This window comes from Trichosurus vulpecula, chromosome 7 (assembly GCF_011100635.1).
Source record: "Trichosurus vulpecula isolate mTriVul1 chromosome 7, mTriVul1.pri, whole genome shotgun sequence".
Taxonomy (NCBI): Eukaryota; Metazoa; Chordata; class Mammalia; order Diprotodontia; family Phalangeridae; genus Trichosurus; species Trichosurus vulpecula.
The window spans coordinates 57,059,536-57,344,455 of NC_050579.1; the positions used below are offsets into that span (position 1 = coordinate 57,059,536).

Genomic DNA, 284,920 nt, shown 5'->3' on the forward strand with positions numbered 1-284,920 from the left:
TCCATCAAAGAAGTCCAGTGCTTTCTCTGAAACTCATACTCTTAAAGAGTTGCCAAAAACAGGGAGAGCATGAGTGACTTGCCCAGGATCACACAGCCAATATATATCAGAGATAGGGCCAATCTTCAGGTGTTTAGCCCCTGGGGAAATTTTTTTTGGATGTATCTTTATAAACAACTTGACATTTTGATGTATTATGGATTTAGATATAAAGGGTTATGCCTAAGCAAATTAGGAGAGCATGGAATAATTTACCTGTCAAATCTATAGAAAAAGGAAGAATTTGTGACCAAACAAAAGATAGAGAGCATTATGAGATATAAATGGTTGATTTTGATTATATTAAACTAAAAAGGTTTTGCACAAACAAAACCAATGCAGCTAAGATTATAAGGAAAGCAGTAAGCTGGGGGAAAAATTTACAGCAAGTAACTGATAAAGGCCTCATTTTTTCAGATGTAAAGAGAAATGAGTCAAATTTGTAAGAATACAGATCATTCTCCAATTGATATACAGTCAAAGTGTATGAATAGGCAGTTTTCAGATGAAGAAATTAAAACTACCTACAATCATGTGAAAAAATTCTCTAAATCACTATTAATTGGACAAACGCAAATTAAAACAACCATGATAGACATTTCATGTCTACCAGATTAGCTAGTATGACAGAATAGGAAAGTGATAAATGTTGGAGGGGATGTGGGAAAATTGGAACACTAATGAATTGTTGATGGAATTATGAACTGATCCAGCCATTCTGGAGAGTAATTTAGAACTATCCCCAAATGACTATAAAATTGTGCATATCCTTTGACTCAACAATATCACTACTAGGTCTGTATCCCAAAGACATTTTTAAAAAGGGAAAAGGACATATTTGTACAAATATATTTGTAGCAGCTCTTTTTGTGGTGGCAAAGAATTGGAAATTGAAGAGATACCTGCCAATTGGGGGATGGCTGAACAAATTGTGGTATATGATTGTAATGGAATACTATTTTGCTATAAGAAATAACAAGCAGGTTGGTTTCAGAAAAACCTGGAAAGACTTGTATGAGCTGATGCAGAGTGAAGTGAGCAGAACCAGGAGAATGTTACACATAGCAACAGCAATATTGTACAATGATAATTGTGAATGACTTAGCTATTCTCAGCAATACAATAATCCAAGACACTTCCAAAGGACTCATGATAAAAATGCTTTCCATCTCCAGAGAAAAAACCTGTGGAGTCTGAGTGCAGATCAAAGCATCACTCTATTTTTTTTCTTTTTGAGTGTTCTATTTATTTATTTAGGTCTGTATTTTTACAATATGACTAATATGGAAATTTTTGCACAATTGCACATGTATAACCTATATCAAATTGTTTGCTCTTTCAAGGAGGGGGAAGGAAAGGGAGGGAGGAAGAGAATTTGGAATTCAAAATTTTTAAAAAACGAATGTTAGAAATTGTTTTCACATGTAAGTGGAAAAAATAAAAAATATTATTTTAAAAAAGAGAAACAAAGGAGTTAGACAATATAACCTCTAAGGTTCAAAAAATAATAAAATATATTAAAAAATTCATAGGCCCATGTGAAGTACACTGATTTACCATTACATTGTAGTGTAAATTAAAATAAATATAAGAAATACAAAATTGAACTTTAATATGTTTTCCAAAATGTTGTGTCTTCTAAAGTATTCAAAATTTTCATTCACATCCTTGAGTAATCCCACCAAATGATGTCCAGGACAGTTTTAAAGGCCTGAATATAAATGAATATTTTGTTACTATCAATACTTTACTTTTGATTATCTATAACAACAAACTAGGGCAGCTAGATGGCACAGTAGATAGAGGCAGGAAGACTCATCTTTACAAGTTCAAATCCTTCCTCAGACATTGCTTAGCTGTGTGACCTTGGGCAAGTCACTTAACCCTATTTGCCTCAGTTTCCTCATCTGCCAAATGAGCTGGAGAAGGAAATGGCAAACCACTCCAAGATCTTTGTCAAAAAAAAATCCAAATGTGGTCCCGAAGAGTCAGACACAAATGAAAAAAAAAATGACTGAACAACAAACTAAGCAAATTTGGCCTCCAGAACCTTTCTCTAAAGCACATTCCTACACACTTGTATTCATATTTGGTGCTTTTATCATCTCAGTAATAGGTATTAGCACAAAGAATGGTGTAGCAGAAGGGAGGACAGAAAAATCCATAAGGCAGCTCAATATTATTATGTCTAGGTTACGTTACCATGCAACCAGTGACTAGTCCATTTGATAGAGTTTTCATAGGAATGTTCACAAAAACATCCTCTTCGTTGCATCCAAAGTGCTGTGGTGTATTTTTGGTTTTGTTTTTTACTTTTTCCAAAAATCCATGGTTTTGATTTTTTAGCAATAATGACATTCATATTTTCAGTATTTCCTCTCAAGGTCACGCAGTATTAAACAGAAAATTACATTGTAAACAATTGTCTAATGTAGAACTATAGTGAGCAGCGAACATAGCTGCAATCTCAAATTTTTTACCATGATTTTATAGGATGTCCCTCTTTCCATTGTTCAAATTTAAGGTCAAAATCACTTGATCTCTGGTTTCTATTGTGCACTAAACACACACCTTTAAAATACAGGACAAATTGACAGCGTTTTTGACAAGCTTCTTTGGAACAGAGGTTCATATCTTGAAAAAGGGAATGATTTCATAAAATATGAGACCTATATAAACCCTAACCATTCAGTGGTTATTCAAATAATTATGTAATCTTAGCTTCTTTGTGTCCTTGCCGTAAAGAAAGTTTACAAAGATTTGGTTCAAGCTGCCTCGAAATTCTCCCTCACACAAAAATTATTGAATTGATATCAGGGAATGCCAGCTGTGCCACTTATAAATGCTCTGCCCTGCATGGATTATGGTGATGGCCCAAAGTGAATCCCACCCCCCACTTATCCTACTGGCTTGTTGAAGGCAGAGATGGTGGCAGAAGGCATGTGGGAGATGTGAGCACAAGAGGAGAGGAGAAGAGATAGCCCACAGTGAATGGCCTCGTTTTTTTTCAGTGAAATGTGAGGCAAGGTACTCAGTTGAGACAGTGGGGAAAGGGGGAGCCATGGCTAGGTTTGAGGAGAGATGAAAAGGTTTGAAAGAGGAGATGTAAAAGAATTGCCCTGTAGTAGCAAGGACCCAGCTGAGATTATGTAACATAAGTTTATAGTGGATACAGTCAGCATCGTTATGTGATTGTTCTTCAGCTTCATTCAGTATCATGTGAGTAGGAACAGAGGCAGGGAGTAGTAGAGGACTGAGTCTTGCCAGGGCAAGATCAGTGATAGGACAAGGGGGGAAGAGATTTGAGAGAAGAGGACAATGTAGAGTTGGTTCACTAAGGAGTCAAAATGGAGATGGGAGAACAGTATAGACGGTATAGGGGTGATGGCCCGGGAAAAATGAGGAGTTGAAGGATTGAAGGTCACGGTGAGGATGAATAACAGGGTTTGGGGTTGCAAGGCAGAGAGAGAAGTAGAATGATAACAGATGTTATCAGATAACGTAATTCCAGAGTTCATAAACACGGAAATGGAACATTCATGGGTGATAGCAGGATCCAAAGTATGACCATCTCTTGTGTGTAGCTGAAGTGGGGTAGAGGAGTAGGTCATTGGAAATGAGCAAGTTGAGGAGCTGGGAGGTAAGGTTGTGATACTGAGAGAGTATCATTATCTAGACTCAAACCCCTTAGTATGACAGCAGAAGTTGGGGAGAAGGGAAAGACTGCACTAAACTTGTTGAGAAAAGAAAGGGAGTATCCTGGAGGTCTGCAGGTAACAGCAATCAGAATATTGATTGGAGTAGCAGATATAGGAAAGTTTACTGAGTGATGGTGGTAGACAGCAAGGTTGGAAGTGGTGATAGGGAGCGAGGGGTATTCCAACTCCCCCACCTAGACCTGCGAACAACAGGCATGAAGAATTTGGAGAAATTTGGGAAGACAGATCAGCTGAGGCAGAGGGAGGTAAGAAAACTAGGAGAACAATTTATAAAATGACCACAATAATGTGAGGAAAATGATGAGAAAAGACTTCAATACTTTGATTAATGCATGATGGATCATGATGACAGAGAATTGATAGAGACTTGCTTCCCAACTTTGAAAAGAAAGATGGTGGACTATAGGAGCACAATGGGGCAAATATTATCAGATACAGCCAATGTGTTGATTTACTCTGCTTAATTGTACTTCTTTCTTACAAAGAAGGGTTATATGGGGGGGAGCAAGGATTGGGGGTTAGGGGTCATTGGGAAGTAATAGTGACATGGAAAGAGGAGAGCAGCAGTAAAACTTTAAAAAGTAATAACAACAGTTAACATTTGTATAGCACCAAATACGTCGGGCCCTGTACTGAGTGCTTTACATATATTATCTCATTTGATTTTTACAGCAACCCTGCAAAGTAGGTGCAATTATTATCCCCATTTTACAGATGAGTAAACGGAGACAAACATACGTTAAGTGACTTGCCCACGGTCATACAGCTAGTAAATGTCTGAGGCTGGATTTGAACTAAAGTCTTCCTGACTCTAGACCTATGCCATCTAGATGCCTAAAAAAACTTAATAAATAAAATAATTTTTAAAAAATTATAGCATTCGTAGGTATCTAGGATATGTGTGTGTTGTTGTCCCATTTATCTCTATCTCCATTGTTGTAGTCATCATGAAGATTGTCATCTTAGTTCTGCTTACTTCACTTTTTATCAGTTCATATCTCTATTCACCATAGTCATCATTTCTTATAGTTCTGTAATTATTAATTATATTCATGTACCATGGGGAATGGTTTACCCATTCCCCAATTAGTGGACATTTACTTTGTTTCTAATTCTTTGCTGCTACAAAAGCACTGCTATAAATATTTGGGTATACATAGTAACTTCCTTCTTCCCCCAAACAGTGGCATCTCTGGGTTAAAAGGTATAGACATTTTAGTAACTTTCTTAGCATAATTCAGACTTGCTTTCCAAAACGACTGTACTAATTCACAGCTCCACCAGCAGAGTTTTCTATGCCTGTCTTTTTCCAACTATTTCACCTTTGCCTACTCCCATCTTAGCCATTATTGCCAATTTTTCTGGGTTTAAGATAAAAACAGAATTTTTTTTTATTTGCATTTCTCTTAAGGTGATTTGGATCAGTTTTTCACATGGTTGTTAATAGTTTGCAACTCATCTTTGGAAAACTGTTCATTTACATCTTGTGACCACTTATCCATCGGGATATGACTTTTGGGTTTATATATTAGTATTAATTCCCTATGTATCTTGGATATTGGACCCTTATGAAAGATCGCTGATACAAAGCTCTTCCCAGTCAACAACTTCTCTTTTTATTCTAGATGCTGTGATTGGTGCAAAAGCTTTTCAATTTCATGGAACTGAAATTTTTCATCACCTAGAGGTAGATGGTTAAGATTTCTCCCCTTAGTCGTAGTTGTGAAAGGTACCCAAACTGGATCCCTTCTAATTTTTTACATTATGGGCTTTAATATTCAGTCACATAACCATTTTGAGCTTGTTGTGGTATATGGTATAAGATATTTGTCTAAACCTAATTTCTACCAAACCACTTTCAAGTTTTCTTATTAATTCTCGTCAAATAGGGACTTCTTACCCAGGTAATGTATGTGCTCAGATATGAGCAACAGATTATTTAGTTCACTTGTTTCAGATTCTCCTTTATCTAATTGGTTCCACTAATCTTTTTTTTTATTCTGCCAAATAGTTTGATGATTACTAATCTATAGTATACTATGAGATCTGGAAGTGTTTCATTTCTACATTTTTCGTTATTTTCCTTTAATTCTAGATTTCCTCAAAGCCAATTCTGAAAGTTCATTATCATCCAAAAGAAAACAGAAGCCAGCTGCTCCTCTACACAGGGAAAGGAAGACAAGCCCCATTCTCTACAGTAGGGGCTCCATTATCCCCTGATACTGGCCCACAAGAAGTGGGAGTGAAACTGTGTAGTGCTTGTGTACAGAGAGATAGATCTACAAGCACACACATACAAAGAGGCAACTGTATACACAGAAACACACAACCAGGCACACATGAGCACACACACATGAACAGAAAATCACATATTCACACACATGCACCTATAGCTATTTTTTTTAAAAAAAAAAAGATCTTAAATAGAAATGTATAATGCAAGATAAATTCTCTTCAGCTGTGGTGTGACTGCTTCTTTCTTATAGAATTCTCATCATCTCAATGTCTCTCTTCCTCTGACTCTCTCTCTGTTTCTTGTGGTTGTTAAACATCATTAGGGGCATTTTAAAGAATCAATGGGAATGGAGTTAGTGCAGGACTAGTCTCAATAAATCTGGAAAGATGCAGCAGAATGGCCCAGGAAATAAATTCAAATTCATCATTTAACCATATTGATTACTGTGAAGGCCTCATTTGCTAAGATTTAATGAGGAGGGTTTGATGGAAGTACCAGCATCTCAGTGCCCGGCAATCAGAGAAGGCTAGTCTTTAAATAAACCATTCAAAAAGCTCCTCCCATTCAGCCCTGTACCTCCTCCCCCTTCTCCCCACCCCCACCCATGAAGGACTATAGCTCAGTAGATTTATACAGAGAATTAAAGTATCCCCCAGTGTTCTGAACACCTGACAAATTCTTCTCGATAAATCCCCCCTCCCTCTCTCTCCCTCACCGTATCAGTTCGTCTCTCTCCATTTCCTAATCGTTTCTCATTTCTCTTCCTTTGTCCCCTGAGCTCAGTGGGCTGAGTGACTCAAGGAGAAAGCACATTCATATTCTTTCATATTCTTACCCGCCTGGAGCCTGCTTTCTCCAGGCCCTAGGTGTGTGTCCACAGACAGGACTCAGAGCACAGCTGGAGCTGTCAATGCCCCCAACCCTGGGAATTACTTGGGGCCACTAATTAGCATGTAACTCACAAACCTTAATTAAGCTGCCAGGCAGCAAATACGAATCACCCACATCGTCCCCAGAGGCTGGAACCTTCCTTTGGCCTGAAGGCTCCCTGCACAGCTGGCAATGAACCTAAGAGCCCTCCCTCACAGCTGGGGAGGGCTTCAAGAATCCTCCCACCCCAGGGAAATACATTAAAATTCCTAAGTTGTCATCAAAGCTGATTTTTTTTAATTATTACAACTATTTTAAGAGGGAGAAGGAAAGGGACCCTTTCATTAGTGATGCCCAATTATTTGTATGATACTCTCACTAATGAAGGAAAAAAAAAAAAACATGATAGAAGGTAGATGAGGGGTATAAAAGGAAAAAGGAAACAGCCCAGGGGATGGAATTAGCAAATTTCAGCAAATGGGAAGGCGTGTGTTTAATAAATGCTGATGGGATTTTGAATGAGTAGAATGAGGTAGGGTGGGAAGCAGACGGTTATTTATTGCCTGAGCCCAGTTGGAGTAGCTAAGGCTTGGTCCCAGGCAATGTCTTCCATATGTGTCATACCTCATGGTTCTCTGACAGCCCTGACTCACCCCATAAGGGGGTTAGGAGAAAGGTGAGACCCAAGAGAGGTCAAGGAGGCTGGCATTTCAACTAGCAGAGGTTGAGGAAGGAAAGGATTGGGACAGATTGTCTCCTTCTCCTGGGGTTTGACTATGTTCTGTGTCTCTCAGTCACTTTACTCTCCCACCACCACCATATTGCCCTCAGGTTAAAAAAAAATTCCCATTTATACCTCTGGAAAATGAGACAATTGAGATTAGTAAGGCAGCATTGCCTGTGCTATATTTCCCATTGACTGCTAGGTCAGTGATTGAGTAATGAAGACTTCTAGGCATCATCCTCATTCTCCATCTCATTCTATAGCTTATGACTCACTTGTCCATGGGGAGAGTGGGTTTGGAGTTGCTGGATCAGAGATTATTCAGGGAGAGTCCTTCCTTGGGCTAAATGGTTGGAGATAGTAAGAGAAACTGTGTTAGCGGATCTGGACTCTCTCTTCACTTCTAGTCTCAGCCCTAGGAAGTAGGGATCCTTCTGCACTAAGAGCCTACTGTTCTAAAACAGTATCTCCTGGCCAACTCTTCAACTGCTCCCTTGTTCACATTCTAAATTATTCACTCATCAATCTCCCAGAAAGAGTTATTAAAAAAAAACCAGGTCTGCTGCTTAGGTTCCTAATACTCTAAGGGACAGGATGGAGAGGACATTGTCTTGATGCAAAGGCCTCCAAAGATCATCTAAACCATTTCCTTGCTTCAAGGGAGAATAGGTCAGTTCACAGGTCCTGCAGGAAGAGATGGCAAATCTTTTGCCTATTCCTCCCCCTACACCCTCCTCTTGGCCCCAGCATTTGCAGAGACTAAAATGAATTTAATATTTCAGAATCTGGTATTTACAATCAAATGAGGAGCTGAGATTAAATACTCAGTTACAAAAATATGACGATAAATGGAGGAACAGGTTGGAGTGGAGGAGGGGGTTGAAGATGTTGTAGTCGGGTTGTTGTCTGTCTGACTCTTCATGACACCATTTGGTGTTTTCTTAACAAAGCTACTGGAGTGGTTTTCCATTTCCTTCTCCAGCTCATTTGACAGATGAGGAAACTGAGGCAAACAGGGTTAAGTGGCTTGCCCAAGATCACATAAGGGAGGCCAGATTTGAATGCAGGAAGATGAGTCTTCCTCTAGGCCCAGCACTCTATCCATTGTACCACTTAGCAAGAGCAACACAGGGTAGGACAGAGCATTGAGAGAAGATAGAGAGGATCAGGTAGGTAGGTACTCTCCCGAGGAACAGATAGGACCAGGTGCTGGGGTGGGTTTGGGGAGCCCAGGCATTCCCTCGCCTGCCTGGAGAGCCCCCTCCTGTTGGATTCCCTATAACTAGAAGTCTTCAACTTGAGACTAGATGACCAGTTGTTGGGGATGTAAAGAGGGGATTTCTATCCAGGTGTGACTTGGTCAAGATGACCTCTGAGATTTATTCTGACATTCTGTAATTCCTTGAAGGCTTCTCAGCCTAGTCTGGGTCAACATTCAGCCTTACAGTTCCTTCCACCCCAATAGCTGTTTTCTCCCAAACCTGAGTCACCACCACTTTTATATCCAGGATCTACTTGGGGCGATCAGAGGTTTTCAATAAGTTTGTTTTTTCTTCCACTTGACTATTCAATCACCACCTTCTACTCCAATACCTTCAGTCCCCTCAAAGCTGATCCCATCAAAGACCACATCCCATCCTTAGACCATCTTGATTCTGGCTCTAGGGACACGTGTTATAGAGGAAAAAGGAGCCGACTGGATTTTCGAAGACCTGGGTTCTAACCTGACTCTGCTGCTAACTACCTATTTAAGCTGGGGTGATTTATTTCATTTCTCTGGCCCTGGGTTCCTTATTCCCTTGCAAAACAAGGGGAAGATTATCTCTAAGCCTCCTTCCAACTCTGAACACTGGAGGTCCATAAGATCTATACCAGCTTGGCTACGGTAGACAAGAGACAGAAACCTCTCATTTCTATCTTCCTAAGGATCAGGGGTAGGTGGACATAACACAACAGCATTCACCCAAAATGCATTTGGATATCTGGACATAGATGACCTTTGGAGGTCATTTAGATGCTTTGGATTTTTCAGGGATTGGGGTTGAGAGTTGCTCAGTATTCTGAGATTGTGAAGATGGTGGGAGATTCCTGGAGACTGAGGACAATAGAAATAGAATTTGACAACTTCATTCTGATCTACCCGCTCCTTATCTCCTCCCTTCCCTGAGTGAAGCCACATCATATTCCTATACTTAGGAAAAGAGATCCATGATGAGCAACCTTATTTAAACGCCCCATTCCTCGATATCATTCCAGCTAGAACTCCAGACTCATAGGATGGACAGAAGATAATGGCTTTAGAGCAAGGGAAAAACTAGCTGTGTGACCTTGGGCAAGTTAATTAGCCATTCAGACCTCACTTTCTTCATTTATTAAAAAAAATGGGGAGAGGGGCTGGATTATGTGAGAGCAATACTCTTACTTTTACGTAGTACTTTAAAAACTACAAAACACTTTCATATACATTATCTCAAAGAACCTCATAGAATCATAAAAATAAAAAATTCTTTGAAGGGACCTTAGAGATATACAGTTTAACAGATGAGAAAACTTTGGGCCATAGAGGTTAAGTGACTTGCCCAAGGTCACATAGCTAATAAATGGCAGAACCAAGACTGTAATCCAGGTCTTGACCCCAAGCCCAGTGTTCTTTCTACAACACTCTGCTACTCATTCACTCCACTCATAGATGCTCATTTTAAGAGTCCTTTCCTCTTTTAAGGGGGCTCTTATAAGGTCCTACTCCAAAATTCTATGGAAACAACTGGTCAACAGGCTACCCCACTGCACAAACCCCACTGGGATGTTGTCCCATATCCTCCCACATGCCTCTCATTCATCCAAAAGGGATCTTTCCATTAGAAGGTCAGCAGCTTCATGAAGACATTCGATTCAATTGGGAACAATGGATGTGATTCCTCTAGCTTGCTACCATAAACCCAGGGAGAGGGGGAGGTCTGAAAGACAGAGATCTAATTTCCTGACCTCTTCTATCTGCTAATAGCTTCAACAATGATAAACAGCTCTAGAACTCACTTATCTCTGACAGTTTTCTGTGTGTGTCTGGTCTCTCCAGCTAGACTGTACGCTCCCTCAGGACAGGAATTATGTCTTATATGTCTTCACTTAGCACAGAGATCTCCACAGAGGATATTATGGAAACCCTTGTTGCTTGCTTAATGGAAATACCCCTGGGAAAGAGGACATTGCAATGATGTTCAGGTCCACCAGAGGACAGTGTTTCCATTGCTTTGTAATTCTGATGAGGCAGGTCCACCCAAGAGTTTCCAATTATTCCCATCTTCTAGGACCCTGGTTCCTCTCAAGCCTTCTTTGGCTCATGGTTCCATTGTTCCTCTCCAGGCCAGAATATGTCCTCAAGGGCTATCGTGTGACCTGAAAAATAGGGTGAGGAGTTAGGTATGGATGGGTACGCCCAAACCCACCCTTACCACCCGTCATGGTCTGCTCAGAGAGAAGCAGCTACCCCATCCTAGCAATCACAAACTTCCCACAATGAAAAGGCCTTCCAGAGGTCTTACGATTCTTTCCTCAGATCCATAACCTTGGCTGTGCTGAGCAGAGAGGCCTGAGAAAAGGCAACCACCGGCCCCCACTTTTCACTGGGGAGCAACTCTCTATGCTGCAGGCATAGTGTGGAGACAATTAGCCAGCCTCTCTTTAAGGCAATGGTTAACCTGAGATCTGTGGGTAGATTTCAGGTCAGTGAATTCATTTTTTAAAAATATTTTGATAACTGTATTTTAATATAATTGGTTTCCTGTACAATCCTAGACATTTTATTTTATGTATTTAAAAACATTATCCTGAGAAGGAGTCCAGAGGCTTCACCAGACTGCCAAAAGGGTATATGGAACAAAATAAGATTAAGTACTCTCTGCTTTATAGAGACTTGTACAAATCCAATCCTATTAAATGATAGCAAACATTTTAAGTGGCATAGGGTACCTCCTTTATTCTTAAAAGGATCCCAAGAAGATTCTATGGTTTCTCTCTCACTTGTGAATAATTATAATAGATGATGGACCTACGTACATATACACACATATACACACATAAACACACACACATATATGTGTGTGGGTATGTATATGTGTACATATTTGAACATATACACATCTACATATACACACAATATAGATATACACACACATACGTAACTTTGAAGCACTTTACCCACATTTTCTCATTTGAGCCTCACTTTTTTGTGTGGGAGGCATTTTAGAGGTTAAGTGATTTGCCTCTGGTCGCACTTCCAGTAGGGATCCCAAACCCATTTGAACTCAGGTTTTCCTAACCCCATGTCCAGCACATTTCCCAATACAACATACTGGCTCTTCCACCAGACGACTAAGTTCTGCTCTATAGCTAACCAAACTCTCCGGTACTGCTGCTCCAATTTAAGCCCCTCGCCTTTTGTTTCAGTCTCTTTGGAGATGGAGAAGAGCTGACTGGCATCCTCCTCCTAACAGCCCTTCAGACTCTGAAGGCTGCTTTACAAAGCCTGCCTCTGTCTGTCTTTTCACAATCACTTTTGGGTTGAGGCATCAGAGGGGGCAGGGTCGGGAAGCAGCCTAGCTCTGGCATAGATAGATGAAGCCTTACTCGCCTGTATAAATGGTGATGAGAGAATGATGCGACTGATTAAGCAGGGCACACATGGAATTGCTAATGAGTCTGATAAAATTTTAATTACCCCTTGTTCTGTGGGGCAGGCAGCAAAGCATGAAAATAATCATCGTGTCGGGCTCTACCACGGCAGAGCTGTCAACCTAGAGGGAAGTGGGCAGGAGGGTGTAGGGAGAGCTAAGATGAGGGGCGGGGGCGGAGGGAGGAGCCCTAGATCAAGAGTGGGTAGGCAGGGATGCTACGACCCCAGGAATTCTGGTGGAAGTGGGCTTGTCTCCACTATTATGCTATTTCAGTTCTGCCTTTAGAATGACCTCTTTCTATTTCAGTGAGGCTTAAGGGTGGGTTTCTAAAATTCTTCTCTAACCCTGGGGCAGAGAGAAGATATATAAAAGGGGCAGGAACCTGCCAGGGATATCCAGCACCTTAGATGTAGAGACAAGATGAAAATCCAGACCCAAGGCATCTCCCTGGATTCATCCCCATGGTTTGGACACCTGCCATTGGCCTCCCTCCTCAGGGTACAACCAGGAACTTCCCTCTCCTTTCCTTTCTTCCTTGAATAATGAGGGTCAAGGGGATGAGGGATCCATTCCCAGGTACCTTGGTGGTTTTGACTTTGTTCCCGCTGCTACAGCTCCATCCAGACAGGTCTGGGAGCACTTTACACTCTTCCTCAGGCAGACAGGGCTGCATCTGACACCACCACTTCTGCAGGACAATGGAAGCTGTGGGAGTGGACAGTGGTGAGGGGTCAGCACTGATCTCTGTGAGCACATATATGGGTGAAGAGTAGGTTCATCCTCCTGCTGCTGGAGGGGACAATGAGAGAGGTCTTCATGTACAAACCCCCTGGGGTATAAGCTACTTCCTTAAGCATAGGGAGGGAACCAGAGCCCCACAGCCAGCACATGCCCTCTGCCAATGCCAGGAGGGTTTAGCTGAGAAGGGGATACTTCCAGGACTGAAGCCTCTAAACGCTCCCAGTAATGACTTCAAGCCCAGGTAATTCCTTCATCCTGTAAAGACAACCTGAGCCAATCAAGGGCAGGAAACAGGAGCAATCCACCCATACAGCGATTCTACAGTTCAACCATGTCATAGGTGTGAAAGCAGTCCCTCCACATAGCCCTTTCTATGGCAGTACCACTGTGTCTGCTTCTGTGTGTGAGCAAATGTGGGGGTGGGGTTGAAGGCATGCAAGTGTTAATAAGTTCATGAATATACAAGAGTGTTATTGGGCGAGGGAATGGTCAGGGAACAAACACTAAATGTCTGCCATGTGCCGGGCACTGCTAGGCCCCGGAGATACTAAGACAAAAATGAAGTAGTTCCTGTCCTGAGTGTATAAGTGCGCTAGCTCAGTTCATGTTGTGTGGGAGAGAGGGGAGAGGAGAGTAAGAGAAGAGAGAAAGAAAGAATAGAGAGGAGAGAGGAGAGAAAGAAGAATGAGAGGAAGGGAGAGGGAGGGAAGAAGGAGAAAGGAGAGGGAGGGGGAGAGAGATACTGAGAGAAAGGAGAGAGATATAGATGTGTGTGTGTGTGTGTGTGTGTGTGTGTAAGAGAATTTAATCTCTGAAATCTCTGAATTGTAATTAATTTAATTTATTAATTTAATTATTTAATTTAATTTCTGAAAGTATGAGTTGTTGTCAGTTGTTTCAGTCATATCCAACTCTTTGTGACCAAATTTGGGATTTTCTTCGCAAAGATACTAGAGTGATTTGCCATTTCCTTCTCCAGCTCATTTTACAGATGAGGAAACTGAGGCAAACAGGGTTAAGTGACTTGCCCAGGGTCACACAGCTACTAAGTGTCTGAGGCCAGATTTCAACTTAGGTCTTCCTGATTCCAGGCCCACCACTCTACCCACTATGCCACCTAGCTGCTTTGAAGATATGAGGTTATATGCATTTGTGATGGTGGGTATCTAAGGGGTGGGTATGAGGGTATATCATGAAAGGAGAGTACGAGAAGCAAGTGTATAGAAAGGTGAATGTGAGGAGAAGTGTTCGAGAGGGTGTAAGACTTGGTGTGTGAGAAGGCAAAAATGTGAAGGGGTAAGTGTTCAAGAAAGTCTCCTGATCTGGAAAGAAGGGACAGTAATACCTTTCATGCTACGTGCATGGAAAGAATTCTTATTTTTATTGTTATTATCATGACCATCGCCATTTATTATTACAACAGTAATCTCTCATATAGGCAGTGGAACCAGAGGAGGAAAGAGAACTTTTTCTCATTTCATAAAGCCAGAAACGATATTTGAATTTTTGCAATTTTCTTCAATGGTCTCATGCAGTCTCGCCTCCCCCGCCCGCCCCAGACCTTGTCCTTAGTCACTCACCATCCACACAGGAGGGTTTTGCCCTAGTGGTCCCTGCCACCTGGCCTGGGAAGCAGGAACATTTGACTGTCTGGGATCGCTCCTCAATTCGGTTCCGGTTACAGCATCGATGGGCAGCAATCACTTCACAAGTGCCAGGTTCCACATGTACTAGAAGAAGAAATGTCAGAAGGATGCTGTCCTTCCTCACTCACCCAGTACTCTTCCTTCCCACAGGGCCGTGCTGGACATCCATCCCCTGACACTTAGCTCCCCACCCTCAGGGCAGAGAATATTTTAAAAAATTATTTCCATTAAGAGATAAATAGAAATCCCCCTGGGTATTTTCTGCACACTCCCCCACTTTTCTGAAGTACTTAGCCCAAGACAGACTGAGAACACACTGACCACACCTTCAAAAGAGCTCTACCCACCCAGGCCAAAGAGAATGAGCCTCCAGCCCCTCCCCATCTTGCCTTCACAGTGTGGGGGGATAGAGAAGACTTACAAATGAGTGGGGAGGATTATCCGATTACATAGGCTTTCATTATTCCAGAAGGAAAACCACAGAATTAGGACAGGGGTCCAGACTTAACCCTTGAATCTCCACCCTCCTGTATAAAGCCTCTTCTCTGGTTTCTCTCCAGGGTGGGACAATTGTGTGGAGCAATTGGGCATCTTCCCTGTGCTCTATGGAATGACCTGAATTTGTTCTTTTTTTTAAGCATGGCGACAGAAAGCAGCACCAAGTGAAATGTCTATGAAAATTCTCCCCACTAAGCCTAGCATCTGTTCAGGATGGTTAGTGCCTAGCTGTCTAGTCTTTCTCCATCCCCTGAGGCAGGGTCCAAGGTCATGTTAGTCAAACTCTGATTCCAGTCAAGCAGAGAACACCCTTCCTCATCTCAGCTCAAAACCTCTCCAAGAGTCCTATGCCTTTCAAAGGCACATTCTTCATGTCCCCCTTCCCAGAAAAAAAAAAACCTGTGTGAGTCCGAGGATGTGATGAAGCAAATGCCAGCCGTGCCCACAGTGTGGCCAAGCAGAGCACCAAAAGACAGACTCCTGTGCTCCAGCTCCGAAAGTCCCTCTCACTCATTCTGAAAAAAAAAAAACAAAGACGAGATGTGTGGGGATGGACCAGGGGTAAAACTGCATACCTTCTATGCTCTTCTTGTTCCTCTTTCAATTCCAACCAGAATAGGGTTCCCAAATGCACCATTGAAGGAGGCTGGAAATGGAGGAAACCCTATGGGGTTCACGGAATAGGGGAATGGTACCCAAACCAGAGGAAACAAATGGGGAAAATAACCTCTCAGAACATGGGATGGAGTTGGAGCCCACAAAAAGATGGAGTCAGTATGCTTCCTGCCTTCCTTTCTTCTGCCAAGCCTTAGCTACCTCCCTTTAATTTGGCCCATCTCCCCCGACTCACCTCTTACAGGGCTCCCAGCTATTGCTTGTAAGTGTACTGGACTCAAACTGACTCCACCTGGGTGAGTGGGAGAAAACATTGGGGTCTCTGGGGAGAGAAGGAGGGGGAGAGAGAGAGAGAGAGAGAAAGAGAGAGAGAGAGAGAAAATAGGGAGGGGGGAGAGGGAGAGGGAGAGGGAGAGGGAGAGAGATGGGGCGGGGGGAGAGAGAGAGAGAGAGAACCTGAGACTGAGTATAATGTTAAGGGGTAAGGAGAAAAGGGGAAGATACTTGTGGGGTTGTGGGGTGTTGGATAATAAAGTCAATCAAGCAAATCTCTCAGATGCCAGATCCCTGGCCAAAATTTCCAGGGGTCCTAAGCCATTCTTGTTCTTTTCCTTTACCCTGAGAGGTTATGTGTTTCCTCCTTCCTCAAAGACCTCATGTCAAATGCTTGATTTGAAGGCACCTCCTCTCCCCCTCCCACCAAAGGATGGGAAATCTAGGGAACTGGGACTGAGGAATTCTTTATGCTTACCCTGGGGTGAAGAGGGTTGTATCTCCCCAGAGAAGAGGGGATAGAATAGGTTGGGGATGGCTGGGTAACAATTCTTGTGGGACTTGAGAGACATAAATGGAGCCAAGGAACAGAAAACACCTGATCCTCTTCTTGGTGGAAACCAGTAAGAGAATTGAGCCCCTCCACCTCAGGGACCCTGAACTGGGTTCTACTCCATCTCTCCCCAAATCCCTGTCTACCCCAGCCCTCTGCCCTTGTAGGGTTTCTGGTCACTTTCTCCTTGAAGGATAGATTGAGTTAATCCCACTCTTACTGTCCTCACATCTATTCTAGAGGACTAGATCACACAAGATCCCAGATCCTCAGAGACCAGAACCCTCAATAGTTACTTTCTTTCAAGGGATTCCCTCTACACAACACATACAGACACACACAAACACAGAGGCTAGGTGGCAAGAATTAAAACAGAAAGATGATACTCAGGACCACAAAGTTGGGGGAGAAACCCTGTTGTTTTTGTTCCCAGTTCCACCTGAGAAGTGGATGGACTCAGTGACCTTGCCATAACTGGTCAGACTTCACTTTACCCCTAGTAGGAAGACTATAGGGTGTTTTGAATGGAGGGAAGAGAAAGGGGCCTGGGGGTGGGGAATCTTTTTTCGTTTCTATTTTACCCGTGGAGTTAACATCCTCACAGTTTGGTAGGTAGGAGGAGCTCTGTGGATCAGAAAGGCCACTCTGCTACACTTCTCCCTTCTACCTAGAAATAATTTCATTTTGATTATCTCCTATACCTCTATTCTCTGCTGCCCCATTCCCCCAATTCTCACAATCCACAGGAATGCCTCGCTCCCAGCTCCAAGGAGCCCTAAGCTGGTACACTGAGGGGAAGGATGCTGAAAGGAGACAGATTGGTGCCCTCGATGGAGGCCGTTTGCAACAGTCTACCTCCGCCCACCCGCTCCCTCTCTCGTTAACAAATGGAGAAAGTAGGTGCCCCTTGGGGGGGGAGGGAGGGTCCTGTCTCCGCTACGACATCGAAGGATTTGGTGTCCACTTCTGCCTCAGTTTCCTCTCCTGTCTCCGAGAGGTGATGCTCACGGCTCCAAATCACTACCCAGGCTCTGGAAGAGATAAAACCCTCCCTCCTCTCCTCTCCCTCAGTTCCACACATCATTACTAACAGTGCCCTACCTTACACAAGAAATTCGGGGCTAGATATGGGGACATCAGGAACCCTCAGTCTCTTCCTAGCCTATGGGACAGGACTCCCTCCACTTTCCCCTCCCCCTCCTTGTCCCAGCCCCTCTAGACACCCTTCCAGATCTCGACACCTGGGACTTCCTCGTGTCTCGTACCTGCGGCCGCTTTTGCCCACCGAAGCAGAGGTCGGCCCTGCTCCTACACTCGAGGACCAAGGACCTGGGAGCCTGTAGCCGGGATCTGACCGTCTGCCGCTCTGCAGTCGCTGCACTGCCCGGCTTCGTTGCGTCGGCCACTGTCCGGAACCTCTGGATCTCTGTCACCAAGTCGTGCGCTCTCCGGGCAGCTGGGCTCCAGCCAGGCTGTCTTCGAGGGTGCCGCTCCTGGGCACTGGGGAGCTCCGGGCCCGGCCCAGCCCAGCTCTGCGGAGCTCGGCTCAGCTCCCTCTCTCTCTGGTCCTCCCGCCCCAAAAGGCTAAAAAGCGCGCAGCCGCTGCGTATCTGTCCGCTACGGGCCGCCTCCGCTCCCCTAGCCCTGCACCAGCGCAAGCAGCCTTCTGCCACTCCTGGGACAGCGCCGGGCACAGGGCAGGAGAACGCAGCGCAGAAGAACGCAGCGCAGCACCGCCGAGCCCCGCTAAGCCTCGAGAGCCCCAGCCGGGACAGCGGGGACAGCGGGACCAGCGTCTGTGAGGGGGCGGCCAGCGGGGACCAGGTAGCAGCGGCCTCTGGCGGCCACACGAGGAAGGAGGGGCCTAGGGAACACTTCGACCCCCACCCCTCGCCCGTACTGTCCCTTGCCTCTTGCTCCTGTATCCTAGAAGAACCTTTATTACCAGACTAGTTGAACTCACACTGACAAGTTCAGAGGAAAGATACGCCCCGCTCCAGGTCCCAAGGTCTGAAGGTCGTTAAGGTCCCTTCCAACTCTGAAATGACACCATTCTTTGGTCCGTTCCCTGATGCGCGCTCAGAACGGTGGAGGGAGGGGCAAGAGGTGTCGACAGAACTGAGACTAAGGGTAGGCAAGGTAGACAGTCACCCAGGGTGCAACATGGGGGCGGGTGTGCGAAGAGGGACTTAAGTGTTACTTTTTATAGACGTGTATTTTTAATGCAGTCCCCCAGGGCTTAGGAACACAACTGTGAAAGACTTCTTTCCTAAGTTCTTGAAACCGAAGAAATTCTTCTTTTAAAAAATAAAATTGTATTCATACTTTCATGGAGGCTAGGAAAAGGAGGGAATGGGGAAATCAATCTGTAAAAAACTACTCTGTCCAGGGCAGGGGTGGGAAACCTTCCTTGAGGCTACATGTGGCCCTCTAGGTCCTCAAGTGTGGCCCTTTGACTGGATCCAAACTTCACAGAGGATTTGTTCTGTAAACTTGGACTCAGTCAAAAGGCTGCACCCAAAGACCTAGAAGGCCACATGTGGCCTTGAGGCCTAAGGTTCCCCCCTTCGCCCAGCCTTACTGATGCCTTAGCCCTAAATCGGGGATAGTGTGGGTGAACGAGGCTGGCTATGGACTCCCTGCCCAGAGACACCCTATAGGACTGCACCAGTCAGTAGCCAAAGTCAGAACTAACTAGTACAAGGCAACCAAAGCCCGTGGTCTAGGGCATTGATATGCCTCCACCTTCTTACCCTGGGCTAGACCTTTACCAGCCCTACCCCAGAGACCCACCACCACCATTGTACCCGTAGACTCTGGTCTGCCTTCCACCAAAAACCTCTTCAGGGCAGAGTTAAGATTCTGGGTTTGATTGCACCTTCAGTCTGGTTATCCTCTGGGCCTTCTCAGCTGATCATACCACCCTATTTTCCTCCACACTCACTACTATCTTTGACCTCAAGAGAAAAGCTTCCTAATGATGGGAGGAAACCTGACCATTGAGCAAGTTTTTTGGCTTCCAGGAGCCACTTCCTGCCATAGTGGCTATTCCTAAAGTACAAACAAGTCTGACCAAGTCATTTCCCTATTCAATAAATCCTAATGGCTCCTTGTTACTTCTAGGATCAAATAAAAACTCTTTCTGGCACTGGAAGCTCTTAACAACCTAGCTCTTCCTACCATGCCACTCTTCCTATGCATTATTCTCCTTCCAGCACAGTCTTGGCTTACCTGATGCTCTCTCTCCATTTCCTTACTCCATGCCTCACTGTCGCCCATGCTTGGAATATTCTGCCTCCACACCTCTCCTTCTCTTAGAATGATTGGTTTTCCTTCAAAATTCAGCTTGAGTATCTTTTACATAAAGTCTTTCCTGATTGCCCTATCGGCTAGTGCACTCTCTTGTCAAATTACATCTTTTTTAGTAGGTAGATGGGGCAGCTTGGCATCCCCAGCTTAGCATCAGGAAGACTCATCTTCCTGAGTTGAAATCTGCCTCCCGTGTGTGATCCTAGGCTAGTCACTTAACCCTGTTTGCCTCAGTTTTCTCATCTGTAAAATGAGCTGGAGAAGGGAATGGCAAACTACTCCAGTACCTTTGCCAAGAAAACTTCAAATGGGGTCATGAAGAGTTGGACATGACTGAATTTTCTAAGTCTACAAGGTCCTGACTATATATATCCCTTGTAGTTGGGTGAGGAATGTAAAGCATAAAGAATGGCTGGGTAACACAAGAAAGGAGGGAGATGCCCCAGAAACACTGAATAATAAGAACTAGGGTATTTCTGGGAAATTGACATACAGTGACATTCTTATCTGTGTCTTCAGTTCAATTCAACAGACATTTATTAAGATATTTTTAGTTCTAGGGGGATGAGGGGGGAGGAGGTATCATGGCTTAGTGGTTGGTGGGTGCTGGGCTTAGAGATGGGAAGACCTGAGCTCAAGGCCAGCCTTTGACACTTCCTAAGTGAATGACCCTGAATAAGCCATAAACCTTTCTGTGTCTCAGGCTAAATTGTAGAAAGCTTGTAATCCCTATTGGTGGAGAAATTTCTCCAAGCTGATGAAATCCCAGATCCTTTGGGTGTATATGACATATACATATATATATATATATGTGTGTGTGTGTGTGTGTATACAATATACACATATACACATACACACATAAATATTATATATACACATACACACAAATATAGCTACATATCTATACACACACACACACACACACACACACACACATGCACACAATATCCTAACTTTCTGTCCTTGTTTTGGTCTCTCCCTTTTTTCTGATTTTCTGTTGTACACCTGTTCTGCTGTCCTTTTTCCCCAACCAAAGATGGTTACCTTGGCCTGTGACTCCCTCCAGTGGTAGTTACATGACAGGCTTTGTCAATTATCATTTATACCACTTCCCCCCTAAAAAAAAAAACTCGGGCCCCCTTAGGGCTCCTGATACTGGGAAAATAGAGTGGCATGAGACTATGGCAAACAAAAGGAAAGGAGGTAGCTCGGCTTAGAACCTAGGGGTGGGGAGGGAGGGAGAAAGAAAGACAGAGTGATAGCAGAGCCTTTGCCATGGGAGGTGGTCTGCATGGGAAAGTGACCATAGGGGAATTCCATGTACAATTAATTCACTAAGTCATGTTAGTTTGCTCATTTTCAAAGTCATTGCCTTCCCCTCCTCCCCTATCCTCCACATACACACATATTGTCTCATTAGAGGTGTTGTCACACCAGGTCACCAGGCAGCCTGGCATGTACCCAGAGGTTGCTGACACTGAATTCCTGAGGGCAGCCACCTAGTTAAGGCACTGAGGTAATCTGGTCCAACTCTCCGCCTTTAGGAAGGTCCCCCTCCAAGTCCAAGCTTATTCTCAGAGAGTTCTACTAAAAAACCTCCTGGATTTTCCCTCATTCATTCGTTTCCAGCTACTCAGAAAGGGACTCCTGGTTGAAGTCTGGCCTGGTATAAAGGAGACCTGGAGTCCCAAGCCACTTCCTACAGACAGGTGACCCATTTCTTTCCCAGGTCAGTGAAGGGAAACTGAGGTAAGGGAGGAGGTGATGGTGGCGGTGAGGCTGCTCCCCAGCTGGCCTGGGAGAAGCGGAAGCCAGCGATGGTGAATAAAGTATAACTTAGAGCTCTCTCGGTCCGGAGTAGCTAAGGGCTGGTGTCAGCACCTCCCTCCCAGAACCCTCAGGGGGTAGGGCGTTCTAGGGGCGTGGCCAAGGCTGGGGCGGGGCCAAGAGTAGCAGCATGCTAAACCGAGTGCGCTCCGCGGTGGCGCACCTGGTCAGCTCCGGGGGCACACCCGGGTCTGGGTCCAACGAGCTCCCTACCCCTACCCCTACGTCGCCCGACCCCATTGCTCACGCTGTGGCACCTCGGAGCCCTCCTGCGTGGGCTGAAAGTGGAACTAAGGCATCTGGGGGCGCTGTGGAGAACCGGGGGAGTTCCTCTCGACCGACCTTCTTGAAGCTGAGCCCCAGGGGGCTACGGCGAGCAGAAGACCACGCTGGCCGGGTCGTGCAGAGCCCCCCGGATACAGGCCGCAGCCTGCCCTGGAGAACGGGCTATGCCGAGTGAGCCCCCCTCCCTGACCCCATTACAGAATGGCATCTTGGGGGACCGGACCCCAAGATACTTCCTCTTACCCCCAGATTTGCCCCTGAAATCCTGAGATTCACTCTTCCTCCCTGCCCCAGTCCCTCAGACCCCTATCTCTTTTGGGGATGCCCCGACTCCAGAAATCTCGGCTCGAGGCTGGTATCCCCAAAGTCTCACCACTCAGGGACCCCATCACGCCCCTCACTTTTTTCCGGGATTCCCACCCCCCACCATCCCGGGGCGGGGAGGCAGAGGGCGAGGCTGCAGAACCTGTGGTATAAGTTGGTCGCTTCTCTGCTCACAAGCCTTCAGTTAATAAGTGAGTGTGGAAGAGAAAAACGGGGCGGGGGGCGGGGAAGCTGTTTAGAGAGGAACCAGACCGGAGCCAATGAACCCCCCCCCCCCCCCCCCCGCTCCGACTCCTGACCTCAGGACCAGACATTCCCCTCCCCCTCCACACCCAGAAATAGCCCAGGACTCGAAGCTTCGGACTTACTCTCTGGTGGGGGTGGGGGGGAGGTAGCGTGAGGTGCTAGGGCCAGGTGGAGAGGGAGGGGGAGCTGGATAGCTCCTTCGGGGCAGCCGAGCCAAGCCAGAGCCAAGGCTAGCTCTGCTGCCTCGGGAGTCTCGGGAGTCGGGATCCGGGCGGGTTCCCAGTCTGGGATGCATTTTTAATATCTCTGCCGGGAAAGCAAAAGCTTGAAGTGGGATGGAGCAGGTGGAGGGAAGGAAGGGGCATCGATATAATCCCTCCTCCCCTCCCTTCCCCCCCTCCATGGTCATTCCCAGGTCGCATGGGCTGTGTGCTGTGGGCATACCCGAGGGGTGTCTTCCCCTCCCCTCTATAATTCCTCTTTTCCTAACTGAGTTATTGCACTTCCCCATTTTGCAAAGCACCACAGACTGTTCCCTGTCGCATTCTAAGATCTGTAGCCCAGAAAGGGTTTGGTTTTCCTCCTGGAAGACATAGGAGACAGGACCTGAGAAGTAAAATTTCCTGTCCCTTCTTCTATCCCCCACCCCCATTATAGTATTTCCGTAAAGACCCCTCCTAACTGAAGAGGACTTCCCCCTTGTCAGAATGAGGTAGGAGGGAAGGTAGTACATGGAGCTTCCCTCAGACAAACGCCCAACCAAGATTCTGTGTATATTTCCCTTCCCTCCAATCCTTGTGCCTGTTTCTGGCCTGTATACCAGCTCTGACCTTTCAACACTTGGCTGGCAGGCTTCAGCCATGATGGGGGAGGGGAGTTCTTCTGGGTCCCTGGCTGTGTGTCCAGCCTGATGTGGTCAATCTGGCCTGGCAGGGTCATTAACGCAGGCAAGAGTCGCCATAATGAGGACCAGGCATGCTGTGAGGTGGTTTATGTTGAAAGCAGACAGGCCAGGATGGGTGGGCCAGGGAAATCCATCAAGGACCAGGTGAGTTCCTCATCCCCCTGACCTTTCCACTGTTCTAAAATATGAAATCACTAGAGAAACTTGTTTGCTCACCTTGGCCCAAACTGTAATTAACCAGCTGCTCAGCTTTGACTTTCTCATCTTCAGCTTTTGATTTTTTTTTTAACCTGTTTGGATTTTTTAAAAATTCCTAGAATTGGCCTTGAGTCTCCTTTTAAAAAATTCCTCAGTTTTCATTTTACATCTCATATGAAATGAGTGTTCCAACCCTTGTTAATTAGTGAGCTGGTTACTAGTTTGACCTTTGGCCTTGATTCTATCAGGCCTCAGATTTCTGACCGCTAGCTTTTGGCCTGACCAAACTCACCTTGATGATTTTCTCTGATCCCCTCCATTTATTGACCTGATTTGGTCCTCTAGAAATTTCTCCTACACATCTCACCCTCTCTATCATTTCTCTTCAGGGCCACCAGGGTCTCCACTTCCACTATTGGGGCCTGTTCGATGGGCATGCAGGGGTTGGGGCAGCAGAAATGGCCTCAAGACTCCTTCATCGACATATTCGGGAGCAGCTTCGGGGCCTAGTGGAGATCCTGCAGGACCCTTCTCCACCCCCTCTCTGCCTTCCATCCACTACTGAGGCCTCTGTCTCCTTGGAACCCTCATGCCCTGGTGGGTCCCAGCCATGTTGGCCATTGCAGAAAGAGGTGACCCATGAGAGCCTAGTGGTGGGGGCCATTGAGAATGCCTTCCAGTTCATGGTGAGAGGCAAGAAGAGTATCAGGGTGGGGAGGGAGACACTTTAGCCCTCATGGGGAGTCATGGCTGATCTGAGGGAGGAGGGCAGATGCTAGTAGAAGGTATCTCTCTCCCAGCTTTGTGGTTTCCATCCATTTCTGACTCTTCTTCCCTAAGCAGAACCTCGAGGGGACACCCCCTTCCTGCCCCCAGCATTGTACCCCTTTGTCTATGTCATGCCAACAATGTAGTCAGGTTGAACTGGGGACAGGGGCAGATATGGGTCACAATTTTTCCCTGGGCTTGAGATGAGCCTCTTTATCTCCAACTCTCTGCCTTCACACTTCTCCTACCCTTCCCTGACGGCAGGATGAGCGCATGGCACGGGAACAGAGGAATCAGTATGCAATAGGGGGTTGCTGTGCCCTGGTCGCCGTCTACCTCCTGGGGAAGATGTATGTGGCCAATGCTGGAGACAGCAGGTATGGTGGGGCAAGGAGAATGGAGAGGAATCTGGCTTTAGGGGCTAAAGGTCATTGGCTGTGAGAACAAAGGAACTACACCCTTGAAGAAGGCAGGGGAGATATGGGAAGTCAGAGATAGCAAGGGGGTGGCACTTAGGGACAGAATTGTGGGGAAATTCATTGGGAGAGGGGCCAGGCAGGGCCTCCTCAGCCCTGGAGATTGGTTTGACCTCAAGGTTGGTTCTACATTTCCTTCCCTTATCCTAGGGCTATAATTGTCCGAAATGGGGACATCATTCCAATGTCTCGGGAGTTTACCCCTGAGACAGAAAGACAGAGACTGCAACTCCTTGTAAGTAAAACCCAACACTCACTCTTCCAGGGCTGGCATGCTTTTTTTACTTCATACACAGACTTTGCCTCCGTTTTTCCTGCTGTAATGTGTAGCTACCTTCTGGGCTGGTGAAGTCTACCAGGGGTGGGGAACCTGTGGCCTTCTGGGTCCTTGGGTGCGGCCTTTTGACTGCATCCAACCTTTATGGAACAAATCCTTTTCTTAAGGGGATTTGTTCGGTGAAGTTTGGATTTAGTCAGAGGGCCACACTTGAGAACCTAGAGGGCCACAAGTGGCCTTGAGGCTGTAGGTTCCCCACCCCTGGTCTGAACTGAGATGATGATCTGATGGGAAGAAATGTCGGCCATTTCAATTTTATATTCTGCATCCAGAGTTGAGGAAGGGGATTAAGGTTAAAGATAAAGGGAGGGAAGAAGACCCACTGGATGGATCTTCTATTTGGATGGATCTATTTTGGTCCTGGTAAGGGAATCACACACTGCTGTGCCCTGAGGGACAAATTTGTCTTGCACTGATAAATTATGTGCAAGAGTTGGGGGGATGATGCAAAACATCTCCAGGACCCTCCTGATCCCCCAATTCCCTTGGGTACTACCTGCCCTCCTCACCAACCCCTGCCACAATCCATCAGGGCTTCCTGAAACCAGAGCTGTTGGGCAATGAGTTCACCCACCTCGAGTTCCCCCGGAGAGTCCAGCCAAAAGAGCTGGGTCAACGAATGCTGTATCGGGACCAGAGCATGACTGGCTGGTAACACTGCCTTTCTGCTGGTTATTGCTTAGTCCACTCATCTCCCCATCCCCTCCCTTGGTAACCCAGATGCCTCCCTGCCCTGGGCAGAGGCTGGAAGTTGGTTGTGGGGATAGATGCTCCTTTCCCAGGGTACTTGAGTGAGAGTCAGGGTGCCCTCTATTTAGAGGAATGAAGTAGCTTGATATCTGGGCAATACTTTCCTTGCTTCCCCCTCCCCAGGGCCTATAAAAAGATTGAACTGCAAGATCTCAGGTTTCCCCTGGTTTGTGGAGAAGGCAAAAAGGTAAAGTCTCATGGGGAAGTGTGTGTGTGGTAGGTGGGGGTGGGGGGTGGATGGAGGGAAGGACACTGGACAGGGAGGGGGGCCGCAGGGAGACAACAATCTGTTATAGAGCTAGAGAATCAGAGTGTGTACACATGGTCCAGAAGACCTACATTGTAAGGAAGAATTTAAATTTGCACCCATTCCTTTCAGGCTCGGGTAATGGCCACTATTGGAGTGACCCGGGGCTTGGGTGACCATAATCTTAAAGTGTCCAGTTCCACTCTGCCTGTCAAACCCTTCCTGTCCTGTTTCCCAGAGGTGAGTTGTGCCAGGCCTCCCATTTTTTTGAGCCCCTAACATTCCTCTTCCCCTGATTCTCAAATCTTGCATCCTTACAATTACTCCCTTGAATTACTTATCTAGAAAGTTTTACTGAGGGCCTCCTTACAAGTTTTACACAATTCTCATCCCTTCTTAGCTCTTTGTCCTGCCCCCCTGATTTGCCCACCCTCTGCCCCTAGTGACTCTCTGTCTGACCCATCCCATCCTATACCTCTCCAGGTACAGGTGTATGACCTTACCCAGTATGAGCACTGCCCAGATGATGTATTAATCTTGGGCACAGATGGATTATGGGATGTCAGCAGTGACAAAGATGTGGCTGCCACTGTGGACAAAGTACTGTCAAGCTATGAGCCCAACGACCCCAGCAGGTGAGGTTGGATGGAAAAGTGACAGAGGAAAGTCAAATTCTACATGTCTCCATGCATGTTACTTGCCTGTGTTTCTCAAGCACTGGACTTGGCACCAAAAGGCCTGGTTTTGATTTACCACTTGGCCACTCATTATCTTGGTGACCTACAGCAAGACACCTAACTTGTTTTACTTTAAGTCTCTTCTCTTGTAAAATGGAGATGATACAAAATCTCAGCTCTACTACTGGTTCTGAGACCTTGGACAAGTCACTTGATTTCTTTAGCCTTGGGTTTCTTTATTCATAAAATGGACAGACTACTATCTCCAAGGTCCTGGAGGCTTTCAATGTTATGAGTTCCTAAATAATACCAAGTTTACATAAGGCTGTTGTGAGATAGTAAATGGGAAAGCCCTTTATAAGCTGAAAATTGATGCAAATGTAAGGTACCACCATTATTGTGAACATTGCTTTTATTATTACATGAAGTAACCTGAGTACATGTGTGTTCTTGGCAGGTACACTGCATTGGCCCAAGCCCTGGTCCTGGGGGCCAGGGGCATCTCCAGGGAGCAGGGCTGGCGGCTCCCCAATAACAAAATGGGCTCTGGCGATGATATTTCTGTCTTCGTTATCCCACTAGGGGGGCCCGGCAGCTATACTTAAGGGGCCTAGTGCCCTCCTCCCTCAGCTTCTTCAGACTCCGGCTCCTCCCCTGCCCAGACCTTGCAGCTGGTTCCATAATATTCTTCAGTAGCACTTTCACTGGGCAGGGATTGTCAGCTGGTTCTATCATACCCCGGGCTGTGTGTAAATAAAGCAAACGGACCCCCAAAACTGCGTGCTTCTCTACTTTGGGGAAAAGCTGAAAGCGGGAGGGGATTAGCCCTCAGCAGAGGGAAGGCGATCCGGAGGAGTGACCTAGGAGGCCTGCCTCCCTTCCCTGGCTTTTTCACGCCCCTACCTCCTCTCCTAGACCCAGGTGGCGACCCAGGAGCGCTGGCTGAGTCGGCCGCGGGAGGGCAGCCACCGCCGCTTCCGGACCCTACCCCGCCCAGAGATTCTCCCAACTTTCCTGTAGCCACCCGAAGGCTGTGCCCTGGGGCACCCCCTAGCCCCAAAGTCTGGCCATCTGCCTGACCATCTTTTCCCGGGCTCCCCCGCTGGCTCCCATTCCAGTCTCCTTAAGCGCGGGCAACCCTGAGGGTAACCAGACCAGCGATCGAGACTCGGGACTTGGAGTGGTGGACCCGAGGGGTAGGGTGAGAGGGGCGTGTCCCTCCCGGACTCGGCCTAAGCTCAACCTCTTCCCCAGTCCTTTCCCCGCCCTCTCCTCCGGCCCGACACAGCCCCCGGACCGCCCCCTCCCCGAGGCGGCGCTGAAGGAGGGCGAGGCGGCCCCCACCCCCGGGTCAGTCTCTTCTCCTCGTACGGTGACTACGCAGCGTAGACTGGAGTCCGAGGTACATGGAAAGGGACAAGGGACCCGGCGAACTTGTACTGGGGATGAGGGCGGGGGACAGCCCGGTAGCTTTCTTCTTCCTTCTCGGGCCTCTGCTCCCCGATGCCAGGTAGGGAGCGAGGGAGCCTTGGCTTTGGCCAGCGGCCGGGGGCTGGGGGAAGGGTCCTGTTTGCCCTGCCCTGCCCAGTGGACGCCGCTACCGTCGTGGGCTAAGCTGGGATGAGGGACTGGGTGGGGGGTGGGCAGAAGAGACAGCTCTATCTCTCCCCTCCTCCCTCCCCTTTATAGCTTCTCTCCCCTCGCAGACTGGGCCCCTTGACCCTCTCCCCTCCCCCCGCCCCGTAGGTTTCCTGAAACCCTTCTCCTCCGCCTGGCTAAGCGCTGGGTGGCCCTAGGTTAAGGAGGCAGACCCCGGCGTCCCGGCTCTCAGATCGGAAGTGCGGGCTGCGAAGCCTAGAGTGGTACTCACTTAGGGAGGGAATGGGGCTGATGAGCGCAGTCCACTTCCCGGAGTACGGGGGTGGGGGTGGGGGATAGGCTGGCCCTTAGCCAGGCTCGAGATGGTCCTTTTGGAGTCAGTGCTTGCGTATGTGGCTGAGGTAAGGAAGAGTTGATTCTGTTTTAGGGAATCGTACTGCAACCCCCACCCCTCTTGGAGCATTCTTGGAGGTCTGGCTGGGGGTGGGGGAGGGTGCTAAGAAAGACCTAACAATCTTTCTAAAAGGCTCTTACTCCCTCTCTTCTGTCCCCACCCAAAACCCTTCTACCACCCCAGACTCTTTTTGTTATGGATCACCCCCGCCCCGGGCGCTTTGGTGTAACCGACGGCCGACTTTTTTAAGATAATGATTTGTTGCTGGCCTTCACGGTCGAAGAAAATGCTAGATTTCAGGTAGAGGTTCATAAAAGTGACTTTTTCCCCGTCCAAGTTGACAGACCCATGTTAAAACTTCTTTGCCCTAGAACAAAGTTGGAGAGAGAGAGAAGATTCTGAGCTCACTTATCCCCCACCCCCCAGGCCCTGTTCTCCCCAATATCCAAAGTCTCCAATTAGTTTCAAAGTTGAGGGTTGTGTGTTTTCCTAAGACCCAAAGTTTTCTGCCTGGGTGGATGTGGGTGGGGGGAGGGGTGGTTGGGGCAGATCACGACACCCTGGAAACACAAGAAGCAGCTTCTTTGGAATAGGGTGTTGGTGAATCCAGGTGTGTCTTCTTACAGGCCAGAGAAACTCCAGTCTCTGGCTCCTCCAGCCTAAGGGGGATCCAGTGAAATGGTCGGGCTGGGAGCTGGGGGGCGGGGGATTGGTTGAGGCCTAATTAAGGCCTCAAGGGTGGGGTTAATGGGGCAGCCCTGCTGCCTTTTTACTGGGAGCTATCGGCCCCAGACCTAGAGCACATCGGTCAGCCACTCCTAGGTCTTATGGGGCAGTTTTTCACTTTACCTCCCTGGGTTTCAGTTTCTTCATCCGTAAATTTTGGAGTTGAATTGGAACAGGGGAGTAGGGAGAAGTGACCCTCTTACCCTCCAGTAGAAGAGGTCACAGCACCAAACCCCAGCCAGCCAGACATGATTTAGATTGACTTCAGCCGTGCTCCTGCCTGGTAAAATTGCTCTTCACTCTCAAAATACAGGAACCCTGGCTATCCCCTGATTGACCTTCACCTCTTATTTCTGCCCTGGAAACTGGAATAGGCTAGAGCAGTGGCACCTTGGTGACTTGAAGTCAGGGTCCCCTTCCCCACCCACCCCCTGGGGCTTTCCCCAAATCTGGTGCTGAGAGCACTTTAGTGGCAACACAGTTCTTCCTATCTTCTGTCTGAAGTCTCCTACCCAGCTGACTCTGCCAGTGTGTTTGCTTGTTGAAATCTGAGGTAGAGGAAGATGTAGAGGGCATCTTGAGTCTCTAGCTGGAGGAAGGATCTTTTGTCTTTAATTTTTGGAGGGAGGTGGCCTGTCCCTGCCTTCCCTTTTCATCCTAGAACAATCCGTGTGATGCTTATAGAGTGTGGTCATGTCTCTGCACTTAGATGGTATGGCACCTCAGGCATAAGGTTTAGAGCTGAGAGGAATCTTACAGGTAATTTAACCCCTCAGTTTACAGACAAAGAAACTGAGGCCCAGGGAGATAAAAGCAGAAAACTCACTCAAGTAGGAGAAGTGGGATTTGAAGCAGGCCTCTCATTTTTTTAGTCCATCTTCCTTTCCAATATTTGTTGTTCACACTCATTGAACTGAATATTCATTCTGCCTTGTAACTCTTTTCTCCCTCCCCTCCCCCCAATCCTAACACTTGCACACATTAACCCTAACTGTAACTATTTCACTATTGGTGAAATGTTTTTCCTTTACTTTGATTAAAGTATAAAGTTTCTTCCTAGAGAAAAAGGAAGGTTCTAGACCCTGGCAGTCTGAAATGACTTGGAGGGGGGGCTAGAGGGGATTGGTTTAGCCTGGCGCCTCTTAGGGTGAAGGAGCAGAGGTAGTGGGCAGCAGCCCATAAGTGAAACTGAGAACATACACCAACAAGATTCGAGATTCGGTGCCAGAACTAGATTTCCCCAATTGTCTCCCCCTCCTCGTGCAACTCTTAGATTAAGCCTTATTTATCTCATCCTCTTGGGGCACCTCCCAGCTAGGTTACAGTCCTTACCCCAACCCTTAACACACTGAGCTCATCAGGTTTCCAGAGCTGCCCTCTTCCCCAAGGCAGAAAGAGATCTGGGAACTTAAAAGTAGCCAGGTCAGCCCCTTTCCCCAGGGAAAGAGGAGAAAGGGACTCTTCCTTCCTGGTTGAGCTGGGCCAGGCTTGGTCTATTCGATAGGAAGGTGTGATGAGTTGTTTTGGACATGTGTGTTGGGGAAGGTTGGTGTTGGAAACCCCAGGAAGCTGACTCTCCTAGCCTGAGTCACAGGGAGGGGTGTCAGATGGGCTGGGCAGGGCCTGGGAGGGAGCTGAAGTTGGTTGGGGGCTGGAGGGAGAGGAGCCAGGAAGGGCTGTTCCAGGGAGTAGGACTGAGCTGGAGAAGGCTATTCTCCTGTGAATTCTTTTCAGCCAGAGATGCTGTGTGTGACTGCTCTACAGTGTGGCCATTGTCCCCCTCCAGGGGCTGAGTGACCCAGTGTAACTGCCAGCCCTTGGGGGAGGGGGTGGGCAAGATGCCCGGCACTAGAGATGAGGGTATTGCCAGGACTGAGCCTCTTTTGTGTTCCCTGTTGGGGGGGGGGGTAGGAGGATCTCTGCCTGTTGCTTCTGTCCTCAGTCTGGGGGTTCCCTGTTTTTCTGTTCTTCATTCTAGGGGCTACTACTGTGTCTCTCTGGCCTTAGGGGAAAGCTGATTCCTTACCTCTGAATCACTGGGAGTGACCCTAGCTGGACTGGGAGGGCTCACCCCCTTCCCCTAGTCCCTACCTTGAGCTCCAATTTGGGACCTGAAGCTAGGAGCTAGGACATTCTTGTACAACAATCCTATCAGGGATGTGCCTGGGCAAACCCGCTCCAGTATCTGTTTCCTTAGGGTTCAAAGGGAGTAATGCTTTAGGCTCTTGGAGCTTTGCTGTGCTAGGTTCAGCTGTCCCCACTGACTCTTATCTCTTCCAGCTTCAGCCATGGCTGCGATTCGGAAGAAGCTGGTGATTGTAGGGGATGGTGCCTGTGGGAAAACCTGCCTGCTCATTGTCTTCAGCAAGGACCAGTTCCCAGAAGTCTATGTCCCCACCGTTTTTGAAAACTACATCGCTGACATCGAAGTGGATGGCAAGCAGGTGACGTGGGGGAGCATCCCATTCTACAGCAAGGACCCTTTCTCGTTCGCCAGAGAACAGTTATTACCCACCCTAGATGTCATTCGCTCCCATCCTGGTGCCGACTAAAAATGCCCAGTAGAACTGGAGGCAGAGACCCATTTAGCAAAGTGCCAGCCAGAGTCAGTCTCTCAGTCTGATTGGTACCAAGGAAAGAGCTCTAACTATAGATCCAAGTGTTCAAATCCTTCTGGAATTAGACTAGATGGGCTCTTTGGTTTTCTTTCAGTTCTAGACCTATGCTCCTGTGATTCCTGAGGGGTTGGGGGTAAGGGGTAGGCGGGGACTGACCACTGACCGTGCCTGTCCTTAAGGTGGAGCTGGCACTATGGGACACGGCTGGGCAGGAAGACTATGACCGACTTCGGCCACTCTCTTACCCGGACACTGATGTCATCCTCATGTGCTTCTCCATTGATAGCCCAGACAGCCTTGGTGAGGCATAGGGGATGGGGTGGGAAGTGGGAGATTCCCTGACAGCCCCCGTACAAGAGTGAGCCAGACAATGAAACCACGTTTCAGATTCTAAGTCAGCTGGGGCTATGGTGGGGGTGGGGTGGGAACTGTTTTGCCTTTTCCCAGAATGCCATTGAAGAGGCCAGTTTTTCCCTCTCCTGAGCTCATAGGCGAAGTAACATCCTGGGATGTTTGGCAGGTATGGGGATAGAAGCTGACATCTTTCCTATGTTCACGTGTTGGTGGTGGGGGTCTTCTGTGCAGAGAACATCCCTGAGAAATGGACACCAGAAGTAAAGCACTTCTGTCCCAATGTGCCCATCATCCTCGTGGGAAATAAGAAGGACCTGAGGCAGGATGAGCATACCCGGAGAGAGCTGGCCAAAATGAAGCAGGTTGGGGCTGAGGGCCTTCCTAGGGATGGAAGGGTGGGTGGGTTGGGACAAAGCAGATTACTGTTTGAGAAGAGCTACGCCAAATTGCCCTGTTCTAGAGGAGATTGCCCCCAAGGAAGAGGGAGGACAAGAGTGTAAACCCAAGGACTAGACTAGCAGAAGCCCTGGAGATTTAGTATGTTCTAGGTCCTGGCTTTTCCCTCCACTGGGGCCCCTATTTTTAGCTTAACCCCTGCTTCCTGCAAAAGGAGAGCCTGGGGAAGCCCCAGCTTCCCTCCTAACCTTTCCCATCCTTCCACCAGGAACCTGTGAGGTCAGAGGAGGGCCGGGACATGGCCAATCGGATCAGCGCCTTTGGCTATCTTGAGTGTTCTGCCAAGACCAAGGAGGGGGTCCGAGAAGTGTTTGAGATGGCCACCCGGGCTGGCCTGCAGGTCCGAAAGAACAAGCGACGGCGGGGCTGCCCTCTCCTCTGAGCTCCCCCCATCCACCGAGGGCTACACACCATTGGACTCCATACAGCTAGTTTTTGGTCCCTTCCTGCCCAAGCTGCATGTGTTCTAATGCTCTCCTACTCTTGAGAGTAGGGAAGATCCTTTAGAAGGGCAGGGACCATCCGTATCCTCATGGGTGAAGGAGCTTAGTGCTTGCTCCCATATGAAACAGGACTGTGCTTTCCATGTTTGAGAAGCCAGGGGTAGGGGGTGAGGGGAAGTGGTCTTTAGTGTTTATCCTGCCCTAAGGCACATCCACCAGCATTTTTTTTACTAACTAGTTCTGGAACCTCCTTCTTTTTTCAGTGCTTCCCACTGAGAGAGGCTTCCTTCTCCTCTTTCTCTGCCCCCTCCCCCTACCCCTCCCCTTAGGCATGGCTGAGGATTATTTCTCATTCGTTCTTCCTGATGGAAGACACTCAATAAAAGTCTATGGGGGCTCTCCAGATTTGCTGCTCGGCCTCTCCTCTGTCTCCCCCGGTCTCCACCTTGTTTCCCTCAGATATCTTTCTGTTCTCCTTCCTGGAGGAAAAGGAGGCAGCCAAGCCAGGGGGCTGGTGTGTGGAGCCACACAGCACACCACCCCCACCCCCCCCTTTTCCCCCAGGCCGGGCTCAGAATGAGGTCAGTCTTGGCCCGGTGCCAGAGAAGGCGGAGTGGAGGGGAGTGGCCTTGGACAGTGGCTAAAATTAGAAACCTGTGTGGGTGGCTTTCCGGGTACACCTCCCACTCTGCTTCCTCCTTCAGCCTTAGGGTTTGGGGGTGGGGACAAGGTCCTTTTCCCTGCCCCTTTTCTCTCGGTCCCACCCCATCTTTTGGAAGGGAGAGCCTGGCCCAGCAGGAAGCTGTGGGGAGGTGGACTGTGGAGGCCCAGAGGTCATGGCTTAGAACAAATTTTATTGTTTCCAGAGTCTTCTTCCTTCCCTCCACCCCCCCCCCAAAAAAAAACCCCCAGAAGCCTGATGTGTCATCTCTAGCTGGGAGAAGGGGGAATGGCTTGGTTTGTCAATTTCTCCCTTCTGTCCCCCCTTATTCTCCCCTCCCCCTTTCCTGCCCAGTGGGATTCTTTTCTTCAGTGTTTGGAACAATACAGGCATGAAGCTTGGCTGATGGCTGGGGCTGGGCCAGGGCTGAGAGGGAAGGAACGGTCTCCTTAAAGCTCATTTCTCCAGGGTGGTTCCACTTGCTGCTGAAGGCCACTTGCCAGGGGGACACAGTCATGAGGGTGAATTTCTGGAAAAAGGAGGAAGGGATGCCGGATGGGCAGAGAAGGGTTTGTTTGGACCCTTGGGTTGGGGTGTGACCTCAGTGTTGGGGCTACCTTACCTGAGGTAGAGGGGCCAAGGCTCAGGGTGCTCAGCTGTTGCTCCAGGGTCTCCTCTAGTTCCAGGTTGGGGAAGGGGCACCCGGTGTAGCCACCATTTTTTTTACAGAAATTCAGAAACCTAGGGAAGGTGGGGGGGAGGGGAGGGACGATGACATCTTATGTTCATCATCGGGTTTGGTTATGCCCAACTGACACATGGTGAAATTTCGAGGTTAAGTGATTTGCATAGCCTGCCTTATTTTTGTGTATGTGTATGTGTGTATACACATGTACTTGCAGACACAACATAACTCTAGGATCTTGATACTATCCTCTCCCTAGAGATTACAATACTGTCCACCCTCCCCCCTAGAATCCAGAGGAGAGGGAAGTGTCTGTCTGGCCTTCTTTTCACCTTTTCCATCCCCCTGCTAGCCCTAGGTAATTCTGTGAGGCTTTAAGGCAGAAGGGAAAGGGCTTGGGGGTGGGGATAGGGGAGGCCTTGTGGTTAAGGCTTCCCATGCTCCTCACATGTGCCATTCAGGATCCTGGCGTAGGAGCAGAGGGTTCCCCACGATGATAAGCAGGGCCTTAGCCCGCGTCACTGCCACATTGAATCTCTGCAACAAAGAGGGAAGAACAAGGTTGGGGCGGCGCCAGAGCTATCTCCCCAGGCCTTAAACTCAGCCCGTTCCCCCCATCCCTTCTCCCCCTAACCTTGGGATTTCGGAGAAAGCCCAGATTGAAGTCAGAATCCATCTGGACAAAACTCTGGCTGCTACGGACAGTGGACACAAGAAGAACACTCCGCTCTTGGCCTTGGAACTCCTCCACGGAGCCCACCTACAAGCAAGGGAAGTGGGGGTGTGAGGAAGGGGAGGAGAGATGAGAAATCAAGGCGCAGTCCATTGGGAAGGCCCCAGAGTGTGTAGAGATGTTGGAGGTGAGGGGCAGGGCAGAAATAGGAATGGAAGCGAACCCCCAGGACTTAAAGAGAATGAGCTAAAAAAAAAAAGGCCATCACCTTCAAATCCTTGATATTGTTGAGCCCCCGAAGTTCCTTATCCAGCTTGGTGATACACTGGTAGATTTTTTCCACCTGAAACGAGAAAAGTGGGTGCTTCAGCTGACCTCTCCATCTATTCATACATGAGGGAAGGGCTTGGCTTAGATGGTTTTGTAAAATATCTTCCAGCAACTTTTCCTTTTAGTGGAAAGGAAGTCACACGCTTCCTTAGAATAGCCGCCATAGCAAAGCCATTCCCTCCTATGGACAACTACAGGTGAATGTGGCATGGCAAAGATGGTCCTAGGGAGCTCATATCACCCCACTGGAGTTGGAGGTCTAACCTGTTTCCTGTATGGGGAGATAACTCCCACGTGCTGGGGGCTCAGCCGGCCTTGGCCTTTCTTAGACGATGGGGTCAGAAGTTTCTTCAGGTAGAGAACAATTGTGGCTGCCTCCTCTGCATTGAAGAAAGATGGGCTGTTTCCTTCACGGTCATCCTTGCCCATCACACCATGAAAGATGATCGGGAAGCCCTGGGGTGATGAGTGTATGGAATCACAGTCAACCTAAGGGGGTCCTGCCTTTTCTCCCCATTACTGGGGCCAACCACAGAGATGTTGCACCCAGGACTAAGTGAATGTTTCTGCCTTAAACATAGACTTCATCTTTACCTGCCTCTTAACCTTCCCCAAAACCCGCCCCCCCAAGCTCTTTGACCAAGACAGGGTGGCCTTCTATCTCTCTTTAGGGCTAAAGAGAAGATAAGGGATCTGAGACACCTGGTTTCCCCCTGCACCCCAAGACCCTACAGTTTTCCTGAGTATCTGCTTCCCATTAAGTTGCCCCTTTCTGGTGAAAAATGGGGCAAATCAGACAAAGACGCTACCTGAGGAAGGGATGTTTGGCAGGGTGCCTTAATTTTTAAGAGAGCTAGTCTAGAGTCAGGAAGACCTAAGTTCTAGTCTTTCTGCCATATATCAGATAGATGACCCTGGGTGAGTCAAACCAGTAATTCACTAAGACTCAATTGCAAAGTCGGTGCAGATCTGAATTGGCATGGACAAATTTACTCAATGGGAGATTCCAACACCCTGCCTTCCCACAAAAAAAAAAAAAGGTTAAAATGAGCTCCTTCATCGCACCAACCCAAAAAACCAGATCTACTCTCTTCACAGATGACAACCCAAGTGACCTTGCTCAGTCCCCTTTAGAAACTTCTACCTCCACCCCTACCAACCTGGTGAGGCAGTCCCTCCCAGCAACAATATCGCTCTATGTACTTTCGGTCAGCATAGGCCTCTAGTTCACCATCATAGTACCGTTTGTTCGGGATGAACAGGATGTCAGGGTGAGACCTAGGGGTGAAAGGGGGAGGGAGACAGAGGAAAGGAAATAGAGGTGTAGACCAGCAACAAGGTCAGATTCTTAGTGAGTTGTCCTAATATACAGGTCTGACCATATTACTCAAAATCACTGCTCAAAAACCCTGGCATTTAAAGCCTTGTAGAGTCTGGCTCCACCCTCTCTTTTCAACACCATCACCCCCACTTCAACTCCCTATGCTTTCATCAAATTGAACTATATCCTCCTGCCTCTATGCATTCCTTTGCTCAGACTGTTTTCCTGTACCTAGAACATACTTCTTCCTCACCTTCACTCATGATGTCCCCCATGACTTCTGAAAGCAAGCTCTTTATTGGCCATCATGTGCTAACTTGTATTCATACCTAGCTGTGTACACTCCCTATTCCCCCATTAGACCCTATTAGCTGCTCAAGGGTAGGAACTATTTTTCACTTTTTATCCCACGATAGGCGCCCCACAAATGTCATGTTAAATCTTGTAATCTAAATCTTCTAATATATTCCCCTGTCCCTGTGCTCTCTACTCCCCTGAAATTGATATATGGAAACATTTACCTCCACTGGCTAGGGAAGGCTTTGAGGAGCAGTCCCATGACAATAGTCCCATGGCCAGGCCAGGAGAAGGTGTGTTTTAAGTGGGGAAAAAAACCCCACTAGGCTACATAGAAGCAGAAGGCCAACATTCTTGTGCTCATTCTGGGCAAGTCATTTAACCTTACTGTTAAGTGGAGATATTGTTGGGTGTTCTCACAATCTCACCAAGTCATTGTGAGGACCAAATGAGATAACTGGTTACGAAAGTACTTTTGTGATTTATAAAGTGCTAAAATGAGATAAGGTGGTTATGAGTATTTTTGGGGGGGGGGCAGGGCAATTGGGGTTGACTTGCCCAAGGTCACATAGCTAGTACGTGTCAAGTGTCTGAGGCCGGATTTGAACTTGGGTTCTCCTGACTCCAGGGCCGATGCACCACCACCTAGCTGACCCCGTTAAACGATTATTTTTATGGAAGGACAATTAAGAGGGCCAACAGGAAGAGATTGTGGCAGAAAGGAGGTGGGGTTTGGTGATGAGGGGAAGGGTTGAAGCAGATCTTGGAGGGGATACCTGTAGTTGCGCAACAGCTTGGTGATGAGCTGGGGGTTATACCCGTTGGGGGCCTTCTGGTACAGCGGGTTGTGTTTCAGAAGCCGCTCCAGCAGAGAAACACCTGCATGGGGGTCAGTTAGAGATACTGTTGAGCGACATTGGGATAGGAAACCATGTCACTCCTAAATTGTTGGGGTGAAGGGAGTGGTGTTTTCTTGTGATCCAGTTCCTGAGAAATCCTAAAATCCCTGTGCTGGAGGAAGGTGATAAACCTCTAGATAATGTCATAAGAAGGAAGTGGGGATGCTTAGCCTGCACTGAAGAGAAGTCTGGCGGGGACATGATAACTCTCTTCATGTATCTGAGGAATTGTCATGTGTAGAAGGGAGGTAGAGTAGGTCCATCCCCCTTCCCCACAAACACGCACACACCCTTCCAAGTAAATAACCACTTGCTAGGAATCTGAAGTCACTTCACTTATGACAGCCACACAGCAGAAGTGGAGGGTACCAGAGGGACAGCCCAAGTGGCGTACTGGTTATTTACAAAATCATCAGAGGGCATGCCCACATTGAGATCCTGGATTCATCATAATAATTGAAACATTCTCCCAACCACCTCTACTTACCCAGCCCATGTTTCTGGGCAAGGGAAGAACGCAGCACAGGCCCCAACTGCTGAGGATCTCCAGCCAGGACGAGTTGTCCGTCTATATTATCTGAATCCTGAATGGCCAACAATCCTGGAGATGGCAGAAGCATTAGAAGGGTGAACCCTGGTGGGGGTTGGGGGGTAGCATAAGCAAAGGGGAGAGCTCCCTAGTCGATCATCCAGGATTCTGCATCCCACCTCCATAGCCCCTCACCTCACCCTAGTCTTCTCACCTGCTACAGCCACAAGGCACTCAGGTTCCACAGCATGGCCGGCCTCATCAATGAAGACATGTGTGAAATGACTGGGTGGGAACTCAGCCGAGACCAGCCTGGGAGTATCAGGTGGGTCAGGCTTCACCCAAAGACAACCGTATCCCTCCCAACCACACACAGACACACAGACACACAAACTCTCACACACGCCCCACCTGGCAGCAGTGAAGAGGGTGGTGATAAGAACACGGTATTCCTGCAGCTTCTTCTTGGCAGGGTAAATGTAAATCCCTTTCTGTGGGTCCCAGTTACAGCAGGACTGGGGATAGGGAGGATCAGGTAGGACAAGGTGAGGGTCAGCCTGTCTTCCTCACTGCCACCCCACCCTGTCTCCCAAATCTCACTTCCTGGCTCCTCTGAACTGATGCTGTCTGCCTACTTCTGTCTGGCTCTGGTACCTACTACCTGTGTGACATACACCAGAAGAAATCTAATCTCTCTGGGCCTCAGTTTCCTCAGGAGGACCAGATGGTCAGCCTATATTCTTAGTTCTTAATCTCATAAAACTTGTGTTCATCTAACTCTCCTCCTCCCAGGGTTCCCAGATACCTTTCTCTTTTTTCTTTCTTTCTTTTTTTTTTTTTTTTTGCAGGGGGGAAGGCTGGGCAATTGGGGCTAAGTGACTTGCCCAAGGTCACAGCTAGTAAGTGTGTCAAGTGTCTGAGGCCGGATTTGAACTCAGGTCCTCCTGACTCCAGGGCTGGTGCTCTACTCACTGCGCCACCTAGCTGCCCCCAGATGCCTTTCTCAACCACCAATCCTACCCCCACCCTCAGTCACCTTGATTTCCTCAGGTACAAAGTGGATATCCCTACTGGGAGCCAGGAGGCGGTAGATGGAACTGGGTAAATGAAGCCGGAGGTTCTTGCATAGCAGGTCAGCCGCCGAGTTGGACGGGGCACAGGCCAGGATGTGGGCATTTGGCAGGTGCTTCACCACCTGGGGGTGCAGTATTCTTCAAAAACTCCCCATCCCCAGACCCCCAGTGGGAAAGAGAGAGAGCACAGATCCATTTTTTTAAATTTTTCCAGGTCTGAGTTCCCCCAAGGGCAAAGGTACATTTGCCCTATAACCTATGGGAGAATTAAAATTTGTTGAGCTTTGTTTTATTTTGGAAAGGGAGTTTTGAAGGGATGGGAAAAGCAGTGACAGGAGCTCCTGGAGACCCTTACCAGTGGCCTGAAATCCTAAGAATGTGCCCAGGACAGGGTGCCATGCAGCCTCCCCATTACAACCCATTCTCTAGCTATTTCAAGGGCATACACTTTCAGGAACCTGGAGGGGGCGCCAAAGTCTTGGTGTTGGGTGGAAAGAGTTCAGTAGGAGGACAGAGTGTTTCTGCTGGACCCAGACCTGCTTAATAGCCTCCACCAGGGTGACAGTCTTTCCAGTCCCTGGAGGCCCAAAGATGATGTAGGGAGCGGGACGAGAAGTGCCCAGAACTATGTGTCTCACTGCTTGCAGCTGCTCGGGGTTGGACTCTAGATTGCGGTCATATAGCCTTGGAAAAAGATGAGACAAAGACCGCAGGTGTCGGGTGGACACTAGGTGGACTCTTGCATTCCCAGGACCACTGGAGCCACACAGCTCTGAAGCTAGAAAACTCAGCAGGGGATCCTTCCAAACCCAGACCTGACTCACCCTCTCCCCATTTTCCCATCAGCTTCTCCCTGTTTCTAACCCTTCCACCATAGCTCAACAGTCCCAATACCCCTCCACCCGTTTGCTCACGAAAGCTGCAATTTGGAAGGCAGGAGAGGGATCCCACGGGGGGAGGAAGGAAACAGCAGTGGCTCCAGCCGATGGGGCCTTGCCAATTTCAGGGCCCGGTGCTGAACTCGTAGGGGTTGCCGGTTGAAGGTGAAGGTCACCTTGAAGGTCATCCCATTCACAAACCGGTTCAGGAGTCTGGGGAAAGGGGCAAAGGGAAAACATGAGATTAAGATGGGCAATACACCCCCTCCCTCTGTTTTTCTCAGGACTTTTTTCTTTATATTCCCACAACTCATATAACCCCACAAGCTCAAGGCTTAACCTGGCCTTTCCTAAATCTAGGGCTGTCAGACTCCTTCTCAAGCTCTGACCTGAAGCTCAGAAAAAGACCTTTGCTATAGGCTCAGCTTCCCCCTCACCCCAACTTTATTTCATACATGAAGAAGTCCATCCACTTGCCTAATCTCACTTCCCCTAGACCCAGGATGAAAAGAACGCCTGCTCCTATTCCCCCCATTTAACACACCAGGCTTTCCCCTTCCCTCCACGTTACCCTGGAGAGAAGCTCAGCTTGACCCGATCCAACTCAACCCGATGCACAAAGCCCTTATAGGTGATCGCGTCCTGGCCCTGGTCTGAGGTCGGGATAGCATATAAGTGGTCCCCTCGAAGGACAGAAGGACGGTTCTCAGCTACTCCAGGAACCTGGCAGAAAAAGTATGGCGATGAGCACCCACTGGGAGAAACACACACCGCATTATCATTTTAAGAAGAAATGGTTTGGGGAGGGTAAGCTCTGCCATGTCTAGGCCCAGAGCCCTAGGGATGTGCCATTCTATACTGAACCTTCCCTGCAGCTCCTTCCCTTCTAATTCCTGTCTCCATCCAATCACCACTTTAAGGTGCAATGTGTTCAGTCATTTTTCAGTCATATCCAACTCCTGGTGACACCATTTGGGTTTTCTTGGCAAAGATATTGAGAGAGGTAATGTGATTTCCTTCTCCAGCTCATCTGACAGATGAGGAAACTGAGTAAAACAGGGTTAAGTGACTTGGTCAGGGTCACACATCTAGGAAGATTTGAACTCAGGAAGATGAGTCTTCCTGACTCCAGGCCTGGCATTCTATCCATTGTGCCATCTAGCTATCCACACACTCTAAGTTAGGGGTTGAGGGAAAGGTAGAAACCAAGGCTTATCAAGGCAAGACAGTTTCAGCAACACAGCTAAGGAGCCAGAATTTTGTAACTACCCTTGTTCCTTGACTCTCCAGGAACCCTTCTTTTTTAAGGGCCATCCTGATTCTGTCTAGGACAGGTAGGTGACACAGTGTGGAGTCTTCCTGAGTTCAAATCCGACCTCAGATACTTCCTAGCTGTGTGACCCTGGCTAAGTCATTTAACCCTAATTCCCTCAGTTCCTCATCTGTAAAATGAATTGGAGAAGAAAAGGCAAATCTCTCCAGTACCTCTGGCAAGAAAACCCCAAATGGGGTTATGGAGAGTCATAGAAAACTGAACAATGACTTAACAATAGTTATGTCTAACACCATTTTCCACTCTTCATCTGTGCTCCAGAGCTTTACAATCTTCAACTTCAGTCTCTCCAGGAAATTCTCCCTGATTCTACCCATTTTCAATCCCTACAACACTCCTTTATTCTGTGCATCTTTAGTCATGGTTTCACAATTATCTGCAATATATTATTCCATACTTGTTTCTAGTCTGCATGGTGTTCTGTTTTCAGTGTGCTTAACGCACACATGAATGCACTTCCTCTTGTACTGACTGACTGCCTGTCCATAGCCTGTCCAAGCCTTCTTTCTCTGCCTTCCCACTTTCTCTTGTACTGGCTGATTGATCATGCCCAAGAAAGGGATCCAAGCCTCCCTTCTCTGCCTCCCTGCTCCTCTTGGTCCTCTCACAAAATGCTCACCTCTAAGATGAGGAGCTGGGGGTTTCGTTCCTTTGGGTCCAAAATCATGGGGACAGACTCCAGGTCATAGTGGCGGATGTCTTGCTCCATCTGTAGCTCTTCCAGGTGTAGAAGCAGCCGAAGTTTCTCCTCATAATTCCTCCAACTTAGTTCAGTCTTCAGCTGGCTTCTAGGATAGAAAGCAGGATGGATCAACCTTCTTCCCCCAATATCTTCTACCCTCTCCCAGTTGTAGCCTTTGGTATAAGAGGCAGAGGAGAGGAGTAGGGTCATGGGATCATAGAAACTAGAAGAGACCATCTCATTTAAACCTCTTATTTTATAGATGAGGGAACTCGGGCCCAGGGAGTGTGAGGCACTTGATTAAGGTCACCCAGGTAGTGAGAAAGTGGTAGGGCACAGCAATTCCTGTCTCCATTCAATCGGGGTAGTGCGTTCAGTCGTTTTTCAGTCATATCCGACTCTTGCTGACCTCGTTTGGGTATTTTTGGCAAAGATACTGGGAGAGGTATATGATTTTCTCCTCCAGCTCATTTGGCAGATGAGGAAACTGAGTCAAATTGGGAAGGAGGAGGAGGTAACACTAATCAATAACAACAGCCTATGCTCGTATGACATTTAAGGTTTGCTCTGTACACTACTTCATTAGAAACTCTCAGCAACCAGGTAAGATAGCATTATTATTAGTAGGTAATATTATTCCAGTTTTAGAATTAAGGGAAACTGAGGCGCAAAGAATGCTGGTAGCTGGCAGAGCTGGGTGCCCAACCCAGATATTCTGCTGCAAGGTGTATGCTCCCTTTCCATCAAGGGAGCCTTAGCCATACAGCGGTTCCTTTTCCCCCTGGCCCAGGCTTTATGCTTTTCCTTCTTAAGATACTTGGGAAGACCCCATCCATCAGTGTGGCTGCTCCCTGCATTGCCGTCACTCACAAACTATCCCTATTTTTCTTCTTATACCATGACATTCTCTTTCATTTCTTTCCACAAATTCCTCCACGAGAGCTCTACCCTACACATTTATTCTGGGCCTCTTCATGCTATTCCCCAATTGGTTCTTAAAGAATCAAACCCATTCCACTAAGGGGGAAAAATGGAGGCAAAAGGGGTGGAAAGAATGCACCTGGCTTCAACTTAGGTGGGGAGTGGGGCAGCGAGGCTGAGGCGGGGAGGGGTAGGAGAGTTAGGTACACACTGGATCTTAGCCACATCTTTATGATGGTTGAAACTCGCTGATTTCAGGAGCTGCGGAATCACTTGCTTTAGATTTTTCGGGCAGTGGTACTGTGGAAGACTCAAAGTCATCTCCAGGTCATACCCCTGACCCCTGCAGGGATGAGGAAAATAAATAATCACAGTAAGACAACCACTGTGGATACAAAGAGCATCTGAACCTTTTCATACATTTTCCTCCTTTCCTCCTTCTTCCAAAGTAGTAACAGCATTCACACAGCAATTACAGTTTGGGAAGCCCTGGACTTAGATTTCCCACCCTCTCCCCAGCCCCCCAACATCTCTGAGTTAGGTGTAATTACTAGCTTTTATAGAGGAGGAACCTGAGACAGAGAGGAGTCACATAGCTAGTAAGCCTCAAACATGGGTCTTCCTTTCTGCAGATCCAAAACTGTTCACTGTACCACCCCAACTGCCTGTAGTAACCATGGCCTACACCAACTCAGTAACACAGTAGTTAGTCATTATCTCCACTTTGAAAATGAGAAAATTTAAGAGTCAGAATTTAAACAGCCTGTACTAGGTCATGAAAAAGTTAGAAGCGAGAAATCCACACCTGACTTCCAGCCCGCTATGGGCACTCTCTATCCTGGGAGGCAGGGAGTCGGTTGGGAAATCTTTGTCCCTAGAGAGGATGTTGTTACCTGTCTGGTCTCTCCCCATCTTCCACCCGATTGGTTAAAGCAGGGTGTGGTGTAGGTCTGCTGCGTTGGTAAGGAGCTGTGGGCTTCAGCAGGTCAGCCAGGGGGCTTCGGGCCACAACAGCAAGGAATCGGGCAATGCTGAAGATTCCCGGCTCCTCCATCCTGGATCCCAAAGGTCCCTGCAGCTCCCACAGCACCGTTGCAGGGAAGTAGCCTACGTAACTGGTCTGACAATGGACGTGGAGCTCGTGAGACTCACCTGGGGGGAGAAAATTTTGAAGGTATGAGGGGACACCCTGAAGGGATCCCTCCCCCCAACATCATACAGGATCCACCTCAGTGAGACCCCATTCTTAACCAGAGACCCTGTCTTTGAAAGCCACTCTCCCCAACACACAGATGGCCCCTTTCCTGCAACATCACCTTGTCCTCATCAAGGACCCTCTCTTGAGAATCTCTCCCCAGAACAGAGACCTTCTGCCACATCCCCCTCACCAGGATCTAGTGTGATCGGCACATCTTCTTGGATATCTGACTTGAAAATTATCTGGGAGACCCGGCAAAGTGGAATGATTCGGAGCAGGATAACGGGATAACTTCCCTTATTCTGAAGCCTCAGGATCAATGTCACGTTCTGGTTCAAATCTAGGCGAACAACTAGCTGCCCATCTCGGCTCCTGTAGACTCCTTCAGCCTCCACATCCACACCATGTTTCCCACGGACATATTTAGCCCTGGAAGAAGAAGAATCTGATAATTGTGTCGGGGTTGGGGAGGGGAGAGGTCAGGGTGGCAGGGGCAATGCTTGGATGGTTGCCATCCAAAGACCTTGTGCCTACTGATGGGCCTTGGATCTAATTTGTTATGCAACTGCTAGCCTTGCTAATAAACCAATATGCTCAGATTTTACTTCCTCGGTCTCTTATCAGTTTTATTCCAGAATTTTGGTGAGCCAGCAAGGAGGTTGAGAGAAGGACCCTGGCCTGAGACAGCCTCAGAACTTCCTGAAGTACACTAGAAGATTTCTCCAAGAAGGACTATCTCAGAGGCTGGACTCACCTTCAATCTTCAAAGCTAAGGTAAGCCTCTACTTTAGTGGGGGAGTCCCTTAAAGGTATAAAACCAAGGGAAGGCACTTAAGGCAATAATAGGATACAGTTGGTGAGTAGCATGCTGAAGGGAATTCCAAAGGGAACCTCCTGGAAAAACTTCAAATATCTTGGGACCAGTTCAACCAAGAATGATTTATTTTTTAAAGCACACTATTAAATTGGGTGAAACTTGGTCTACAACTGTAAAGGATTCATATGGACACCCCCTACTGGAAGTGTCTTATTGGCCTGGGAGCAGGGGAAGTCTTCCACTCAGAAGGGGATGACTAAAAATAGAGCTCTTAAATTGTGTTAAGATTGGGCTAAAATATATTTTTTTAAAAATCTTGATGGGTCTCTGATATGGCCCAAAAAAGGAACTTTCAATTATTGCAAATTAAAAGCTTTGATGTAGCCTTTAGAAAATTGTGCACACTGACTTCTGTTGACAGGGTTTTTTGCTTCTTATCTCCCACTGACTTTTTGATTATTGTTTCAATGGGAGGTGAAGGGGAGGAACTTCACCAGCAAGTACATCTATGTGTCTATTTTACTGTATTATCTACATTTTGTGTAAATCAAATCAACTTCTTCCTGTGTCCTGATCAGCCAAAGGAAAAAGAATTTTAAAAAAATAGTGAAAAAATTTTTTGAGGAACTTTCAAAGCCTTCAGGAATATTCTCTCTCTCTCTCTCTCTCTCTCTCCCTCTCCCTCTCTGCATTTCTAACTCTGGCTAAAGGGGGAGGCAGACAAGAGACAAAGATAAGAATTAAGGGAATCTTGTTCCCAATCTGCAGGAATTTATGGCGTTGTAATATAATTACATAATAAATTTGTGTTAGTTAATGAAACTCTGTGTTAGTTAATGTTAGTTAATAAAACTCTGTGAAAGTATCACTCTTTCCCTGGAGAGTGGCAGATTTGTTGCAAGGAAGGAAGGTGATTCCACTCATTAGAGAAAGCAGTTTACAATTTAAATTTCTCTGGCATTTAAGAACTGCCTATTATTAACTCTTTCTTGACAAGAGAAGGTTTAAGAAAGTAGAGAAAAGAGAAAAATAGGTAGAAATCTAAAGAAAGGCAGAGTGCCTTTGTATTGATCGTGTGAGTGAATATTAATGTGAAAGAAAAAATTAAGAGTTTGGAAAGGGGTTTGAGAAGGTTTGATTCCACTGAGATAAGAAATATTTTAGAAACTTTTAGAGAAACACCTCTTCAACAAATGCTGAATGTCTTCTTCAGTACCTTTCCCCCCAATCAATTTAGGATTACAAAAGAAAACTCATAGGACTTAGCAAATGCAAACTAACCGGTAAAGAAGATATTGTTTTCTTTGGTCTGGTGTAAATAGTTATACTAAAGGCCTTTGTAGAAATTTAAGCATCTTAAAAAAAAATGTTGCTTTTCCTGCCTACCAAGTGCCCTGTGCTCTTTGACCTTCACGGAGTTACAACTGAAAAGCCTGAGGGTAAGGTAAGATGTGTCCAAAGTCTGATCTCTGCTGAGGTTAGGTTAAGAAAACAAAAGGAATTGATTTGGCTTTTTGGGTGATTTAAAAGGAAAGAAAAAGTCTCAGGGAGAATAATAACAGCACCTACCTCCCAGGATTGTTCTGAGGATCAAATGAAATGATTGTAAAGTGTGATTTCATATGCATATGAATATATCATTATAGATGTATGTGTATACACACGTCATGTGCTATGATTTCATAGTGCCTGGCACATGGAAAGGACTATATAAATCTTAGTAAATGTAAGTACTGTTTCCAATTTTTTTTGGTGAAATTTGAGAAACTATTGTTTCAGAAATGCCATTAGAAAAGTAATGTCTTTTATCTTGATGTTGTTAGATTATGATTTGAGCTGTTAAAATCATGTGATCAAAATGTTTAAAAACTGTTAAATCTCAGTCTCTTACCTCTTTACTCATAATTGTTTATTTTTTTAATTTAAATTGTTTATAATTTATTTTTATTTTACTATATAATTATATAAATCACATTGTTAATATTTCAATTTATTCTAATTAAATTAATAACTACTTTTATTATAATTGATATCAATTAATTGATCAATATACTTTAATAATAAAAACGTAAATTATATAATGCAATTATATAAAGTTGTAATTTATGATTATAAATAAAATAAATTTAAGGCAAGCATACCCAAGTACTATTTAATAGGGTGTGTTTGCTTTCAAGTGGATAATGTCTTGTTGGGAGATAAAATTAAGAAAATCCTTAAGTTAGACTTCCTATGTGGACTCAAGTCATAAGAACTGATCAGCCCTGCTACTAACCACATGTTGTGAGAGTCTGAAGTGTGTGAAGTAAATAAAATGTGAAGACTTCACAGGGAAGATATGTATAAATATATTTCTATTTCTATACTAAGAAATGTTTAAAAATCGAGAAATAGGGAAATAGGGAAGTGGAAAATTCTGCTGAGGCTGTGAGAGTCTGATGGCTCAGCCTCTGGGAAAGTTTACCCTGAAACTTTTTGTTCTTTCTTCTGGTTCTGGTTTAAAGATTTGCTCAGTAAGAATAGGGTCACTGTGACCTGCTTTTCTTTACTGTAAAAGTACTGTAGAAGAATGGAGAGGGTCTCCCCCTCTCCTTATCCTATTCTCCTTCTTCAGATTTATAGAAGTCACCTCAGTTGTAAACATTAACTGAGGGAATGGGAATTGGAGTTTCTCCTGGTTCCTTGTCTAGTTTTTCCACGCTCAAATTATAAGCCCACCTCCCAGCCAATGGTGCGAAGGGTCAGAGGTGGGTGGGAATTCTCTTGTATTAGGTATAATTATTGGCACCTTGCCCCTTGTAAAGCGCCTCCCTTGCTAGATTTGTTCTGGCAGAGGATGCCCTATTCTCGAGAATTGAATAAAATTTATTTCTGTTCCCACCCTGAGATGGCTCCTTATTAACTTTTTAATTGGTGAGGGTCTTTCATCCCACACAGAAGTGTTGAAGTTTTAGGACCCCTCTCAGCCAAAGTGGGGAAATTTACAAGTTTGCTTATAGAGACAAGAGGGTTTCATCTAGGATTATTTGATCACTTATAAGAATTATGAAATTATATCTGTTAATAAACAGATTTAACTTCAATATATAACTCTTCACTGCATATGTGAACTAGTATTCATTGTATATGTGTGAAACTCCAACTCTTCACTGCATATGTGAACTAGTATTCATTGTATATGTGTGAAACTCCAGAATGTAATAATTCCTAATTTATAAGTGCAGGATAAATGAAATGTCCTTATATTAGCTCATTGTTAACTGATATTAATATATAAGAAAAGTAGTAACCTAGCTCTAAACTGTGATTAGTGAAACTTTGCTATTTAAGTTAAAATCTTGTGGGAATATGTTTTGATGATGCTCTAAGTTTTGATATCAGGTAGAGTTGTCTGAAGTGCCCTTAAGTCCACCATTCAAGGGAAATGGCATGTGCTGCTCAATAATTGGGCCAATTTTAGTATGGACTGAGGTAGGAGTCTCTTGACTCATTTTCCTCATTTTGATATTTTCCCTTCTGAAAAGGAAATTTTAATTCTGGTTAATTTTGAGCCTGGCTTTTGCTATCCTGTGAATAATGTGTAACTTTAATACATGACTGGCTGTTAAAAATGACTCATGCCTTAAATCAAACAAAGGAAGAAGAGATTTTCCCTGTTATGACTTCAGGTCAGACTGTGCCCTTGAGGAACTAGTCTTGATATAGGCATAACCATATCCCTCTTTTTCTTTTTATAGCAAATTTCTATAATCAGACAAGGTGAACGGTGGAAATCTAGCATGCAAGTGGGACAAATCTTACTGTTTGCAACTGAGTAAATGAGTTGTTGGACTTGCCATCCACTTGCTTATAGTTATATATTGATGCTAAGATTAGGTCCTTGAAGTATCATTCTTTCAGGTAATATCTTCAAAAGGGGGGGAATTAAAAATTGAACATATGTACATGTATATATGTATGTATATATATGTGTATATGTGTGTGTGTGTGTGTATACACATATGTGTGTGTGTGTGTGTGAGAGAGAGAGAGAGAGAAAGAGAGAGAGAGAGACAGAGAGATTGGCTTCCAAATGTTTCTAATGGGATACATAGGCCTTGAATATAGTGTAGTAACAAGTTCTCAAAATTGGATTAAGGATGTTACATATTGCATTGATAATTGTAAAGAAACTGAAATTATTTTTCTCTTTTGAAGTCACTAATAATTTAAAGAGATAGAAGGGTTCGATTTCCAAGTCAAGCCATTATGAATGCAGCACTTAATTATATTGAGTACAGTTATCCCTTCTACATCTCAGGGGTTAGGAGCTCAGCACTCCCAAGATGTAGAAAATCTATAAAAATTTTTGGCCCTCACTTTGTACCAGAGAAGAAGTCTGAATTTTTCTTATTCTTTTTCTTTTATGAGGTGTTTATAGTACCTTATTGTAAAATTCAAATTAAGAATTTGGTCATAGGCTCTGTGTCATCTTCTGGCCTTCATGTGCAGCTTCTGCAAAACTCCCCAAAAATTCCCATTTAATTTCTTATGCTGACCCATGATATATTGACACTGGGATGTGGAAAGTCACAATGCGGAAGGGATGTTGATATTGTTACTGGCAGATTATAACAGAATTACCTAAGAATCTCCTTTCCATTCTACCTTCACAATATCTCTCTTATTCACTTCCTTGTCAACTCTGACACTGCCTTGGAACCAGAGAAGCAGATCTACCAGGAAGAGCTTCCTTCAGAGCTGCCCTGAGAATGAGACCTATTCCAGAAAGTCTAAGGGAAAATGTTTCTAGAAATCAGACAACTACATAAGACTTCTGGGACTCAAGATGAAATGGGCTGATTAAATGGACATTGAGAGTGGGTTATCAGGTTACAAGGAGACTTGAAGATATCGTTATTAGAATGCTTTAGTATGGTGTTAATGTTTGCTGAGTTTTCTAGGTTACTTTGGTAATTTGGGTCAGGTTGAGTATACAAGTAAAAGAATTTAAAACCCTTGCTGGTAAATTATGTGTAAAACCCACTTAAAGTGGCCTGATATACTTTCCCTTGCTTTATTTTAATTGTGAAGCAGACTGAAGTGGGAATTACATGAAATGCTGTTTGGCCACTGTTTGGCCACCCTCCCATAGAAGCAAAAACCATGTAAAGCCCAGATACTCATGCAAAATCACATGGTGTTAGAGCTCATTACTGCTTCATAAGGAGGGGCCCTTGCCATGATGAATCAATCCAGTTGTTCCTATGTTAATCGATCAGGAGAGATAATAACAAGTCTCCACAAAATGCAACAGGTTGTATTAGAAACCCAATTGCTCAAGCAAGATGCAGATACCCCATGGTGAAACCCTCTTTTTCGTTTTACAACTATAATCAAATGGGCACTCACTGTTGTAGGTCTCATAATTTTTTTGTTTTGTTTTGTGTTAGACTTTGTATTACTTTAACCTGATGATGGCCCAAAATATTGATCCTAAATGTACAATGAACTTTATGCAATTGGTATTGGATAAGTGATCCATGGGGATAGATCTCCCCAAGGATCAAAGGGGGGTATTGAAAGAACCAAACCAACTCCATCTTGTGAATAACATCCATTTTGTGACTTAAAATTCTGTATTCCTATAAATATTTTGTTCATAAAATTTCTGGGAAAGTAGATAGTACAACCACAAAATGTTCTGGACAACTTGTGGTTAGTTAGCATAACTTGTGGTTAATACCCTTCGGTACTACCATGCTTTAGCCAATCCATAAGAAGGAATGTTTCTGTTGCTCAGGAACATGTAACCTGATTTGTTCCTCATTACAGACTATAACAAAGCTTTGATGACTGTCATTGAGGTCCTTGTGCCTACTGAGGGGCCTTGGATCCGATTTGTTATGTGACTGGAAGCCTTGCTAATAAATCAATATGTTCAGATTTCACTTCCTCAGTCTCTTATCAATTTTATTTGTAACATCTGTCAGCTACAGAGGAGATTTCACATCCATGAGCTTGCTTAGGAACACTTGTCCCAGGGTTCCTATTGAATTCCCCACCTGGTTGTTCCTGATCTCTTTAAGGTAACAGAAGCCACAGCCCCTTGGGGCTCATCTCTCTACAACTTCAGCGGGGAAAGCTGGCAGGAAGTCAAAGCTCTGATTTACCCCAACACTTTTTCTCCTGCTAGAAAACTAGGTCAAAACCAAACCACTCTACTCTCCTCTCATTTACCTTCATATCATTTAAAGAAGGGCAGGAGGTGGGAAGGACAAGAGAGGATTAAAGGAGGAAATCTCATCCCCAATAGTACCTTATTTCTTCCAATATGGAAGCCGTCAAAGCCAAGAAGCCAAGAAGAGGACAGCAGGACAGATCCAGAGCATGCCCACACAGCAGTCCTTGGTTCTTATCTCCCTGTCTCCACCATGCCTCATCTCTAGGTCCATCCCTGTTCCAACTCCTACATACCGATCTTGGAAGATCTTTGCCAGTTGGGACTTTGTCTTCTTGGATCCTGCAGGTTTGATCTCCCTAAAAACCTTGTCTTCCTGCTTCACTTTCTTCTTCTTCTGTGGGCAGGGAAAAAGAAAATCAGTCAAGGGAAGGAAGCACCACATTATCCTCCTTCAACTATCCTTTCCCTCCCTCCTCCTAAGGATATAAACAGGTGGGATATTAAGGGGTGAACTTAGGTGAGAGGATTTCATTGTCTCACCTTGTAAAACTTGACCTTATCCTTGGTGACTTTAGCTTCCCCATAGAAGCGCATCCCATAAAGCATGGAGGAGAAGGTAGGCACAGGATCCTCAAGGTCCCCATGCTCCCCACAACTGCTGGAGGACCTGAGACTAGGAAATAAGAGTAGGTGAGATTAGGATCCAAGGTAGGAAGGGTCATCAAGGGGTTCAATATGTTGCCAAGTCCTGTCCATTCTATCTTCACAATACTTATACACTCTCTTTTCTCCTCTGACACTGTTACCATTCTGGCACAGGCCCTCATCACCTCACTCACACCTGATTTTTTACAATAGCCTTCTAGTTGATCTCTATGCCTCAAATCTCTCCCCATTCCAGTCCATTCTGCAACAAAATGACCTTCCTAAAATGCAAATCTGACTACTTCATCCTGGTTCCCCTGCCCCCCTTTCAATAAACTCCAGTTATTCTCTATTATCTCCAGGATCAAATATAAAATCCTGTTTGGCTTCAAAGACCTTTATAACCTGGCCCCTTACCACATTTCCAGTCTTCTTACTCCTCTCCATGTACTTTACTATTCAGGGACACTGGCCTCCTTGTTGTTCTTTGAAAAGGACACCAGCTCTCCTGATTCCATGCATTTTTACTGGCTGTCCTCCATGCCTGGAATTCTTTGCCTCTTGGCTTCTTTCAAGCCTCAGCTAAAATTCTACTTTCTTTGAGAAGCCTTTCCTGGTCTTAACTCCAGTGCTTTCCTGCTGAGATGATGGCCAATTTATCTTGTATGTACATACACATCCATCCATCCATCCATCCATCCATTTATCTATCTATCTCTTGTTTGTATGATGTCTCCCCCATTATATCTTACACTCCTTAAGAGCAGTAACGATTTTTGCCTTTCTTTGTATCCCCAGCACTTAGTCCCATGCCTGGTGCTCAATTAACGTTAGGATGACTTGGACGGAAGGACCAAATTCCTCATTACAAAGGCCTCCTCTCCACACCAGGTGTGGCAATGGAGAAGGTATTAATGTGCCATAATGGAGATGAAGTATAGCTAATCCAAAAATCCTAAATAAAACCATATTGACCCCTGCCACCCAATAGTGGAGATTGAGGAGTGGACCTCAGACTAGGCTCTGGGGATTCAAGTATTAGGATTTAAAGTATTTAAGACATTTTTAAGGAGAAACGAGAAGAAGAGATAGCCTTTTCTATGCAAATATACGTTGTGAATTTCTGACCCTAGGGTAATGTGAGCTATTAAAGGAAGAACAGAGTAGGAAGAAAGACAAAGGTAAAAAGATTAGAGGGTTATTTTGGGGGAGGGGGAGGATCTGTTTTAGATAGGAAAAAAAAAGTGCAGAGAAAGCTACAGACCTTAAACTATTAGAGGTGGTAAATTAACTTTGGGGGAAGGGAATGTGAGCGAGCTTTAAGGACCCACAGGACTCAAAGAGACTCAGCCCAGAGGCCAGCTGCTGAGCCAATGAGAAAGCCCAAAGGGGTAGAGGAAAGGCCCAAACAGGAAAGGACCCCATCCCAGTGGGAATCAAGGGGATACTGAAAGCACTAACTTGGCCAAGTCGGGGTGTGGGGGTTCAGGCGCACACAAGAACATTAGGAATAACCCAAAATACTAGGTCAGGCCTAGATGTCCGAAAGGCAGTGACAATAGGGAGTACCTAGAAGGTGCTCTGACCTTTTGGATTAATACTCTGACCCCTTGCCTAGACAATCATCAGAGGACCTGTTTTAACCTTTGGCAAGTCACTTCACTTCCTTCGGCCTGTTTCCTCACCTGTAAAATGAAGGGGTTGGACTAAATTTCTGAGCTCTAAATCCTGTAAGAAGTTGGCCATGTAAAATTGCACTTGTGATTTACCTCACCGAATATACTAAATTAAACCCGTCCTCCTGTCCAGTCCCCCATCTTAAAAAAGGAGTTTTAGAAACTGTAGTAAAGTCATTGGTACATTTAAATCCACTGGGTGTGCAGGTCTGCACAAATGAGCCACGGCTCATCAGAAGAGTGAGTCCCTAATTCTTTAACCGGGAAATTTTTGCATTTTCGGTGTCGAGGTTCCCAAGGAAAAGGACCTATCCAACCTGCCCAGTTCCCGCCCCCTCCGTGTGTGTGTGTGTGTGTGTGTGTGTGTGTGTGTGTGTGTGTGTGTGTGTGTGTAAAATTCAGTTCAACAACATTCATTAAGCTCTTAATCTACGCTATGCTGGGGAAGTGGGAAAAGGGGATTCTCTCGGAGATACAGCTTTACCTCTCCAAGTCCGGGATGATAGGCACCCTTGGAGCTCGACCGTTTTTATTGTTGCCCTCTTCCAAATAAACACAGCGGTCTGCCGTACCCCCAAGACCCGGGCGAAACGCGGGTGGCTAGGCACGGGACTAGTGCCTTTTCCTCTCTGGGTGCTTGCTGGGGGTTGTGGGGTGGAAAGAGGACGGCTCTCTGGGGTTTAAAGTCTTGCCCTGGTCGGAACGGGTAGATACTGGGCAGTGGGGTCTCCAAAACGCTAAAGCGGGAATGGGGGTAGGGAGTGGGCAGTGGGGGACGACGACGGGAGGTCTGCTCCCTCGGATGGGTATGGGGCCCTGCAGCTGCCCGCTTGGGCGGTACAGGCTCTACCAGGAGGAAAGGTGTTGCGCGGGCAGGATGTCGTGGCTGCTGGAAAGCGGGTGCGGGTGGGGTCGTCTGGGCTGGGTATGATGGAGGGCGAGGGGGTGGGGAAGAGCTAAGCCCCAGGGGTACCTGCTCTTGAAGTCTTCGTTGTAAAGATCTCGCAGCCGCTCGCGGTCGGTTTCCTGGCCCCGGCCCCGGGCGGCCAGAAAACTCATGAATCTCTGGCCGGTCTCTCGGAGCTTGGCGCGGCTGAACTTTTTGGTCATCGTGGCGGCGGGGACTGAGCTGGCGGTCCGGAAGGGGCCCGGGATGGAGCGCGGTATGAAATGAAACTGAAAGTCCCCAGCGCTAGAGGAAGTACCGGGTCTCCAGATACGGGCCGAACTGGGGCTGAGGGGTACCCTAATTCAGTCCCACAGCTCTCTCTTCCGACCTCTGACCCGGCAGGCTCCCTAGTCCATCCTCAGCTGCCCTCCCCAGCTCTGGCTCGTCTGGTCCCGGCGTCTTCTCCCCTCCCCCTCTCCCATTAACTCTTTGCGAAGGAGCCTGACCCCTCCCTCAGGGCCCTCCTCTCACCCCGAGCTCCCTCCCCTGGCATCCCGCCGGAATCCTGGACACTGTTCTGCTGGGGGCGCCCAGATAAGCCCGGAAGGGGTGGGTGTCTTTGCGCCTCGCTCTCCTCGCACCCCAGCCCTCCCTCCACAGCCCAGGGCCTTTGTATTTATTTGACAAGTAGGGAGCAAAGGTCAAGACAGAGACTTGAATCGGCTGGGGCTGCCCCTGTCCAGTCTGGCTCATCCCGCTAGCTCACTGAGACCCTGACTCGTTTTTGGAGACCAACCTTCTGCCATCCATCCCCAGCCTCATCCCCCAACCTGCCGCCCTTAGGCTGGGCAGAGCCTATGGGGAAGGCGAAAGCCAGGATGGTTTGAGGGGACAGAACTGTGTTTCTTTGAGGCAAGAAGAATCGACATAGAAGAAAGGACGAGCGGAGAAGGGTAGCCCCTAAAAAGTTTTCCTGGCAGCCACCTAGATTTTATTATTTGCATCCACAATCCCGGCTTCCCATCACATATTCGGGCGTTTAGTTGCGCTCCGTCCTATATTTGTCATTCCACGGATATCAGCGGTCCCCCTACAGTAAGCTTCTTGAGGACAGGGTTTGTAGCATGTCTATTGGGCAATAAATGGTTAACCGCGATATCAGTGCCAGGATGAGAACAAGAACAGGATGCAAAGTACCAGGCAGAGTCCTTCAGAATGAGATAAAATTAAGACAAGCAAGAACTAACTGGCACTAACAGTGTGCGGGGGTGGAGACTAGGAGAGACACATAGCAGGGATGAGCCAGCAGGAGAGATTGGGGGTGGGGGGCCCTTGGGGGGCACGGAATCGCTCCGGTTGGGCTTTCCTTTGTCTTCCAATCTGGTGTGAGGGAGACTGGATTCTTTTCGGAGAGGCCTGTATCTTCCACCATCCAAAGTGACAAACAGCTCTGAGCCTATATCATCCAGCTGTCAGGAAATGGATGGACAATGGGATCTAAAGCCGGCATGAATCCCAGGAGAAGACAGAGCAGGAAACAAAATGCCTTCATTTAACAATCTCTAGAAAACGTTCAGTACAAATGAAAAGATTGGGGAATTTACCAATACATTTGTTACTTTGTTACCTCCCTAGGCTGGGAAGTAAGGGATGATGAAGTCCTCAGTACCTGGGCTTGGTAAGAGTTAGGGGAGCTATCTTAGCCTCTAAATAGCTAAAAATGACCTCTTGAGGAAACTGAGGCCCAGAGAAGCTAAATTACGTGGTCAAGCTCACATATAAATGGCACTGCAAGGACTTGAAGTCAGGTCTTGTGACCCCAATTTCTGCTGTCTTTTCAGTAAAACAACCAACTGCCTCCCCATAGACACACACAGTTGCCCTATCTATCCAATCATAAAAAATTTTTATTGATAATTTTTGGCTTTTTTTTTAATCATTTTCATTTTCCTGCCCTACCTCAGAACCATCTCTTATGGCAAAGAATTTTAAAAAAATAGACGAAAAAAATCGGTTCAGCAAAACTAACACACAGAAAACAATTCAAACATTATGCTCTTCCACTTCTTCAAAGAAGGAAGGGAGATACTGTCCATTCTCATACCTTGTCTTCGGGGCCAAGTTTGGTACTGCCTGTTCAGTCTGATTTTGCACCACTTCCTACTATAGATATTCTGCTCCTTACTGTCCCCCACTCTATATTCATTCCTGATTCTAAGCCTTTACTCAAGTTCTTAAGCAAGCAGAACATTTTAGCTAAAAGTCATCTAGGTGAAAGGCTTCATTTTATAGATGAGGAACTCTTTCCTAAAGAAATCTTAAGGCTTTCTTACGGGAAGAGCTTCCCTCCTCCCTTTGACCTAGCTAAATCCTACCTCAAAGTCCATCCACATTATGCCTCTTATGCACCTTAGCCTAAAAGGGCCAGGATTTCCCATTGTATCCTGGGCCATCTCCAGTCATCCTGATGAATATCTGGTCACTGGACCCAGATGGCTGTGGAGGAGAAAGTGAGGCTGGTGACCTTGCACAGCCCTCCCCCACTCAAATCAAAGTCATGTCATCATTTCCCTCATGTCATGGTCCTCTTCGAAAACGAAGCACAAATGCAACACAACCTTATCCACCCCCTCACTGTGAAGCTTCTCCTGGCTAACACAGCCCCAAATGATTTCCTCCTGGTGAGAAATTATACTGCCCTATGAATTGATGAGACTGATCCCTTTGTATGTCTGTCTTGGAAAGCAATTAATTTTTTTTAATTTATAAATTTTATTTCAATAATCATTCTAAGTCTGCTGGTAGAGCTATCAGTTAAATTTCCCTCAAGTTATAATCCTTTAAAATGAATAAATAAATAAAACATCAAAGTGACTACAACAGATAGTACATGAAACTTTACACTCTGGTAGTTTCCCATCATTGTTAAAAGAAAGAACAGGGGGTATGCTTTATAGATTACTATGAGTATTGTCCAAATTTATTTTTTGATCTGTATTTTTTTTGGCTGTTTGGCTGTTTAAAAGTTATCTTCATTTACACGGTTGCAATAATCAGGCATACTATTCCTTTGGTTCTGCAGTTTATTACCACCCACTACCTAGTAGCACAGGGAGGTTGGGGGGGGGTGCATTTCCCTAACTCAGAGAGTGGCTCTCCTAGATAAGGCCACCCCTTGGTTGAAGGTTTTCTGTAGGTGCCCGTCTGGGTGAAATCTGCTATCTCTTGATTTCCCCTAATTTAGTCCCACACCTCAAAAACCTGTGAAAGTAGGCCTGTGTGTAGCTGCGCCTGAACGATAAGATTTGTGTATGCGAAACTGTTGTTTAATTAAGAAAACGGATTTATGTGTGTGGATTGCAATTGGCATTGAGCAAATGAGTCTGTGCAGAACAGAGACTGGACTTCTGATTTTATTGGTAAAGGGAGTTAAAGGACAAGGAACCTCCCTCTCCCAATGCAGGTTGGCAACTTTGTCTTAGAAAGTCATCTAGGACATTGGAAAAGTTAAGTGATGTGCCAAGGATCACACAGCCAACAAATCTGAGGGAAAGGACTTGAGCCTGGATCTTCCTGTCTTCAAGGCAAGCTCTCGATCCAGTAGCCATGGCTGCCTCCCTGCCTGGACAGATAACCTAGTTATCTTTCATTTGCCTTTCTCAGTGCTTAGCACACAGGAATTTTCAAGGAATCTTGAACGAGTTTGACATTTGGGAGACAATTTGCTGGAGGTTAATTAAAAAAACAAAATGAATATATGTATATTATGATGTATTCATGTATGTTTGTACATACATATACACACACATGCACATACACATTATATACTTAAATAATGAATATAAACACATTATTAATATATGTTTGTTGCTGTTGCTGACCTAATCAATAGACCTGTGCATGTGAAAACTCTCAGCTTAGTTTAAGTTTGCTTAATTTAGCTTAGCTTATTTTAGCTAGGTAGCACAGTAGAAAGAGCACTGGGCCTGGAGTCAGAAAGACCCAAGTTCAAATCCATCCTCAAACACTAGCTGTGTGACTTGGAGCAAATGATCAAACCTCTGTCTGCCTCAGTTTCCTTAACTGCAAATTGGGGATAACAATAGCACTTAACTCCCAGGGTTGTCTTAAGGATCAAGTGCTTAGCACAGGGCCTTTACCCACACACACATTGTATACGTTGTGATGACACATTAATACATTTATGTATACATATGCACATATACATACACACATTATATACATATAAACCAGAAGGAAATTCTAAGAGGACACAAAGTAGTGTTGGAACAATTCTGTTAAATTTGATAAATACTTTTTAAAAACCAGCTGTACGTAAGGGACATTTATAGTGTCATATATGATTCTCTTTTTCTGTCCTTTACAAAAGAGAATGTTTGTTGGGTTCATAATAACAAAAAAGTTTTTTTGAAAAAAAATTCCCTTCGACCAAATCAAATGATTCTGGGCTCCCAATAAAGCACCTCTGGATTCTTTCTACCTTTCAGTCAACCGTGTGACTATAGAGATGTGGTCACTACTGGAAAATCTTGACCTAACTCATAGGCATGTTTCAGCTTTCCAGGAAGAAAATTTATAGACTCTTCTGGGAGGCTTTTCTTTTGCAGATAAGGTAAAACTATTTCCTCCTCCCACCCTTCCCCACCCCCATCCCAGGGAGAAGAGACGAAAAGAGTGGTCTTTCAGAGGTGCGGCTCCTGTTAACAACCACTTGATTTTCTCAGATTCTTGCCAGGGTATTGGGGAGGGACACCCTAAACCCACTGCTATTTGGGTTGTTTCTCTGGGGATCATGAGAAACTCTCATCCTGGGAGTTTCTAAGTATTTGGACCTGATGGGGTCAGGTCCCTGCACACAGAAAAGAATGTTGCACCACATGGCCTTTCAGACTAAGAACCAGACTAAGGAACTAGATGAGACTGTTAAGAAGCTATGTCCTTGTCTGCAGCAATTCCCCTGGTCTCAGTTGCGCTGTACGGATGCCTCTTTAAACAAGGGGGAGGAGTTGTTGTGAGGACAGGGTGAGTGTTTTTGGGTACAGAGAGAAGGTTCTGCTTTCTGAGCAGCTTGATCGTGTTGTCTGTGAACAGGAGGCGGTACTATTCTTTTACAGCCTGCACGTTCACATATAACCAGCAGCACTCCCAAAATCCATTAATGGCATGTTGATTGTTACCTAGAAGGTAAATTCATGATACAACAGAAAAGAATCCAGGGAGGCAAATAACATTCAAAGCTATAAATCATGAGACCCCACTGACATATTTACCTTTACTTATTAGCCAGATGACACAATTAGTTTGAAGCAAAGGCATTTAATGAACTAGCATAGTAATAAAAACAGGAATAAAACATTACTCTCCACATACATTTATTTCTATATACCTTCTCACAAATACCCACATTATCATCTGGAAGAGCAGATGCATGAAAGGAGTGACTACACAAGGAGATATACACAAACAAGGAATGCCTGAGGCCAAGGCAAATGCATAGAGGGCCACACACACCAAACATGTGTGATCAGGACAAACATATAGAGAGGCACATGCATAGGGAACATTTGTGGAAGAACACACATAGAAAACACATGTGACAAGGCACATGTAGATGGGCATCCACAGAGGACACATATAGCCAGAGCGTACGAGGCTAATGTGTTACTCTACACAAGCAGAGGGACATGTGCCAGGGCACACACTTGGAAGGGCACACACATAGGAAGGTGCATGACCAGGGCACATGTGTAGAGGGACAACTTATGAGCTGAGTCCATAGGGCTGTTCTGGTGATGTCTCCAATGATATCACTGCACTGCTTCCAACAGGCCTACTTCCTCCGGATTTCTACTGGGAAGGTGGTATTCACTAGATGCTACTTCGCTAGACCCCTTATCTCTGCAAGATGCTACTACTCTAGAGATGGAGTCTCTGCTGACCGATTAAGCATGATTCCACTGGGCACATAGAGATTTTCCCTGCTTCCATGCTTTGCATGGAGTTAAATTCTCAATAACCACATTTTCATTCATTCATTCCAGCCTCTGGCTTCATCCTTGGCTAGGGTGCCCTCTTCCTCGTGAGCTCTACCATGTGGGCTCTACCATCATTTGTTAGTTTAAAGCAGCATCCCTTGCCATAGACTAGGAGAAGTCCTCTTTGGGGGAGGGGAGAGGGACCCAAACCTCTTTCCTGCTTTCTTACTGAAAGAGTGATATGTCTCGTTTGTTTCAGAATTTTTGCCAGAAGGCCTTTCTTTTCCAGCAGAAGACTCCATCTCCCAATCACTAACCTCTTTAGAACACAGAGTAAGGTAATTTCTAGATAAACAGACTTAAGTCTATCTTTGGACTCCTTAGTCACCAGAGGCTTGGGTCTCTTCGGGTCTCTTCCAGAAAGTATTCTAAAGCTTAGTCTGACTCATTCTCTTTGGGGACCCAAAAGACTTTGTGCCTGTTACACAAATGAAGCTAAGCTAGCATAAAGACTAAGTTAAGGGGGGCAGGGTCATTATATTCCTTAACCCAGGCAACATTCCCATCACTTCATACATACATGCAGCTGTAAAGTCTTTATGTGGCGCTCCTTTACAATTCATTCAAATCTCCTCATATGTCTTTATATTTGTCACTGCCTAAGGCAGTAATAAGAGAAGAGTGATTTATTGCACTCCTATTTTACTCTACAATACTCTAATTTTACTCTAAAGTATTAGTCAATTTAGTGTGATTCCATACAGGTAGCGATTATAGTGATACGCTTATCTAGCAATACACATTTAATCTAGTCAACTAATATTAATATAGGAATCATACATATTAATGCATATTTTACATATATTATATCTAGGAATAATTAGATAAGAGATTCTTTCTTATAATAGGTCCCAAATTTTAAACTACAAGCTCTTAGTTCACTGTTCGATAACCTGTTCCAAGGTTCACTTGCTTAATCACAAGAATGCTGACTAGGAGACTCTCTTTAGCTTAATCACTGTGACCTAACTCAGCATGGGTGAGATGTCTTGACATGACATGGAAAGTCCCCCAACTTATTTTTGTACCTCTAGACCATACTCTCTTGCCCATTGTGAGGAGGGGCCCATCTTATGACCACTTAGTCAGTGAAGAAGACTCTTGCTTTGCCCATCTTGTGACCACTCATGCTGATGCATCATTTCCAGCTCTCATGGAGGGTTAAGAGCAAGGTCTATCAACCAATGAGACTCTGTGTTTTACTTCACCCCTTCTGTGTCTCTTGGTAACAAGCATTATAAAACCAGGGTCCTGGAAACAAGGGGCATCTCAAATGGAGAGGAAGATCTGAGGTCCCATTCATTTAAGGGGTCTGGTCCCTGCTAGGTCTTGTGAAATCTTCACTATTTATCCAGAGTATTTAAATTGGTTTTTTTTTCTTGTTGCCTGCAATATTTTCTCTTTAACTTGGAAATTTTGAAACTTGGCTAAGACATTCCTGTAAGTTTTCTTTCTACGATCTTTTTCAGGTGGTGACCATAAAGACCAATTAATAATTGAATTAAAGCAAATGACAATATTGAGACAACATATCAAAACCTATGAGATACAGCAAAAGCAATGATTAGAGGAAAATTTATACCTCCATACCTGCCAAAACAAACCCAGGAACTATATAAAATAATTTTTTATACAAATAAAATCAGATTTAAATAATTGGAGAGATATTAATTGTTCATCAGTACTCAGAGTCAATATAATAAAAATGACAATTTTACACAAATTAATTCATATATCTAATGCCATCCCAATTAAATTACCAAAAATTATTTTATTATGCTAGAAAAAAATAATAAAATTCATCTAGAAAAACAAAAAGTCAAGAATATCAAGCGAAATAGTGAAAAAAAATATAAAGGAAGGAGGCTTAGTGGTGCCAGATCTTAAGCTGTATTATAAAGCAGTAATTATCAAAACTATTTGGTAGTGGCTAAGAAACAGAAAGGTAGATCAATGGAATAGAATAGACACACAATTTACAACAGCAAATACATATAATAATGTCATATTGGACAAGTGTAAAGACTTAAGATTTTGGGATAAGAATTCATTATTTGGTAAAGATTATTGGGAAAACTGGAAAGCAGTATGGCAGAAACTGGGCATGGACCAATATCTCACACCATTTACCAAGATAAGGTCAAAATGGATACATGACCTAGATATAAAGAGAGATTTTAAAAGAAAATTAGAACATGGAACATATTACTTATCAGACTTATGGACAGGTGAACAATTTATGAATAAACAAGAGACAGAGAGCAAAGTTAGGCATACAATGAATAATTTTGATTACATTAAATTAAAAGCTCTTGTACAAATAAAATTAACATAGCCAAGAGAAAAAATTTATAGACAATTTATCAGATAAAGGTCTCATATATAAAATATATAAATAAATTTGTCAAATATATAAGAATACAAGTCATTCCCCAAATGATGAATGATCAAAGGATGTGAACAAGCAGTTTTCCAATGAAGAAACCAAAACAATCTATTGTCATATGAAAAAATACTCTAAGTCATTATTGATTAGAGAAATGCAGATGAAAACAACCCTGAAATATCATTTTACACCTACCACATTGGTTAAAATGATAGAAAGTGAAAGTGACAAATGTTGGAGGGCATGTGGAAAAACTGGGACACTAATTCATTGTTGGTGGAATTGTAAAATGATCCAACCATTTTTGAGAACAATCTGGAAGTATGTCCAAAGAGTTATCAAACTACCTATGCCTTTTGACCCACCAATATCCCTAATTGGTCTATTTCTAAAGATGATTAGGGAACAAAGGAAAAGAAGCTGTATACTCTAAAATGTTAATTGCAGCTCTCTTTCTGGTGGCAAACAACTGGAAATTGCAGGGATGTCCATCAATTGGGGAATGGCTGAACAAGTTGTGGTATAGGATTGTGATGGAATACTACTGTGATATAAGACATGATGAGCTCAATGATCTTAGAAAAACATGGAAAGACTTGCACGAAACAATGAAGAGTGAAATGAGCAGAACCAAGAGAACACTGTATACAGTAACAGCAATACTGTTTTAAGAACGACTGAGTGAATAAATTATTTTATCTGTAACACCCAAATAAAGGACATATGAAGAAAGATGCTATCTGCATCCAAATATCAGAAAAAGAACTGATAAACAGAAGTATGTATAGAATAATTTTACATATATATATATATATATATGCCCATTTGTATCTAATGGTAGTCATCTCTAGGATGGGGAAAGGGAAGAAAAAAAGAAAAAAAAGAAATTTACATGAACCAACTCTTCATTTCCCATCAACTATATTGCTTGATTTTAGCTCCACCATCATCGTGCCCAGACACTAGGTACCCTCTGCTCCACCCTCTTTTCAGCTTACTTATGTGTGTTGTCTTCCTCCATTAGATTATAAGCTCCTTGAGGAGAGGAACTGTCTTATTCTTATTGCTATCCCCAGCACGTAGCACGGTGCTTGGCACATGTTGTCGTCTGTCCTTCATTTTCTAAGAAGATTAATGACATCACCAAGTGATGCTTTGACTTGCCATGTGACTTGAACTGAAGTGAGGCAGAATTGCACAAAGTCATCAGCCTCACTCTCTCTTCCTGAGTCATCAAAGTCCACTGGCAGGACAAAGGGCAAGATGTCTGGTGAGATGGGCTAGGATGCAAGCCTTGGCATTTTTGATGCCTGACCAAGTTCTAAGCTACCTTCATGGCCAATGGAACAAATTATTCTCATCCACTCATTCCTCTGGGGAAAGTCTTCACATGTTTGGGGTAGACATCCCCTTAACTCACTGATGGGTTTGAGGCCTGTCAGTTACTCTCAATCTGGTTTAACCCATCTGCCAAGACAGTTTACCAGGGTTTGGGGTGTGGCCACATGCTGCAGCTTCTTGGAGCTACAGGTGAGAGCTGGGTGAAGCAGGTAGATGCCAAAAGTAGATAAGTAACCCTAAAAAGGCCTCGGGAAACCTTCACACTAGAGGTGCTACTCCTCCTGAGCACCCCATACACCCCACTTGGCACACAGTAGATGCTTAATAAATGTGTGTTGTGTTGTATTGTATTATCATCAAACGTAATCATCACATACTAAAAACAAACAAACCCTTGCGTATGAATTATATTGTAGTCTGGGCCCACCTCACTGACCATGTTTAATAATAATAATAATGTTTATAAATTGGCTCTGTGTGCCTTGCAATGATACAGGACGCTCAATTTTTTTTATGGGGAACTCTAAAACACATAGGGAATCCAACTGGGGAACCAGACAAAATCTCCTGGTGTCTCTTTCAATACAAGGCACACCAAAATTTTCTTTCTTTTTTTAAAAAGATATTTGAAATACAACTTTATTATGATCTAAATGAAAAAGGAATGGGCATAACAATAACAAAGATTCACCACTCAATATTGGAATGGGACTGCTGCAGTCTTACATTTGAAACTCAAGAGGGTGTAATCAGAATTTTCTAATGGATCTCTGCCATTGCAAGGACAATCCTAACAGAATTCCAAATCCGCCCAAGAATAGGACAAACTGGGTCAGTGTGAAAAGAGGGCAAACGAGATCAGGTCAGGTAAGTTCAGAACAAATATGAATCTCCCAAAAAGACATCAAACACTTAATCAGCATTTCTGTTGTTGTTCAGTCATATCTAACTCTTCATGTGGACCATACTGTTCATGGGGTTTTCTTGGCAAGTATACTAGAGCAGCCATTGGCTGCTCCAGTGGGCTAAGGCAAACAGAGGTTAAGTGACTTGCCTAGGGTCACACATCTAGTAAGTGTCTCAGGTCTGCACCCTATCCACACAGCCATTTAGCTGCCAGTAACAACATGGAGCCCATAAAGAACTCACAATGAATCACCTCTTCCCTTGCACATCACCACGCATTCCCAGAAAGAAGCTCCCCAAGCCACCATGGAGATTGTTACCAGGCAGAGAATATTGTGGATACTCCCAAGGATTGGGTTTTCATTTGATGGTCCTTTCCCTACCCCAAATCCATTTAAGATTGTATATCTATCATGTATAAGTAATAGCAAATGGGACTTCCCATTGTTACAGTTGCCATTCTTCATTAAAAGGAAGTATGTTTTGACACCAGAAGACATCCAGAATCACCACTGGCCAATGTGTTTGAACTGAATTCTGTTGTCTTTTATGGATGCCTCATTTATATCATTGTGTATATTGTTCTTTTGGTTCTGCTTTCTTCATGGTGAGTCAGTTCTTAGAAATCTTCCTAGGTTTCTCTGACTTTTTCATATTCTTCATTCCCTATGGTGCAATAATATTAGATTACATTTATTTAACCACAATTTTTTCAGCCATTTTTTTCATTTAAGGTATACATAATTTGTTTTCAGTTTTTTGCTACTACAAAGAATACTGCTATAATCATTTTGGTATATATAGATCAGGGGTGGGGAACCTGAGGCCTGGAGGCCATATGTGGTCTCAATTTGTTCTGTGAAGTGTGGATTCTGTCAAAGGGCCTCACTTGAGGACCTAGAAAGCCATATGTGGCCTCGAGGCTGCAAATTCCCCACCTCTGATACAGACTCTTAATTTCCATCAATGATCTTTAAACATAATGAAACATAATGAGATTGTTAGATCAAGTTATATGGACCATTTAGTAACTTTTCCCACATAATTCTAAATTATTTTCCACAATTTGAAATCTGGTAACACTAGGCCTCCTCTTACTATTTTTTTAAATTAAGATTCTAGAAATTCTGCTCTTCCAATTAAATTTTATCACTTTATCTAGCTCTATAATAGATCCCCTTGCTTAAATGGAGTGGTACCAAATATGGAGATTTCAGTAGTATTGTCATTTTTACTGTATCGGCATGCCTCACCCATGAATATTAAGCATCTCATCAATCATACAGGTCTTTATTTCTATAAAGACTTGTTTGTAGTTCTATTTCTGAAGACCTATAGGCATCGTGGTAAGTAGGTTAAATCCCAGATAGTATATGTCTTTTGTATTTATTTTAAGAAGAATTTACCTTTTCCTTTTCTTTTTATCCTAGATGTTAGCCCAATACCAAAATGCTCATTATTTCTATGGACTTATTTTGTATCCTGCTATTTTGTTAAGGTTATCAAATCATCACAAGTAGTTTCGTTGCTGATGTTTCCCATTTAAAAATTGACATCTTTTGTTTTTATATCACCTTCATTTTCCATTCTGTCTTTCTCCTTCCCCACTTCCAGAAGGTCATCTCAAAATAAAGAATAAGAAACACAGAGGGAAAAAAAAAGCAATTCCACAAAACTAACATATTTTGTTGTTACTGTTCAGTTGTTTCAGTCATGTCCCCTATTTGCGATCCCATTTGGGGCTTTTTTGGGCAACCATACTGGAGTGGTTTGTCATTTCCTTCTCCAGCTCATTTTACAGATGAAGAAACTGAGGCAAACAGGGTTAAATGACTTGCCCAGGATCACGCAGACTCAGGTCTTCCTAACTCCAGGCTTGACACGCTATCCACATAGCTACCTCTAGTTGCCCTGTCCAGCATTCTGTGTCCATAGTCCTTTAACTCTGCAAAGAGGAGAGGGAAGCTATGCATCCTCACATCCTTCTTTGGAGTCAAATTTGGTCATGATAATTACATGAAATTCAGTATCAATTTGTTGGTTTTTTTCCATGTACGTTGTTGCAATTATTCCCCATACTGTTTCCTTGGTTCTGATTTCAACAGTTCACATAAATCTCCCTAGACTTCTCTGTATTCTTCACGCTCATTGCTTATTTTTTCATAAATTTTGACTCTTTTGTCTTTATTTCACTTAGATTTTCCCCACTGTGTCCTGCCTCATCTCCTATCCCAGAAAGCAATCCCTTTCTTTAAAAATAGCAAAAATAGGAAGAAAAAAATTCAGCAAAACATATCGACAGATCGAAAAAATTGACATTGTAAAAAATATGCCACACCATTAATAACAATAATAATGCCCAATTAATATACTGAATATGGTTTCGATTTAGCAAACTTCAGCAAAGTTACAGTATACAAAACAAAATCCACAAGACCATCAGCATTTCTCCATAAAACACCAATAAAACTCAGCAGGAAGAGATAGAAAGAAAAGTTCTATTTACAATAACTATAGAATGTATGAAATACTTGGGGTCTACCTACCAAGATAAAAACTGGAATTATATAAAAACCAACTGTGCTATTTAGAGAAATAAAAACAGATATATTAGAAGAGAAATATTAATGACTCATGGATAGGTCAAACCAATATAGCAAAAAATGACAATACTACCTCAATTAATTCACTTATTCAGTGCCGTACCAAATCGCTGAACAACTGCTTTATAGAACTAGACAAAAAAAGGAATGAAATTCATCCAGAGGAACAAAAAGTCAAGAATCTCAAGTGAAATAATGGGGGCAGGAAGGCAGGGAGAGGGAAAGAAGCGAAGGAAGGGCTAGCAGCATCAGTATATAACTATATAAATACACATATATTGTGCGTGTGTGTGTGTGTGTGTGTGTGTATGTGTATAACAAAGCAGTAATCCTCAAAACTATACGGTACTGGTTAATAAACAGAGAGACTGCTCAGTGGAACAGAGTAGATACACAATATACAAAAGCAAATCTAAGCTAATAGCCTAAATTCAATAAATGTAAAAATCCTAGCACCGGAATAAGAACTTACCATTTGATTTAAAAAGCAAACAAACAAACCCGATTGCTGGGAAAACTGCATAGCTGTATGGAAGAAATTAGGTTTAGACCAACACCTCACACCTTACTTATATCAAGAGAAGATCCGGATGGATAGCTGACCTAAATATAAAGGGCCACATCATCAACAAATTAGAGAAGTAAGAAATTGCCTATTAGACCTACGGATGGGGAAGAGTTCATAACCGAAGGACAGAAAGGACCACAAAAGATAAAATGGGCAATTCTGAATACATAAAGTGTAAACAGTTTTTGCCCAAAGAAATCCAACACAGTTCAGATTAGAAGGGAAACTGGGAAAAAAATTTTACAGCAAGTTTTTCTGGTAAAGGTCTCATTTCCAAAATATATGAGGGATTGATTCAAATTAATAAGAATAAATAAATATTCCCCAATTGCTAAACGGTTTAAAGACATGAACAGGTAGTTCTCAAGAGAAGAAACTCAGGTTATTTGCTATAGTCATATAAAAAATGCTCCAAGTCACTAAAAATCAGAGAAAGGAAAGTTAAAGCAATTTGGCCTTACACCCATCAGATTGACAAAGATGACAAAAAAAAAAGAAAATGACAAATGTTGGAGGGGTTGAGGGAAAACAGGCACATGGAAATGCTGTTGATGGAGATGTAAATAGGTCCAAATATTCTTATGTAAAGCAATTTGGAATTATTTCCAAAAAGTCACTAAACAGTGAATGCCCTTTGTCCCAGACACAGCACTGGGAAGCCTAACCTTCAAAAAAAAAAAGAGGAAAAGGTCTTACATGTATATATATAAATATACAAATATATAAATTTATAAAAATAAATATATAAATGTAAAAATATTTATAGCAGCTCTTTTTGTGGGAGCAAAAAAACCCTGGAAACTACGGAGATGCCCATGAGTTGGAGAAGGCTAAATAAAGTCCAGCACGTGAATGTGATGGAGGACTACTTTACGGTAAGAAATGAGACTCTGAGCTGATTTTAAAAGAGCCTTGGAAAGCTGATGCAGAGCAGGCAGAACCATCCATGCTGTAGCATCAGTGGTGGAACCTAGCAGACTTACAGAGTCTGTTTAAACAACTGACAAACACCAGCAGCAGCAGCAGCAGCACATGTGACCACACCTGGGAATCCTTCCCCCCAGCCCCCTGCAAAGAAGTGGGGAGAGGGACACCCTCATAGGTCTTGTCTGATGGAAAGGTGGTTGTTTATGATTTATAATACGTATTTTCTTTTTTCTTTTCTCCTGTCTTCTCTTTATAAAAATAGATTTACTGGTAACTTATTTGTACATTGCTTAGATCTCTCCCTGTGTCCTTCCTCCTTACAGCAAACAATTTTTTTTTTTTTTAAAGAGGGGACTCCTGGTGCCAAGATGTCAGAGTGAGGAAGGAACCCTCTGAAACCCTCCCAAATTCCCCTCCAAACAACTAGAAAACTTTCTCAGATTTGCTAGGAGCAGGGAAGCAGCTTACAAGCACAGCTGGAAAGGTCTGTGTCACTGGGGTGGGCTGGGAGCTGAGATCCAAGAGCAGCAGCAGTGCTGGCAGCAGCAGCCAGCCTCCCAGCAGGGGGCCTGCAGCAAGGCTCCAAGCCTGGGGCAATCCTCCCCCTAGGCAAGCCATAGGCAATCTGTGTAGCCCCACCCCCAGCACAAGTCTCCAGGAAGGCCTTGACCCCATTGCTGCCTAGTAGTGAGGCCCTGCCCCCAGGATTCTCCCAGAAGAGAGGCCCTGTTTCCATAGCAACCCAGTATCAGGGCTCCCTGAACCTGGGGCTGATCAGCAACAACATCCTTTCCCCAGGGAAAACCAGCTGAAAGACTGTTTCCACAGCAACCCAGCAGAGCAAGGCCTTGTCTCTGGGGCAGGCCAGGAGAGAAACCCCAAACCCTGGGGAGGCCAACAGGGAGGCCCCACCCCCTAGTACAAGCCAGAAGAGAAGCCTACCTTTTAGTACAAGTAAGTAGTTCCTGAAGCCCAGTGAAAGCCAGCAGCAAGACCCTGAGTCACAGCACAAAAAGCTCCACACAGTGTAAGATCAGATCCTAACTCTCACATGAAAATACCAAGTCACTAAACAGGCAGAAAAAAATGAGCAACCCACCCCCCCCCCAAAAAAAAAACCACAATAAACTTGACTATGTAATGTTATCCATAGTGACAGGGAGGATCAAGCCACAAATTTGGAAGAGGACAACAGTGTCAAAATGACTATGTGTGAAGCCTCAAAGAAAAATGTAATTTGGTCTCAGGCCCAAAAAGAACTCTTAGAAGAACTTTAAAAGGATTTAAAAAAAAATTAGAGAATTAGAAGAAAAATTGAGAAAGGAAATGAGAGCAATACAAGCAAATCATGAAAAAAGAGTCAACAGCATGGAAAAAAATATACAAAAATTCACCAAAGAAAATGACTCCCTATAAAAGAGAATTGACCAAATGGAAAAAGAAGGACAAAAGTGTGCTGAAGAAAATAATTCATTAATAATTAGAATTGAGCAAGTGGAAGCTAATGACTCTATGGGACATCAAGATATGATAAAATTTAAAAAGGCAAAAAAATATGAAATTTCTCATTGGAAAAACAACTGACCTAGAAAAGAGATCCAAGAGAGATAATTTAAGAATTACTGGACTACCTGAAAGCCATGATAAAAAAAAGGCCTGAACAACATCTTTCAAGAAATTAATAAGGAAAACTGCCCTGATATACCAGAACCGGAGGGCAAAATAGAAATTGAAAGAGTTCACTGTTCACCACTTGTAAGAGATCCCCAAATGAAAACTCCCAGGAACATCATAGCCAAATTCCAGAGTTCACAGATTGAGGAGAAAATATTGTAAGCAACCAAAAAGAAATAATTCGAATATTGTGGATCTACAATCAGGATTGCACAGGATTTGGCAGCTTCTACATTAAAAAACCAAAGGGCTTGGAATATGATATACTGGAAAGCAATGGAGTTAGGATTACAACCAAGAATCATCTAACCAGCAAAACTGATTATGATCTTTCAGAGAAAAAAAATAGACATTTAATGAAATAGAAGACTTTCAAGCATTCCTAATTAGAAGACTAGAGCTGAATAAAAATATTACCTCTAAATACAAAACTCAAGGGAAACATGAAAAGGTAAAAAAAAAGAGAAAACATAAGAAAGTCAATAAAGTTAAACTATATTTCTATATGGCAAAATAATATTTGTAACTCCTACATTTATTATCATAAAGGCAACTGGAAGGAGTATATGTAGACAGAGTACATGAACATAAGGTGCCTCTGATGGGATGATATCCCCCAAAAATAAAATAAAGGGGTGAGAAAGAAGACTACACTGGAAGAAGAAAGAGGGGAGAGACAGAATGGGATAAATTATCCCACATACAAGAGGCATGAAAGAGCTATTATAATGGAAGGAAAGATGGGGGCGGGGTGGTGGTGGGCAAAGCTTAAACTTTACTCTCATCAGAATGGGCTCAAAGAGAGAATAATATACATACTCAATTGGATGCTGAAATCTATTTTATCCTATAAGGAAGTAAAAAGGGATGGCAATAAAAGAAGGAGGGAGGTCTGATAAAAGGGAGGAAAGATTGAGGATGGTGGTTATCAGAAGTAAAACACTTGTGAGGAGGGAAAGGGTGGGAGCGAGAGAGAGGGATAAACAAGGGAAAAATAGCATGGAGGGAAATATACAGTTAGTTATCATAACTATAAATGTGAATGGAATGAACTCACCCATAAAATGGAAGTAGATAGTAGAATGGATAAAAAACCAAAATCCTACAATATGTTGTTTACAAGAAACACACTTGAATACAGGGTAAAGGTAAGTGGCTGGAGCAGAATCTATTACACTTCAGTTGAAACAAAGAAAGCAGGGACAGCAATCATGATTGCAGACAAAGCAAAAATACATCTAATTAAAGGAGATGAGGAAGGAAAATATATCTTGCTGAAAGGTACCACAGAAGTAATATCAATACTAAACATATATGTACCAAATGGTATAGCATCTAAATTTCTGAAGAAGTTGAATGAGTTGCAGGAGGAAATAGACAATAAAACTACACTAGTGGGGGACCTCAACTTTCCCCTCTCAGAACTAGATAAATCTAATCAAAAAATAAACAAGAAGTTAAGGACATGAATAAAATTCAGGAAAAGTTAAATATGACAGATCTCTGGAGAAAACTGAATGGAAATAGAAAGGAATGTATCTTTTTCTCAGCAGTACACGGCACCTACAGAAAAATTGACCACGCATTAGGACATGGACAAGACATTAGGATGTCACAACCAAATGCAGAAAAGAAGAAATAGTAAATGCATCCTTTTCAGATCATAAATAAAAATTACATTTAATAATAGGCAGTGGAAAGATATATTAAAATTAATTAGAAACTAAATAATCTAATGTTAAAAAACAAGTGGATCAAAGTACAAATCATAGAAACAATTGATAATTTCATTAAATAAAATGACAATGAGACAATATGCCAAAATTTATGGGACACAGCCAAATTGGTACTTAAGAGGAAAATATATATCTCTAACGGGTTACATCAATAAAATAGAGAAAGAGCATATCAATGAATTGGACATGCAACTAAAAAAAAAACTAGAAAAAGAACAAATTGGAAACCCCCAATTAAACACCAAATTGAAAATCCTGAAATTAAAGGAGAGATTAATAAAATTGAAAGAAAACAACTGAAATAATAAATAAAACTGGAAGTTGGTTTCATGAAAAAGCCAATAAAATAGATAAACCATTGGTTAATTTGATTAAAAAAAGGAAAGAAGAAAACCAAATTACTAGTATCAAAAACGAAAGGGGTGAATTCACAAGCAAGGAAGATGAAATTAAGACAATTGTTAGGAGCTATTTTGCCCAATTTACACGCCAGTAAATTTGGCAATCTAATGAAATGGATGAATAGCTACAAAAATATAAATTACCCAGATTAACAGAAGAAAAAATAAAATACTTAAATAACTCAATCTTAGAAAAAGAAATTGAACAAGCCATCAATGTACTTCCTAAGAAAAAATCCCCAGGGTCAGATGGATTCACAAGTGTATTCTATCCAACATTTAAAGAACAATCAATCCCAACTACTTGGAAAACTCAGTGAAGAAGGAGTCCTATCAAATTCCTTTTATGACACAAATATATGGCACTGACACCTTAACCAGGAAGAGCCAAAAAAGAGAAAAAAAATTATAGACCAATTTCCCTAATAAATATTGATGCAAAAATTTTAAATAAAATACTAACAAAGAGATTATAGCAATGTATCACAAGGATCATACACTATGACCAGATGTGATTTATACCAGGAATATAAGGTTGGTTTAACATTAGGAAAATTGTCAGCATAATTGATGATATGAATAACAAAACCAACAGAAATAATATGATAATCTCAGTAGATGCAGAAAAAGCCTTTTACAAAATACAACACCCATTCCTAACAAAAACACTGGGGAGCAAAGGAATAAGTGGAGCTTACCTTAAAATGATAAGGAATATTTATCTAAAACCATCAGCAAGTATTATCTTTAATGAGAATGAGCTAGAAGCCTAACAATAAAATCAGGGATGAAGTAAAGATGCCCATTGTCGTAACTATTATTCAATATTGTACTAGAAATGTTAGCTATGGGGCAGAGCCAAGGCAGCAGCTGGAAAGCAGGGACTTGCTTAAGCTCTCTCCCAAATCCCTCCAAACACCTGTAAAAAATGGCTCTGAACAAATTCTAGAGCTGTGGAACCCATGAAATAGAAGAGGGAAACAGATCTCCAGCTCAGGAGAGCCTGAATGGTCACCAGGAAGGGTCTATTGCATGGTGCTGAGAGCGCGCTGGGACAGACCAGACCCAGAATCAGCCAGCCAGAACAGGCCTTGGGGCCATGAAACAGTGAACTGTGGTGGTTACCAGACTTCTCAACCCACAAACGCCAAAGAGCAAGTTAGGGGGAAACTGCAGGATCAAGTTCAGAGTGGTCCAGCCGCCAGCTCTGGTGGTGTAGGAGGTGGTGCAGCAGTTGTGGTAGCAGCAGCAGGAAGCTCCTGAGGCTGCTTCCAGAACTCCAGCGTCAGCTGCTTCGTGAGTCCCTGGCTCACATGGTGGGAGGAATTTAGCAGCAGATCAGAGCGGGAGTGCAAGGAGCGCTTTGTGGGCACAAAGGCAGATTCTCCTGCTGTGCCCTGCTTGGAGCTGTACTGCAGTCCTGGTTGATGGTTCTTGGGGGAGAAGTGCTGCTGGGACAGAGCCTGGGGACAGCAGTGCTTGGACCCTAAAGCTTGGGACAAAGTACTCTCTACAATCAGTCATATTCTGACAAAAAGCTCAAGGGTCAAGTAGTTGGCTGGGAACATGAACAGGCAGCAAAAATGAACACAGACTCAAACTCAAACTCTAGATTCCTCTTTTGGTGACAAAGAAGAGCAAAACATACAGCCAGAAGAAGGCAACAAAGTCGAAGAGCCTACATCAAAAGCCTCCAAGAAAAATATGAGTTGGGCTCAGGCCATGCAAGAGCTCAAAAAGGATTTAGAAAAGCAAGTAAGCGAAATAGAGGAAAAAATGGGACGAGAAATGAGAGTGATGCAAGAAAACCATGAAAAACAAGTCAACAACTTGCTAAAGGAGACCAAAAAAATACTGAAGAAAATAACACCTTAAAGAATAGACTAACCCAAATGGCAAAAGAGCTCCAAAAAGCCAATGAGGGGAAGAATGCCTTGAAAGGCAGAATTAGCCAAATGGAAAAGGAGGTCCAAAAGACCACTGAAGAAAATACCACCTTAAAAATTAGAGTGGAGCAAGTGGAAGTTAGTGACTTTATGAGAAACCAAGATATTATAAAATAGAACCAAAGGAATGAAAAAATGGAAGACAATGTGAAATATCTCACTGGAAAAACCACTGACCTGGAGAACAGATCCAGGAGAGATAATTTAAAAATTATTGGACTACCTGAAAGCCATGATCAAAAAAAGAGCCTAGACATCATCTTTCAAGAAATTATCAAGGAAAACTGCCTTGATATTCTAGAACCAGAGGGTAAAATAGAAATTGAAAGAATCCACTGATGGTCTCTTTAAAAAGATCCCAGAAAGAAAATTCCTAGGAATATTGTCACCAAATTCCAGAGTTTCCAGGTCAAGGAGAAAATACTTCAAGCAGTCAGAAAAAAAACAATTTGAATATTGTGGAAACGTAATCAGGATAACACAAGATCTAGCAGCTTCTACATTAAGGGATCAAAGGGCTTGGAATATGATACTCTGGAGGTCAAAGGAGCTAGGATTAAAACCAAGAATCACCTACCCAGCAAAACTGAGTATAATGCTCCAAGGCAAAATATGGACTTTCAATAAAATAGAGGACTTTCAAGCTTTCTCAATGAAAAGAACAGAGCTGAATAGAAAATTTGACTTTCAAATACAAGAATCAAGAGAAGCATGAAAAGGTAAACAAGAAAGAGAATTCATAAGGGACTTACTAAAGTTGAACTGTTATGTTTACATTCCTACATGGAAAGATGATGTGTATAATTCATGAGACCTTTCTCAGTATTAGGGGAGCGAAAGGGAATATAGACAGAGGGCACAGGATGAGTTGAATATGAAGGGATGATATCTAAAAAAATGAAATAAAATTAAGGGGTGAGAGAGGAATATATTGAGAAAGGGAGAGATAGAATGGGGTAAATTATCTCACATAAAAGTGGCAAGTAAAGCAGTTCTGTTGGAAGGGAAGAGGGGGCAGGTGAAGGGGAATGAATGAATCATACTCTCATTGGATCAACTCGAGGAGGAAATAACATACACACTCAATTGGGTATCTTACTCCACAGGAAAGTAATGCCAAGGGGATGAAAAAAGGGAAGATGACAGAAGGGAGGGCACATAGGGGGAGGAGGTAGTCAGAAGCAAACACCTTTGAAAAGGGACAGGGTCAAGGAAGAAAACTGAATAAAGGGGGACAGGATAGGATGGAAGAAAATATAGTTAGCCTTTCACAACATGAGCATTGTAGAAGTGTTTTACATAATGATATATGTGTGATCTATGTTGAATTGCTTGCCTTCCTAGGGAGGGTGGGTGGGAAGGGAAGAGGGGAGAGAATTTGGAACTCAAAGTTTTAAAAGCAGATGCTTAAAAAATTTTTTTAAAAAGTTGTTTTTTTGCATGCAGCTGGGAAACAAGATATATAGGGAATGGGGCATAGAAATCTATCCTGCCCTACAAGAAAGTAAGGGGAAAGGGGATGGGGGGTGGGTGGTGGGGTGAAAGAGGGGTGGGCTGACTAGGGAACAAAGCAATCAGAATATATGCCATCTTGGAATGGGGGGAGGGTAGAAATGGGGAGAAAATTTGTAACTCAAAATCTTGCGGAAATCAATGTTGAAAACTAAAATATTAAATAAAAAATTAAAAACTCCAAAAAACCACAAAAATTAATAAATGACATTCTCTACCCTTGAGGAAAAAAAATGTTAGCTATAGCAATAAGAGAAGAAAAAGAAATTGAAGGAATTAGAATAAGCAATGAGGAAACAAAATTGTCACTCTTTGCAGATGATATGACGTTATACTTAGAGAATCCTAGAGAATCACCTAAAAAAACTATTTGCAATTATTAACAACCTTAGTAAGGTTGCAGGATACAAAGTAAACCCACATAAATCATCAGCATTTCTACTAATTACTAACAAAGTCCAGCAGCAAGTCATAGAGAAAAAACCTCCAAAAAACCAAATACAAAAAATAAAGTAGCAAGTAAATCTTATCAAAGCGAAACAGCAAATAGAAATTGGAGCTCTACAGATTAAAATATACCAGAAAATACACAAGAGGGAATGAGCTTTTCAGTTGGGAGTGATATAATATCTTAGTTCTCACCCAAAGAAGTCCATTCTAGCAGTCCTTAGGAAATAAGGTGGATATCAAGACCACATTGAGACTCTGGCTTCCCTACATGTCTGCTGCTTCTCTCTCCATGTGTATCTGGAAAACTCTCTGGAATCATATTTGTCTCTCTCCAAAGAAACTCTGTATGTAGTATCACATCAGGCTCAGCATGGTCCTGGACAAATCAATTATATCTCCCTCTGCATATGCAGCAGATGCAAAATGTCTCTGCTTCCTAGAAGCATACCCTTTGACTACTTCTCTATTGGATAATGGCTTTTGGTCTCATATATTTCTGTTAGTTGTTTATGTATCTTAAATAACAAAGCCTTATCAGAAGTAGTTGATGCTAAGATTTTTTTCCCTGTTGACTGTTTCCTTTCTTATTCTAGATGCATTATGTGTGTGTGTGCAAAAACTTTTCAATTCCTTGTAATCAAAATCATCTACTTTTATCAATTACAATTATTTCTATTTAATTAAGAAATTATCTTCTACCCATAGCTATGAAATACATAAGCTTCTAATTTTTTATAATATGATTTTTAACATTCAGGTTGCATACCCTTTTCAATTTGCTGTAGAATGTGTTGCCTAAAGGTAATTTCTGCCAGACTGCTTTCTAGTTTTCCCATCAGTTCTTATCACATAGGAGGTTCTTTCCTAAGTAATTTATGTTTTGGGGTTTATTTCTTAGGGTGCAATAAACATGCATCCATGTACTGGAATGTTTAATTATTCCTCAATTGATGTGCATCTACTTTGTTTCCATTTATTTGCCACTACATAAAGTGCTTTTATAAATATTTTGTTGGATCTTTATTTCTGTCTTTAGCCCCCTTAGAGTATACGTAAGAGTTATCTGGGTCAGTAACAGATTTAAACAAATTTATTAGTTAGTGCGTTTTGTCTTTTACAAGTTATTTCTGCAAGCGGAAAAAAGGCCTTTATCTTCCAGACTAAACTATTGTCTTGTGACAAAAATAATTAAGCAAAAACCATCAAATTCATGGACTACATCTGGGAATGCATATGATATTCCGTAGTCCTTTGACTCAGTGGGTAAGGAGGTGTGTTTCATTATCTTTTCTCTGAGAACTTCATTGTCTTTATTGAATCTTTAGTATTTTCTAGGCAAATATCTTCTACATTAAGGGGATAATTTTGCCTCCTCTTTGTTGATGATTACATAGAATTACAAAACTTCATTTAGAAGAAATCTCAAGGCCTTTATACGTACTTCAAAAAGGACTCCTGCAATAAAGTTTTTTCCACATGACAGTGAAGCCACTTGGTTTAAATTCTGACAGACTTCATGATGAAGGAGGAAAGGAAAACCAAAACAGGAGGAGTAAATGGATAAGACCAAACATATGCACAGGAGGCCCATGCTGGAGGTGACACAAATTTGGAAGGCACGGAGGGACTGGTTCTGAAGATACCTGAAGTAAATGGGGGAGGGCTGAAATATTTGGAGAAAATGATGGCTGTCATTACTATACAAAAAAGGCAATGAAGAATCAGTGACTACCAACCCATGTGTCTACTTTCTCATCTATACAAAATCTTTGCAAAAAATAATTTACACAAATATCAAGAGAATCCTTGATAAAAATATAAGTAACAGGTCAATTTTCTACAATGCAGCACATTTTTAAAGTCAGATGATTGACTAGAAGGTGCAAAAAATGCAAGATGCCTCTGTGCTTATGGTTTGTTGATTGTTAAAAAGCATCTCATGTGGTAGAGCAAAATTTAAAGACTTTCCTGCAAGAAAGCACCTCTCAATTTAATTCAACAAGTATCTCTCTACTGTGTATGATACTGTACTAGGCCCTGTACAACAGAGACAAAAGTGTAAAATCCTCACTGCCCTCAAGGATCTTATATTCTTTGTTAAGATTATAAAAAGCTTTTTTGATAGATGCAACATCAAGATAACTTTGTTTAGATCCTCTAAATATTAATATCAAACATTGTACAAAACAAGGACATGCCTTGATATGAGCACTACCATTGAGTATGTCCAGGTAAGCTACTAGGTCAGGTCTGGAAGGGAAGGGCCTTAACGGTCATCTAGCCCCAAAGTTACCTAGGCAGAAATCCTCTAGCTTTCAAGGGGAGACAGCTAGTGAGAGGGAACCTCTAAAGCCTCATGAGGAAGCCCATTCCCCCTATATGTTTTGGAAGTTTTCCCTTATGTTTCAGTATGTGGAATCAGGACTCTAGACTTATCTTTATTTTGCTGCAAAGGGTGAACAACTACATGAAACTGTCTCTGCTATGGGAAACTTTGCTGCCTCCAGGAAGGAGCAATCCAAAGCATTTGCTCAATCTGTTATACTCAATTGTCCTGTTAATCTTTTACCTTTTTCCCAGAATATTCTGAATGACAGCTTTGGTCGATGAGCCTGGCTGATTCAATTTTCTATAGCCTCATTTATCTCCCAACTTTGTACCACCTTTGTGATTTTTTTTTCTTTTCAAAAAACTGTAAAAATGTTCAGCCTTATGCAGTTCTGAGAATCATTTCTTGAAGATAAGTTAACGAGCCTCAGAAAGGTCAAGATCTTGTGACCGAATGTCAGAACTCCAGTCTATCAATAATAAACTTCCTTTATCCTAGACGTTTTCCCCATCCCCCTCCTCCCCAAGACATGCATTCTGGCTGCACATCTCTCATGCCCCCCCCCTTGACATACTGTACTCATTGTACTCTGCTCCCTATTGATATGTCTATCCTCCTTCTTATCCCCCATTCTACCTCCTGTAACTTTTCATCCTTAGGGGTTGGCCTATCCCTTGGGGATGCTGCTCATCCACCCTCCTTCTCCCCTCCCCTTCTTTGCTTTCACCATGCCCTCCAATCCCTGCTAGGTCCTCACCCCTTTTTACTCTAGCTTTACATTTCGCTCCAGTCTCAACCCTATAGTTAGCCAATACAATTGTATACCACCCACTGTATTTGTAACCCTTGCCTTCTTGTCCTACAAGCCCCAAGATTGGGCTATCCCCACCATCAGTCATCTCTGCTTTCACTCAGTTCTGATGAATGGTGCTGAATGAAGTCACACAACTATGCTGAGCCTACCACACATTTGTCATCTAATCTCAACTGGAACTCACTGCACCAAGACAAGCCTTTTAATATTTTCTGATTGACTGACATGCTTCTCCTAGCACCCGTTACAAACCTTTTTTTCTTTCGTTAAGTCTTCCACACTAGCTCTTCCTCACTTCTCAGCAGAGGACCTCAACTCAGATGTTAGAATACAGGGCCCATTCATCTGTGAGCTCCCCCATCTATTTATCCCCACAATCCCCCTCAACCCCCCACCCCTCAGCTCCTCAGCAAGTTTACCTCCAATCATATATACTCCATCTCTCATTTACAACGTATCTACTGGCTCCTTCCCTGATGCCTACGAATATGCTCCCTCCTCTGACCTTAAAAAATCACCTAACCTTTCCATCCCCTCAAGCAATTCCCTTTCCTCACTTTCCCAGCCAAACTCCTACAAAAATCAGTCTACACTGCACTCACTTTCTCCTCCATTTCTCAACCCTTGTGGTCTGACTTCTCACCCTCATCTCTCAAATATTATCAGTTCTTCAAGGTGACCAGTAAGCTCTTATATGGCAAACCCATACCCTTTTCTCAAATCTTTATTCTTCCTGATCTCCCTGAAGCATACTACGGACCACCTCTCCTCGTGTGTTTGAGACATCACTCTCCTTATTTTCTTCCTACCTTTCTGGGCATTCCTCAATCTCCTTTGCTGGACCCATGTCTGGCTCCCTGTGGGTATACTCCAGCTGACTTTGCCTCTTTTCTACTCCTAATACTCTCTAGGTGTACTATCAGCTTTCCAAGGTTCAATGACCATCTCCACGTAAATAACTCAGATCAACGTAATCCTAGTTCTACTCTCTCTTTACATAGTGGACACTTCCAAAAGGATAGATGTCTTGCAGGCATCTCAAACTCAACATGTTCCAAACAGAACTCATCTTTCCCCCAAAATACAACTCTTCTTCTCAAACTCTCTACTTCTATCAAGGACACCAGCATTCTTCCAGGTCACCGAAGGTTTGCAGCCTCAGGGTTATCGCTGGTTCCTTATACTCCCTCACAACACACAGCCAATCTGTTGCCAAGTTTTGTTGATTTTTCCGCCACATTTCAAACAATCTCCTTTCCACTCGTAGCTTAGTTAAACCTATTTATCATCTCTAGTTTGGACTATTCTAATAGACTTCTAATTGCTCTCCTTGCTTCCAGTATTCTCCACCTTTATTTCATTTTCTACCCAGCTACTGAAAGGATATTCATTTAAATATGTGTGTATGTATGTGTATATATATGTATGTATATATATATGTATGTATATTCATTTATTTTCCAATTGCCCATAAAATTTAAAACATTTTACAAAAATTTGAGCTCCAAATTCTCTCCCTCTTCTCTACCCTTCTTGAGAAAGCAATTTGATATCAGTTATACATGTGAAGTCATGCAAAACATTTCCATATCAGCCATGTCACAAAAGAATCTCCCCCAACCCAGTTAAAAAAAAAGTTCAATCAGCATTAAGAATTCCTCAGTTCTCTTTCTCTGGAGGTGGATAACATTTTTCATCATGGTTCCTTTGGAATTGTCTTGGATCACTGTCTTGATCAGAGTAGTCAAGTCTTCCAGAGGTCATCCTCCTTACGATATCTGTTACTGTGTACAATGTCCTCCTGGTTCTGCTCACCTCACTTTGCAAGAGCTCATACAAGTATTCCCAGGTATTTCCTCAAAACAATCCTGCTCATTTCTTACAGCACAATAATATTCCATTATAATCATATACCCGAACTTGTTTGGCCATTCCCTAATTGATGAGTATCCTTTCAATTTCCAATTCTTTGCCACCGCACAAAAAGCAGCTATATTTTTGTACAAAGAGGTCTTTTCTCTTTTCTTTGATCTCTTTGGGATGTAGACCCAGTAGTGGTAGTGCTGGGTCAAAGAGCACGCATAGTTTTATATTCTTTTTGGGCATAGTTCCAAACCGTTCTCCAGAATGGGTGGAATAGTTCACACCAAATTAGCAGTAGTATCCCATTTTTTACACATTCCCTCCAGCATTTGTCATTTTCCTTTTCTGTTTTGTTAGCCAATCTGATGGGTATGAGGTGGTATAATTTGCATATTTCTAATCAGTAGTGATAGAGAACATTTCTTTGTGTGACTGATAGCTCTGATGTCTTATTTTGAAAACTGCCTGTTCATATCCTTTACCCATTTGTCAACTGGGGGATGGCTCTTATTTTTATAAATTTGGTTCAGTTTTCCATATATTTGAGAAATGAGGCCTTTATCAGAAAAACTTGGTATAAATTCCCCTCCTGAGTGGCCAACCTTCCCCACCCCCCCCTTCTTCTTACTTGGTTTTGTTTGTGCAAAAGCATTTTAATTCCATGTAACAAAAATTCTCTATTTTACTTCCCATGATCCTTTGTCTTATTTGGTCATAAACTCTTTCCTCATTCATAGATCTGACAAATACATTTTCCCATGCTCCCCTAATTTATTTATGATACTATCCTTTATGTCTAAATCATTGATCCATTCTGACCTTATCTTGGTATACAGTGAGAGATATTGGTTTATGCCTAATTTCTGTCAAACTGTTTTTCATTTTTCCCACCAATTTTTGTCAAAGACTGAGTTCTTACCCCCCAAAGCTTCTATCCTTGGGTTTATCAAACATTAGATTGCTACAGTCATTTACTACTGTGCATTGTGTACCTAACCTATTCCACTGATCCACCACTATTTCTTAGCCAGTACTAGATTGTTTTAATGAGTATCACTTTGTAATATAGTTTTAAATCTGCAACTGCTAGGCTGCCTTCCTCCTAATTTTTTCATTGATTCCTGATGGGATGGTCCCACTGTAGAGGTCTGAACATTTTAGTAGCCTGGTTCAATAAACTCTGGTAGCTCCCTACACACCTCGATCAAATATAAACCTGTTTGGCATTTAATGTCCTTTACAAGCTGGTTTCAACTTACCCTTTTGGCCTCTTTGTGGATCAGTCTCCTTCACACTCTTCAATCTAGCCAAAATGGCCTTGTTATAACTTCTTCACATAACAACCCATCTCTGTCTTTGTACCTGCTGACCCTTGTCTAGAATGCAAGCCTTTGCCTCTACCTCTTAGAAGTATCTTCTATTTTTTTGGAAGCTTTAGTTTCTTTCGAAGCTTAGCACAAATACCACGTCCTACAAGAGGCATTTCTTGATCTGCCCAGTTGCTAGTGTCTCCCACCTACCACACAGGATCACCTTGTATTTATTTTGTACATATGTGTACGTGTTGACTCCCTTAATAGAATGAAAGCTCCTTGAGAGTCAAAGATTATTTCACTTTTTTGTCTTTGTATCCCCAGTACTTGGCACAGCACCAAGTATAAAGTAGATAATGTTTGTTGATTTGACTGATCAGAACTAGATACAACAGGATTGTGATCTCCCTGGTTTTGAATTCTGTATTTCTACTTAAATCTTAGGGCTTTGTTTTTTAAATATCAGACTTGATTTCCTCTCTGAGGAACTTCTCATAACAAAAGAGACCAACAATTTTTCTGCAATTTAAGTCTCAAGAGCTGCCTGGGGGCACTGAAAAATCAAGGGCCTTGCCCAGGGTCTAGTAGGTTTCTTTTTCACTAAGTTAAGCAAGTCCCTGGATCTTTTGAGAAACATTACACCATATATTCAAATTCGAACGGGCACTGGTGACTTCATTTTACAAATAAAAAGATGTCTACAAAGCTCAAATGAATCGTAAAAGGTTACACAGGGAAACAAAGCTCGGACTGGAACCCAGGTCTTCCAATTCCAAATCCTCCTCCCTCCCACTCCCCTACCCCATAGCAGGTGAAACCTAGTTAAGCTATGAAGAGCTGATCTTCAGCCTATAGCACTGAGACCAGGATTTGAAAAAGCTCTTTAGCTGCCTGGACTTCTAGCTGTCCTGGGTTTTAACTGTCATCTCCTGAACTTCCTTGCTTCACACCACTCTTAACAATCTTATTGCTAACCCTCCTGCTGCTAACAGCTTTCTCCCTCCTTTTCTCTACTTGTGGAACCAGGATCAACTCTGCCATTGTACCTGGAGATGGTAATCTATTCCCCCATGGTCTCATTCATCACCACTGTGACTTTCCACACCGGAGCGTCCTTCCCTGGCCGCTACTGAGGGATATTGTTCAGCCTCTTTTACAGCGTTAGTTATAAATTATCTTTGCTATTGTATTTATTTCCCCAGTGCTTAACACATGGTGAGGGCTTGATACAATGCTTTTTTCATCATTCAATTTAGGAAGGTACAATTACTCAGGCCCTGGCTAAACAAATAGCTTCCAAAGTACCTTGCCAAAAATCTTAAGTGTAGGTGTAAAATCTAGAAATGTGGTTTTCATTATGAAAGGAAATTCTGGTCTGGTTTTGGCCACTAACTAGTGCTGTGACCATGGGTAAATCATCCAACTGCTCTGAGTAGCCTGAAGAAGGTCAGACATTAGTGTTTGGAAAACTATAGTTTATGCAATGCACAAGGCTCCAAGAGAATTTTTTGGTGTTAGCAAAAATTTTCCCTATATTAAAACAGGAAAATGTTAAAAATTGCTTTTGTTTTGAAATAGGTTTAATCTCTATTCAGTTTCAAAATTTTCTATATCTTTAGTGCCAGGGGCATTCCAACCCCCACCCTTCCCCTGGCATTAATGTGTTCTGTAGGTTTGTTTTTGAGCCCCAAGGCATTCCATGCCCAAATCACTTTGGTAACATCTTGCTAGCTATTCTCTACAGTTATTCCTACCTCTCAAATTCTTTATATAGCAACTTTACTACCTTAGAATACCACTGTGCAGATTGCTGTAAGAATGCTAACAGTAAGCTGAAAAAGATAAAGGAAACAACAGGATAACAGCATGAAGTGAGCAGCAGAGGGCTGGTTTCCTCATTAGGTGGTCAATGAGGGCCTTAAATGGTTGTCCACGGGATTCAGAATTCTTGCATGAAGCACTGTCTGGGCACAGATGAGTTGACGGGGCATCCTAGGGCAGGCTGACATGGAGGAATACAAAGCTAGAGGTAGGAATGTTTGAGGTCAACAAAAGTTACACATGTTGCCAAGAGCTCCTTTCACTGGGAGACATGAAGATTTGAACTGGCCTTGGGATAAGTGAGGCACAGAAACTCCCTCTAATTCTGGGCTGGGAAACATGATAAAAGCAATTCCCACATGCAATAGCTAAAGCAAACTAGGAGAGGGTGAAAACAACCTTCAGAGCTAAGCCCATGTTTACTATTCGTTGTTTAAAAAGTTCAAGAATTCACACTCTCAAAGTTAGAACACAAAGGGTGGACCAATCTCCTCATTTTACAGGTGAGGAAAATCAGGGCCAGAAAAGTAGGGAAGGGGAAAAGAATAGGGAACAAAAATTTACGAAATGCCTATTATGTGCCAGGCACTGTGCTAGTGTTTTACAATTACTATTTAATTCAATCGTTCCGATAATCCTGCAAGGCAAGTGCTATTATCTCCATTTTTACAGTTAAGGAAATTGAGGCAGAGGGCACTTGAGTGACTTACCGAGAGTCAAAAAGCTAGTAAATGTCTGAGGTTTTGAACTCATGTTTTCTTATCTCAAAGACCAGCCCCACCAAGGTCACACAACCAGCTTTGTCCTGTGACCACAAACAAATATCTTTCTCAGCCTTAAAAAAATCAACTAATTTAAAGGTGAAGATTACACACCGGCATGTGCTCACCCACTCATTCTTAGCCTTTTCTGACAAAGGAAGGTAAGATAGAACCTTTAAACTGGTAAGGGAAAAATAGTTGTCTTCCAATAGGAATCAGTGAAAGCTCTATGGACAGCTTCTAACTACCCCGATTCAGGACTAGGCTGATTTCTTTAAGTCTCTAAAAGTTCAGTGAGAGTGTAAATATTAAGGGCAGGGACTAGATTCAGATGACCTAAATATTCTTCTCAAGTCAGATCCAAAATAGACATTTTCACTTCCCACCTTGAGAGGAAGAACAGAAGCGATTATAAAGGAGAGACTCAAACAGCTTTAGAACAAAACCGTTGTATTTCTACTAGTAAGTACAGAGGATTCTGTAATATGGATGGATATTATGAATGGCAAATAATACAAATATACTTTATTTTGGAAAAAAAGTTTATATAAGTAATGGGACACTTTGGAAACACTCTTGCTTAATCATGTTACTGAACAAAAATGATGCCACTTTAAGCACAAACATCCTCCTCTTCAACGCGTATTTGGAGATAGGAAGACAGCACTCGGTTTAAAAAACAAAAACCAAAATGACCTCATTTTAAGGCCCGGTCACCTAAGTGTAAACAATGCAGAATGAATTCACCATACATAGTTCTGATGCTCGCTCTAGCAAATCCATGGTGTCTCTGTGTTTTGAGAGCTATGGAACACATCCCTTCACTCACCCTCCTGGAAGGGCTGCTGTATCACAGTCTAATTTGAGTTCTTGGCAGGTAGGACTGAAGAGGAACATCAAACAAGTTTTACAAACCATTTAGAGTGAACTGCCAGTGTTCCCTTTCAGTACATTAAGAAATAGGTAACAACAGAATGACGCTGCTTACAAGTTACTCTTCTCACTTCGGTGCAAATCTCTTTTGTTTTTATTTGTGATTTATGCACTTGTCTGATTCATACACTTACAGTACAAACTCTAATAACCTGCCACAAAGCATTAAAGCACAATATGCCTATTGTTCCTTAGGCATCTGCATTTTTCAAGTTTTAATATTTATTCTTCTACATCCAGACTGTGTCAGCAGTTCTTGAATATAAAAAAATATATAAATGGGAGTAACTATATTCTAAAAATGCAGATGCCTTTAACAACCATGTTACTAGGGGGAAGGGAATTTTCGGAAAAGGAAGAAAGCAAACAAGTTCACTTGGAGGGAATGTGGTTCAAGTCTTTGGATTAAAAAATTAACAACAACACAAAACCCCCAAATTTTCCCCACAGAAACTGGTCATTATGGAATTTCCGGAAAACCCCTTTTTTCCACCAAAGGGACCTTAAAAACCCCATTCCAAATATTTAAAAATCTACAGCTAACAGGATGCCATTAAGTGGCAATCAGCAGTCAGAAGAGAAAGGATGTCTGTAGATATATCTTGCAGCATAGCATCTTTAGCTATTGGTTGATCAGTAAAAACCACTGGCGTACCAGAAGTGCTATTAAGGATAAGGGTAGGAGAGTATTGAAAACATTACCTGCCTGTTTGTGAGAGGGCTTTCATGGCTAGGAAATTTTCTAACCAGGACATAAATTCTAGGACATATCTCTTTCTCTTTCTTTTTTTCAATGTTAAAAATAACTGAATTTTTAAAAAAAATCCTACAAGTAGATACAGTCACAATAGGAAGTTACATGGCAAGGACCACACAAAAAAAAACATCAAGACAATGCTATTGGTTCAATAGTATTCCAAGAGGCTAGAAAACCTGTTAACTTTGAAAGCCCTAGCAAAATACCGCACTTGTTTATAAACCACCTACTTATAAGACCATACTTCGAATCTTTTTTCCTTTCCTTTCCTTTTTTTTTTTTTTTGCATGTTACAAATGAAGAATTTCACATCCAGCCTTAAGCATTTTGCATTTCTTTGCCAATCTTGTAGCTGAGTATCTTGTTCCAGTCGATTTTGGTGCGGGTGACTGGAAGCTGCCGGCGCAAGGCCTTGAATGTGGTGTCTGACATTGTCTGATAGTTCTCACTAATCGCGGTCTGAAATAGATAATTGATTTGTACGTAAATGTCTAGAAAAGAAACTGAAACTGGATCAGGCTGCATAAAGAAAGTAGCTTGAGTAATAAAGGAAGTGCTTGAATAGAAACTCTCCAGTGTGGAAGTATTTAAGAACTCCACTTAATTGTATTTTTAAAATGTAACCAAGGGGAAATGCAACCTAAGAATTTCAGAGGTCCAAGATCTTAAGTCTTGGACTAGTAGCATTTATGGTACATATTAATATTAAAGAAAACATGTCTGATAAAAGGTGTTAAGATAACAGATTCAATGTCCCTAGGTAAATTACAAAAAAAAAAAAAAATCACCTTACCTGATACTCATTTTCAGCATGTTCTATGATTTTAATAAATTCCTTGGCAGTTTGTACATCATCCTAGTAAGAGGTGAGAAAAAGCATGAATAAGATTATCATGTATAAGCCAATACATAAAAAGCTTACTGAATAAAGGAATTTAATCTCAAATGGAAGAGATCATGAACACACCTTTGTAAATACCCTTGGTACAAGAAGTAGCAACAGAGGCACCAGTTACATAAAATTTAACTAATTAATTCCCAGAACTGCTGCTTGTGATTGGTGACAACTAGCCATATTTTGCTTAAAGATTCAGATTTTTAAAAAATGGAATGGATTCTTATCTTTTTATCTTCTTGCTGCCACTGAGTAGAAAAGGATAAAAATAAAAAGCTAAGAATTGGATCACTGGGGTGTTACAGGACCGGTGGTCTTGAGACCACAATAAATGTTTCCCCTTAAGGAGGCTGTAGCTTATAGAATCTATTCATGGAAAAATATGGCACCATTTTTTAAGGTTAGTGCAGCTGTGTACCCGTATCCAAAAATAATGTGTTTTCAACAGTTAGCTTGCTTTTCTCCTTGCACCCACGTAGCCCCCAAATCTCATATGCCCTAAACGCTGTCATACAAAGTGGCCAGCTCCAACTGACCACCAAAGTCAGATAGAAGTATCATACTCTCAGAAGGTCACCTTGCAGCACACTTTTCTAGCTTAACGGACCTGTGTCTTTGTTCCCCAACACAGGGCTGCGGCACTTACAAAAGACCCTATGTAAGTGTGTGTGTCTGAGCTGTATATTAACTCTCTTTCACCCTCTCTTCTCTTCCCCACTAGCTCCTACTGTTTTACATGTTGCTCTCAGCATCCAAACTCACTAATGGGTTGTTTTTCCCGAGGTCACTGGTTGGTCCGTGGGTCTTCTTTTAAACTGACATATAAACTGGTACCTGGGCAAGGACTCAACCTTTTAGTAATTACCCCTATGCTAGGGGAGCAATCAGCTGGGGAATAGAGGACTTGCCACAAAACAGGGGAGCTACCTTGCACAGTGACACAAGGTCTCATTGGCCCTTCTTTCATTATGTACACTTGTTCCAGACGTAACACTTGTACAAAACTTTTCCTGTTCCCCAACTCTCTCAGTGGAGCTCTGTGGAATGTTAGTTAGTGCTTTGCACCTAACAGGTACTGAAGGTTTTTTTTAACTGAATAGAAGAGCGGCTTGCTATACTAGCCACCATGTATTTCCCAATCAAAGGCATTACTGCTTTCTAGCAAGCAATTCTGCTACCTCACTGGTCAACATGTTCTGAGATTTTGGCAATGGTAGAAAGAAGAGATTTCTGGATTGCTTATTTATTATGATCATCTCACAGAAAGAAGGAACATTACATTCCCTAGAGCCAAGCCTACAGCTCTAGGTCAAAGATTAAACTGGCAACTGGTGTAACTGGTTTTACAGTTGTCCCAAGAAACTTGTGTTGCTCTACTCATGAAGACTTCCAAAGTTAAAACTTTGAAAGCAGAATTTGCGGCTATGTTTTACTTTCAAGATCGGCTCTGAAATAGAATACAGATTCTTCAGGGACAGCCGCAACATGATGACACTTGAGGCATTCCATACTTACAGTAACAGTTATTGAATCCTGTACATCTTTGTGACTAACCAACTGAACATTGCCATCTTCATAGTAATGGACCTGAATGAGGGAGTGATTGAATAAATTAAATAAGCAGTTCATATGGGAACATCACCTAAATATCACCATCTCTGAGCAGGTTATTCACAATTTTGCAAATGGAAATTCTTCAAACTTCAAAAGATCTCCAATTTCGTTATTGTGGGTACTTCCTTTATTAAGGCATAGTGTTTATCAAGGCAGAGTGGATTAGTGGTTTTTATGAGTTGCTGTGGCTAATATTTGGATATCTACTTCTAGGTTCATACTCTGAAATCTTTCTAAAATGGTAGGACCTGCTAGACTTTGTATTTGCTCCACAGGTATAGATTATGAAGACCCGTAATTAGAATAGAGAGAAGGACTTCTGTTGGAGGTAACTTTTATTAAAGGTTTATTAGGGAGTTTCGGTGAAGCATAAACATTGACATTACAGATGTTATTTTAAAAAAAAGACATGATCTTGAAATAACATTCAAAGAAAGATACATGCATGTAGTCTTTTCTCTGATCCTTAAGTGTATCAATTGTTGCTTTTTTTTCCTTGAGAATGAGTCTCCATGTCACCTAGGCTGAATGTGCAGACCAATGGCCCTAATCCTACTACTAATCAGCATGAGTACTTTGACTAGGTTAGTCTGACCCTTCTAAGACATCCTAGTAGCCCCCACACTCTAATGACTCACCCTACTGGTGCTGGATTTAGTGTGAACACCCAATTCACCAGCCTCAGCTTCTTCAGTGGCAGGGATTACATATCTGGTAGTCACTACTTAATCTAACCCATGTTTTATCCCTAGACTTGAACAGAAACTAAACTAACTAATGTTCAATCCTTCTTGACATAGATCCTTATTAGGACAGATGAAAAAAGACCTTTATAAGATGATTGGTTTCAAAAGCCTTAGGGCAGCTTTCTCACTGGCTTTTTTTTTTTAAATTCTATTTACCCTACCTTAGCTGAAGCCATGTCTTGCCAATCTCTAAGGACCCTTTGCTATTTATACTATAAATTAAATGGCTCTCCTTGCCATTCTCATCAAGTTTTTTGCTTTTACCTACTTGGTTCTATCCTATTTACTAAACTCTAAGTTCTTCAATATCTGAGAACATGCCTTTTTTTCCTTTGCATTCCTCACAGCATCTGGTCCATAACAGATACTCAGTAAATATTTACTTAATGAGCTCAAAATTTCCCAGTTGTGAGTTTTAGCTCAAAATTAAGACTTCTTTATATGTATAGTTTCTTTTCCAACTATGAGTTGAATCTTATCATTGCTTTTTGCTTATTTATTCTAGGAAAAACTTGGTATTCCCTAAAGCCACAATCCATGCTCTCAATACTTAAAGTTCCTGAATCTTCTCCCACCCTTCCCTGGTCAGAAGCAGAAAGAGAAAAACTGGAATCATATCCTGTGTCCCCTGATGGGAGTATCCTTGTATTGCTGTCCTTTTTTCCATCTGACCGCAATGTTGCTCTGGCTTCCCAGTTACAACTATAAAAAACTGGTTTCCACATCAACCCATTCTAACTCACGACATGACACAAACTGGTCCTTTTCATTCTAAAAAGCCATATCCATTTTCTTATAAAATCCAACTTCTGGAATAACTTAAAAACACATTTAAATAGAATGCAATTGAGTTTTGAAGCAAAATTATGAAGAGGCTTCATTTCCTGGGGCCATCGTCATTTGGTCGGTTGACCTCACCTGAATCTTTAACACTCCAACCACCTGAGCTGTAGGTGGTGTGATGGTAAACTTCCACTCTGATCTCCAACGACCATTCCTGTGCCAGACCAAAATGCAATCAGAGAATAAGTGAACAGGGAAAAATAAACAAAGGCTGAATTTTGAATGGATAGGGTAGGAGACTCTGTATTCTGACAGTGATGACTAAAGATGACATGCCAACCAAACTTTGGATTCAAGGAGATTCAGCCATAAATATCAAGTTACCTTATCACTTCTCCTTGGGGAGCACTATTTAAAAAAACTCCAAACCAAAAAAGCCCGTAACTCCCTCTAACCAGTGACTCTGTCAATATAATTCACTTTTACTCTCATCCATTTGAGGGAACTGAATAGTAGTAGTAATTACCAGTAATGATTCACATTTCCATAGTATTTTGACAGTTCTGAGGTAGGCAGTGTAGGCTTTATACCTTGTTTATCAATCAATAGGGAAACTGAAGCTTAGAGAGGGAAAGCTGTTTTGCCTAAATTCATGCAGTTAACTAAGTGACTGCTAAGAAGCGGCAGAGCCCACAAGAGAAGCTGGGTGGATCCTCTGACTTCAAATCTAATGCTCTTTCCCCCACACCTCATAGTTTACTCCCATGATCATTAAGCAGCAAGCCAGACAGAACAAAGTGCAGAAGATGCTGGACCAGGGTGACCAGGTAAGGCCCTGAAAACAGAAGACAGCCTCTACATTCTTACCAGAAGTTTTTAGGCTGAAATTGGTGGCTCTCAATACAGGCAATAATAGTCTTCTGCCCATCTATAATTTTAGCATAAACCTATTTGTGAAAGAAATAGAAAATCAGACTTCCAAGGCAATATAAAGTTCTACTAGGGCTTACCCACATGACACTACTTTGGATGGACAAAACTTAAATGACAACACACCACTGAGGCCTACAGCATGCCAAAAAGATTAGAGTTGTAAAATAGGGGGTCACTAAATCCCTTCTTTAGGTCCAAAAACTTCACTGCACAACTGGCCTACGGGGATCATTCGCTTTTATGTGATACTTTAGCTTTCCTCACAATGAATATACAAGGTAGGTGATGCAAAATGTTTTAACTCCTATTTTACAGATGAGGAATTTGAAATTCAAGGACCATTAGTAAGCAATGGTACTGGGATTTAAACCAGGTCTTTTGAGTTAATGTCTATGCTGGCTTTCTCTAGAACTATTATTTTAAAGTCATTCTTCTCATCATCATATGTTTTTTTAGGGGGGGGAATATATATAAAAATAAACAAGATTTCTTTTCTGAATGAAATCTTTTTATTTTATCAAGGACAATTAACTCCTAGAAAACCACATACAGGGCCAATGGCTCTTCCTCAAAATCTTATTTTGACATTTTCTCCATGTCCAACTTAAGTATTTTCTAACATACTAGTTAGGGCCTGTTAATACTGACACCAAAATAACACAAATCTGATATGGATTTAAAAACTAATGTAGAGGCACGTAGTGATGCTATATAATTTATACCATTCATTTCAAAAGCAACTCAAATCACAAATACAGGACTCCTAAATAAGGAATAACTGATACAGGCTGTGGTTCCAATGCATCAAGTAAATGTATATATATAAAAAAGTATTTTATTTAACAGTGAAATAAACAGATACTTAACAGTACAGAAGCCGTTGGAATAATGATCTTTCACATAGGCCCTTAATGCACTGTCACACGCTTCCCTCCATGACTTCAGAGCTCCATCTATATCTTCAGGTTGGGGGTCACTTGCTTCTTTCCGTAAGTGATCAAACTTAAAGGAAACTTTATTTCTTGGATCTAAAAATCTGCCACTACCCAGGTCACCATGTTCTGTAATTAAGACCTTTCAAATTGACACAACAAAATTTATATACATAAATATACTGAAAACATCATTTTGAACAATACATTTTTGAAAATTCTCATGTGTGCAAGCTAAATTTTTGTTCTATTATTTGCCATTTATTCACGACTCATTTTTATTCTTATATAAGGATATAGATAGATGACTAAAAGGTAGGCAATGCTACAGGAATCAACATCTCTCATCTTACTTGTTCTGTTCCCTTGTTAGAGATGACCCTCCTCATCACTATGGAGGCTTCCAGTAGATAACTTTTACGTATTGCCACTTTTAAAACTAATTTTCAATGAGTAACATTGTATTGTGGAATAAAATTTTAATTTTGCCTCATTTAGGCTTTACTTAGCATCTGACTTTCAAATATCTCCTTTTGATTTTATTGAGATCTCTTCTGGTCAGCAACAGATTATTTACCTGGTCATCATATCCTTCTATCTTCACTGGAGTGAACTGATCCATATTATACTGGGCGAATGCACTGTTAGAAAATGTACACAAGTAAACTCGATCAGACTAATGGTACACCAAAAACTATGTAAATAAAACAAAGGAAAGCTTACTTTTGAAATACTGTAATAATGATAGCACTATACAATGCTGTTGCTGCTTGGGTCACAGACTCTTAGTCTTGTCTTTAACGATAATGCAAAAATATCAAAGACTGAACAATTTAACTCTCAGTTATTTTAACTCATTCAGTCAACCAACAAGCATTTATTAAGCACCTTTGATGTGCCAGGCAATTGTGCTAAGTGCTGGTGACAAAAGACAAAAAAAAAATGTCTGCTCACAAAGGGCTCACATTCTAATAGGGGAGACAGCACATATGGAAAGTGTCAGATGGAAATGTTTCATTATCTTTAGGGCACAGAAGCAAAGCAGATGGTAACGTACTGTCTTTAATGCTATTTTTACTGATAAAGTCTTATCAATTTCTGATGGTGAACCATTTAATAGTGCCAAGGAGTTTGGTGGAAAGAACATTTTTTCCTGGGTCTTGAGCAGCTGTGCCTGTGGCACTCTGGCTGTGAGGGCTAGACTGGACCTAGTCATGGCAAGTTGGGGGTCCTGCTAAAGAGGGCTCTTGAACTTACCTACGGAGGGTGAAAGCTGATTAGCACTTGGGATTGTTGGGAGAGAGAAAAGTGAGCCTTTCTCCCAACAATTTCTCCCCTCACTGATGCTTGTGTAGCCCAGGCTAGAAGCAAGACCAGGTCATCTGGAGCATCCTGCCACTCCTAAAGGTCTTGGATTCAGGTCCTAAACGATTTTCACTGAGGTCTGAAGGGAGGTGGTGGTCGTGGTTTGGTGTGCCCGGCTTCCTGTTTCTCCCTTAAGGATGCTCACGTGGCTCTAGCTAGGTTGGTCTGCCTCACTCAAAGGTGACAGTCGGTCAGATGTTGGTGGGGATGGCTAACCTTTCTGAGTAGGAGCTGCTTCCCTAGATGACGGCTATGTGGACTGGGCTAGAAGGAAGACTGTTACATTACTATTACCGAGGCTTTGGGGTTAAGCGTCCTGGGCTGTCTCCATCCAGAACTCAAGAAAGGCGGTAGAAGAGGGGAAGAAGGGGAAGAGGGTGGCTGCACTTCCCTGCCATAGTTGGCAGTTGTTGGATCTTTCTCCACAGGAAATTGTGCCCTTAATTCCCTTCCTTCTCCCACCCCTCACTCTAATCTTCAATTTCTCCCTCTCTACTAACTCCTTCCCTGATACCTACCAGGTCTCCAACATCCTTAAAAACCTTCCCTTGAACCTAAATCCTCCCCACCACCCCTGGCCCCCCATCCAAATACTCTTACCCCTCCCTTTCACTGAGCAAACACCTAGAAAAAGCATTCTATTCTCACTACCTCCACTTTCTTAATCCCTTGCAATCTGGCCTCTGATCATGTCAATTCAACTGAAATTGTTCTTTCCAAAATTACCAATGAGTTGTAATTTACCAGTCTTTACCCTACCTGACTTCTCTTGCAGCATTTGGCCCTGCTAACCACTTTTCTCTTGGATATATTTTTCCTGAGTTTTTGTGACATTGTTTCTCTTGGTTAGTCTATCTTAACATATTCTCTCAGTCTCCTCTGCTCATTCATCATCCAATCACACTCTGTAATTATGGGTATATACCAATGTTCTATCTTCAGTACTTTTCTACTCTGTGTCTATACTGTTTGTTTTTTGTGAGTTAATGATCACATCTATGCAGAGGACTCTCAAATCTATAGAGCTGGCCCTAGACATCTCTCTTGAACTTTAGTCCCATATCTTCAGGCACCTGTAAGATATTTTAAACTGGATATAACATAAGCATCTCAAATTCCACATGTTCAAATTAGGACCAAATGGCTCTTTTTATCTTGGATGCTACCATCTTTCCAGTGATCCAAGTTCACAATCTCAGTCATCCTCCTCTCCTCACTCCATGTGTCTCATTAGTTGCCAAGTCTTGTGTTTACCTAACATTTTTCACACCTCCCTCTTTCTCTTTTACATGGCCACAATTCTAATTCAGTTCCTCATCACCACTGGTCTGGACTACTGAAACTAATTGGTTTCTCTGTTTCAAGTCTATACTTTTTAAAGAATCTATCTCCTTCACAGATCCCAAAGTGATTTTTTTTTGTATTTATTTAGCATTTTATTTTCCCCCCGTTAGATGTAAAAATAATTTTTAACATTCTCTTGTGTGATTTTCTTAAAGCTCAGGTCTGCCCATGTCACTATTCTAATCAAACTCCAGTGGCTCTCTATTACACACCTAGGTTTGAATAAAAACGCCTTTAGCATTTAAATACCTTTTAAACCTGGCTCCAACTCACTTTTCCAGCCTTATGTTATTCCCCTTCACATACTATTCAGTCCAAACTGCACTTCATCTTCCATCTCTCTGCCTCTGCAAGGTTGTCCTCCATGTCTGCAATTTGTTTCCTTGTTACTTCTTACAAGTCATTGTTTCCTTTACAACTTGAGTCATCTTCTATAGGAAGCATTTCCTGATCTCCCAGATGTGCGGTGCCCCCTCAAATTACCTTGGATATATCACAAAATAAATACTGACCTGGTATTTGCAATATATACCTGCTAAATGATGAGCATACATGCTCTTTGTTCAGTCAGTCTTCACTTTTAGGAACAGTTAGGCAGCACAACTTTCTCCTTCAGGTGAGATGAGCAACTACTCTGATTTGGTAGCTAACCAGGTGGTCCAGGATCCTCATAGCTTCACTAACATCTAGAAGGGGCTCCACCTTTCTCCTGAGGCCCTATTCCTACCCTGATCCTCCAAATAAAGAAAGACAGAAAGAGCTCCTGCTCTGGGTGAAGTAAGTATGATCACCTCTGACTAGACTAATAATTTTATTTGGCATCTGAAATCCAAATCATTGGCCCCCTCATAGAACAGGTGGCTGGGCCCCGAATCTATCACAACAGGCAGTCCTTATTTCCTAGTCAATTCCCAGAGAGCTTGAGAGGGCGCTCATGCGGCCAATCTTCAGTTTTATTACACACCATATAACTTTTAGTACTTTCTACATATTTTGTCTGCATACTTTTATACAATTAAAAATGATTGTGTTTAGCACTGCCTCCTGCCAAAAAAATGCTCAGTCACAGAATCTCCCTTTTCTTCACATCTCACTAGCAAAACTCATATTCTTACACTTATAGCTCATTGCCGAGGCATCTGATTATTTGATCAAAGTAGTTCATAGTTGAGTTATTAGGCTCAACCTTCCTACAACGTATTTACACTTTAAAACAAAAGTTTGGTAACTCTTTATTTGGTGGCTAGAATAAGAAGATACTCTATTATAGAATCTTAAGTGCAGAACAGTAAGTGGGTAGACCGGGCACTCTGTGGTCCTTAAATCTGATCCTGAGTGACGAGTGGGACAGACAGGACTGGCCCTATGTAAAAATTATAAAATAGTCAAACTTTATTTTGGCCCTCCTAATTCTATCTACATTCCACCTTACCTCCTTTCATTCACATGGGGGGTATAGAATAATGACACTAGCTTATCTAATAAAGACAAAATAATAAATGTGAAATTTCTTATTAATCTCTTTTCTATCCTCACCACCTGAGTTCAGACCCTGGTAACTTCTTCCTTAAAAATCTGTAAAAAGAACCTCTTAACTGTTTTAATTTTTTTTTTACTTTCCTCTCTACCTTTCCCAAGGCAATTTTAATGTATAGTCTGATAACGTTACTTATCTCCTCAAAAGCCTTCAGAGTCTTCTCATTTTTACAGAATAAAATACAAACTTGTTAACCTAGTTTTCAAGATCTTCCACAAACTAATTCCAATCTATATCCTTCCATTTTTTTTCCTGCAAACTGGATTCTGATTGTTTTCCATCTCTGTTTTCTTCCTTCATGCATTTGCACACATTTTTCCATGAAATGTTGTGTGTAGCCCCACCCATCCCCCATCTATGACTTTTGAAGTATTTCTCTTTTTTTAAGGTATAGTTTAGGTAGCATTCTCTCAAGAAGATGTAATCTTTCCTTCCTCTAATCTCTTCTCCCCTCTGAATTTTCCAATGAACTTAATCAAATTCTAATTTACATTATGGTCATCTGGATTATACGGTTGTAACTTCTGAGCCAGAAGAGCCCCCAGAAATCATTTAGTTCAACCTTTTATTTTTACAGATGAAAAAACGAAGGCCTGGAGATGTTAAATGTTCTATCAGAGTGTATAGGTAGAAAAGTAAGTAACAGATGTAGAGTTTGAGCTCTGGTCCTGACTCCAAATCTAGGACTTTTGTTACTATGACACCAAACTATATTCCTTCTCTTCATTGCTAAACTATAAGGACTTAGAGACAAAGACTTTGTAGTTTTAAATCTCTTTAAATCCAGTATCTAAAACAGTCTCTTGTTCATTTTTGGGGGGTCCAGACCTGTGATTTCCACATTTCAAGGAAATCCCAGTGTGGTAACCACATACGTCTGCCAATGCAGATCAGCAACTCTAATGCCTAGTTTTAGAGAAGCTCTTGCAGCATTAACAAGTTAAATGGCTCACTCCCAATAGCATCATGTATGGTCAGAGGTAGCAATAGATCTCTATCTTCCAGATTCCTTGGCTGGGGCATGCTACCTTGGTCTTACACAGAGCAGTCACTGAATAAATGCTTGCTGTATAAACCACAGAAGACCAGCTAAAAACATGTAAGTCCTGAACAGACAAATCGTAAAGAGTTATCAAGACAGAATCAAGTTTGAGCTGGTACTAAAACATGTAGGAATGGTAAGGATTTGAGGAAATGTTAAATTTCATCTGGGGGGAGGGGATAGCTCTGTGCAAGTCTTGAAGTGGAAGCACAGGCAGAAAGGTGAGTGAAAATAGTGAATAGGGGAAAGTGCCATAATAATTACCAGAATAAACTATAATCACCAAACAAGTACCTTTTTAAAAGGTGTCCTTTCGGGGCCCAAAAGAAAAGCATTCTTGGCCCTTGGATGTCCAGTAACCACTGTAAATGGAGGTAAAAAGGCCAGATCAACTGATACAAGTAACACTTCAGCTCTGGGCTCTGTTTACTGGCAATCAAATTCACAGGCCATGTCTATCTTTCTGTTCTCCACTCCTACCCCCAGGCACTCCAGAAATCCCTATTCCTAAGGCCTGTCAGAGGAAAGCAAGGCAATAAATGAGTTTTTCCGAGAAGATATTTAAGCCTTATATTTTCTTTAAAAAAGTATTTCTCCACCAAAAAAAACCAATCATAGTCCAATACAACAAAAATTTCAAACCTTGTAAATAAACAAGCAAAACTAAACAAAAAAGTGGTTGTTCCACACACACCCTTTTTGTTACTTACCAAATGATAAAAGATGTAAAAACCATAACCAGCACCTTCTAAGCTAGCTATGTCTCACCTCCAATTCCCCTTTAATATGGTTTCTCACATCAGTAAATCTTAAAGTTTCTAAATGAATAATTTTCTTTTACTAAGCCCTAGACAGTAAACAGGCACAGGCTGTAGTGCAAAAGGAGCCTAAAACATATCTGCCTCCAAGAATACTTTATGATAAATGCTCATAGGAAAAAAAAAAGAAGGGGGATTGAATATCAATATTGTTTAAAACTGCAGGAATGGGGACTGATTAAAAGAAAGTTCTACCTAAATCATGTTCAAATACTACCATTTAATACAGTTTAAACAAATTTAAATATGTGTCTCAACAGAGTATACTCTAGGAGCACAGGAAACAGTTTGATTCCACACACAACCCTGACTCATGCATGTATTTCCACACTTCAACCTCAAAAAAATGGACTGAGTCTTACAGCTCAAGCTTGTCACTTCTATCTCTCCTCCCCTAAATTAGCCCAGGCAACGAAATACAAATAATTATTCAGATGTTAGTGCTGGGCCTGACGCAGTGGCCGTCAGTGTAGTTACAGTGACTGCCAACCTTTGATTATTCGGTTACCCTAACGTAGTTCTTGTTCCTCATGCCCGCACTCACACAGGATCCAAACAGCTCCTGACAGCTCATACTAACTCACAGATGATATTGCTAAGAGAGAGGAGAAGCACTGTTTTCCCACTGATTTAAAAGGATACCTTTAAAAATTTTTAGGTTTTTTTTTGGGGGGTGGTGGTGGTGGTGGTTAGCAACTGTAGCTTATTCTCACACTTCCTCCTTTTCAATGTTATCACCTATCTCTCTGCCTTTTCCTTTGTTGGCTTTTTATGTAGCCCAGACTTCCACAATGAATCCTGAAGCTAGTAGGTCTCTGAAGTGTTGCAAGAGCTATTGGTTTAGACTGACCAGGTTTTAAAAAATTAAGCACATTATTAGTACTCCCCTTCTGTGAAACTATCTAAAATCACTTTATAAAACCGTATCTTAAAGTTGGATTCCGCCTTTCTCATTATCTGTGCTCATTTATGCAATGTTGTTTCTTATGCATTTTACTGGTATCAAACCCTCTGGTATCCTTTGGAAAACAGGAGGTACCACACGGACCATCAAGACCCCTGACTTCTCTCTTCTGTGAGGTGCCTAGGATACACTTTCCCACAGAAGTAGCCTGGTAGAAATTCTGTGCTGCTTTTCAGGGTCCCACCAGAGAAAACAGCCATGGGAAGTTAGTCTTTCTCCCCTCGCAGGACCCATGTGAGTTTGATACAACAAAGAAGCAAAGAGCCTTTTCCTACACCTGGACACTGGTCACTGTCTCATACCATCCCTGATCAATACCATGCACCCTAGTTGTTCGGTCTAGATGGTCCTTAAGTATGATGCAAGTGGACACTGCTTTGGGCCACAGGATCCCAACTGATGATTATTTTGGGTTCTGGAACTGAGACACCTATCCTCATCTGGGCAAACCAGACATATTTACTTCCTCTTGTCATGGGCTGGTAGAACTACACTAAGGACCCAGAAAAGGAGATTATTTGGCATTGCGTCCACACTAATCTTCCCCAGCCTTTCCTCTTTAATATCACCTGCCACACTGTGACCTGTTAAGATTCTTTCCAAAAGAACACCACCCTACCCTCACCTGTGTCAGGTGTGGACTCCTGGCCATCACTGTCAGTCTTATTCTAGGACAGGGATGGGAAACCTTTGGCCTTGAGGCCACACGTGGACCTCTAGGCCCTCAAGTGTGGCCCTTTGAATCCAAACTTCACAGAACAAATCCCCTTAATAAAAGGATTTGTTCTGTAAAACTTGAACTCAGTCAAAAGGCTGCACTCAAGGACCTAGAAGACCACATGTGGCCTCAAGGCCCTGTCCTAGGAGGTTCAATCACAGGAGCCACAGGCATTATTAGTGCCCTTCAGGACTTGGTCAAGACTCTGCAAAAGCGCAACTAGCCAAGGCATATGAACTAGAGCCGCAAATGATCAAGGTCTGCTGCCCTGCATCTATAGGCTGAGGACCAATAAGTCATGGGGACTACAGTGCTCAAGAACTGCATGGCCTTGAACTACCTCCTGGCTGATCAAGGTGGAATCTGTAAAATGGTAAACTCCTCTTGCTGCATGTGGGTCAGTCAGACCCAATAAGTACTAGCCACAGCCAATGATGTGGAGCAAGTGCTAGGGAAAGGTCACAGTTAGAGCAGAAACTAAAATCCTAAGTCTCTCTGCGGTCATCAGCTAACTGTCCCTGTGAAAATGGGGGAGCAAAATGTGTACCCTCCTTGAGATCCTGGTTGCCACAGTTGTGATCTTAGGTGATAATCTTTGCACTGGGGTAATGGCTTCACCACAAAATGGTGACCAAGTGGCTGCCCTGTGATCCACCTTCAATACCAAAGAGTGAATTAGGGAACAATACATGTTTGAGGCATACTACTTTCCAGACCTTAGGACTGCTCTGTTTTGAGGGCCTTAAGTAAGGTTGTTTTAGGTCTACAAAAATGTTCTTCAATCTTTCCTTGGAATGTGGCCAACTGTCCTTTCAAATTTCTCCTGATCCAAGGACACTGAGTGGCTACCAGGGCCAAGAGGTGGACTGTGATATAAAATCACTGGAAGGCCCTGACTTCTGACCCTATTAAGCTACATGTCCCTGATATCTACCTGTAGGGCTTTCTGAAACAGCAATCTTTGCATATGAAGCTATTCTCAGCAAGATCAGCACATATAATATGATGGCCAAGTTATTAGAAACCTTGAACCTCTTGGCTTTTGAGGGATTACATGTCTCTAGCACCAACCTGTACCATCTCTTTGGTTCCTGTACATCTACCCTATGTCACATAGAGGAATATTCTTGGCATGTTTGTACCTACTTCTTGAGAGGCACTCAGCTATTCTTAGACTTATTGCTAAGCACCCTCTTGCAGGTGGCTCAGCTACCTGCAGCCAAAATAGGCATAAGACCCACTGGATCATTCCCTAGAGAGGGGGATGGCTCAGCCTCACACATGACTGGACCCCTCTTCCTGTGAATATGATCATGTAACTTTGGCTATTTCTGTCTTTGTCACTTAATTCCTTGAGGTTGCTGACTGTGCTCTGGGCTTTAGCCCTAAGTCTCCTACCTCCTCCCCTGATCCCACTCTGCTAATAAACTGCTTGCTGAAGTATCAACCTAGCAAGTTTTCATTTCATGGGAATCCTGATCCCTTCCGGACTTTTCCCAGAACAAACTCTTCAGGCTCCAAGAGAGGGCATCTGGGCAATCCTAACAGTCAGGCCCTATCCTTATAGCAAGTGTCTGAGGAAGGTGCTATTCTTAGCCCCATTTTGTAGATGACGAAATGAGAAAATGTCTGCGATGGGATTTAAACCCAGGTCTTCCTGACTTCAAGACCAGCACTGCCTAAGCAGAGCTCCCAACCTACTGAGGCTAGCTGGGCTCTAGAGCCTCTACAAGAAAAAAAAATAACATCTAAATATAAAGTGTTATAGTCAAGACTTGGGGCTATCTCGTTCACAGCGATGTAACTAGCTTGTCTATTCCTGCTGGGGAGATGGAACAAGTTGGGGCTATAGCTACTGTGGGCATGGTCTCTTGCCCACTATTGCTGTTCAGTTTTATCAAGACTCTTTATGAACTCATTTGGAGTTTTCCTGGCAGAGATACTGGAGTGGTTTGCCATTTCCTTCTCCAGCTCATTTGACATATGAGAAAACTGAAGCAAACAAGGTGAAGTGACTTACTCAGGGTCACACAGTTAGTAAGTATCTGAGGCCTCATCTGAACGAAGGTCTTTCTGACTCTAGGTCTGGTGCTCTATCCACTGTGCCACCTAGCTGGCCTCTCCTGCCCATAATAGATCTTTAAGAAAATTCTGTCAAATTAAAGTTGATAATGCAGTGCTAGGGCCAAAGCCATACTGACTTGCTGCCTACTCTGGAGTTTGGTGCTCTGACACCTAGGGACTAGGTGTAAGAGGGAGGAGAGACAAGGGGTTAGAATAGCTACCACATCTCCCTGAAGCTTCCCCCACCATTTCCTTCTACTGTATGTAACCCTGGAGGCAGTCTGGGGAAATGCAAATCTGAAGACAAACAGAAATATGGTCATGCGTACAGCCCAGTATAATTGAGAGAAAAACATAGTTTTTGAAAACTTAGAAAAAGGAAACCAGCATGGTTTCACCAAAAACAAATCACACTAAGTTAACTTCATTCCCTATTTTAACTGGGTTAACAAAATGGAAAACCAAGGGAATGAAACAAACATAGTGTATTTTGATTTCAAAGCAACTAATTATACACATATATTTTTATATATGTGTTTTATATATATACATACACATGTATACATGTGGATAAGATGGAGATATTTTAGTCAGATGATAGAACAGTTGGAAAGATTTACAGAAGAACAACTTTTCAAAAAGAGTTGATTAATAATATTGCAATCATCATCAGCAGCATATTAACAATAAACTGGAAGGAAATCTCTAGAGGAACCATCAAATGACAGAAAGGCATGAAAGGCATACTTAATTTGGCTTGTTAACTACCTACTAAACACAAGTAGTGTGCTAAGCAGTAGAGATATAGAAATGAAAAAGGACAGAGGAGTTTGTGCCCTCTAGATCAGATGCAACATATTCATAGACTAGTATTAATACAAAGCAGGGTATAAAAAGGCAAGACCCCCAACAAGTTCCACAAGGGCCACCAGGGCAGACTTCATTGAGGAAGTAGCAGCTAAGTTGAATGTTGAAGGAAGAGAAGGATTTTGAAAGGCATAGATGAAGAGGGAGTACATTTTAGACAGACTGTTTGAATGCATGGAATACCCTCCACTGAGTAGTAAGAACTCCATTTTCTCTGTGACTTTTATATTAAAGGGATGCCTGATAACATTCCCCTGCAAAGAGCCTTCAGGGGTCTATTTGAAAAGTTTAGTTTAGAATTCAGATCTTAATAGGAACTACTGCAACCAGTGAAGAGTTGGGATCTCAGATATTTATTGGAGCAGGCTGCCAGTCACTGAGGAGTTTTAATATAGTACTTTTTTTTCATTCTGTTCAGTAAATGTACTTTAGATCTATAATGTAAGTGTGTAATCCTTTGGGTCACATGAAGTCGGGAAGGAAGTAAGAAGCTTAATGGAGTGGGTTGGAGGCATTTTGATATGAAACAAGTTACAGATTGCCAAACATCTATTAAGTAGCCGCAGTGGGTAGACACAGTGCTAGGAGCTGGGGATACAGAAAAGGAAAACAAAATGGTCCTTACCCTCAAGGAGTTTATATACTAATATTTATACTTTCAACTCTACCCGGGCCAAGCATTAAAAGAAAACCCCAAGGCGGGAGAACCCAGGAAAGGCAGGCTATGCCTTTTTGAGAAAGAGGGAAAGGAAACAGAACAGCTTGAGATCAGAGCACCATCTGGTGACCTTAGGAGAGAATGCACTTTGAGAAGCACACAGGTGTCGACCATTCCACTCTTAGCACTCCTGCTACACTCCCCTCACGCAGGGGAGACAGCATGTTAATTTTGAGGAAGAGCAAGAAGGCTAGTTTGGCCTGAATGTAGAGTGTTTGAAGAGAAGTAATATGAAATAAGCTGGAAAAGTGAACTGAAACCAGACTAGAGTGTCTCAAGTAGGGGCAATAAGGAGTCACTGAGGGCTTTTGCATACAAGAATGACATCATCAGACCTGTCCCTTAGGAAAACTATTTTGGCAGTTCTGCGAAAGACAGGTTGGAGAAGGGAGCAACTAAAGGCACACAGACAAATTAGGAACTTATTTCAGTGAGAAAGGTACAGGGTACATGGATGAGAAAGGAATGATGTCAGAGATGGTGCAGAGACAGATTTAACAGGATTTGATGAGGGAATGGATGTGAGGGAGAGAAAAGAGCTTTCTGAACTTGTCAAATGGGTAAAATACACAAAGTTGTAAAGGATAGTAATGGATTACCGAGTCAAGATTTTTTTTTTTTTAGTTTTTGTTTTTGGCAGGGCAATTGGGGTTAAGTGACTTGCCCAAGGTCACACAGCTAGTACATGTGTCAAGTGTCTGAGGCAGGATTTGAACTCAGGTCCTCCTGACTCCAGGGCTGGTGCTCTACTCACTGCGCCATCTAGCTGCCCCTTGAGTCAAGATTTTGAAAGATTTCTAATGAGTTGGAACAAAATAAAATTTAACAGGGAAAAACGTAAAATTTTTACTTCAGTCCTAAAAGTTACTTTGTATGAGAGCAGATATTTCAGAAACACCTCAGGAGCTGAGAAGCAGCTGTGGCACTAGAGACAGAGAGCTGGGCTCAGAGTTGTCAAGAAATAGGTTCCAACCCTGCCCCTGAAACATACTGGCTGTGTGACCCCGGCAAGTCTCTGAACCTCTCAGCGCCCCAGTTACTCTAAGATCATGAACTGCAGAGCAGATGCCAAGTGGTATCAATGGAGGGAGTTTCTTCACTAGGAGGTTTCCTAAAGTGATGAAATCAAATGTTGGGTCCAAAAGGAAAAGAAGAGAAAAAGTCTTAGGGGTTTCACTTAATAAGAGCAAGTAGTGTGATGTGGCTGCCAAGAAAGCTAACATGTCTTAGGTTATGTTATTAGAAAATCTCCAAAGCAGAAGTGGTAATACTTTTGTTGCACTTGGTACTGACAGACCACACCTGTGACACATGCAGCTCCAGCTGTTTCTTAGGAGGGATGACCGAAAATATGGAGGACAACCAGATGAAGATTACAAAGATGGTAAAGAATTTCCAAGAATGTCTTAGGAGGAATGGTCAAACAAAGTTAACAAGTGTTAGTATGATACAGAGAAGACCATAAAGAGGAAAGGGAACATAACAGGTCTCTTCAAATGCCTAAAAACTGTTTTGTGACGCATCTACTACATAAATGAATTTAACTTTACATAGCAACAATTCTCAGATAAAAGAATATATATGATGCTATACTGATTAAAGTTAAAGCATATGCCTCGCTTTTAAAGAAATGACAAGTTGCTAAAGCACAATACAGCATGTGTTATTAGTTTAAAAGATGGCAGAGAACAATTCCAACTGTTTTGAGATTGTACATAATGAGAGACTGAACTGTGAGGTGGAGATTTGTATGAAGTTTTGAAACAATTTAATAATAAAAAAAAGAAAAAAGTGACATGGAAGAGAGATTTGATGGGGGATGTGGGGGGGGGGGTAGCTTCACAAGGTAGATCAGGGCTGTCCGACATTAGGTTTTTATTGAAACAATAGACAACATATTTTGATCTGCCATTTTAGTGAGAGCTCTGCGGTAGCTCGGCTTTGTTTACTAAAGCATTTATGTAACTCACACTGTGGGCCCCATGCGGTGCAGGCCCCATTTTGGACAGCCCTGAGGTAGATGATTTAGGATCGATAAGTGAAAGTTGCAGGCAAATTTCCACTGGAGTTAGGATGATTTTTTAATAAATTAGAGCTGTCTGAAAATTCGACAGGCTGCCTTGTGAGGTAGTAAAATTAGTTCCTTGTCATCGGAAGCATTATAGCAGACTAGAATTCTAGCTGTCAAGAACTGAAGCACACTCTAAAGGCACTGTCTCTGTTTTGGCACTCACATTTCCTCCACTCATAAACAACACCTGGACCTACTTCTTGAAACTGCTTTTTTACGTCTGCATCCTTCTGGTGGTGCAGATACAATTTCCATTCCAACACTTGTATGTGGTGCCTAAAATAATGCCTATAATTGCCATAAATGTGAATGCTACAATTCTATAACCTGATTGAACTGTAACTTTATATTCTAGTTTGTTTATAACATAATAGCAAGAGTTTTATTTTAGATAAGCCTTGACAAGTTTAAATAAATGAAGATAAGGGTAGGGGGGACAGTTCAACCTAGCAGAGACATCTTTAAAAGAGATTCTTGCACTGGGTAAAAGGCTGGATTGAATGACCTCTGGAGGTACTGTCCTACTCTTAAGATTTTATGAAGTCAAACTTAGGCACTAAAGTCTGAAGTCACTGTTTCATTTTGTGCATGAGTTGTGGTATGTTTTGACGATGATGATATTGTCAGTGACTCTGTGCCAGGTCTCTATGAGCTCTTAAAGAAACATACAATTTCTGATAGGTACTGCTGAAGGACAGCTATCTAAAATGCAACAGATGGTCTATGTGTTACACATGTACTACAGGTCTAGATTTATTAGCCAGGAACTTTTTGGGAAGTGCCTTGAAAAGCTTTAAAATTTTTCTAGATAAAATTTTCTAAACTAGTAATATATTTACACTTGAACTGAATATAGTACATGATAACTCACTAAATGCAAATTAACACTCTGCTTAGCACAGTGCCTGGCATATAGTAGGTAGTACTTGACAAATGTTTATTGACTGACTGCTTATCAATATAAATGAGAAAAAAAGGGGATGGTGCTTAAGTTTTTAGTAACTATTTTCCCCACACTGTTTAATGACAGACAGATGCTGAAAATCTGCTTTATTTTGTGCAACATAAACTTCCTAGAGTTCTGATTCTCTACAAATAATGTATACGACATTAAGGTGGTAGACTAAAAAGTACTTACTGAGCTGCCCCTTCCCTGAGAAGATTGTCATTGTTAAGCAGTAACCGGACATCTGGGGGGAAAACATTAAAAGGGTTGAGAAAAAGACAAACATACCAAAATTTTTTAACATCTAGGTTAAGATTGTTAGGTATTAAAATATTTGTATGGATATGACACCAGACAATTACAAATGCAAATGCCTTCTAAGTATAGGAATAGGCATAGGGACTAGATTTGTGATTTCATGCAGGTAAGCACTTTCTTTATAACTTAGTCTCAGAAAACTGCCTAGAGCACCGAGGTTAAGTGACTTGTCAAGGGTCACACAACCAGGATGGGTCACAGCAGGTTCTCAATCTACACTGACACAATGGTCTCAGACTCTGTGCCTACTACTTCCATAAAAGGTACTATGTAAATAAAAACCATCAAAGGATTTTTACAACGAATGACAATACCCTAGTTTGTATGATTTTGCAAACAAATTACAATGAGCATTCTTGGTTCTTTTGTCTTAGAAGATCTTGATACGTTCACCCAGATGGAAATAAAAAAATCTGAAAATACTGGACACTGGTCAATGGCAGTGATATTGATTGATGTTCCCTTATGCAGGGGTCAGCAGCCTTTTAAACAGATGCACCCAAATTCCCCTCACTTTCCTTTTGGCATGTTGGGGAAGGCATCTGTGGATGAGAGAGTGAGTCTGATTATAAACCCAGAGACTACTGGTGCTCAAAGCTCCCTGGAGGTAGGAACATGCATCAGGCATGCTAGTAAAAACGGGCACTCATGCCACAGGAAAGTTACCAACCTCTGGTCTAATATTTTGGTCTCATTTTTCTTCATGATACTTCAATGAAGTAAATATAATTATTAGCTATGAAACAGGGAAGTTTAGTTTATTTCCTAAGATTAAGGGTTAAAATGAATTCAAGTCAAAGTTAAATAGCACTTTTTAGTTGCAATGAAAGTATTTCAATTAGCTGTTTGAAAATTAAGCTTAGATATGATGGAAAGAACTTAGGGAAATAATTACCACTCCCCATCCCCAAATACTCAGCAGATGCCAACCAGGACAGTAAATGGTTATTGCACTGGGCTGAGTCACTCAATATTAACAACTGACATGCTTACTGAATTTTTTTTACTGGTTACAACAATTTGGCATTCCAATATCATTTCTATCTAGAATCTTGAAATAAAGAGACTGCACTAGGTTGAGCACTGGAACTTAACTATGGTCAAAATGTACAGAAAATTCTGGAAATTATAACACAGGATGGTTTGTTTTCTTATATTTGGATCTCAAGAAACGATCAGATAATAAATTAGCACACAGGCATATAATTTTGTATTTCTTTATTTAATACACTGTCTACAATTTGGGTCTATATTTTGAATCTTACATTTTGGGATATGTTTCTTGTTGGTCTTTGATAAATTTCGACTTTAGCCTCAGTTCTGGTTATGGATCATTTAATCAGTATTCTGGAGATTGGGGCAGTGGGAAAGATCATATGGAGCCCTGGTACATGGATATTATGGGTTATCAAATATTTTGGCTTGGAGGAGATTTAAAGTAATGACTTGTAATGATAAAGAGAAAAATACGACGTCAAGTCATTACATTCTTCCTCTCTAATGAAGCCATCATTTAACAATTTAACCATTTACTGGTATTTAACTACTCACCATTAAACACTTCATTAAATTCTCCTGGGGGAGCATGAGTGATGAACTTGGCAGCTATCCGTACCTACAGGAAAAGCAGAAAATTAATGATTAGTGATTACTGGTAGCTAATGTAAATGGTCACTGCATTAAAATACATCTGATTTGATTATGTGTTTGTCTAATCACTCTATCTTTAAGAGAAATGATCAATTTTCATCACAGAATAATATATTCAGCAAAATGGATTTCAATTCTTTTTTCTCTTTAGCCTCCAGAATATTATCTCTTAGGCCCTAACTTCAGAAAATGTCCATAAATTACTAGCTTCTAAATGAATCAGGTGGGGTAAAAATCCTAGGGAATATAGTTCCTCCTACAGTTTGGAAACATTATTTTACGAATGTACATTTGCCTTCCCCATCCCCTACGGGGTAGAGTGGTGGGATTGAGGTGGGGGTAGGGGGCAACTCTTTGTGGACAGGTGTAGTGAACTCTCTGCAAACAAGGTCAGTCAATAAACACTTATTAAGGGTATGTGCCAGGAATGGTTGTTAATGTTTTTAAGATACAAATAGGAAAAAAAGAAAGACAGTCCCTGCATTCCAGGAGCTTCAGATCTAAAGGGGAAGGACAATACTCAAAAGGAGCCTGAATGGGGAAAGGAAGGGCAAAAGGAGAGAATGAAGGAGAGAAGGTACCAGAGGCCAGGCATGGTGAAGTAAATGAGGAGGCACCAATATTAAGTATTAAAAAAAATTATATATATTTAGAGAGAGAGAGAGAGAGAGAGAGAGAGAGAGAGAGAGAGAGAGAGAGAGAGAGAGAGAGTGTGTATGTGTGTGTGTGTGTAAGGACCACTACTAACAATTCAGGAGCAATTTGGAACAGAACTCTCTATTTATTCACTTAATGTTCCACAGGGGTCATTGTAGGCACCAAAAAGAAAATATAAATACTGTAAAACTGTTGTTGGAGTCCTAACTTGTAATCTTTCTGGGGCCTAGATTTGAAATAGAAACAACTTACAAGCTTCTTGTGTATAAAGTATTAATTATTTGATATACAATCTGGCAACATCTACAAATTATAATAATACCAATTATCAACTAGGATATCTTTTAGAAGTTGCAGGAATCATTTTTGACATGTCAGCAAAACAAAGATTGTTCTAACAATTTGATATAATGGCATGAAAATCAATCATTTTCACATTTATATGTAGGACAAATGATCAAAATCTAAGAGATGGAAGGGACCTCAGAGGTTATCCAACCTCCCCTTGAAGACTTCCAATGATGTGGACCCGCTACCTTGTGGAGAGCAGAAAATCTGAATTTGCACCTCTCACCTATTACTGCTAGGTCTCCCCCTATAAAGACAAACAGGGCAAATGTAGAATCTTTCTTTCATATGGCAACTCTTCAATTACTTGAAGATAATGTGTACTTCCTAAGTCTATTTTTTTTTCAAGCTCAACCTCCCTTGTTCCTTAACTGATCCACATACGGCAAAATCTTTAGTGTTCTCACTCTCCTGCGCAACACCTTTCTTAAAACATGGAATCCCAAGCATAACAGATGTGTTCTGACCAAGGCAGGGTCTATCAGGAGACAGGGGAGGCCCTCCATACTGAACACCATGCTTCTTCTGGGTAAAAGAACATCTCTGACTAGGAAGAGCATTTTCTCAATCCGTGTATGTTTCTTTCCTCAAAAACAACTGGAAATGCTGGTTGTTTCCACCAAATAGCTATGGCTTATAGAGTTAAAACTTTTCTTAATTAGAAAGTACACATTTGTTGGGGGTCAATGAAGAGTCTTAGGGAAAGGCATGTTGAACACAAACAGAAGACTTGTAGAGCAGAGGGGAACTCTACAAACTAGATGTCCCTTGGTAAATAAAAGTTCAGTTCAATAAGCATTTATTCAGTTCTTTTTAGGTATAAGGTACTGTGTTACAAGTGGGGATATTAAGACAAAAACATTATCTTCCCTCAAAGAATTTATATTCTATTTGAGGGAAAGATATATACAAATAAGTGAATATAAAATAAGTTCCAGGAGGGAGAGAGTACAAAAGACCGAGGGGATCAGGGAAGGCTTATTACCAAAGGAAATAGCACCTGACCTGAGCCTTGAAGGAAGCTACGGATTCTAAGAGGAAGAGATGAAGGTCATAGGATCTTAGATCTAGATCTGAAACTTAACGCAGCCTCTGCATTTTATAGATGAGGAAACTGAGGTCTAGGAAATTTAAATGAGTTGCTCAAGGTCATATGGCAAAATATTAACCCAATTCCTCTGACTCCTACACAGCTATGTTCTTTCCACTCTACTACACTGCTTTCTTATATTACATTACCTGCAACAGCAGAGGTAGGGGGTCACATGTCCAAGGAATAGCTAGGAAAACAATTTGGCTGGAGTATAAATTGCAAAAAGGGGAGTGATAGCATCACTACCTATAGGAAAATCTTTCCTGGTCCTCTAAGCTGCTAGCACCTTTCCTTGGCTACCTTCCATTTACTCTGTGCGGTAGATGCTGTCTCTCTCACTAGAATATAAGTTCCTTGAAGGCAGGTGCTGTGTTTGCTTTTTTCTTTTTATCTCCAGTGCTTAGAACAGTGCCTAGCACATAAGTGCTTAATAAATGCTTGTTAATTGATTAACACGAAGTAAGTCTGGAAAGATATTGCAGCCAGATTGCAAATGGCTTTAATCACCTGGCTGAAGAGTTTGTTTAATTCGGTAAACTGTGTGACCCAATTTCTACCCTTTAATCAAAGGAGTAGGCATTCTCCACCAGTCTGCTCTTATCAGTGGGTCCTGGCTCCTTCTTATGGGAATGGTCACTGTTAGCAGGAAGTTTGTTTTGCTTTCAACTATTCCCTGTCTGGTATTATTTTTCCCCCTTTTCCTCTCTTTAAAAAAAAATTCTGAACTAAATAAAATGGTCATTCCCCTCTACATGGTAGGACAAAAAGAGGACTGTACATGACACTGAAGATCTCTTGTGTACAACTTGCTTTTTTCTTAAAGTATTTAAGTTTAATGCACAGCACTCACGATTGTACTGCTTGTTTGCCTTTTTGCTCTTTTCTCAGCACTTAAAAAAAAAAAAAGACACCTCAGTGACTTATTTTTCCCTGCTTTTTTCCTAATCTGTCCCTGTCTCTATCACTTTTTACCCCTCTACCACACCACCTGTTGGAAAGAAAAGAAAAGCCAACCCTGTGCCACAAATATGTACAATCAAGCAAAAATTCCCACATTGTCCAAAAATGCATGTCTTATTCAGCACCTCAAATCTACCAGCTCTTTTGTCAAAACAGAGCTAGCTTGCTTTATCATCAGTACTCCATAAAGACAGTTGGTCACAGAATTCTCAAAGTTGTTTTTCTTTAAATTGTGATTATGGTATAAATTCTGGTTCTACTTATTTTTGCTCTCTGTACTGGTTCCTATACGTCTTCCTAGGCTTCTCCGAAACCATTTATTACAGTAAAATAATATTTCATTCTGTTTGTACACTGTAATTTGTTCAGTCCATCCCAATTGATGGGCACACTCTTATATTCCAGTTCTTTGATCTTCTTTCACCTTTTAGTCTCCCTGAGGGATCAGGAAGTTTGTTTTGCTTGGGGCTATTCTCCCCTCAGGATTACAGCATCTCATAATTACCTCCCTCACCCACCTTGATATGTCTACTAAGTTTGATGCATTTATATACCAAATCATGTCTGTGTTCAACACTTTATTTCAGTAAAAGATTCATCTGATGCTTACTACCTCCTCCCCTCCATGTTTAAGGATTTTTATTATAAACATTTTTTTCTACAGTTGTTTATTTCTTTTATTCTCCCTTCTCTTTACTCTCTCAAAATATCCGAAACAGACCAAATCTATCTCCAAGGACTCTTGTTTTTCTTATTAACTCCCTTCAATACTCTTTGAAGAGATTAAGGCTGTTTTGCCTTAACCCATTTATTAGGATGTTTTGTTGTTGTTTCAGTTATGTCCAATTCTCTATGATTCCCTTTGAGGTTTTCTTGGCAGATACTGCAGTGGTTTGCTATTTCCTTCTCCAGCTCATTTTACACATGAGGAAACTGAGGCAAACAGGTTGCAAACAGACTTGCCCAGGTTTGTCACATATCAAGTGTCCTCTGGGACTAGGAGCTCTAGTCCTACATTATTACTCTCCCAATTGCTGAAATGTAATTACCATTTTGCTGTTCTCTGGACTCTCTGTTCCTACTCAGCTCTGCAACCTTAAATGCTTTTAAAATCCTCTAATCCCCTAGGCCATTAAAAGTCTATTTTTTTTTCCTTTTATAGAACTGTACTAATATCTTTGCAGGATGAATCATTCTTTATTGTAAGTCTAGCTCTTTTGTCCTCTGCATTACTCACATTTCAAGATATAGAGGAACTGCCAGGTCTTGGGTGATTCTGACTTCATCCTTGGTACTAGAACTCCTTTCTGGATGCTTCTAGCATCTTTTCTTTGATGTGAGAAATCTGGCTTTTGGCTATATTCCTGGAACTTTTCCTTTTGGAGTTTCTTTCAGGAGGTACTTCATGGATTCTATCTTTATTTTGCCTTCTGGTTCAAATACACTTGGGCAGTTTTTCATTTATGATTATCTGAAATACAGTGTCCAGGATTTTATTTTTTAAACCACTGTTTTCAGGGAGTCCAGTGATTCTTACATCATCTCTAACTGACCTGTTTTCCAGGTCAGTTTTTTTAAAATACCAAATTATCTTGCATATTCTTCCATTCGTTTTAGTCTTCTAATCTTGTCCGTGGAGTCAGATTTCTGATTAGTCTATAGTCTAGTTTTTAGGGAGTCTGTTACTTGGTTAAAGATGACTACTTTCTCTCCTAAGCTATTTATTCTCCTCCAGATTCTTTGCTTCAGAGTTTTTGTTTCATTTTTTTAGTTGGTTTCATTTCTTCTAGGCATTCATGTAGTTCTTCAGGAAAATCCATTTTTTTTTCCATTTGTGTCATGGTTTGATTATTAGCTCCTTCTTCTGAGGGTTATCTAGATCTAATTTTTTGAGAAAAATGCCTGTCAGTACTTTCTTTAATTTAGCCATTTCTACAGCTTTAGTTTCTGACCTGAGGCTGTGTCAAGGACAGAATGTGCTCTCAGTTGTGCTTTGGGTCTTACCTTGGGTCACCTGGGTTCTTGCACTTACCTTCCCCTCCTGGGGTTAGCCCACCTTGGATCTCTGGGGTTCACAGTACTTGGGACATTAGAGCCTCTGCTCTTAGCCTGAAAACTAGCTGCTGCTGCTCACAAAGATTTCCAGGGTTTTTCACTCTTGGATGCATGTGTGCATGAGCCTCTGTGTACACACAAGCTTGTGCTTGCCTTTGGCAGGGGAGAGAAAGCCTCCATTTTTGATGCCCCTGGGCACAGTCTTGCAAGCCTCGTATGTCTCTGGTCCATCTCTAGTCATGCTGGGTGTTTGCCAGTTTGTTTGTCTGAGCCTGCCCTGGCTTTGCTGGTTGCCCCCTTTCCTACTGCCCATATAGGTATCTGGCTGGCTTTCTATGTGGTTCTGAGGTGGAAAAGTCACTTAATACAGTTTCTAATTGGATTTTTTGATCATTATTTAGCCCAGTGAAAATTTCAGGTGTCTGCTACCAATTTATGTTATATAATCTCAACAGGGCTCCCAATTCAACACTGTAATCCTTTTAGACCTCCCTAACAGATTTGCTTTCCTTCTTCCCATAAAGGCTATTTCAAATCTGTCCATCCTTCTTCAGACCTCCCAGTACATCCCAACCTTTTCAACTGAGAGGCTCACCTCAGACTTCATTCAAAAAACTGAGGCCATTTGACAACAGCTCCCTCTTCACCTTAAATCTCCAGGAAGTCTTACTATTTTCACCTTCACCCCTGTCTCTCAAGAAGAGGTGGCTCTTTTCCTGGCACACATAATCCCCTCTAAATTCATCTTTAATCTTATTTGATCCCATCTTTTCCTGCAGATTGTCTCCTCTATCATTCCTACTCTCTAATCTTCAATCTCTCTCAATCTACTAGATCCTGCCTTACTGCTTACAATTATGCCCATGTGTTGTCCCCCATCCCTGCCATTTGCTTCTCTCTCTCCTCTCCTTCTAGGCTAAATGCCTTAAGAAAGCCTTCTATACGTCAACTGAGTCAAAAGGTATGAACAGATAGTTTTTTAAGAAAGAAATCCAAGCTACCAAGAGCCAATTGAAAAAAAAAATGCTCCAAATCACTAATAAATAATAGTAATAATAGAAATGCAAATTAAAGCAACTCTGAAGTTCTATCTCACACCCATCAGATTGGAAAGGTGACTGAAAACTCCGATTTATTCTCTTTTTCAAGCAATGGATCCCGAAGTGTCACTGAATATAATGGCATATTTATATGGTTATAAAAGGAATCTATATTAGAGATGGGAAGTGAGAGGGGTTTTAGTGAAACTAGGAAAGGGGAGAGAAAAGCTTCAAAGATACATGCGACATTCAAACCGGGCCAGAAAGTCTTGAGATCCAGAGGAAAAGAGGGCTTTGGTATGAGATTATACAATGCAGCTTCCCAAATAAAATAAGAACATGTATGCAACTGCGTTTATGGGAAGTACATGAGGGAGGGAGACAGTTATGCCTATCTGAGGGAGATAGATTCCTAGGCCTTGGCAGGATGGAGAGTCCAAGGAAGACATAATCAGTGGCCCTGGGTGCCTTACAAAACCAGTTCTGTGAGTTTTGGAAGTTTACACCTAACAATAGATTTCTTTTTCCTTCAGCTTAAAACAGGTCAACCAAGCCCTTCTTGTGTCCAACACAAGAAAATATTGTAGTGTATTAAGGTAGCCCATGGAAAGCACATAAAACATAAAGCAGTTCACTAAATGAGGAAGCAGCTAAAGGAAATGTTTAAATATAAAGAATTCTTTCCCCATATACCACTGAGTTTCAGAGCAACAATGACGGCCCCAGCAATAACAATTCAAACATGCCATACATGTCCAATAATGACCACGGGAAATAAAGTATTACAAGTATTATCTACGTTTTATAGGTGAAAATTAGTCTCTGAGCAGGTAAGTGACTTGTCCAAGGTCACAACTAACAAATGTTATTTATTAAGTGTCTATGAGAGACAATATGCTCAAACCTAGGCTTTTCCTGACTTTTTAAGACCACTGCTCTTTACACTATATCACACTGCCACAAAAAGTAGTAAACAAGAATAAAAGAAGTGGCTGAATCATCTAAGACTGTGTTCTTGCTGGAGAGGCAAAATATTTGGTTACAACAGTAATTAGAAGGGCTTGACTGCTCTGAATCTGTACTTAATTCATTACTGCCCCCTAGAGTCTTACACTTGTCCCATTAGCCCTTCCTTGCCCAATGCTGGAACATCATGACTGATGATGAAGTGGGAGCCCACTCCTGCTAACTGAGCTAGATCCTACCCCATTCTCCTCAAGATTAATATTAGCAAAATGTTGGCTACGCTGAACATGACCAGAATTACAATGCTGTTTTTATGTAAAAATATTTTAAGTTCCAAACAGTCATTTTACAAATTTCTAGATTTCAGTCCTTTTATAAAATAGGAATGCAATCATTTAGCACATCCTGAAATCTATTAAACTATTTGCACACTTTTTCACTCTGCCCCTCATGGTATCTATTGAATTCTAAAGATTATCTTAAAAATATGAACTGATATAAATTTGAATTATCTTCAATATAAAAATCTATTAAGATAATTGAGCTAAAGCATCATTGTTGGAAGGTAGGATGGAGAAGCAAAAGAATAAAAAAAGTTGGTAAAATACTTTAAAATGGTAAAAAATAAAAACAAAAAAAACCATTGGTCAAAGAAAAGTCTTCATTTTGGCATTTTCTAGCTATATCATCCTGGGAAAGTCCCAATCTCCCCAAACCTCAGTTTCCTTGCCTAGCAAACAGGGATATACTTATACTACCAACAGGATTGGTAAGAGGACAGTGTTTTGTAAACCTCAAAGCCTTATATAAATCTGAACTGCATTAAGAATGATGACGATGATGATGATTTATATGGAAACAGAACCCTAGGCCTGTATTATTCTGTTATACTTCTGGAAAGCTTGACATTACTGCAGAGTCTGTGGCTAGATCAGTACTGCTAACTTAAAGACATGAAGAAAAATCTTGCTTCCTTCTAGGTAGAAAAACAAAAGGCTTGTACTACTTGCTTATATAATTTTTGACATTATCTGTTAATATTTTACCTTTCTCTGAATATTCTGGAGAAGGCTGATAAGCCTCAGAGGTTTTGCCTTTGAAAGTATCAGTAAATAATTCTGCAGATTCATCATTCTCCCAAACAGCTATGCTCTCACTTCTCTATCTACATACCTCTCATTGTTTGATTCTGCACCTTCTACCCTTTGATTCTGTTTCCACAAGATAAGAAGTTTGCTTTGCACCACCTGTAGAGATTTTTGCTATCCTGACAATACTTGGGTTTGAGGTGGGTCTCTCATGTAGCTACATGTAATTAATGAAGGAAATGTTTTGGTTATTCGGTTAACAGCTAGCTATTGGTGGATAAGCTCCTTAATACACTTAAAAGGAGCATCATGCTGATAATAATCACATTTACTTAGAATTTAGAAACTAGGATAAAAGGTGTGACTTTCATTCTCACAAAGCAGCAGCCTGGTGATGGGGGTGAGAAGTGGCAGTTTTGGAGCTAAAAAGAACTGGACCCAAGTCTTACTTCTTTGTCTCTCTGCCTCTTATTGTCTGCCTCTTACATGCACACCATGTGACCTGCTAATGTACAACCATGGAATAGTTTCTACACTAGGAGTTACCAAAACTGATGAAATTGCATGTCACAAAAAGCAAGAGAGGCAGCAGAGGGTTAAACTACTTTAAACAATGTTTTGCAAGACACACAACCAGGCAAAGCCATCTCAAGAGATGGGCATTCCAAGATGAAAATGTGCTAAGCACTGGGGAGACAATGAAATGTTGAAGACAGTCCCTGTTCTCAAAGAGCTCACAGTGCAGTGGGTGGAGACATGTAAACAAGATACATATGTGTGTGTGTATGTGCATACATATATACACACACATACATACCTGTATGTAGATATATTCATATGACATCTGTAAATAATCAACAGAAGGAAGATGCTAGAATTAAGAGGGATCAGGAAAAGTTTCCCAACTTTTAGCTGGGACTTGAAGCCAAGAGGCACAGAGGAAGAGCATTCTAGGCATGCAGGAGAGCCAGTGAAAATGTCTAGGATCAGGAGATAGAGTATCCTTTTTAGAGGAACAGCATGGAGGAGAGTGTCACTGGACTGAAGATGGCGGACTATAAGGTCTAAAAGAGTAGAAAGGTAGATAGGAACAGGTTGTGAGGGGCTTTGAACACCAAACAGAGGGTTTTATTTCACTGTGGAGGTGACCGGGAGCCAATAAAGTCATCTATGGGACTTGAATAAATACCTTCTTGGCTGAGGCTAAATCTCAATCTACCCCACCATCTTGGTCCTCCCCCGCATGAGAAACACTGCAGACAGGTAACTAGTTCCATAACTGAATAGGTGAAAGTGATAGAATAGAGGTGTAGTGCATTTGAAAAACTGCTTGGCAGTTGCTACTCGCTATTACAAAAGCCAATCTTTTTTAACACCGACATTTTCCTGATAATGCTGTGAATCACAGAACACATGATCTTAATGTAAAGATGTATGGTAATGCGCTGCAGCCTATTTACATTTCTAACGATAATGTGTAAAAAAGGATGCCATTAAGAATAACTGTAAAAGTAGGCTAGTCATAGAATAAGAGTGAGGGAGAACATGGAAGGCCCAAGTATCCCACTGGTGTCCAGACAACATTAAAAGAACCAAAAGGCCTCTAGCAAATTAGCAAATGGAGGATGTGAACAAATTTAGAGAAGCCATGGCAAATAAGAAGGCATGGAGGCATTCTAGCCTACACCAGAGGAGGAAGTAGCCATACAGATAGGATCAGTATCAAATATAACTCAAAACATACTGTTACCCAGCACAAACCAAACAAAACCTAAATAGTTTCTAAACCTACTCAATTAGAACAGGATATTCTCAGAACCAAAATGATTACATCCTATGCAAACCCCTGCCACAGTCTACGTGGTAAGCCTATACTCTGCTAACAGTTTAACAGCTAACATGTTGTTGGTCTTGCCTAATACCATTTTCAAATCCTAACTACTCTTAGTAAACATAGCCCCTCTCTATTAAGCAGATCAGGGACAACATACAACATTCTCATTTGCTTTTTAATAGCTGACATGTCGATTGTTACATACATTACAACAACAGGCAAAATCTGTACCTGAGTATTCCTACCTCCGAGGTCAGTCACAGAATTTCAGAGTTAGGAGCCTCAGCAGTCACTTTAGTCCACCAATGTAAAAGAACTGCCATTATAATATACCCTGACTGGGGGCTTCCTCCTAAATATTTCATCAAAACTTTCAGAAATTGTGTCTTATTTCCCTAAGACTTTGTTGAGTGAATTGCCAGCTAATCTGGCAATCTAACCTTCTCAAATAACATTTTAATTTTTATAGGGACTTTTAAAGTCTTAACCAAAAGAAGTAAGTTCGACAGATATTGCAGGCACTGTAGCGAAATACTTTTGGATGGGTTGGTCATTCATTCTCTTCGAATTATCAATCAATGATCACTCATTAAACACCTACTATGTGCCAGGCACTAGGCTCAATCCTGGGGATACAAGTACACAAAATAAAAAAATCTCTACTAGCAAGGAGGTTACATTTTAATGGGGGAGAGAAGCACATATGTAAGTATATACATAATAAAGACACTAAGCACAAATACAAAACAGTTAAAAGCAGAGTAGTTTGCAAAGGAGGGCACTAGTATTAGGAGTGGGGGGGAATCATGAAAATCTCTATGTAGAAGAAGGCACTTAAGCTTTGTCTTGAAAGAAGAGATTATGCCACTTAGTTTATAACCAGTACAATCTATTGCTAAGTGGATACTGGATACTTCATTTCTTAGAAGCATTAAAAATGAGTATCACTCAGAAAGCAATGGAGAAAGATGCATAATGGATGTGAGCAGAATGAAATACATAAATAAGGAATCACAATGAACAGGCATAAAGGATGGCATCAAACAAGTGTATGACTGGAAAAAAAAATGGGCTAATGATTTGGTAAAGGCAAAGATGAGCAATGGACAGTCTGTGTGCTCCATTGGTATCCTCATAATACCAGAACAAACTGAGAAATGCGCTTCAATGCAGGAGGAGGACCTCCGGTGGCAATACCTGCTGTAGCATTGTTAGACCATGGATAAGTGTTGCACAGGATGGGCTGGCACAGATGCGTAGTGGGGCTGAATTGCTGAAGGGCCTATCCACAATGATAAGATCACAGATGTATTTGAGGACATACCTGAGAAGCATCCAAGGTGCATATGCTATTGGTTTTCAGACAAATATCTCCTATATCTTTATATCCTTTCACAGTTAAACATGTAGAAAAAGCTATCTGCCCTTGTTGCCTCCACTTCTCTCATTTCTCAATATCTTGCAATCTGGTTTCTGACTTCCCCTAACTCAAACTGCTCTCGCCAGTTATTTGAGATCTCCTGTTTGCCACGTCTGATGGCTTTTTCTCAGTCCTTATCCTTCCTGAGCCCTCTGCAGTTTTTATATGTTAACCACCCTGTCCTCTTGCATACTGTTCTCCTGGTCCTTCTTTGACCACTTCTTTTCTGTCTCTTTTACTCCATCATCTATACTGTACTCTCTCACTGTGGATTTGCAAGTCAAAGCTTTATTCTCAGTGACTTCATCAGTTCCCATAGGTTCAGTTATCATCTCTGTACAGATGTCTCCCACACAGGTATATTCATCCATATTATCTCTCTCTCCAATCGCACACTATCAGTTGCCTAATGGACACTTTGAACTGAAACATCTCACAGGCATTATAAACTCAACACGTTCAAAACAGAACTCATTTTCTTTTCTCTTAAACTTACCCCCTTCCGAACAATATCGACCTCACGGCTACCATTTATAAAGCATCTGCTATGTGCCAGACACTGTGCTAAGTGTAATATAAATCATTTGAAATTCACAACAATTCTGGGAGGTAGGTACTATTATTATTATCATTATTATTTTATGGTTGAGGAAACTGAGGCAGGCAGAGTGGTATGACTTGCCCAGGGTTGCACAGTTAGTATGAAGCTAGATTTGAACTCAAGTCTTCCAACCTCCAGGTCCAACACTCTATCCACTGAACCACCTAGAAGCCTAATTCTTATTATCATTATTCCATTCTCTCCACTTACATGACAATAACCCCAGTTACAATGATTCTCACTTCTTGCCAGAACTACTGAAATAGAGCCTCAACTGCCTTTAACAAAAATTAAGTATTATCCAGAAGGTAATCGAGAGACACATGATGGGTGTAAGGCTGTGACATACAACTGATAAGGATCAATGAAGAAGGAGGAGTAAAGGATATTATAAAAAAGGTCTGGTCACATGACAAAAATCAAGGGGAAATCAATGGATGATTCCTGTAGTCCAGTGATATCCTTGGATGTGAGGAGAAAGAGGTACAGCTGCAGCACGCTAGGTGGATGGGGTCCACTGGTTGAATTTCTAGTGGGACGTGGACATGGGTTAAAAGGCTGAACTGGCATGCATAAATTGTGACCTTACATTGTTGGAAGGAACATCCACACTGATGAGATCAGAAACCCTAGAGTAATATTATTATGCCCAGAACAACATTTTTTTCAGTCAGATTACTTTTCCAATCTTCCAGAAAATTCAATGGGAATATAGAAAACTCAAACAAAAGTTCACTTCACAACAAATTTTTCTGGTATTTTTCTTTAATACTTCATAGGTAAGAAAATCATGGAGGATCTATAGCCATTTATTTTCACCTGACAGCATAAAAACTAGTGCTTCAAAAGCTGTTTTAAGGAGGGTTTCATCACCTAAATTTCAAAGCAACACACTGACCATTAACAACTGTCTTGGAACAACAGTGAGAACAGAGAAGAACTGCTAAAGCAGTCAGAGGTATTTATTTTTTGGCTAGTCAGTCATTTTCAGACTTAAAGTTGTCATACATTTATATCAAGAAATAAACTATAAAAAGTGGAAATAGGCAATTTAGTATACATAGTCTATAAATTTGCCTATTTCAAGCATTTTAATTACAGTGTTTTATCGTATTCACCCTACTATACAGAATATTTGGAACTAAGGAATTATGTTCATTATCACATGAGAGAGCAGAAGTGATATCTTACTGTTTTTCAAAATTGATTTAAAAAAACTTACTATCAATGACTGGAACCATCGTTTGTAATAAAGAAATCTAATTAAGTAAAATAAACCAACATACAGGCTGCATCTGACAACACATGCCATATTCTGCACCTAATCTAGGACCTTTGTGCCAAAAGGAGGTATGTTTCATCATGAGTTCTACAAAGTCGCTGAAGACATTCTTGTTTTCTTTTACGTTATTGTAGTTGTGTGAATTGTTCTCATTCAGCTTACTTTGTTCTTCATCCATTCATATATATCTGGCCAAGTTTTTCTGAATTTTTCATGGTCCTAATTTCTTACACTGTCACAATTATCTTCAAATGCTAAATGCTATAATCTGTTATGCCACTAGTCAAGGGGCATCTGTTTTGCTTCCAGTTCTTTACTCCCACAAAAAATGCTGCTATATATATATATATTTTGTACATATGGGACCTTTCCCTTTGCCTTTGGCCTCCTTTGGGTGTAAGTTCAGTGTTAGTATGACTGTGTAGAGTTTAGTGATTTTTCTGGCATAGTTCCATAGGATGTTTTCCAAAACAGAGAGAACAACTCATAGCACCAGTATCAGTGCAATACCTCTAACATATCATTTTTATCTTGTCAAATTGTGAATATGACAGTTGTGAAACTTCAGAGTTGTCTAAATTTCACTTACTGAGAGTGATTTGCAGTATTCTTTCATACAGCTGATAGTTTGCATTTCTTCTTTTGAAAAAATGCTTTTCACATATTTTGGCAAATCATGTATTGAAGAATCTTACTATAAGGCTAAGACTAGAAGCATTTTTGCAGATTTCTGCACTTTCGGCTTCCTGGTTTATTCGAAAAGATCATGACCATTTCAGGTAAAAATGCAGAACTTGAAAGAGCCCACTTCCTCTTTGTTAAAGGCATAAAAACTTCGGCAGTTACAGCTGAAGAGACTCACTGGTTTCATTAGTTTTTTCAAATAAATGCATACAAGGTAAGGAGAAGCCCCCATCCACCAGTAAATCTCAAAGTTCTATTTTGGAAAATATTTTAGTGCTTATTTCAGAAAAATCAAATTATGTAAAGGCAAAAAGTAATAAAACTATACTCAGCGTTATCATGCTGTTATTACAAAAAACAATCCCTGGTTTTGCTGAATTGTGTTTTTTCTTATTTCTTTTTTAATCTTTGATACAAGGGAAAGTTTGCTGATGGGGGAGGCAGAAAGGGAAATCTCCAATAAATATGATGTGAAAACAAAATGACAAAATACATCCTCTACTTTCAACACCCCCTCCCCAAACCCACCCCTCTTAAACCTTTTGTTTATGATCTACACCAAATCAAATGTAGGTAAGATCATAATTCAAAAGAGGAAACAGATCAGAAAACTCTGATTTTCCTGCAAAGAAAAACTGGAAAACAAATCAAGGGCTCAAAATGTTTAGCTTGGTTTTTCTAATCAGTTTTAACAACACAATTCTGTCATATTCAGACAGAAGACTAAATAAATAATATTTTTATCAACTTTAAGACATTAACAACCATAAACATACTAGCCAAATAATATTTTCTTAATTTCCATTTCATTGGACTCAGAATATAATTTAAAATGGAAAGATAATGTTAAAATGAGTATGACTGATTACAGTGAGGCCAAAGATAGACCTTGTTGACTTTTCTGTGTAAATAATTATGCATATTTTAATTGAACAAAACTTTAAAAATTTTTAGTAAGGATATACACTGTGAGCCTAATACATAGTAGCACTTAATAAATGCCTGCTGGGTAAGACAGTAGAATCCTCACTTAATAGATGAGGAAACTTAGCAGCTCAGATATTTGCTAAAGATCATAGCTATAAATAGCTGTAGGAAGCATTTATATAGCACTTTAAGTTTTGCAAAGTGCTTTACAAATATTTTGTCCTCACAACCTTAGGAGGGAGGTGCTATTATTATCCCCATTTAGCAGATGAAGAAACTGAGGAAGAGGTTAAAGGGATTGCCCAGGCTCATACAACTATTATGTGTCTGAGGCTGGATTTGAACCCAGGTTTTCCTGACTCTGGGTCCAGCGTTTTATCCAATGCGCCACCTAATTACCTACAGCTAGTAAGTTTGTTGATTTGGGCTTGGATCTTTTGACTCCAAGATGGTTCTTTCTAATACATCTTGCTATACTACAGGGAAGTGTTCTTTATAACAATATTATTTTATATCCCATAGAAAGAAAGCTTTGTTTATCTGGTTACAAAGTATGCCCTGCAATATTTCCTCTGGTCAATGAATGAGTTTAGTGGAAATAGTTTCAAATCAAATCCCAGCTCTAAGAACAAGCAGCTGTGTGTGATTCAATCTTTTCAGTTCTCTGTATAAAATTGAACATGAGAGTCAACAAGCATTTAGTGAATGCCTACTGTGTGACAAGCAAGCCCTATGCTAGGCACTGGTGAGAAAGACAAATATCTTTCAAAGGGTCTCTGCTTTTCAGGAGCTGATATTAAAATTTGTGTTCAATGCCTATTACCTACCTCCACCAACAGGGTTGATGTGGGGAAAATAATTAGTTATTATTAACAGCCATTTAATATGATAAAATGCTTGATGGTGTACCATATATACAGTATGGTGTGGGAAGAGGCTCTGGAGTCTTTACAGCTCAATCTACAAATATTTATTGAGAATCTCTATGTATGGCACAGTGTCTGGTGCAATACAGTTATTTCTCTGCAAATGAGTACAAATTACTCTTTAAATCCTTTATCTTTTACCATCACAAAAATTCCAACTTACAGGGAAAAAAAAAACCCCTAGTCTCCTACTCACACAACAAAATGAAATATTTTCAAAAAGATCTTGGAAATTGAGTTACAAGGTATGAAAGTCACATGACAGCTAGCTATGCACTGATATAAAAAATCTAGATCAAAATCATAGTGATTTGTTAGAATTGAACCTTAGTAGTCATTTCTTAATTATCCATACTAATGGAGGGGTATATAACACAATTAATCCAAAAGCTATTTCTACTCATTTTAGAGTTCACCACAAAGTTTGGGGGGAAGGGGTATGAATCATATTTTGCTTAGTCTGACATTATTAAATTCGACAACAGAGATATGCTTCGTGATGGGAAGAAGCAGTTCTGATATTAAAATCTGTTGTGGAATTTGCAATTAATACAAAGTTAGGAGCACTTGTTAACACAATGAGTAGCAAAGTCAAAATCCAAAAAGATCCTGACAGGTTAAAATATGGGGTGAACCTAACAATATAAGGGATAAATGCAAAATTTTGTACTTGAATTCAATAAATAAACTTTCCAAGTACAAGATGAGGGAAGCACTGATAGATGTCAGTTCCTGTGGAAAAAAAAATCAGAAAGTTTTATAAGACTTCAAACTCAAGAAGCAACAAATAATATGGCAGGCAAATAAGCTAATACAACTTAGATGGCTTTAAGAAGCAAATGTTTAGGACTAGGGAGGTGGTAGTTCAGTCATTTTCTGGTTTGGTCAGACACACATATTCAAGGCTTGCAAGGCCTTTTACAAATATTTCCTGTGACCCTACAACAATCTTGTGAGATAAGTTCTATGGATTTGTTATCACTATTTTACATATGTTATCTTAGGATAGTTGATAGAACTGTGAATATTTCCTTAGCTTAGGCAAAATTATGGCGAGAAAGAAAGAGGGGACATGGTTGTTGTCTTCAAACATTTGAAGGGTATAGCCTAGAAGAGAAATGACACTTGTTCTGTTTGGCCCCAGTAGGCAGAGGAGCAATTTGAGGAGATTACAAAGAAGTAAATTTATTCTCCATGTAAGGAAAAATCTCCTAATAATTAAAGCTATCCTAAAGTTAAATGAGATGGTGGATTCCCTATAACCACAGGTGTGGCAGGATGACCAGTTATTGGTATAGTGCAGGAGGGATTCTGCTCATGTACAAGTTGGATTAACTGGCCTCTGACAATCCTTTCAACTCTTGAGATTCTGTCAACTAAAATTTCACGAATAACCATTAATTTAAATATTTGTCAACCTATTTATTTAATGATCTCATATAACAAATAATTTCGCTGGTTTATATCCTTATAAATCATTCTCCATTAAAAATAAATAACAGATGGTATGCTATATGTATAGTATATCCAAAGACATTTTGATTTGCTCTTATCAAATGAATTTCCTTAAATTGTCAGTTTAGATTCTCAATCCATTTTTAATTAAAAGGATATACGGACTATATCCATTGTCTAACACTTTCCAGTGCCTGGTAACTGATTAATGAACGCTTGCTGAATTAGACTTACCCAATATGACAAAACACAGCAAAATGCTAAACCACAGAGTATGCTTTGTGTACAACAGAATCCAGGAATGTCCAAATCCTTTTGTTGCACAGAAATTTTGCTGTAATTCTTATTTCATAAAATTAAGTTGGCCATTGTTCGGGGTTTGGAAAATTTTTTATTAATGACTTACAGTTTAAGAGAACTTGGTGCTCAAAGAGCAGTTTAAAGATTTAAGTCTTTAGCATCCATTCAACTTCTACTATTGAAAAGTCCATCCACAAGTCCATCCACGGAACCCAACCAATTCCAACTTTTTAATCTTCTACATTTTTGATACCCATCTGTATTTAATGAGCCCCCACAACACGCGTGAGGCCTACTGCAGAACCTATCTTAAAACCGCTGACCAAAAATCGGCATCGACCAGGGACTGAGCCACTCTTGGAGAAAGCTCTCATTCCGTCCACCCCGTAACACGGCCGTACCATGTATTTAAATTCCTCAACACTTTCGCAAGTGAAACATTCAGTTAATTTCAACAGCTGAGTCAAAGGTGGCAGAAAGCGGGCCGGGCACCGAACAGCCGAAAGGCGTCCTTCTAGGACCCGGCCAGCAGAGAGATAAACAGCGGTTAGGGTCGTCTGGCTCCTCAAACTTACTAGATGTTGACAAGAACGGCAACAACACCGAAAATTGTCCGCTTTCCACCTTTTAAAAAAAGGATGCTCCAGAGCTACCTCGCAAGGGTCCGGAGCTGGGCTCCCCGGGAAGGGGAGCCTGGCCGGGGCTCCCTGAGGGCAGGCACCCACAGCCTCGCCCAGTCGAGCAGGAGTCCCGACAGTCTCAGTCCTTCCTGAGAAAGGAGGAGCGGAAAAAAAAGGAAATAAATAAAAGGCAGCCACCCTGACCAGGAAGTGACTCGCCCAGAAAAAGCCCCTGTCACGCCTAGAACTCGGAGAGTGGAATGGGGTGAAGGGGAGGGCAGAAAACGGGAAGGGGGGAGGGGGAAGAAGTGTCGTATCGTGACTTGTCGGGACTTCCTCCCTCCTCCCATATTTTAAAAAGCCCACGGACGGTTTTCAGCAGACTAGACCCCCGGCTTTCTGGAAACTGCGGGTGCGTGGCCGCAGGGAGGGGCAGCGGCTCGAGCCCGGCCGGGAAGAGGCAAGCGGAGGAATGGGGAACTGCGGCCCCCGAGAGGCGGCGGGGAGCCCCCGGGGGAAAAGCCGGACAAGGTGCGCGCTCCCAGTGCCGCCTTCTGCCCTGCCCCGCCCAGGTCTTTCTTTCTGGGGCCCCCCATCAAAGCCCCGATCCAGCCGGGTCGAACCCCCATCCTAGCGAGTCGCCAGTGGTGGGTGGCGGCAAGCGAGGGGCGGTCCGGTCCCTACCTTCTCCTCATCCGACACCCGATCCTCGAAGTCGGCCATCTTGGGCTGCTCTGGCCCAGCCCGGCGGCTCGCGCGAAGCAAGCCGGGAAGGAAGCGGGATGACTGAACCCGACGTATGGGGTGGGGAGCCTTCCGGAAACTCCGTGGGCTGCTGCGCCATGTTCGTTAAGGGCACGAAGCGGAAGAGCCCCGGAAGGCCATGTTGGTTTCGGACAGTTCCGTGCCATTCATTTTCTCCTCGCATTGATGCGCCCTAGCCCTTCTCATAGTAGCACAGAAGCTACAAATCTCATGTCAGCCGACTGGCAGTGACCCCTCCCGATGTGCGGGGCTCACGATAACCACCCCTCTCGCCCCCGGTGCAGAGCACTGCTTACTCCGCCTCTCATTAAGGAACAGTAATGGGGGCGGGGCAGAGAGTGTCAATGGAGATTCAATATCAGCAAAGGCCCTGCTAATAAGAATCAACTCCCCAGAATGGGACGCGAATTCCAGTCTGGTCCACAAACAGAGAGGGACGTAGACGGCTCTTTCCCCTAACCCCTCCCCGAGGACTCGGGCCGGAAGGGAGGGCTCATCTCGTCTTTCCCCGGCTCCCTGAGGTTTCCCCATCACTGCCCGCTCTGCCTTCAGGTCCGCCGCTATCCCAGGATTCCCGCCGCCGCCTCCCCCTCCTCTTTCCCGACCGTCCGCGGGACCTGCAAGATGGCGGACGGCGGCGAAGCGGCGGCCTCAGCGGCGCCCACTCCTCCCCCTCCCGAGGCCCACGGCTCGTGCGCGGGCTGGGCCCAGCGCCTGCGGGCCGCGCTGGCGGGGGCCGGCGTCTCGCTGTGGGTCGTGGCCGGCATGGGGCTGCTCTACGCTTTGAGGGCGCCCCTGAGGCTGTGTGAGAACCTGGCGGCGGGTGAGAAGCCGCGGCCGCCCTGAGGCGGGGGGCCCAGGGGAGGAGGGTGGGCTGAGGGAGGGGGCGGGCGGGCGCGGGGCCCCTTGGTCCCGGGGCGGAGGAGAGGTGGGGTAGGGGGGAGAGGGGAGGGGAAGGGAAAGGAAGGGAAGGGGGCGCTCCCTTTCTCCCTTCCCCCCCTCCCCCCCTCCCCGGCCTGCAGCTGATTGTCAAACGGGAGCCGAGGCGGAGCCGACGCAGGCTCCTCCCCCTCCCTCCCTGCGCTCCACTTTCCGAGAGCACAGCCTAGAATTACCGACCCTCCCTCTGTGCTCTTTTACCCTCCGTACCTTCCTGGCATGGTCCGGCGGCAGCCTCTCAGGTCAGGCATCCCCATTTTACACGTGAGGACGCTGGGAGAGGTGAAGGGATCCCACGGCCCCCACACAGTGCCTGGCATCGATGCATTTTGGTGGATACTGGGCAGAAACTAATTTTGGGGTGTTCTTTGACCTTATCTGCCCAGCACCTAGTATGGAACTTTGCACGTAGCAGAAGCTTAATAAATACGAACTGTTTCAAAAGATCTTTGTGCAGGTTTACACTTAAATCCGCATTAAAGCTTAAATTTAAGATAGAAAGGCTTAAAATCTTGGGGACACCATGTATTTATTGTATTGCACCTGTGGCTAGATGGGGGAAGAGAATGGAGTGTGTGTCACACCTGTTCTCTTTAAAAAATTTTTTTGATCAGCAAAAATCTGATTTCTCTCCCTCCGCTCGTTGGCGTGGGAGTGGGGGACTCGAAGGATTGATGTCACACCAGTTCTTAAAAGATTCCCTCGGGGGGGTTGCCATAAACCAGAAGTGTCACACTGGCAAACCCCCGAGCTCCTGAGCCAGGTTAAAATATTGGGGTATTTAACAAAGTAGATAAAAATACAATTAAACATACACAACATTACATTTTAAAACTAAGTCAACATTCAGGCTTACGGGATCCTTATAGATGGATTAAGACTCTTCTCTCTGAGTTTGACTCCACTGCAACAGTGTAACGAAGTTAGTGATTTTTGTGTTCCATAGGCACGTACTGTCAGGAAGTTCATTCAGTAGACATGTAATGAAATCCTGTTCTGTGTAAAGGTAGCTGGATACTGTAGAAAGCACACTATTTATAGTTTGAGAGCCTGGGTTTGAACACTTCCTTGCCTCAGTGAGTGCTCATTTCATTTCTTTGGCCCGATTTTTCTCATCTATATATAATGGTCTGTTTGCATCTTTTTAGCACCAAATCTTTGGATTCTTGCCTTGTAAGGAGTTATTTTGAGAGGCAGCAAGGTATGATGCTTAGAGAGCAGACTTCAGTTTCAGGGATAAGCGGGCTTAAGTCTTACCAATGAAACATACTACCTGTGTGACCCTGGACAAGTCGCTGGACTGCTCAGTGCTCTGAACAACTCTCTAAGACTGTAAGTTGCTGAGCAACTGGTTACTGGGTGGTTTGTTTTCTTTGGTAGAGGAAATTAAATCATAGGCTTGGACCAAGGTACTGTAGTCAATACAAAGAAAAGTCAGAAGTGATCTTTGCCTTTGTGGATAGGACATAATCTGTAATAATAAAGCATAAATTGTAATGCCAGGTAGAAAGGGAAAGTAAAATGAAAATGACAAGAAGGTCTTGGTGAAGATCGAGTACATTTGAAGTGGAGGAGGGAGGACCCTCCAAGCAGGGCATGTTAGAAACAAGACTCACAGATGGAAGAACAAAGACTCCTTCCTGCTGCCCAAGAAGTTGTTTTCCTGAGGTTCCTGCTGGTCTTTATTGTTCTTTGTTCTGGGCAGTAGTGTGATGTAGTTCTAGAAATAAGCAGAACCACAAACAATAAATGAGTCCAGCAAACGTTGTTCTGTGGTGCAACCAGAGAATGAAATAAAATCATTTATGTTAAAAGTTCAATGAATGTGGTTTTATCAACTCACTTTCCTGTACTCATACTCAGTATTTGCAGTATGCTCTGAGAACAGATTTCCCTCTCTCATTTTTTACATATATTTGACTTTTAATTTAAAGCTGTCTCCTGAAGTAAATGTTTAATCCAGGAGTGGGGAACCTGCGGCCTCAGGTAGCCCTCTAGGTCCTTTTGACTGTTAGGTTCTGTTCTCCACCTGTGGACTAGTTCATCATTTCGAACGTGAGTCTAGAACCAAAGTCAAAGTCATCCTCAGAGCTCTATTACCTTTATTATTGAGTTGTTTTGATTCTCTAAACAATAACCCAGGAATAGTTTTTCAGAACCAATGGTTCCTGATTTCATTTACTCCATTTTCTAGGTCAAACTTCATCATTCTTTTGAAAAAATAAATCTTTACCTCAGCAAAATAATTAAGGAGTGACTTGGTGTCTCTGGTAAAAGTTCTATCTGACCCAAGTTTAGTAAGGTCTGCATCCACTTAGAAAAGTAAATATAATTGAATACGACTGAGGTTATTGGTGTTCTTCACAAAAGCAAGCACTTTCCTGATTTTGTAATGCTTATTGGAATTTCACAAATTAATGACCTAAAATTCTAAGAAGATTAGATTTTAATTCTGCATAAGAAGTGGTAACAAAATGGGAGTTGTTGGTTTCAAGTAATCTTTTTGGAATTTCCATTTTTTAAAAATGAGACCTGCATTAACAACTCTTATTTATATGTACATTTGTGTTATTATGCTCATTAAACATATCTCAGAACTTGAATGTTTTTTCACTTGGACATTATTTTCTCATTGCAGTGACAACATTTTTAAATTCTTTGACTCCAAAATTCTATGTGGCACTAACAGGAACATCATCGCTAATATCTGGACTAATATTTGTAAGTAGTTTGTATTTTTTTTTCATTCATGTTGTGCATTTATTAGTGCAAATCTTGAAAAACAGATGATGGAAAGTAAATTGTGAATGTAAAAATCTGAACAAAGCTGGAGGAGCTTAGCATGCTTATGCTAGTGAACTCTTCTTATTTCTCCTCTCTAGGGGGTGCTCTCCGGCTGTAGTAGAAATACTGGTGCTTGTTTAGCTGTAACAGATGTTTCCCAGTAACTTTAATGTACTGACCATTGAATTAAAGTGAAAAGCTAGTCATAAGAAATGGATTACTTTGATTCATTTTTGTGCATTATTAAGGAATCCAGGGTAAAAGCTAAATGTGAAATATAAACCTCAAAATGAAATAATTTGTAGATTTTATTTGTAGTTAAAAATATTCTAGACAAGCATAAAATATATCTAAAGGTTGTACCTGAAACCAGTGGCTTTTTAATATGCAAAAGAAGGGAAATTTACATAAACTTTCCATGGCAGGGTTAAATAAAAACATGAGTCTTATTCAGAGTTAAATCTATTTTGTTCTAATTCTAGGTATGCAGGTAATACAGCTAAAGGTTGTTCCTAAAACCGATGGGTTTTTAAACATGCAAAAGAGGGGAGAGTCAAGTAAAGTTTCTATGATATCTTTAATTCTCATTCTACATGTTGTAAATTAGTATTCATTATATAAGACCATGTGTTTAATAATTCCTTGTATTTACATATTTTGAGCTAGGTTATGAAAAAATATAACAATATAACACCAGTCTAGTAATTAAAAAGCAGTAGGAGCCAACATTTTATAATGTAGTTGTTGCAAAAAAAAAATCATCGGCAGTTCATTTGGTGAAGGACAATTTGTTTTTCCTGACTTTGAAGCAATCAAATTTTAATTTTCATGTCTCATGAACAATTTTTACTTGTGAAATGTTCTCTGTTTTAAAGAAGTTTCTTCCTACTTTTTAGGAAGACACTAAAGTGGGACCACATTCTGTGATAATTAACTCCCTTTTGTCTCAGTAGGAATAGAATTAGAATTAAGCCATTTCAGGTCAAGCATGGAACAGCTGTAGTATGGTAGAAGAAAGGGAGCCAAGCTGAGTTCCAGTTCTGTACGCAGTCTTGCTGCTAGTAGTTTATCAACTAGTAGAAGAGTTGAGACATATAGACAACTAATTATGTTACAAGGTGTAATAAAGAAAGATCCTGATAAAATACTTTGAGAAATTTAAGGAGGAAAAGATCACTTTGGGGTTGAGAGAAGGAATCCATAAATGCTTCATAGAGAAGTGACACCTGAACTGGGCCTTGGAAGAAGAGAAGGATTTTAAACAGATGAAGAAGATGAGAGAACGTATTCCAGGCGTGGGGGAAGATGGAAGCAAAGGCCTAAATGAATGTACTGCTGCAAAGAAAACAGTATGAGATTGGGAAATAGCTTGGAGTTCTATTTGGTTGAAATATGGATATGTGGAGCAGGTTGAAGCTAGATTGTGGAAGACCTTAAATGTTAGGCCAAAAAGTTTGAATTTTTTTTTCTAAGCACTGGGAAGCCACTGAATATTTTTAGGCAGCAGTGTTTTGGACAGCTGACGTACACATTAGGATGATTATTGTGACAGCCATGTGAAAAATGAAACATAGGAGGAGAAAACTGGGAGACCATTTAGAAGATTATTTTAGTATTCTAGGACCTGACCTTGAATGGTAGTCAAAATTAATAGAGATGAAAGGATGGATATGGAGTATGTTTTAGAGGTAGAATTGACAGTACTTGCAAGTATTTGGAAGTAGGTGGTGAGGAAGAAAGAATATTAAAGATGGTACCAAGTTTTCTAATTTGGGCTATCAAGATAATGGGAAGTTGTATTTATTTACATGAATTTGTTTGCAGTGTGCTAGAAAATGACAGCTTAAACCTAGAGGTTGTCTAACATTTTTCATAATGCCTACTAAAGTAAAAAAAAAAATTCCTGAAGTTTTAGAAGATTTTATTTTTTCAGACATCTATCTACTTGATGTATTTGTGGTTATATCAAAAGTTTAAGAAATAGTTGTGATTTTGGTTGTGGGTAGGCTTTATTTTTTAAATAAAAGAAAACATCACATTTAGCAGAAGAGAGTCTTTTCAGTTGGTTGTTTGAAAGAAATATACATATATATATATATAAAATACATATATATATATATATATATATAGATATAAATGGGAGTCTTTTGTAGTTAAATTTCTGCAGTCAAGATGTAGAAAATTGATCATTTGGAATACTATTGTGCCATAAGAAATGGGGATGATGCAGACTTCGTAACAATCTGGAAAAACCTACATGACATAATGCTGAGTGAGCGGAGCAGAGCCAGGAGAACGTTGTGCACAGCCACAGATATATGGATTCTGTGAGGACCAACCCTGACATACTTCGCTCTTCTCAGCAACCTAAGGTGCAAGGACAACTCCAGGGGACTCACGATGGAGAATGCTATCTTCATCCCGAGAAAGAACTGTGAAGTTTGAATACAGATCGAGGCGCACTACATGCTCGCCTTTTTTGCTTCTCTTTTGTTTTTGGGTTGTTTTTTTTTTTTTGGTTCTGTTTCTTCTTTCTCATGATTCATTCCATTGGTCATAATTCTTCTCCACAACTTGACTAGTGTATAAATTAATTCAATGCGAAGTTATACATGATAGTTATATGAGATTCCATGCCGTCTTGGGGAGGGAGGGGGGAGGGAGGGGAGAAAATCTGGAACTCAAAATTATGTAGAACCGTGTGTGGTAAACTAAAAATAAATAAATTAATTTAAAAAAAAGAAACATCTCAACATAAAATCTTAATAAAAATTTGAAATTAAAAGAAAAATAAACTATAAAAGATGCTGTTATCAAAATATGCTATGTATAATACAGATATTGATATGAAAAAAAAGAAAATTGATCATTTAAAATGTGAGTATATGGAATCTGTGGTAGGATAGCAAAATAGTTCATAGAATATTGACCTTGGATTTAAGAAGACCTAACTCTGACTTTGATTAGCTGTGTGACCCTGGTTAAGGTATTTTAACCTGTGTGTGCCTCAGACAACTCCTTAGAATGTATCTATTAAGTTATAGATCAGTTACCATCTCAGTAGTGAAGGGAGTTCCCATACTTGGAGTTCCATGTGATAAAGAAATCATAGATCCTTTGAACATTCATATATATACATATAATCATAGATTTAGAACTGGAAGACACTTGAGAAGTCATCTAGTCCGTCGTCCTTTTGCAGTTAAGGACTGAAGCCAAGAAAGTTGTGGCTTGCCAGAGGTCGTGAAATAGCAGAGTTGGGTTTTAAATCTAGGAGCTCTTTCTGTTATCCTCTGTGTGTGTGTGTGTGTGTGTGTGTGTGTAATTTTATAAAATTAGTTTGGTCATTTTCAGAATAAAAGGCACTTTAGCGTTAGAGTATAAAGCATTGTGATGGCTTACCTGTAGATTTTTGCTTTGGAGTTATTTGTTGCTTTTGTTATCCTATAGAAACAGGAAAGCTGTGACTACTGTGTTTTATAAATGTGTTCAATGTGGAATGCCAACTGTTCTGAATTCATACTTTTTAAAAAATAACTCAGCTGTTTCAACATTATTTTATTCTTAGTCTTAATCTTGATACACTACTATTAGTGCAATATAAAATAGGTGTTAGATTATTTAAAAGTTAAATTTTGGGGGGTGAAATAAATACAGCTCTTACTTTTATTGTTTTTGAAGTTTTCATAGATTAAGTATCTTCTGGGTTAATAGCAAAGGAGATGTTCCTTTGTTTAGTATATTTTATTGGGAGATGCTATATTTGGCTTTGTTTTTAGAACAAGAACTGGTTTAAAATATTGACTTATATGGGAACAACTTTAAAAAAAAATTCAATTTGACTTTTTGTGTGTGTGGTGACCATATCTGTCTTAAGTACTATTTTCTGTTTGTTACAGATATTTGAATGGTGGTACTTCCGGAAGTATGGCACATCATTTATCGAGCAAGTATCTATAAGCCATTTGCGGCCACTTATTGGAGGGACAGAGAACAATAATGCAGAGCCAGGTTCTCCTTCTGGTAGCAGGGAAACTGATACCAATAGGCAAAATTTGTCAGGTGACTAATATGTCTAATCTTGATTTTTTTTTAAAGTACAAAATAGACAAGTGTCTTTTTTCCCTCACTTTCTTTAGTTTTTAATTTTTTAATTAAATTATATTTTATTTTTGAATAAAAACCAACTTTCTCTCCCTCCCACTTGCCTTTTCCCCACCTTGAGGAAGCAAGTAAAACAAAACCCCTGTTACAAGTTAAGCAAAACAAAATTTCTCCTTGGTCATGTTTGAACAAAATGTCTTAATCTGCACTAAGTCAATCACCTCTCTGTCAGGAGGTGGGCAACATATTTCATCATGAGGCCTCAGGATATCCTTTGTGGTTGGTCAATGTGTTGATCACAGCTCCCAAGTTTTCTTTTTACATACATAGGGGTGTGTGTGTGTGTGTGTGTGTGTGTGTGTGTGTGTGTACACACACACACACACACAATATGCACACATGTGCACAATACGTATATACATTTATATTCACATGTGCATATACACACATGTACATATATACATACATACTCATGTGTGTACATGTATATACACATACATATATGCATATATGTGTGTGTAGTTTTATCTGCTGAGATCCTTCTTACCTTCCTTTACCAAGCTCACCTTCCCCCCATTGTGAACCCAAGAAAAACGAAACCCATTATGCATACATATGTAGTCAAAACAAATTTCCACATTGGCCACATCCTAAAGAATATTTGTCTCATTCTGCACTCATTCTACACTCTCTTTCAAGAGGTGGGTGGCATGTTTCCTCATTAGTCCTGTGGAATCCTGGTTGATCATTGACAAGGTCAGTGATTAGAGTTTAGCATAACAGTATCCCATCACATTTATATACCATAACTTGTTTATTCTCCAGTGGACAAGGACTCTGTCAGGTTCTCCTTCCTTGCCACCTCAAAAAGAGCTGTAACAAACTTTTGTACATCCTTAGAATGTGTTTTGCTTAGGATTAATCCATCCCTTCTTCTACCTTGCCTCTAATTTCCACTCCCTCTTCTCCCCTTTCCCTTTGGTTTTGCCTTTGAGTGAAAGTATTTCTGTACCCAGCTCTTTGTGTGTGTCGTATTCATTCTCATTTTGACCAGTTTAGAGGAGAGTGAGGTTCAAATGTCTACTTCTGTTTCTATTCCCTCTGCATTTCTGTGTAGATATCTACTTGGGGTTATGTGGTATTTCACCTCTGGTGTGAGGACTTGAGCCCTTTTATAGGGCTGCTCATCCACCTGGCACTCAACTCTCACCTGTGGTTCCAAGAAGCTAGAGTGTGCTCAGTGGCCACACCCCAGTAAACCTTCTCAGCTGACAGGCTAAACCAGGTTGAGGGTTGTAACCTATGGGCCTCAAACCTGTTGGTGAATTAGGGGAGTGTCTACCCAAGCAGGAGAAGACTTTTCTCCTATGGAATGGGTGGATGAGAACAGTTTGCTCCAATGGCCATGAAGGTGACTGAAATAGGCACTATGGAGAGCTTAGAGCCTGGTCAAGCATTGAAGATGCCAAGGTCATCCACTGCATCCAGGCCATTGCCAGTCATCTTGACTTTCATCTTGCCACTAGACTTTGAGGACTCTAGAAGAGAGAGTGAGGCTGACGACTTTGTGCAACCCTGTCTCACTAAATCCAATTGATGCATGCATCAAGATATCACCTGTGATATCATTGGTCCTCTTTGAAAATGAAGGACAAAAAACAACTTGTGTACTCTGATTATGTGAGATAATCTCTCCCTCCTCCCCCAGTATTTCCCTCTTCTCTTTTCATTCTTAGGATCATCAAGACATAACAGAATCACTCCTAGGCCTTGTCAAATTGAATTTCCTAAAGGAGACACATGTATCATCTCCCCATGTTTAAATGTTAGCGGTTTATCCTTGTTTAGTCCTTTATCATTGTTCATTCATACTTACCTCTTTATGTTTCGTTTTACTTCTGTGTTTGTACTTCAGAGTTTCTCTGCAACTCTAATCTTTTAATCAGAAATGTTTGGAAATCCTTTTCATTTCATTTTATTAAAGGTCCGTTTTATTCTTCTGTAGCATTATACTCAGTTTTGATGGGTAAGTTATTCTGGCTGTAAGCTCATATCCTTTGCCTTCTGGAATATTGTGTTGTAAACTCTCTTCTCCTTTACAGTGGTGACTGCTAAATTATGTGTGATCCTGGCTTTCGCTCCTCTGTACTTGAATTCTTACTTTCTGATTACTTGGAGTACGTTTTTTTAGTCTTTTATCTGGAAGCTCTGAATTTGTTGTGATGTACCTGAGAGTTTTCTTTTTAGGGTTTCTTTTTTTTTCAGGAGGTGGATTGTTTCTGTTTTCACTTGCCCTCTGGTTCTAAGATATATGGACAATTTTCTTTCATGATTTCTTGAAAGATGATATTTAGGTTCTTTTTTGGTTATAACATTCAAAATCCAATGATTCCTTATTTTTTTTCTCCTGGATCTGTTTTCCAGGTCAGTTATTTTGATATGAGATATCTTAATTTTTTTCCCATTTTTTCAGCCTTTTGACTTTGTTTTAATATTTCTTGCTGGCTCATGGAGTCATTGGCTTTATTTGGTCCATTCTAATTTTCAGGGAGTTTGTTGCTTGGGCAAGGTTTTGTACTTTTTGTGCCAAGATGTTAATGCCTTCTATTTCTTTCTTCCATTGCTCTCATTTCTTTTCGAGTTTTTTCTTCAAGCACTCTCATTCCATTTATAAAAACATTTTAAACTAATTGTTAAACTCTCATTTCATTTCTTTTAGGAATTATAGTTGAGTTTGTGCCCAAGCTATATTTTTTTCTGAGGCATGCTTATAGAAATTTTGAAGTCATTCTCTTCTGTGCTTATGTCTTGAGCATCCTGTCACCGTAATACCTCATCATGGTCAGGTTCTTATTTACCCATTCTTCCATCTTCCTTACTGACTTTGGATGAGGTGTCAAGGCTGGCTCTGTGGCACTTCTGGAGGGAAGGTCTAGGTTGGTCCTGTTGCTGCTTTCTTGGGTAGGGAGTGTTGTGTTATTCTAGGATATCAAGGATATACTTGGAACCTTTTCCCTAAGGAGTCTGATCAGGGCCAAGTGTGATGGCTGCCCCACCTTGGCCTGAGTCTATGTAGGAGTAGGTGCTGCTGGACTTGGCCTCCTTCTGCCAGCTGGAAAGCTCTGTTAGCTCAGAGAGGCTGAATGGCAAGCTCACCTTTGGTATGGAATTCCCTCCTTGGTTATTCTTCTGCAGGCTGGGCTTTATGGAGGTGAGATCCTGCTTTGCTCCTCAGGTCTGAGCCATAACTGCTGTTGCTGGTTTCTGAACTTCTTTTTTTCTCCATATACTGCATGTAGCTTGCCTACCCAGGAATGGGAATGCTACTGCCATGGGCAGGTCCCCTTCTCACTCCACCCTGAATTTGTGACTAGAGGTTGAGTAATGGATGATAAAGCTGCCTGTTGACACCTGTCAGAGTACCTTGTTGGGTCTGAGACTTTCTTGCCCTGGTACTGTAGTTGTCAATCAACCCTGTCCCTAGTGTCCACAGACCTTTCTGGTTGTCTCTCTATGCTGAGCTATTCTGGACAAAGGACTCACTGTGACTCTGAATTTCCCCATCTGGGTTTTCTAAATCTATTAGGAGGAGTTTGTGGGGAGGGCCTTGGCAATATTGCTTTCTATCACTCCACCATCTTTGCTTTGCCTTCCTCTGCCTTCTTTAGGGGAGCTGCAGTACTCAGTTATGCATATCAGCTTTTATATACATACTCTTTGTCCCTCCTACTCTTATTAGTCTAAATCAAACATAATTAGAAAAAACTTATTGGGGCATGTGAAAAATGATTTGTTCTGTCACTAGATGTAGATGATTTGGGGATTATTGGTTTTACTGCTTTCTTCCTATTCCACACAGATTATCTAATTCTATTATAATAATGCTTCAAAAAACTTGTGATTTAATTGGTGTGGGTACTCTTCCCAGCAATGTAGGCCCCTACTTCCCCAGTCACACTTCAGTGGACAGTTTTCTGAGTTGCCATATCTAAGGAGTTCATGCACTGGTCAGTGTTATGGCAGTGAGCTTTTCTGAACTTAGATTGGGCTTTGAACAACAGTCCATCATCTGTGCTTGAACTATTGCTAGCTGGGTCAGACCTGTAAGAACTCGAACACTACTAGCATAGCCTTTTAGAACTCAGGGATGCCACCATGCCACAATTAAGCACCAGAGTAGAACATTTTTTTTTAATTGTTTAATTCTTTCAGTCACATCTGACTCTTTGTGGCCCATTTTGGAGTTTTCTTGGCAAAAGATACTGGAGTTGTTTGTCATTTCCTTCTCTAGCTCCCTTTATAGATAAGGAACTGAGGCAAACAGTTAAGTGATTTCCCCAAGGTCACACAGCTAGTAAATGTTTGAAGCCAGATTTGAACTCATGAAGATGAGTCTTCCTGATTCCAAACCCCATGCTCTATGCACTGGGCCACCTGGTTTCTCAAGTAGATTATTAGTGGAGGATTAAAAAAAATTAACAAGCTATTTTACAAGATTGTTAAAAAAAATCAGTTGCTGGAGCCAGATAATTTGGTTTAAAATAACAACAATGGATATCAAATGGAAATCAAGGCTGATAATCTTTCAGAAGTACAAAGAGGGATGGTAGCAGTTTTGTATCTTAGAGGCTGAACATCCCATGGATATTCAGAGAAGAAAAATTATTGCCTAATGCAAATGGGTAATAGAACCTATATTTTTGCTGTTTGTCCACAAAGATGAATTATTTTCACAATAGCTATAATTTCTATGAAAACTATTTTCTATGCCATGTCCTATGTGATAGTTGCTATAGTAATCTTCCTAAAGTAACATACTAATGTTACTCCATAATTTGAAAACTTTAAATGGTTTTTGTTGCTTACTGAATAATGTGCAAACCTCTGGAATAAAAATCAAATACAAAGGGCTCGCTGTGTGGACTTAGAAAACCACAAATTAACATATCTGTGTTGTATTGTATTTTTATTTATTTTGTTAAACATTTCCCAATTACATTTTAATTTGATTCTAGCACTAGTAAGTTTTGCAGGCTGTTTTGAGAGTTTGCCGGCTGTCTGATAAATTGCTTAGCCTGCTATTCAAGGCTCTTCAGAGCTGGCCTGCCTTTCCAACCTAACTTCTTGTTGATTATTCTTTGCCTCTAGTCAGACTGGATTATTCCAGCACACAGCCTGCATTTTCCCTTTCTTTGCCTTTGTTCATAAATATCTACCCCTTCAACCTCTTACTCAGTCTTCAAGGCTCAACTGAAATAATACTCCCTCCTTTAGACTTTTTCCTGTTTTCTCTTAACAGAAAGTTAGCTCTCCACCTAACTTCTTGAATATTCTACCTGCTCTTTTATAGTCTAGGTATCTGTTTCCTGGTCTTCTCTCTTCTACTAGAGTGTAAGATCTTTAGAGATAGGGAGCAAATTTTAATCATCTTTGTTTTCCCCACAGCACTAGCACAGTAGAAAGCGCTTAGTAAAATATATGGTGAATGAATGAATTAATGGTCTCCCTCGTGTCCAAGTATTATTTTTTTTAATTGTCATATGTAGTTTTTCTTTCAAAATTTTAAATGTTTTCATTTTACTTTTCTAGAATGCAAGGTATGGCGAAACCCTTTAAATCTTTTCAGAGGAGCTGAATATAGAAGGTATTTTAATTTAATTTTAAAGAAATAGTAATAATGATATTTAGTTTCTGATGAAAAATGCTATGGAAACACCTCATATTTTGTGAATATTAAAACTGCCATTCTTCTGTGAAATAGGTTAGTAATTGTGCCTCATTTGTGGGTGGGAAAAACTAGAGTGTGATTTGCCTAAGGCTTAGCTTGTAGAAACATTATTATTACAGTTTCCTTCAGTTCAGTTAATATTTATTAAGTGCCTGCTGTGTACTGTATTAGGCACTAAGGGTACAGAGACAAAATCCTACCCTTGAAGTGCTTATATTCTGCTCAAATCCAATAAGCATTTTTCCTTCAATAATAATAAGCATTCCTTCAAAACAAATGCAATTTAGGAAATAGATATTTTTGACTCAGTATTTACTGAAAGTGTTCAGAAGTAATCAGAATAAAAGAATATTTTATGTGTCAGCATATTTCCCAATAAGATACTAAACTCCAGAAAAGGGGCCTGGGGGGAATTTACTCAGGTATTTCACTTGGAATATAAATTTGTTATTATAGGACTCTACTTGGTGTTAGTTTAGTATGCTTTTTCTGGTTTTTTGGTGTGTGTGTACCTATACTGCTTTGTCTGTTTCTTTCCTGATTATATTGGGCATTTTTATGCTACATAAAATATATATATATATATTTTTAGTTTGCTGTCTAGCTATTACTCTTCAGTTTTGGTCAGTGTTGTATTTTATTTTACCATTTCAAGACTGAGAAGTGCTATGGTTCACTTTGAGGCAAACTGAAATATTTTTTTTAGGCAATGATAGCAACATTTTCATGAATCTCTTGATAACTTGGGGAATAGTTCTTTGAGGTGTTTTTTGTTTTCTTAAGAGCTTTGATAAGGGAAGAAGGACCTAAACTAGTTGTGATTGGTATCAGTAGTCAATAAACATTTATTAAGAGCCTACATTGTGATAGGCACTGTGATAATATAATAATTTAGACTTCTATAGCACTTTAAAATTTAGAAAAATACTTTTCTTAGAACAGCCTTGTGACAGAGGTAGTGTAGACATTATTATCCTAATTTTGCAGATAGACTCAGAGAGCTTATACAACTCTGCTGAGATTACATAGTGAGTGTCCGAGCTGGTATTCAAACTAGGGACTGCTGACATGATGTCCAGCATTTTTTCCACTCTGCCCTACTGCCTCTGTTTCTAATTTAATTTTTCTTTTTTAATGAATCAATAAATTACTTTAGTAAATAATAAATACAAAATAGTAATGCTTTCCAAAAGTAAAATTGACTGTGGTACATTTTAGCATTTAAAATAGTGCCTGTTGAAGTTGGAAGGTTTTCAGTTATATTCAATTTGAATATTTTCTTCTATTTTGGTAAAGATATACATGGGTGACGGGTAAGGAACCACTTACATACTACGATATGAACTTGTCAGCTCAGGATCATCAGACCTTTTTCACCTGTGATACTGATTCTCTACGTCCTTCAGATACAGGTACCCTTTTTTTGTCCTTCATAACATTAAGGGAAGTGGTGATTATGGAAGTTAATTAAAGGTTCTGTAGCTCTGTCTTCGGAGTTATTGATTATGATGTACTTATGTAGCTAAGAGTTAAAATATTTTTGTCTAAGAAGCTCAGATTGAGTTGAAACTTTCATCAAAATTGGAAACTGATTTGACATTCCTGTTAGTTTCCCTGAGAAAATAGATACTACAGTACTTAATAAACTTTGTTAAGTTTTTTTCTTTTATTATCCAAAAGAAGTCAACCTTCAGATGGATTGTATTGATACTTAATCGTACATAGACTGCACAATAGTTTAGAAAAATGATTATCCAAAAAAATGTGTAATAGGGTAGGAGGGAGTAAATTGGGGGAGAGAGTTAGTCTGTACTTTGCCTAGTAAGTAAAGTAGTAACACAAAGTACTAGAAAAAATCAGTAGTTCTCCCTGAAGAGATTAAAAACGTATATATTTTAGAAAATAATAATAGTTACCATTTATGTAGCATCTACTATGTGCCAGGTAAAGCCAAGCGCTTTACAAGTATTATTTGAGTCTCAGAACACTGGGAGGTAGGTGTTATTATTATCCCCATTTTACAGTTAAGAAAACTGAGGCAAACAGAAGGTAAGTGATTTGTCTAGAGTCACACAACTGGTAAATGTGTGAGGATGGATTTGAATCAGGACTTCCTGACTCCAGGCTCAGTGCTCTATCCATTGTGCCAACCTAGCTACCCTAAAATAAAGCTCTTCAGGAAATAGACAAAACCATACAGTCTAAAGATACAAAGCATTTCTGCTGGGCTGAATGTATATGAACCCAAGGTACTTGATATGTACAGTTAGAAGAAACTGTAAATAAAAACACTAGGTAGAGGAAATGCTTTAAATGCTTCCAGCAGTGTGGCATAACAATAGATTCAACTTTCATTCTACATTCAACAAGCGTTCATGAAGATATTACAATATGACTAAGCTGGATTTGTACTAGGAATGCAGGACTGCTTCAGTATTAGGAAAATGATAAATATAATTCACTATATTAATAGCAACAGCAATAAAAATCATAAAAGAATATATTAGTAGATGCAGAAAAAGCTTTTGAGAAGATACAATACCTATTCCTGTTAAAAACATTGGAAAGCATAGGAAAAAAGTAATCTTTCCTTAATGTAAGTGGTATCTATCTAAAACTGAGAACCAGGATTATCTGTAATAGGGGTAAATTAGAAGCTTTTTCAGTAAAATCACAGATAAAGCAAGGATGCCCATTATTACCACTGCTATTTGATATAATACTAGAAATTCTAGCTGTAATAATGACAAGAAAAAGAAATTGAGGGAATAATCAGAAGCAAAGAGGAAACAAATGTTCTCTTTTTGCAGGTGATAGGATGGTTTACTTAGAGAACCTTAACATTAACTAAGAAGTTAGTTGAAACAATTAATTTCAGCAGAGTTGTAGAATATAAAATAAATCTACACAGATCATCAAGCATTTCTGTATATTACCACTAAAATCCAGCAGGAAGAGGTAGAAAGAGAAGTTCCATTTAGAATAATTGCAGACAATATAAAATACTTGAGAGTCCCCTTTCTAAGACCATGGAAACTATATGAACACAATTACAAAACACTCTGCACCAAAGACAAACATAAATAATTGGAGAAATATTAATTGCTCAGGGTAGGCCAATATGATAAAAATAACAACACTCTCTAAATGAATTTACTTATCCAGTGCCATACAAAACTACCAAAGGATGACTTAATAGAGCTAGAAAAAAGTAATAAAATTCATCTGGAAGAATGGAAGGTCAAGAATATCAAGGGAATTAATTAAAAAATGGGAAGAAAAGGGACTAGCAATACCAGATCTCTAACTATACTTCAAAGTAGTAATTGTTAGAACCATGTGATCCAGGTCAAGAAATAGGTTGATCAGTAGAACAGATTAGGTACACAAAATGTAGAATCAAAAGAGCATAAAAGATTAGTGTTTGATAAACTCAAGGATAAATCCCAGCTATTGGGGTAGAACAACCTGTTATTTGACAAAAACCCTTGGGAAAACTGGAAAACGATCTGGAAGAAATTAGATATAGTTCAACAACTCACACCATACAGGCTTCAAATGGGTACATGACTTAGGCTTAAAGGCAAACATCATAAATAAATCAGAAAGGCAAGGAAGAAATGACCTCTGGTCAGATCTATGGATAACGGAAGAGTTTGTGACCAAACAAGATAGAGAAGGATTGTAAAGGGTAAATTTTAATTACATGAAATGAAAAGGTTTTTGCACAGACAAAATCAGTGTAGCTAATATTGGAAGAGAAGCTGGCAAATGAGAAAAAGCTTTGCAGCAAGTTTTTCTGATAAAGGTCTCATATCTAAGATACAGAAGGAATAAGAGCCACTAACTAATTGATAAATGGTTAAAGGATATGAATAGGTAGTCCCTGAGGGAAGAAATCCAAGCCATCAGTAACTATATGAAAAAATGTTCAAGATCACTAATAATTAGAGAAATATAGGTTGAAACGATTCTGAAGTTTCACCTCATACCCAGTCAGATTGGGAAAATTGACAAAAAATGGAACATGACAAATGCTGAAAGGGTTGTTTGTAGAAACAGGTACGTTAATACACTGGTGGTAAGCAATTTGGAATTATGTTCCCAAAGTTGTTAAATTGTGTAATACCATGGGTGGGGAACCTGTGGCCTCAAGGCCACATATGGCCCTCTATGTTCTCAAGTGTGAGCCTTTGAATCCAAACTTCACAGAACAAATCCTTTTATTAAGGGGATATACTGTATACCTTTGACCCAGCAATATCACAATTCCATCTATATCTCAGAGAGATCAAGGAAAGGAAAAGGACCCAAATATACGAAAATATTTATAGCAATTCTTTTTGTGGTGGCAAAAACCAGAAACTGAGGGAGTGCCCACCAATTGGAGAGTGGCTAAATAAGTTATATAAATAGGGTGGAATACTGTTGTGCTGTAAGAAATGGTGAAGGAGATAGTTTCAGAGAAATCTGGGAAGACTTTTATGAACTGATGCAAAGTGAAGTGAGCAGAACCAGAAGAGCACTTTGCATAATAACAACAAAGTTATAAAGACAAACAGCTTTGAAGGACTTAGGATTTCTGATCAATTAATCAATAAACATTATTAAATGCCTACTATGTGCCAGGCACTGTGTTAAGCACTAATACTAAAGAGGCAAAAGACAGTCCTTGCCCTCAAGAAGCTTATAATCTAGTGGAGGAGACAACATGCAAACGTAAATATATAAAGCAAGCTATACACAGATGTTCCTGAAGTCTGGACGCATAGGCAAAAATGCATATTTTCAAGAAATGAAATGATTGAAATTTTCAACAACATTTTATTTAATTGAATGTTAACAACATCTTCAGTTTGATTTCCATCATTTGTGACGCAAAGTTTGATGCGCTTTGTAAAATTCACGTGAACTTGATGCAATAACTCAATAATTCCGCATCGTCATCAGCTTTAGCACATTCACTCTTGGAATATGAATATGAAATTATATGACGTTATTTGAAGTTGAAGATGTTATTTGTTAATATTCCAATGAAATAAAATGTTGAAAATTTAAATCATTTCATTTCTTGAAAATATGCATTTTTACCTATGTGTCAAGACTTTAGGAACATCCCGTACAGGATAAATGGAATAATTAACAGAGGGAAACCACTAGAATTAAGAGGGATTGGGGAAGGCGGGATTTTAGTTGGGACTTAAAGGGAAGTCAATAGTTGGAGTTAAGGAAGGAGAGCATCCTAGGCATGGGAGACAGCCAGAGAAAATGCCTGGAGCAGAAAGATGGTGTCTTATTATTGGAACAGCCAGGAGGCCAATGTCACTAGATTGAAGAGTACATGTTGGGGAGTAAGGTGTAAGAAGACTGGAAAGGTAGGAAGGGGGTAGGTTATGAAGGGCTTTGAATGCTACGTAGAAAATTTTGTATTAGCTCCTGGAAGCAATAGGGAGCTGCTGGAGTTTATTGAGTATGTAGGGAGGTGACAAGATCAGACTTGAGTTTTAGAAAATCACTTTAGTGATTGAATGAAGAAGGGTGAATTTGTAGTTGGATTGGGGCGAGACTTGAGGCAGGCAGACAGACCCACCAGCAGGCTATTACAATGCAAATTATATATAAAGTAATTTCTAGAAGAAGAAACTGGCAGCTGAGGGAATCTGGATATTTTATCCTATTGAAAGTGGCACTTTAGCTGAACTTAGAATGAATTTTTAGAGGCAGAGGTAAGGAAACAGTTTGTTCCAGAGAGGGACAGTCGATGCAGAGACATTGAGGTGGGAGATGGAGTGTTGTATTTGGTCTGACTAGATTTTAAAAGGCTTTAAAAGTCAAATAAAGGAGTTTATATTTTATCCTACAGCTATGAAGGAGTCACTGGAGCTCACTGAGTCAAGGAGTGACATGGTCAGAGTTGTGCTTTAGGAATATCAGTTTGGCTGCTGCGTGAAGAATGGATTGGAGAGGAGAGACTACATGTAGGAAGACTACTATTTAAAAGGCTGCTGCAGTAGTACAGGTGAAAGGTGATAAGGGTCTTTACTAGGATGGTGGCAATGTGAGTGGAGAAAAGGGGATAAAGTCAAGATATATTCTAGACATAGAATTGACAAGATTTGGCAACTGATTAGATAGGTGAAGTGAAGGAGAGAGAAGAGTTGAGAAAACTCTGAAGTTTTGAACTAGGTGACTGGAAGAGTAGTGATGCTCTGGTCAGGAATAGAAAAATTAGGAAAAAAGAATAGTTGGAGAGGAAAGAATGATTGTTTTAAATGGCAGAGAAATAACAGCAGTATCAGAAAAACCAGTGCTACTTACATCTTTACATGTTTTCCTGCAATAGCTGTACCTTTACCCCTTTCAAGGTCGCAACCCCACCTTCAGATTTCTAGCAATTAACTTAGCTTCCTGCTCTTCTGAAATGGTTGAAGTGATCTAGCAGGAAAGTTCTCAAATTTCCTCTTCTCTTCCTCAAAACATGTTAACATCATCATAAATTCTTCATTCTGTCTCAGCTAAAGTTAGCCCTGCTCTTTTATAAACCTAATCCCTCTACCTGCATCTTTGATCCCATGTGCCCTTGATTTTATTACACTTCTTTCAGAATTTCATCCCAACATTCATCTCATTTTTGTCATACATCTTCAATCTCTTCCTCCTTTTCATTGGTTGCTTCTTATTTGCCTGCAGACATGCTTAGATCTTCCAAATCCCTTAGGGAAAAAAAAAAGGTTTTTTGTGGGTTTTTTTTGTTTGTTTTTGTTTTCTCCTATTATATCCAGTGACTTCCCTATCTTACTCTCTTCTTATTAGCCAAACTTCTTAAACATCTATGCCTGATTTCATAGCAAAAGATCCAGTCTGGGACACCAGTTCTTGTTGAACAATATCAGTTTCCTGGGTTTTCACTTCCTTCTCAGAAGGAATCTAGAGGGACTATGTCTCTAACCTCAGGGTTTTTACCTCTTATCATTTTCTTAATTTTCGTATAGCTCTATAAACTCTAGTCTGAAACACTGAACCTAGAACTTTCTGGTGCCTTAGCATAGTTCAGGGGTTCAGCAAGTTGGCACACTTGATTCCTAATTACATTTATCCCTGCCTTCTGTTTCTACACATTCAGCATTCATTCCAATGATGGCGGTTTTCCAGGCAAGGTATTAGCAAAAGCCACAAGACTAAGAATCTTGGTTTTAGTAGGCATGGAGAACGAATCTTTCAGTGACCTGTATAGAGTGTGTAAGGTTTGTATTTGTGTCTCTGTTAAATAACTGTTATTTAAGCTCAAAATGCAGTCTGATTATCTTCCTAAAAGGTAAGGTAAAGAGGCTTGTTGAACATTTCTTGATTCTTAAAGTTATCAAGGCAAATGAAGTCTTTCTTAAATACAAAAGGGCTTCAAAAAAAACAAGGATCTACAGTGCCAGAGAGTAATCTTGACCTGTGTCTGCTTGGAGGTTTGAAGAATATTATTCAGAAGAAAACAAAGATCTCTGAATATTTGGAACCAAGAAATGGATATGAGGTTATTTCTGAAAGAGTGAGAGAACTCAGCACTCTTTAAAAAAAATTTTTCCCAGTTACGTATGAAAATAATTTTTAACATTTGCTTTTAAAAATTTTGAGTTTCAAATTCTCTCTTTCTCCCTTCCCACCCCCCTTCTTGAGACTGTAAGCAATTTGATATAGGTTATACATGTACAGTCATATAAAACATATTTCTATATTAACCATGTTGTGCAAGAAAACACAGACAAAAAAATACTACAGAAAAATAAAGTAAAAAATAGTATGCTTTGATCTGCATTCAGGCTCCATCAGTTCTTTCTCTGGATGTGGATAGCGTTTTTCATCATAAGTCCTTCGGAATTGTCTAAGATCATCGATTGTTGAGAATAGCTAAGTCATTCGTAGCTGATCATCGTACAGTATTGCTGTTACTGTGTATGATGTTCTCCTGGTTCTGTTCACTTCACTTTGCTTCAGTTCAGTCTTTCCAGTTTTTTCTGAAATCATCCTGCTTGTCTTTTCTTATAGCACGATAATATTCCATTACGATCATATACTACAGCTTGGAGAACTCCTTACTCTTTTTTCCTCCTTTTTTTTTTTAGCATTTTTATTTAAAGTTTTGAGTTCCAAATTCTATCTCTTTTTTCCTCCCTTCATTCCTCCCTCCCTCAGACAGAAAGCAGTCAGATATAGGTTACACATGTACAATTATGTAAAACATTTCCATATTAGTCATTTGGTACATGAAGACCTGAATAAAAAAAAGTGAAAAATAGCATGCTTCAGTCTGTATTCAAACAATATCAGTTCTTTCTCTGGAGGCAGATAGTATGCTTCATCATTAGTCCTTTGGGATTGCCTTGGATCATTGTATTGCTGAGAATAGCTAAGTCATTCATAGTTCATCAAGCAATGTTGCTGTTACTGTGTACAACATTCTTCTGGTTCTGTTCACTTCAGTATGCATCAGTTCATGTAAGTCCAGCTTTTTCTGAAATCATCCTGCTTCTCATTTCCTAGAGCATAATAATTCCATTACAATCATACACCACAACTTGTTTAGCCATTCCACAATTGATGGGCATCCTTTTGATTTCCAATTCTTAGCCACCACAAAAAGAGCTGCTATAAATATTTTTGTATAAATAAGTCCTTTTCCCTTTTTATGGATGTCTTTGAGATATAGACCTAGCAGTAGTATTGCTGGATCAAAGGGTATGCCCCGTTTTGTAGCCTTTGGGCATAAGAATTCTTCACTGTTAAGAAAGCAACTATCTGCTGTCCAAGGAAAGAATGTGAACTCATAGGGGCGGTCAAGTTTGGAGATCATCCCATAAGGGTCGGAGGAAGAAATTATAGTAGTTGATAAGCCCTTGCTGAGGGGTACTGTTATAACAATTTGATTTCCATTTATCTTCTCTTTTTTATATTTTTTGTCTCAGTCAACTCTTTATTGACCTGATAACAGTAATAAAGGAGCGTGGGATTTTCCTAGGTCTTTTATTCAAGATTTTACAGAGAATCTCCCCAAGATTTGGAAAACCTGACAGCAACGACTCACTTATATTGATTCACAGAGATACAAATCCATACTGCCAGAAAGAACCAAGAAAGTATTCCTAGAGATGATACAGTTTTGGACAGAATCTTGGAAATCTAATCAAAAAGTAAAGATGAATAAGAAGGAGGAAAACTGCCTGTGTAGATCCATTGAGTTACTATAGAAAGTAGCTACAATTTAGGAAAAAGAATAGTAATAGAGACACCCAGAAGTACACAGGAGACAAGATAAACACAAGTAAAAGCAAGCAGTATTGTTGTCAGAGTAATTTATAGATTACCTGCCTAGAAAGAGGAGGCAGAGGAGTCTGGAAAAGTGATCACAAATCTGACAGAGAAGAAGGATATACTAGAGATGGTGGACTTCAGTTATTTAGATATCTGCTACAGTTTTCTCCTGCCAAAAGTAGAGTAAAAGTTAATAAATTTTATTTGACTTAATGATAATTTCATCCTTCCAAAAATGGAGGAACCAATGGGGAAATTCTATTCTGGATCTGATTCACACTAACAAAGAAAAACTGGTTGCTAGGTGGAGTGGAAAAGTGGGAACCTTGGGAGAACCACTACCTTAGAATTTGCAATGGAGAAGGAGAGGAAAGTTGGGCATAGTCTAATGTGTGTCCTAGATTTGGGGAGAACACATTTCAGTGGGTTAAGAGAAAGGACAGGTAGGGTCCTATGGACTAAAATTCTAAAACAGAAGTCAGCCCAAGAGGGAGAGGAAGCTCCTAAGTGTAAAATTCTGAAGACACTAAGAAAAGGAATTCAAATGAGGAGAAATGGGAGTTATCTAAAGAGGTCAATATGGATGCATGTGCAACTTACCAGCCAACTTGAATTTTTTAGAAGATTTATGCAGAAGATGAAGGCAAGGATGATTAATGGAAGATGGATACAAAGCATGGCATCTTCCTGTAAGAACAGTGTTAGTAGTATTAGAACAAAGCATAGCTGAATTTATGCTGGGGCAAAGAAAAGGCTCAAAGAAGAGACAGAGCTGCTTTTACAAGGAGGCAGGATAATGCCATCTGATGACAGAGAGAAGGTGGATCTTCTCAATTCTTATTTTGCTTTTTTTTTCCTACTCGAAAGAATCATCTTTGTATGGAAAAGGACCAAAAATTTCAGATTAAGAGGTTGATACCCAGCAGAAATAAGGAGCTAGAGAATATATAGCTGCTCTTGATGAATTCAGATCATCTGGCTCAGATGAATTATACAGTAGTGAAAGAACTGGCAGGCGTGGTTGCTAAGTCCTTGTCAGTGATCTTTGAAAAACTGTCCAGAAATGAAGAGATACTGCAGGATTGGAGAAGGCAGGTGTCCAGATTTTTTTTAAGGGAAGAAAATGGAGTTTCCAAATTATAAGCCAGTGAACTTCACTCCGTTTCTGGGCAAAATTCTAGAACAAATTATCATAGACATGGTTAGTGAACATCTAATAAAGAAACCAGTGCTCACAAGAGCCAGCATAATTTCATCAAGAACAGGTTATCTATCTTAGGCTAACCTTATTTCCCTTTTGGAAAGAATTTTTAAGCTGGTAGATCAAGGGAATTCTGGAAAAATAATTTATTTAGATTTTAGCAAAGCACTTGATGTACTATCATGCTATTCTTGTAGAAAAACTCATTTTGGAATTTACCCACTGAGGTATGCTGAATCAAGCTTATTTTCCTGTTCTAAGATTTCAGGCTTATTCTCAATTAGGTTATTTTTCTTAATTGCTTTGTAAATTTTTGTGTACCTTTCATATTACTGTTTTAATAGCCTCCTACCTCCCAGGGCTATTATAAGGAGAAAACATTTGTAAAGTGCTTTGCAAATCTTAAAATGTTATATAAATGCTAGCTATTATTTTAAAAATATGTTTGCATGGAGTCCTGAAAATCTAATCAAAAAGCCTTTGAAGTAAAGATGAACAAGGGGAAAACTGCCTATGTAGATCCGTTGACTTAGATATGCAGAGAGTAGCTACACAATATTCCCGAGGTATATCATGTATGTTTAGTATTTTTTTTTTTAGGAATTGTTTGTGCCTCAGAAGGATGATTAAACTGATAGACTGATGAACTGATGACCATAAGCACAATTTTTTTCATGTACTTTTGATATGCAAATACTTAACTTTGCACTAAACTAAACAATCTATCTACAAATATTTGAGGGCCTGAGTGGTTTGCCATTTCCTTCTCTAGCTAATTTAACAGATAAGGAAACTGAGGTAAACAGGGTAAAGTGACTTGCCCAGGGTAACACAGCTAGTGAGTATCTGAGGCCAGATTTGAACTCATGAAGGTGAGTCTTCCTGACCCCAGACCCAGTGCTCTAACCACTGTGCCACTTACTACCCCTTAGGAAGAATAGAAGTCTCCTAGAAATCTACTAGTTTGATGTTCGTTAATAATCCTTAATTGGTTGGTGTCTCTCATCAATGTTGGCAATTCCTTTCACCAGTAGAGTTTGTAATCCATCCATGCCTTTTCATCTGTAATTCATATCAGTACCTTTCCATAAATCTTCAATCGATTATCTCACCAGTGTAGTTGAGGCCCTCATCTAGGTCTTTTAGTATTTTCATGGGTACTAGTGCAATGCTCAAGTAGTCCTGTTATTCATCTCTCTTACTACATTACACCTCTTTTTCTCATTATATGTGTCCTTGACGATGTTTTATATATATGATCAAGATGGATATAATTTTTTTCCTTTGTAAAATCACCCGTCCCAGCTTCCCTCTCTTTAACACCCCCCAATCTAGGTACTGCCTTGGTTTTGAAGAGCAATTTAGAAGGCTTAGGCAGGGTCATTTGGAAAGCCATGAATAACCCTGCTTACTTTTTTTTTTTTTTGAGGGCTTAGGGCTTAGGTGCTAACTCTTGATTCTACAGCAGTTTTCCCCTCACCCAAGTTTATCTTCTCAACTATATTGCTACTCAACTCACGTAATTCCTCTTCTCCCTCTCCTTAAAAGATTGGAGAGAATATATCACTAAATACATGAAACATATTTGTAACACCTTTGGAATGCACATATCTGACATCTTTCCTGATTATTTTCATTCATTATATCTGTTTACTACAATATGTAACTCAGTTGCTTTCCATAGTTGTCCTAAAATATATGTTTCCCCATAACTTTCTATTATTTGTGAATTGTGGAGTACCTTTTAACAGTGCTTGTTTTGGAATCTGTGGTTATTTGGCTATTCTCTCATGTGAAAGGTATGGAAGGCAAAAGAACTTATATAATTTTATTGTAGGTATTCTAACTCTGTTTTAATTTTTACAGCTTGATTTGAAAGTACTGTGTAATTTACAAAGGAGAGTCTCATAAAAGTGCAGCATAACTAATTTAGGGTGGAGGAGTAAGCTCACCTAATACTGTCTGTCTAAGTACTTCCTTCTTGGGTAATATTTCAATGTTTCAACAGAATTGCTATCTTTTACCTGGTCATTGTTAGATAGATGCTGACTTGCATCAATTTGTCAAGCTCAGGAAGCATTAGCTGTCATCTAGTTGGTGACATGTTTGATATGAGGAATGTATTTTTGTTGCACAAGTGGAGTATATTGTCTCCTTTTCCAAGCCAAGACTAATATTTTGTTTCCAAAGGAAAACTCAAACATTTTCCACATTATTCTTACTGGACAGTTGCAGGTTTTGTTCCAAAAGAAACATACATAGATTCTCTAGGTTTCTTATCAAACCTGAAATAAGCCAGATAGGTCCAGGGATGTAGTTTTGAGTTATTGTTTAAAAACTTTTGATGTGAAATCTTTATTTTAATCCAATAAATGGTAGTAGCAAAGTGGCAATGTATTTCCTTTAGTTGAAGGGAGCTCCTAAATTAGGATTTTGTTAAAAGTTAAAGGATTAACTATTGACATTTCCTAGAAGTGTATAGTGTATGAAGTTGATTCTCTTGTCTTTTACATCAAAAGCAAATTAAGATATACCTGTTGGATTAAAACATAACACAAATGAATACTTTTTTTTTTAACTTCTCGGATTTCATGTTTTTAACAGCTTCTTGTTACCTTTCAGAATGTTAAGAACTGGTGGTATATTTCAGAATGATTATAATGTGACATGTGGCTTGAACTCAGTGGCTTATCTTAACACAAACTGAACACAACTTTCCAAGTGTATGTGTGTGTTTATATTTTGTAGAGGCTTAATAAACTTAGCATTTCACAATGGTGCTTATTCACACATGTGAGGAAGAAGATAAACTTTGTAATTGTTATGCTTCAGGCTTTCACATTAAATGGAAATTTACCTCAACTAATTGGGTTAATGTGAGGTATTAACCCAGTTCCATTCAGGTGAGTTTCAGGAACATATAATTTGACAATATTTGCCTCCATAGCATTTTGTACATTTTACATTTATATTCATAATTTTCTTTTTTGAAATTTTTTTCTATAGTTATGCAGAAGGCATGGAGGGAGAGAAATCCTCCAGCTCGTATCAAAGCAGCTTATCAAGCTTTAGAACTGAACAATGAGTAAGTTTGAAATATGAGAAAATAAGTTTGTTTTGAAGAAATAACCAAGATACCTGATTTGCCAAAACATTTTTTATGTTGTTTTACATTAATTATTATTTTTGAAGAAACTTGGAATAGTTTTAAAGTTTTTCCCCCCAAATTCCCCCATGAATACAGTAAAACTTTTTTTTTTTTGACAACTGTGCTATGTTGTTGGAACTCTGGCTTTTATTTCTTTTTTATAGATGTTAAAAATCAGAACAGTCCTTTTTTTAAAAAATTGAGATTGCTAATGCAGTTGAAATAATTCATACTTACAGGGGTGGGGAACCTGCAGCCTCCAGGCCACATGTGGCCTTCTAGGTCCTTGGGTGTGGCCTTTTGACTGAGTCCAAGTTTTATAGAACAAATCCTTTTATTAAGGGGATTTGTTCTGTGAAGTTTGGATTCAGTCAAAGGGCCACACTTGAGGACCTAGAGGGTCACATGTGGCCCTGAGGCTGCAGGTTCCCCACCCCTGACTTATACCATAGTTCCTAGGTCTGTGTGAAAGTATGGAAGCATGTACCTTCTGAAAGATTTTTTTCCTGTCCTGATAGGCTTTTGAAAGGGATTCCTCAGAACTCCAGGTTTTAACTTTCATTATACTGTTCCTTAAAACAATTTCATTTTATTAGTAAGTATTTATTAAATATCTAAAGTTCTCTGAACCAAAATGGTATTTAAGGGCAAAAAAGACATTCAAAGTAAAAGGCATAGTCCTTGCTCTTAGGAATGTTAAAAGTTTAATTTTAAATGAAATGTGTTCTCACAAGTCAACTTAATATTAAAAACACCCTATCACTAAGTGTAAAATAGGAAATTATAAATGCTAAAGGATGCAGAATGAAAGGAATCAGAGTTGGTTTGCTGGGGGATACAACCTGGATGGGGTAGATTTGGGGTTTCATTTTTAAGAAGTTAAGAGACGTTAATTGATGGGCATTGTAGGGTAAAGAGATATTTAAAGCAGTCTTTCTTACGAAAATATAATTTCAGTAGTCTTTTATCTCTGATTTACATATAAACACATCAAGGTTAGGTACAAGTTGGTTCTCTTTTTTAAGTGTTTTCTCTTAATTGGGTTCTCTTGGTTATTATATACTTCACCTTTTTTTAGGCATTTGGGGCTAAGTGACTTGCCCATGGTCACACAGCTGTCTGAAGTCTGAAGCCAGATTTGAACTCAGACGCTCTTGACTCCAGGGCCAGTACTGTATCCACTGTGCCACCTTGCTACTCCTTATTTTGCTTTTATTGAAAGCTCTTACTCGTGTAATATGGGAAGTATTTACATAATGTGATTTGTTTTGCCTTGTGTGGCCCTTAATTGGCCCCCTGCCCTACTATTATCTTCTCTTTTTATCTGGCCAGATATTTCTATTAATTCCATCATTCTTTTGGGTTAAAGAAACAAGGCAGAAACATTGTCTTCACTAGGATACTTTTAAAATGAACACGGTACCTGGAGGGAATAGGGGGACCTCTCATTTTTGAAAACATCATATTAACAAGATTCAGTTTACCAAGTTATATAGTCATTACCTTGGGAAATTCAGGGAACCTAACCCCAAAGGAAGAGAAGATATAGGACAAGTAAGTTTCAGTGGGGAGGAGGACTGAGACTTGTGTTAGTGTTGGGGATTGGGAAGACTAGTATAGGGGCCAAAGCAGGGATGAACTTTTTTTGGATACCCTAGACAAAAAGGAAATAGTATGGAGGAAGGCAGAGCCAGAGTGAGCAGAGATCTAGCTGTTGGACTGGGGGGTTTCTGGTCCATCGGGAACAGGGTAGTGCTTATCAGGCACAATTATTTTCTCCTACATTGCCCCCATCTCCCTTGATTTTTTTCACTTTATTTCTTCCTGACACTATTGGGGAGTTTCAGTCACTTTGGAAAAATTTACTAGGACATGAATCAGAAGCTGTTAGAAAAAGAAATTCATCCCAAACAAATAGCATGTCTTAGTCACCCTATTCCAGAAAAATTTTTATTCATGGGAATATAATTTTTTAAATTAGACAAACTAAGATAAGCATCTCAATATATACAGACTAAAAGCAGGCTTAAGTTATGGTATAATTCATCATGCTACCTCTTTATATAAGATGTTATGCACTTTACATTTTTATCCAATACATTTTACATTCCTGTCTCTCACTGTCCTACTCCTTCTTCACCTCAAGACAAAATAGAGAAGGAAAATAATTTAGAAAAAAAAATAGAGGCAAAAAGATAAATAATGGGAAAAGAACCCCCAAATGAATGAATGACAAAACATTTTGAGCTTCTACTATGTGCCGTTCACTGGGGATACAAATACAAGCAAGCAAGAGACAGTCCCTGCTCTCAGAGAACTTCTATTCTAATGGAGGAAAGACAGCATATAAAGGGGAACTAAAAAGCTGGAGTGAGGGGCTGAGTGTGCAGTAGCTCGGTCTGAGATTGGTAAGGAGGTTTCATTCAGCTCAAGATAAGACAAAAGGTCTTCCAAAGGCAGACAGGCAGTGGATAGAGTGCTCAATGTACAGGACAATGACAACCTCTAAGAGATGTAGTTTTCTCCTCTGTAAAATGGAAATAATGGTAGCATCTACCTTTCTGGGTTGTGAGGATCCAGTGAGATAGCATATGTAAAGCATTATATAAATGCTAGCTCTCAGAGCCCTGGGATCCAGGGGTGGAATTTAAGTGGTTCTGGTGTGAGAAGGGAAGGAACAAGCATTTATATGGCACCTACTCTGTGCCAGGCACTGTGCTAAACAACAACCCTCAAAGGTAGATGCTGTCATTTTCCCCATTTTTACAGGTGAAGAAACTGAGGCAGTCTAAGGTTATATGACTTGCCTGGGGTTCTGAATCTGAGGCTGGACTGACCTCAGATCTTCATGACTGCAGGCCCAGCATTCTGTACACTGTGATACCCCCAGCTGTCCCCAGGAGCAGGAAGTCCAGAGGTGTTGTGAAAGATGGCTGGAGTGGAGGCAGCTCAGTCTGGCAATGGCTGGGAAGTCAGAGAGAAGGACAGGGAAGAGAGGGGACAAGAGGAGGGGAGAAGGGATAGAAGGGAAATGGGGGGGTGGTGCTGTGGTTACTTCTGTGGGGTGGGCCACTAGTGAATTAAAATCTGGACCAGCTTCATTTGAAGCTTAACAGGCTGGGAAGGATGGGGGTCAGTGTGAGGACCCCCAGGGGAGAAGAGGAGTTTGGAGGATGGACTATTCCCTTTATCATTTTGGTTCCTTGCAGTTGTGCCACGGCCTACGTTCTCCTGGCTGAGGAGGAGGCGACGACAATTGTAGATGCCGAGAAGTTATTTAGACAGGCCCTCAAAGCTGGGGAGACGATCTACAGGAGGTCACAGCAGCACCAGCACCAGAGCCCTCAGCACGAAGCTCAACTTAGTAAGCACATCTAAACTGAGTTGAGCATATCTTTTCAAATACTCCCTTTTTTTTTTCTTTTTAAGATAAATGCTTATAGGTTAGCTCATTTTCATAAGAAGCAGCTAATCTACTTACCCAGGTTATTTGTAAACTAAAAAAAGAAAAAAATGTATTCATTAAAAGAAAACATACTGGAATAAAAGTTTTGCTCTTATTATGTTGAAAGAAGATACAATACCAATTTTTATAATAGTTACTGTCAAAATGAATATAATTCATCTCAAGAGGAAGTTGGGAGAACCATTGAAGAGACTCACCTTGGAACAGTTTGTTGTACTTGAAAGAAAGGTGCTGTATTCAGTATTTAGGAGTTTTCTTGTTGGTAATGTGATGCTACTTTGTTCTTCTGTCATCCCAAAATAAATGCTGTTCAGGCTCTGGATGTCTAGAATTAGGGCCAGAGACCTGCAGTGGGATATGGATGAATTCACTTTATTAAATTCTCAGCACAATACCCACCCTCATACCTTGTACTAATTATTTCTGAAATTCTCCTCATAGTGCTTGAGGTGGCCCTTTGGTGAACCACAAAAAATGAGGCCTCCCTTTTTTCCATAGGGAGACACTTTTACCAGAGACATTAGGAGCAACAACCCTGCTGCTGCCTTCTCTTTGTGGCCAAAGGGCTTTGGTTTCATGATTTTGGCAGTTAGTGGACAATAAATTGAAATGTTTATATATTGCATTATCTGTTAGCAGTTAAGTTCTAAATCTTTTTGTTTGTGGAAATTCAGGTTTGGATAATGTCCCCTCTCTAGGCTAAATATTGATGTATACAGTATGTTTCATTACTGCATGTTATTATAACACACAACTGTGGGAATTTATAATTTTGCAGGCTGGAACTAATGAAATTGCATCTGTTAAAAAGTATCGTGTTATTTATCCTTGTAAAATCTCAGATATGAGTATGAGATAGTTACAGAAACATTTTTAAAACCGTTTCTAGAAGTTTGAGTTTGTTAGCCATTGGCAGCTTTTTTTTTTTTTTTAGGTTTAATTGTCCATGGAAATTTTACTTTGAAATCTCTTAGCTAGCCAGTCAAAACAAGTGAAGATTATGATAATACTGTTATTTAAGTAGAAATATAGAAAAATGAGTTAATGCTGTTTTTCTCAATTAATATGTACTTTTTTTTTCTGTGAGTCTTAAACATGAACTTGTGACTTGCACGTGTACTGCAGACTTCGCATTGTGTTATTGTTGGAACAATTATTTGTAGAGACATAAATTATACACTTTTATTTCAGTTATGTCTTCCAGTGTAAGTAAAGAAATATAATGGGTAATATAAATAAAATTTCAGATGATCATATTAACTAGTAGTGGTAACATTCCTTTTTTTATTTAGGAAGAGACACCAATGTATTGGTTTATATTAAACGAAGATTAGCAATGTGCGCGAGAAAATTAGGAAGAATAAGAGAAGCAGTAAAAATAATGAGAGATGTGAGTAATTTTGAAGATCATACTGATACATTTAATAATTAAAAGTGTTTTCAGTAAGTTCTAAATTTTTAGTTGAATCACTGTTTTTAATTGACAGTAACAAAATGTATATGGAATATAGCTGTATTTGGCAAGTTGTGGAATCTCTTTCCTTCAGCAAATTCAATTTAATAAACATCTGTTAAGCATACTCTAGTTCTAGGCCCTGGGGACCAAAACAAAAATGAACTGTCTTTGCCTTCAAGCGGCTTACATTCATCTAGGGAGAGACAGTATGTTATTATTTTGCTAAACTACAACTTCTGTGTTACATATTTTAACTATTTTTTTTTAATATGCAGCTAATGAAAGAGTTTCCTCTTCTTAGTATGTTGAACATCCATGAAAATCTCCTAGAATCTCTTCTAGAATTACAGGCTTATGCAGATGTTCAGGCAGTTCTCGCAAAATATGATGGTAAGTGGTGTTTGTCTAACACTTTTACCTAACAATTAGATTCCCTTTTCTCTCTTAGTGTATCTGTCAGATGGTTCAATATCAATGTGCATGAAACATTGGGATCCAGAGTGATTCTCGGACTTTCTGTTTCTTTCCTCTAATGTAGTCCATTAATGGTAGCATGAAGGGCGTACTGGTATGGGCCACTAGGAAGTGTCTTCTCATCAGGGTCTTTAAATGAATCAGAAATATGAGAGAGATGCCTTTCACCCTGCCAAGGTTCCTAGTCTTGCTACTATGAAATAGTTGCTTCAGTTCACCTTAGGGGTTGCAAGGATTATTACGGAGACACACGTCAACTGTCCCTCCCCCTGGGGACATGAGCATGTCCCCTGTGAGGCATCTTCTTGTAACCACAAGCTGAAAGTAGCCTGACATCACTCATCACAGTGTCTTTGGACATGCCTTTCAACTTATCAGAGCAGCTTGTCACCTTATCACACCTGTCTTTACACAACCTGTCCTGTTGTGGATTTTTGACCATTAACCTAGAAATATTTGTGACCTGTTCCTTTTTGCCTATTGACTTGGAAAGTTTGAATGTGTTATATTTGGAGGGAGAAGTTTATTTCTTTTAAACATCTGGAACCCTTAAGAAGTGCTTCAGAATGATGCACGCTCATGTAGAAATTTGTGAGAAATCCTTTCCATATGTTACTTACCAGATGCTTGGCCTGCTTGGGGTACATATACTAGACAAGCTTAGAGACTGTATTTAAGAAATCAAAGTGAGCTGATGCTAGAGAAAGCCCAGGACTTGAGATTTAACTGGTTTAAAAAATTTGAGATTTGCTCCTGTGTTCTGAATTCTTTATTCAGTATCCTAATACTGCTGTGCTGTAGAATTTCACTGTTATGTTCTTGGAAAAAAATAGGAGATCCTCTATTTTAGTGTTGTATTTGCTAGTTTCACTTGAGCTTTGAGAGTCATTAAAGAGAAGAACTTTACCACAGTAGTTCTGGTGCAAGAAGTTTCACTTTTTGAAAGTCAACTTTGACATAAAAAGAAGAGTTACGAAATTTGCATCATGTATTCATAGACATAATTTTGAAATTCTTTTTCTTTCACTGATTTTGGATTTTTTTATTACAGATATCAGTCTTCCAAAGTCAGCAGCAATTTGTTATACAGCAGCACTGTTGAAGACTAGGACTGTGTCAGATAGGTGAGTAGCTGTGGAATTTAGAGCATCTGGATAAGATACTAACTGTAGACCGAAATATAAGAACATTAATTTTCTTTCTTCGCTGGTTTTGAATGATGCTTCTTTTAAAGTTGTTTTTCCCTTGATCGTTAACTAAGGCCTTGGAACTCTGGCCAAGTCTGTGAGTGTTGATAATGCTTTTCCTTAATTATTTGACATTTTTTATATTGGAATGAAATATCACATTCTATTTCCCCGAGTTTATATACAATATGGGTAATTTTGAATTCCCTTAATTGTTAGTTGTTCTGAATGTATTTCTGAATATGTCTGAAGAAGGGAAACTTTTTCTTCTGCTTGCATTCTTCTCAGGTGAATATTGGTAGAGGTCTCCTTTTATGTAGTAGGACTGTGGATGTACCTCTGTAGCTTTTCTGATTTTATTATCCTTCCCAAAGGGTCTAACTTAGTTTCTAAGTGCTTCTGCATCAACTTCAAATATGTTTGAAGATTTCTGTTCCCTCTGCTTCCTGATTGTGTATATTGAACTAAGTGGCTTTACTTTCAATATTAGATATCAGTTGCCTTTTCCTATCACCAGAAACCTCTAATTTTGGGACATTGAATTATGGTCTTAACTTGTAATTCTTTCTTGCATAGTTTTTTTCAATTTGAAGTGTTCCCCTCCTTCCTTCCCGCCTCTCCCCCCGCCCCAGATTCTCTCCAGAAACAGCCTCTAGAAGAGGACTGAGCACTGCGGAAATTAATGCTGTGGAAGCAATTCATAGAGCGGTGGAATTTAACCCTCATGTTCCAAAAGTAAGTGAGTTGCTTTTCTTTTAGTACCACAGTGTTTTTGATGAAAATATCAACCTTACCTAAGGTTGTAAAGTCAATGGCAGATGTTGGATCAAAAGCTATATCTTCTGACTTCTAGTCCAATAGTCTTAACTACTCTAGCTTGCTTTTTTCTCATTTGACTAAAGGGGCTATTAAGAACATTTATAAAAACCAGTAGAAATAATCACTTTAGAGCTCGTAGCTGTTGTCAGAATAATCTGAAGTCTATCCCTTCAGTTAGTTGTTGCTTTCACTATAGCTTTAGGGAAGAAATAGTCAAATGGCATGGTTTTAATGGAGGGTCATTCATATTTTGAATCATCAAATCAAATTTCCTGTGTTTTACTGTAAGAGTGTTTTCTAGACAAATGCCTGAGTTTTGGACCTGAGCTGGACAAAGACTGGAGACAAATAGATTAAAATAATCAATGATAGGAAACAGATGTGGAAGTTCCCAGAACTGCTGAGTTGATGTTTGTGTAGTCCCTGATGAAACTGTGTACCAGTTTCATTTTTCTTTGTTACACACCCTATCGGCATGGTTTGTTGAATATTTATGTATTCTCACCTCACATTGAATATTGGTTGCTGTTTTTTAAGGCATATTAAACATACTTTAAAAAATTATTTAAAATATACACTGTACATCATATTGAGAAAAAGTTTTAGTTGTAGTTAAGTATAATACAAGATAAGATTATGGAATTTGGAAACTGGTAAACACTAAAGGGATTACTCTCCAAGAAATAATTTCCCAAAAAAGTAGAGTCTACAGAGATGAGTCCTTTACTGAGAGCCTAGTTGGCCCTCCTGCCCCTAGGCAGATGGGCAGAGCCCACAAGACAACATACTAAAAGTGCATTTGATTTATGGGTCAGCAACCTAGGTTTAAATCCTAATCTGACAGGAATTGTGTGACCTTGCACAAACCAGATAACCTGTGAGCCTCACTTTCTTTATCTGTAAAATGGAAATAGATAATAATACTGGGCAAAATGTTTTATAAACCCTACAGTGCTATGCACAGACGCAGTATTACTAATAAATGGTAAGCTTGTATGAAGAATAAGCAATATTAAGATTGCCTAGAAAATGATTGCAAGTCTTAATTACTCATTTTACATTTTTGTACCATTTCTGATTTATCCCTTCATTACATAAAGCCAGTAATCTTAATTTTTTTTAATGAAAAAAGTAATTTTTTTCATCATTGTTATTCTGGATAGTGGTAAAAATTGTACATTTTACATGGGAAGGCAAGTAGAATAGTTATCGAAAACTATTCTAATTAGGTAAAGCCCACTAGGCTCTTTAGAGGGACTTTTTAATACCACTTTAGCTGAAGAAAAATATAAATGATCATTTTATAACATATAAGATTAAATTGCTAGACATTTTCATAAATTCTAGGTTGAATTTTCAATGGAAAAATTGCTGCATTGAAGAGATATTTTCCTTAAGGTTTTCAATAATGGGCCATGTTTTAATTTTTTTACTTAAAAATTAGTTTTCATTGGTAATTTATTAAAAACAAAACAACTTATACTTTTTAACCTGATGGGAAGATGGGATTTCTTTGAATAATAGATGAGGTGATGACCCAACTTTTATTATTATACTCAGTTGAAAGTTGAATTGTGCTGCAAAATGACATTATTTTAAAAGGGTGGAATCCTTAAACTGAACTCTATCAAACAGAGCAGTCATTAAGGTACTTCTGAGAAACTCTGAGTCCCAACAACCTGGACAGTGTCCCACTTAAATAACATTAATGTTATATGAACTGACACAGCTCTGGAATTTGCGGCTGTCTGTTTTTGCTACAGTCATACGTTGATGAAGTATGTTCAGACTTCTCTCTCTCTTTTTTTTTCCCCTGTCGTGGTCTATATTCCAAACTCTCAGCTCGGGCCAAGCAAACATAAAGGACTTTGGGGGGGTTTCCTTCTCAAACCTCTATTGAGGGTCATGATAACTTCTTTAACCTAATGAACAATGACATTTTCAACATTTTAAAAAACCTTTTCATTTCTTCTTACAAATTTCTTATGCAAATTTGGCATAAATTATCATATGAAACATAACAATAAAATGACAAAGGATAAAGTTGATTTAGCAGAGAATGTCTGTTGGCAGCTTTCCATATAGTTCCAACAGGAATGACTGTAGGTCTAGAGCTGTGCAATTTGTTAAAGCTGGAAACTATTAGAAGTGCAATGGAGAAAGATCACATAAATTTCTCCAGGCTATGCATTTACTTTTAGGTATTTCATTAATATTGATTGCTTGTACAGACCTTTGATTCTTCTGAGTAATTGTCAGTACCCAACAGTTATGATAACCCTGTGGTCTTCATTTGGGGTTTGTATACTCTGTTTATGTCAGCAAGTTTTTTATTTGGTTATGCAACTTTCGTATGTGTTACCACTAGAGCTGCTGCATATTTTATGTCCAGGCAGATTGGGAGAACCTTTTATACTTTGATTAACTCATTTGCCTGCTTTCAGGCTAGCATTATTTAGTTAGTTCTGTACATATGGATGTCTATCATGTTCTCAAATATCTTTGGAAAAGAAAATTCCAGAATATCACTTATGATCTTATTTACTTATTTCTTGTTCCTTGTTGCTAGCTATAAGTTTCTTTTCTCCAAGTTTTGAATATAAGATTTTTTTAAATATCATTAGTATTTTTAGTTGTCCTTCATGTGTGCATTTGATTAGAATGGAATTATCAACCACGATGTTAAATCATAAGACCTCCAGAGAAATAAGGCTGGCATCTTTCAGAAGTACCTTGTTACCTTCCTAGGCCTCAGTTTCCTCATTTATAAAAAATAGGGATTAGACTAGATCCACAGTCTGTGAACTTTGTCTTTAAAAATACTTTGGTAACTGTATTTCATTATAATTATTTCCCTTTGTAATCTTAGGAATTCTATGCATTTAAAAATCATTCTTCTGAGAAGTAGCCCATAGGCTTCACCAGACTGCCAGAGGGATCCATGACTCACAAAAGATTAAGAAAAAAATGGTTTCCAGGGTTCCTCCGCGCTCTCTATAAAAACAGAGTCTTGTTTCAGGCAGGCAAAGATCCTTCAACTAGAAATTTCATTGAAAGTTTTCCCATTTTTATGTTACCAGTATTGATTGTCACTGACTGTTATATGAACTGACACAGCTCTGGAGTTTGCGGCTGTCTCCTCATTGGCACACTCATCCTGTTATCTCTTTTTCTTGTCTGAACAGTCCTGTTTCCCCATAAATGCTATTTTTGTGCTTTTAGCCAGGAATATATGAAACTCAGGCATTCTTCTATTGAGAACAGTGAAGATCCAAGGTGAAGGGCCCAAGACAGATGGGAATTAACTAGTTTAAACCCTGTCTGACACTCTGAGGAAAGCTTGTTTGTGTCTTGCAGCATGAATGCCATGAACAGTTGACAAGCTTTTAATGTTTATAATGTTCGGTGGCACGGTGCTAATTAGTGGAAATACAAAGCAAAAGCAAAAACGGCCCCTGTCCTCAAGGAGCTTGCATTCTAGTATGGGAGGCAATGTGTATATACACATTACATACAACAGTAAAACAGATTTTTCAAAAGAGAGAGGACTAGTTCTGAAAATCTCCATATTTTGAGTACGTGTTCAGGACTACATTTTTTCGTTAGCGTTTTTTTTTTTTTTTTTTTTTTTTTTTTTTTTTAGAATTTCTTGTTTAATAATAAAGCTGCTTTTAGTCTGGTGCTGGCAAGAAAGCTGACTTTGCCTGGGGCTTTTATAGTTGCAAAGGGATTTTTAAAAAAAATAAGTAAATATATAGAATATAAAGTCTATTCTGGTTAGTCTGGAGCACTTTGAAACCTTCAGGACATTGTATACCCCTGATTGTAGACTGTTCTTTTAGCAATGAGGGGACTATCAAGGTACTGCTTCACTAGTCCAGAATCCTATCCTACAGTGGCACATGACCAAAGTTACAGAGGGGGGATAAGGTGAGATCATGAGTAGAACAGAAGGAGTGATAAGAAAGGTGAGGTGGTTACAGATGCTGACCCGTGCCAGTGGTACCTACTTCTGGCCATTGGAGTGTGCCTGTTATCCAAACAGTGAAGGCAGTTAAAACATTAGGCATACATATTGAATGGAGGATGCCTGCCTTTGCCACTCCTTCAGTATAGGATCATATCCCCTGTGTCTTGAGGCTGTTGAGGGTATGTGTAGCAGCTGTTCCTTATACAGAGCCACATGGCTCTCTGTATTCAGCTCGCTTGTCCAGTCTCATAGAATGTGCACTGAGAATGATAATTGCAGAGAGAAATTGGCATTTGTGTGCATGACTGATCAAGAGCAAAGCAACTTAATTTCAGATGCTCTCAGACAGATTTGTCTTTAACCTCTGCTTTTACAAGGAAGAAGATTATGGAGCATTATCATTACTTCAGGTCAGAATTTTATTGCATTTGGCTAAAGACCATCGTAAGATTTATAGAGTTGGGGGTAGATATAAGGTGATCTTTAAAATAAATTATAAAGATCAAAGCACAACAGAGTTAGTTTGAGTATAACAATAGGTATTATTTAGAGGTTTATTATAAGGTAATCACCAGAGCACTGTATCACTATGTTATTTTAACCCTAATGTCCAAAGTAGCTGTTGTTCTAATTTTCTATGTGACCAATACAAGTGGGTAGATTCTAGTAGTTATTTACTGTCTTACAGATATATAATGTAACTCAGCCTTGCTTCTGGAAACTTCTAGCATGCATGGAATAGATTCCAAGTTAATAGTGAAGGTCTTCCGAGCTCAAGAGTTCTACAGATAACATAAGATAGGTGAATTTAGTGGGATTTACTTGAAACATTGTAGGGGGATTGATTAGGAAACAGGTTACTAGGACAGCCTGTCTAATTTTGGAGAAGCTCAATTGACCCATCACTTTAAAAGATCCGATTTTGTTTAGCTCAGCTTTTCACTTTGTTACCTTGTTTAAAAATATTCTTATATTTTCCTTTTCCGGATGGCATATAATCCCAGTTTAATATAAAGCAAATACAATGGCATATTTGATTTGTACTTATTTCTTAGTTTTTAATTGAGCTTTTACTCTTCCTTATGCATATTTATTTAAAACAAATTAACAAAATGAACATTTAAATCTTACAGTTATAGATTGAAAATTGGAAGGAATCTTAGAAGCATCTAGTCTGATCCTCTCATTTTATAGTAGAGGAAATAGAGACCCAGAGAGCTTAGATAACTTGCTGAAGGTCACACAATTATTGATAGAGTCAGGATTTGAATTCAGGTCCTCTTCAAATCCAGCATTCTTTCTACTATGCCATGATGAAGAAATGGCCTTCTATTTTGCACACATAGTGGAAAATATTCTTACATGTACTTTAGGGATCTTTGATTTCATTAGTGTGAGTACTATATCAGTAACATCACAGTAGCCTCTCTGCTTTAGTGGCTAGTCCGTGGTTCTGTGGCCAGAAAAGTTCATTACCAGGTTACCAAACTCCAAGTGCTACACCTCTGCATATAATGAGGTTGGTTCTCCAACAATAGAAATGTAATCCATCACCAGGCCTGTACTTGAAGGCTTTCTGGCTTGGTAGGACTTGCCAGAGCTTCTGCCCTTCTGGGGTAACCTTCAGGAGTCTAGGATCACCTCCATGTCATGATGAAACATTGGAAAAATACTTTAGTAGAGAGTCCTAAAGTCTTCACCTATGTGTGTTAGTTTGAGTCAGCCAACAAATAGAGTGGGTACCATGTGTGGAAGAGTATATTAGGTGTTGGAGCAAGATACAAAAAACATGGTCACAATACTCAAGGAAATCTGTAATTCCAAATCTTGTCTTGATCATCACAATACAGTTGTTCACCTGGCTTATCTTCTCTCCCCTTTCAAAATCATTTCTACATTGTTGCAGATTGATCATCCTAAAACATAGATCTTTCTCCTATTCAAAAATCTAGGACGTTGAAACCCCCTCTATCTTACTGCCACAGACTCTTCCCAACTGATTTCATGTTCCATCCTTCAAAGAAGTCTGTGGTCTCATCATGCTGGTCTCTTAGCGATTTCTGAACAGGACCTTTACCTCCTGCTCTTAGAATGCCTAGCTTCTTTCAAAGCATATATCCCTACTTGTTAATGTTTCCTACCTTTTAAAATTGTATTTTGGTACCGTGTTTTTAATAACTTGTGTATGTTTCATATTCTCTCAATAGCATATAGGCTTTTTAACGGCTGGGGCTGTTTCCTTTTTGTCTTTGTATCCCTAGTGCCTAGCATTGTGCCTTTGATTTGATGAAATGTACAAGTTGAAGTTGGGTAAGAGATGGAATGAAGTAACCCATCATCCCCTTTTATTATAGACATTTTCATTAAATGGAGAATTTTTCTTAAAGTTTAGATCAACATTTTTTAAAACTGAGAATAACATGAATTGTTCCTGTGGGATAAATGTATAGAATATTTTAACTTGAATCATTAGGCAAAATTTGGTATTATGTAAATAAATTATTACAAGGGAGAATTTTAAAATAAAAAAATTGCAGATTTATTTTCCTAAGAAACAGCATGGACTTATTTTCTCACAAACATGTCCTATAAGTTTGCACATGTGTGCGTAGACAGACATGTGTGAGGTTGTAGATCGTTTGAGTCAGGAAGACCAGGATTCAAGTCCTACCCCCCAACACCAACTGGCCAAGTAACTTTACAAACTTGTAAGTTGTAGAAAAGCTGCTGGAGGGAATTTCCTTCCTGGGATTTCCCTACATCTATGAAACTGCAAGTCTAGACAAAAGAAAAAAGTCACACATGTTTGAGTATCTTTATTGCCTGAATTATTAAACAGCAAATTATTGAGTTGAGAAAATATTTATTGTGAATCTTCAAATTATTTGCTCTTATAAGACAAAAGTTATCCTAATGCCTTGGTTCAAGTTGAGTGCCTAGCAATGTTCTCTGTAGCTGTGTACAACATTTGGAATCCAAGATTTTAGTTAATAGTAAACCAAAATCTTTAGGAGTGTAAATATAAAATAATTGCAATATTTTTACAGTTCCATATGAGCTGCTATTTGTGAAATCTAAGATGAGCTTTGATGGAAAATTCCTATATGTTAAGTAGGTCTCAAAATTAAGAAATTAAATACTTGTAATTTTCAGATAGAGACTTTCCTGTGCTTGCAGCAGTGTGTGTGTGTGTGTGTGTGTGTGCGCGCGCGAGCGCGCACACGCGCTCTCTCTCTCGCTTCCTATTGAAGCACTTAGAGCACTTGTGACATATTCAGCCCAGAGAGCATAAGGAGTCATGTCAGAGGTCAGATATTTGAGCCAGTTTTCCCACAGCCGCCTGGTGTGAGTGATCTTTTACTATGTTTAAAAAAAATGGAAGAGGATTAAAGGGGATTAGAAAGAATATTACCCTCCCAAGTATAGGCCCAAGGCACTAAAGGAGAGAACCCAGCCAGGCAGCAAATGGGCTTTGCTTGACCAGGGCACAACCTCTGCTGCATTCCTTTAAGAAACTGAATGGGAAATGTTAAGTCCCCAAACTGGATTAGTAAATAATCTCATGGTTTGTGACATCTGCTGAAATAAATTGATGAGCAGGCTGCATTCTTACACTTTGAGGAGAGAGTCAGAAACATCAAGAGCAAAAGTGATTAAAGGTGGGGATTAAGCTTAGTCATTATCTAAGAGGAGAATTTCATAAACACACTGGAAAAAATTCATTTTATGTATATTTGGACGATCGAAGTGCATGTATTTAGGTGCATGTATTAGAAACATTTAGAATGCAAGACCTAACGGTCTCCTTTTAAAATTTTTGAAAGTGTTGCAACTAAAATATATTACAGGACTATAGAATCTCAGTTTTACAAACTTCTCTCTTACATTTCTGTTCTTTTTACTTTGGCCTGTAAAAAAACCATGGGAACTACACTGTTGATTTGAAGTGAAAGAATATGCTTCTTATGCAACACATCTGCAAGTAGGAACTTTTTCCCTTGCATTTTATAACAAGTTAGTGTGGTTTGGCTATTATGACTCATAATTTAGTATCAGCTTGCTTATAACCAATGAGAGTCTTCTGAGCCCATTTCAGTGAGAGAAGAGAGTATCCTGAGCCCTGAGTGGAGAAAAGCTAGATCGGCGAGCTAAATAGTATTGAATAGTATTATCATGGATAGTAAAGATAACATATGTTCAAGTGGACATTTTAGTTTCCATCTTCATTTCAATGTGATTGATGAATGCATTAGCCATTATTGCTCTGCTGTTAATAGTGGTTTTGATGGTAAAGCAGGGTTTTTATGTTAGAATAAAAGATGGATTTCAGAATGAAGTTTGGCAACTCTATTAATTCTAGTTCTCCTTCTTGAAAATTCAGGAATAAGAGGAAAAAAGAAAAATTCTTTCAGTGTAATGCTCCCCAGCATGGTGCTTTGTAAATTTTTGACATTATTTTTCCTTTACTGTGTTGCTAACTTCTTCATTTCTGCTTTTCTCAGGGGTGTTCATGGGGAAATTATTTGTCAACTGACTTTTTCAGCTTCTGTTTCCCTTTTAATCTTGGGGAAACTTTATTCCTTTTGTCATTATTGTGGCCAATGAGAACATCATAAACTCTGAGAATCTTGTGTACATGTTTTATAATCAGTATTTAACACACCACACACCCCTCTGCTGGATCCTCAGCTTCATCATGAGTCTATCACTCCCAAGTACCCTGAGATTTCATTATAGCAGACAAGCTCCTAACATTTTGAAATCTGTGTTTTTGTGAAGTTTGGGTCTAATCCAGATAACTTCACTTTCTTTTCTTCTCTTGTGTGTCTTTGTGTGTGTTATTCTTCCAGTATTTACTTGAAATGAAAAGTTTAATATTACCCCCAGAACATATTCTGAAACGGGGGGACAGTGAGGCAGTTGCCTATGCTTTCTTTCATCTTCAGCACTGGAAGCGAATAGAAGGTGCCCTTAATCTGTTGCAGTGTACGTGGGAAGGCAGTAAGTATTCTTTTCCAATCCTACTAGCTAATCTCTCTGACTTTATTCACAGCATTCACTAGCAGTCTGCTTTAATGAGATTGTGTTAGCTTCCTTAAGGCTTTGTTGTTCAGATTAGTTTCAAAGTGAACTCAATACTATTATGTTTGGTTTATTGCTGGAAATGCTTAATTCACTTATCTTGATGCCACATTTGGGGTAGGACTGAAGCTGCAATTTTAAGGTATCTAGTAAAGTACATGTAGCTAGCTGTAGTGATGTAATATACAAACGTTATTTAAAGTACGTGGTTGAAGGGAACTCTACTGGAGATCTCTGAGTCCTGTTCTAATGTGTCATCATGGCATGGAGGTGACTCTGGGCTCTTTAAAGACAGTGCCAGCAGAGCTCAAGCTCTGGCTGGATCATTGACAGATGTTAGTTATGTCTATCATCTGAGGGCCAGCCTAGCTCAGTTTGGTGAGGCTTTTCCCTAGAGGATTAGATACAAGATGATTTTTTTTCTTTTTGCCACAGCAGTTCATGAAATTATCTATGAATATATGTTAGGGTAGCAGTCTACATTAGTAAAGGAAGCACCCACATTGAAGATGTTATGGATTTTTGAAATGTTGAAGTTGTAGGAAAGTAACAGATAAGCATAGGAGACTTTATACTAGTGAACTTTTTCAGAGTTGTTTAATTGTTTTAAAGTTTTCTTTGTAAGAAGTTACATAGCTGGGCTTTTTTTTCTTTTTGGTTTGTTAGGTAATGAATAGACAAGAAAGTGAAGATATATAATCAGATACCTATTTTTTAGCAGTAGGAATTCTTATAGTCACTGTTATGCTGCAAAATGAATTGAGATGGTTGCCTCTAGAAACTACGGCTTTATTTTTAAACAAGCATTCATTCAGAAAATTAAACCAGTTTAAGTAGTAAAATACGACTTTCTTTTCATTCTTCTCTCATATAACTTCACTATAACACAACATTCACTTTTTCATGAATAACCATCTTGTTATATGAATCCTTAACTTTGTCACTTAATTTACAACTTTGGACATATCGTTTATTCTCTTGTGCTCAGTAACACACAAAATGATGTAAGTGAAAGATATCAAAAGCATCAATATCAGATTAAATCAGTATAAAAAAAGATATGAAAGAATTATCAATGGCCAGCACCCTGTAAGAGAAGAAGCTAATACTTCCCCAGTAGCGATCAGAGGAGTGACCAAAGTAATGCCTTAACTGAATCAAAGCCCTTACAAGGAGTCCATAGCAGTTTTTAACAGTTCCCATTTTATGCCCAGTTCCTTAGGGGGAACTATTAGAGGGTGCTCCAAGGTGAACCCAGGACCAACAGCATTTCTCTTGATGTGCTCCCTCAGCCATAGCCTGAGTAATTATATGTAAGAGTCCCTCTGGAATAAAATCCGTTGCCCGCAAAGTGAGGAAAATAATCCCAGTCCACTTTATAGAGTGGTCGTGCAGAAGCGGAATATAAAAAGTACTAAGTAAGTAAATGATAGAGTTGAGCTTTTCAAGGTCTGGAGGAATTGGTGGAACCCTCATGGTTGTTTCGTAAAACATGTCTACCTTGACTAACTTGTGCTACAGAAGCAGCAGGAAGAGCACTGTGAAGTAGTCAAAGTTTGTCTTCCATAGCCTTTAGCTTTTTCTTTCTATGCCCTTCTTCATGGCTCCCTATCTCCCAGTTTCCTAGTGTCCTCTTGGTCTCCAGTCTCTGCACAAATGAGTAACTGCCTCAAAGGAGGGAATTATAATATTCATTCACATTAATAATTTTCCCATAGAAGCTGTTCCAGATCTTTTCTACTCTTCTTTACCTTAGCCATGTTACTCTCAAAAGAAAACCCTAGCTCTTATTTTCTCAGGGCACCCTGAGGGAGAAACAGGATATACCAGCATATACCAGGCAAACCAAACAAAACCACCACTACCGTAACCTTGAGCGCTATCTCCCCTCAGATCCTGGTGAAGACAGTCCAGAGCCCTGAACCCATGAACCTTGGGAAAAGCAATGCTTGTAGCCCAGTACCCTTAGCCACAGTCTTAGAAAGTAACCCCTGTGCACATGTAGCCTGGCAGGTACTCCTGCGGGTGCTATATGTAGCCATAGTTATCAAAGACCTGGAAAATACTTTTCTTGCACCAAAGTCCTTTGCACTGACAAATGATTTAACATCAAAAACTGATATGATTTTTATCAGTGGAAATGACATTTTTTTAAAAAAGGCATTAACATCTGCTTTGTTGCCATACCCTAAGGACCTGGGACCTTTCTGACTTGTAGCTGAAACCTTTTCTATGTGTTGTTTCCCCTACTGGAACGTGAGCTTCTTGAGAGTAGGGATTGTTTTACCCTTCTATCTGTCTCTCTAACACTTAGTGTGGTATTTTGCATATAGTAAGTGTTTAATAACTGCTTTATTCATTCATTTTTATTTATATTGAGAATGCCATATAGCTTTTCACTGAAGTATAGGTTAAGTTATCCAGCATTGAATGCAAATATTTTGCTTTTGTTTTCCTTAGCCTTTAGAATGATTCCATACCCATTAGAGAAAGGTCATCTATTTTACCCTTATCCCAGCTGCACGGAGACAGCCGACAGAGAACTATTACCCAGTAAGTGAATTTTTCATGTTTTTCTAGCGTTATGCAATTACATTTTCCCCATAATTTTGACCTTCCATTTTTGAAGCATTTTCAGTTGAATCCCAGAGCACTGTATAAACCTACTCACTGTCTTAGCTATCCTCAATGTGTTTTTTAGAATAAATTATTATTGATGTCTTTTGGTTTTTTGTCATCTATATTTCCCCAGTGTATCTTCTCCTTCCATTCCCCAGAGTGCCATTCCGTGTAACAAAGAGGAAAAGAAAAGGAAAAAAAAGTTTTGCAAAACTAACCAATATTGCGTTGTTTCAGTGAATGAGAGCTAAAACAGCATCGTTACTATTACATCTTTGAATGACAGGATTGTTTACTATCCTAGACTAGTGCCCTACTAAAATACCGGTAGACTTTAATTTACCTTCTTTGGAGGAAAACATTTTGTAAAATCCAGTAATAGACTGATTACTTTCTCATCTAAAACAGCATGGTTTAGTTATTGTTACTGTCACCATTTGTTGGTTAAGTCAGTGGGGCGTAAAAAACTCACAAAAATTTAACAGTCCATGCCCTTCAACGTCTGTACCCTTTCGTTAGCCCTGTCCAGCTATCTTTCCTAACTTGTACTACAGTGGCGGCTCTCTTGTGAGCTATGAAATGCTTGAAGATTGCCTTCCGTAGCCTTTAGCATTCCCTTTTTATGCCCTATTTCCCAGTTTCCCAGTGTCCCCATAGTCCCCAATCTCCCCACAAATAAATAACCTGACTCAAGGATAAAAACTATAAAACTCATTCACACTGATAATTATCCACAGGCATTGTTTAGGTCTTGTCCACCATCCTCAAGCGCTTAACTCTACCTTTATCATTCTCAGCAGAAAACCTCAACTCTCACTTTCCTAAAAAAAAAAAAGTGAAGGTAGGACATCCAGTATAAGAAAATCTTTCCTCAAAATTTGTGTTATCACCCAGTCTCTTTGTTCCTCTTCCTTTCTAGGCCCAATCCTACCTGTTCTCTTAATTGTGTCCCTTCCTGCTTCTTTTGGAGGCTTATTCTATCAATTATCCCTCTTCTCTCTCGAGTCTTTTAATATCTCCCTTTCTTCTGGCATCTTTCCTGAGCCTCTGTCCTTAAAAACAAAACAAAATAAAAAAATGTCTTCAAAGCCCTGCTATTTATTTGAACTACTATCACATCTCCTTTGAATTTCTCAGAGTAGTGGACATATCTGCTTCTCTTGTCTCACCAGCAGCCCCTCACTACTTAACTTCCAGCAATCAGGCTTCTGTCACCAACTCTTCACGAAAACTGGTCTCTTCAAAATTATCTCATGTTAGAGGCAGAGCTGGAAGGGAGAATAGAGATTGTTGAGTCCAACCCCCTCATTTTAAAGAAGAAGAAACTGAGGCCCAAGGTCACACAGCTAGTAAGTATGTGAAGCAAGAGTCCAATGACCAGGTCATACAGATTCCAAGTCTAGCACTCTGTCCACTAGACCATGCTGCCTCTCACCAGTGACCCAAAATTGCCAAATCCAGTGTCCATTTTCCAGGTTTTCTCCTCTTCCTTGTCCTCTTTCCAGCTCTGTTAACTATTTTTACCTTCCCCAAACTTTTTTTTCTTTTCCTCAGAAGGCAGAACTTGTAACAATGGATAGAAGTTGCATAGAGACAGGATTCAAAAGGTTTCCTAATAAGAGCTATTCAAAAGTGGAATGGGCTACCTTGGGAGGCAGAGGGTTCCTTCCCACCGGAGGTTTCCATGCTTGTGGCTGGATATCCATTTGTTGGTGTTGTAGAGGGGATAAATACTGAACTAGATAGCCCCCGAGGTCCCTTCTGATTTTCGATTCCTTTCTTGGTTTATGTGTTACTGTGGTCACCTATTTTTCCTTCTTTTCTGACCCTTCTGAGCCCTGACTGTTTCTTTTACTATTCATCCTGGTCCTCCTGCCTGCTCAGTATAGATCTTGCCAGAGATTTTATCCTTGGCCGTTCTTCTCTATATACATTCTGTCCCTAGTCAGTTTTATTTTATCTACTCACCCTACTTCAGCTAGTGGGCAGTTTACTGTAATGCATCTGATTCCCAAATTTCTGTTGCCAGCCTATCTCCTGAAGTCTCTTCTAGCATCTCCAGCTGTCTTATGGTCATTCCCATTTGGTTATCCCACTGGGAGCTCAAACTGAACATATTTACCCCTGACTCCTCATCTTCTACCTCCCCAACCAGCTTTTCCTAACTTTTGTTAATAATGTTAGCATTCTCTGTTTCCCAGACTCAAAACCTCTGAGACATTTTGGACTTTTTCCTCCCCTCACATATAGTCAGTTGTCAAGTCCTGTTGATTATTCTTTTGAAAAAATGTTGTTCAAAACAGTTCTCAGAATTGTAGAGGGCAGCTAGGTGGCACAATGGATGGAGCATCGGCCCTGGAGTCAGGAGGACCTGAGTTCAAATGCGGCCTCAGACAGCTGTGTGACCCTGGACAAGTCACTTAACCCCAATTGCCTGGCAAAAACCCCCCAAAAGCAAAAACAGCAAGAAGAGCAACAGAGAACTCCCGAGTATTCACAACCACATGAAAGAGTGCTGCAAATCCCTAAAAATAAGAGAAATGCAAATCAAGCCTGAGGTTTTGCCTCCTCGCACACTGCACATTGGCAAGAATGACAAAGAGTGGCAACAGTCAGTGTGGGAGGAGTTATGGGAAGAGAGGCACACCAATGCATTGTTGGTGGAGTTTTGAAATGGTGCAGCCATTTTAGAAAGCAGTTTGAAATTATGCAAATAAAATGACTAAAGTGCCCACACCCTTTGAACCAGAGACTCCATTCCTGGGCTTCCCCAAGAAAGCTATTGAAAAGAAGAAAGTCCCCATATACTCCGGAATGGTTAATAGAAGCACTTTTTGTGACATTGAGAGTGGGAAACAAAGGAGATGCCAACCAGCCGGGGCACACGAATGTAATGAAGTATTACTGTGCTGTAAGAAATTATTTCGGTGATGAATACAGAGAGCATGGGGAGATCTGTACGAACTGATAGTAAAGTCAGCAGAGCCAAGAACACAACGATGTAGATGGAAAGAGCGACTGTACGCAGAACAACCAGAAGTGTAACAGAGTTACGAAGCTCAAACAGGACTCAGCTGAGGAGCTGTGAGAAGACATCCCGCCCTGCGCTTTCGCGGGGGTGCGAAATCCACAGGCGTTACACACTGCAGGCATTTCTGGACCTTCTCAATATATCCATCAGTTATGCTGACTCTCTATTTTTTCTGTCCACAAAATACTGTTTGTTGTATGGAATGGCTCGCTGGGAGGGGAGAGGAGAAGGGTACCTGGTGGTACTTAGGCAATAGAAGACACAGAAAATGTCAATAAAAGCTTATTTGTTAAAAAAAATGTAATGTTTTTCAAATACATCCCATCCTTTCTGTTTCCACTACCATTACCCTGTTTATGCCCTCTTTTCCTCTCATCTGAACTCCTAAATTAGTCTTCCACCACAGCTGGAGACACAGTGGGATAGAGTGCTGTATTTGGAGTCGGGAAGACCCAAGTTCAAATGTAGCCTCAGAAACTCAGTAACCGTGTGGCCCAGGCCAAGTCACTTAACCTCTGAGTGCTTCAGTTTACTCAGCTCCTACCTCCAAGAGTTGTTTTGGGATCAAATGAGATAATACTTGTGAGATGCTAAGCACAGTGCCTGGCACATAGTGGCTGCTGTTCCCTCACCCTTCCCTTCCTACCACTAGTGTCTTCTCCAGTCTGTCCTGCATGAACTTGCCAGATAAAGCTTCCTCAAAGCTCTCTTCTGATCATATTACTTCCCAACTCCACATCTTTCAGTGGCTTCATATTACCTAGAGTATAAAGTTTAAATTCCCTAGCCTAGCATCCGGGTCTTCCGTGATCTGACCTTAACTGAGCTTTCCCATTCTATCTTCCTCCCTCTACTCACGTATGTGACACCCATACCAATCTAGACTACTCTTCTATCTGTCTTTTGACTTGAGCTGTCCCTTCTGCCTAGGATGTCCTTCCTTACTTTTCCCTATTTAAAATCTTGAAAGAAATACCTTAAATGCCAGCTCCTTCAGGGGCCCTCCCTCGGCACCTCAATAACCTGTAATCCCTGCTTCCTCTGAACCCCCACATCACTTTGCATCTTTTCCATAAGATTTCCTGGGTGCTGCGTTTGTCATAGTTACTTGTGTGCATGTCTTATCTTCCCTACCAGTTACCAGCACTACCATGGGTAGTGCTCAATATATTTTATGTTGAACGTGTGAGTGAAATGAAGGGTGAGATTTAAGTTGCTATCATTCCCAGAGGAATTTGCATTTTAATGGTTGGGACCAGAATTTCTAAGGGAATAAATTTCTAATTGTAGAATTTCAGTGAAGGACTTGGACACTACTGGAAGAAGGAATGGAGCAGTCTTCTTCATTGCCTCTCAGATTGCACTACATAAATGGCTGTTTTCTCTTCCTAAACATAAGGCCAGGCTTGGATAATAATATAACTAAAACCAGAATTCTCTGCTCTGTAAGGCCACAATTTTGGCAGCATGCCTGTTGGCAAGGCTGAGTTAATGCTAACTCCGTAGATATGGATGCTGCCTGCTGATTTACAAATTGGGGGTGGGGTTGCATGCTCTGATTTTTTTTTGTCTATATTGTGTCTTAGTGTGTCAGATGACTTGTAGAACAGACAAGTTTTTTTTTTAATAACCTGAAGTCCTAATGCCTACAAGTGTTTAATACTTTTTGTTTTTAATCCTTCTTCACCCTTGATTTGACTTATTACATACTGGGATTTACTTGTGAGCTTCAGAATGAAGGTCAGACTGGAACTATTTCCTTTGTTTGCTCACATATTTAGTAGAGTCTTCTGTAATACCCCCTGATAAATTTTTCCGTGCAAACTAGTGATGAAATCTGAAATTTGGCTCCAAGGGAGTGCTTCTCCCTTAGTCATCTATTATCTTGAGGTATTAACTGAACAGTGACTGACAAGTGATTCTCTTTAGAAAGTCATCCAGAAAGAAATAATTAGGACCTTCACACAGCATGAACATTTCACATTTTAGAAAATCATGTAGCCATAGCTATGCAATAGCTATGACAAGGCTTTGGCATCTGTCCCCCCACTACTACCTTTGTATACGAGACTTCATGGGGCTGGGGTGAGAACCATTGGCACTCATCAAACTATTCATTCCCTCCCTTCTAAAGGACAAATGTTCTTTCTTTCCCTATATGAGTTAGAGTAGGAGAGTGATGTGATCTGAAGCATTCTTTAAGAAGCTTTATCTGATATTTGTATGCAGGATAGATTTGAAGGGGCAGAGTTAGGGAGGCTCTTTAGGGAGTTCAGGTGAGAGGTAAAGAGGACTAAATGAGGGATGGCCATACCTGGAGAACAGCAATACCAGATACCCTGTCTGCCTGGTGGAGGCAGGTCACAGATGGGTTTCTATGATAGAGGCATGGGTGCTGTAATCCTGCCTAGAATATAGAATGTTCTTATTTCTAATGTATTGCTGGTATTTTCTTGATATGAACATAATCTAGATCCCTGAGGATTTTAGCTTTTGTAATGCACATGGTAAATTTAGGGAAGGAGACACAAAAATATTATAGCTACTGAAAACAGTAAATTAGGTATATTAGATCCTGCGAATACATTTAAAGAAAATATAATTTATCACTGACCTCCTTAAGACTGCATTGAATTGGACATATTTCATAAAACACTGGCTGTTGCTTCAGGAATCTCTGGGTTGACAGCCAACTCTGGGCCTTCAGCTTCAGAGCCCATGAAATCCTAGCATGGGCACTTGCTTCAATACTGGCACTCGCACATTCTTGCATCATTTAAAATAAGTAACCATCAGTAACGTACACATCTCATGTGGCCTGGGACTTACTGATTTTCTTTGTTTCCTCTTAATTTTTCCACTTTTAAAAGTAAATTTTACTTGAAGTTTCTGTTGTTTTAGATGAGGTTAGATGCTGTTTGGGAAAATATGTAGTTATTCTGACTGTTTTTTCTTGCAGCATTTCATCATGTTTCTGTTTACCCAAAGAAGGAGCTTCCTTTTTTCATTCACTTCACAGCAGGACTGTGTTCTTCTACAGCAATGCTTGCCCTTCTCACCCATCAGTTTCCTGAAATCATGGGTGTTTTTGCTAAAGCTGTAAGTATGGTCTCAAGGACTTGCTTAGAATATTTGTGAGACTCACAGGAAACTGTTTCTGATTTGTCTGTGCAAACCAGTTGAGATGTGGAAAATGTGCATTTAGAGTAAATTATGAGTCATGTCTTGTATAGCTGCTGCCATGGAGCCATCAAATTTGGGTCTTGGGTGATTTGACCTATGATTCTGTAACTTTAACAAAAAACTTGAAAAAGTGCAGTGCTGAACATTATAAAGTTGGTCTCTGTAGATCACTCTTCATCGTAATACAGTACTTATTACTAACTTAAGAACAATCCAGCTTTTCTTGGCTTGCTTACCATTATTGTATGTTTTGTTTGGCATTTTAAAAAAATTCCATATTTTATGAACAAGGCTTCTGGTTTTCCATTTAATCTAAATCATTAGCTCTAAGATCCACTGAACTTAGGTTAAATTTAGTAGTGCAGCCAGGGTGGTGCAAGCAAGGTGATTAGATCAGTTGCCCTGGATACAGAATATGATTTGACCTGAAATTTGCCTCTGGCCACTGCATCCGATCTGCTGTCCTCAAGTACACATTGCCATTTGGTTCTAGACCAGGCAATGCTTGTGAGCTGCATTTCAAGGAACTCATACCTCAGGGTGTGAGTATCCTCACCAAGGATAAAGGGGCCCACTTCTTGGAATTTGCCAAGTATAAAAATAACATGTTGCATCTTTGAATGATCTTATATGTAAGCATGTGTTAGTGCTAAGGGAAAACTCAAAAGAACAGTCCCTTTCCATCTCCAAGTTTTCCAGTGCTATTTTCTTAAGCATCTTTCCATCTTCACACTGGAGACATTAAAAGATGATAAGAACTGGAATATATAAAGAAAAAGGTAATGTTTTCCTCTCAAAGACATTACTTTCTAATGTTTAGGTTCAAGTAAAGATTTTGAATTGTAAGTTAGTAGTTCTATCTGCAGTGATACTAGGAGCCAAAAGGTTTTTTTTTGGGGCGGGAGGGAATGAAGAGAGTTGTGGTGGAGAGGGTCAAAAAAACCCTCATTCTGCATGAAGTTTCTCTCTCTGTTTTTCCTCCAGCTATTTTTTTGTCATCCCCCCATCCCCTGTTTTAAAATCTATTTAAGTGACAGCCTATTCTGTGCCTTAAAGATCATCTGGCTTTCCTCTAGCATCAGTGGTAAGATTGCTGGTCCCCTTTTTCCCTGAAGGCCAGCTTCACAGTGTGCTAAGTTGCCACTGGCACCTAGCCAGTTTACACTTGATCCTTGGTCAAGCCTCAAGAAGAATGACTCTCCACTGTTGTTGAGGGAGAATAGATACTTGGGTTGGAAACAAATTATTCGGTTTCCTTTTAATGCAACAAGGGGGCTTATTGATCATACTATAACTCTGTTTCCTGCAGTGGTGCTGAGTAGGGAGAGAGAGTATTCTATAGAACTCTGAAACAAACTTAACTTGTATTATCTGTCATGAAGAGGAATGGACTCCAAAGAAAATCCTATTTATTTTACAGTTTGAAGAAAGATTGCAGCTGTGCATATGGGATCATGGAGGAACAGTGGGAGAAAATGTTCCTAGGTATATGGCAGGGTAGCAGGGTCAGAAAGGGAAGAAGAGAAATCTGGAATAGACATGTAGACATTGGAATGACTGTATTCCCTTGAGGGCAGTGGCCAAGAGCTGGGGTAGACTATACTGTTTCCACCATTTATGATTGATATCATGTAGGGCCTGCCATGATCTGAGAGATCGCTGATGGCTAGAAGATCTCATAAGAATCACATGGAATAAATATACTTCTGGTAGGGTGTAACCCATACCCATTATTCCTTTATGAATAAATAGTAACAAATTTTGAAGTGCAATCTCCTTTCATAAATTAAAATATAATCAAACCAAGTAATCTATGCTGCAGAATTTTTTGCACTGTTTAAAGCCTCTTGTTTTTGTAAAATAGGCTTTTCACCATTAACTTTTGATTTAAAATATTTATATATTTGTAACTTTGTTGAATTGATATGAAGATTTTTGTATGTAATTTTTAAAATGGTATCCTGCCAAAGTAAACTCTTATAGGTCATGTTTTCTTTCAAAGATTTTTACATATGATCTTAAAATTCCTCAAGTTGTGAGAAGACAGAAAATAGCTTCAAACTAATACTGAGATATTGTCATTTAGAGGGAACTATCTAACTGTTATACATAGGGTGCTAAGTAAGATACAGACAGTTCTCAATTTATGAATTTACCCATACATACTGGGAAGTTGACCACTTTCTTTATCTGGCACCTCTCTACTCCTCCCATTCACCTGCCCATTGATTTTGGTGGGGCCAGTTGACTTTTGGTAGGGGAGAGGAGAGGTGTTTTATACAAATGTAAAACTTGGTCTCTCATGCATGTACGAAGAAGGGGAAGATCTCTTGCATTTTCTCTTAGAAAATGCTAGTAATGGTGGTTTGGTATTGTTGAAACACTGCAGATATTTTACCGATTAAATAGTCTTTTGTGGGGTGGTCTGGAAACTTTACCACTATTTATAGCACTTTCCTATAAGAAAATCCATTAAATTCCATACAACCCAATTATAAATGGACTTCTGGAACACAACCCATTCCTGATTTAGCAACTGCCTATTGTCAGGCGTTCAGTCATTAAGATATTTGTTAGAGGGGTCAACACAACAGAAAATGGGGACAGTTCTCTGAAACATGCTCATTTAATCAAGGAAAACCTTTCAAAAAGTTTTCTTGGTGAGTTTATTTCATAGTTAACATTATCTCCCATTTTCCCCCTTTCACTTTAAGATTTGTAAAATTGTTACAAACATTTGTTTTTTCTAAACTATCTTTAAGAAATTTTGATGTCTTTCATACTTATAAGTCATAAAACCTTAGAGTTGGAAGAGATTTTGGAGGTCATCTAGTTTAACCTCTGTCCAGATCATAAAATTCCCATATAACATGGATTATCCAGATGAGTAGCTTCTACTTAAAGACCTCCAATGACATGGAATTCACTACCCCCAAAATGAACTAAAAGGATTGGTGTTACGTGCTCATTTCAATGATATTGTACTTTATAGAACTTGACTTCACTTTTACAAAACTGATTTTTTTCCTGGATGATATGAAAACTTCATCTAGCATCAGATAAAGAGAGAGAAGACAAGAAGCAGAATGTGCTGACACCACACTCGATATTCTCCTTTGCTAAAATGCCTGAAAAAGGAAGAATTGCCTTAAACCAATAGTTTGTTTTCTTGCATGCTATGTTAAATATTAAAATTCAGAGTACGGGTAGTGAACAGGCTAGTTGAACTGTAATATGACTCTTGTTATCTGAGAAGAACTTTTCTTCAGGAATGATTCTGCATGTTCCTTAAAAAGCCAGCCTTACTGTCCTTGGTTTCATTTTTCTTTTTTGTAAAGCAGGCTTCCTTCTTATTCAGTAGCATTTGATTGGGCCTTCTCCTTAGCATTAGCACTCCAAAAAGAAGCCATTTAAGGTGTCAAGTGCTGCTCTCTCCAGCCAACTAATAATACAATAATAGAGCTCGGTTTCTTACATGTGACAGAATTGTTTATGAACATAAAAATATTTGGGTTTAACAAAGTAGAGGAAATCTATGAAACTGTGGAAGAAGATGGTTTAAACGTGTAACGTGAGGTGGAGAATCAGAAAGATCCCTGACCTTCTAAATAAAATGCTGATAATTATTTTCTCCAAAGCAGCACTTCACTAAATTTTTTGTTCCACTTGCTCTGTATTATAGTTATGCTGATCAGGGAGTGGGCCCCGTTTCCACATAGTTCCTCTAATCTTTATGTGGGAAAATGTAGTTGGACATGCCAGTGATGAATTTCTAAGCAACTTATAATTGGCTAGCTCCAGTGTAGCCAGGGCCTAACAATCTGCTTGATTAATTCTTTAAGGGCTGCATTAGCCAAGTTGTATGATTTCCAAAGAGATAGGTCAAATGTTACACTAACAAAGGACCTCTATGTAAAATTTTTCTCTTGGGCTCCTTCAACTCCTTCCCAAAAATAATTAACTTTTTTCTTCCAAAATTACATTTGGTTTTGAATAAAGATACGAGTGCCAAGTGTTGCCCTTCCTGAGTGGTCACTAAATATTAGGAAGGTCATTCTGGCCATAGAATTTTCTACAGAGTAAAATTAATTTTGGATGCTGGCATTACTCAAAAAATACCAGTGGAAGAAGAAATGGTAAATATAGTTATTAAGTATGCTTAATAAACAGTTGTTGTACCCAGCATTCATCCTCACTTGATATAGTGCCATTTTGACAGAGTACAATTTTAGGAAGTTATCTGGATAATTCCTAAATAGGTGGAGAGTTTTTGAAAATAGTATCATCTTATTTCAGAAAGGGTGAATAGCTATGACTAATGTGTACCTCTTTTGCAAGTGTATAGTGTCACAATCAGTCCTCAAATTGACAACAGATGACCTTGTATGAAAATTGATTATTTTGGAAATGAATTTCTACATTGCATGCAAACTCGTATGGCAAAAATGATGTGTGTTTTCTTCCCCCAATTTTCCAACTTAGATTTTACTCCTGAAAGCATTGTTCTGTAACTGCCTGTTAAGGATAACGCTGTACCAGAAGTGTTTCACTGGGACTCTAATGAATAAAATGAGCCTTCTAGAAGGCAAGTCGGAATTTTCAGCTGTATGAGTTTTCCTTCTTTCCCTGATGCCTGTCTTCAGTTTATTTAAACTGTACTTCTGTCTGTCTTTTAACTTTCTTATCATCATCAAACTCTCAACACACGTTTGATTCTCATTGGTAACTAGAGAGTTGGAACAAAATGTATTGGATTTCTCGGTGTTCATAGGCAAGGGGGAAAAGATACTAAGTCCCTAATTTCCATAGGGGTATGGGTGTCTTCTCTGTATTCTTACTCAAAGAAAAAATACTAGATTGAAGAATTCATGAAATTACTGCTGATTCTCCTTTCCCCCCCAGAATTCCTTAGGACTAGGCTCTTCTCAGGAAAGGATGAAAAAATCAGTGCAATATATATTATTGCCTAATGGAGAAACAAAGGGCAGAGTCTCTTCCCCATAGGTCAGTTCATAGAAAGTACCCCCTTTTCCTGTTATATATCATCTATTAAGAATTTGCTCATAATAATTGGTATATTAAAATTATCTCCTCCCTCTCTAAGGAAATGTTCCAATTTTAGAACTTCTGACTACTATTTATTACCTAATGAGGAGTGGTGTAGTGTGGTGGTGGACTTCAGGACCTGACTTCAAATCCTACTTCACGTATTTGCTCCCTCTGACCTTTTTCTTCTCAATCATCAACATACTGTTAGTGCTGTCTGTATTCTCTTTGATAACCTGGGAAAATCACTTATTCTCTCTAGTCTCAGTTTCCTCAGCTGTAAAATGGAAGGGTGATATAGAGGGGGAAATAGAGTCAGTGGTCTCAGAGGGTCCCTTCATGATCTAAATCTATTGTCCTAGGAAGATCTGGGTTCAAATCCTGCTTCAGATACAAGCTGTGGGGGAGCAGCTAGGTGGCGCAGTGAGTAGAGCACCGGTCCTGGAGTCAGGAGGACCTGAGTTCAAATCCGGCCTCAGATGCTTGACACACTTAATAGCTGTGTGACCTTGGGCAAGTCACTTAACCCCAATTGCTTTGTCTTCCTCCCTCCAAAAAAAAAAAAAGATTGAAGCTGTGGGGCCCTAGATAAGTCAGTTAACCTTACTGACTCTCAGTGTGAAAAATAACCGTGCTTCTGCCAGCTATTATTTACTACTGGCACTTAGGGCAAATAGACTGCAAAGCAGTTTTTATATGCCTTTACTTAGTAGGATTGGTCTAAATTGGTTATATCGGAATTCCTATTAGGAAGCCTTCCTATGTCTTTGTTTCAGCAAAACATCGTTGTTTTCTACAGACCCAGCCCAGACCTGTGAGTCATAAGTAGAGAGTATAGGTGTAGAGAGTAATAGGATGATGGATTTAGAGAAAAAGCAGGATTGGAGTGGGGCAGATATTGAATATGGTTTTAAGACTTCTCTTTGATGGAGTTTTACTTTCAAGGTCATATTTATAATGTTTAAAAAAAGAACAAAGTCCATAAAGATAGTTGACATTGAAATACCAAATAAGTAACCATTTGGATTCAATTAGCATCCTTTTTCCTGATGTACTTTCACAGAGAGTTTCTCAGATATTCACCACAATCTGGAGAAAGTATGTTTATTTTACTGTTGGGAAGTTGGAACCCAGAAATGTATAGTAATTTACTCAGAGACACACAGCTTATGGTTCTTTTAAAAATTATTATTATTTAATTGTATTTATTTTTTGTTACATTTTAAGTTCGGAACTATCTCCTTCCAGATTTATAAATATATGTAAAACCATACAATGCATACTTTTATTTATCAGTTATGATTCTTAGCCATGTTACTTAAACTGCATTATCCCACCCAGTTGCATTGATAAGAATCTAGCTTAAAGCCCATCTCACAGTTTCTCTACCTTTTCCAGTCCAGTGACCTTCATCTTCATCCCCTTTACCCACAAGCGTTGCCACACCTTCCAGGGGTGGGGAACCTGCAGCCTTGAGGCCACATGTGGCCTTCTAGATCCTTAAGTAGGGCCTTTTGACTGAATCCAGGATTCCAGAAGGCTACATGTGGCCTCGAAGCTGTATGTTCCCCACCCCAGCCTTAGGCCTTATGATCATATGGAATTACTTCACCTCCAACATCTGAATTTAGAAATTCCCCTGCCTTGTGCCCTCATACTCTCTGGCCCCTTTGCAACTTCACTCCTACCTATTCTCTATCCTCTTGTCCCAGTCCATCAACCTGTCCTGGTTTCTCATTCCTCCCTACCTAGCCTGATCAGTTATTTCAGTTATATTCTTACTAGTACGCTAGAATTCATGGAGTCATAGGATTTAGGGTGATAAGGGACCTTAGCAATCATCAATCCCAGTCTTATAGATGAGAATCATACCAATCCCTTCATTTTGTAGATGTGGAAACCGGGGTCCCAGAGAGGTGAATAGACTTCCCTAAGATCAGAAGATCTTAGAGTTGTATCCAGGTTCCATGACCACATCAAGTGTTCTTTCCACTGTACGCCACGTTGTACAGCACCCACAGGGGCATCCAGGTGGATAAAGGGCTGGGGGCTGGAGTCAGGAAGGCCTGAGTTCAAATACTGCCTTAGACAGTTGTTTGTTGACACTCAGCAGTGTGACCCTGGGCAAGTCACTTAACCCTTTTTGCCTCAGTTTCCTCCTCTGTAAAATAAGCTGGACAAAGAAGTGGCAAACCACTCCAGTATCTTCACCAAGAAAACTCCAAATGGAGTCATGAAGAGTGAGACATGACTGAAACAACTGGGGGTGCCCAGGGACCTTCCACAGCCATCTCTCTTCCAATATCCGATTGGCTTTCTCTGCTGTCAGTATAGGATGCTGAATATTGTTGGAGAAAATAATGTAATTTTCAGACCAGTGTGTTCGTCTTTCCTGTACTTATCTGTTACAAAAGAGAGATCTATGGGCAGGGTGAGGGATAACGATGGTGGTGGGAGGGGTGAGGGGGAGAAGAGGAATAGTCATTGGGAAAGGACAGGGATATAAAAGGAGAAAAGAACATCAATAAAACATTTTAAAAGACAAAATCACGTAACCTTGCTGATTTTTTCCATTGCAAAATTTTGCTGACTGACCTTAGCTAGACCCTCTGTTCTAATCCACAGCTCGTTTCATCTCAGTTCATCTTTGTTGATTCCCTATAGCAGCCTTTTGGATCCTTTTCTATTTTCCCTGAATTTATAATTCTGTCTCTCTACCCCTCACTTAGCAGATTATTTTAAATTTGATTTTATTTAAAAGACAGTGAGTTCTTTCGACTTCACCACTTTACATTTTGTCTTCATCCATCAGCCCCTCCTTTCCTTATTGTGTCAGTAAGAAGTAATTCTCTTCTTTCACCTGTGTTTTTGATTCCATCTCTGTGTTTTTCTGGGACCTTATCCTATCAGTTATTCCCTTTCTTAGAAATTCAATCTTTCTCTCCACTTGATCCTTTCTCTTTATTTACAGATATCAATAGGTCTCCCCTACCCTTAAAAATAAAAATGAAACAAAATAACCATCTTTTGGACTGTTACTCCTCCAAGCCACTGCCTCATCTCTCTCTACCCTTCATTGCCAAAAGCCTGCAAGAAGTAAAATATATTTGCTGCTTCTCTAATCTCCACTTAGGCTCTTCTTTACTACTTTGTAATCTGACTTCCATCCTTATTATTCCACTGGAACTGCTCTCTTGACAACCATCAATAACATTCATTCAACAAACATTAAGCAATCAATGAACATTTTTTTCAGCTGTCTACTATGTGCCAGACACTGTGCTAAGTGCTTGGGATACAAAAGGAGGCAAAATCAGTCCCCGTCCTGAAGGATCTTATAATCTAATGGGCAAGGTACTAGGGTCTGGGGTTACAAAGTTACTTTTTTTTTTGAAGCAGTTTGTAGTTCCAGCCCTCAAGGAGCTTACATTCTTTTGGTTGTCCAGATCACCAAATCTATTGATTTTTTCTTAATTGTCCTCAATCCTTGACCTCTTTGCAGCACTTGATACTGTTAACTATCTCACATTGAAATCAGTTCCTGCTTTGGCTTCTATGTTACTGTACTTTCCTGGTTATCCTATATTTCTGACCAGTCCTCTGGCTCCTTTCCTGGTTCCCTTTCCTCTTCTCATTCAGAAATGTAAGTGTCCCTAAAAGTTCTATTCTTTGCCATATATCCAAAGATGCATGCTCCCCCTTGGCAATCTCCTCCACCTATGTTTTCAGTTATTCCCTCAGGACGGATATATCCTAGATTTGTATCTCTGAACCTGTATCCCTTCTCCTAAGCTCCCAACCCAGTCTTCTGCCTCTTCCACAAACCCGTTACTTCCCTTAATTTTGACATTTCTCTCAATAATATCACCAGCCTTGAAGCCTCTTATTATTCTTTCTCCTTTAACCAACTACACCCATTTTTGAGGGTTTTTCTTTTTAATTTTATGATGAATGTGAACGAGCTTTATACCAGGAATTGGAGAATGAAGTTCAAAATCAGTTCAACCACTAGCTCCCATTATGATATTAGGCAAGTCATTTAACTTCGTGTGACAGTTTCCTCATCTGTAATATTAGGGATTTGGATTAGATGACTTCTAAGATCTCTTCCAGCTCCAATAATACATCTACCTTCCATGTTACCATTCCCACTGTCACCGCCCTTTTTCAGGAGAATTGCAATCACTTCACTACTCCCTGACTTTCCAGACCACTCCTTTCTTGGTTTTGCTTTCCTCCCTTCACAATTTCAATTCTTTAGTTAACCATTTCACCATTAAACTGTCTGATAACCCTTGAGTCCCTGGTACCCCTATCCTGTTGCCACTTTCCAGATCGTGACCCTGGATCATTCCCATCATGTGTCTTTTCAACTCCTGAACTTACCTAAACCCACACTGCTACATGCCTGTCCTTTATTCTTCACGTTTGCACTCTACAATGGCTACTCAAGACCTTCTCTTCTCAAGCTGTCCACATCACTACCTCTCTCTGAGCAGAGGTCTTCACCTCATGCTTCACTGAAAAAATCCACAGGCTCAGAGATCCTGACCTGGAAGGGACCCCAGACATCTGTTTCTGCCCCCTCATTTTATATCAGAAAACTGAGGCCCACAGATGTTAAGGGACTTGTTGAAGATCACATACAGTTGGCATCAGAGGTAGAATCAGAAGCACATCTCTTTCCACTCCACCCACTGCCTCAGCATCGTGTTCCATCCTGGCCTTCTTTGGTCCACTCTCAGAAGATGAATTCTTGTCAATATCAGTCTTTCTGTTGGGCTTTTGTTTCCCATCCTGCTTCTTTTGCCTATGGCAGCTTTTGCTCTTTGCATCATTCCCTATCTGTAATTTCAAGCATTCCTTATATCCACCTATTCTTCCCTTGCTGTCTACAGACATGCCCAGACCTCTGCCATTTTTGACCTTCACTTGACCCTACTATCCATTCAAACCATCATCCTAAATCTTGTCACTCTTTCACAGCCAAACTTCTAGGAAAAGCTATCTATGTTTATTACTTCCACTTTCTCATCTTCTATTTACTACTTCCCCCATTGAAACCTGGTTTTCTTCTCTTCTACTTGACTAGAACTACCTTCAAGCTTATAAGACTTTCTGAAACATCTGACTTTATGAATAGAGATAGAACCTCTCATTTCACTAGTATAGGGGACATCCATAGAGGTGCTTAATAAAAGCTTAGATGGTTTAGTGATACATTGTATAACCAATCTCTCTATTTGTTGTCTCTTCCAGAACTTCTTACAAGTTGTACTACCAGAATAATCTTCCTACAGCATAGATGTAATCATTTCCTTGCTTAGAATAACACTTACGTGGCTTCCTAATGTTTATAGAGTAATGACACAAACGCAGCCTGAAATTCAGTCTTCCATCATAGTCATTTTCCAACCTAACTTTCCAGCCTTGTCTCCTGCTACTTCCCCTTCATACTCCAGACAAACTGAATTATTCATTTCTTGGAAAAAATGGCCCTTGAGTCTGTCTCCTCTTTGCTTTTTCTTACCCTGTCTGCCTAGAATGCCGTTTTCTTCACCCCCAACTCCTCCACCCCCCCACCCCCAACTTCTCTTGAAATTCTTCCCATTCTTCAGGGCTCAGCTTAAATGTCACTTCTTCCATGAAGTCTTTCCTTATCAAACCATAAGTGTATTATGTCTCTGTACTCTCATAGCACCTTGGTTATTCTTTTTTTATGGCATCTAACTCATTCTACATTGTATTGTCATTGTGTGTGTACCTGTAATTAGAAGTTCCTTGAGGACAGGAACAGTGTCTTATTCATCTCTGTAACCTCTATTTCTACCACTCTGTGCCTACTAGTGACATTCAGCAAACATTTTGTTGAAGAAAACTTCTAGCTCCAGAACCTGTATCTTGAGATGCTTACAAAAATAAGACAAAAAAATAGGAGCCTCTGATCTTTGTAGCTATACTGAGACATATCCTTGATCGTGGAATGGCTGCTGACTTTTGAAGGGCTGTAGGCCTTCAAATGTTGAAATGTTGGAAGGATGAAAAATAAAGGCTTAATTAGGGATGTCTTGCAGGGGAGGTAAATTCGAAGATAAGTTTTAAGAGAGTGGACATCTCCCTGGCCTTGTTCTGGACCTCGTTATTCCTCACCTGGACTATTTTGACAGCTTTCTAATTGAGTTCCCAGCTTTTTCCATCTCTCCATTTTCCAATCAGCTGCCAAAATGTTGCTGAAGCTCATTGAGCATATTACTTTCTTGCTTAAGAACCTTCACTTGCTCCCCATTGCCATCAAGATAAAACACAAATTCCTCAGTCTGACATTGAGAGGCCTTCACAACTTGGCTCCAAATTACTTTTCTAGCATATTTCTTGTTTCTCTCCTTCACACAGTGAGTTCCAGCCAAGCTGACCTTCTTCCTTTCTCCATATCTGGCGTTTCATCTCCTGTGTAGTCTATAGAGGCAGGTAGGTAACACAGTGGGTAAAGAGCACTGGGCCTGCCATCAGAAAGACCTGAATTCAAATCCAGCTCCAGGACCTTCCTAGCTATGTAACACTGGACGAGGCCTTTAACTGCTGTTTGCCTCATTTTCCTCAAGTACAGAACGGGATTAATAATGGCATTGCCTCCTAGGGTTGTTGTGAGGATCAATGAGATTTTTGTGGAGTGCTTAGCACAGTGTCTGGCATATAGCAGGTGATTCATAAATGTTCATTTTCTTCCTTCCTCCTGCGTCCGTGCCTTTGTTCAGATTGCTCCCTCCTCCCCTCTGTCTATTAGAATTCCTACTTTCTTTACCCATATGCCATTTCCTGTAGGAAGCCTTTCTTGATTCACCCAGTTGTTAGAACTTTAGGGCTCCCTCTCTTAAATTTTCATATATGCATTTGCTTATCTCTTTAAATATTGTAAACTGCACCCCCCAACCCCCGCTTCCAGAGAATGTGCGCTTCTTGAGGGTAGGGTCTTTTTTTAAATTATCTTTTCATCCTCAGTGCTTTGTACAAATACGTGCTTAATAAATGATTGTTGAATCAGATGGGAAAAATGGAAAAGGTGTTCAGATGTCAGAAATGTAATTTTCAATGGCACACAAATTTGTTGCTGTGGGAGCTTCTTCACAGTAGGAAGTCTGTTTGCAGGACTGCCACAGCAGAGTAAGCGAAACAACTTGGCTTTTCTGCCCTCAGAACTGCAGTGAGGTCTGATTTCAGTCATGTCCTTGCTGGTTTACAATTATGAGAAAGAATGTCGTTCAGTCATTTATATTACAGACACTCATGCAGCTCTATGGAGTTTGTTGGACTCAGCAACTCTTGCCTAAAATAAATAGCAGAGCTGGAGGAACATGTACCCACTGGTTTCCTGATGGTTCAAATGGGATTTCTGTTGTCACTCTGATTGACTTTTTGAAGTGCTTTTTCTTTTTTTTTTTAAGGTATAAAATGCATATCTTCTATTTCAACCTCAGTTTTGCCATTTTCAAGACCAAAAGGAAAGCTTGTAAGCAACCTTAAGGATAGATTTCACTGAAGTAGAATAAATCTGCTGCTGGCAAAATTCTAGGTGTGTTTTCTGATAACTGATCTTCAGGGCTTTCTATACATTCACCTCTTGTTTAATGAATCGGTCACAAAGGCCTGCCTGTGGAATTTCAGGGCTTAAAAAGCTGGTTCTGAATTTGGCATGATAACTTAAAGTATAAATACCAATACTCCTGATTCTTAGTAATAATAACCTTACCCTTCCAGTATAGGCATGCTCATTTTCATGATGAAAAGGGGAGAAATTTGACTGTGGGGCTATATGGGTGTCTTGCAATTTCACCGATGACTTAAATATCACAATTCATGATTCTTAGCTGCAAAAGTGGGATTTTTAGAGGTCAAGAGTAATTACAGAGGTTGGTGTGCTGTCAGTTGAGAAACCCAAGGTGTCTTCCTTCAAGCAGAAGAAACTTCAAGGAAAGGTTAAATGGTAATGATATTTGCTCTGACTTAAGCCAGACCAAAACTGTTTGGAGCTGAAAGTGAAACTGCCCCTTCTTGATCCCTCTTAACATTAAGATCACAGTAGGGCAACCCCATTCCTGTCTGTCTGGCTGTCTGGCTGCTTACTTCAGGGAAAGAAACATCCTCCAGTTTCAGGTGGTGCCCTCAGGTAGAGGGAGAATCTGTATAGAGAATTTAAGCCACATTGCCTGGGTAGGTGGGTCATGCTCTGCTCTCGTCCATGGACCGTATTAGCAAGGATAGATTGGGATTTTAGAACTCTTGATACAGTTCAAAGTGTGGAACAGGTGTGCTCTAAGTTTTCTCTGCTTAACATTTGGGTGATATTCAAGGAAAGAAACATCCGTCCTGAGAATATAGTATGCTCTCTCACACTTTTCAGCTACTTCTTGTTAGGAGTGTGCCAGCTCTTGTCCTCCTGATTCCCATTCTAATGCCCCTGGAGGTCCCTTCACAATTAAATTTTAGTTCATAGGTGTTAGAAGCCCTCAAGACTTGAGCTTTAGTTCCTCTTGGCAGGCAAATGCATCACTATTTTTTTCCCTCTAGATACAATGAAATAGAAAAATGTTCTCCTACTGGGGCATGGATGGAGAGGCTTCACTAATCTTACATGTAATTTGGCCTTGATTGCTGGGAGCCTCCAAATCAGAACCTTTCTCCCAGATAAAATTCGGCAGGGTTTTTTATTTATTTGACTTTGACCCCTTTTGGTTTTTAATCACTTGGGAACCCAGGGATTCTTATTCAGTAAACTGTGACTATGAAGGCTTTTCTTATTAATTTGGCTGTGGTTTACTTTACTATTGTAATGTCCTTTTAAAAAAAACCCACCATGGTAGAACCTTCAATTCATGGGCTTGAATACCTGAAGAGATATTCTTCTGTGGTTCTTTTAGGTCTGTGCCATCAGGTTGGCTCACAGAAAAACTATTGCTGGGGGAGGGAGGGGATGAAGATATCAAACAGTCTTGATCTTAATTCATTTTCAGACTTTTTAAAGAGCTATCGCTAAATTCATAAGCCGTGTGCACTTTAAAATAGAATAGCATTATAGTCCTAGAACACGCCTTCCTTGAGTTAAAGTGACCCATAGGACTGGATTTGGAGTCAGGGGACCTGGATTCACTACCTTGCTGCTGTTTCACTCCTAGCTGTATGATCTTAGGAAAATCAGTTCATCTCTTCTGGGTCTTAGTTTCCTCATTTGTAAAATGATGGTATTAGACTAGATGACCTCTGATATCCCATGCATTATTCTTTTTTTTTTTTTTGGAGGGAGGAGGCAGGGCAGTTGGGGTTAAGTGACTTGCCCAAGGTCAAACGGCTACCATGCACTATTCTTTTTGGTTTAGATTCAGTAGGTCCTTCTTTGCTAACTTGTTTGGGTGGAGTAGTCTCATGTTAAGCTGTTTTCAAATGTTTCTTTACATACCCCAGCTTCCTTTGAGATATCACACAGTAACGTATAATGATCCAAGAAGTCAAGCAGCATTCACTGAGGCCTCTTTTTTCCAAGAAAAGTTATATAATTGGGATTCCTTTCAAAGAACAGGACCTCAAGATGAAACCCTGATGTTTTTCCTTGTTCATCTAGTCAGTGTGGAAGGGTTTCATGTTTACTACCACCTGGTTGAACCTTATGTATCTCTAAATAGGTGGTACATGATAGAGTTTCATTCCCCTATGTAGGCTGAGAATATATAATAAAGTGAGAGTCTCAGTACACAGTTATAAGAAATATTACGTGTCAGACTTAGACAGTACTGCCCTAGGATAGAAGCCTCCCACAATAATCTATATGTTTCTTGCCATATTTCCATTTTGTATGTTTGCATTCCTGCTGGTTAAATATAAATATTGTGCGAAGTCATGGAGGAGAGATTGTTGTATGTGAAGAACAGCAAGGAGGCCGGCTTGGTGCTAGACTATAGGGAAAGGGAAATGATATCTAATAAGACTGAAAAGGTCGGATGGAACAGGGTTATAAAGAGCTTTAAAAGCCAGACAGAGGGGTCCAGACTTGATCCTATAGGGAATAAGGAGCCACTGGAGTTTATTGAACAGGGGTCAGAGATGGTTGGAGCTTTAAGAGTTTTGCAGAAGCAGTAGTGTTCAGGGTGGGTTGGAGAGGGGAGAAAACTGAGGCAGGGAAGCCAGTAAGGAGGTTGTTGCAGTAATCCAAATAAGAAGCGAGAGTGGCTTCAATTAGGGTGGTTGCTGTATACATGTGAGAGATGTAACAGGAGTAGAATAACAAGACTTGGCAACTGATTGGATGTGTGGGGTGAAGAAAAGTGAGGAAGGAATTGAGGATGACTGAAGCTGCAGACTAGAGTGTTTAGAAAAGAGGCTAGTTTGGAAGAGAGGTAGGTTTGGGGGAAAAGATAATGAGATATGATTTGGACATACTGAGTTTGAGATGCCTACATCCAGTTCTAAACGTCTACTAGGAAGTGGATAAAGTAGAACTGGAGCTCCGGAAAAAAAATAGGGTTGGATATATAGATCTGAGAGTTATCTGCATAGAAATGATAACAAAACCCATGTGGCACAGTGGAGAGAGTGCTGGACCTGAGTTCAAATCAAGCCTTATTTGCTGTGTGACCCTGGGCAAGTCACTTAACTCTGTCTCCCTCTGTTTCCTCATCTGTAAAACGAGCTAGAGAAGGAAATGGCAAACCACTCCAGTATCCTTGCCAAGAAAATCCCAAATGGAGTCAGGAAGAGTCAGACACAACTGAAAAATGACTGAACAACAAATTTTGATGGGGGCACAGCTAGGCGATGCAGTGGATAGGCCTGGAGTGAGGCAGACCAGAGTTCAAATCCAAATCCAGGCACTTACTAGCTGTGTGACCCTAGGTAAGTCATTTAACCCTGTTCGTCTCAGTTTCCTCATCTGTAAAATGAGCCGGAGAAGGAAATGGCAAATTGCTCCAGTACCTTTGCAAAAAACAAAACAAAAAATGGGGTCATGAAGAGTCAGGCATGACTAAGCCACAACAAAATGGGGATCATAAGGTGGTTGTAAGTGAAGCCTTCATGTAAAAGGTGGTGCAAAAGCTGAGTCTTGGAAGAAACCAGAGATCCCAAGATGCAGAGGTAAGGAGGGGAGGCATTTCAGTCATGAAGAACAGCCAGTGCAGAGGCAGGGACATAAGGGGGAAAGGGTTGTGTGTGCCCAACAGTGAGGAGGCCAGTCCAACTGGGTCATAGAGTGTGAGCAGGCAAGTAAGGGCTAAGTATATCAGAAGGGTAGAAAGGGGCCAGGTTATAAAGAGCTTTAAATGCCAAACAGATGGGCTTATCTTTGATCCTAGATATAATAGGGAACAACTGGAATTTAATGAGAAAGGAAGGCTGCTGTATTTTATGAAAATTATTTTTCAGCCCATACAGAGAATTGATTGGAGTATGGAAAGGCTTGAGCCAGGGAGACCATATAGGAGACTATTAAAATGATCCAGGCTTGAAGTGATGAAAGTCTGAACTAGGGTCCTGGCTGTGGAATGAAGAAGGAAAATGTATGTGAGAGATACGGGAATAGGAAGGAAGGGAGGGAGGAAGAGAGGAAAGAAAGAAGTAAACATTTATTAAGCACCTTGTGTGTACTAGGCACTGTGCTAAGTGCTGCACAAATAGCGTCTCATTTGATCTTCACGACATTCATCTCCCACGTCTGTGCTCTTGCCTTGGGGTCCGTGCATAGTACGCTTTTCCTCCTTATAAGTGCCCATGGAGTTCTTCTCTTCCTTTATGGTTCTACAGGAAGCCTCTCCTGGTGCTCTTCCAACTGCTTATTAATGATGTATTTTTTTATATTGCCATTATTTTCCCTAATGTCCCTCCCATCGCCCTTCCAGAGAACCATCTCCTAAGACAAAGAAAAAAAATTAGCTTAACTGATTGATATTTTGAAGAAATTTGAAAGCATGTGCAATATATAACATTCGTGGGCCTCCCAGCTCTGCAAAGGGGTGAGGTGTATGTCCTCTCACATCTCTTCAAGTTATACTCATTCTTCATAATCTCACAACATTGGCTTTTGATTTTGTGTGCGTGTGGTTCTTTCCACTTATATTGTCTTAGTTATTGTGTATATTTTCATCTTGGCTTTGCTTACTTCACTCAGCATCGGTTTAGGTTAATCTATCCGTGCTTCTCTGTATTTATCACATTCAGCATTTCTCACGGCACAGTAATATTCCATTACATTCATAAACCACAGTTCGTTAGGCATGCCCCAGTTGATGGGCATCTGTTGTTCTTGTTGTTCAGTCGTGTCCAACCCTTTGTGACCCTAGAGACCATAGCACTCCAGGCCCTTATATCTTCCCCTATTTCTCAAAGTCGGTCCAAGTTCATGTTTATTGTTTCCATGATACTATCATCTCATCCTCTGCCATCCCCTTTTCCTTGTGCCTTCAGTCTTTCACAACATCAGGCTCTACTTTTTTCCAATTATTAATTATCACAAAAAGCACTGCTATAAATATTTTGGAATATATGGGCACTTTTTTTTTTATCAGTGGCCCCCTTTGGAGTATAAGCCTAGTGATGGAATCTTTGGGTCAAAGGGCTATATATATTTAACATATTCTTGTTGTCTTCCTCATTAGAAAGAAAACTCTTTGCTCTGTAGGGGTTGTCTTATTTTTTGTAATTCTATACCCAGTGCTTAGCTCAGTGCCTAGGTGGTATAGTGGATAGAGGGTTGGACCTGGAGTTAGGAAGCCCTAAGTTTGAATCCTGCAGCTTGTGACCCTAGTCAAATCACTTAACCTTTTTTCAGCCTCAGTGTCCTCATCTGTAAATGAAGATGATAACAGTACCTGCCACATAGGGTTGTTGTGAGGATCAAATAAGTTAATGTATGCAGTGTTTTGCAAACTTTAACGGGCTATATAAATGTTATTATTACTAAAACGTACTTGAAAATTAATGGACAGCAGAAAGAATAAAAAATCATTCTGATTGAAGTAAACTCCAGCGGCTACATTGGATCTGTCATTTAAAGCTCTTCATAACCTGGTATTTTCCTATTTATCCAGTCTCTGTATTCCAGACTTATTGGCTTACTTGCTACTCCTCAGACACTTCTCCCATCTCCATCCCTTTTACTGGTAGTCTCCCATGCTTGGAATGTGCTCTCTCTCTATCTCTCTGTCTCTGTCTCTCTGTCTCTGTCTCTGTCTCTCTCTCTCTCAATTTTTGACTCTTAGAATCCTTGGCTTCTCTTAAGATTGAACTCAAATGCCACCTCGTAAGCCAGGGGTGGGGAACCTGCAGCCTTCTAGGTCCCTGAGTGTGGCCTTTTGAGTGAGTCCAAGTTTTACAGAACAAATCCTTTTATTAAGGGGATTTGTTCTGTGAAGTCTGGATTCAATCAAAGGGCTGCACTTGAGGACCTACAGGGCCACATTCGGCCTTGAGGCTGCAGGTTCCCTAGCCCTGTCCTAAAGGATACTTACTCCCCAACTCCCATGCCCCACTCCCCAGGAGCTAGTGTTTTCAGTTCTAAGGCAACCTTCCATCTACTCTATATGTATCTTGGAATGTGTGTGTGTACATGTATGTATGTACATATGCATGTGTGTGTGTGTGTGTGTGTGTGTGTGTATATATATATATACTTATATAGTGTGTATATATTTATGTCTGTGTTGTCTTTCCCATTGGAACATAAGCTCCTTGAAGGCAGACTTTTTTTAACTTTTCTTTGTGTCCCCAGCACTTAGCCTAATGTCTGGCATGTAGTAAGCATGTAATAAATGTTTATTGATTGATTGAAATGGTCTCGTGTTTGCAGTTGGCTCAGGAGATGACAGTGACAAGTAAAGTCTTGCTTAGAAAAAAAAATGAAACAAGTCAGGTAAACTGTGGAAGAGGTAGGCCAGCTATGGAGTTTCTGATTTTTATGGTACTGAATGTTGAGTTAGAAATAGCCTTCTTTTAGCAATCTAGACGCATATAACAGATATTTATTAAATGTCTTCTAAGTTTAAAGTATTATGTTAGTCACTGGATTAAATTAAAAGACTCTGACATCAAGGAGTTACTTAATCTAATAGGGGATAGAGACTGTCCTATGTTGCATGAAAATAGTAATCCTATAAATTGAGCTGTGCTGATTGTAAGATAATGTTATATAACTAAAAATGATGTAAAAACAGATTCAAACAAAGTACTATGAAAAATTCAAGGGAGGAGTTGCTCATGTGGGAAGGCAGTGGAGGGGAGTGAGAAGGGCTAGGGAGCTGGAGTCCAAAGATCTGGTTTAGAGTCCTATCTCTGGTACTTATTTTGGCAAAGTCACATTTTCTGGACCTTGTTTTCCTGATCTGTAGGACGGACTAGATTCTCTCTAAGGTAGCATACCACTCTACCTGGAGTCAGAGGGTCTGGGCTCATAGTCCACCTTCACTTCACTTCTGGACCTTAGTATCCTCATCTCTAAAGGAAAAAAGCTAGATAAAATAATCCTTCCAGCACTAAATTTCCAAATCTGTAATCTGATGCTCAGCTCAAGTAGTCTGATTTGGGGAAAAACGCATGTAAAAATAAGTGGACTCAAGGAAGGGCAGGTTAAGTAGATAACGTAGACGTCCAGGAGTTTGTTGGTGTTGTGAGAAATTTGAGGGGGACAAAGGCAGCTTTGCTTGGCATTGGGAGGGGCTTCCAGCACCCCCCTGCATTCCTGAGGATACTGCCCAGGAAAGATAATGAGATTCCTTACTTAGAATTGGTCTTTTTCCTGGGCTTTTATCTTTCTAATGGAATTGGGAGTAACCACAGCCTTTGTTTGGCCTCAGGCTCCATATTGAATTTTTTAATTGCTTTTCAGCAATAACCTTTTTTTTTCCCTTGGTCACTTAACCAGTTGTACAAGTTGAGACTCCTGTCTGTGTGTCTATTTTAGAACAGCTGCTCTGGGAGGAATAGCAAAGAATAATAAGTCAGGTAGATATTTTATGAGTATTGAAATCCCTTCCATTCAGAAATGCAAATAAAATAACCAGCATGAGCAATCAGCTTATGTCAGATTCCATGGGCTTATATTACACAGGGAAATTACAGTGCAACCTGAAACATGCTTCTTAATGAATTCAATATTCTCAGTGCTGTCGTGGCTCAGCGTCAAACCTTATGCTTGATTTTTGTGAGGGGCTTCAGAAATCACCCCTTATTAAGTTGCCTAAAGAAAAAAAGGCCTAAGATGATATCGACAAATGGTTTGGTCATGAGATTCTGTCCCTGTTAAGTGGCTGGCTTTCCTCCCCTGCCATGTTCTATGACTGAAATGGGTAAAAAGAATAGAAAGATGGATTACTCTTCACCACTCCTGTCATGCTCATAGACTTCAGTGAAGCGGCACCCAGGGATATACTATGGAGGGGCATGGTTGTTCTCACTGATGTCAACCTCAGAGGTTAGTCAAGAACTCCAGAACACTCTAGTTGGTCCTAATTACCATGTTCTGTTATGAGGCATGAAAATGGCCCACGCAAAATCTGTATGTTATTTCAGGGAATACGAGAGACCAGTGGGCTTGGGAGCAGAAACATGAATTCTCCTGTCCCCTAGCTGCCAGCACCCCAACACCCACTTGCCATCCTCCAGCTCTTAAGTTGGAAGGAACTAGATAGGCCACCCGGTTCAGTCTCCTGCCTGATGCATGAGTTCTTTCTACACTATCCCCTACAAGTGGTCCTGTAGCTTTTGTTTGAACACTTGTAGTTACTGGTGTCTTCTTTCTTCTCATAACTTCTTTGGATCAACCTTGTGACCACTTAGCTTTTTGCTGGTCTTACAGTGGACAGAGCACTGGACCTGGAGTCAGGGAGATTTGAGTTTCCGATATAGCTTCAGACACTAGCATTGTGACCCTGGGCACGGCCCTTAACCTCTTTTTGCCTCAGTTTCCTCAACCATAAAATGGGAAGAATGATAATAAATACTTACCCTCCAGGGTTGTGAGGATCTAGTGAAGTGCTATTTGTAAAGCGTGTGTCACAGTCCCTGGCAGGGGGCAGGTGCTATGTAAATGGTTATTCACTTTCCCTTCCCTACCCCCAACTTTCCACAGGCCTCAGCCTCATAAATACTTATTAGATGAAATCCCCTACATCCATAGCACACAATTTATCCTCATGGTTTCCTTTAGGTGACTAAGTATTTACTGATGCAACCCTGGGATTAGATCTTCCCTTCTGACACAAGGATCTTGGAACAATTTTGTGAGTATCTCTAAAAAAAAAAAAATTCTAACTCATCTGGAAAACCTTGAAAACTACAGCATCTGGCTAATTTTGTGTATCTTTCTTGCTATCTTTCTTCCACCCACCATGAAAGGCAGCCTGGTGTAACAGATAGAACACTGGACTTGGAGTCAGGAAGACCTCGTTCAAATCTCACTCCAGATACTAACAGTGATAATCCGGCAGGTCACTTAACTCGTCTGTGCTCCTGGTTCCTTATCTATATATACAAGGAGGGGCTGAATTGGCCTCTCTACGGTTCCTGAATCTATGTTCTCCCCTAGACCTACACAGTCTGTATGATTCCTAGTATCAGCAAAGGTTTGCTTCTCTACATCATGACCCTGTGTCTTACTGCTCCTCGTTTTAGGCTTCTCTTCCAGTTCTGAGTTCCGTGGTTTCCTTTTGTACCGATCTTTCTTCCTCTGGTGCAGCAGCTGCCTGGGGGTGTGTGGAGGTGGGGCGGCTTTTAGCACATGAATAAGCCACCTGTCCTGGTCCAGTGCAGCTCAGCATATTCCTATGATCCATCTTCTCACTATCGCCTCCTTTGACACTCCCCCCAGGGTTGCATGATGGCCCTCCGTGTTCCTATAGCCCTTGTTTTTCTTGCACAGGAGCTCCCCTGGATCATGGGCCAGTAATCTTCTGTGCATGAAAGGGGTTGGGCTTACTCACTTTCTCTTAGTATATGTCCATTGCATTGCTACAGACGCTAAGTAACTTCGTTAGCAGCTGTTTAGCTCCAGAGTAATGAATCTGTTAGCCACAAATAACCAAAATCCTGAGAAACAGGATCAGTAACTTACAAGTGGTGACAGGGAAGGTCAGATTTTCTATTTTAATTAAAATCATTTCTTCTCCACTGGTACAAAAAAAAAAACAACCAAGAGTGTAATAAGTATATGTACAAAAAGATTATTAAAGTAAATATATTGAGGTGGAGTGGGTCAAATGTTACATTAGTTTTTCTTTGAAGCCCATTCTGATTCTTTAGAAAGTGACCTGATTCCTTTCTGGACTTAGACCAATATGCTACCAAATGAGGACCCGGGTACCTATTACCACAATCTCTGAAATGCTAAGTAGCTGTTGTTCCCTAGGTCTTAGTGAGGGATTCTTCCTTATCATTTCTGACACCTGGTAATGAGTCGCTCATCAGTATCAGTTGTTACTTGGGGATGCTTTTCTGGGGAATGGGAATAAGACCTGGGATTCCAGGCCTACAGAATCATCAGCTACCTCCTCCCCCTGATCTCACCAACTTTACTTACTACTTCCCCATGCAGACTCTACTGTTGTCTGACATCCACTGAATATACACTTTTCTTTCCTGTCTTCCAACTTCCACTATTGAGGGTACTCTCCCCACTCCTCATGTCCAATCCATGTCCCCTTTCCTTCAGAATCTAATTTAAAACTCATTCTCTTTAAAAAAGACAAAAAAAAAATCAAACACCAGAAAACAAAACAAAAAGCAATCCTTGACATTCATAAAACGTTTTAAAGTGTACCAAGTGCCCTGCATATATCTGAATGCTGACACTTACTGGCAGTGTGACCCCTGGGCAGATTGCTTAGCCATTATGTGCTTGTAGTCAGTCAGTTGGTAATTACCTACTATGTGCCAGGCACTGTGCTTAGCACTGAGGATGCAAAAGGAGGGGGTGGGGGCAAAAAAATCCCTGCTCTCAAAGATCTCACATGGTAATAGGGGAGATAGTATGCAAACAACCATACACGGGATAAATTAGAGATAATAAGCATAGAGAAGGCACTAGAATTAAGAGGAACCTGGAAAGGTTTCCTATCTCTAGGCCTTTTCTAGTAAATCACACATGGATTGTGATCTGCTTTAGGGAATGAATTCTACAGTGGGTGCTCTCCATCACAGGTGCTTCACAGATTCTCATATTACCTACATTATCTCATTTGAACCTCATGGTAACCCTCCTTAGAGTCAGTGTGATAGAGTGGGAACAATCCCAGCCAGTCAGGTACAATACAATACAGATCTCACTATCAGCATTTTTGAGATAGGGAAATTGAAGTGAGAGAGGTTAATGAAGCAGGATTTGAACCCAGGGCTCCTGACTCCAAATCCAACATTCATTCCACTGTATCACCTTGCCTGGAGTCAGGAGAAGCCTGGGTTCAGATCCCACCTTCGGCACTTACTCTAGTTGTACAGCTGTGGGCAAGTCACCATAAGCTCTAAGCTGAAGCTTCCACCTTCCTCTGGTTTCTGGTACGTGTTCCTGAGTGAGCCCTTTGCCCCAGCAGACGGAGCTTCCCGTAATAATAGCTCCCATTCACCTTGTATTTGACAGCTGACAAAGCACGTTCTTTACCACTGCCACATGAGGTACCTCCCCATCACCTGGAATGGGGAATGTGTTTCCCCCTTCCTTTATCCTTCCCATAGCACCTCGAAGGAGGCTCTGAGCTGTCAGTGTTGTCAGTGTTACTGATGGTCGACAACACTCGTTGTGAGTTTATTTCATGCAGACATTCTGAAGGCTTATCAGGGTCCTCTTAAATTCTCCCCCCCAATCTTTGCTGCCCATGCCTCTTTCCTCCTGCTTCATTGTGTTTTCAGAGAATGAGGGAGTAAATTCAGGGCTTGGACTTCAATCCAGCATGTGTGTGGCAGCCTGCTGAGTAGGTCCCTGCAGTTGAGAAGGTTTTAACCCTGTGGTTGGACTTAATCTCTGCATTCCACCCTGACACCTTGGAGAAGTACAAGAGGGAGATCTGCATGGGGGATGGGTACAAGGGTGGGGAAACTTCCTGGGAAAGCCAAGTTCACCATCTCCTTTCTGATTACAAAAGACTCTTGAAGTCACTGCTGCTGCTGCCTTAGTCATCAATTCACTGGCCACTCCCCTGCTTTGCCTCTTCTCTTAGAGTCAGGGTTAGTTTAAGAAAAAATGGTTTGCAAGAAGCCATGACCTCAGGCTTTTATCCCCTCCATCTGGTGCGCAGCCTTATGGGGCCATGCTGCTACGCAGGAGGTGAGTGAAAGCATTCTTTAGATGATGATTCCTAAGCCCACATGTGGAGCTCTAGCGGGGGTTGGGGTAGTAGAGAAAGCCAAGATGGATGGACCAAAAAAGCCAGAATTCTTGGGGGTGGGGCTGGGGGGGAGCCCAGAATACAGGTAGACCTTTTGCATGAGGTGTTTGTCTCCTAGCCAAGGCTGGGGATCAGACACCCAAAAGGAGCATTCCCAGGCTTTGATTAATGAGCTCTTGATGCTTACAGCTTCCCCTTCTTCATCCACAGTTGGAGGGTTAAGGACAGAATTAGTAAGGTAAGGGAAAGTACTCATTTTTACCCCTAGTGTGAGGCTGAGAATGGGAAGGGCTCCTCCACCATGCATCATCTCTAGGAGCCTTTGTTCCCCCTTGCCATCTTTCTTTTGATGCATAATTGGCAGTCCAGATGAGAGACAGCATTGGCCAGAATTATCTGAGCAGGTGAATATCTGTCTCCTTAGCTGTAAAGACACTTTGCATCCAGTAGCCCTATTTTGCCTTGTTGTAGATCAAAGAGGCCACCATTGGGAAGTGGGAGGTTGAGAGCCATAGATTTTGCTTAGCCAGTGACAAAATTCTGTTTCTAAGCATACTCATTCCCATTACTCTCTCCCATCCCAATGACCTAGAGGCCTTAGGAAATCCTTGGAACACATTTAAAAGCCTCGAGCATAGAGAATTTCCCCAGCCCTAGCCTATGCCAATGGACTATGTCTTCAGGACCACTCACACATACACAAAAAAAACCAAACCAAGCAATATCTATGTTTTAATATATGGAGAGCCTTGAATAGTGATGTTTTTGGGAAGAATGAGGCAATGGTTCAAGGGACATATTCTGAGGAGATTAGAAGAAACCCAAATCCATTTTGATGTAGATAATATTCAGATACTCATGGAGAACTGGCCCTAGGCCTTCCATACTAGCTTGGATATTTTAAAACCAGTTCCAGTTTCAAAAGTGCTTAGATTCTAGTACCTTTAATCCTGGACGTCCTTGATTCTTATTCTCCTATGTGAATGCAGGATTGCTTGTTCAGAATCTTTTCTTGGACATATCCCACCCTGGGACTCAGTCTGCCATAGTGTCTGTTGGATGTCTCAGTTGTGGATGGTATCACATTTCTTTTATGAACTGAACTTCCTTTTTGTCCTTTGAGCTTATTCTGATGAAGACATTATGAGTGGACACAAGAATAGAAATAAAGTCACCAGATTCTATGTCATTTGGCTACAGTGGAATGGTCACCCTGCTCATTAGCACCAGCTACAGTTTTGTAGATTTTGTAAAGGGTTGTGTCCAGGGAAGAACTTCTTTCACTTTGGTACAGTCTCAGAAGACTGTGTGAATTAACAATGTGAGAAGCCTCCAGGTACTGAAGGTTTTGAAAAGGCTAGGGAAAGCCTCACAAAAGGTAAGATGTGGGTAGTACGGGGGGAATCGAAGGTATAGTTGCCAGTTGATGGCCTGTGGACCCAGCCAAGGGGTGTTGTGGGGTGGGGCTAGTTGTGAGTGGCTGTAGGAATTTGGGCCAAGCCAGGATTTCAATCAGGACAGTAAAGGGGAGAGAGGTTGTAGCAGGTAACCTGTCTTTCTCTTACAAAGCCAAGAATGAACCCTCTGATTGAGAGCAACCCTAGAGATGTGTTCACAGTAGTAATTGAACCCCTGAAGAGGAAATAGAGACATGAACTTAGAATTATTTTCTCCTTCTGATCCTTTGGCTAGCGGAGCTGGAAGCTGGCATAGTGTTTATTCCTGACCTCTTCCAATCAGAATTGTTTCTGATTTTCATTTTTTGCACAGTCTAACTCAAAGATAGGGTGGCTGCTGTGACCTAAAGTCACTCTCTGCCCCCCATAGGGCCTCAGCCTGAGGTCTCAAGCCCAGGACATCTTACCGTCTTTGGCCATAAAAGAGTTTAAAAACCCTTGGCCTTTGGAAAGCTACAGACTCATTAAATCTCTCTCACCAGCTTTAGGGTGACTGCAAAGCCCCAAGCTTCATAGCAGCAGCCATAAAAGATGATCCACCCCTCCATTCGCTCCACTGTTTATTTACACCATGTCCAGCCCTACAGTCCCCATCCCAGGGCACGCGTCACCCTTGTCTCCTAGCACGCGCCAGCGATGAGATGCAGTTGGGCCTCTGCTGCTCTCCTTGGGTGGTAATTCTCCTCAGTTCCCCACTCCCCCCCACCTTCCCATTTCCTTCCCTCATTCCTCCTCCACCACCCACCTCTTCTCCTCCACCCCCTCTTCCCTATCTCCTCCCCAAAACACACACAATCCCCAGCTGGAATGTACTAGTCACTCTAAAACTAAAAATAACTGCCTGCATCTTGATAATGTAACATTTTAAAGATCTAAGTCATCTTTTGGCTGGAACTTGGGCTCTGTTGTTGGTATGGCTGCTTTGATAGGGTTTGATTGAAGTTTAATTGCCTTTTTCTTTTTTTTTTTCTTGCATCTTATCTCCATCCAAGATTCCTGGGGGAGGGGAGGTCAGGAGGTAGTACCTCGTGTGCTTCTGTATGCATGGGCATATATGTACGTGTGGCCACATCTGTGTGCATGTGTGAAGTTGAGAGGGTGAGGAGTGGGAAGGGGGCAGCATCTTTTCTTCTCCCTCTCTCCGCCATCCTCTGAGATTGTTTCAGAGATGCCCAGTCCTCAGAGCCGCAGACGTTTCCTATATGGAGGATGGGGGCAGAGGCCGCCACAGGAGCCATCAATAACCAGGTGGGAGCTGCAGGTCTCTGTGTAATGTGAAGCTCTCCCGTATTTCATTTCTGCACCCAGGGGGCGGCTCTGCAGGATTGCTTATGGAGCACTCTGTGTCTGGCACCTCTCTCCACGAGGCCCAAAAGCCCAGGGTCCCACCGACCTGCCCAGGAATGTGCAGCATTGTTCTCTACTGCTGTAATTTGGCTGCAGAACTGGAGGCTGACGGCTTCCCAGGGATGAGGAGCAAACTCCCTCCCCCACCCTGGCCATCCTCCTTCCCCTTGAACAACTTGGGCTCCCTCTTCACCACTGGCAGGGACATTTAGATAAAAACTCTGGAGGTGAAGGTGGGCAGTGATGCCGAGGAGCTGATTCTCCTCTAATGAATTAGCAACGAGCCAATCATATGGAACCCTTAGAGGACATGAATATTTGGTGATCAGTGATATTTCTGCTAGGAGTGCCAGAAGGGGAAAGAGTAAGTAGGTCTCCCTATGGAACAGGTAATATCAGAATGGGGAACAACAATGAAGGCTCACTCAGCTCTCTAGGCTTGAGGTACAAGTCAGGAATGGTTGACAAAGAATGCTGATGTCACTGATAGTTTCTTGGCATTCCTCTTGGGACAAAGGAGGGCAGGCTGGTAACATGTTCTATGGGTTGGTTGGCATCCAGCCCTTTTCAGCAGGTGTGGGGCAAGCTCTTTCTTTCTCCTCCCTAAGAAGCCAACTGCCTGTTGTGCTACTCCTTGGCTAAAGATGAAACTGAGTCACAGTGGTCTCATGGGCCTTTTCTTTCATATAAGATTGTGGGCTTCTGGAGAGGAGAGACAATGGCTTACTTGTATACCCACATTCTGAACAGCCCTTGGCCCATGATAGATACTCAGTATATTTACTGCACTTTTTGTATGGGAGCTGGCATGTGAGTCTTCTTACCACTTGGTGAGAGAGTGATAATCTTTGCCGGGCAGAGAGAAACAGAAGAATAAAGTTCAAGATGCATAGCAAGGTGACCAGAAGCAGAGGGAGCCCTGACTAGATCAAACAAAGTTCTTGTCCTGTTAGTAGGACTTCAGTGCCAGACTCCAGAGAGGGACTGCCTGTGGTCCACTCAGCCTCACGATGCAGGGTCTGCGATGAGGCTCAGAGCTGCCCTTTCCCTCAGTTTTCTTACCTTTGAGGTGAGCAGTCCTGCTTCTCTATCCTCATCACCGCCTTTCCTCCTTACCAACAGCTTGCACCTCTCAGCTTATGATGGGAAAATTGGCACGTGCAAGGCTCTGCAGTCTGGAATTCTGAAGCTGTGCATAATCTAGAGTGGGGCTGAGAGTTGCCAAAGGAGGCCCTCTGTCTTCTAGAGAGAGAGTGGAAATCTGGAGGGACTAGGAAAGCATCTTTGTTGGAACACAGGTGAGACACAGGCCTGGCACTGCCCGACTCTCAGAGGTAAAATCAAGTTTCTGTGCCTTGGCCAGTACTTTCTCACGTGAGGGAGCACTAGGGGTGAGCTGATCCCTTTCCTAGAAGGTTGCCATCCTGGGGAAATGTCATCCAACTCTGCCCTCCATTCTGGCTAACCAAGACCCCCAGCCCTCCTCCCCACCACTGTTCTGTTATATTCCCCCAAATAGGGAGCTCTTTCTCCACTCCATCTCAAACTGTCAGAAGCCCTTTCCTTCTTCCCCTCACTCCCTCCTCCCTAATCCCACTCATCAGTTATCGAGTTGACTCCACCACTCTGCGAGAAAGACATTCCCCTGGCCTGACTCAGCCCTGTTTCTCCACAGGAATCCCCTCACCACAGGCCACAAGGGTCCTGACCAGCTCATGTTTTGTATTAATGGATATGAAGGCTGAAGCATTTTTACTCTCTCTCTCTCTCTCAAAAAAAAAAACACTAAAAAACCAAACCTACCCCAAACCCTCCTACACGGGTCTTGGCAGGTTACACAAATATTAGTCCGAACATCCAAATAAATCTGTCCCTGAGGCCCAGGCCCACAGCCCCCATTCCCCCTCCCCACCCTAGTGCTTCATGCTGTTTGCATGGAGAGTGGAACTGCTTGGCAATTGTGTAGACTAGGGCAGGGAGAAGAAGGGTTCGGGGAGGGGTGGGGAAAGGGGGAAAGCAAGGAAGGCCTGTCTGCCGTCCTTGTAAAAATAAAAATACACTGGGCTCCTAAGCCTGAGAGCCTGGGCCAGCACTGAGTGGTCAGCACTGAGTGGTCAGCAAGTGCTGGAGGACCCATGGGCAATATGGGCTGGGACAGGCGACCTGGGAGCCTTACTGTGGGGTGGAAGTAGGATGGGGACATGAGAATTGACTTTAGGACAAAGACAAAGAAAGGCCTCGTCCCTAGAGCCCTGATTATTTCCTGATCACTGTCACTGCCATTGCTTCTCAAGTTGAAAGGGACTTCCTCATCTTGGATTGTTCAGGGTACCACCCCATCTTTCTAAACCTCCATCAATCTTCCATCGGGGTCTCACATCCCTATCAGTATTTTGTCCCAGAAGGTCAACACTCTCAATGTTCTTTCACAATCTGAAATGAGCCTCTCTCTAACCTGGAAACCCACAAGCCCTCGATACCTTTTGCCTGTCCTAGGGAAGAGAGTACACGAAATGCTAGGAGGGAGGATCTGGAGACTCTGAATTACAGGATCTGACCAAAAGCAGCAAGCTAGGTCCTGCTATGTAAGTGGATTGGGATGCTGTTGTTCATAGTCACAACATCAGATATGTTTCTCCATTGTTTGCTGCTGTGGATTAACTTAAGGGTGAGGAGAAGGAATCTCTATGGCTTTTAAGGTTTTTCTTGTTGACTCTTAAATCAGTGGCAAATAAGACTATACCAAAGTTACCATTTGTTGAGATGTCATAAAGGGCATTCCCATTCAGATAATCCTGATGGTCCCTTCCAACTAAGACTCTGTGAATGCGCCTCTCTCTTCCTAGCACCTATGACACTGAACAGCCTTATATTTAAGTAGGGCAGCAAGGAGGTAGGCCCAAAGGTAAGGGTACCTTCGTCACCTTCATTTAGGAATCTCTGCCTCTGACTCTGTCATGGATACTACCCAGGACAAGGTCAACTCTGGGGAAAGGGCACAATCTTCCTGCAAATAAAACACACCAGAAGAGTGTGGGTGAGACTGGAAGCCAGTGCCTGCTCACCCTGAAAAATGAATACCAAGGGCAGAATGAAGGCAGTATTGGTTGACTCAGTGGGGGGCCTTCTCTCTAGCTGGACCACTACCTAAGAACTCAGCAGTTAAACAAATGAGGCAGTAATGTCTGATACAAATTTATGAGATATATATAATATATATATATGGATGGGGAGGGTGTGGGTACATATATCTCTCTTTCGCCACACAACATACAAGCACACAGATGGACCTCCACCCTGCAGGTCTGACCCTTGTCCAGCAGGCCCAGTCTCCAGGGAATTGAAGGGACCTGGAGTCTAAGTTACTTCCAGGATGACAGATGGACTGTTCACGCCTCACCAGTGCCCAACCCCTACTCCAATCCTAAGCCAGGCAGGTGTTCATGGCAGCTTCCCCCTCCCCGACCCCCCAAAGGTGTTCTTTGTCCTGTATGGCCAAGAAGTGCCAGGAAGCCAGAGAAGGGAAAAAGAAAAGTGAATCTCTTCTGGGTTCTTCAGTGTAACTCGTCTCTCCACAGAGCCCCTTGCTCTCCTTCCATGCTGTCCCCTTCCACAGGGGCACGGGAGTTTCCGATGGGGAAAGCTGCTCAGTATCTTATCACACCTCCTCCTTTGGGCTGGAATACCCATCAGGACATCTCGGTCCCTTGGGGCCAAGGCAACACGGTACTGTCCAAGTTCTTCAGCAGAGGCTGTGGCAGCCCAAGGCTGGGGAGTTTGGGGTACAGGGTGTGCATGCAAGGTTCTTGTGCCGTTGAGTCTGAGGGTTTGGGATGGAGGGGCTGGTGAAGTGTGCCGGTGCTCAGGTCTGGTCCAGCCACTCTGCCTTCTTGGGGGCCTTGCAGGTGTGGACGTCCACAGTGTCCCGGCATTCCTTACAGCGCACCGCACAGCACCAGTGGAATTTGCACTCACACTGGGTGACACGTGTGACTCGGGTTGTGTCATAACCACGGCCACAGCACATAACTTCACATCCATCTGTCCCTCGAGACGTCTTGCTGCATACACGTCCTGCGGTGCCCAGGGACCCTGGGTGAGGAGAGAGAAGAAAAAGGTAAACTCTCACTCCATCCCTGTTCCCCACCTCTCACCTACCACAGCAAAGGGAGACAAAGTGAGAGGAGACCTCAGGAGTGAGCTCCTCTTGCACAGAACTGGCGCCTTTGCATCCCCAAGTCTTCACACAGACTAGATCATCTATGTTCAACTCCATTTTACAGATGAGGAAACTGAGTCCCACAGAGGCCGAGTGACTTTTGGCCATGTAAATAAGAGCTGGGATTCAAACCCGGGTCCCCATGTTGCCTCCTACTTAACATACTTTTCTCTTGCCAATACATGTCCAAATCTCATTTGAAATCCTACCAAACATCACCTCCTGTAGGAAGCCTTGCCTCCAGTTCAGGTCCTGCTGCATTCCTTCAGCACTTTGGTATTCGGTTTGCATTAAGATATTTTACAAAGACCACAAATGTGTGTCTTATGTGCTGTTGTCAGGTGCTAAGAATGGCAAGCGGATGACCATGGTGAAGCATAGGGAAAGGGATGCCTTTGGGCCCCCTCACCCTCACTGCAATGGGAAACTCGAGAGGGCAGCGACCATGTTTTCCCTTCTTTTCTCCCTACTCTGAGCACAGGAGAGGCTCAACTGGCCTTTGCCAGTCCTCATACGTATTCCATCTCCTTTGTCTGTGTTTTTGTAGAGGCTGTTCTCCATACCTGAGATACACCCACTTCTCACCTCAACCTCTTGGAATCCTTGGACTCCTTCAAGACTCAGCTTAAGGGCCACTTCCCAAAGGAAGTGTTCCTGAAACCCCCCAATTGCTTGTGCCCTTCCCCCTACTGGAAATTACTTTGCATATATTTATATTGCTTATCAGTGTATGTGTCCTAATAGAATAAACATATGATGGCAGGGATTGTTTCATTTTAGTCTCTCCAGTGCCTAGCACAGTGCCTGGGACACAATCGATGCTTAATGTATGTTTGTTGAATGAATGAATGAATATCTCTATCGTAGAATTTTAGAGTAGGAAATACCTGAGAGATGTCTAAAGTGACCTATATTTAGACTTAAGGAATACGAAGACTCATGAAGCTAAGTAATTTGCCCAAGGTTACACTGTTAGCCAGTCTGGAGACTCCCATACATGCTGTACCACCTTCCCTCTTTCCTCCTCATCAGGTTTGGGTTTTGCTAGTATATCTGATAGATCAAAAGGCCTCTGAATTATTCCTTCTCCCTCCACCCACACTTTCCTTCCCACACCAAAACATCACCACTGGGGAAACATCTGGTTCTGAGTTAACCCCACTTCCAGGTTTCACCCTGTTACATACGCCGTAACTGTCTGTCTACGACCTGCACCCCATGTAGCCCACATTTGCCTTCAATGCTAATTCAAAAACCCATTATCACTATTCCCCAGGAAACTGGGGATTGCCTTGGCACCAAACTAATGAAAATAACAATCTCCAACATGCCTTATACAGTGATTTTTTAGGTGTGATATTACAGCTTATTCACTAGACCCAGAAAAAGAACTTGAGAGCCCAAAACAGTCATCCTCCTGCCTCCAAACCAGAACCTAGCACTCAGCATGATGTTCTGCACACAGAAAGTGCTAGATGAAGAGAATCCAAAAACAGAAAGCTACACTGGGTAGGAAAGTCAGAAGAGCTTCCCCACCCCATTCTTCCCCAGGAACCCCCTTTCAGGCACCCTGCAAAGGACAAACACTACCCTCTCTGTCTCTCAGGCAAGGCTCCACCCTGCTTCTATGCCCAGTTTTGCTCCAAACCATTTCACTCTCCAAGAACGACAGCGACGGGTAAAAACAAACAGAGGCAGGCAGCTAGCGGACTTCTTTACCTTCACCTCACCTCTCTCTTACTCAAGCCAGAGCAGCTGTGCCTGCAGAAAAGACCCTCATGGCAGTAACCAAGAGAGGGAGAGTGGAGGTGATAAGAGGTGAGTCCTCCCAGATTTACAGCAACTGAAACTGAGTCAGGATCCTTCAGGCTTCTTGGGCTAAAAGGGATCTCAGGTCCTCCAGATCACAGTAGTACCTATCACTGCATGGAGAGACTGTTACTTCCTCTTTTCTTAAAAGAAAATTTAAAAATCTCTGGGGAAATAGACTCCATAAGCTCACAAGGTGACAGTTCCAGCAACATTCCAACAGTCTGAAAGTCCTACCTGCTAGCTGACTTACTCCCTAAGGCACTGAATCAAACCCAAATTCTGCTGCAGATGAATAACAGCTGTTCCCTGCCCACTTCCAACTTCCCAGAGGGTATTAGGGAGCTGAAATGCCTGGCTGGTCCTTGGATTCTTCCTTTCCCATTACTAAACCTTCAGTGTATTCTCATTGTACATTTTTGCTTTGTTTTTTAAATTCAACAGACAAAGCTCTTAGAGGACTGCTATTCCAGGCACTCTGTAGTATGACTCAAGCAGTACTGCCTTCAGACTTCAACTCTTGCTCTCCCTCATAGAAGTCTCCATTCCAGCCCAACTGTTGGCTGAATATGCCTAGTGCTTTCCTCCCCATCCACCCCTCCTGGAATGTCCTCTAACTATTCAAATCCTGCAAGGCCCAGTCTTAAATCTCACCTCTTTCATGACCTCGACCATTTGGCCCCAGATGATCTGGATTTCTATAGCACTTAAATTACATTTGAAGATATCATGGTATAATGGAAAGATACTAGTTCTGGATGCGTCCTCTTTGTGTGACTTTAGGCAAGTTACTTAACCTCCATGATTCCATTTGGGATACGACTCAAGAGTGAGCCTTTAGATCTGCCATCCTGTGGTAGGAAGGAGGGTAGGGGAACTGAATACCAAGCCAAGAAGGCTTTAGGCCATGACACCTTCCACTATTATTTATCCTTTCATGTCTTTATATCCGCTCTCCGTAGTTGGTTTCAGAAACATATGTTTTTTGCATCCCACATAGTAACTAGGATAGTACCTTGTGTACCATCATAGGTATTCAATACTTATTAGTAGGGGAGGTTGGTTCTCACCTATGGTGCCACTTTCTCTGATTATTCTTAGGTTTGGTAATAAGCTGATGCTTCCTTCAAACCCTTCTGGTATTCCTTATTGTAACCCCAAGTTACTGGGACAGCAGCAGACTGGCTTAGATCCCCATGTTCAGAGCTGGGAAATTGTTATTCTCTTTACCCATTCTCCCTCCACATCTGGCTCTATCTCACTCACCAGCAGCCTTGTCCAGAACACAGTAGTCTGGGGAGTTGTCAAAATAGACAAGGTCGGCCCGAGTGGCATGGCGATAGCCCTGACGGGCAGCAGTAAAGTTGGCACCATCCTGAGTGGCGGTCACCTGCACAGCCCCATCATAGCGCCTCCGCAGGTAGTCACCAGTCCGGCGGAAGTCAGAGAGTGCATGCCAGCAGGTGCGAAGGGTACAGGAGCCACTAACTCCATGGCACTTACATTCCAGCTTTAGGAATCGACGTACAGCCTGAGTGGGGAGGGAGGAGGAAAAGGCAAGGGGTCAGGGCTCCCTGTCCATCCTAGAGGATGGATAAACCAAGGGAGAGAGAGGGAGGGAGGGGAGAGACAGAGAGGGGGAGGAGGGAGAAAGAGAGAGAGAGAGAGAGAGAGAGAGAGAGAGAGAGAGAGAGAAAGAAAGAGAGAGAGAAGTGATGGACAGAAAGGGGGAGAGACAGAGAAGGAGGATGGATTAGGCGGAGGGACAGTAAAGAAAAGGCTGGAAGTATAAAGTGATAAACTGGGAAATAAGAGGTTTAGGAGTCATCTCCATCCTATTAATCAATAAGCATTTATTAAGAGCCTACTTGTATCAAGCCCTAGGCTGAGTGCAAAGTAAAAAGTGAAGCCATCTAGCTTGAAGGAGCATCCATTAGCTCCAAATCCTATATAGTCTTCAAAGCCCAGCTCAAATTTTACCTCTTCTAGGAAGGTTTTCCTAATTACTCTAACCAACAGACTTCCCTCTCCTCTAAACCTTTGGCATCTGTCTGCTGGCAAAGAAGGAAGAACACTGGATTTGGAATCAGAGGAACTGGGTTTGACTCAGCTCAGTTACCACCTTGTATGAGCTAAGTAAGTCACCTGACTCTTCTGAGACTCAGTTTTTGGTAAAATTAGGAGGCTAGGCTAGGTGAACTCCAGGTTTCCTTCCAGATCTTAATCTATGATCCAATGACCTATGCCAGACAAGTCAGAACTGTATTCTTTACTGTTGCATTGTCTGGAATCATTCCTTTAATTAATTCAAGTAATGTATGGTACTTTTTTAAAACTACATATGAAATTTATTTGTATTTTTTCCAATATTTCTAGCAGAATGTAAGCTTCTTGAAGGCAAGAATGGTTTTAGTTTGTCTTTGATTCCATAACACCGAGTTCAGTGCCTGGCATACAGTAGGCATTTAACAATGGTTGGGACTCACTTGAAAGTTCTTCATGGGAAAGGGGGAATCAACTTGGTTTATTTTCATTTGACATTCAGTCATCAAAAGAGATTTGCAGAGCTTCTGCTGTGTGTACAGCTCCATACTTGGAAATGGGGAAGATACTAAATTTATTACATAAGATAGAGTCCTTTCCCTCGTGGAGCTTACAGTCTCTGCTACTTCCTCTGTACCCACTACCACAAATTTATCTACACAGGGGTTACGTAAAAAACCAAACAAACATGTTGCTTGAATAGGAAGGGATTTTGTTTTCCTAAGAATTGTCTTAGGACATTTTTCCTCCCACTACTTTCAAATTTTACCCAAAGCCCTGGCAGCCACACTATCAGTATGACCCTCGATGAATAGTTGTACACACCCAGACGCACAGGTATAGACTGACCGTGCGGCCACAGCGATTGTTGTGCAAGTTCATGAGGGCCCGGGCATCCTTGAGCCTCTTCTCTTTAGCATCCACAAAGGCCTTGGCAAAGCGGACCCCATAGTGGATGTTGTCACTGCAGCCACCCCAGTCAAAGTCTCCACGCTGGTCTCGGTCCCGACCGCGTGTGTAAGGGTCACAGCTGCACACACTGAGCTCCCCCTGGCTGCAGGCCCGAGTGATGGCGTGGACCACACCTGCTGATGAGATGGCATACACGAAAGCCGCCTCCCGGCTGCCTAGAGTGGGGCAGGAAGGAGGGAGGTGAGAGAGAAGGCCCAAGACTTCATCCCATCCTCCCCCTTCCAGAAGTCCCCCTTGCTCACTATCCCTTCTCGACTTACCCAAGTACCAGACTACTCCTTACCACATCTTGTGACTTTTAGGCCACTCTCTAGATATGTCTGTCCATCCCTTCAATCTGGGCACTAACTCTTAGCCCTCAGCTGAGTCCAGTAACCTGAACAGTTAGAGAGTAGCTCTGGACTTGGTATCAGAAGACCTACGTTCAAATCCAGACTCTGCTCCTCATTAGCTTTGTAATTATGTAATTAACGAATATGTAACAATGACTTAACTTTTCTAGACTTGTTTCCTCATCAATAAAATGGGGGATAATAACTGTTCATCTGCCTCACAGGGTTATTGTGAAGACGCTTTGTACCCTTGAAAATACTACATCATAGGATCACAGAGGACCATTAGACATCAGCTAGGCCAATCTCCCCATTTTACAGATGAGACAACTGAGTCCCAGAGAAAGAAAGGAAGCGATTTGTCCAGGGTTCCATAACTAGTAAGCAGCAGAGCGGTGTAACGGAAAGAATCCTGGACCTGAGATCTCACTCCAGCTCTCCCATCTCCACTTGTCACCATATCACATTTGACTCTGAATTAGTACTGAATGAAGCCAACACCTCTCCTCCCTCCTCCTCCTTCCCTGCTAAGCCCTGGTCCAGCTGGCCTAAGAACCTGAGACTCCTTCTGATCCCTCTCTCGCTGGCCAGTTCTAACACCAAAACCCCGGACCACAGTCAGACATGGAAAAGAGGAAGACATCAGACGAGAGAGACATTGACTCACTCTGCCCTGATCAGCTTTACCTAACTGTTCTGAATCCTGAGGGCTGATCTCTCTCCTCTCCCCCTCCCGTTCCCTGTTGTTTCTCTCTCTCAGCTCTTCTCCTGGCTCATCGTCCTGTTTAGCCCAGCCTAGTTTTCCCTGCTGAGCAGGGGCCAGGACACTTCTCCAAATATTTATATATCCCCTTTCTGTTTACCCCTTGTTCTCATTACTGCCAGGGTTGGGTGGGGGCAGGATACCCCCTCCCTGGTCCCTAGCCCTGAAGTGGATAGAGGGACTGCAAAGGCCAATAGGGAAGCAGGAAACATTCCACAGCCCCTAAATATTCCTCTATCTAACATGACTCAGAGCTGGGGGAGACAGAGGTATAGCATGTGTCTAGGGAATAATACGTGGATCTTTCAACAGCCCCTGGCACATGAGGTTTAGAGGGTCTCATGTCCATGGGACTGTGGCCAAAGGAAGCCAAAACCATGGGCCCATTCTCAGCTGGATTCACAGTGTGATATCATCATCATCATCATTATAACCCCTAACATTTATAGAGAGTTTTAAGGTTTTCAAAGCAATCTATATGTGTCTGCATACACACATACATATATAACACAGAGATTGCCATTTGAGCCTCCTAACAATCCTGTGAGTTCATTTTCCCAATTTTACAAATGAGGAAACAAGTTGAGAAAGATTTAGTAATTTACCCAGGGTCCCAAAGCTAAGAATGTGCGAGAGGGGAATCAAGCTGGCTTTCCCAACTCCAAGTCCGGTGTTCTATCCCCCCTGCCAGAGGTGTCAAACTCTCTGCCAGCAAAACCCCTGATTGCTGCAGGAACCAGATTAAAGTGTAACTGGGAAATGTTTAACCAAACAAATAAAAATAAAACATAGCTCAGATAATGTTAATGTGTGGTTTTGTAAGAAAACCTCAAATGGAGTCACGAAGACTCAGACATGACTGAAATGGGTGAACACACACACATAAATCAGTATGCAGCTGTTTTGGGTTGGACATTACCCCACTACACCAAGCTGCTTCAGTTATGGAAAGTGTTGGACATGAAGTCCCAGGGTATGTTTGATTCCTAGTCCTGACCCTTATTACCTGCTGGGACCATGGGCGATTCACCTAACCTCTCTGTGTCTGTTTCCTTATAACATGAAGCTAATGGGTTTAATGACCTTTCAGTTTGCCCACTTATGAACCAGGGTGGGGCGAATAATCTTCCCTTCCACTTGCCACCCCAAGGCCACGGAGAGAAGGGAACGAGATGGGAGCAGAAGGATGGGGGGAGAAAGGAAAGGGTAAAAAGAAGGGCACCCTACTTCTGAGCATAACCCGGCCAAAGACGGTGTGGTCGCGGTCCAGAGTTGTGCAGTTCCAGCGGTGATGACGGAACTGGTGCTGGCACTCACGGATCCAATCCCGGGCCCCCTCACCCAGGGAGCGCATGATGTCAGGATATCGCTGGCACAACTGGCGCTGCCGGCTCACCAGCCCGGGGATGTTGTCACAGATCACCCGGGCCCCCAGTGCCCCGATATACCTGCAGGGAGTAGGGCACAGCATTGCTGGGAGTGCCCCAAACAGGGTCAGCTCAAGAGTCTCACTTTCAGCCTCAGCGATGAATGTGTGGGACTGGGGGTGAGGGGAGGGAAGTTAGTTCCCTAGCTCTTGAGGGTCCTGTCCCAACAATCACCTTGCCCCTATTTCCACCGGTGGTGGAGGTGGTGGTAACAATGATTAGCTAGCATTCATATACAGCTTTAAGATCTGCAAAGCACTTTACATATGTTATTTTGATGTGTTACTTTGATCCTCACAACAGCTTTGTGAGATCGGTGCTATCATTATCCCCATTTTGCAGGTAAGGAAACTGAGGCTGAGAGGTTAAGTGATTTGTCCCGGGTTACACAGCTAGGAAAGTGTCTGAAACAGAATCTGAACTCAGGTCTTCCTAACTCTAAGTCCAGCATTCTATCCACTGTACAGGGAGTATAGTATAGGGTGCAGAAACAAGGCAGACTTCTCCTTCAATGGAAACCACTCAGTTGAATTCTTGTCATAGACAATAAATGAGTGGTCTCATCTCTTCTCACCCAGGCCAAATGCTCACGTCTAACACACATGCTAAAGCCATGGGTACATCACAGATACCTACAGGTGGTTTATTTGATAAATGCTAATGACTTTGGAGAAAAATACTATGAAAATAAGAGACCAGAATGATACACCGGCACACAAAGGACCTGTGTTGGAAATAGGACTATGTGCCCGGGGCAAGTCGCTTCACATCCTAGCCTCTTTCTTCATCTGTGAACTGAAGAGGCGGCTTCCCCTCTAAATCTTTGGTTCTGTGGGCCTTCCCTGAACCCCACCTGAAGGTGGCCTCCCTCTCTCCCTATGTGTACCGGACTAGGGTAAAACACAAAAACAGAAATGAAGAACCCTGGGACTGGTGTTCGTGTGGAAGGGTGGCGAGTGGCAGCCCAGGTCAAGGTCCATAACATAACTACTGAGTGATGTTTCTGGTTCTGGATTGACCCACATGGCTGGGAATCCAATGTTTCCAAACTCCAAGCTGATGAAAAGAGACTCTCCCTTCCAACCCTACTCTTCCTTCCTTCCTTCCCTCCCTTGTCTTCAGACCAGCCAAATATTAACCTTACTACCCAGGATGGCCCTGAGTCCTTCTGCCCCACCTTCCCCTTCCCTTGCAATCATTCCCACCGTGGGATCTCCACTTCCTGAGCAGGCATACTCTTCCCCCTTACTGTGGTAAAGTGACTTTTAAAGTCCTTGTCCCCTCCTTCCCAGGCCAAACCAAAGGGCACTGTGCCCTGGGATTGCTGTACAGGCAGAGATTCAGCTTCAAAGGGACCAAGCAGTTCCCACACCCCAAATTCCAGTCTCAATTCTCATCAGCTCAGTGCTATACTGGCTATGACATGCCTGAGGCTTGGCTAAGCAGTGAAAGTGGCCAGGGAATAGGACAGAGGCACAGGAAGGTGACTTCAGCTAGGTAGAGATTTTCCCTCTGTGCCCAAGTATATTCAAGTCCACAGCCATTCCCAGGGGTACGGTCCCACTTCCTCCCACCGATAAACCCACCAATCCAAATCCTGCCCAGAAGTCTGGGATCTATGCTTACATTTTCTTCCCTTTCTCCAATTTGGCTCCATTCTCTTCTTGTTCCCCAAGCTCACCTACCTCAGAAAGCATTCCATAACTCTGAGGAGGTCCTTCTCTCCTCCTTTGTAAATGAATAAAAACCCAAAAGGGTTTTTTTTTTTGTTTTTGGTGCGTGTGTTTGCATCTTATCTCAGGGTCAAGAGCTCCATCCAGAGCAGGTGGGAGTCAGGCACTGTTGCAGACATCCCTGGCTGCCAGAGAAGCCGTGGCTGTGAATAAGACTGTGGTTTGGGAACAGCCCCAGAGTCTGGTGGGGAGCAAGGGGTGTTTATGACATCTCGGGTCCTGTGTATTCCCTTCCCTTCTTCCCCCTCCCCCACCCCAGTCCCAATCATTCCCACCATGGGATCTCCACCCCTGAGTTGGGATCACCACTGGCAAAACCAAATCAAACAAACACAGCCAAAGCCAGATGCCTTCTGGTGAGTGTGGCCAGCCAGGCTGATGGGACCCATCTGTCCCCCAGGGAGGGAAAGACAGAGAGGGCCGGCTGCTAACAAATCCCATGGAATCAGCATCCCTGGTTCTGTCCATCAGGGCAACAGCTTCCAGGAACAAACAAAATAAACTCCCTGGGCCTAGCCTGGGAGGGACTGCCTGACGCACAGACCCAGAGTTACACCCACCACTAAGATGCTTTGTCTGGAGAGGAGAAACATGAGTTGGAGCTAGTCCCTTTCCCAATACCACTTCATTCCCCTAGTTTAGGTCTGCAATATTGCTCTAGGGACTAGGATTTGGGGGCATCAAGCCTTGGAGAAATACTACAACCTTTCATCATGAGAACCTTGGTTGTAATGGGCCAAGTTATTTCAGGAAAGTTCTTTTTGCTGTCTAGCTGTGGTCCCTTTTGATACAGCCCATACTGGTGCTTCTTGTTCTATCTATCCTTAATGGGGTGAGAAACATTTGGTCCCATTCTCCCCGACACTTCCTGTCAAGAAGACAGCCATTCAGGACCTTGGAGTTCTCCCAGGCCCTACCACTGCCCCAGCCTTCAGGTTTTCTTCTAGACCTTGCTGTGATCCTCCCTGGATCGTGGCTGCTAACCATTTCTTCCCCCTGTCTTCTCTCTACCGCTATCTTCCTCATCTCTAGACTTCCAGATACTTTCTCCCTCCTGATCCTGCCTCCTCATTTCCATGGATTAGGACTCATGTTCCTCTCCTTTAAAATCCGATCTATGACATCTTTCAGGAAGTCTAGACAAATTCTATCTCATATCAAATACTCCCTTCCTGATCCTGTTTCTATCATTGAGAAATTCTATTCATATATAGTTGTTTCTTTGAAAATGAGACATCCTATGTCCCTGAAAACAGAGACCCGCTACCCTCTTTCTTCTTTCTCAGGATCTTTCCATGGCCCCTAGTACTAGACTTATGCACACAAGGTGTGTGTATGGGGTGTGTTCAGGACAAGTGTATGATTCCCACCCTCGCCCCTCCATCTTTATTTTTCTTTTGTTGTCTTTTCTTGATTTCTCCAGGGATCTAGGCTTTCTAAGGCTTCCCTGTGCTTTCCTCCTTTCTATCCCATTATCCTAGGAAAATTCATGATAACAGGCTGCACCTGCTGGCGGTTTATGTCCCCATCTCTACTTCCTGTCCTAAGAGTCATAAAGACAGAGAACTTTTCCCTTCCTTCTACCCTAGAAGAGAAGGTCTCTGGTGCTATAGAAAATGCTTATGAACTTCCCAGTGGGCAATCAGGTGTTTCCCCATGGGCTTACGGGGAAAGCTATCATTTTTGTCTTTTTAAAACAGAAAGTAGTTAAGGCCAGGACTCTTGAAAATTTTGAAAAACTGGCATTGAAAAAAGTGGCATGCCCACCTTGGCTCCTAAGGACACCGGTGCAGGCTCTGTAGTCAGGAGCAAAAGGTGGGCAGAAAGGATGGGAAGGCTGGAAAATCCAACTTTCCTCGATACTACTGCCCCTATCTCCAACCCCTGGCTCCTTTTTTTCCTTTTCACTGGGGCAGCTGTGCCCCTTCTGTATCTCTCCTTATACTTGAATGTGATTTTCCCCACCCAGCCTCCACCCAGGATTTTTCAGAGATTCCTTAATGTGAACCATGTGTAAGAGGAGGAAGAAGGAAGGGAAAGGGGTGAGAATAGCCATGAGTCTCTAAGATGTGTTCTCAATGGGGAGACCATCATGAACCCCAGCAAGGTCTCTATTTGGGAAAAAAACACCAGTACATCTAAGAACCATTTGAGTGATGACCCCTCCTTATTCAAACATCCAGGCTATGCCCTCCAGGATAATTTGCCATGCTGGCAGGGGCCAGACAAGGGTCCTCAGAAACAGACAGACTGGGCAGAAATGCCCTCTCCTTTTCTGGGGAAGTGTCTGTGTAGGGGAGATGTGAGGTGAGGGAGGCAGCCTTTACTGATGTGAGTCTGTAGACAGCCTAGGCCTTCTGAAGGTCCGTTTTGATTTCAACCCTGAACTTTCAAAAGCTTTGCTCCTTTCCCCCCATCCACCCCCTTCTCTATTTTCCCCTTTGTAAAGGAATGCTTCAAGCCAGATGTAAGATACCAATGCAATATGGTTCCCCCATCCAGAACCCCCTCCTTTCCCCAACATGCAGAGATAAAAAGATCCAAAAGAGAGATTTTTCTGAAACAGGAAAAAGGGGGGGTGGTTGGGGGGCTGAGCATCTTGAAATGATAGGAATCTCTAGCAGAACTCCATGGCCCCTCAGCCTGCTACTCCAACCCCCATCCCAACTCTTCCAGCCAAGACTCAGACAAGGGGGAAAGCCACAGGGGAGGGTATGGTAAGAAAAAGAGGGGTATTCTGGGAGGAAAGGGAAGTGGGTATGGAGTAGAGAGGTGCTATTCCTGTGTAGAGTGCTCTTTGGCTTCTGTTGCTATGTAAGTTTATTGGTGGTGGTGGGGAGATGAAGACAGAGGGCAGCTAGAGGGATCTTTGACTGGGGGCAAAGAACAGCTTTTTTTTTTTTTTCAGCGAGTAGCCAACGCAGCTCCATTGGAGGTGTGTGTGTGTGTTGGAGGGACAAGTATAGGGGGAAATGGGCGTCTAACTGCTTTTTAAAGGGTTGCCCCCTTTTTGGAATGAGAGGCTGGGACAGGGATGGGGGGAGACGGACATTGGCAAGGAGAGAGATAGGAATGGGGAGACAGAAGTGCTGGACGATAGCTTTCCCAGGGGTGAGACAGAGACCTCTGCCCCAGAGAAGTGGGGGGAGGGAATGGAAGGGGGAAGGAAATAAAAGGAGGGAAATGGATGGGCTACTTTCAACAACTATCCCTGCTGGGAGGATTGAGTCAAACACCCGGGTTATGCAAACCAAAATGATTTTTTTTAAACTTTAAGCATGTAGTTTTGATTCCATTTAATTTTTCCTCACCAAGTTGATCGAGAGCGGTTGCCTCACTTGGGAGGGTCTCTTTTATAAATTGGGGTGGATGATGGAGAAGGAGATGGTGAGTTACCCAGTTTTTCCCTTCTCCTACTGCCCCTGAGTGAAACTGGCAAGCCCAGCCTCCGTCTCTAGGCTGAAGAGAAAACCAAGAGTATATAGCTCTGCGCCAGGCAAAGCCCCATTAACTCCTCCCGCAGCCCTTGGGATACTCGAGAAACTGGGCCACCAGGAATCGGTTCCTCTCGTATTGTACCCCTGGAGAAAAAGCTTTGGGGCAAGGAAAGCCAAGTGCGGTCGGTTCCCAGGGGGCCGGCCAGAGCGTGAGGAGGGAGCAGCCTTTCCTTTTCACTCCTCTAGTGGTCCCCGCCCCACCTGGTCTCACACCCCTCTCCACCGACACTCACCACCAGGACGCATCTATGCGGGGCGGCAGCGTAAGCAACAGCAGCAACAGACAGGCGAGGCCAAGGCGGGCAGGGACTCCGGGGCCGTCGGGTGCCACTGCCCGGGCAGGGTATCTATGCGCCGGGGCCAAGGCGGGAACCGGGAGCCGGGCTCGCCTACGGAGGGACTGGGGGGCTTCCTCCGTTCTGCCCTGGCTCAGCATAGCTCCCCGAGGGCTCTCCCCCTGCGCGTCCCGGGGTGGGGCGGAGCGCAGGGCTGGGGGCGAGGGGACAGGACCCCGGCTGGGGTGACCCTCAAGCTGTCCCAACCTCCCCCCGGCAGGGGCCCATGGACCGCACCGACAGTGGGGCGCCCGGGTGGGCGCCAGTTATCCGGGGTTCAGTGGCCTAAGGCCGCGAAGGGCAATGGTCGCGACAGCTGTGCCCACCACGCTGAGGGCGGTGTCGGGGGTCAGCGGCGTGACTCGAGACTCCGAGGAGCTGCGTGCGGCGCCGAAGGCTGTCTTGGGGCGTGCTGTCCGGGACCGGGGCCGGAGGCAGGGATCTGGCCACCGCTCAAGGCGCGCTCTATCCAGGATGCGGTGTCCGGGGGTCGGCGGCGCAGCGCCGAGTGGGGCTGCGGGGCCGGGCGGTGCGGACAACCCCTCTGGCCGCGGGCTCTCATTGGACGGCGCCGGGCGGGGCTGCGGCCAGGGACACGCGCGGCCCTCAGGGCGGTCCCGCCTGGGGCCAGAGCAGAGGCGCGCTCCACCACCCCAGGTGTCGCCGCTGTCGTTGCCCCCGCCTCCCTCCTCCCAGTCCCCCTCGGCGCTGCGCCCCCCACCTGCTCGGGCGAGACGGGACGGGGCGGTGCAGCTCACTCCATGCGCCCCGAGCGCCTGGGCCCGGTGGACGCCACGTCCCCGGGTCCTAGCGCCCCTCTCTCCCAAGCCTGCTCTTACGGGGAGCAGCGCAGTGCTTGGAGGGGGTGGGGTTGGGGTTGGGGGTGAGGGTAGGAGCTGTGGGCTTTTCTCCCTGACCCCTAAGTCTCCGCGCAACAGGAGAGGAAAAGAGGAACGCACTCAGATTCCCAGCCTCTTTCTCCAAACTGACGGTGAAATGGGTAGAATCCAATCTGCCACAATGAGATACGGAAAATCGAGTGAAAAGCAGAATTTAGCACTGCCAACAGGGGCGCTGTTGCCGAGATGGCTATCAGCCTCGCTAATCCGAAGCATGTGTTCTCAAGGTCCCTCTCCTTTCCTTCAGAACCAAGGTCCACCCTCCCGCACCCGAACCCTCTGAGTGGCTCTGCTAGGCAGGGACTGCCTCACCTCTAAATCCTACTTCATCCTTTTCCTCTTCTTCCACCGATCCCTCTCCTCCAACACCCCGGCTATGCTAGGGCCACAGCTGTGTTCCTCTGTGACCAGAGCGCTAGGGAAGCGGGGGACCCTGGAAGAATCTCCTGAAACCGAGCTACTGGGAAGGGAGGATAGGGCCGGTGGTATCAAGAGTTGGAGTGACAATGACTAACGGGGGATGGAGTAGGGAACAGCGCTGTTTCTGGAAGAGTACAAGCTCTTTCCTCTTCCTCTGTCTTCAGGATTAGCAGCTCTCAGCTTCTCTTAGTTCTCCCTACCGTCTACATGCGTCCCTCACCCCCTCGGGCGGAGCTGCGCTGAGTGTGAATGAATCAGAAACAGCTGGGCGGCTTTGCCTACACTAGGGGCCGAGTAGGGGTCCTGGCGAAAGAGGGTCTTGGAGCTCGCTCCCCCACAGTGCACTGCAATTTTAAGTCACCGGACTGTGAGACCCTACCCACCTACACCTCCTTGAAGGCCTGGGACAGAAAGGAGAGATGGATTGGGGCGGGGTGGGGAAATCATTGCTCCACAACTGGACCTCCCAGCTCAGGGATTCGCCGAGAGGTCCCTGGCAGACAAACGCGCCCTCCTCCCCTCCTTTAAGTCTTCTTTGGCGCTGAGCTTCTAGAAGGCTTGGTTCCTGACTGGCTAGGAGACCGCGGACTGACCCTTCCCCCTTCCCGAGCCTCAGTTTCTCCCTTGTTCTCTGTGATGTACCTCTCTCCCATCCCCGCCCCCCTTCCTCGGTCGGCCGCAGCTCAGGGCTTCTGATTTATCTCCACTATAAATGTCCTGATGTAAACACTGCACCCCGGCCGATCCTCCCTTCCCCCAACTCCGCCGGCCTCTCACCCCAAAGAGGCTCCGCGGGTGTGGGGGGCCGTGGGGACAAGCACGGGTGTGAGCCGACAGGGAGCAGCTGGCCCAGACCTAGGCTGAAGCCGCCCCAGGCAGAGGCGGAGCGGGATGATTTGGGGAGGGGCTCATCCAAGAAGCCCACTGACCTTTTCCTCACCCCCCAAGGTGCTATGTTAGCACCCCACCCTTACTCAGCTCCAACATCTTGGATGTTGTTCGCAGAATACCCTAGTCTGCCCAGGAGATTGGGGGGGGGGGGCTGGGATGTGGGGAGGGGCGTAGCGGAGAGAGACGGAAAATCGGGAGGTGAAGTAGGGGCCCCCGAAGAGGGCACTGAACTCACCCCTAGCCCTCCAAGTTTAGAATTGGGACTAGGACAGTGGTTTTGGGGACAACCCTGATTGCCACTTCATCTCCACTTTAGCTTATGCTTTAGTTCCTCTGAGGCAGCTGGGGGATCATTTTGTTGGGGTCCTTGTCATTTTCCTCAAGAGTTCAGCCCTTTTCCCCATCTTTTCCTTCCTTTACCCTTCCCCCCTTGCAGCCCCTGGCGGGACACGCAGCATGCATCTCCAGTCTCCTGGCTGCCTTTCCCACACTCACCCCATGTGGTCAGAACTGGGTGTGACCCTGGAGCTATCCACTTCGTTTCTGCACTTGGGTGGGGGTGGGGGCTGCCGATGATCACATCAGTCCTAACCTTGGGCTGGCCTCATCCACACTGGCCAACAGTGCACTTGTGAAACCTATTTGGTTCTTGCTGTCTATACAGTCCGGTAACATCACTAGCTAAGAGGGACACACGTACCTGTAGAGCCAGACAGCGGAAGAGGTTTAACTCACTTTACAAAGATTTGCCTTGCCATTTCTATCGTGAGGGAATACTCACCCCCCTTCACCCCTTTCACTGACCCCGGTCCCCAGCTCCCCATCTGGGACCCCATCCTGGTGGAGCCAGGCTGGCTGAGGGAGCTGTACTCAGCCACTTAAAGAGAGCCCAAATACACGGCCAGAGAAGAGAGTTTCTGGGATTTGCCACTTCGGAGCTTCAACTCTGAAAATAAACTTTCCGCTTGAGCTCCTCACGCAAAGAGGGTCACTGCCAGCGATGTTGGCTCATCACTAGCCTGCTCCACACCCACCAGAAAAAAGGCGCAGCGCCAGTGGGGGTTTCTTCCGAACTGGGGAGTCAGCCCCTTAATCCCCTCCAATGGCAGATTTGGTTGTCATTCACCCGAACATACTCTCTACCTTTTTCTGTCTTTATGAGAGCAGCTAGGTGGCATAATAAAGCACCAGGAAGACCTGAGTTCAAATTGACTTCACACACTAGCGTGTAACCTTGGGCAAATCACTCTGTTTGCCTCAGTTTCCTCATCTGTAAAGTGGGGATAATAATAGCACCTATCTCTCAGGGTTGTCTTGAGGATCAAATGAGGTGATAATTGTAAAGCTCTGAACACAGTGCCTGAAACTTTGTAGGAAACAGATAAACGCTAACTATTCTTCTCCCACCCTTTCTTTGCTTTCCACCTCCAAGCCCTGTACAACGCCTCCTTATAAGAACTAGAAAGCTAAACACCAGCATACTGGAAACTACTCAGATTCAATTCAATTCCGCATTTATTGAGAGCCTACTATGTGCAAGGCTTTGTGTTAGTCCCTGGGACAGACGACCAAGACAGACAATGATGCTGACTCTCAACAAGCTTCTGGAGCCAGGAGGGAGGAAGATGATGTACACATACATATGTACATCGTAAGGGGGTGGGTGTTTGAGGCAAAGGAGAGATCCAGAGAATGTACTCAGGGAAAATGTGGTGAAGGAGAGGTTTCTTTCAGCTGGGGGCCATGAGGGAGCAGGTCAGGGAAGGTGTCTCAGTGGAAGTGGTACCAGAGCCCCTAATTCAAAGGAAGGGGATTCCTACAGACAGAGATGAGGAGAGAGGGCATTCCAGGGACACAAAAGATGCCAGTTCAGAGAACTGGACCCTTCAAAGAGTTGGGCAGTGCTGGCTATAAGGGACTTTGACTCTCCTAATACTTTCCCATTTTTCTTTTTGGTTTTTGCCTAGGGTCACTACCAAATACTATCTGGTCCTCCCTACATACCTGTTATGCTCTCAGAACTACATTATTGAATGGAAGGGGAAAAAAGGCCTCTTGATTTCATGATTTAATTAAGGAGGTGAGATACACATTCCACTATGCTGATTCTGACAAGGTTGTTCATTCATTCCAAAAGCATTTATTAAGCACCTACTATATGCTAAGCATTATGCTAAGTCACTCAATGAACATTTATTAAGTGCATATTTTGTGCCAGACACTTTGTTAAAAGCACAGAAATACAGAGACACCGTGAGAGTCAAACGAGGTCATAGATGGAAAGTGCTGTGGAAATTCAAGGAATCCTTATTATTAGACCCTAGAAGTAGTGAGACAGTTAGAGAACCACACCAGATAGTACCTTAACCAAGTGCCAGATTATGTGGTACAGACTTGGACTGACATAGGGAAAGGGAATCCCAGACTCCCATTTCAAGGTTCTGTTCAGGTCTTTATTATTTTGTCTTTAGATTGGACAGCCCCCAATCTAGGCCAGGCAAAGCAATACCTCCTATTCAGGAAGATGGTTCCGTAATCCATTGCTCTCATCCCTCAGGAAACACTATGGTTTGCAGGCCAATGGTGTAGTAGAAAGAACTGAGTGTGAATCTCCACTCTGACACCCTGTGTCACCTTGAGTAAATGACTTCATTCTAAACCTTCCTTTTTTCTTCTGGAAACAGGGATAGTTTCTACTTCACCAGCTGAAACTGAGGAAGGGGCTTTGAAAACCTTAAAGTCCCATGTTAACGTAAGATATTATCATTCCTAAAGTCTAACCTCAGTCATTTCAGCTTAAGATTCATTTTTTTTTCTTGCTCCGACCTCAGTTGTGTGGTGTGTCTGGAAGCTTCAGGATTTTTGCTGGAGCTAGTGTGGGGATGGAGGGCCCCCCCCCCAGCTTAGCAGCCCCTTACTTTGCTCTGGGATGACCTTACTTAAGGGGCCCCTCTCTCAGTTATGACCTTCCTCCCTCTCCCAGGGAGGAGGGGAGGAGGAGGTGGTATCCAAGAAATGGGAAAGGCCCAGTAGGGACTGGGGGGAGGATTGGATATGATTCAAGGAATTCCTGAGCCTGCTGCTCATACAGGTTCCTTGAGACTTTCCAGGGATTTCTTTGCAAACCAGAAAAGGTTTCAATAGAAACAACACCAACCCCACCCAGCCCCTTCCCTGTTTATTCAGTCTTCTGTCAGAGGCAGCAGAAGGGGCTTGGGAAGGACCTAGGTCAGTGGCTCCCAAACTTTTTGAGTATGAGAACCCCATCTCAAAATGTTTCTAAAAATCATATACTCCCCCCATGATAGAAGTTATACTATTATTATCATTGAGTGAGAAAATGTATAATGATGAAAATCTGCCATGAATTTAGTCTCAGTACTACAATGGGTCTGTGATTTTGTGAATCTGGGCATTCCTTCCAATGGTATATATTACTACCCATCCATACCTTTTTATCATTTGTGGCCCTCATCTATGCCCTTCTCTAAATCCACCATAGGGAGGTCCATCTAACGATTCTAGTTCTCTTGATACTGGATGCCCATGTGGGCATGCAGGCTGACCATTTATTATCTCTTATTCTCAAAATACTATTGGCCCACATCCTTTTCCAGTCACACATTTCTTGGATAATATGTTGTATTTTTAAAAATTTTCTCCTTTCTATTTTTAATGGTATTTTATTTTTTCCAATTGTATGTAAGACAATTTTTAGCATTCATTCTTTACAAGATTTTGAGTTCCAAACTTTTCTCTCTCCCTCCTTCCCCTCCTTTTTTTCTAAAATGGCAGGCAATTTGACATAGGTTATATACGTGCAATCATGTGAAATGTATTTCCATATTAGTCACAGTTTGAAAGAAGAAACAGACCAAATGGAAAAAGCAGTTAAAAAAAAAGTAAATGAAAATAATATGTTTTGATCTGCATTCAGAGACCATCAGCTCTTTATCTGGATATGGTAGCATTTTTTATGATGAATCCTTTGTAATTGTCTTGGATCATTGTGTTGCTGAGAAGAACTAAGTCACTCCTTGTTGATCATCTCACAATGTTGCTGTTACCGTGTACAATATTTTCCTGGTTCTGCTCATTTCACTTTGCATCAGTTCATACAAGTCTTTCCAGATTTTTCTGAAATCTGACTGCTCATCATTTCTTATTGCACAATAGTGTTACATTACATTTATATACTGCTCGGCTCCTTGGGGAGGGGTCTCTGGTCAGCAGGGACCCCGATCAGGAACAATGAAGAGACAGGGAGACTGAGATGGAGAAGTCTCATTTATTCAGGGAGGCAGCAAGGCTTTTATAGGAGTTTTAGCCAATGCTAGCTCGGCACCTGCAAGGAGGCTTGTTGCCAAATAAGTAAAAGGTTTAGCGGTGTGTGTGCCTTCGTGGATCCCCTGAGTGTGGTCTCATGCTCAGGTGTTGCTGAGAGTGTGGAGACCCGACCCAGCCTGTTTGGCCTTGATTGGGAATGGAGGCAGCTCTCTTTTCCCGCAGGACTGGCTGTGAGCCTTCAACAGCACTTAGCAATATACCATGACTTGTTCAGCCGTTCCCCAACTGATGGGCATTAGATAATGTTTTTATGCTACTTTTAATGCACAATTTCATGTAGATAATATGCTGCAATCTATTTGTGCCCACCATGTATCTCCCCGTTGCTCTTTGGATGATCCACAATTCTGCATCTTTGGAGATTGTAGTGTTTCGTGACTGGCAGTCTTATAGCATCACTTGAACAAGTATCACTCGATGCTTAAAAGATGGGCTTTTGTTTCTGTAATGCTTTTAAATGAATTTGTATTTTATTTGCAGTAGTCCAAAAGTGTGTTTTACTTTGAGATGTGTTGTCTACTTGATTAGAATGTGACTTCCTTGAGATAAGGGACTGTCTTTTCTATTTGTATCTCCAGAGCTTGGCAGAGGACTTTGCACAAAGTAAGCAGTTAAAGGCTTTTTCATTCTTTCTTTAATTCATTCACTCATTCCAAGGAGAGTCCAAACCTCAAGGTAATACTATGGGTTTGGGGCAGGTAGGGCTCTGTTCCCCCAACAGTCTCAAACTGATCCCCACCTGCCAAAATCCCACCAGGATCTCCCTTGCTCAACAGTCATAGGTTGAGGCTCCTCTCAGCAGCTGGCTGTAGGAGGGACTCGGACATTTAGAACCTTTCAAACCTGAGGAGTCATCAATTTCAATCCTTCTGCTAAGATGGAGGACCACTAGGTCTTACCATCTGACCTGCCTCTAATCCCTAAGGACCACTGGACCTCATCATCTATCTACCTTGCCCTCCAGATTTCGAGGGAAAGCCGTCCACCCTGAAGCTAAACATATGTTGCCTCCCCCGATTAGAATGTGAGCTTTTTGAGAGTAGGAACTGTCTTAATTTTCCATATGTATTCCCAGTGCTTGGCACATAGTAAGCACTTAATAAGTGTTTTTTCCATTTTGTCTTCTGGCTTTTGACCTCATCACTCAACAGAAACTGATCTCCAAAAATAGTAATGGTTTCTTAAGCTGCCAGATCTAATGGTCTTTTCTCAGTCCTCATTCATCTTGACCTTTCTGCAGCACTGGCCACTCCTGACCATATTCTCCTCCTATGCCTGGTTTTTGTGACCCCTTGATCTTTCCTGGTTCTCCTCTCACCTGTCCGACTGCTCTTCCTCAGTCTCCTTTGCTGGCTTTTCATCCATATTATGTCCCCCAATTGTGAGTGTGCAACAAGGCTCTGTTGTGGGCCCCTTTTCTTTCAACCCTCTTGGGGTGATCTCATCTGTTCCCATGGGTTTAATTGTCATGTCACTGCAGATGAATACCAGACCTGTATATCCAGTCTCAGACTTTCTCCTGAGCTCTACTTCCTCATCCACCAAGTTCCTGTTGGATATTTCAGACGGGATACCCCATAGACATCTCAAATGCAACTTGTCTAAAACAGAACTGATTATCTTCCCCTCAGCAAATCCACCTTGCTACTAAACTTTCCTAATGCTCCTGCGGGTACCATCATCCTTCTAGGTTTCGGGATTTGAGGTCTTGGCATTATCCTTGGCTCATCACCCTACCTTATCCAAATAAATAACTAATCGGTTAGCAAATCTTATCATTTTTACCTCCACATCTCCCACATCTGCCCTCTTCTCACTAGTCAAACATCCAACACCTGAGTTTAGATCATCCCTTTTCACCTCATCTCCCTTAACTCTTTCTCTACTCCAATCAGTCCCTACACTGTGGCCAAATTGATTTTCCTTAACACAGATCTAAGTATGTCATTTATCTACTCAATAGACTCCAGTGGCTTCCTATTACCTCTGGTTTTTGAAGCTCTTTATAATCTGGCTGCAAACCTGCCTTTCCAGCCTTATTACATATCTCTCCCCTTTCTGTACTTTATGGTCTAGCTAAACTGGCTGCTCACACATAGTACGCCATCCCTTGTCTTCATACCATGTCTGGAAAGCCCACCTTACACTTCCTTCCAAACTCAGTTCAAGCACTGTCTTCTCCAACATAGAAAGATGCATGTGGCCCGCAATACTCCAGTATGTGGCAGGAACCAGATTAAAATGTAATTATGAAATAACAAAATAAATAAAAACACAAAAGAACATAGATAATGTTAATATGTGGTTTTCTAAATCAATATGCAGCCTCCGAGGATCCTTATGTGTGTTCAGTCATTCCTGTTTCTATTTACTTTGATACCACCTTTCTACATGAAGCCCATCCTGATTTCCTCAGTTACTAGTGCCCTCCCTCCCAAAAATACATGGCATTTATTTATTCTGTATGCACGCACACACACACACACACACACATGCACATGCGTGTGCATGCCATTTGTGAGGAGGGACTATTTTACTATTGTTTTTGTATTCTGAGTGCCTAGCATATAGCAGGTGATTAATAAACATTTGTTGATTAACTTTCATTTTCTGGGGAATGAAATAAAGGCTGTCCTATATTGCATATATTCATTGTTCCTTGAATGCTTGTATGGCATCTGGGAGACCTAAACATGAACTATATTTTGAGATTTCCCAGAGGAAATTCTGAGGAAGAACAATACCAATCACAGACAGTGATATTCAGGATAGCCCTCAAGATTGGAATTCATCCAGGCAAACCCAGAGTTTGAGGGCCTTGGGCCAAAGATTATAACAATACCTGCAAATTTTTGAAAACATGGCAATGTGTATCTGTGGGACACTTTTAGTCTACAGAAGTGTGCAGTGGATCCCAAATAGAATTGAAAATGACAGCACTCGGTTCATATGCAGGTTCAAAGACCACTTAAAATAAGCCTTTGCCCCACTTCCCTCAGCCCATAGGTTAAGAACCACTGAGACTTTTGGGGATGTGGTGCCAATGATTTGCATTTCAATTTGTTTAGCCCTGCCAAATAACTGAGATTGTCAGGACACTGTGAATGAGAGAAGAAGGAAAAAGGAGAAGGAGAAGGAGAAGGAGGAGAAGAAGGAGGAGGAGGAGGAGGAGGAGGAGAAGAAGAAGAATGAGGAGGAGAATAAAGAGGAGGAAGGCGGGAGAGGGAGAAAGGCTTGACAAATTTTTTGGGAAGATGTGGTGAGCTCCAACAGTAGGATAAGGAACTTGAGGCAGGGGAATCTCTGAATTAGGATCTCCTACTAGTCACTGGCTTATGTATTGCAGCTCCTATGACCACAAGGGTCAGGGAGAAAAGGCAATGGAGAGGAGAGGAGGTGAGAAGGGAGAATGGAGATGGAGAAAAATTATTGTGGAAAGGACAATACAGAGAGAAGGAAGAGGCAAACTAGGAAAGGGAGATGGGGATAGAGGTGAACTTTGGGAGAGGAGGGACCAGATTGGGGAAAGAGTGGGGGAGGGAAAAGGAAGATCTGGAACCTGTTAACACTTTGGCTGTAAACAGAGTGGAGCCGGGCAGTGGGCGGGCAAGCAGCTGTCCTGGGCTGGCTTCCATGGGCTCTGGGGACTATGTGTGAGTTTGAATGGGCATGACTCAGGAATACTGGGTGGTCACTGATCAGCTCTTTTCCCAAGGGAGAAGATTACTCTCTCATCCCATGGTTCCCTACCAGCGTTCCTCTCCCTTTTACATGCTGTCTCTACCTGTCACAGACTCTCAACTGACCTGGGAGTCAAGCTTGCAGATAGCAATAACCAAGGACTGTGGCATAATAAAACTTAACAGAACCCCTCAAAACCTGTTTTTCCCCTCCCTGTCTCAATTCTAATCCTGCTAATTAGCTTCCGTGACCTCAGGCCTCAGTTACTTAACCTCTCTGGGCCTCAGTTTCTTCAACTTTAAAATGGACTCAATGAATCTACATTCCTTTCCACCTCTGACATTCTGTGATTTTCAGTCTCCACTTCTGTTTTGCTTGTCTTTAATTCCTTTCATTTTTATTCTTTACCTACTTGATCAGTAGCACCAACCACTCCGAAGTTGCTGCTACCTCTGAGGTCCTGCCGCTGTCCCTCCATGGCACATCTTTTTGTGATTCCCCAGTTATGGGGTTAGAGGCTCCTGGGCATGGTCGGACAACATAGGGCCCCCAGGGACAAACATCTGATTCCTGCCCCCTTCCACATGAAGGTGAAATGGGTTCCCTTCTGGGGCCATGTCTGGGATGCAAACCAGATTAGCTCATCTCTCTAATCCTCTCTGTGCTGGGGCCTCTGCCAGGCAGGGACACCCACAGAGCTGAACTAGGAGGGAAGGGAAAGGGAGGGGAGAAGATTCTTGGGGAAGGACAGCAAATGCCATCTTCCCCCCTCACGCACCCCATCTGCCTTCCACCACTATCTCCTTCTGATTACTGGCCCTCACTTGGTGATCAACCCTGAGAGGCCAGGGTTGGGTTAAAGTAGAATTCATATCATTCCAGATTTTTCTCCCAAGCCTCACTCCAAAGCTCCAGAAGTCATCTTTTATGTGCCCCTGTCTAGAAAGGCTGAATCCCAACCCAAATACAGTCTTTCATCTCTTGGATAGGATACTCTGCAGAGGTAAGAGAACAAATACCCCTCTCCACTCTCCTCCTCCCCGGTACCATAAAAACTGGGGTATATGGAGGAGGAGCCTAGTAAGGGGACCTCTAGAAGTACAGAAAGTCTCCCTGCTCCCATGCTCCCCCTGGTCTTGGGGATGAGCCAAGTCAGACGCCCCCAGCCCCTCTCTAAGGTCTTATTTGGAGCATCTCTCTTGGCTGATAAGATCAAAGCATTCCCTGGGCCAAATCATTACCTTATTTTCGAGGCAATTACAGAACTTATTGCCTCAATTAGCTTGGCCTCCAGCTGCAGCCGTTTATCTCTGTCTGTCATTGAGCCTGAAGAGGAAGGGGGCCACCTCAGCCCAGCAGCCAGCTCAGTGTTTGGGTGAGGGGAACTGTGATTAGAAGGGGAGGAGGGTTCCATCACCTGACTGGGCTGAGGAGCTGAATCCGGGCAAGGATAGTTTCCCCCAAGAGATAAAGGTTTGCAACTTAGCAAGGGGTGTATCTTCTCCTAACTCTTCCTCATATTTGTCCTGGAGAGGACAGAGTGGAGTTCCCCACTGTGGTTGCCCCAAGTCACTGCCAACACCCCCAGTCCCTCCAAGTTCTTCACCCAGTCCTGGGCTCAACACCTGCCTGCCAGATGTGGATTAGGGGCCATCCAGTCAGTGCAGTCACAAGAGGAGGGATGGGGGAGGTGGGATAGGCCAGGGTCTTGGGCTAGCAGAGAAAGGGGTCAGGCTGGGAGCTAGACCGCCTGGGCTCCTTTCCCAGATCAGCAGCTGAATGAGTCATTCTCTTTCTGCAGCCAGAGGGGGTGAGGGAGCAGAGCCCCGGGTCAGAATTCCAGCTGGGGCCACGGGAAGCAGGAGACTGGAAGGGGGGAAGCTGGACCTGGGCTCAGAGTGTGGCCCGAGCTACCTGCTCCCAGCGGCCACTTCCAGCACCTGGGAGGCAACCCTAGGCGGCCTCGCCTCTGTAGTCCAGCTGCGCTCTGCTGGCCGCTCCGTCTGTGGTTCGCAGAGGCCGTGCGCCCTCCTGTGGTGGGAGCTGCAAACTGCCGGGCTAGACCAGAACACGTCGGTGCGCCCCAGGTTCGTTCGCATCCCCAGACCTCATGGCGGGAAGGAAACCTGAAAGGTCGGGGGACGTAGCGGCCCCCGCACACAACTTTGAGAGCCAGAGTGACCCAGGGATAACTCATCCCCTTCCAGCCAGCCTGGAGACGCGCTTCTCCAAATGTAGGGAGGCGACGCGGGACTACCCCGTATTCGGGTTCTTAGGAAAAACGGTTCCGACTTGATAGGACCCCCTACTTTGTTTTCCCCGGGCGTAACGTTCAGGGACCTACGGTCACGTCCAGGGCATGACTAGGCACCAGAAGACTTCGTGGAAGAGATATAGTCCCATTACCAACAATGATTATGTGATGTTACACATTTACACATTTATAGAAATTTATAGAAATTTCCTCCCAACGACCGGTGAGGAGGGTAGTGTAAGAAAGAATAAGAAATGGAAACAGAAAGAGCTGGGTTCAGATCCTGTCTCAGCGCTTAGTCGTGGGATCATGAATGAGCAAATTTCTTTAGTCATTTTTATTACAAGAATCGGCATGGCATAAATCCTGAGCAGGAAGGAAACTCAGACACCATCTCATCCCACCCCCTACATCGTCCAGCTGAGAAAACTGAGGTCCGGGAAGGTTTGTGACTTGCCCAAGAGTCAGAGGTGGAGATTTGATCCAGAGCTTTACTTTCCATTGCATCAAACTAGTCTCTTTAATGGAAGGGAAATTGAACGTGGAATCAGGACAACCTGGCCCATATACTGCCCATGTGTCCCTGGGCAAATCACTTAGGGTGTCAGTACAGGAGATGGCTCCCTAAGAGAGGAAGTTTCAGAGCACCTGTGATCTGCATTGGTAGACAACTTCGTTGAGAATCCCCTGCAGGAGTAAATTCACAGGTTGAGTAAAAAAAAAATTATGTATTATTTCCACTTTGTTGTATGATGATGAATCATGGAACACTCCATCCTTCCAAGAATTAAGAAGGGCCATCATTCAGAAGGCAATGGTGAGGCAAATGCTGGGGGGTGGGTAGGCTGCAACATAGAACAAATAAAGAACTCTCCCTCTTCATCTCTGGTTTCTGGCTTCCCTGGTTCCCTTCAAGTCTCAGTTGAAATCCCACCTTCTGCAAAAAGCCTTTCTTGATTCTGCCTTGATGTTTGCGTCTTATCTCTAATTCATTTTACACACGTGTGTATCTGTTTGTTCAGTCATTTTTCAGTTGTGTCTGACTTAGTTACCCCATCTTAGGAGATTTTCTTGGCAAAGATACTAAAGTGGTTTGCCATTTCCTTCTCCAGATCATTTAACAGATAGGGAAATCGAGGCCAACAGGGATAAGTGACTTGCCTAGGGTCATACAGCTAGTTAAGTATCTGAGGCTGGATTTAAACTCAGGGAGACAAGTCTTCCTGACTCCAGGCCCAGAGCCCTAGCCACTGTGCCACCTATCTTCCATCTATCTATCTATCTATCTATCTATCTATCTATCTACCTATCGATCGATCGATTGATCGATCAATCTGTTTGTCTGTGCATCTATCTATCTGCCTGTCTGTCTGTCTATGCATCTATCTGTCTGTCTGTCTGTCTATGCATGCATGCATCCATCATCTATCCATCTATCTGTCTGTCTATGCATCTATCTATCTGTCTGTCTGTCTCTCTATCTATGCATCTATCCATCCATCCACCTATCTATCTATGCATCTATCTCTATCTCTCTGTCTATGCATCCATCCATCCATCTTTCTATCCATCTATCTTCAGTCTGTCTATCCATCCATCTATCTATCTATCATCTATCTAAATGTTTGTACGTAGTTCTTTGCCTGTCATCTTCTCTCATCACCCCCATAACATTCTGATGTCAAGAAAGAGTGAGGAAGACTAGCACAGTTCAGTTTCTACCTCGTGGTGAACTTACTCAAAGACACATACAAGAGTTCAACACAAGAAGCAGGCAGGCAGAGATGACCATGGCTCTGTATTGTTGGAGGGAACATTTATAACAATGAAATCACAGATCCATTTGACTTGACCCACTGTACTGATGGGAAAACTGAGACTCAGGGGTCAAGGGACTTGTCCAAGCCACATCAAACTATTAGTATTTCTATGGTGGGATCTGAACTGAAGTGAGATTTTGATACTTTGCTGGTTCTTTCATTTCATCAATATGATCATTGCCTTCCATGATGTACAATCAGGACCCATATATTTCATGACCTCTCATCCTGGGTGACTCTCCCACCTTTTATCCTCTAAATCCTCCAGAAGGGACCCTGTCAACTCACTGGAGGCCTTTCTGTAGATCCCTTGGCATTGGGGTGATGCCCCAGGGAAGCATACTTCCTCCATCAGTGAGTCATCCCTCAGCATCTCCATATGCCCCAATGGCCTCTTTTCTGATCCAGTTTTGAACTTAGGAAGATGAGTCTTCCTCATTCTAAGTCCAGTGTTCTATCCACTGTGCCATCTAGCTGCCTAGATAGATAGACAGATAGATAAATACACACACATACAGACACATATATACATACATATACACATACCATATAAATTTGTGATTAAGGGAAACTGAGGCACAAAAATCTGAACATAATTTATTTATTGGCAAGGCTAGCAATTACCAATAATAGAAGTCAGTGATTCCTCAGTGATCAAAGATCCTCCCTTACAATCAGAGTAGCCTCTTATACAGTTTGGTTACATAAGTTCTTTACATAATGTCAATTGATTCCAACTAAATTAAGACTGTGATTGGTCCCTAATTATGCTGACTTACAAAAGAAGGGGGTCTCCAGAATTCATAGTAACAGGAAAAACACAGAGTTGAACATCCTCTGGAAAGTCCCCAACCCACTACCCCCCTGTACCAGAGAAACCCAATGCTAGGAAAAACATCTGACCAGGTTGAATCATCCTTCATCCATCTTCTTTATCTCCTTCCGGAGGCAGGTCCAGCCTCAGCTGTGTGCAGCATCTCCTGTCTGGTCTCTTACAAAGTTTTCTACCAAAGCCTATACAAAATAAATCCAAATCTAAGCCCCAGAAAGTGGTTACGATAATTACTAAAATTCTTTTTTCTTTATTTTTAAAAAATTAAATTAAAATTATTTTTATTACATTTTAAGTTCTGAACTGTCTCCCTCCCCACCCCATTTGACACAGACACACAGACACACAGACACACACACACCCCATTTGATATCAATACAAGCACATATAAATGCATGGGTAAAACCATACCATGCATACTTCTATTTATCAGTTCTTTCTCTGGAGGTGAATAGCATTTTCCTTCAAAGGTCCTTTGTAGTTGATCTGAGTATTTATAATACTCAGAATACCTTAGTTGTTCAGTTATCCTTCAAACAATATTGCTGTTACCGTATACAGTGTTCTCTTGGTTCTGCTCATTTCACTCTTCGTTATTTCATGCAAGTCTTTCCATGTTTTTCTAAAATCAATCTATTCATTATTTTTTACAGAACAGTATTCAATCACAATCACATACCACAACTTTTTAAATTCCCAAATTGATGGATATCCTCTCAATTTCCTGTTTTTTGCCACCTCAAAGAGAGCTGCTATAAATATTTTAGAACATATAGGTTCTTTTCCTTTTTCCCTGATCCCGTTGGGAAACAGACCTAATAGTGGTATTGCAAGATCAAAGGGCATACACAGTTTTATAACTCTTTGGGCATAATTCCAGATTGCTCTCCAAAATGGTTGGATCAGTTCACAGTTCCACCAAGAGTGTATTAGTGTCTCAATTTTCCACATCGTCTCCAACATTTGTCATTTCCCCCTTCTAACATTTTAGCTATTCTCATAGGTGTAAAATGATATATCAAAGTTGTTTTAATATGCATTTCTCTAATAATGATTTAGAGTATTTTATATCACTATATATACCTTTGATTTCTTTATTGAAAAACTGTCTGTTCTTATTCTTTGACCATTTATCAATTGGGGAATGACTCATATTCGTATGAAGTTCTCTATATATTTGAGATATGAGACCTTTATTTGAGAAACTGTCTATAACCCCGCCCCACATTTTCTTCCTTCCTTCAAATCTTGGCTATGTTGATTTTATTTATACAAACCCTTTTTAATTTAACATAATTAAAATTATCCATTTAACATTTCATAATGCTCTCTGTCTCATATTTATTGACAAATTCTTCTCCTATCCATGAGTCTGATGGGTAATATGTTACATGTTCTTCTAATTTACTTATGTTTTCTCTCTTTATATCTAGATCATGTATCCATTTTGACCTTATCTTAAGAAATGGTGTAAGGTACTGGCCTATACCCATTTTCTTCTGTATTGCTTTCTAGTTTCTCTAATAATTTTTTTTTTTACCAAATAGTGAATTTTTATCCTCAAAGCTTAAATCTTTGTATTTGTCCAATGCAGTTACTATAGTCATTTACTACCGTGTATTGCATATCTACTCTATTGATCTATGTTTCTATATATTAGTAAGTACCAGATCATTTTGATAATTACTGCCTTATAATATAGTTTAAGATCTGGTACTGCTAAACCTCTTTTCTTTACCTTTTTTTCCCCATTATTTCCTTTGATAGTCTTGATTTTCTGTTTTTCCAAATGAATTTTGTTATTTTTTCCAGCTTAATAAAATAATTTTTTTGGAAATTTTATTGGGATGGTATTGAATGAGTAGATTAGTTTAGGTAGAATTTTCATTTTTATTATATTGGCTCTGCCCACCCATAAACAATTAATATTTTCCAATTATTTAAATCTGATGTTATATAAAAAGTGTTTTATAATTATTTTCATGTAGTTCCTGGGTTTGTCTTAGCAGTCATAGTCCTACGTATTTTATGCTTTCTACAGTTATTTTATTTTATTTTATTTTTGTTTGTTTTGTTTTTTGGAGGGGTGAAGGGAAGGCAATTGGGGTTAAGTGACTTGCCCAAGGTCACACAGCTAGTAAGTGTATCAAGTGTCTGAGGCTGGATTTGAACTCAAGTCCTCCTGACTCCAGGGCCAGTGCTCTACTCACTGTCTAGAGTTATTTTAAGTGGGTTATCTCTTACTGTCTTTTCTTGCAGAGTTTTGTTGGTGATATATAGAAATACTGATGATTTATATGGTTTTATTTTATATTCTGATTCTTTGCTAAAATTACTATTTCAACTAGCTTTTTAGTTGAATCACTAGGATTTTCCAAGTATATCATCATATTATCTGCAAAAAGAGATAGTTGTATTACCTCATTGTCCATTCGGTTTCCTTCAATTTCTTTTTCTTCTCTTATTACTATTGCTAGCATTTCTAATACAATATTGAATACTATTGGTGATAATAAGCATCCTAGTTTCACTCCTAATTTCACTGGGAAGGCTTCTAGCTTATCCCTATTACAAACAATGCTTGCTAACGGTTTTAGGTAGATGCTTCTTATCATTTTAAAGGAAAAATCAATTTATGTCTATAGGAATGAGTGTTGTATTTTGTGAAAAGCTTTTTCTGCATCTATTGATATAATCATATGATTTTGGTTACTTTTGTTATTGATATAATAAATTATGTTAATAGTTTTCGTTATGTTAAACCATCCCTGCATTCTTGTTATAAATCCCACTTGGTCACCTTGTATAGTCTTTATAATATATTATTGTAGTCTTCTAGTTAGTATTTTATTTAGTATTTTTGCATCCATATTCATTAGTGAAATTGGCCTATAATTTTCTTTCTCTGTTTTTGCTCTTTCTGGTTTAGGTATCAGCTCCATATTTGTTTCATAAAAAGAGTTCGGTAGGACCCCTTCTTTGCCCATTATTCCAAATAATTTATTTACTATTGGAATTAGTTGATCTTTAAATGTTTGGTAGAATTCACCTGTAAATTCATCTGGTCCTGATGCTTTTTTCTTAGAAGCTCATTTATAATCTGTTCAATTTTTTTTTTCTAAAATAGATTCATTTAGATATTCTATTTCCCCTTCTACTAATCTAGGCAGTTTATATTTGGCAAGCATTCTTCCATTTTACTTAAGTTGTTAAGTTTATTGGCATATAATTGGGCAAAATAACTTTTAATAATTGCTTTAATTTCGTCTTGATTTCACCCTTTTAATTTTTGATGCTAGTGATTTAGTTTTCTTCTCTCCTTTTAAAAATCATATTTACCAATGGCTTATATATTTTATTGTTTTTTGTCATAAAGCCAATTCCTCCTTTTATTTCAATGGTTTTCTTACACTCAATTTTATTAATCTCACCTTTAATTTTTAGGACTTTCAATTTGGTGTTTAATTGGGGATTTAAAATTTGTTCTTTTTCTATTTTTTAATTGCATATCCAGTTCATTGGTCTGCTCTTTCTCTATTTTATTGATGTAAGCATTTAGAGATAGAAATTTTCCTCTGATCACTGCTTTAGCTGCATCTCATAGGATTTGTTGTGTTGTCTCATCATTATCATTCTATTTAATAGAATTACTTATTGCTTTTTTGACTTGTCATTTAACCCACTCGTTCTTTAAAATCAGATTATTTAGTCTCCAGTTAATTCTTAATCTGTGTTTCCATGATCCCTTAATAAATATAATTTCATTGTGTTATAATCTGAAAAGGATGCATTTTATATTTCTGCTTTTCTGCATTTAACTATAAAGTTTTTATGTCTTAATATATGGTCAATTTTTGCAAAGGTACCATGTACCACTGAGAAAAAGGTATATTCCTTTCTATTCCCATTAAATTCTCTCCAGATATCTATCCTATATAGCTTATCTAAGATTCTATTCATCTCCTTAACTTCTTTCTTATTTATTTTTTAAGTTTATCTAGTTCTGAGAGGGGAAGGTTAAAGTCCTTCATTATAGTTTTGTTGTGTATTTCCACCTGCAATTCATTCAGTTTTTCTTTAAAAATTTGGATGCTATAACATTTGGTGCATATAGGTTTAGTATTGATATTACTTCATTATCTATGGTACCTTTTATCATAATGTAGTTTCCCTGTTTATCTCTTTTAATTGAATTTATTTTAGCTTTAACTTTGTCTGAGATCATGATTGCTTCTCCTGCTTTTTCTTTTGCATCAGTTAAAGAATAATAAATTCTTTTTTTAAAATAGGTATCATCTATACCCATGCAAGTGAGCATTTATTGTTTCTTTTTCTTTCTTTCTTTCTTTCTTTCTTTCTTTCTTTCTTTCTTTCTTTCTTTCTTTCTTTCTTTCTTTTTCTTTCTTTCTTTCTTTCTTTCTTTCTTTCTTTCTTTCTTTCTTTCTTTCTTTCTTTAATATATTTAGTTTTCAGCATTGATTTCCACAAGAGTTTGAATTACAAATTTTCTCCCCATTTCTACCCCCCCCCACTCCAAGATGGTGTATATTCTGGTTGCCCTGTTCCCCAGTCAGCCCTCCCTTCTGTCACCCCACTCCCCTCCCATCCCCTTTTCCCTTCCTTTCTTGTAGGGCAAGATAAATTTCTATGCCCCATTGCCTGTGTATCTTATTTTCTAGTTGCATGAAAAAACTTTTTTTTTTTGTTTTTGAACATCTGTTTTTAAAACTTTGAGTTCCAAATTCTCTCCCCTCTTTCCTTCCCACCCACCCTCCCTAAGAAGTCAAGCAATTCAACATAGGCCACATGTGTATCATTATGTATAACCCTTCCACAATACTCACGTTGTGAAAGACTAACTATATTTTGCTCCTTCCCAACCCATCCCCCTTTATTGAATTTTCTCCCTTGACCCTGTCCCCTTTCGAAAGTGTTTGTTTTTGATTACCTCCACCCCCATCTGCCCTCCCTTCTATCATTCCCCCCCTTTTTTATCTTCTTCCTTCTTCTTTCCTGTGGGGTAAGATACACAATTGAGTATGTATGGTATTCCCTCCTCAGGTCAAATCTGATGAGAACAAGATTCACTCATTCCCCCCTCACCTGCCTTCTCTTCTCTTCCTACAGAACTGCTTTTTCTTGCCACTTTTATGCGAGATAACTTACCCCATTCTATCTCTCCCTTTCTCCCTCTCTCAATATATTCCTCTCTCATCCCTTAATTTTATTTTATTTCTTTTAGATATCTTCCCTTCATCTTCAACTCACCCTGTACCCTCTCTCTCTCTCTCTCTCTCTCTCTCTCTCTCTCTCTCTATATATATATATATATATATATATATGTATATATATATATATACACACACACACACACATACATATATACATACATACACATTCGCTTATACATATATATACACAAGCATATATATATATATATATATATATGTATATATATATGCGTATTCCCTTCAGCTACCCTAATACTGAGGTCTCATGAATCATGCACATCATCTTTCCATGTAGGAATGTAAACAAAACAGTTCAACTTTAGTAAGTCCCTTGCAATTTCTTTTTCTTGTTCTTTGTCTTGATTACCTTTTCATGCTTCTCTTGATTCTTGTGGTCAAAAGTCAAATTTTCTATTCAGCTCTGGTCTTTTCACTGAGAAAGCTTGAAAGTCCTCTATTTTGTTGAAAATCTGTATTTTGCCTTGGAGCATGATACTCAGTTTTGCTGGGTAGGTGATTCTTGGTTTTAATCCTAGCTCCATTGACCTCTGGAATATCATATTCCAAGCCCTTTGATCCCTTAATGTAGAAGCTGCTAGATCTTGTGTTATCCTGATTGTGTTTCCACAATACTCAGATTGTTTCCTTCTGGCTGCTTGCACTATTTTTTCCTTGATCTGGGAGCCCTGGAATTTGGCAACAATATTCCTAGGAGTTTTCTTTTTGGGATCTTTTTCAAGAGGTGATTGGTGGATTCGTTCAATTTCTATTTTACCCTCTGGCTCTAGAATATTAGGGCAGTTCTCCTTGATAATTTCTTGAAAGATGATATCTAGGCTTTTTTTTTGATCATGGCTTTCAGGTAGTCCAATAATTTTTAAATTATCTCTCCTGGATCTATTTTCTAGGTCAGTGGTTTTCCCAATGAGATATTTCACATTGTCTTCCATTTTTTTCATTTCTTTGGTTCTGTTTTATAATATCTTGATTTCTCATCAAGTCACTAGCTTCCACTTGCTCCAGTGTAATTTTAAGGTGGTATTTTCTTCAGTGGTCGTTTGGACCTCCTTTTCCATTTGGATAATTCTGCCTTTCAAGGCATTCTTCTCCTCATTGGCTTTTTGGAGCTCTTTTGCCATTTGAGTTAGTCTATTTTTTAAGGTGTTGTTTTCTTCAGCATATTTTTCAGTATTTTTTTGGGTCTCCTTTAGCAAGTCATTGACTTGTTTTTCATGTTTTCTCACATCCTTCTCATTTCTCTTCCCAATTTTTCCTCTACTTCTCTAACTTGCTTTTCCAAATCCTTTTTGAGCTCTTCCATGGCCTGGGACCAGTTCATGTTTTTCTTGGAGGCTTTTGTTGTAGGCTCTTTGACTTTGTTAACTTCTTCTGTTTGTATGTTTTGGTCTTTGTCACCAAAGAAAGATTCCAAAGTCTGAGACTGAATCTGCATGCGTTTTCGCTGCCTGTCCATATTCCCAGCCAACTAACTTGACCCTTCAGTTTTTCAGTGGGGTATGACTGCTTGTAGACTTTAGAGAACTATGTTCCAAGCCTGGGGGGATGCGCCAGCTCTGCCACACCAGCACTCCTCCTTCCCCAAGAACCCCCAACCCGGACTGGACTTAGATCTTCAGCAGGCTGTGCACTCCTGCTCTGATCCGCCACTTATTTCCTCCCACCAGGTGGGCCTGGGGTGGGAAGCAACTGCAGCTGTAGTTCTGTAGCTGCCCCACCTCCTCTGCCCCTGGGGTGGTGGCCGAACCACGAACTCCTTTGTAAACTCTGTCCGCAGCAGCTTTTCCCACTAACCTTCTCTGTTGTCTTTGGTGTTTGTGGGTTGAGAAGTCTGGTAACTGCTGCAGCTCACTGATTCAGGGTGCTAGGTCCTGTTCCGCCCGGCTCCTGGTCTGGTTGGTCCGCACTGCTCACGCTGGGCTCTGCTCCACTCTGCTCCGCTCCCAGCTCTGTGAGGGATAGACCTCACCCAGAGACCATCCAGGCTGTCCTGGGCTGGAGCCCTGCTTCCCTCTGCTGTTTTGTGGGTTCTGCAGTTCTAGAATTGGTTCAGAGCCATTTTTCATAAGTTTTTGGAGGGACTCGGCAGGGAGCTCATGCTAGTCCCTGCTTTCCAGCCGCCATCTTCTCATTTATTATGTTTCCAAAGCATAATAAATTCTAATCCAGTCCTTATGTGTTTCTTGTAAACAACACATTGTTGGAGTCTAGTTTTTGATCCATTTTGGTATCTGTTTCTTTTTTTCTCTCTCTTTTTATCCTGTTCTTCCTGAGAGGTCTAATTTACTTCAAACCACTGCCTCCCTAATCTGCACCCCTTCTAAGAATCCATTCCTTATCCTCCCCCCTTGCCTTCCTATTCCTAATCTACCAACCTTTCTAAGAGTCCCTGTCTTATCCTTTCCCTTTACTCTCCTATTTCTTAATCTACACACCCTTCTAAAAGTCCCTCTTATTTCTTGAATTCTGCCTGCCCTTCTAAGAGTCTCTCCCTTACCCCCCTCCTATTTCTTTGTAAGTTAAGAAGATTTTTATACATACATGCACACACACACACATACATACATACATATATATTATTCCCTCTTCAGTCCAGTTCTGATGAAAATAAGGTTCTAGCACTACCAGCCCTCCACCCCCTCCTGCCCTCCACAATAACAGTTCTTTCATTCATGTCTCATTTGTATGAGATAATTGCTCCATTTTGCCTCTCCCTACCCAATTTTATTTATTTTGGGATCATCTCATCATACTCCACTCAACTCCAAACTGTCTATCTATTTATACTCTTTCAAAGTGCCCTAGTAATGATAACATTCTTAAGAGTTATAAATAACATTTTGCCATATAAGAAGTAAACAGTTTAACCTTATTAAATTATAATTATAATTGGTATATAATTGGTCTTTCATGTTTACCTTCTTATGTTTCTTCTAATTCTTGTAGGTCAAATTTTCTATTCAGTTCTGGTCTTTTCCTCATGAATGCTTGAAAGTCCTTTAATTCATTAAATATCCACTTTTCCCTCCATGCAGGATTATATTCGGTTTTGCTGCATAAGTTATTTTTGGTTGCAAATCCAGCTCCTTTGCTCTTTGGAACACCATGCCCCATTCCCTTTGCTCTGATTGCTAAAACTCTTAACTCTTAATATCAATAATTAATAATCAATTTCACACAATATAATATTGTATTTCAATATAATCTTCTTTTTCAATATTATGTATTTAGTTGTATGCATTTAAACACATTATTCTAGAAAATGGATCTGTCTATAGACTCCTCAGGTTGTCAAAGGGCTCTGTACCACAAAAAAAAAGAATGAGGAAGAAAATAAGCATTTATTAAGCACCTACTAGGTGTTACAAATATTATCTCATTTGAGTCTCATAAAAACCCTAGGAGGCAGATGCCACTATTATTCCCACTTTACAGTTGTGGAAACAGAGGCAGATAGAAGTGATTTGCCCAGGGTCACACAACTACTAAGTGTCTGAAGCCAGATCTGAACTCACATCTTCCTGACTCCAAGCCCAGCACTCTATCCACTGCACTACCTAGTATAGGGAAGAACTGTTGCTCTGCATTTTTTGGCCAGTTGTGTGATGGTTGGAATGTGTTTTGCTGCAGAGTATTGCTTGCAAAGTTTACTTTTTTATACTCTCAATGTGAATGTATATTATTCTCATAGAAAAATTTACGTAAATGGAAAGGTAGCATGAGTTGGTAATGATTGGGGGAGTTCTTTCTCTTGGTTGCGTTTTTGGTATTCATAAGGTTGGAGATTTTTTTTCCCCACCACTTTGATAGTTTTCCTTCCTTCAGCTCCTTTGTAAATCAATCCTTCAGTACCTTCTCATCTGTGTCTCCTTCAGCATGAATCTCCTCTGTTTGTTTGGTCATGTGTAGCTGCCATTTCTACCTCCTCTAAATGCATATCCACAATTGTGACGGGAGAGCCAAGAGTGGTGGCTTCACTTGGTGGATGAAAAGCATTGGATGGGGAAGAGTTGGTTATAAAACTTTCTCTCTTCTTTCTGTTTGTTGTCTTTTTTTAAGTTTTGTCCTTAAATTCCTTTAGGATGACCTTGCTTAGTTGGGCCTCTCACCAAACTTTCTTTAAATTAGTTTTATGAGGCAGAACTGCTCATTATCTTCTGCCATCCTTCTCTGTAAGGTTTTACAAATGAGTTCATATTTTAACCATTGTTGCCCTCTCTGCTTGGCCAGTTGGTCAAATATTTGCTAAGTTCCTTTTTAGGCTTTGGATCTCATCCTGACAGTAAATTTATATTGGTTAAACTTCCATATGTAATTATTGTAATTGGTTTCTACATCCTTTCTTTTACCCATAACCCACTTTTCTGGTTGACTTCTCTGCCTCAAATCTTTCCCCATCCATCTTCCACTCAGCTATCAAAGTGATCTTTCTAAAGCACAGGCATAACTATGTCATGCCCCTATTTGTTAAACTCTACTGACTCCATATAGTGTCCAGTATCAGATACAATGGAGCAGCTATGTAGTACAGTGGATGGAACACCAGCAGTTCAAATCTGGCCTCAGACACTTACTAGCTATGTGACTCTGGGCAAGTTACTTTGCTCTGTTTGCCTCAGTTTCCTCATCTGTAAAAATGAATTGGAGGAGGAAATGGCAAACCACCCCAGTATCTTTGCCGAGAAATGAACCAAATGGGGTCACGAAGAGTCATGACTGAATAATAACAAATCAATATAACATCCTCTGTTTGACTTTTAAAGCTGTTCATAATATGACCCCTTCCTACCTTACCAGTCCTTATACCTTACCCCATTCCATCCATGGACACTGTGATCCAGTAACTCTGCTTTCCCTGCTGTTCCTTGAACAAGACCCTCCATCTCCAAACATCTTACATTTTCACTGACTTTAATCCATGCCTGGCACTCTGCCCCTCCTTATCTCTGTCTCCTAGCTTCCCTGGATTTCTTCAAGTCTCTGCTAAAATCCCACTTTCTGCAAGAAGCCTTTCCCAGTTTTCCTTAATGTTAGTGCCTTTCTTCCCGATTTATCCTATACATGCTCTATCTTGTTTATACATAGCTAGGGGTGTGCTGGAGCCCTGTTGTTAAATTTTCAGCATAAGCATTTGGAAATTGGCAAATAGGACAAAGCAGGCCTTAGCTGATTGTTTTGTTGATTGTGCCAGGGGTGGGGGACCTTCGGCCTCAAGGACACATGTAACCCTCTAGGTCCTCAAGCGCATCCTAGTGGCCTTGGGGCTGCAGGTTCCCCATCCACCAACTTAATAGAGCAAAGATCAGAATTATTATAAAACTAGGAGAAATAATAAGGACAGGTTCCCCATCCCTGGGACTCTAGATTTAAGGAAGTGATGGGCAAAAAGTTGATAATACAGATTAAACTTAAGTGTTACAAATACATTTTTTGAGAATCTGTTGTTAAACATTTACCAGCACACTCCATGTCTGTAGCTGTTTGCCTGTCATTTCCTCTTATTAGATTGGGAGCTACTTGGGGATAGGGACTGTCTTTGCTTTTTTTTTTTTAATTTTCCAACACTGAGCACAGTCTGGCACATTATAGTCAACAACAGCCAACAAGCATTTACTAAGGGCTTACTATGTGCTAGACATTGTGCTAAGCGCTGGAAATACAAATGCAAGCAGAAAGAAAAATATGCCCTGTGCTCAAGGAGCTAACTTTCCTTCTTTTAAAAAATTTTTTAAAATTAATTTTCAGTTTTCAACACTTTTATAAAATCTGGAGTTCTAAATTTTTCCCCTTCTTTCCCCTCCTCCCTCCCTGAGGCCGCATGCAATCTGGTATAGGCTATGCAGAGACAATCATAATAAGCATATTTAGTCATGTTTGTGAACCTTAGTCATGTTGTGAAATAAGAATAAAAATAAAACGGAAAAGCCATGAGAAAAAAAACCAAAAACAAAAAAAGAGACAATAGTATGCTTCAACCTGCATTCAGACTCCATAGTTCTTTCTCTGGGTGTGGATAGCATTTCCCATCACTTCTCTTTTGGAGTTGTCTTAGATCTTGCATTGCTGAGAAGAGCCAAGTCTATCAAAGTTAGCCATCGCACAAGGCTGTTACTGTGTACAGTGTTCAAGGAGCTTACTTCCCAATGGGAGAAGACAGCGCATAAAAGGAAGCTGAAAGGGGACTGAGGAAGGGGAAAGACAAAGGTACCTAGGGTTGAGGTATGATAGAGGAAGTCTGGAGTACAGCCCAGAGAGAAATGAGATGTGGCTGGCTGGGGGCACTCTCCTTAAGTGGAGGGTCTAGGACCAGGGTAAGGAACCATCCAATCAGAGTGGCATGCCAAAGCAGTAGAGCTTACTTCCATTGTGTGTTTCAGGGCTCTGGTGAGCTTCCAGGATGAGAAGCCTTCTGGGACATTGTAAAAAAAGGTCCTGGAGTTCCTTTCGGAGAAGATGAGACCACAGACACTTAATTATAGGCACTTAATAAATTATTGTGGATAACTTAGCTTGACTTCATCATCAATAACATTTAACTAGGTCAGGGTGGAGTTGTTTTAACTGCATGCCATATCTTTTTCTCATTTTTATTATTTCTCCTAGTTTTATAATAATTCTGATCTTTGCTCTATTAAGTTGGTGGTCTGATGGAACACAGATAGCTGATTCAGGAACAATTCCACATTAATAATGAGCCCTTTCCTGTCTCTTAAAAATATAATCAATTTCATTTTTTTGGTGTTCAATAAATCTTTTTTTTAGTGTTCACTGACTCTTTTTCCAAGAAAGTATTCATGATTTATAGGCATGAAGCTTCTGTATAGCTTACAAGTCTTCGGCCTCTCCCCTCTTTATTCCTGAACCCATCTTTTACCAACATATTTTTCACTAACCAAATGTATTTATCTAGCTATTCATATTATAAGAATATTAATGTTAAAAGGAAGGGAGATCTTGGTGTTATTAAAACCACTATGCAATTTTCCAAATGGAATCTAGGCTGGTCTCTTTCTTTTCAATTCTGTTGTTCAGTCATTCTTCAGTAATTACTGACTTTTTATGAGCCCATTTGGAGTTTTCTTCACAAAGATACTACAGTGGTTTGCCATTTCCTTCTCCAGCTCATTTTACAAATGAGGAAACTGAGACAAACAGGGTTAAGTGACTTGCCCAGAGTCACACAGCTAGTAAGTATCTGAGGCCAGATTTGAACTCAGGAAAATGATCCTTCCTGACTCCAGACCCAGTGCCCTACCCACTGTGCCAATTTTAACTTCAATTCTGAGCCCAGCATAATTATTTATGATCAGTGTTTGTCCAACACACACACACACACACACACACACACACACACACACTCACACACACAAATACATGTATATTAGTGCTATGCACTGTCTATTCAGTTATAAGATAAATCTTCTAATTTTTAAGCCCGGAAGACCCAGATTTAAGTCCTGCCGCTGCTGCATACTGGCTATGTGACTGTGAGCAAGTCACTGAATTTCTCAGCGCTAGTCTGGGCAACTTTCTAAAGATGGTGATGACCTGCGTTGATAGCAGGAGCTTCCTCTCCCAAGAGTTCCTTAGAAAATGGTTAAAATCTGTGTCAATTGCTATGCTGTTTGGCAGGTGAGTGGTGCAGTGCATAGAGAGCCCAGCCTGGAGTCAAGAAGACTCATCTTCCTGAGTTCAAATCTGGCCTCAGATACTACCTTACTGTGTGACCCTGGGCAAGTCACTTAACTGTTTGCCTCAGTTTCCTCATTTGTAAAATGAGCTGGAGAAGGAAACAGCAAACCACTCCAGTATCGCTGCCAAGAAAACCCCAAATGGGGTCATGAAGAGTAGGACAGGATGAAAAAATGACTGAATGACTTTCTTTACCATGTTAAATAGGTTGGGTTAGGGTCGTACCAGTTTCATGCCATATATCTTCTGAATTTTTACTCTTTCTATTAGTTTGGTCTTGATATTAATCTTTTCTCTAACAAGGGGGTGGTTTGACCATACATTGATGGCTAATTTAGGAAGGATCAATGTGTCATGAGTTCTGATGCAACTAGAGAGCGCAGTAGCTCAGACACTTCCTGTGACCCTAGGAAAGTCACTTATCTTCTGTCTGCTCCAGTTTCTTCAATTGTAAAATGAATGTATCTTGTAGGGTCGTTGTGAGGATCAAATGAGATGGTATTTGTAAAGTGCTGAACACATAGCAGGCACTTAATAAATGCTTATTCTCTCCCTCCCATCGACCCTTCCATTCTCATTTATCATGTCCCTAGCCCTGGTCTTTATCATTTACATTTGGACTATTTCAGCCTTCCATCTGATCTATCTTACTTTTCCAATCTTGTACATTCCAGCCATATCTGTCTTGCTAAAACATTGTTTTCAGGGTGTCGCTTTGCCTCAGGACCATTCAGAGGTTCCCCTTTGCTTACAAAACAAAGCCCACACTTCTTAGTCTTCAAAGGTGCTTCACAAGAAGGTCACCAATTGTCCTTCTCACCTTAACACCCACTACTTGTTGTTAAGTGGATCTTCTGTCAAATTCAAATAAAATGAGACCCATTAAACATTACATGAGGATCCCTGCAGGCCACAGACTGACAGTTTTAAAATGTAATATTATATTTTGTTTTATTGTATGTTTATTTTGTTAAACATTTCCCAATTGCATTTTAATCTGGTTCATATAGCACTCTGGATTTTAATCTGGCTTGTACTGCACTCTGGATTATTGCTGGAAGCATGTGTGCTGCCTCTGGTCTGGGCAAATAGGTGCTTTCATACTGAATTCCAAATTTATTTTACACTTCCTTTAAATTTTTTTTTTCAGGTATACGATGGCTGTTTCTTTCCTCTACCACAAAGGAAACATATAAGACTCATAATCATTGATGAATACTTAAAACATGATACCTGTCATTCCTTCTATAATCTCCAGGCAGGCAGGACTCCCAGGAAACTTGTAAGACTGTTGAAGAGTTTTCATCTTTTTACTTTCATCTCTGATCTGTGCTGTTAACCTAAGTTTGGATCTCCAGGAAAACTAGGACATGGCTTAGTCTTTCTTAGTCTTTTTATCTCAAATATCCTCCTGGTGGTAGTCATTTTCTCTCCCCTGAGAAACTGTTGCAGAGATCACCTCCTACCCAGGAGATCTGGAACTACTGAACACAAAAGGTTAGAAGCCTCAATCTCAGATCTCTGTGCTTAGAGAAAGAATCACGAAGTGGAAGGAAGGAAGGAGGGAAGGAAGGAAGGAAAGAAGGAAGGGAGGTAGGGAGGGAGGGAAGAAAGGAGGGAGGGAAGGAGGGAGGGAAGGAAGGAAGGAAGGAAGGGAGGGAGGGTGGAAAGAAGGAGGGAAGAAAGGAGGGAGGGAGGAAGGTGGGAGGGAAGAAGGAAGGAAGGGAGGGGAGGAGGAAGGACATAAGCATTTATATAGTGTTTATTACATTCTAGGCACTATGCTAAGTGCTTTACAATTATTATCTCATTTGAGCCTCACAATAATCCTGGGAGATAGGTGTTATTATTGTCCCCATTTTAAAAACTGAGGAAACTGAGGCAAATAGTGGTTAAGTGACTTTCCCAGGGTCACAGAGCTAGTTGAGCATCTGAGGCTGGATTTGAATTCAGGCCTTCCTGACTCCAAGACCAAGGCTCTATCCACTGCACCACCTAGCTGCAGGGACTTGAGATCCACTCCCAGGCTCATCCAGACAAGGATTTGTCCTAACTGTCGTGTGCAAGTAGTGACCACACCTGGTACTTAAGGGGGTGGGGGTGGAGGGGGAAATGAGAGTGGAGATGGGGAGAAAGGTCTCATTTGAAGTCTGAGGGAGGCAATGCCTGGGTACCAAGATTTATGCTCTTAATACATTTCACCACCACTTGGCTATTCTTCCTCCAATGTGGCATTCTAGCCCTGCCCCCATCTGAAATCACACAGCCCACTATGATCTCTCGGCTCATTGGACTTTAGGAGCATTTGCTATGATCTGGCATTATAGAGTTGAGATTTCCAAACCATGCTTCCTCAGCTATGTAACCAGTCATTTTGTCTTCAAGCCCATGATGTCACCTACCTTGTTCTGTTCTTTTTTCTGTATTCCCTAAAACCTATAAAAGAAAGCTGTCCCCTCTTTTGGGGTCTTAGTTTACTGGGGAAGCTGAGATCCAATTTATTGGTAAATTCACACTTTACTAATAAATTGATTGTGCTTGGAACTTTGTGCCTCAGTTTACCTTATTTTAATGGTTATGTGGAGACATACAATAACAACAGCTCATTTTATATAGCATCTCCAGTTTCACAAAGCACTTTGCACACCTTCTCATTTGATCCTGGCAACAACTCTGTGAGGTGTTATGCTATTATTAATCCCCATTTTATAGATAAGGAAACTGAATCTCACAGTGGCTGTAAGTGTATGAAGTGAGATTTTACCCCAGGTCTCTCTGACTCTTGCTCTTTGCCTCCCTGGTCAAAACAGTGGATATAGTGTTCTGGAGAACTGTATTTGAATCCCCCCCTTTCCCATTCTACCCTGACAGAAAAAAAAAGACAAAGCCCTAATAATGAATCTACATGTTGCCATGTCCTAAAATGTAAATATCCTGCACCTCAAGTCCATCATCCTTCTATCAGGGGGTGGGTAGCTTGCTTCACCTTCAGTCCTCAGAGTTAGACTTGGTCATTGCATTAATCAAAGTCCTTAAGTCTTTCAAAATTGTTTTTCTTCATGACGTTGTTATTGTATAAATTGTTGTCCTGGTTCAGCTTGTGTAAGCTTGCATCAGTTCACGTAAGTCTTCTGAGGTTTCTCTGCAACTTTCTCCCTTGTCATTTCTTACCACAGAGCAATTTTCCCTCCATCCATATACCATAATCTGCTCAGCCATTCTCCAATTGATAGGCCCCCTCTTTTGTTTCTGGTTCTTTGCCACGACAAAAAGAGCTCCTGTGAACATGTTTGTGTATATAAGATGTTTTCTTCTCTCTTTGATCTCTTTGGGGCATAGGCCTGCCTAGTAATGGTGTCACTAGTCAATTTGGCATGCAGTTTAGTAAGTTTTTGAGTATAGATCCAAATTACTTTCCAGAATGACTATAATGTACCTATCACAGCTCTACCAACAGTGTACCAACGTGCCTGTTTTCTCCCAGTCCTTCCAACATTTAGCATTTTCCTTTTATGTTAACTGTGCCTATCTGGTTGATATGGATGGTAAAGCAAGAAAATAAACAAGCAGTTATTAAGTATTTAATTATGTGCCAGGCCCCGTACTAAGCTCTGGGCATATAAATACAAGCATTTTTGCTTGGACAATCCCAGCCTTCAAGGAAAAACTTTCTAATGGGAAAAGACAACACACAAAATAGAGTTGAAAAGCTGGGAGGTATGGAGGTACCCGGCTTGGAGGCATATGTTTGAAGCCTGGAAACCAGGAACAGGTGTAGGAGGGGAATGAGGACTAGCTTAGGCCCCTCCACAAAATGGAGGATTCAGGAGAAACTCACCAATGGGAAAAAGACTGAGGAGGCAGGGCTTACACGTGCCATGTTGAGAAGGCCCAGGGTAATTGGATGTACCAGGGTAAGGTGATTCCAGGAGCTGATGGAAGTTCCAGGATGAGGTAGCATGGTTTGGAAAGCTGGGAGTCACAAACAGGGCTGGGAAGGGAATGGTGGAACTTCAAAATTACTTTAATTTGCATTTTTCTCATTATTACTGCTTTGGAATATTTTTAAATGTGGCTACAAATAGCCTGGATTTCTTCCTTTGATACCTACTTGTTCTTATTCTTTGACTATTTATGAATTGGAGAATGGGGCTTATTCTTTCTTATACTTTTGAATTTATTTCTTATACATCTTAGAAATGAGACTTTTCAGTGAGTAGAGCACCGGCCCTGGAGTCAGGAGGACCTGAGTTCAAATCTGGCCTCAGACACTGGACACACTTGCTAGTTGTGTAACCTTGGGCAAGTCATTTAACCCCAATTGCCCTGCCTTCCCCCCCTCAAAAAATAAAAAAGAAATGAGACCTTTATCAGAGAAACATACTGCAAAATTTTTTTCTTTGCAGCAGTTGGAAACAGTTAACTGTTTCCTTTCTAATCTTAGCTGCATTGGATTTATTTTTGCAAAATTTTTTTAATTTGATGTAATCAAAATTGTCCCTTTTATTTTCTGTGTTCCTCTCTATGCCTTGTTTGGTCATGAACTCTTCCCCTTGGCTCTCCATTTTACATAGCTACTATTTACCATATTAAGACATGATCCATTTATTCCTGGGCTTTTTATTTTTATTATTTTTTTTTTAAGAAATGGGTGTTCTATTTTGTCAAATGCTTTTCCCGAATTTATTGATACATGCATGTAACTGTTATTGTTTTGTTAACAATATGATCTATTATGTTTATAGTTTCCCTGATTTTCAACTAACTGCATTTCTGGTATGAATCCAACCTATTTATAACGTGTAATCTTTCTGATATGTGGTTGTACCGTCTTGCTAATATTTTATTTAAATATTTTGCATTAGTATTCATTAGGGGATATGGGTCTATAATTTTCTTTGTCCATTTTGTCTTTCTCTGATTTAGGTATCAAAGACATTTATATTATAAAAGGAGTTTGGTAGGATTCTTTGTTTTTGTATTTTTGCAAACTGTTTACATAATATTGTAATTAATTCTTCTTTAAATATTTAATAGAATTCACTCATAAATCTCCCTGGTCTTGAGGTTTTTTCTTCTTTATGAGCTCATTTATGGCTTTTCAATTTCTTTTTTATGAGAGTGGATCATTTAAAATTTCAATTTCTTTTTTGGTTAATCTGGATATTTTATATTTTTGTAGATACCTATCCAATTCATTTAGGTTGCAGTTTTGTTGGCATATAACTGAGCAAAATTGATGTTTTTAAATTTCATTTATTTTGTTTTCATTTGTTATGAATTCTTTTTATTTTTTGACACTAGCAATTTGATTTTTTTTCTCTTTTTAACAAGCATATTAGTTCATAGGTTATTTGTTTATTGTTTTTCCCTTTAAAAAAAATCTAATTCCTAGTTTTATTGATCTATTGAATGGGATTTTAAAAGCATCAGTTTTTGAATTTTACATCAGTTTTGAAATTTCTATTTTGGTATTTAATTAAAGTTTTTGATTTGTTACTTTTCTAGTTTGCTTGTTTTTAGGTACATGCCCAATTCATTATGTCTTTCTCTCTTTTGTTTATAAAAATTTTTACAGATATATATTTTCCCATGAGAACTGCTTTACCTGCATCCCAAAAGTTTTGGTGTGTTGACTGTTGCCAATTTCTTTGATGAAATTATCTGTTACTTCTGGGATTTGTTTCTTCACCCACCAGTTCTTTAGGTTTAAGTTATTTACTTTCCAATTTTTTTTTTTTGTGGCAAGAATTTTCTTTTCTTTTCTTTTTTTTTTTTTGAATTCAGTTTTATTTTATTTTCAGTTCCAAATTCTCTTTCTCTCTCTTCCCACTCCCATATCCACTAAGAAACAGAAAACTCATTACAAATACATATAATGAGGCAAAAAAATTTGCATATTACCATATTCAAATAAAGAAGAAAAAAGAAAAAGAAAGAGAAGAAAATATGCTTCAATATGAACTCTGAGTACATCAATTCTCTATCTAGAGGTGGACAGCATGCTTCATCATGTGTCCTTTGGACTGCGGTTGGTAATTGTATTTGATCAGAGTTAGTAATCTTTCAAAGTTAGTTATCTTTGTGATATTGTTTTTATTGTACAAATTGTTCTCCTGGTTCTGTACACTTCACTTTGCATCAGTTCATAGAAGTCATTCCAGGTTTTTCTGAAATCCTCCTCTTCATCGTTTTTTGCAGCGCAATAGTATTCACATTCATATCCTATAACTTATTTAGCCATTTCCCAATAGAGACAACCCCCTCAGTTTTCAGCTTTCTGCTACCACAAAAAGAACTGTTATAAATATTTTTGTCCATTTGGGTCCTTTTCCTTTCTTTGATCTCTTTGGGGTACAGAACTAGTGGTGATATCACCGGGTCAATGGGTATGCACAATTTTATAGTCTTTGGGTCATAGTTCCAAATTGTTTCCCAGAAAGGTTGGGTTAGTTCATTGTTTCTTCAACAGTGTCAGTCCACCTGTTTTTCCCATACTTCCATTTAGCCATTTTTCTTTTTTGTCAGCTTAGCCAATCTGATTGGTGTGAGGTGATACCTCAGAGATGTTTAAATGTGCATTTCTCTTTTTATTAATGATTCGAAGCATTTTTTCATATGATTGTTGATAGCTTAGATTTCTTTTTCTGAAAAATGCCTATTCATATCTGTGTTGGTAAACAAAATGGACTCTTAGCACTCATTTCAAACAAGTGGCCTTGAAGAGTTTGGCCTTTGTTTCCTTGATTAGATTTGGGAGTCCTTGGTGACCTCCTTGCCTCAGGGCAGGGCCTAGTTTACACATGAGTTTGAGTGATGTGTTTGGGACATCAGAGGCTTTTAGACCATGTGGGTTTAAGTCACCTCTTTGTGACGATTCCAGGTCACATGGGTGAGTTGCATGTGTGACTCACCCCCGATGCCGAAAAAGATATAAAACCGGGGGTTGGCTTTCTCTTTCTTGGAGCTCTTACCCACAGCAGTGGTGGCACAAGTGACTCTGGGCCAGCCCTTGTTATGAGCTCCCGGGCTGAACTTAGATATCGATAACTATGAATTGTATTTGGTCTGCCTGTCGATGTTTGTAATTTGTTTGTATTTTGCTCTGAAGTTCAGGGTGCTGGATTTTCCCCCTGAACTAAGTGAATGGTATTTGTATGCTGGATTAAAGTAAACTTGTCAACCCCTTAACGTTGCTTTCCTTGGTAAAGCAGATCAAAAGAACCTGGGCTTTTGCAGCTTGCTGGTAGCATTTTTGTTGTTGGGCTTGTGTTGGTCTTTCACCCCCACAACAGCTGCTAGCCAGATTGTTGAAACAATATCCTTTGAGTATTTATCAATTGGGAAATAAATTCTTATTCCTGTAAATTTCACTCAGTTCCTTATATGTCTTAGAAATGAGACCTTTATCAGAGAAACTTACTGCAAAGATTTTTTTCCAGTTTCCTACTTTTTTTCTTCTAATTTTAGCTGCATCGGTTTTGTTTATACAAAAAACACTCAAATTTTAGGTACTCAAAATTATCTATTTTACCTCCTGTGAACCTCTCCATCCCTTATTTGGTCATTTCCTATCTTCCATCCAGAATGCCGGTCCATACCTAGTTTCTGCCAGACTACTTTCAAGTTTTCCCAATAATTTTTGTTGAATAGTGAGTTCTTGTTCCCATAGCTGGGATCTTTGGGTTTGTCAAACATTAGATTATTGTGTTTATTTGCTTCTGTATGTTATGTACCTAATCTGTTCCACTGATCAATCTTTATGTTTCTTATTGAATACCAAATTGTTTTTGATGATAATAGTTTTGTAATATAGATTGAGATCTAGTACTCCTAGGCCCTCTTCCTTACCCCCCTCCCTTTTAATTCCCCTGATATTTTTGACTTTTTTTGTTTCTCCAAATCAATTTTGTTATTATTTTTCTACCCCCGTAAAGTAATTCTTTAGTAGCTTGATTGGTATTACACTGAATAAGTAAATTTTAGTATTGTAATTTTTATTATATTGAATTGGCCTACTGTAATGTTAATGGGGGGGGGTGTAAGATCTTCCCTCCCCATTAATAGGCCTCATGTGGAGCCCATTAAGGGAAGCTTGCTTGCTTGTAGGAAGGCTTACACACCTTTTGTTAATTTCTAATTAGGCACTGAGCCTAAGTATATTCTAAGAGGTGAGCTTTCGCTTTGGGGGCTCACTTATGAGAAAGATGTGTTTCCATGGTCGAGACTCTGAGTGGCTGTATGTTCAGAATGCTTTGACTGTTCAGAGGTAAAGGCTCTCTCGATTCAGTGGTGGATGTAAAGCTTTGATTCAGGCAGTAGAGCCCTCTCTGTTGGTCTTTATTTCTTTCTCTGTATTTTTTCCATTTAATTAAAAAAGATTGTTGACCCCTGAAACAGCTATCTTTCCTTAGTAAAGCAGATAAAAGAACCTGCACTAGCAGCCATCCTGGGTGTGCCAGTGTGGTTGCCATTACACCTACTGTTGCACCAATCTGGCTAGCAGCTGCTATGGGGGTGAAAAACCAACACAAGCGTGACAACAAGAATGCTACAAGCTCAGGTTCTTTTGGTCTGCTTTACTAAGGAAAGTAACGGTAAGGGGTTAACAAACTTATTTTAATCCAACATACAAATATCATTCGCTCAGCTCAGGGGGAAAAGCCAGCACACTGAGCTTCAGAGCAAATACAAACAGAGCAAATAAACACGAATCAACAGACAGATTTCTGTCTGACAAAATTCACAATATACAGTTACCAGAGAAGCATCAACATCAAAGCTGGGGAGCTAATAACAACGGCTGGCCTAGAGTCACGCACTACTCCTGCCTCGGCTCAGAGCTCCAAAAGAGAAAGCCAACCTCTGCGTTCATATATCTTGTTCAGGGTCAAAGGTGAGTCACACACGCAACTCACCCACATGACCTAAAATCATCACAAAAATGCAACTTAAACCCACGTGGTCTAAAAGCCTCTGATGTCACAAGCATGTCACTCAAACCCATGTACACTAGGCCTTCCCTTGGGGCAAGGAGGTCATCAAGGACTCCTAATTTTATCAAGGAAACAAAGGCCAAACTCTTCAAGGGCACTTGGTTGAATAAGTGCTAAGAGCCCATCTTGACTCCCAATACACCTACCCATAAGCAATTAATATTCCTCAAATTATTTAGATGTGTCTTTATTTTTTAAAGTGCTTTGCAATTGTGTTCCTATAGTTCCTGTGTATGTCTTGGCAGGTAGAATCTCAAGCATTTTATACTATCCATAGTTCTTTTAAATGGAATTTCTCTTTTTCTTCCTGCTGGGTTTTGTAGGAAATCTATAGAAATGCTGATGATTTATGTGGTTTTTTTTTATATCCTGCAACTTTGCTAAACATTGTTAATTGTTTTGATTAGTTTTTTAGCTGACTCTCTAAGGTTCTCTAAGTAAACCATCTTATCATCCACACACACACAAAATGATAGTTTTGTTTTTTCTTTATCTATGCCTATTTTTTTTTGATTTCTTTTTCTTGTCTTATTGCTATAGCCGGGTATTTCTAGTACAACATTGAATAGTAAAGGTGATAATGGACATCTTTGTTAACCCCTGATCTTATCTGAAAGGTTTCTAGTTTATCCCCATTAAAGATAATACTTACTCTTAGTTTTAGGTAGACACTACTTATTGTTTTAAGAAAAGCTCCATCAAGGTGGGGCGGAGACAAGATGGCAGCTAAAAAGCAGGGACTAGCATGAGCTCCCCGCTGAGTCCCTCCAAAAACCTATAAAAAATGGCTCTGAACCAATTCTAAAACTGCAGAACCCAGAAAATTGCAGAAGGAAACAGGGCTCCAGCCCAGGACAGCCTGGATGGTCTCTGGGTGAGGTCTATCCCGCACGGAGCTGGGAGTGGAGCAGAGCCCAGCGTGGGTGGTGGGGAGTGTGCCCTAGCACCCTGCATCATCTGAGCTGTGGCAGTTACCAGACTTCTCAACCCACAAACACCAAAGACAACAGAGAAGGTTAGTGGGAAAAGCTGCAGGAGTGGAAGGAGTTCACGGTTTGGCTACCCCGGGGGCAGCAGAGGTGGGGCAGCTACAGAACTACAGCTGCAATTGCTTCCTGCCCCAGGCCCACCTGGTGGGAGGAATTAAGTGGCAGATCAGAGCAGGAGTGAAGAGCCTGCTGAAGATCTAAGTCCAGTTCGGGTTGGGGGTTCTTGGGAAAGGAGGAGTGCTGGTGTGGCAGAGCTGGCACATCCCCCCAGGCTTGGAACATAGTTCTCTTAACTCTACAAGCAGTCATACCCCACTGAAAAACTCAAGGGTCAAGTTAGATGGTTGGGAATATGGCCAGGCAGCGAAAACGCACCCAGATTCAGTCTCAGACTTTGGAATCTTACTTTGGTGACAAAGAAGATCAAAACATACAAACAGAAGAAGTTAACAAAGTCAAAGAGCCTACAACAAAAGCCTCCAAGAAAAACATGAACTGGTCTCAGGCCATGGAAGAGCTCAAAAGGGATTTGGAAAAGCAAGTTAGAGAAGTAGAGGAAAAATTGGGAAGAGAAATGAGAAGGATTTGAGAAAACCATGAAAAACAAGTCAATGACTTGCTAAAGGAGACCCAAAAAATGCTGAAAAATACACTGAAGAAAACAACACCTTAAAAAAATAGACTAACTCAAATGGCAAAAGAGGTCCAAAAAGCCAATGAGGAGAAGAATGCCTTGAAAGGCAGAATTAGCCAAATGGAAAAGGAGGTCCAAAAGACCACTGAAGAAAATACCACCTTAAAAATTAGATTGGAGCAAGTGAAAGCTAGTGACTTGATGAGAAATCAAGATATTATAAAACAGAACCAAAGGAATGAAAAAATGAAAGACAATGTAAAATATCTCATTGGAAAAACCACTGACCTGGAAAATAGATCCAGGAGAGATGATTTAAAAATTATTGGACTACCTGAAAGCCATGATCAAAAAAAGAGCCTAGATATCATCTTTCAAGAAATTATCAAGGAGAACTGCCCTGATATTCTAGAGCCACAGGGCAAAATAGAAATTGAAAGAATTTACTGATCGCCTCCTCAAATAGATCCCAAAAGGAAATCTCCTAGGAATATTGTTGCCAAATTCCAGAGCTCCCAGATCAAGGAGAAAATAGTGCAAGCAGCCAGAAGGAAATAATTTGAGTATTGTGGAAACACAGTCAGAATAACCCAAGATCTGGCAGCTTCTACATTAAGAGATTGAAGGGCTTGGAATATGATATTCCAGAGTCAATGGAGCTAGGATTAAAACCATGAATCACCTACCCAGCAAAACTGAGTATCATGCTCCAAGGCAAAATATGGATTTTCAATAAAATAGAGGACTTTCAAGCTTTCTCAGTGAAAAGACCAGAGCTGAATAGAAAATTTGACTTTCAAACACAAGAATCAAGAGAAACATGAAAAGGTAAACAAGAAAGAAAAATCACAAGGGACTTACTAAAGTTGAACTGTTTTGTTTACATTCCTACATTGAAAGATGATGTGTATGATTCATAAGACCTCAGTATTAGGGTAGCTGAAGGGAATATTCATATATATATATATGTTTATGTATATGTGAGTGTGTATGTATGTGTGTATATATATATATATATGTATACATATATATATATATATATATATATATAGAGAGAGAGAGAGAGAGAGAGAGAGCGGGCACAGGGTGAGTTGAAGATGAAGGGAAGATATCTAAAAGAAATAAAATAAAATTAGGGGATGAGAGAGGAATATATTGAGAGAGGGAGATAGGGAGAGATAGAATGGGGTAAATTATCTCGCATAAAAGTGACAAGAAAAAGCAGTTCTGTAGGAAGGGAAGAAAAGTCAGGTGAGGGGGAATGAGTGAATCTTGCTCTCATCAGATTTCACCTGAGGAGGGAATACCATACATACTCAATTGGGTAACTTACCCCACAGGAAAAAAGGAGGAAGAAGAAGATAAAAAAGGGGGGATGATAGAAGGGAGGGCAGATCAGGTTGGAGGTAATCAGAAACAAACACTTTCGAAAGGGGACAGGGTCAAGGGAGAAAATTCAATAAAAGGGGATAGGTCAGGAAGGAGCAAAATATAGTGAGTCTTTCACAACATGACTATTGTGGAAGGGTTATACATAATGATACACATGTGGCCTAATTGCTTGACTTCTTAGGGAGGGTGGGCGGGAAGGGAAGAGGGGAGAGAATTTGGAACTCAAAGTTTTAAAAACAGATGTTCAAAAACAAAAAAAAAGTTTTTGCATGCAACTAGAAAATAAGATACACAGGCAATGGGGCGTAGAAATTTATCTTGCCCTACAAGAAAGAAAGGGAAAAGGGGATGGGAGGGGAGTGGGGTGACAGAAGGGAGGGCTGACTGGGGGAACAGGGCAACCAGAATATATGCCATCTTGGAGGGGGGGAGGGGAGAAATGGGGAGAAAATTTGTAATTCAAACTCTCGTGAAAATCAATTCTGAAAACTAAATATATTAAATTAAAAAAATGTGAAAAAGAAAAAAAAAAAGAAAAGCTCCATCAATTCCCCTCCTTTTTAATGTTTTTTAAACAGGAATAGTGTTGTATTTTGTCAAAAGCTTTTTGTGTATCTATTGAAGTAATCATATGATTTTCCTTATTTTTATTAATATGGTCAATTATGCTTCTAGTTTTCCTAATATTGAGTTAATCCTGCATTGCTGGTATAAATCCAGCCTATTCATAGTATATGACCTTGTGATTTATTGCTATAATCTCCTTGCTAGTGTTTTATTAAAATTTTTTATATTATTCACTAGGGAAATTGGTCTATAGTTTTCTTTCTGTGATTGAACTCTCCCTGGTTTAGGTATCAAGACTTTATTTGCATCATAGAAGGAATTTATTAGCCCTCCCTCTTCCCCTTCAAACATTTTATGTAATATTGGAATTAATTGTTTAATTGCATGGTAGAATTCACTTTTAAATCCCCTTCATTCTGTGGATTTTCTTCTTTGGGAGTTCATTTATGATTTGTTTGATTTCTTTTTCTAATATAGGGTTATTTAAGTATTTTATTTCTAGTTCTGTCAATCTGAGTAATTAACATTTTTGTAAATATTCATCTATTTCATTTTTGATACCAGTAATTTGATTTTCTTCTTTCTTTTAAAAAGTGAAATTAGCTAATGGATTGTCTATTTTATTGTTTTTCCCCCAAAACAACTCCTAGTTTTGTTAGTTCCAAGCATTTTTTTACTTTCGATTTTGTTAACCTCTTATTTGATTTTCAGATTTCTATTTTGGTAATCTTTGGGGGTGCGCTTAATTTGTTGATTTTCTAGGATTTTTCAATTGTACGCTCAATTCGTTGATTTGCTCTTTCTCTCTTTTACTGATATAAGCATGTAGACTTATAAAATACCCCCTAAGTATTAATTTGGCTATATCTCACAAATTTTGGCATGTTGTTTCATTGTTGTCATTATGTTTAATAAAATTATTGATCGCTTCTGTGATTTATTCTTGGATCTACCTATTGTTTGAGATAGAATTATTTAGCTTCTACTTAATTTTTAATCATTACTTCAAAGACACTTTATTTAATGTAATTTTCATTGCACTATGGTTGGTAAAAGATGAATTTAATATGTCTGCTTTTCTGCATTTGTTTGTGTAACATTTCTATGCTTTATTACATGGTCAATTTTTGTGATAGTGCAATGCCCAGTTGAGAAATAAGTATATTCTTTCCATGAAATATTCTCCAGAGATCTACCATATCTAATTTTTCTAGAATTCCACATAGCTTTTAAAATTCTTTCTTTTTTATTTTTTGGTAGATTTTTATCTAGGTCTGAGAGGGGGTAAATCAAGTTTCCCTACTATTACAGTCTTACTGTCCATATCTTCCTTTAATTCATTGAATTCTTTTGTTAAAATGTCTTTTGTTAAAAATTTAAATGTCATGCCACTTGGTGCATATATGTTTAGTATTGATGTTAATTCATTGTTTAGGGTACCCTTTCTGTAAAATGTATTTTCCCTGTTCATTTCTTTTTGCTTTGTCTGAAATCATGATCACTGTCTCTGCTTTTTTTTAAACTTCAACGGAAATATAATAGATTTTGCTCCAGTCTCTTGTTTTAACTTTGCTTGCATCTTTATGTTTCATGTGTGTTTCTTATAAACAACATATTGTTGAATTCTGGTTTCTAATTCATTCTGGCTATCCTCATTGTTCTTATGGGTCATTCGCATTCTTAGTAATGATTGCTATCTGTGTATTTCTCTTCATCCTATTTTCTTATACTTTTTTCCCTCTGCACAATCTTTAAGAGTCTCTTTTGCTTTTGACTACTATTTCCCTTAGTCTACTCTCTTATTTTCCCCCTTTGTCTTAACTTTTTTCCTTCTTATTTCACTGTGGGTTAAGATATATTTCTTTATCCAACTGTGTGTGTATGTGTATTCTTCCCTCCTTTTAACCATTTCAGATGAGAGTGAGGTTCAAATATTACCTGCTTCTCCTCCCGCCACTCCCTTGTTATATAAACTCTTCACACATTCCATTTATGCGAATATTTTCACTCATTCTTTGCCTCCCTTCACCATTTTCCTGGTGCATGCCTCTCCCCATCCATTCCAATCTTCTTTTGAGATCATCCAAACACAACAGAGTCACACCCAGGCTCTCTCTCTGATTGGATTCCCTCTTAGACCCATAGTGATATAAAGTTCTGAAGGACTACATATATCATCTCCCCATTTCAGAATAGAAATGTTTTAACTTTGATTGGTTCTTTATGATTTCTCGCTCATTTATCTTTTTATGTTTCTCATGACTTCTGTTTTTATATTTCACATTTTCTGCTCACCTCTGGTCTTTTCACCGAGAATGCTTGGAAATCCTCTATTTCATTAAAATCTATCCCCCTCCCCCCTCCCAGGATTATACTCAGTTTTGCTGAGTAGATTATTCTTTGTTGTAAGCCTAGATCCTTTGTCTTCTGGAATATCATATTCCAAGCTCTCCATTTTGAAAACAGTGCTGGCTGCAAAATCTTGTGTGAGCCAGATTGTGGCTCCTCAGTGCTTGAATTCTTTCTGGCTTCTTATGGTATTTTGAAATTAATTTGGGAGCTCTGGATTTTGACCATGATATTCCTGAGTTTTCATTTTGGGTTTCCTTCAGGAGGTGATCAATGGATTCTTTCAATTTCTACTTTGTCCTCTGGTTCTGAGATATTTGGACAGTTATTTTTTATGATCTCTTGAAATATGATGTCTAGCCTATTTTTTAGTTCATGGCTTTCAGGTAGTTTAATGACTCTTAAATTATCTCTCCTTAATCTGTTTTCTAAGTCAGTAGTTTTTCCTATATTTCAAATTTTCTTCTATTTTTTCAGTTTTTCAACTTATTTATTGATATATTATGGAGTCATTACCTTTTATCAGACCAATTCTGATTTTTAAGGAGTTATTTTCTTCAGTAAGACTTTGTATCTATTTTTCCAAGCTGTGAATTTTCTTTTCATGTCTTTCTTTCCTAGCACATTCTTCTTTTCCCATTCTTTACTGCTCTCATTTGGTTTTTGAAATCTTTTTTTAGGTTTTTCTTTATCTCTTGCTTTGACTCTTCTAGGAATTCTTGCTGAATTTGCACCCAGGCTGCATTTATCTTTGAGGCTTTGCTTGTAGATTTTTAAAAAGCCACTCTACTCTTTTGTGTTTGTGGCTTGAGCTTCTCTGTCTGTATAATAACTCTTTGTGTTTGGATTCTTTTTTTTGTTTGTTCATTCTTCCAGCCTACTTCCTGAATTTGGACTTTATGTTAGTGCTGGACTCTGAAAACATTTTTGGAGAGGGATATCTGACCTGAGCTTCTGTCCTATTATGTCCTTTTGCAGCTTTCATAGCTCTGACTGGGGGCCTGAAAGGTTTTGGTGCCTCAAAAGTGATGTGATCCAGTGGGAGATCTGGTCACTTCCCTCCTGATTTGAGCTCTCTAAGTTCCTGACCTAGATTTGGGTCTGCTGGATTGTATCTGGTTGGGAGTTTCAGTAGACTGCTGCTTAACTCAAGCATTATTGCCCACTGGGAGGCTCTGCAGGTTCAAAGTGTCTGAACTATCATCTCTGCTTTAGTCTGGGATGCTGCACTCTGCCCCAGGGATCAGAGCCACACAGCTACAATCTGCTTTCTGGAAATTATTTCATGCTCAGTACACAGCTTGGACCAGTGCTCACAATGACTTCTCTTCAACCTGGATCCATGATGTGAAACTGGGTAGTGAGTGACAGAGTTGACAAATAGCACCTCTTCATGTACCTACCACCTGCTCATGAATTACTTGGGATTGTTTTATGCCCAAGTGATTCCTACCCTGGCGCCCAGTCTCAGCCCTCTCTCAGTCTCAGGTATCTGGAATGCTTTGCACCACTGTGCACATTCCTTGCCAGTCCTCCTCCCCAGTTTCCATAGACCTCTATGTCTATCTCCCTAAACCACCTTGTGCTGGAAAAGTGACTTACTGTGACTTCTTCTTGGCTTTCCCAATGTGAATTCAATCTGATGCATTCTGTGGATCTTTTTGAGGAGGTATGGGGGCAAGCTAGACTCTAATGTTTCCTTTCACTTTACCATCTTAGCTCCACTTTTCCAATTAATTTTTTTCTCCAATAATCCTTTATTAAATATACTTTTATTGCATTATTGTCAGTAAAGAATATATTTAATAATTCAGCTTTTTGGAGGGTAGTTTGTGAGGTTTTTATGCTTTAATTTGTGGCTAATTTTTGAAAAGGTGCTATGCACATTTGAGAAATGTGTATACTCCTTTCTATTCCCATTCTATCATATCTAACATTTTTTGCTTATTTTTTTGTTAAATTTGTCTAGTTCAGAAAAGGGGTACATTGAAGTCCCCTATAATTATAGTTCTATAATAATTTATTTTACTATTTTTCCTTCTGTAAATTGATGATCTTTTTCTATAAATAGTTACTAAGTCATATGATTATATATATATATATATAATTTAATACACATTAGTTATATAAATTAAGTCATATAAAACAATATATTAGATATAAATCATATAATTAAACAACTAATTTAATATATAAAACATATTAATTCATCGACTATGATGTTTTAAAGCATAATGTACTTTCCCTATCCATTCCTTTTAGTCAAGCCTATTTTTACAGTTGACTTGCCTGAGATCATGATTGCTACCCCCCTTTTTTTTTTTTTTAGTTTGGCTGAAACATAATAGACTTTGTTCAAGTTCTATATTTTAGCTGTCAATCTTTATGTTTCAAGTCTGTTTCTTATAAGTAATATATTGTTGGATTCTGCTTTTTAGTCTATTCCATTATTATTTCCATTTTGTGAATGAATTAATTTTATTCATATTTACAGGAATGATTGCTAATTGTGTGTTTCTGCCCATCCTATTCCCTTACACTTTTTCCTCTTTTGGCCTCCTTTCCTCCTTGGCAATGAATAGGGTGGTAAAAGAGGAGTACGTTCAACAGTAGTGATTTGTCATTGTTGCAATTTGCTTCCACATATTGTTCCTATTCTTCCCCTTTCACAGCCCCAAATTTTCATCTCTTATGTTTTTTTCTTTCCTTTTTATCTCCTCTTCATAATCCCACCCCTGCAGATGGAATTTGTTTTGTTTATTGCTAATTCCTCCCTGAATCTACCCTCCTTCTTAGCTCTCTTTCTCCTCCCCTCTTCCTGTTACTGCTTGTTTCTCTGCAGAAATGAATGCATTTCTATGCCAGATTCTTAGTGTGTGTTATGAACCCATTTTTGGGTTAGATGAAAATGAGATTTGTTTAATAATTGTTTCCCCAATCTCTTCCTCAATACTCCTGTAGTCTCCTTATGCTCCCTGATTATATGAGACAATAAGTTCTATCCCCTTCTTCAGTATATTTATTTTTCCTCCCTTTTTATTCTCTTAAAATCTTCAAAACATAATGAAACTATTCTCAAGTCCTTTGTCTTGTTTAGCTCCCTCTATGACCTTGGAGATTTAGGATTCCAAGGGGACATTTGGTTTTTTTTGCCTCTATTTGAATGTAAACACTTAATCATTATATATTTCCTTCCAATCGCTCAAATCTATTTACCTTTCTACATTTTCTTGATTCTAATTCTTTGCCACCTCAAAAAGAGTTTTAAGTATTTTTGTACATAATTAGGATTTGTTTTGCTTAGGACTAATCTCTCAATCTTCCCTCTCTCTAATTCCCTCTTCCCTTCTTCTCACCTTTCCCTTTTATTTTCTTGTTGAGTAAAATGTATTTCTGTAACCAACTGTGTGTGTCCATATTCTTCCTTCATTTGACCAGTTCAGATGAGACGGGGTCCAATTATCAGCCAATCCTCCTGCTCTCCTCCTTGTATAGCTGTTTACTTGTACATCCTGATAATGTGAGATAATTTCCCCCAACATTCCTTTCCCTTCTCCCCAGTGTATTCTTGGTCCCCTCTCTTTCCATTCTTTTGTTAGGATCAACAAGACATAATAGAATCACTCCCAAGTCTTGTTGGAATTGGATTTCTTCTATGAACTCTGATGACAATAGGGATCAGAGGGGACTGTATCATCTCCCCAAATTTGAATGTAAGTAGATTATCTTTGTTTTTGTTATTGTTCAGTTGTGTCCAACTCTTCATGATCTTGTGGACCATACTGTCCATAGAGTTTTCTTGGAAAAGATACTGGAGTGTTTTCCATTTCCTTCTCCAGTGGATTAAGGCAAACAAAGGTGAAGTGACTTGCCCAAGGTCACACAGCTAGTAAATGTCTGAGGCCAGATTTGAACTTAGGTCTTCTTGCCTCCAGGTCCAGTGCTCTATCCACTGAGCCATCTAGCTGCCTCTTATCTTTGTTTAATCCTTTTTCTTAAAAAAAATAAATTATTGACTTATGTATGTGTTTGAACTTCATTTCTCTGCAGCTTTGGTTTTTTCATCAGGAATAATTGAAAGTCCTCTATTTCCTTAAAGGTCCATTTCCCTCCCTGTTGCATGATACTCAGTTTCACTGGATAAGTTACCCCTGGTGGTAAGCCAACATCCCTTGCCTTCTGGAATATTGTGTTCTAAATTTTCTGCTCCAAGTGGTAGCTGCTAAATCATGTGTGATTCTGATTGTGGCTCCTCAATGTTTGAGTTCTTTCTTTTTGGTTGCTTGTATTTTTTCTTTGACCTGGAAGCTTTGGGTTTTGGTTATGGTGTTCCTGGGGATTTTCATTTTGGGTTTCTTTCAGGAGGTGACTGCTAGATTCTTTCTATTTCCATTTTGCCCTCTGGTTCTAAGATTATAGGCAGTTTTCTTGAAATGTGATGATCTTTACTCTTCTTTTGGTCATGATGTTCAGAGAGTCCATTGATTCTTAAATTTTTTCTTCTTGATCTGTTTCCCAGGTCAGTTTTTTTGTTATAAGATATATTACAATTTATAATATTTTTTCAACCCTTTAACTTTAATATTTCCTATTGCCTCCTGAAGTCATTAACTTCTATTTGGTCCATTCTGATTTTCAGGAAATTTGTTTGTTGGGCAAGGTTTTGTACCTTTTGTGCCAATCTATTAATTCACTTTCCCATTCTTTCTTATATAGTTCTCATTTCTTTTCCATTTTATTCCTCAAGTGCTCTCATTCCATTTATAAAAATATTTTTGGCTCTTTTTTTGAACTTTTGCTTTATCTCTTCCAAGAATTCTAATTGGGCTTGTTCTCAAGCTGTGTTTTCTCTTACACTTTGCTAGACACCTGTAGATGTTTGGGAGTCATTCTTTCCTTCTGTATTTGTGTCTTGAGTGCTCCTGCCATCATCCTAGCTCATTAGGTTGGGGTTCTTTTTTTGTTTGCCTGTTCTTCCAGCCTACTTCCTGACTTTGGACTTGATCTTAGGGCCAGGCTCTGCCATACTTCTGTGAGGAACTTCTGAGCTAATCCTGTTGCTGCTTTTTGGGCTAGTGAGTGTTATGTTATTCCAAGATCTCAGGGAGAGTCTGGAGACCCTGTAAGCTCCCAAGAGCAGTATGATGGCTGCTCCCCCTGATCTGAACTTTGCAAGTTCCTGGCCCGATCTGGGTTTGAGTTTGTACAAGAGCAGATTGCTGCTGGACTCTGCCTCTATCAGCCACCTGGAAAGCTCTGTTGGTTCCAAGGGGGGAGAACTGTAGGCTCCCATTTGCTCTGGGATTCCTGCCTTGGTTATTCTTCTGAAGGCTGGCTAGTTTCTGAAAGTGAGACCCTGCCCTGAGCTTGGGGTCTGAGCCATGCTGCTGCTTCTGCTGACTTCTGAATTTTCTTCTTTCTCTTGTACTTACCCCAAGGCCTCCCTCTCTGGGGGATGCCATTTCCCTGCACAGGTCCCCATTTTATTCCTCCCCAGATCTGTGATATGGAACTGAGTAGTGGACAAGAAAGGTGCCAGTTGGCCCCTGTCTCCATCATGATGTCTAGTTATTGGTCTGGTAAAACCCTGATATGGTCTGGGATCTCCTCTTGTATTGGTGTGTAGCTACACACCATTCCCTGGGTGCTGGAATGTTCCACTTGCGGCATACTTTTGACCCAGCCAACCTCAGTGTCCACAGACCTCCCCTTCTGGCTTCCTATGCTATAAATGATTCATTATGCCTTCTTCTGGATTTCCCCATTAGAATCTGGTCTGATGCATTTTCTAGATCTGTGTGAAGGAGAGTCTACTGCAAAGCTTCCTATTACTGCCATCTTGGTTCTGCCTCTTTTTCTTAGATTAATTGATAATTTATCAGTCTGGTGCTCTTTTTTCATTTCTCCTAGAATAACTATATGAGAGCTGAGCTATTCTGTTTGCAATCACTCCATCATCTTCACCAGAACTGGAGATAAGAATATTTGCACAACCTTCCTTACAGAGCTAAGGTGAGGATCCAGTGAGATAATTATGTAAAACCAGTTTGTAAGCTATAAAGATCAGCCATACTTTTTAAAAATTAGTATTAGACATTTCATTAGTGCTTTAAGATTTGCAATGAGTTGCCAACCAAGATTTGTATGATATAAGCAACGCAGGTGAAATGATTGGAGATATACCTGGAAAAGGAACTTGGCTGAAGTGAGGGATTACTGTTGAATATCCCCCATGTTCCAGCGGTACTCATGTTAGTCAATCAATAAGTATTTATTAAGTGCCCAATGTGTGCCTGGTACTGTGCTAAGTACTGGGAATACAAAAAGAGGCAAAAGACCGTCCCTTCCCTGGGGAAGCTCACAGTCTGATAGGGAGGCAACATGCAAACAATTCTATACAGATAAGCTAGATACAAGAATGCAAGAGAATTAGAGCAAAATCCTTAGCATGCTAGGGAAGTCACCTGTTGTGGATTTATGAGATGATGAGGACAAGAATCACAGAAAGGAAGAAATTTTAGATGAAATTTTAAATGAAGTTTTAGAAATTTTAGTAAAGGACTAACTGAATGTAAGAATCCAGGAAGGGAGGTGCATATGGGAGTAAAAATGGGACCCCTGTTCCGCCCAAGTCTGGAAGCAGCTCGCTCGGCTCTTGTCCTGGTTCTACCACTTGCTAGCACAATGACTTTGCTCAAGTGGCTTAAGTTCTCTGTGGTTCAGTGGCTCATTCTCCATCTACAGAATGAAGGGGTGGGGCTAAATGATCTCTGACATCCATGGCCCTCAGGAAAGGGAGGAATCTATGATAGCCAGGAGTTTGAATTGTGGGGACTTTGATCCAGGAACTCGATTTCAAAGGATGTACCACTAGGGGGCGCCGATGCCTTAGATTTTGCTGGAACTGAATGGCCATTTCCATTACATATATTATATATATATATATATATATATATATATATATATATATATATATATATATATATATATATATATATATATATATATATATACACACACACACACACACACACACACACACACACACACACACACACACCCAAATCGTAGGTAGAACCTAGACAATTCATTGTGGACATAGAACTCAGTCTCTCTTTCCCTTTTCCCTCCCCCCTGCCCCTCCTCCAACTCCAAATTCAATTAGAAAATGAACCAATTAGAATTTATTGAGAGATCAGTCCTGTATACGTACCTATGTTAAAGGTTATCAAGGTCTCTGATTCTTCCCCTTTTCGATTATTATAAATTATTTGACAGCTCCTCCATCAAGCTTTTCGTGCCTCCTTGCATCCCCACACCTTTCTCCTTCCAAATTTCACCATCTAGCCCTGGTTCCAATTCTTCTTATAGATTTTAGAGGTGGGAGGGCATCTACTTAAGTATATCATTACCTTAGTAATGTAATACAATGAAAAGAGGAGAGATTTGGTGTTAGGGGGTCCAGGTTCAAATCTCAACTCTGTCGTTTACCTTTGTCAGTTGTCAGATTGAGTTTTCTAAAGCACAGGTCTGACCTTGTCCCGTTCAACAAACTCCAAAAGCTCCCTATAACCTCCGGGATCAATTATGACATCATCTGTTTGGTTTTTAAAGCCCTTCATAACTGGGCCCCCTCCTACCTTATACCTTACACCCATCCAAGTAGTCTGAGATCTAGTGAAATATATTTCTGTACCTGTATGTCTTCTTCCTTCTTTTGACTATAGTTCAGAAGAGAGTGAAGTTTGCAGGTCAGCCATTCACACCCTGGGCTCCCCTCCCCCTCCTTTTTGCTTAGAAGTTTCCTTATACACCCTGATGGTGTGAAATAATTTTCTCTACCCTTCCTTCCCCTTTCCCCTCCTTCTAGCTTCCTTGATATTACTCTCATAAGGCATTCCATCTCTTAGCCCCAAACTGCATGTGTTTTCACTAGCCTGGAATTAAGTGACCTGTGTATACCAGTACATGTATATGTTGTCTCCTCCATTATAATGTAATGCCTAGGAGAAGAGCGACTATTTCACTTTTGTTTTTATATCTGAAACACTTAACTCAGTGCCTAGAGCATACTAGGAACTTAATAAATGCTTACTGGTTGGTATAACATTCCCAACAGGAATTCTAGGAACTCCGGTGTTGGGACACAGTGTGGTCCAGTGGACAGAGGGAAAGTCAGGATAAGCCACGTGGCACAGTGCATAGGCCCCCGGATTTGGGAGTCAGCAAGACCTGAGTTCAAATTCTGCCTCAGACACTTACTAGCTGTATGACCCTTGGCAAGTTAGAACTTCTGTCTGCGTCGGTTTCCACAGCCATAAAAGGAGGATGATGATAATGGCACCTACCTCACAGAGTTATTTTGAGGATCAGATGAGATCCTCCCAAAAATCTAGGTAAAGTGCTTTGCAAACCTCAAAGTGGCTCTTTAAATGCCAAGTCATTTAATCTCTCAGTGCCCCAGGCAACTTTCTAAATTACAGACTATCAAGGGAGTTTTCCACAACCAGACTTCTTTACTCACTAATGAAACCACAGACATACCTACCCCCACTCTATGTAGAAAATTCCTGACCTCTCCAGCCACTCACTCACCCAAGTCCAGATCTGCCAAAGTGGGTGATTATTTCATGGGGCTTTCTCATTTTATAGATCAATCAATTAACAAGCATTCTACCTGCTGGGTACTGTGCTAGGGATACAATGCAATGAAAGAAATAACCCCTACTCCTCTGGCGCTCATAGTCTGATGGGAAAGGCAAGAAGTACAAAGATGCATGTACAGAACAATTATAGAGGATGAATGCAGTCAATGAAATGGAACAAGCTGCTAGGGCATCAGGAAGGGTTTCATATGGAAGGTGGTGCTAGGTGTTGTCTTGAAGAAAGAGAGAGATTCTGAGAACTGGCAGTGAGGAGAGAGGGCATTCTAGAAATGGGGGACAGACAGGGCAGAGATAGAGATGCAATGTGGTAGACTGTTGTGCTCAAAGGAGAGAGAGAAAGGGAGGTGGGGGAGACACACACACACAGAGATAGAGACAGAGAGAGTGAGAAGGGGAGGGAGAGACAGACAGAGACAGAGAGACACAGGGACAGAGGGACAGAGACAGGGGCAGAGAGAGAGACAGGGACAGAGAGACAGAGACAGAGAGAAACAGGGACAGAGGGACAGAGACAGGGACAGAGAGAAGAGACAGGACAGAGAGACAGAGAGACACAGAGAGACAGACAGAGAGAAAGAGACACAGACGGAGAGAAAGAGACACAGACAAACAGAGAGGAGAGATTTTATAACCCCATCAAGTTAACCCAGCTCCTTAGTGGAAGCACTAGGCCTAGAAAACAGGTTTCTTGGGGCAGCTAGGAGGCACAGTGGATAGAGAACAACCTGGAGTCAGGAGGACCTGAGTTCAAATCTTAGCACAGACAACTTACTAGTCATTTAACCCAAATTGCACTCCCTCACCCCCCCCCCCAAAAAAAGAAAAAGAAAACAGAGTTTGTGGCTTCCATGCTAATACCCTTTCCCTTCTCACCATCCTGCCTCCTCTCCTCATCCCCAGGAAGCTTTCCTTGATCCCACCCACATCAATCTCAGACTCCAAATCACAGAACTGCAGAGTGGGGAGGGGTCTCAGTGCTCACATAGACTCCCCACAGACCAAAGGAATCCCTATTATAAGATTCCCAAGGTGAAAGCTCTATACCTTTTCCAAGTCTGGCTGGCTTCAACAGTTAGGAGGCTTTGGCAGACATAGAGCTTCCATTGACTTCTGCAACCTCCACCTGCTGCTCCTGCTTCTTCCCAACCAGGGCCAGCTGAACCTTCTTCCATATGACAACCTTCCAACGTACGAACACGTGGACCATGTCGTCCCCTTCGGTTTTCCCTTTTCTGGAGTAATCATTTCTGGTTCCTTCCACCAAGTTTTCTATGACAACCCCCATCTCTGGCCTCCTTCCTGTGGTCATTCTTCGGTGTATGACTAGTCCTGCTAAGCTTCCGAGAACTCACATAATTTTCTGGATAAAGTCTGAAGAGGGTGAAGGGCAATGGGATGATCACTTCCCTATTCCTGGAAGCTCACTGCTTCTTGTCCTGAATTCTTAAAACAATTAACAATGATAACATTCATTCATTCAACACATTCAGGGTTTCCAAATCACTTTCTTAACAGGAAGGTGGGCATAAGAATGACTAGCATTTCCATAACACTTTAAGGTTTGCAGAAACATATTACTCATTGGATCCCCACAAATAGCCCGGTTGGGTAGCCGCTGCTGTTATAAACCCTGAAGGCAGCTAGAGGGTGGCACAGTGGTTAGAGAGACAGGCCTAGAGTCAGGAAGAGCTGAGTTCAAATCTAGCCTCAGACACTTACTAGCTGTGTGACCCTGGGCAAGTCACTTCACCCTGTTTGCCTCAATTTCCTCATCTGAAAAATGAGCTGGAGAAGGAGATGGCAAACCACCCCAGTGACTTCACCAAGAAATCCCAAATGGAGAGTGGTGATGAGTGGAACCCAACTGAACAACAACATGGCAAACCCTATTTTACAGATGAGGAAACCGAGGCTTGTTCCCTGCACAAGCTGGTGTCCGAGGCAGGATTTCATCCCGGGTCCTCCTGGTTCCCACCTTCTGGTCCCTCTGCCGCTCATTCCGGCGACTAATCCCGGGCTGCCTTTTGTGGTGACTCAGCTCTTCCATGGGTGGTTGTCTTCTCTTCCCAACCACACAGTCCATGTCTGCAGGGAAGTCCCCAGGCGTCTCCCTAACACTCTATAATTACATTACCCCTGCAACCTTCCCTGGATACTTCCCGCAGCACCATGTACATTCTCAAAGGATTTTGGATTTAGAGATGTAGAAGGTCATCTAGAAACCTTCTAGGCCATTTTCCCCCCATTCTATCCTCTCGCAGTGGATAGTGTGCGCCAAGAAGACTTGGGTTCAAATCCTACCTCTCCCAAGTGCTTGTGGCATGACTTGTTTGAGCCTCAGTTTCCTTATCTGTAATACGGCAATGAAGAATGCCAGGGAGGTGTTGTCTCCAAAGGTTGTTGTGAGGGGAAAATGAGACAAATGTAGGCAAACTGTAAAGCTTCGCTAACCTACTGATGAGGAAACTGGACCCAGATGGTTTAGGTGACATGGGCCATAAGCTGTAGAACTGGGATTCGAATCCAGGTCCTTTGACTTCAGACCCATCTTGCTTTTCACTCTTTCAGGCTGCTTTGTACAAATCCAATTCTCAGCATCTGCTGAACGAAAAAATTAATTTATGATTTAGCTTGTCTATTCTGCTTTCTGCATTCTCTATCTGCATTGAGCGTCTGTGTCGAGGGTGAATTCATAGAGAGCAGGACTGGGTGGTGGGGCAGGAAGAGCAGGGAGATGGTTTTTCAGAGAGAGAGAGACAGAAAGACAGAGAGAGACAGAGAGACAGCAAGAGGGAGACACAGAGAGACATAGACATATACAGAGAGAGAGAGAGAGAGAGAGAGAGAGAGAGAGAGAGAGAGAGAGAGATATGGAGGGAGAGAGACACAGAGAAAGAGAACCAAACAGAATCAGAGAGAGAGAGAGGGAGGTCAAGATCTGAGGGAGGCTACAAGTAAAATGACCCCTCAATGGGAGCCTTGTGTTCGATGCTACAAGGCGTCTCACTGAGCCTCTGTCTTTGAGAGAAAACACTGTGGGGATGAAGAAAAGGCCTGTTTGTTTGCTGGTAGATTTCCCACCATCCTAAGTGAACGCTGTGTGTGGGGGGAGGTGGGGAGTCAGGAGGAGGATCGAGAGAGAGGATGGGAACAATAAGAACTTTAGGGTGGGCACACGTTCCGAGGCAAGACCCGTTCTGGAAGGCTTTGCTTTTGGGTAATGTCAATAGATGACATGCAGGATACAGGAAAAGAGTGTAGGGCGTAAAGGGAAGACTTGGGTTGAGACCTGCCTCTGACACAGACTGACTGTGTGACCACAGGAGCCTTAACTTTTCACATCCTAGACAAGTCTCTGAAGCTATAATTTACAAATGAATTGTTTGTATCCGTGGAGGGCTTTTCCGCGCTAGGACTTCCCCACACTGACCAAAAGAAAAAGAAATGGCTTTCAAAGTCCAATACACACATTATCTCACTGAATCCTTGCCACAACCCTGAGAGATCAGTACTATAGCTATTGTTAACCCCTCTTTACAGATAAGGAAACTGTGGCACAGAGCAGTAATATGACCTGAGGTCACACAGCTAGTGATGAAAATTTAAATCCAGGTCCTCTCATTCCAAACTCAGGATTTGATTTGGAGTCAGAAGAGTTGAGTTTAAATCTTGGCTTGGCTACTTACTGTGTGAACCTGGGTAAGTCATTGACCCTCACTAGACCTCAGTTTTCTCATCTGTAAAATGAGGGTATTAGACTTGATGACTTCTAAGGTTCCTCACAACCCTCTTGGGGGGGGGGGCCGTGGAGGAGGCAACCGCTTAGGTGACTTGCCCAGGGTCACATAGCTAGTAACTATCTGAGGCCAGATTTGAACTCTTGACTCTAGGGTTTGAAGGGCGGAGAGACTTATTCAGGAATATCAGGGGAGGAAGGATATTAACTTTCTCTCCATATTTCCGAAAGGCTGTCATATGGAAGAGGGTTTAGGCTTTTTCTGCTGGGCCCAGGAAGAAACCAGTAGAGTAGGTGGGGACAGGTAGGTTTCAGCTTAATAGAAGGAATGACTGACCCATAATAGAATGGGATGCCCACTGGAGATCTCCAAGTGTAAGCTGGAGACAGTGGAGAGGGAATATGTGCTCTGAGGAGGTGTAGCTCTAAATTCTAGAATGCCAGGAAAGGAGAGAAGAGTACTGGTTTTTCCATTGTCTTTCATCTTCCACACCCTCAGGGAGTAGAATACACCTTGTGAGCCAGGGTTTTCCAAATCCCATAAAGACTGGGCCAGAGCTTAGAAGACAATACTTTTCTAACCTCCTCCCTGCAGTGGTCAAACCAGTCCAGGGACATGGGCAGAATCTTTGTGGCAAGGAGCAGAGGCAGGGGCCAAGAGCTGGAATGCGAGACAGTCTAGGTGTCTAAGATCAAATCCCAGACACCCTGGGAAGGAAGTGGGTTACTGAGGGAAGGAGGGGCTGGAGGTGCAGTCAGGGGAAGCTGAGAATCAATCAGCTAGACTTAGGACAACTCCCTGACCAGAAAGGAGCTGAGTGTGTTAGGCTAATCTGATATAACCTGGTCCCTCAAAGTGGAGCTGTATGCTCACAGAACCCCTCTCCTCCATCATGCTTCACTGTCATAAGAACGTTTCCAGGTGAAAGAGTTTATGGTTTTCAAATGGAAGATCCCATTCCTTGCTTATCCTCGAAGAATCGCAGACAAAATCGGCCCTTATTTGTGTCTCTGACTCTCATTAGCAGGGCTTACACCTTGAGGTGTGACGGCTGCCCTCAGTCTAATAGGCTAGGTCTCAGGTAATGCAGGGAAGTACAGGGTGTTCCTAAAGTCTGGACACACAGGCAAAATGCATACTTTCAAGAAACGAAATGAATGAAATTTTCAACATTTTATTTAATTGGAATATTAACAACTAACATCTTCAATATGATTTCCATCATTTGTGATGCAAAGGTTGATGCGCTTTGGAAGATTCACGTGAATTTGATGCAATAGCTCCACATTGCCGTCAATTTTAGCATATTCACTCTTTTTGCGTTCAATCAAGTGTGTTGCATCTGTGATTTTCATTGAGTACATCTTCTCCTTTAGCACAGCCCAGAAAAATAGGTCAAGGGGGCAAGGTCTGTTAATATTCCAAATATTTTAAAAAATACGTATTTTTCCTATGTGTCCAGACTTTAGGGACACCCTGTAGAAAAGGCTCGTATTTTGTGCTCCCCTTCTCCCACTGAAGCATCCTGCCCAGTAATGCTCTCCTTGGCCAGTGCCCCAGTGTTCCAGAAAGGACCCACCCGGTTAGTCTTCTCTCCTTTAAAGGTCCTCTAATACTTAGCATAAAATGTGGATTAGTTACTGGTGTTTGTCAATGTTTTTTTCTTTCCTCAAATTACCATACTTACGTTTATCTTGAATCTTGTAAAATGTAAGCGGCTTGAGGGCAGGGATGTTCCTGTCCTTGTCTTTGAAATCCCAGCTCCTAGAGATTCAATTTGCTGTTTCCCAAGGGACCAAAGACTTTGTCTGATATAAACTTCCTTTACTATATTACTACATATTATGTTGGTCCCAGGCCAAGCCCTACTATGTCATTGTTTGGGCCCCATTCACTCACAGGGAATGTAAATAGCAATTGTTTCTGTTTTGGCAGGAAACCCCGAGGGTCTTGCACTCCCAGATTGATTTTTTTTTTGACTAAGTTAAAAAAGGCCATTCTTTACGTAGCATTAGTCACTTAATGGGTGCTGCCGCAGTCAAAATGAAACCTTAAGAACTTGTTTAAGCCAAGGTCTCCCACTGCATCAAGGAACATCTCTGGTCATTCTGATCTACCTCTTGCTATTGGACCCAGATAGCTCTGGAGGAGAAAGTGAGGCTGTTGACTTTGCACATCCCTCCCTCACTTAGATCCAATTCACTTTCGAGTCATGGCATCTTCAAGAATGAAGGACAAACAACAATATATTATGTATTATGCCCTACGTTTGTTGTTCATCTTTTTTCAGTTGTGTCTGACTTCATGACCCCATTTGGGGTTTTCTTGGCAAAGATACTGGAGTGGTTTGCCATTTCCTTCTCTACCTCATTTTATAGATAGGAGCAAGCAGGGTTAAGTGGCTTGCCCAGGGTCACACAGCTAGTAAATATCTGAGGTCAGATTTGAACTCAGGAAAAAAAGTCTTCCTGACTTCAGGCCTGGCACTCTATGCTTTCAGCTAGTGAGTTTTAGGGTAATTCATACTCAGGTAAAAGTAGTTGATAGATTGATAACAAAATATTTTCCTCACACTCTTTTAAGAGTAAAATGCAGGTCTAATTTAACACAAAGGGATAACTCTCTGACACTGGGATTTCAGCTGGTTTGACAGATAGAAGACATTTTTTCCAAAGGGGTCCTTCCCTCTGCTTCTCCAATCACACTGGACATGGGGCTGGCTACCCTATGAGGCACTGGGCCCCAGTGACTGGGGTATAATAGATAGGGGGTCTAGACTTTCAAAGCCTGTCTCAGACACTTAACCATCTGTGTGACCCTGGGTGAATCAACCTCCCTATGCTTGCTTTCCTCATCTATAAAATGAGGGGAAGATGCATCTGGGGCCCTCTAAAGGCCCTTCTATTTCTAAATCTTATCAATACTTCAGAGTAGCTCTTCAGAGCAAAATGTTTTGCTCCACTGTAGATTGCCTTAATTGAATCCTCCTTGTAGCTTCTCAAACTGAATAGTAATGCAAACAATAGAATTGTTAATCTATCTGT

The 284,920-nt window shown here is 41.4% G+C and overlaps 7 protein-coding genes across 12 annotated transcripts; 3 read left to right on the forward strand and 4 right to left on the reverse strand.

Annotated features, from left to right (window-relative positions):
- Positions 1-10,628: 10,628 nt before the first annotated feature.
- On the reverse strand, positions 10,629-18,024 carry TAFA3 (TAFA chemokine like family member 3). 3 transcript variants are annotated; one of them, XM_036769130.1, is made up of 7 exons: positions 17,853-17,870; positions 17,169-17,254; positions 15,997-16,053; positions 15,546-15,661; positions 14,583-14,732; positions 12,842-12,966; positions 10,629-10,984 (listed from the first exon to the last, which is right to left on the reverse strand). In XM_036769130.1, the coding sequence occupies exons 4-7, from the start codon at positions 15,658-15,660 to the stop codon at positions 10,973-10,975; spliced, it is 402 nt and encodes a 133-aa protein (XP_036625025.1). In that variant the 5' UTR covers position 15,661; positions 15,997-16,053; positions 17,169-17,254; positions 17,853-17,870; the 3' UTR covers positions 10,629-10,972. The 3 variants fall into 3 exon arrangements, with proteins under 3 accessions (XP_036625025.1, XP_036625024.1, XP_036625026.1); XM_036769129.1 differs by having other exon boundaries at positions 15,997-16,083; XM_036769131.1 differs by lacking the exon at positions 17,169-17,254 and having other exon boundaries at positions 15,997-16,083; positions 17,853-18,024.
- A 3,806-nt stretch (positions 18,025-21,830) lies between these two features.
- Positions 21,831-27,711, forward strand: PPM1J (protein phosphatase, Mg2+/Mn2+ dependent 1J). The gene is made up of 10 exons (XM_036769132.1): positions 21,831-22,179; positions 23,512-23,626; positions 24,070-24,366; positions 24,713-24,825; positions 25,075-25,159; positions 25,794-25,912; positions 26,135-26,198; positions 26,391-26,498; positions 26,742-26,893; positions 27,393-27,711. Exons 1-10 carry the CDS (start codon positions 21,854-21,856, stop codon positions 27,538-27,540), a joined length of 1,527 nt encoding a protein of 508 aa, XP_036625027.1. The 5' UTR covers positions 21,831-21,853; the 3' UTR covers positions 27,541-27,711.
- A 511-nt stretch (positions 27,712-28,222) lies between these two features.
- Positions 28,223-33,930, forward strand: RHOC (ras homolog family member C). 2 transcript variants are annotated; one of them, XM_036769334.1, is made up of 5 exons: positions 28,223-28,445; positions 31,935-32,098; positions 32,452-32,572; positions 32,858-32,988; positions 33,291-33,930. In XM_036769334.1, the coding sequence occupies exons 1-5, from the start codon at positions 28,439-28,441 to the stop codon at positions 33,462-33,464; spliced, it is 597 nt and encodes a 198-aa protein (XP_036625229.1). In that variant the 5' UTR covers positions 28,223-28,438; the 3' UTR covers positions 33,465-33,930. The 2 variants fall into 2 exon arrangements, with proteins under 2 accessions (XP_036625229.1, XP_036625230.1); XM_036769335.1 differs by having other exon boundaries at positions 28,224-28,337.
- Positions 33,931-34,360: 430 nt separating this feature from the next.
- On the reverse strand, positions 34,361-55,686 carry MOV10 (Mov10 RISC complex RNA helicase). Its single transcript, XM_036768068.1, has 22 exons — positions 55,280-55,686; positions 52,526-52,658; positions 52,279-52,379; positions 45,196-45,434; positions 44,701-44,959; positions 44,019-44,150; positions 42,824-42,992; positions 41,443-41,594; positions 40,908-41,084; positions 40,530-40,677; positions 39,957-40,115; positions 39,332-39,435; positions 39,135-39,232; positions 38,879-38,992; positions 38,269-38,371; positions 37,035-37,152; positions 36,139-36,330; positions 35,813-35,887; positions 35,506-35,631; positions 35,320-35,408; positions 34,809-34,927; positions 34,361-34,715 (listed from the first exon to the last, which is right to left on the reverse strand). Exons 1-22 carry the CDS (start codon positions 55,414-55,416, stop codon positions 34,636-34,638), a joined length of 3,024 nt encoding a protein of 1,007 aa, XP_036623963.1. The 5' UTR covers positions 55,417-55,686; the 3' UTR covers positions 34,361-34,635.
- A 31,349-nt stretch (positions 55,687-87,035) lies between these two features.
- CAPZA1 (capping actin protein of muscle Z-line subunit alpha 1) lies at positions 87,036-129,646 on the reverse strand. Its single transcript, XM_036767205.1, has 10 exons — positions 129,558-129,646; positions 110,519-110,582; positions 108,842-108,893; positions 94,773-94,836; positions 94,131-94,337; positions 93,198-93,277; positions 92,466-92,544; positions 90,703-90,774; positions 89,086-89,148; positions 87,036-88,751 (listed from the first exon to the last, which is right to left on the reverse strand). Exons 1-10 carry the CDS (start codon positions 129,594-129,596, stop codon positions 88,611-88,613), a joined length of 861 nt encoding a protein of 286 aa, XP_036623100.1. The 5' UTR covers positions 129,597-129,646; the 3' UTR covers positions 87,036-88,610.
- Positions 129,647-130,246: 600 nt separating this feature from the next.
- On the forward strand, positions 130,247-214,223 carry ST7L (suppression of tumorigenicity 7 like). Of its 3 annotated transcripts, XM_036767202.1 has the most exons (17): positions 130,253-130,461; positions 133,216-133,298; positions 137,261-137,423; positions 143,055-143,109; positions 144,490-144,605; positions 156,701-156,779; positions 160,052-160,206; positions 161,601-161,698; positions 162,040-162,154; positions 163,290-163,362; positions 164,058-164,160; positions 173,065-173,215; positions 175,757-175,849; positions 181,906-182,045; positions 210,454-210,629; positions 213,237-213,448; positions 214,098-214,223. In XM_036767202.1, the coding sequence occupies exons 1-15, from the start codon at positions 130,263-130,265 to the stop codon at positions 210,472-210,474; spliced, it is 1,644 nt and encodes a 547-aa protein (XP_036623097.1). In that variant the 5' UTR covers positions 130,253-130,262; the 3' UTR covers positions 210,475-210,629; positions 213,237-213,448; positions 214,098-214,223. The 3 variants fall into 3 exon arrangements, with proteins under 3 accessions (XP_036623096.1, XP_036623097.1, XP_036623098.1); XM_036767203.1 differs by lacking the exons at positions 210,454-210,629; positions 213,237-213,448; positions 214,098-214,223 and adding an exon at positions 183,550-186,729; XM_036767201.1 differs by lacking the exons at positions 210,454-210,629; positions 213,237-213,448; positions 214,098-214,223 and having other exon boundaries at positions 130,247-130,461; positions 181,906-186,729.
- Positions 213,194-226,562, reverse strand: WNT2B (Wnt family member 2B). Its single transcript, XM_036767204.1, has 5 exons — positions 226,360-226,562; positions 220,697-220,917; positions 218,252-218,529; positions 216,626-216,890; positions 213,194-213,423 (listed from the first exon to the last, which is right to left on the reverse strand). The coding sequence occupies exons 1-5, from the start codon at positions 226,560-226,562 to the stop codon at positions 213,194-213,196; spliced, it is 1,197 nt and encodes a 398-aa protein (XP_036623099.1).
- Between the last annotated feature and the right edge of the window lie 58,358 nt (positions 226,563-284,920).

Excerpts from the sequence above, each read along its gene's own strand:
- RHOC (XM_036769334.1), top strand. Across the intron at positions 32,573-32,857 it reads TGATAGCCCAGACAGCCTTG|AGAACATCCCTGAGAAATGG; the intron begins GTGAGGCATAGG and ends TCTTCTGTGCAG. Across the intron at positions 32,989-33,290 it reads AGCTGGCCAAAATGAAGCAG|GAACCTGTGAGGTCAGAGGA; the intron begins GTTGGGGCTGAG and ends TCCTTCCACCAG.
- CAPZA1 (XM_036767205.1), bottom strand. The coding sequence starts at position 129,596 with ATGGCCGACTTCGAGGATCGGGTGTCGGATGAGGAGAAG. Across the intron at positions 108,894-110,518 it reads ATTTAATGAAGTGTTTAATG|ATGTCCGGTTACTGCTTAAC; the intron begins GTGAGTAGTTAA and ends TTTTCCCCCCAG. Across the intron at positions 88,752-89,085 it reads ATGCTGAAAATGAGTATCAG|ACCGCGATTAGTGAGAACTA; the intron begins GTAAGGTGATTT and ends TATCTATTTCAG.
- MOV10 (XM_036768068.1), bottom strand. The coding sequence starts at position 55,416 with ATGACCAAAAAGTTCAGCCGCGCCAAGCTCCGAGAGACCGGCCAGAGA. Across the intron at positions 40,678-40,907 it reads CCTTCCAAATTGCAGCTTTC|GCTATATGACCGCAATCTAG; the intron begins GTGAGCAAACGG and ends TCTTTTTCCAAG. Across the intron at positions 36,331-37,034 it reads GGGAGGGACTGCCTCACCAG|GGCTTCCCGATCATCTTTCA; the intron begins GTTGGTAGGGGT and ends TCATCACCCCAG.
- ST7L (XM_036767203.1), top strand. The coding sequence starts at position 130,263 with ATGGCGGACGGCGGCGAAGCGGCGGCCTCAGCGGCGCCCACTCCTCCC. Across the intron at positions 137,424-143,054 it reads CAATAGGCAAAATTTGTCAG|AATGCAAGGTATGGCGAAAC; the intron begins GTGACTAATATG and ends TTACTTTTCTAG. Across the intron at positions 156,780-160,051 it reads GCTTTAGAACTGAACAATGA|TTGTGCCACGGCCTACGTTC; the intron begins GTAAGTTTGAAA and ends GGTTCCTTGCAG.
- PPM1J (XM_036769132.1), top strand. The coding sequence starts at position 21,854 with ATGCTAAACCGAGTGCGCTCCGCGGTGGCGCACCTGGTCAGCTCCGGG. Across the intron at positions 22,180-23,511 it reads TGGAGAACGGGCTATGCCGA|GGTCATTAACGCAGGCAAGA; the intron begins GTGAGCCCCCCT and ends CTGGCCTGGCAG. Across the intron at positions 25,160-25,793 it reads GACAGAGACTGCAACTCCTT|GGCTTCCTGAAACCAGAGCT; the intron begins GTAAGTAAAACC and ends ACAATCCATCAG.
- TAFA3 (XM_036769131.1), bottom strand. The coding sequence starts at position 15,660 with ATGAGTGAGAGGGACTTTCGGAGCTGGAGCACAGGAGTCTGTCTTTTG. Across the intron at positions 14,733-15,545 it reads ACATCCTCGGACTCACACAG|TACATGTGGAACCTGGCACT; the intron begins GTTTTTTTTTTT and ends TTCTTCTTCTAG. Across the intron at positions 12,967-14,582 it reads AAAACCCTCCTGTGTGGATG|CTTCCATTGTCCTGCAGAAG; the intron begins GTGAGTGACTAA and ends CCACTCCCACAG.
- WNT2B (XM_036767204.1), bottom strand. The coding sequence starts at position 226,562 with ATGCTGAGCCAGGGCAGAACGGAGGAAGCCCCCCAGTCCCTCCGTAGG. Across the intron at positions 220,918-226,359 it reads CGCATAGATGCGTCCTGGTG|GTATATCGGGGCACTGGGGG; the intron begins GTGAGTGTCGGT and ends TACTCCCTGCAG. Across the intron at positions 216,891-218,251 it reads ACAATCGCTGTGGCCGCACG|GCTGTACGTCGATTCCTAAA; the intron begins GTCAGTCTATAC and ends CTCCCCACTCAG.